The sequence below is a fragment of the Equus przewalskii genome, chromosome 25 (genome assembly GCF_037783145.1).
Source record: "Equus przewalskii isolate Varuska chromosome 25, EquPr2, whole genome shotgun sequence".
Lineage (NCBI taxonomy): Eukaryota > Metazoa > Chordata > Mammalia > Perissodactyla > Equidae > Equus > Equus przewalskii.
This window is the reverse complement of record NC_091855.1, coordinates 15,616,206-15,904,563: the sequence shown is the minus strand read 5'-3', so window position 1 is coordinate 15,904,563 and position 288,358 is coordinate 15,616,206. Positions and strand designations below refer to the sequence as shown.

The 288,358-nt window shown below is 42.4% G+C and overlaps 2 protein-coding genes and 1 long non-coding RNA gene across 14 annotated transcripts; 2 read left to right on the top strand and 1 right to left on the bottom strand.

Moving 5' to 3' along the window:
- Positions 1-4,457: 4,457 nt before the first annotated feature.
- COX16 (cytochrome c oxidase assembly factor COX16) lies at positions 4,458-34,981 on the top strand. Of its 2 annotated transcripts, none has more exons than XM_070593477.1 (4): positions 4,458-5,977; positions 9,443-9,514; positions 32,838-32,900; positions 34,596-34,981. In XM_070593477.1, exons 1-4 carry the CDS (start codon positions 5,906-5,908, stop codon positions 34,710-34,712), a joined length of 324 nt encoding a protein of 107 aa, XP_070449578.1. In that variant the 5' UTR covers positions 4,458-5,905; the 3' UTR covers positions 34,713-34,981. The 2 variants fall into 2 exon arrangements, with proteins under 2 accessions (XP_070449578.1, XP_070449579.1); XM_070593478.1 differs by having other exon boundaries at positions 5,298-6,153.
- A 93,107-nt stretch (positions 34,982-128,088) lies between these two features.
- On the bottom strand, positions 128,089-134,061 carry LOC139079443 (uncharacterized). Of its 2 annotated transcripts, XR_011533125.1 has the most exons (6): positions 133,537-133,663; positions 132,830-132,990; positions 132,549-132,701; positions 131,341-131,466; positions 129,119-130,891; positions 128,089-128,311 (listed from the first exon to the last, which is right to left on the bottom strand). It is a non-coding gene; the product is annotated as an uncharacterized lncRNA (long non-coding RNA). The 2 variants fall into 2 exon arrangements; XR_011533126.1 differs by lacking the exon at positions 128,089-128,311 and having other exon boundaries at positions 129,264-130,970; positions 133,537-134,061.
- Positions 134,062-134,178: 117 nt separating this feature from the next.
- Positions 134,179-273,861, top strand: SLC8A3 (solute carrier family 8 member A3). Of its 10 annotated transcripts, none has more exons than XM_008537241.2 (8): positions 134,271-134,792; positions 152,548-154,393; positions 253,621-253,727; positions 261,194-261,211; positions 265,211-265,335; positions 265,894-265,993; positions 267,721-267,993; positions 270,605-273,861. In XM_008537241.2, exons 2-8 carry the CDS (start codon positions 152,610-152,612, stop codon positions 270,979-270,981), a joined length of 2,784 nt encoding a protein of 927 aa, XP_008535463.1. In that variant the 5' UTR covers positions 134,271-134,792; positions 152,548-152,609; the 3' UTR covers positions 270,982-273,861. The 10 variants fall into 10 exon arrangements, with proteins under 10 accessions (XP_008535464.1, XP_008535465.1, XP_008535463.1 ...); XM_008537237.2 differs by having other exon boundaries at positions 267,718-267,993; XM_008537239.2 differs by lacking the exon at positions 253,621-253,727 and adding an exon at positions 256,131-256,234 and having other exon boundaries at positions 134,276-134,792; positions 267,718-267,993.
- The last annotated feature ends 14,497 nt before the right edge of the window (positions 273,862-288,358 follow it).

Genomic DNA, 288,358 nt, shown 5'->3' with positions numbered 1-288,358 from the left:
TCATTTAATGCTCGTCTCGGCTAGAACAAAGTAAATGACAGACTGCTGAGATAGGGGAAGTATAAAAAGCTTTTCTACATTTCAGCATTATTTTACAGAGTCAGGAAATTTATTTTAGACTTTAAATAAATCTGGATTTCTGTGGATGTTCTAAGTAGAGGTTCATCCTTTTAGATAATGAGTACAAGATCATGAAGAATCTTTCCAAGGAAACTTGTGCTGTGATAGATGTTGAGCAATAAGTAAAATGTATTTTATTCCCGATGTTGTTAAACTTTGCCCAATCTATTTACCCTGTCATTTGCTAAAAGGACCAGTTTTTCGCTGGACTTTTGAAAGATAGTTATGGTTTGGCTCAGTTAAGATGAATGTTTCCTCCTATGTCACAGTCAAGGGCCTGGTCCTTCTTCCTGGTAAATTTCCAGTTTCCTTAGTAATTGGTATGTTCAACTTTTAAATAGTCATTCATGTTTTTATCACAAAACCATCAATTTCTCTAGCTGTTCAATGTATTGTAATAGAACAGAACTTGAAATTCTCATGTAATCCTTTTTACTTTCTTATTTATCTATGTTTTTATTTTCTGTCTCATTCCTAACAGATTTAGAACGTTTTTCCTTAATCTACTGATTGATTCTAATAACCAAATTTTGGTTTTATAATAATCCATTCTTCTGGTTTTGTTTGTCTGTTTTCCATTTCTTTTATTTTAGCTTTTATTTTGACTAATTCTCTCTTTATACCTTCTTTTGTTTTTTTTTTCTTTCTTAGTTGAATATTTTCTGTCATCTGAATTCATAGGATTTCATATGAAGTTTTTTTATTAATTGCCATACAACTTATAATTTCTATTTTGATAGCATTCTTGATTTGGAGGTTATTCAAAATAGTGTTAAATAACAGTATTGTAGTAGATCCTAAAAGTTCTCATCACAAGGAAAACAAAATTTGCAACTATGTGAGGTGATGGATGTCAACTAAATTTATTGTGGCAACCATTTCATAATATATACATACATAAAATCATTTTGTTGCACACACTAATCTTATATAATATGTCAATTATATCAATAAAACTGGGGAAAAAATTAAAATTTTTTAATTTTTCAAATGTGGTTAATTTAAGTAACCACTTCATTTAAGTAAAAAGTGGCCAATCTACTTACTTCACTCAAGTCTCAATTTACTTCATTTAAGTAAAATTTAAGTAAAAAGTGGTTAATTTAAGTAATCACTTCAAAATCGAGTAACAAGTGGTTACTTTAGGAAGCAGACTCACTTTTGAGGTGCCAAGTTCCAGTTTTATTGGATGTCCGTTCTGTTTTTACTTATAGGAAACTTTATATGTACGATGATATTTGACCTTTTTTAACCACCGGTGGACAACAGACAGTACTCAAACACTTCAAACATACATAGGTACAGGCCATTTTTTAATGGTCTCCTTTTCAAAAAGTTCATCTTGAGATAAAAGTACATTTTACTTGCTCTGGATTCAAACATATGTCTTTACATTTTTAAATATAACTTTTTCTGCAAAGTTTCTTCTTTTTAACATAAATGTCAATAGATAAAATCCTGTTTCACCTTTGACATATCACAAAAGCACACATCCACCTACCCAAGAAGGAAGCCCTTCTTAATTTTAATTGATAATGTTTAGAAAGCTTTCAGATGGGCTTTAGTCCCGTGGCAATTGGAAGGTTAAAGTTTTCCTGATTTGCTCTACCTGATAAAATTTGTGGTCATCTAGGTAATAGTGCACTTTGAGACAATGCGGTTAGCTTGGGATTCTTTTAGGTTTCATTAATTTGTACAGAAGAGTTACCTTTGCTTCTCTACAAAGTGTTACACAGCAGGCTTTGGTTTGGTTTAGGAATCACTAAGGAGGATTCTTCACTGCATAGCATGATACGGGAAGCTCTTGCCACCCTTCCAGTTGTCATTTCATTTGTTTTTCCAGAAATTATGGATTGTGGTTTAGGGCTACGAAGGAAGTCATGAAGGACAGAAATATATTAAACATGGTCCCATTCATTCCATAGCTAATACTCCATAAAAAGCAATTCAACAAATACAGAATAATTCTAAAACTACAATGTTAATGATCACTCTCATAAGAAAAATGTGCGTCAAAGGAGAAACAGTTGGTCATCTAACTGAATAAGGTTAAGGACTTAATTTTAACTGGTTTCAATTTGGACTGAACTGGAGACAGAGTAGCCAACTCTTAGCCACTCTAGTTCTAGCCATAGGAATTAGACAGACTGCAGGGAAGGACCCCCCACCACCACCAAAAAAAAAAGGGAAAAAGAAATCTTTGTGGTATGTTGACTTTGAGGTGTTAGAAAACCATTTAGGCTACTGGAAATGTACCAGAAGTCATTCACACTATGATAAAATTTGAAGCCATGGTGAAAGTTGAGTATTCCCAGGGAAAAAGGATAGAGCAGTAGTTCTTACAGTGTAGTCCCCGGACCAGCAGCAGCAGCAGCATCTGGAAGCTTGTTAGGAAAGTCAACATTCAGGTTCTATCCCAGACCCCTGAATCAGAAACTTTGGGAACTGGGCCCAGAAACCTGTGTTTTAATAAGCTATTCAAGGTGTTCTGTGCACACTACAGTTTAAAAGTCACTGGGACAGAAAAAAAATGGAAGAGGGTTAAGGAGTCCAGTTAAAGGTCTACAAGGCTGAAGAAGACAAAAAGAAGTCTCAGAGTTGGAGAGGATCCATGAAAGCCAAACATCCATGGAAGCCACAGGAGGAGGGGATTTCAAGAAGGAGATAGGCAATATTGTCAAATGCCACAGGAAGTTTAATTCCATTTGGGGCATTTGTACTACTTCACAAAGTGACCTTGTGCAAGCCTCTTAACCTTTCTGAGTCGCAATTTTCTCACCTGTAAGATGAGTCTGGAATCATGCTCTTCCAAACTTTATAAGGTTTTTGAGTGAATCAAATTAGATATTAGATGTCAATTATGAAACCAAAGATTCGTGAACTAGCTAATCCTTCCATACCATAACCATCAAATTTGGCCATAGTTCTAAAACCTAAACTCAATGCTAAAGCTCTCAAGATTGGTGATTTTGGTGACAACTCTCCCATATACTTGGATGAGTTAAGTGCTAGGTAGAGCAGATACTGGAGGATAATATAACTTGCTCAGATATTAAGAAGGTACAGGGGCCAGCCTGGTGGTGGAGCAGTTAAGCTCACACCTTCCGATTTGACAGCCCGGGGTTCGCCAGTTTGGATCCCGGCTGTGGACATGGCACCGCTTGGCAAGCCATGCTGTGGTAGGCATCCCACATATAAACTAGAGGAAGACGAGCACCAATGTTAGCTCAGAGCCAGTCTTCCTCAGCAAAAAGAGGAGGATTGGCGGCAGATGTTAGCTCAGGGATAATCTTCCTCAAAAAAAAAAAAAAAAAAGATACAAGTCCTTAGGGGCTGGCATGGGTGGTGGGGATGCCTTGCTCCTTGAACATACATTTTTAAATCCTCCCACTTGGAAGTGTGATAGTTAAGACGGCTGACTCAACATTCTGACTACTTAGTAACACTGGAAAACACAAAAATGAGATCTGACTCATATTTCTGAGAAGGCAACAGAGCCCATGCTGATGAGCTATTCTGCGTTTTTTGTGAGAATTATAAAAATGATGACAAATATCACTCTGCTTTAACAGATAAGCTGAGGTATACAGTAGTGATGTTTAAGGTGAGCACTAAGCAACGACAACAGTTTACCACCTATATAATATTATTTGATAGGTGCTTAAATTCCTCACTGCTCCAAATTTTGTGCCCTTACAATCTTCCAGCATCCTTGTAATTCCTACTATTTAGTCTAGGGCCATCCTCAAGTTTCTCCATAAATGCTTATTTGAATGACTGAACAAATGAGAGACTGAAGACCTATATTCACTTAAATTGAGTATATGCTTTATCTGAAAAGGTAACAGATTATTAGCTATAGCATTACCTAGAATATATATATATATACACACACACACATATATATGATTTAATCCATTATTAACTATTAGCTGAGTGTAGGGCTTTATTGGAGTCGAATTCAGTAGGGTGATGTCTTATGTGGTGAAAAGGTAGGAAAAGGTGTGGGCTTTTATAACAGTGCCCTTGGCATCTCCCATCTGAAGGAAAGTAGGAGAAATAATACACTTAAGTAATCTGGCTGCTGTATAAGTCCTGAAATATCAAAAGAAAGTGAATGAGGAAGAGGCAATGCCATATACAAATTTTGCATACTTCACAATGCATTCTGTAATAAACCCTGTGCTCCTGCTCTGCACAGAGTTGAATTAAACAGACAGACAACAAAAAGCGTAAATCAAACAATCCAAAATAAAGCACAAAGGAATCACAACTTTAAAGGAGACCCCATTTATAAACCATAGCAACCATGTTTATAAGCGCATCCCTCCAATTCTAAATTCTGCATACTACAACTGCTGAGGAGGGAATAATTTAATTACCTGTGGAGTAAGGGAGGCTTCAAGAACCTGGTGTCTGTGACGTTGCATTTTGAAGATGTGGATGTTCATGGAATACTCAAGAAATAATTATCTCCTCCAGGATGGAGTATGGTGTGAATGAAAAACAGCGGCAGAAAAGGCAGACCAAAGTCATATTACACGGGGCCTTAAATTCTTTGCTTAAGAAAATTGGAGTTATTACTGTAGGCAAAAGGAGGGAGAATCTCATTTATGCTTCGTAAATAACTTTCAGCAGTGTGGAAGATAGACTTGAGAATCACAATGAGAATTTTTTGTTTGTTTTTCGTATTTGACCCGGTGTGTACCTATAGATTTGGGTGTTATTGGAGCAGCCTACAGGTAGATCTGGAGTTTCTCCTCTGGAGACTACCTAGGGACAACTTTCATAAGATGATAAGGGATTAAACCAGGAACGTTTCAGTGGCCATAGAGGGCAGGGACAGATGGAAAGATTTCAGGGCTATCATGGGAAATGTTACTCCATGTCACCTGCACTCTGTACTAAGTCATCTCAAATAGTACCTAACAGGCGAGGCTTCCCGTGACTCACCACGGCAAATGGCACGTGTGGGGGCTGTTTCCTAAGCTGTCACAGTGCTCAAGACACGTTTATTTGTGTGCCCGTTAGATTGCCAGCTTCTTTAAAGCAGGGATATTTCTTCATCTCTGTGTTCCTCGAGCCTTCTAATGACCCGCGAAAAGATGTGCTGGATGGTTGCTGAATGAGTGGAAAATAGACATTCATAAATGACTGGAGATTACTATTTCACAGTAAAAGAATTAGCATTAAAGGTTCAGTGATAGCAAGACAGTACGCCGATTACCAGTCAACTGAACATTTTGTGACCACTTATTTCTAAAAATCTTTCTTTTTTAAGATTTTATTTTTCATTTTTCTCCCCAAGGCCCCCAGTACATAGCTGTGCATTTTTAGTTGTGGGTACTTCCAGTTGTGGCATGTGGGATGCCGCCTCAGCATGGCTTGACCAGCAGTGCCATGTCCGCGCCCAGGATTTGAACGAGCGAAACCTTGGGCCACTGAAGCAGAGCGCAGGAACTTAACCACTCAGCCACGGGACCAGCCCGTAAAAATCTTTATTAAGCTGGTAAACTCCCCATCCCACAAGTAGCCATAAAGGCAAGAGTACTAGCTCCAAAGTAACTTTTTTTTGTCCTTAGCTGATTTTATCCAGCGGCAATGTGAGAAGGAGTGTTCTAAGAAGACGCTGGTCAAGACCCCGAACGTGGGAGGTACTGGTTTCCATATCAATTGACGGTGACTACAAACACGACTTAAGTCCGTAAGTCCCAACGGCTAGGTGGCGTGCCGGAACCAAACCGCGGATACTCGAATTTCCGGGCGGACGTGGGCGGAGGTTACGATGGATCGATTGCTTTCGCCTGGCGGAGGCCTATCAGGAGAGAACCATGCACGAAGAGGTCAAGAAAGGGAGGTGAGTCTCGGACGTCCTTGCCTGGCCTAGAGTTTGAGCCGCTGAGGTCGGGGAGGCCGCGCTGGGCGCGTTTGGCGGCTTGTCCGAGCGGGTCGGAGAGTTCACTCATGTTTCCACACGCGGTGATGCGCGCCCTGCGCAAGAACAAGACCCTTCGCTACGGAGTCCCCATGTTGGTGAGTGCGGCGAGGAAAAGCGTGGAGGCGGGGTTCCGGAAGGGGTGGGACCTCTGGTCTGGCTGGAGCGAAACTGCGGGGACTTTGTAATACCCGCGGCTGGGACCAGCAGCCTGGGCTGCAAGGGGCTGGCGGTAGGTTGAGGACTTTTAGGCAGTCCTTCTAGTCTTCTCCCCGCCGCGGTAGTGGAATCTCGAGTTCCCCTCTTTCCTTCCCTGGTAGTTATTAGGGTGTGCTTCACAGAGCCATGTCAGAACCAGATTTTCACCCACGTTTGGACGATTACTAAACTCACATTTTTTCCCCCGCTACAGCTTGACGATATGCTGGATCATTGAGACTAGATGTATTTACCTAATTTAACTGTACGGTCTCGGGCATCTCTGTATTTCAGGTTCCTAATTTGTGATCTGGCTTAATTTTTCCAGAGTGCTGTTATGAGTTAAATAAAACCTGGTGAATTGAATATTTAACACGGCCCCTGCCTAGCAGCCCTTTAAAGGTCGCTGAATTACAGTGGATGTTTTTAAAGCACATTGAAGATAGTTTTGGTGTTGATGTATTTGAGCCCAATCCCACACTGAGTTCCCTGAAGATCCCATTCCTCATGAAGATTCAGGTTGAGGTTGACATAAAACCAACCAGAGTTTTTTATTCAGTTCTCATTGTCTCAGTGTGGTTGATCGAATCACTGGCTACGTGACTGAACTCAGTCTATAGCACTGCTCTCCTCCCTGGACATCTGGAGGTCAGGTTGATGTCACATGGCTCAGGGCCCCAACCGTCTAGTCACATGATTGGTCGTTCCAGCATGGCCAGCCTCTATCCTAACTATTTAGGGGCCTACCATGAGTCACCTCGTTAGTGTAAATTCAGGTGTGGTCCCAAGGGTTCATCATGAATAACAAAGATAGTCCTCTCACTCAGGAAATTCCAAGTTAGTAGCTCCCTCCCAGGAACCTGGGACAAAGACTAGACAAATTCTTTATTATTTATAGTAACATATGGGTACTGTGGTTTCAGTAGTCCAGGAGAGGGATGATGGTGGCCTGGCCTAGAGTGTTAGAAGAGCATATAGTCAGAAATTGTCAGATTCAAGAAATATTTTGAAAGTAGAGGTGACGGAACTCAGGGATGGATTAGATGTGAGATATGAATGAGAGGAACTAATGATGACTACAAAGAAGTTGGCTTGAGTAACTGAATAAAAGTAGTTGACGTTTACTGGCACGTTGAAAGATTGGTTAGGGGCAGGTTGAGGCAGAAAGAGTGTTGGGGTAAAAATCAAGAAGGGTTTTTAAAAAATTAATTTGTGTATACTTGTTAGAGTTTCAAGTGGAGACGTCAAATAGAAAGGCAGGTCTTCAGTTCAGTGGGCTATTTTCCATTGAAAATGTACATTTGAAGGTTGTTAGGTTATAGAGGCTATTTAAATCCACAGAACTGGATAACGTCACCCAGGGACTCAGTGTTGGTTGTAAATAGGTAGAACAGGTTTGAAGACTGAGCCTTTTGCGATGGTCCAACATATTGAGGTTGCGAAGGTGAGGAAGAATTAATATAAGGAGACTGAGAAGGAATTAGGAAACCCAGGGGTGTGTCTTTTCATTGAAATTAAGGGACAAAAGTTATTTTACTTACACAAAGAATTCTTACATATTGACATTGCAGGCATTAGCTGCTTATATATAACAGATGTTTTTCCTGATTTGTTGTCTTTTGATTTCATGTTGTTTTTATTTCATTTATTTGTCAGAATAGACATTTTAAATTTTTATGAGGTCAGATTTATTGGTTTTTGAAATGCATAGCCTCAAGGTTTTGTTAGTATGCCAACTTCAAAATTATAAAATTTTATATTGTACAATGTCTTATATCTTTTTATATTTCTTTAATTGGTAATAATATGTTGATATAAAAAAGAAGGTAGGGGAAACAATAAGTGTTGGAGAGGATTTGGAGTGAAGGGAACCCCCGTACACTGCTGGTGGGAGTGCAAACTGGTGCAGCCACTATGGAAAACAGGATGGAATTTCCTCAGAAAATTAAGAATAAATCTACCATATGATCCAGCTATTCCACTGCTGGGTATTTATTGAAAGACCTTGAAAACACAAATGTGTAAAGGTACATGCACCCCTATGTTTATTGCAGCATTATCCACAATAGTCAAGACTTGTAAGCAACCTAGGTGCCCATCAAGGGACAAATAGGTAACGAAGATGTGGTATATATACACAATGGAATACTACTCAGCCATAACAAATGATGAAATCTGGCCATTTCTGACAACATGGATGGACCTTGAGGGTATTGTGCTAAGTGAAATAAGTCGGAGAAAGTCAAACACCATATGATCTCACTCATAAGTAGAAGATAAAAACAAGGACAAACAAACACATAGCACCAGAGATTGGATTAGTGGTCACCAGAGGGGAGGTGGGGAGGGAGAAGGGCGGGCGAAAGGGGTGATTAGGCACGGGTGTGGGGATGGATTATTATTAGTCTTTGGGTAGTGAACATGATGTAAGCTACACAGAATTCGAAATATATTACGAGATACAGCTGAAAGTTATATAATGTTATAATCCAATGTTATTGCAATAAAAAAAGAAAAAAATGAAAGTGGGGAGCAAACTTTATTTTTTTCCAAATTGCTAGACTTTTGCAGCTTTAGGATGAGGGATGAAAGCCCATTAGAGTATTTGAGGAGATGATAAAGCAGCAATGACAATTTAAAGGATCTTTTAAGGTTTACTGCATGTTGAGAAGTGTGGCATATTTCATGAGATTTTTTTTATCACTTGGTAAGAAGATGGAAAAAAACGCTCTACAATTGGCTTATTTTGCAAAACCGTAAAATTGAAAGAATTCCAGTCTTGAACAAACAAGGCCAGAATTTTATTGCTGGCTTTGCCCAGTGTAATCAGGGGCAAGTCATTTAGTTACCTGTGCTTCTATTTCCTCATCTGCTAAATGTTTTTTTTTTGGTTTTTTTCTTAGATCATAAGTCTTTTGTAAGGATCAACTAATGAAATGCTTATGATAATGTTATTTAAACCATAAGGTCAAGTAAAAGTACTGATTTTGGTATTTGATAATGTGCTCAAGTGTTTCCCCGTGACAGTATGAACTACATCTACTCTAACGGATGGATGGTAACTCACCAGGGAGGATGATCTGTAGGATTTTGTATAATCTGTCACTGGTGGCATTTAGATGAGTAATCTGTAGATAGACTGAATTCTGCCCTTCTATTTTGTTTAATTGTTTCCTTTCCTTGTTTCAGTTGCTGATTGTTGGAGGTTCCTTTGGTCTTCGTGAGTTTTCACAAATCCGTTATGATGCTGTGAAGATTAAAGTAAGAACTGTAACTGGAGTTTGACATGTGTCTGTGTATACGTGTGTGCTGGCTGAGGGGCCGTGAATACTCAGTACACTAAGCAGTCTGAGTTTTGTCTTGCTGTTCACAACTGATAGATGATCTTTGGGTTCTTCTTTAAAATAACATTAATGATCTGTAAGTGAATCATGAAACAAGAATTTAGTAATCTTTCTCCTTATTCGCTAGAAAATTTGCAGTACTGTTAGTTTTCTCCAACAAAATATGCTCTGGTGTAGTTGTTTTTAGGATTTAGAAGGGACTAAAGAACATGGGACAAAAATTTCACTCCATTTTATTACTCCAATTATAAATTAGCTATTTCATATTAATACCAGTAATTTTATTATAAGTTATGTTGATATGTATCTTTAGTAACTAAGACTAAAAGAAAGGAAAATTCTTTTTTATTATGAATACTGATACCTTTTTATAGGTGTCGTTTTTATAGGTATGCCTTTGGGTTAGACTGTACTAGTTCCTTATGTATATGTTATTGTCTTTATTTTACAGGTGAGGAAACTGAGGCTCAGACAGTTTAAGTAACTTGCCTAAGATCATGTGGTTATTTAGGGGTAGGGCTAGGATTCCCACTCTCTCCCACAATTACTGTCAAATTCTCGTCAAGTGTTACATAAGAAGTCTGGTTAATTCATTCAGAAGGGTATAATTTTTGTTTGTGGCATACATCTGATATTTGAAGTTTTTTGCGTTATATATATATATATGTATATATATATATATTTCATTAGCAGACCTCAGTAATATTGGTGGGAAAGTAAAGACTGTTAAAGGCCTATTCAATTTTCTCAGTTACTTTACAGTTTAAGAGAAGCACTAACTCCATCTCCATGGCAGGCATTAGAGTAAATATTACATTTTAAATGAATATATAGTTGCATGAGGGAATAGAGCAGTTATCAACTGTGTTAAGAAGTTTCTGTTAGCATTCCAATTATTAAGGAATTTTTCTCTTTCCCTTTAAGGTGAAAATTATAAATCTGACTTTTGAAAGTGAGATAACATGTACATATTTGAAAAATAATTGGATATTTGTCATGTGTTAGAGCCTACATATAAAGTTTAAAGAAACTGGTTCTTACAAAGCTTATAGCATAATCGAGGCTGGAAGACATCTAATATAAAAATGTTCTCAAACATATAATATAATGGTGCCCAGTAAAATGATGTATTAGAATTTTGCATAAAACATTTCTAGAACTTCCAAGACAGAGGCATACAGTTTAGACTTGGGAAAGGGGTATCGGAGAAGGTTTGTTTGAGGTATCAAGTTTTGAATTAAGGTGAGTAAGAAAGAGTAAGAGTTAGCTAAATGGTGGAAATGATTAATATTCTGTAACATAGAGGGAGTATTAGGCATATGGTCGGATTTTCATTTTGGAAATATCTCTGGCAACGGAGTACAGGATAGATGGGGATTGGAGGAGCAACAGGATGGAAGAGATTGCTTCAATTGGAGATGAAGAGACCTGTTAGGATGCTTTGGCAGTAGTATAGATGAACAATGTTGGAACCTGAAATAAAACATTTTCAATGAAGATAGAGAGAAATGAATGGGTTCCAGGAAAACTTTAGCAGCAAACTGATAATATTTGATGACTAATGTGATGATTATAATATAAAAATATGAATAAATCTTGGATGGCTTGAAGTTTTGGTTTTGAGAACTAGATAAATGGTGGTGCTGACCACTCAGTTAAGGAGAAAGATTGAGGAAGATTGTGATAACGGGAGAGGCCTACAAGATGGAGTCAAAGTAAAGAGAACAGAGTTAACTAAAGTTGAGAGAGTAATGTTCATTGAAGTTGAGAGGGCAAAGTCAGTTGAAGTCAAGAGAACGAAGTTGAGAGGATGAGGTTGGTCAAGGTCTATGGAAGGAGGCTGAGAGGACAAAGTTGAGGTGAGAAGGATCAGAGGACAAGACTTACTGAGATTGAGAGGTCAAGGTTGGTTGATGTTGAGAAGTCAAACTCAGGTGAGGTCAAGAGTCAGTACTTGGATAAGGTTGAGTTCAAACAAGGTAGAGAGGATGAGGTGGACTAAATTTGAAAGGAATTGAGAGCATTTCTGTTGAGTTGACAGGGGTTTACCAGGGTTGAAAGGTGAGAGTAAGGGTGTCAATAGGGCAAGATTGCTGAGGTCAAGGAGAGTCAAGACTGGGATTGAGAGGACAAATACTGTTGAAAAGGACCAAGAGAGGATAAATTCAGTTGAGAACTTTTGAGAAGAGTGGAAAAAGACGGTATTGATTCAGAGTGACCAGACGTCTTAGTCTGCCTGGAACTGTCCTGATTTTAGGACTGGAAGTCTGGTATCCCCAGACACAAAAATTCCTGCTTTTCAGTCATGGAAAGGAAAGTACAGAACTCAGGAGGTGGGCTAAAAAGAATAAGCTGAAACCAGCAGCTTTCAATTCTAGTGTGAAATAGATGTGACATAGTTTATCCGCCTTCCTTAGTGGCTGTTGCTCTTTTTCTGCTGTTCCTAATGCTAACGACCGTGGATCCACAATAATAGATCATCCATTGTTGGATCACTGCAATTAAGTGTGCAATTAAGCGCATTGTAATCCCGGGCATTAACAGTCTTTCCATTTTTATTTGCTTGTCTGTTGTGCTTTGTAAGGAAAATTGTGCTAGTTTAATTTTTAACATTGTAAATATCATGACCATGTTTTCTAAGATTCGGATAATGAAAGTGAAAACAATTACAATACTAATGCCAGTATGATCCAGACATCACTGAAAAAGAAAGCTAAGTGACTGTGTTATTATTTTTTTTTTTTTGAGCAAGATTAGCCCTGAGCTAACTGCTCCCAATCCTCCTCTTTTTGCTGAGGAAGACTGGCCCTGAGCTAACATCCATGCCCATCTTCCTCTGCTTTATATGTGGGACGCCTACCACAGCACGGCTTGACAAGCGGTGCATAGGTCCGCACCCGGGATCCGAACCAGCGAACCCCGGGCCACCGAAGCAGAACGTGCACACTTAGCTGCTGCACCACTGGGCTGGCCCCATGACTGTGTTATTTTAATGACAGATGGAAAGACACGTACAACTGGATTAGGGAGTTAAGTAACCCAAACAGAGCATACTGCAAAATATGCAGAAAAGAACTTGAGATTGGGCATGGTGGAGACAGGGATGTGAAAATACATGAAGGAAGACCAAATCTCACAGGTCCAGGATGAAACAGGCAAGTGCTTGTAAATCAATCAAAAGTTTACTGATCTCCCCCAAAAGACGCCAATACTCAGTCGAAAATAGAGCTGCTGAGTTGCCTTGTGCACAGCATGCTAATGAGAACATGCATTATCATACTATTCCCTTAATTGGTCTATGAAACTGAGTAAAGTTAGATTTTTCTGATTCAGAGGTTAGTACTAAATCCTGTGGGCAAACAGAAGAGGAAATTTTGGTACCAGATGCGTTGACCTCCTACAATATAGAGCTGCTTGTGTTAAATCTTACCAAAGACCATGCTTTCTAAGTAGTCAAGTGATAAATTGAATCATGGCAACAAAAAATGTTCACATTAGTTCTTACGTACTCTGAGTTGAAAATGGAGTTTCAAATTGTCTTCTGATTTCTGTGAAGATTTTAATGAAACCACAGAAAACATAAAACAAAAAATTGTTGATATCTTGTGAAATGTTGCTTTTGCCCAGTTTTCTGTCTGCTTCCTTTATAGGACTCCAATCCAGATGTACGTTAGACTCTTTATGTCCAACATTTCTATTATGCTTTTTTTCTCCTGTTTTTAAAATTGTACATTTTCTATTGTCCTAACTTCTAGTCACTAAACCTGTCGTTTGCTGTGTCCAATCTCTTATTAAAGTCATCCTTTGATTTTGTGATTTGTTACAATATTTTTTAGTCTTGAGATGTATGTTTAATTCTTAACTATATATTCTAGTACTCTGGAGAGATCTCCCATAAAGTCATATTTTTATTTATTTTTTCCATTAATGTTTTGAATTTATATGAGTTATAGTTACTTTAAAGTCGTGTCTCCAACGTAAAGATCAACTATAGATCTGCTTTTATTGTCTAATTATTTTTCTCTTGGTTTTTTGGTTATATGGTTCTGACTTTGAACATGCCTTGTAAATTTTCTTATTAAATATTGGATGTTGTTTGTAAACAACTATAGAGGTTCCAGATGGTATTGTTTTCCTCCAGAAAGGCTTTATCCTTTTATCTGCTAGGCAGATAGAATAGGGGGCTGACCTCTTAATCCTCTCCAGGAGTGAGCCAGGTCTGGTTAGGCATCTCTGCTTCTTCCTGATCCCTGGGGCCTGACCCTAGGTGGCTTTCTGCTGAGACTCCAGGAAATTCAGCTTCACTTTTCAGAGATTTCCAACCTTGCTGTATACTCTTGCCTTATGCAGTTTCAGAATTTAGGAACTATCCTCGGGGGGATCCATGTTGGATATTTAAGACCCTTGATCTGTCTTTTTGTCACTATAGCCTTGTGTGATGGTTTCTCTAACTCCCAGGAGCAGCTCTCTACCTGGTTTCAAGCCTGACTCTCATCCTGTAGCTGTTTGAGGTTTAGCAAGTATACCCAGGGCAAAAGTGGGCTTTCAGCTCTCAGTTCTCTGGCCCCCTTCCTCTTAAGCCCCAAGAGACTGCAGGGAATGGTTTGTTGTTGTTGTTGGTTTCGATTTTGCAAATTGCCTTGACATCATTAGACATCTTTCTAGTCCTATTTTGTACAGAAAATGAAGGCACAGGAAGATGGTTTATCAAAATGTTATACAGTAGAGTGGCATCTTTGGTAGGGGTTTGGTTTAATGTTTGCCAGTATGACAGAAATTGTGCAGTTGCATACTATCAAAAATTAGTGCTGAAAATCCCTTTAAAATCACCCAAAGTACAGACATATGATCTGTCAATAATACAACCAGTTTATTCCCCCACTGGCATTAGGTCTTTTGCCATGTTCTCAGTTGAAACCATATGAAGGAGTTGACTTGTATTGTAGGTTTTATTCCCTTTACATACATTCAGTGATTAATATAGTAATTCATTATTTTATTTCTTTAAGTTGTTTTCTTGTGGAATATAGCACAGAAATCAAGGAGTGCATTCAACGTACTTAAACAGTTTAATTATTATAAACTGAACGCTGAAGTAACCACTATCCATGTCAAGAAATAGAAAATTATTAGCACTCCAGAAACCTGCTCCCTTCTCCATGCCCTCCTCCTGCCCCAGGGGTAGACGTTACCATGCTTTTTATAGTAATTACTTCATGGCTTTTACCATTTCGGACTACGTCCCAAAGCAGTAAGGTTAATTTTTTTGCTTTGAATTTTGTGTCAGTGGAATCATATATATTCTTTTGTCTGACCTTTTTTTGAGATATAATCGATGTGTAACATATTGTTTCAGGTGTACAACATAATGATTTGATATTTGTATATATGGCAAAATGGGCACCATGATAAGTCTAGTTAACATTCATCACCGTACATAGTTAAAAAAAAGTTTTTTCTTGTGATGAGAACTTTTAAGATTTTCTCTTAGTAACTTTGAAATATTCATTACAGTATTATTAACTATAGTCACCATACTGTACATTACCTCCTCATGACTTATTTATTTTATGACTGGAAGTTTGTACCTTTTGACCCCCTTCACCTGTTTCACCACCCCCACCCCCCAGCATCTGGCAACCACCTATCTGTTCTCTGTATCTATGAGCTCAGTATTTTTTCTTTTTTTTTTAGATTCCACATATAAAGTGAGATCATACAGTATTTGTCTTTCTTTCTCTGACTTGTTTCACTTAGCATAATGCCCTCCAAGTCCATCCATGTTGTCACAAATGGGAGGATTTCTTTTTTTATGGCTGAATAATATTCCACTGTATACATTTACTACATTTTCTTTATCCACTCATCTGTCAGTTGACACTTAGGTTGTTTCCACATCTTGGCTATTGTAAATGATGCTGCAGTGGACATTGGGGGCCATATATCTTTTTGAGTTACTGTTTTTGTTTTCTTCAGATAAATATCTAGAAGTAGAATTGCTGGATCATATGGTAGTTCTATTTTAATTTTTTGAAGTACCTCCATGGTGGCTGTACCAATTTACATTCCCACCAACAGTACATAAGGGTTCCCTTTTCTCCACATTCTTGCCAACACTTGTTATTTCTTGTCTTTTGGATTATAGCCATTCTAACAGGTGTGAGGTGACGTATCATTGTGGTTTTGATTTGCATTTCCCTGATGATTAGTGATGTTGAGCATCTTTTTCGTGTAGCTGTTGGCCATCTTTATGTCTTCTTTGGGAAAATGTCTACTCAGATCTCCTGCCCATTTTTTAATTGGATTTTTTCTTTTTTTTTTGCTATTGAGTTGTATGAGTTCTGTATATATTTTGGATATTAACCCCTTATCAAATATATGACTTGTAATTATTTTCCCCCGTTCAGTATGTTGCCTTATCATTTGGTTGATTGACTTTTTTTCAATATTATGTGTGTGAAATTCAGCTATATTTTGGCTTTAAATTCAGAGGTCAGCAAGCTTTTACTGTAAAGAGCCAAATAGTAACTGTTTTAGGCTTTGTGAGCCATAGACTCTTTTACAGCTATTCAACTCTGATATTGTAGCATAAAAGCAGCTGTGGACAAACATAAACAAATGAGCATGGCTGTGTTCAAATGAAACTTTATTTACAAAAATGTGTTAAACTAGATTTGGTCCATGGGCCGTACTTGCTGACCCCATGATTTTTTCAGTGCTGTATTGTATTCCACTAAATATACGATAATTTATTGATTGATTTTACTGTTGATAGACATTTGGGTTGATCAAAAGTAAATTTGAAGATCTAATTGGCTTTATCAAATGACTTGTGAATCGGGCAGCATCTCATCCAGCAATTAGAGGGGTTGTACATCATGGAAGGTTTTTATAGGAAGAAGAGTTGGTCACGGGAACTATTAGCAAAAGAAAGAAAGGATTATTTTTAAGCCAGGACATGTTCTTTTTTGCCAGAAGGGACAGGCAAGGGTTTTATCATGTAGATTGCCTCTTCTTTCTCTGAGGGGTGGAGAGGACCTGTAGTGACAGATTGTTTCATTGGTGCTGATTGGGAAATTCCAGACTGATTGATTAAGATTTACATTTCTGGGAGAAGTTGACACTGCAATTGTTAGGTCTTAAACCTAGGTTTGGTATCTGGACTTTAGCATGAGTGACAATGTTTTGGGCTTGTGGTTCTCTCTTTAATAGAACATTTCTTATATATTTCTCTTGTAGCACATGTACAAAAAAGGAATTGCTAGGTTGTAGGGTATACGTGTCATACTTCACCTTTATTTGATAATTTCCAAACTGTTTTTCAGAGTGATTGAATCAGTTGTAGGTGAGGAAAAATAGCGTTCCCTTTACCCTTCTAGGTTCTTGGGTGAGAACTCCCTGTAATAAAAAGTTAACAAGAGAAAAACAAACCGAAGTTTAATAACATGTATACCTCCTGTATACATGGAAGATACCCAGGAAAACTAAACAAAACTCTCCCCAAAATGGCCTAAGCCATCACCTTAAATACCATCTTCAGCTCAAGACAAAAGAAGGATGTTAGGGGTGAGGGTAGGGGAGCCAGTTACGGGACATTACCAGGAAAAGCACAGTAAATAGGGTAAGGTTGTTATGCACATTTAAGTGGATGCCTTCTCCCTTGATAAGAGTTTCTTGTGTTTTAGAGCCATCCTTCTCTTCCTGGTACAGAGCAGAAGACACCCTTACAAATAGAGGTTTCCTTTATGAACGTAAACGTCCCTTACAAAAGGGACAGAGCTTCTGTGTCTGCTGTTTCTTAAACAACCAGGTCAAAGTAATCCTTATGCTTTCAAAAGGGCATATTTTGGGGTGTCATATTCTGCTTCCTTTCACAATCTACACTGCTACCAACAGTTTTTTGTTCCCAAGATTCCAAATACTTGCCAATACTGTAACCACAGGCCCACTAGAACCATACAAACTGACCCCATCTCTTATCAACAGAGTGATTAAGAGTTATTTTTCAGAAAATTTGCAAAGTCACATAGCCAGAGCATGCACAGAATAGGAAATCTTGCACTGAAATGACACCAGTACTAAAGGTTCTCGCCACTGTGGAACCAAAGGACTGGGACATAACTGGAACTTGAAAGTCAGACTCTCATCAGAGGTGAGGGGTCCATTGTCTAGGAAGATCTGGTGTTAAAGCCCCTTCCACATCTTACCATAAATGTTTAAAACCTTACCATAAATGTCTAAAGCCCTCCAATCAAAACCGCCTGCCAGCTTTTCCACGTGCAGCCTGTTCTCGCTAATCGCTTAAATTTCATCCTGAATCCTGAGTCAGGGAGACATCTGAGAACTTTTGCCTTCTGTCTCCTTGCAGGTCGACTTTGCAGTAAAGCCTCTTCTTTTCTCAAAAGCTGATGCCATAATAATTGGGGTTTTTTAAATGCACATTGGGCAGAGAACCCCTCTTGTGCAGTAACAATGCTTGGTATTGTAGGGTTTTGGGGTTTTTTAAAGCTATTTTGGTGGGTGTGTTATAAATTGTTACCTACTTATGTCATGAATTTTGATGCGGTCTCAGTGAGTCGAGGAGTCGAAAGAAAGATTTCTTGGACTCTCAAGGTCTGGCAGTAGTGCTCTTTTATTCAGAGAATAGCATGGGGACAGGACCCATGGGCAGTGAAGAGCTGCAGGCATGGGGACAGGACCCATGGGCAGTAAGAGCTGCAAACATGGGTTGAGGGTAGGCCTAAATTTAAGGCATAGGTATGTGAGTTATCTCTTTACAAGACAAAGGAAAGATTATGTAGAAAAAAGTCATTAAAATGGTATCAGTGTAGGTGGGGTCTGCTTATTGGGTGGTCCTATAACTTTAGATAAGAATCAGATTGGATCAGGTGCTTCCCAGAGGATGATATAGATTGGTATGTAGGACAAGTCACCTTGAGCTTCTCTACCTGGGGCAGCCTTGATCCTCATCAAATTTGAATTTTTCTTGATGATTGATGAGGTTGATCACTTTTCATATGTCTATTGGCCATTTATATTTCCTTTTTTGTATATCTTCTATTGCAATGTTTCAGGTCTTCATTGCTTTTTTTTTCCCACTGGGTTGGTGGTCTTTTTCTTATTGTTTTGTAAGATTTCTTTATACATGCCAGATTATAAACCTTTTGGTCTTCACTCTTAGTGATATGTTTTGATAAACAAATTTTCTTGAGTTTAATGTAGTCTATTTTATTTCTTTTTTACTTTATGGTTACTTTTTCTTTTGGTCTTTTTAATAAAAATTTTTCCTACTCCAAAATATAATTATTTTTCTATATTATTGCTAAAAACTTTGTTTTTGCCTTTTATATTTGGGTCTGCATTCCATCTGGAGTTGATTTCTTTGTGTACCATGTGAGGAATTATGATATTGTTATTTATAAGAAATATGTACATTGTTGTTGTCTCCCTTTCTGGCAGGGAGATCCTAAAACCCTTGAAATTTCCTAAATGATGAGAGCAATCAAGATGTATTTTGTTATGTTAATGAGGTGACTTTTGGAACCCCCCCCTGGGTAACCTAAAGATGGGAGCTGGTTGCCCAGGGAGTCAACCCTGTGATCAAAGGATTGGAACTTTCAGTCCTACCCGCCTAGGCTCCAGGGAGGGAAGTGGGCCTGGAGGTCAAAGCAATTTCCAATGACAATGATGTAATCAATCATTCCTATATATTGAAGCCTCCATAAAAACCCGAAAGGTTAGGGTTCAGACAGCTTACTGGTTGGTGAACACGTGGAGGTGCTGGGGGAGTGGCCTGCTCAGAAAAGGCATGCAAGCTCCAAGCCTGTTCCCCATACCTTGCCCTATACCTGTCTTCCCTCTGCTGTCCCTGGGTTATATCCTTTTATAATAAACTTGTAATCCAGTGAGTAAAATGTTTCTCTGAGTTCTGTGGATGGCTGTAGCAAATTAATTGAACCAGGTGTTACCACCCACGGTGTGGGGGAGTCATCTGCCTGCCACAAGACATGCCAATAGTCAAAAGGCAAGGTGGTAGGAGAGAAAGGGTTTTATTACAGCTCACTAGCAAGGGGGAAGATGGCCAACTAATGTCTGAAAGAACCATCTTACAGAACAAAGACTACAGGCCCATTATATAGGGGGCTGGTCTCCAGGTATGGACAGATATCTGGTCTTAGTTCCTGATAGTCTTTTGTTTTACTGGATGTCCATCAGAGACCGGAGCAGTGCCCTATACCCTGATCTTTCAGTTGTCATTGATGATGACTATCAGCACAGACTCTCTTCCCGGGGGTCATCACATCCTAAGGAACTCAAAAGAACAAAGTTATCAACTTATAGCAGTTAGGAGGGGCCATAAAATCTACAGAGCATGTCTGGGTTAGTTAATCAGAGGTCATTCAAAGTTATAATATAGTTTCTTTTCTACAATGTGGCTTCCCTCATGTGAACGTTGTGTTGAACCAGTATCAGAAGAGGAGGGCATTGGAACCTCTAATCTATATCCAGTCAGTCAGAAGCACAGGTGACAACCGCTACTTGCATTTGCTGTCTGAAGTTGGGGGAGGGGGAAGTCTTGTAGGACTGAGCCCTTAACCTGTAGGATCTGACACTATCTCCAGGTAGGTAGTGTCAGAATTGAGTTGATTGTTTGGTGGTGTGAAAAAAACACACACATTGAATGAACGTTTTCCCTAATGTATGTAACAAGTTGTCCAAACACCATTTACTGACGATAACATCTTTTTCTTCCTGCTCTTCTGTGCCCAATTTGTCATAAGTCTGTTTCAGACCTCTGTTCTGTTGCATTAGTTTATTTGCGGATTGCATTGTGGTTTTCAAATTAACTTTGCATTCCTGGAATGAACTCAGTTGATCATGGTATACTGTGTTTTTGGTACGTTGCTGGCTTCTTTTTATAGTGTTTTCTTTAGGAATTCTGCATTAGTGAAATTGGCCTATTATTTTCTCTTTCTGTCTTTTCAAGTTTTGATATCAAGGTTATTATGCTCACCACATAACTAGAAGATTTTTTGTTGCATTGATGTTATTTCTTCCTTAGTAGAATCCATTGGTAAAGCCATCTGAACCTGGAGTTTCCTTTGTGTGAGGTTTTTAATTATAGATTCAACTCTTTATAGGTTATAATAGTATTCAAATTGTTTATTCTTCCTCTTTTAGTGTTGGAAAGTTGTATTTTTCTATGAATTTGTCCATGTTGTCTAAAATTTCAAATTTATTGGCATAAAGTTATTCATATTATCCCAATATCTGTTTGTTGCACATAGAATTTATGTTGATACCCTTTTCATTTTGAATGCTCTTTTTTGTAACTTCTCTTTCTTCTGTGTCAGTTTCACCTGAGATTCATCAACAGCTTTTGGCTTTGTTGATTCTTTTGTTACACACTTGTTCTACCTTTAATTAATTTTTGTTCTTTATTTGCTTTTTCCTTTGGGTTACTTTTTTTTAAGTTTATGAGGGTGGGTTCTTAGCTCATTCACTTTCCATCTTCTTTTGTAATACATGCTTCTAAGCTCATGAATTTAATTTTAAGCATGATCATAGCTGGGTCACACAGTTTTAATATGTAGTATGTTAATAATTACTCAGTTTTATAAAAATTTTCATTTACCCATGAGCTATTTAGAAATGTTTTTGCTTAGTTTATAAACATACAAGATTTCGTAGTTATTTTTTATTGATTTCTAACTTAAGTGCATTATAATCAAATATTTTCAATAAGTTCTTTTGTATGTGTGTATGTGTGTGAGGAAGACTGGCCCTGAGTTAACGTCTGTTGCCAATCTTGCTCTTTTTGCTTGAGGAAGGTTGTCGCTGAGCTAACGTGTGCCAATCTTCCTTTGTTTTATGTGGGATGCCGCCACAGCATGGTTTGACGAGCGCTGCTAGGTCCACAGGTGGAATCTGAACCTGCGAACCCAGGGCCGCTGAAGCGGAGTGCGTGACTTAACCACTAGACCACTGGGCAGACCCTTGAGTTCATTTTTTTTGTATTGCTTTATGACCTAACACATGATCAGTTTGTATAAATGATGTGTGCTTGAAAAAAATGTATATTTTGCAGTTGTTGGGTACCTAATAAAAACTTATCCATTTGGTCAAGTTTGTTATTTGTGTTTTTTCAGATTTTCTGTATTGTTAATTTTTTAAATCTGTTCCGTTAGTGAGAAAATTGTTTTAACATCTCTCATTGTGACTCTGTTTCACCATGATATTAAATGGTCGTATAATTTTCAGAATTATTGCATCTTTCTGGTGAATTGAATTTTTCTTCTAATGAAGCTTTGCTTGCCAATAATGCTCTTTCCCCTTAAAGCCTATTTTGTTGCATATTAATATGGCTTCACCAGCTTTCTTTTTAATCTCAGCCTTTCTGTAAACTTAAGTTTTACATGTATCTCTTATAAATAGAATAATGCTTTTAATAGTCTCATCTTTAGTTGGATCATTCAATGTAATTTTTTTGTATATTTGAGTTTAAATATGCCTTCTTTTTATGTGTTATTTGTTGCAATCGTTTCTTTTTTTTTTTTTATTAATGTTATGATAGATTACAACCTTGTGAGATTTCAGTTGTACATTTTTGTTAGTCATGTTGTGGGTACACCACTTCCCCCTCCGTACCCTCCCCCCACCCCCCCTTTTCCCTGGTAACCACCGATCAGATCTCCTTCTCAATATACTAATTTCCACCTATGAGTGGAGTCATATAGAGTTCGTCTTTCTCTGACTGACTTATTTCGCTTAACATAATGCCCTCGAGGTCCATCCACGTTGTTGTGAATGGGCCAATTTCGTCTTTTTTTATGGCTGAGTAGTATTCCATTGTGTATATATACCACATCTTCTTTATCCAATCATCAGTTTCTGGGCATGTAGGCTGGTTCCATGTGTTGGCTATTGTAAATAATGCTGCGATGAACATAGGGGTGCAACGGACTCTTGAGATATCTGATATCAGGTTCTTAGGATAGATACCCAGTAATGGGATGGCTGGGTCATAGGGTATTTCTATTTTTAACTTTTTGAGAAATCTCCATACTGTTTTCCATAGTGGCTGTACCAGTTTGCATTCCCACCAACAGTGTATGAGGGTTCCTCTTTCTCCACAACCTCTCCAACATTTGTCGTTCTTGGTTTTGGATGTTTTTGCCAATCTAACGGGGGTAAGGTGATATCTTAGTGTAGTTTTGATTTGCATTTCCCTGATGATTAGCGATGATGAACATCTTTTCATGTGTCTATTGGCCATATTCATATCTTCTTTTGAGAAATGTCTGTTCATGTCCTCTGCCCATTTTTTGATCGGGTTGTTTGTTTTTTTGTTGTTAAGCAGTGTGAGTTCTTTGTATATTATGGAGATTAACCCTTTGTCGGATAGGTGGCTTGTAAATATTTTTTCCCAATTAGTGAGCTGTTTTTTTGTTTCAATCCTGTTTTCCCTTGCCTTGAAGAAGCTCTTTAGTCTGATGAAGTCCCATTTGTTTATTCTTTCTATTGTTTCCCTCAACTGAGGAGTTACAGTGTCCGAAAAGATTCTTTTGAAACTGATGTCAAAGAGTGTACTGCCTATATTCTCTTCCAAAAGACTTATTGTCTCAGGCCTAATCTTTAGGTCTTTGATCCATTTTGAGTTTATTTTGGTGTGTGGTGAAAAAGAATGGTCAATTTTCAATCTTTTGCATGTGGCTGTCCAGTTTTCCCAGCACCATTTGTTGAAGAGACTTTCTTTTCTCCATTGTAGGCCCTCTGCTCCTTTGTCGAAGATTAGCTGTCCATAGATGTGTGGTTTTATCTCTGGGCTTTCAATTCTGTTCCATTGATCTGTGGACCTCTTTTTGTACCAGTACCATGCTGTTTTGATCACTGTAGCTTTGTAGTATGTTTTGAAATCGGGGATTGTGATTCCGCCGGCTTTGTTTTTCTTGCTCAGGATTGCTTTAGCAATTCGCGGTCTTTTGTTCCCCCATATGAATTTTAGGATTGTTTGTTCAATTTCTGTGAAGAATGTTCTTGGGATTCTGATTGGGATAGCATTGAATCTGTATATTGCTTTAGGTAGTGTGGACATTTTAACTATGTTTATTCTTCCAATCCATGTGCAAGGAATGTTTTTCCATCTCTTTATGTCATCGCCTATTTCTTTCAAGAAAGTCTTGTAGTTTTCATTGTATAGATCCTTCACTTCCTTGGTTAAGTTTATCCCAAGGTATTTTATTCTTTTCGTTGCGATTGTGAATGGGATAGAGTTCTTGAGTTCTTTTTCTGTTAGTTTATTGTTAGTGTATAGAAATGCTACTGATTTATGCACGTTAATTTTATACCCTGCTACTTTGCTGTAGTTGTTGATTATTTTTAATAGTTTTTCTGTGGATTCTTTGGGGTTTTCTATGTATAAGATCATGTCGTCTGCAAACAACGAGAGTTTTACTTCTTCGTTACCTATTTGGATTCCTTTTATTTCTTTTTCCTGCCGAATTGCTCTGGCCAGCACCTCCAGTACTATGTTGAATAGGAGTGGTGAAAGTGGGCACCCTTGTCTTGTTCCTGTCCTCAAAGGGATGGCTTTCAGCTTTTGTCCATTGAGTATGATGTTGGCTGTGGGTCTATCATATATGGCCTTTATTATGTTGAGGTACTTTCCTTCTATACCCATTTTACTGAGGGTTTTTATCATAAATGGGTGTTGGATCTTGTCGAATGCTTTCTCTGCATCTATTGAGATGATCATGTGGTTTTTGTTTTTCATTTTGTTGATGTAGTGTATCACGTTGATTGACTTGCGGATGTTGAACCATCCCTGTGTCCCTGGTATAAATCCCACTTGATCATGGTGTATAATCTTTTTGATGTATTGCTGTAATCGGTTTGCCAAAATTTTGTTGAAGATTTTTGCATCTATGTTCATCAGTGATATCGGCCTGTAGTTCTCCTTCTTTGTGTTGTCCTTGTCAGGTTTGGGGATCAGAGTGATGTTGGCTTCATAGAATGTGTTAGGGAGTTCTCCATCTTTCTCAATTTTCTGGAACAGTTTGAGGAGAATAGGTATTAAGTCTTCTTTGAATGTTTGGTAGAATTCTCCAGAGAAGCCGTCTGGTCCTGGACTCTTGTTTTTGGGGAGGTTTTTGATTACCGTTTCTATTTCCTTACTTGTGATTGGTCTATTCAGATTCTCCATTTCTTCCTGATTCAGTTTGGGGAGATTGTAGGAGTCTAGGAATTTGTCCATTTCTTCCAGGTTGTTCAATTTGTTGGCATATAGTTTTTCATAGTATTCTCTTATGATCTCTTGTATTTCATTGGTATCTGTTGTGATTTCTCCTCTGTCATTCCTGATTTTATTAATTTGCGATTTCTCTCTTCTTTTCTTGGTGAGTCTGGCTAGGGGTTTGTCAATTTTGTTAATTCTTTCGAAGAACCAACTCTTTGTTTCATTGATCCTTTCTATTGTCTTTTTTGTTTCAATATCGTTTATTTCTGCTCTTATTTTTATTATTTCCCTCCTTCTACTGACTCTGGGCTTTGTTTGTTCTTCTTTTTCTAGTTCTGTTAGGTGTCGTTTGAGGTTGCTTACGTGAGCTTTTTCTTGTTTAGTGAGGTGAGCCTGTATTGCGATGAATTTCCCTCTTAGGACTGCTTTTGCTGCATCCCAAATGATTTGGTCTGTCGTGTTCTCATTTTCATTTGTCTCCAGATAATATTTGATTTCTTCTTTAATTTCTTCAATGATCCATTGTTTGTTGAGAAGCACGTTGTTTAGTCTCCACATTTTTGCACCTTTCTCTGCTTTTTTCTTGTAGTTGATTTCTAGTTTAATAGCGTTATGATCAGAAAAGATGCTTGATATTATTTCAACTCTCTTGTATTTATTGATGTTTGCTTTGGTTCCCAAAATATGGTCAATCCTTGAGAATGTTCCATGTGCACTTGAGAAGAATGTGTAACCTGCTGTTTTAGGATGAAGTGTTCTATATATATCTATTAAGTCCATCTGGTCTAATTTTTCATTTAATTCTATTATTTCCTTGTTGATTTTCTGTCTGGATGTTCTGTCCATTGGTGTTAATGGTGTGTTGAGGTCCCCTACTATTATTGTATTGTTGTTGATGTCTTCTTTTAGTTCTATTAAGAGTTGCTTTACAAATTTTGGTGCTCCTGTGTTGGGTGCGTATATATTTATAAGTGTTATGTCTTCTTGGTGGAGAGTCCCTTTTATCATTATATACTGTCCCTCTTTATCTTTCTTTATCTGTTTTGCTTTGAAATCTACCTTGTCTGATATTAGTATAGCGACACCTGCTTTCTTTTGTTCATTATTAGCTTGGAGTATTGTTCTCCATCCCTCCACTCTGAGTCTGTGTTTGTCTTTGGGGCTGAGGTGTGTTTCCTGGAGGCAGCATATTGTTGGATCTTGTTCTTTGATCCATCCTGCCACTCTGTGTCTTTTGATTGGGGAGTTCAATCCATTTACATTTAGAGTGATTATTGAGACGTGGGGGCCTACCACTACCATTTTGTGTCTTGTTTTCCGGTTTTCTCCAGTTTCCTTTGTTTCTCGTCCCATGGTTTAATCTGTTCTGATGTAGAGCTGCTACTCTCTGTTGTTGTCCTTCTACTTATCTCCTCTGCTCTTGGTTTTGTAGCCCCTTTCCTTTTTTGGATTTTTCAGGAATGAGGGTTTTCCTGAGGATTTCCTGAAGAGGAGGTTTTGTGGCAATGAACTCCCTTAATTTTTGTTTATCTGGGAAAGTTTTTATTTCTCCATCGTATTTGAAGGATATTTTCGCTGGGTAGAGAATTCTCGGCTGTAGATTTTTGTCCTTCAGATTTTTGAATATATCATTCCACTCTCTTCTAGCCTGTAAAGTTTCTGCTGAGAAATCTGCTGATAGCCTGATGGGGGTTCCTTTGTAGGTTAGTTTCTTTTGCCTGGCTGTCCTTAATATTTTCTCCTTGTCGTTGACTTTTGCTAGCTTCACTACTATATGCCGTGGAGTTGGTCTTCTTGCATTGATAAAGTTTGGAGATCTATTGGCTTCTGTCACCTGAAGATCCATCTCCCTCACCAGATTTGGGAAGTTCTCAGCCATTATTTCTTTGAATAGGTTTTCTGCCCCTTTCTCCTTCTCTTCTCCCTCTGGTATACCTATAATCCTTACGTTGCATCTCCTAATTGTGTCTGATAATTCTCGGAGAGTTTCTTCATTTCTTTTAAGTCTTGCTTCTCTCTCCTCCTCTGCCTGCAACAATTCTATATTGCCATCTTCCAAATTGCTAATTCTTTCCTCCATATTATCGGCCCTACTGTTCAGAGCATCTAGATTTTTCTTAATCTCCTCTATTGTGTTCTTCATTTCCAATATTTCTGTTTGGTTCTTCTTTATCGTATCAAATTCTTTTGTGACATAGCTCCTGAACTCGTTGAGTTGTCGGTCAGAATTCTCTCTTAACTCATTGAGAATCTTAATGATGGCTGTTTTGAAGTCATCATCATTTAGGTTATATATCTCATTTTCTTTGGGATTGTTTTCTGTGTATTTGTTACTTTCTTTCTGTTCTGGAGATTTAATGTATTTTTTCATATTGCTTGATGTTGTTGATTTGTGCCTCCGCATGGAGATAGAGTTTAGTTGCTCCTTTCACTTGTTTCAGCTGCTGCGGTGGGGGGAGCAGCTGTTTATACTTCACCAACCAGGAACCCTGTCCGTAGTTGCTAACTGGGCCTGGGCCCCTCTTCGTAGCCACAGTGGCCCTTTGGATTCCCTCCTCTGCCGTGGGGGCCGTCACAGGGGGGCTTCAGGCTGCAGGTGCCTACTGTTGCAGCCCACCTAGATGTGCTCTCTCCTTGGGGTCTGCAACGGTGTTATGGGCTTTTCCAGCAGCCAGGGGTGGGATCACTTATATTTGTCGCTCCGTTGCTGTCGGCACCCACTGAATCTCACTTGTCCTCTATGGGTCGCAGGAGAGCTATTGGCATCTTCTACAGTCTGTGGTTAGTACACCTAGCTATGCTGCTTTTGCCCTGGGGTCTTCCAGCCTTGTGGCTGGCGGCTGGGTGCCTTCTACTGGTGCTGTGCAGAGGCTTTCCCTAAGGCTGCTGTGAGCCTGTAGGGTTTCCCCCTAGGCTACTAAGCTGGGTCTCTGGAACTCTCTCCAGCCCCAGTCCTCTCCAAGATCTCCAGCAATCCCTAGTCTCACGGGGCGGGCAACGGCAGCTGGGGGTCGCCCCGCCCTCTGGGCTTCTCTCCGGGCCTCTCCCGGAGCCGTGAATGCTCGGCGTGGCCCCTCTGCTAATGGCACACAGAGAGTTTTGTCTGCTGCCTGGGCGGAGCTCCGGCGCTTCCCTTCCGGGTCGCAGAACCGGCCTTTGAAAGTTCCCCCAGCCCCAGTCCTCTCCGAGATCTCTGGCAATCCCTAGTCCCACGGGGCGGGCAACGGCAGCTGGGGGTCGCCCCGCCCTCTGGGCTTCTCTCCGGGCCTCTCCCGGGAGCCCTGAATGCTGGGCGTGGCCCCTCTGCTAATGGCAGACAGAGAGTTTTGTCTGCTGCCTGGCGGAACCTCGGCGCTTCCCCTCCAGGTCACAGAACCGGCCCTTGAAAGTTCCCCCCGCCCCGGTCCTCTCCAAGATCTCCGGCAATCCCCAGCCCCACGGGGCGGGCAACGGCAGCCGGGGGTTGCCCCGCCCTCTGGGACTCCCTCCGGGCCTCTCCCGGAGCCGTGAATGCTCAGCGTGGCCCCTCCGCTAACGGCAGACAGAGAGCCCTGTCTGCTGCCCGGGCAGAGCTCCGGCGCTTCCCCTCCGGGTCGCAGAACCGGCCTTTGAAAGTTCCTCCAGCCCCGGTCCTCTCCGAGATCTCCGGCAATCCCTAGTCCCACGGGGCGGGCAACGGCAGCTGGGAGACCTCCGTACCCTCAGAGACTCTCTCTGGGACCCTCCGGGCGCCCCGAGCACCAGGCTGGGTCTCCCCGCCAATGGCGGGGAGAGACTCTCCCCGCGGGCCCAGGTGTGCAACTCCAAAGTTTCCCTCTGCGTTTAGGAGTAATTGCGGGGGGTTTAGGTAGGGTTCTGGTCACCTGTTTCCACCGTCGCTCCTCTGTTGTGTTCTCGCTCCTGCCCTAGATGTGTGTGGATCCTCTGGGGGCGTCTGTTGGAAGAAAGCCGCTTGCGGGTACTAGGCTGCCCGTCGGGGTCGGAGAGTTTTCACCTATTTCCACATCCTCCCGGAGGAAAGTCCGTCCGCCTTCCGATGTATAGTCGCGTGGGTGTCTCAGACGTCCTGAGATGCTGTCTGGATATCCTTTGTCAAGCGATAAGTGTCCAAATAATTGTAGACTCGAAGGGCGAGAGACAAAGAGGACTACTCACGGCGCCATCTTGGATCTTCTCTGCAATCGTTTCTTTTTGTCTTTTTTTTTCCTCCTTTGGATTACTAATACTTTATTATTATGTTTTTGTTCTGTTAGTTTGGAAGCTATACTTTATTCTTCCAGTAGAGGTTACACTAGAGATTATTATGGTCTGTAGTTTTGGGGTTTTTTTCCTTCTACTGTCTTGGTCTTGTTGGGGGGCAGAATATGCTACCCCAAAATGTGCCACTTTGGCATGTGTATTGTTTTGAGGTAAAGGCAGTTAAGACCTAGCAGGCTCAGGAAAAGCTTTTTACCTCTCTTTTAACTGCCTAAAAGAGTTTAGATAGGAGGCCTGTACCAGGAAGAGCGTTATTACCAGACATGACTTTTTATATCAGAAACAGTTATCTGCATGGCAGGGCAAACACTTGTTTACCAAACATTTGCTCTTCTCATCATCCTGTGAATTGTCTTCCTCCCTTTTGGAACCTGAGAGCTGTACCCACTTTTTCCTTAGCTCGGGATGGTATATAAGCCTCAGTTGCCTTACTGCCTGTGAGTCTCATGGCTTTGTGGAGCTCCCATACATACATAATTAAATTTGTTTTTCTCCTGTTAATCTGTCTTATGTCAATTAGGCCAACCAATGAACCTAGAAAGGAAGAAGGGAAAGTTTTTCCTCCCCAACAGTCTGGTTTTGGTATCAGGATAATGCTGGCTTCATAACATGAATTGGGAAGTGTTCCCTCCTTTTTTATTTTCTGGAAAAGATTGTGTACAATTGGTATTACTACTTCTTTAAATATTTTAGGGAATTTGTCAGTGAAACCATCAAAGCCTCAAGTTTTCTTTTCAAATGTTTTAAACTATAAGTTCAGTTTTTTAAATAGATAACACTATTCTAGTTAGGTATTTCTTTCTTTTACATTTTCTAATTCGTTTTTACTTGAGTAAAGAAACCCTATTGATATTGTTTGTGGATTTATGCACTTTGATTTTTGTGTGTTGATTTTGCCACTTTGTTGAATTCTCTTAACTGTGATCGTAGTAAATATTCTTTTTTTTTTTTTGAGGAAGATTAGCCCTGAGCTAACTACTGCCAATCCTCCTCTCTTTGCTGAGGAAGACTGGCCCTGAGCTAACATTCATGCCTATCTTCCTCCACTTTATACGTGGGACGCCTCCCACAGCATGGCGTGCCAAGCGGTGCCATGTCCGCACCCGGGATCTGAACCAGCGAACCCTGGGCTGCCGAGAAGCAGAACGTGTGAACTTAACTGCTGCTCCACCAGGCCGGCCCCAGTAAATATTCTTAATAGAGAAACTTTAGAAATATTCTCATTAAACCTAGGAAGAAGAAAAGAATATCTATAATTGTAACTACTTTTCAGTACTATTTTGGATATCATAGCCTATGTAATCAAACAGCAAAAAGAAATAAATGGTATGAAGTTTAGAAAGAAAGAGATGAAAATGTCATTTTTATGTACAGATGAAATGTTGTATACCAAGAAATTTGTCTACCCAAGAAGATTAAAACTACTAGAATGAAAAACTTCAACAAAAACAGTGTGGCTCTTCACTTCTAAAGACTTCATAATTTTCTCTTTGATTTCCTCTTTAACACATTAATGTATTTTAAAACCTTTTAGCTTTCATGTGTATGGATTCTTACTGCAAATATCTTTTTGCTATTGATTTTTAAGTGTTATCAATTGTAGTCAGTGAATGTGGTATGTATGTCAATATTTTCTACATGTGAATTTGCCTAGTTTTCCTTTCTGCCCTAGAACAAGTTTAATTTTTATAAATATCTTGTATGTATTTGATGAGAAATGGCAATCTAAATTTGCTGGGCTCAAAATTCTATATATACCTATTAGAAAACTTGTTAATTATTTTAGTCATCTTTCAGTAATCATGATTATAATCTGCTTAATCTGTTATGTTAAGCTCTTCTAGTATGTTTTGTGTGTTTATTTCTTCTTATATTTTTACCCATTTTGCTACATAAATTTCTAAGCAATGTAGTCACGTAATATTTTATAATTCTAATATCTTCTTGAAAAATTGTTTTATTTATCGATATAAAGTATTCCTTTTTGATGGTGTTTGCCTTGAATTCTGTTTTGTCCATTATGAATATTGCTATGTATTGAGCCCCCTGGCCCCACTAGTTTTTTATTGGTATATCATTTTTGTAACCCTCTACCTTCCAACCTTGTGCTTTCATTTTTTTTCTTTTAGTGCATTTCTTGTAAGTAGTGTATAACTGGATTTCTAAAAATTTGAGTCAGAAAATTTCTGTTACTTAATAGATTACTTCAACATTTACTGGGATTATTGATATGGTTGTATGTATTTCTACCTCTCAAAACAGTGATTGAGAAAAAATCAAGTAGAAACCAAGAAAGAAAAGAGAAAATATGAAAGTAAAATTGAGGTTCAAAGTAATCATCTCTCTATATCAACATTGAAGATGTAGCATCATCTTATTGTAGCATTTGAAGTTGCTTATGAGTAGTCTTTTTTTTCTAATTCTCATCCCTTTGTTAGTAGGCTATCTTTTCATTCTTTTTGAGATTTTCTTTTTATTTTTAATATTCTAAAGTTTTACTGTTACTTGATTAAGAATGGGCTCTTTTTTTGTTGTGGTGGTGGTTATTTATTTGTTTATTTTTGAGGAAGGTTAGCCCTGAGCTAACATCCACTGCCAATCATCCTCTTTTTGCTGAGGAAGATTGGCCCTGAGCTAACATCTGTATGCATCTTCCTCTATTTTATATGTGGGACACCTGCCACAGCATGGCTTGATAAGCAGTGCTTAGGTCTGCACCCAGCATCCGAACTTGTGAACCCCTGGCCATCGAAGCGGAGCGTGTGAACTTAACTGCTATGCCACTGGGCCAGCCCCTGTTGTGGTTATTTTTTATTTTGTTCTTTCTGTCTGAGAACTCATGTCCTCTCTATATATTGTATACTTAATTACTAATTATTTAATTATTGCCCTTCCTCCATTCTCCTTATTCTCTAATTCCAAAAGCCCTAACAGACATATATTAGAACTTTTGGATCTAGCTTTCATAATTTACCTTTTCTTTCATTTATCCCAATGCTTTCTGCATCATTCTAATGGAATCCTTAGGTTGTATTTCTGGTGTACTAATTTGGTCTTAAGCTATATTCAGTCACTATTCTGCTATTCCATTTATTTTAATTTGGGTTTTGTTGTTACTTATTAATTTCAGAAATCACTTTCTTCTTTCCTAAAGCCTTTGCCACACATAGGTAACAGGGCATCAGCTCCTGTTTACCATTGTGGAGTCTTGTCTAGTTCTTTTTAGATACTTCTTTGTTTCTGGTATATGGAAGGTGTTCTTTTTTGTTTTCAAGGGCAGCATTATATTTATTAGTATTTTTATGTCATTTCTATGTATAATAACATAATTTAGGATGGTGGTTGATAGCATGGACTCTGAAAGCTGGGAGCCAAGGTTCAAAGCCAAGTTCTGCCTTTTTGAGAAGTTAACTCAAACACCCTGTGTCCCATTATCCTTACTTGTGATCATCATAATAATACTTACCTCATAGGTTTTTGTGAGGATTAAGAGATAATATATGTCAAAACGCCTGGCACATAACAAGTGCTCCCTATCAATTGATAAGTAAATCTTAGCTGCAGTTACTTGTGGTGGTTGGTGGTGGTAGTACGTTAGTTATCATTATGCGATTGGATGGATAGTGGAGATTTTGCCATCTTTTTGTAATCCACCGTACCATCCCAGCCATCCCTTATGTAACTTTTTAAATTGAAAATTGAATCTAACTGACTTAAATAACTTTTGGCTCCTCTTTCTTTTCTACAGATTGATCCTGAATTAGAAAAAAAACTGAAAATGAATAAAATATCGTTGGAATCAGAGTATGAGGTACAATATGTTAATATAGTCTCTCTTTTGTAACAATCTTCCATGGCAGTGACTGGTTCTGTCTGCCTAAAGGTAAATTTAAGTTATTACCAGTGCAGAAAGAAGTTATTTCCCTTGAACATATGGTATTGGGACAACTATGTAGTCATTTGAAAAGAAAATAAAGATGGATATGTATTTTATATACTACAAATGAATAAATCCTAGATGGATCAAGAATTTAAAAATAAAAAACAAAATGCTAAAAGTACTAGGAGAAAAGAATGGAGATTCTTTCTTGTGGTCTTAAGTCAGAAAAGCCTGTTTAATACAAAACCTAGAAGCTTTTGTTTTTAAGATTTTTTAAAAAGATTTTATTTTTCCTTTTTTCCCCCAAAGCCCCCCGGTACATAGCTGTATATATATTTTTTCAGTTGTGGGTCCTTCTAGTTGTGGCATGTGGGATGCCGCCTCAGCGTGGCTTGATGAGCAGTGCCGTGGCCGTGCCCAGGATCTGAACCAGTGAAACCCTGGGCCACCAAAGCAGAGTGTACCAACTTAACCACTTGGCCATGGGGCCAGCCCCAATACAACACCTAGAAGCTTTAAAAGTAAAGGTTGATGAGTTCATACATAAAAATTCAAAAGTGCAGTCTAAAAAAAAAATGTATATAAAGTCACTAGTTAAATGAGAAATCCTAAAAATATTGTTTATCTTATCATGATGAATTAATTTATTTAAATATGAAGAGCATCTATAAACCAAGATGGAAAATTTAACTCAGTTGGTCAGTAGGAACATGGGCAAAGCATGTAAAGAATTCAGAGAAAAGGAAATAAATATCATTCTTAAACATAGGAAGAAATGCTTAATTTATACTAGGAATGTCAGTTAAAATTATAGTAAGGTGACGTTTTTCACGTATCTGATTAGCAAAAATCGAAGAGTTTAATGGCACATTGTATTATAGGATGTGGTGAAGGGAGGATGTTCCATCTCTTATAGTTCACTTTTTGTATGAAAATGCATGAAAGTTACTGTGGGAGTGGTGACAGAGGGTGAAGAAACGTTTGTGTTCTTGCCTTTTGTCCTGCCTTCTGTTGTGCTTGAGAGACACTTCACACTAACTGAAGGTAGATGATGCAAACTGGAATTGAAGCTAGTTTTTATTGCCCAGAAGGGCTTTGCTCGTGGCAGCTATGGGGAGTCTACTCGTACTGAAGCCCAAGCTCATTTCTCAGGTGCAGGACAAATCATCTTGTTCTCTTTTCTTCCTTCTGGCAGACTTGAGGATCACCACATTTGTTCTTTTCTTCTCATTTCCTATCATCACCCATGCTAATCTCTGCTGGTCATTATTATGCTAGATCAGCCTTAGAAGTTGGACTTTTGTTTTCCCAGTTTCTTCCCTTTCTTTGTGTTCTCAAAAATAAAGCTTGTGGACTCTTTTTCTGTTTTAATACTTTTATTCTTAAGGGGGAAAAGATAGGCATTAACATCAATAGCCCCAAGGAAAATTCTAAATCCTAAGAAATATGAACATTTATTCAATTATTATGCTTGATATGCAATTGATTTATTTGCTAATATTACAATTGAGCACCTGTTGGATTCTTTCCACTCAGTTATTTATTCATTCAGTGATGTCCTAATCAAAGTGACCGGGCTCCTACACTAATATATGTATATATACTTTAATTTTTATGGCTCTATAGAAAATAAAGGACTCTGCTTTTGATGACTGGAAGAATATTCGAGGACCCAGGCCTTGGGAAGATCCTGACTTCCTCCAAGGACGAAATCCAGAAATCCTTAAGACTAAGACAACTTGACTATGCTGATCCTTTTTTTCTTTTTTTTAATAAAAGTGTTCTCAACTGGAATTCCCATTACATGCTCCTATCATGTAAGGATGGGAAGTAAAATGGGAAGAAAATTTCAGACCTGCAGAAGCCTGGATGTGAGTAATTTGATGTCAGATGATCTTGATAAAAAGTCAAGTACTGGTTTTTATACGTCCCAACTTTTCCATTTGCAAATGAAAATAATGATGTTGACTACATATACTTTATACTGCTGAATAAAAACGTGAATACTGCTACTTAGAGAGTATTGTTTATTCCACTCCCAACTACCCTCCCATTTTCTTTTCCACCAGCTACCAGAGCAACATTTTGATACTTCAGTCTGATTCCTAATGAGAATAGTAGGTATGGAACCAAAGTTCTCACAGGAACATCAAGCAGAGATTTTATGTCAAACCTAGTAGGAAAGTAATATTGATCACAGTCTGATAAGAGTCTTGGTTTTATTTATAATACTTCACATGGTATGCTAATCAATTTCCAAAGCATCACCTGATAATTTTAGTGATATCATTAAAATGTGTTAAGGAAATTATATTATTGTTCCTGAGTAAAGCAAAAAATCATGTAGTACATATTATCTGTAGATATGGCAAAAGTATTGAGGTAATCCACAGATGACTGCAGTTTGCTAAACACTGATTTAAGCTATGCTTTATGCCTTAACATAATTTGCATGCAAATAGTGTAGTTTTTTTTTGTTTTTTTGTTTTTTTTTACTTGGGGTTTGCTATGATCTAAACACTAGGCAAAAGGGTAGAATTGAGGGAAGTTAATTTTTTTTCAACTCATGTTTTTCTCTTCACCCCCGTCTTGGGCAGCCTTGTCTTCCTACCTTCTGATATTTTCATGCTGAGAACCAGATGCCTAAAGTCTCAATTGAAATACACCTCCATAATTGCAAAAAATTATAAATCCACCTCACCTCTTCCCTAATTAAAAATCTCTATTTTCGGTGGGTTAGTTTTAGCAAAAAGGAAAGCAAGCTGATTATCTAGTGCTGATAATTTGTGATAGAGATGATTCATTAGTTACCTGAGGGACCAATTGGATTTCATAGGCAAACAAAAAAGAGAACCTCTACCTAAACCTCATTCCTTGTACTAAAAGTAACAGAAGGATGAGATTTAAATGTAAAACATAAAACCTTCAGAAGAAAATGGCGGAAAGTCTTCAGGACCTATTATATAGTTCTTGATAAATAGTTTTTGCCAAAAAATTCATAAAAGAAAAACTTGACAAAAAATTAGACCTCATCAAAATTAAAAGCTTTGGCTCTCCAAAGATACTTTTAAAAGGATGTAAAGGCAATCTTAAGACTGAGAGAAAATATTTGTAAACTACCTATCTGGCGACAGATTCATATCTAGAATATGTAAAGGACTCCAAAAACTCAACAGCAAAAAAGCAAACAATCCAATTAGAAAATAGACAAAAGAATACAGAGACATTGCACTGAAGAGGATATATGGATGGCAAATAAGCACATGAAAACAATATTTGACATCACTAGCCATTAGGGAAATACAAATTTAGACCACATTGAGAAATCACTACATACCTGTTAGAACAGCTAATATAAAAAGTAGTGACAATACCAAATGCTGGTGAAGATGTGGAGCAACTGGTTCTGTCATCCAATGCTGGTATAATACAAAATGGTACAACCAGTCTGGAAAACTGGCAGTTTCTTAAAAAGCAGCACAGGGGACTTAGAGTTTCCTGTCCAACATGTAGGAACCTGGGAAGTCATAGCTTCCATCCTAACACAAAGAAAAAAGCTGAAAAACTTAAAATCAACTGTTTGATCTATGAGAGAATTGAGGTCACAGGACAAATCACCACTCTGAAAACTTGACGCACTCTGAAAACACTGACAAATACAGAGAATCACAGTACCTGAAGGAGAAACCACTGTTGGAGCCAGTATCAGGCAGGAATACTTAAAGGGTAATTGACTAATTACGGAAGACCAAGCATGACTAGAGAGTTAAAAACTCCTGGAGACCAGGCAGGGGTACACTTTTGTGAAGTTTACTTCCTCAAGCCCCGCCAGATTCTCACAGTGAATATCAGAGAAAAACTCTCTGCTTCCATCAGGAGGAGGAGAAAGCAAACACTTTGAAATATGCCCCCCAAATTCTGTTCTTAACAAAAGTGTGGCCTCAAAGGAAACTATTTTACTAGAGCCCAATGACATTGGGTCTTAACAGTCTAACCAACTGCAGTAAGGGAAATATCCAACTCCGGTTCCCTTTAGTCTTCCTGTTTCACTGGAAGGGGGAGGGGTGTGGAAGGAAGACAGAAGCAGTTGTGAAGGTCACTCCCAGGGGCCCATGATCACTAAAAGACTGAGACCTAATCAAAAAACTATAGGATGTTCCTCTCCCCCTCCATATTACCACCACATCACTAAAGGCCTATTCACTAGAGTTTTATGCAGTGCAACTGGGTATCATGTCCAACTTTCCACAACAACAAAAAAAAACAAGGCATAGTCAAAGAGAAAAAGCCTAGTCTGAAGAGACAAAGCAAGCATCAGAATCAGATTCATATGTGCCAGCGATGTTGGAATTATCAGACTGAGAATTTAAAATAACTGATTAATATGCTAGGAACTCTAATGGAAAAAGTGTACAACATGCAGGAACAGATGGGTAATATAAGCAGAGAGATGGAAGTTCTAAGAATTAACAGGAAATTCTAGAAATAAAAAATTCTGTAACAGAAATGAACAGTGTCTTTGATGGGGTCAGCAATAGGGTAGATGTGACTGAAGAAGAAAACTGAAGAATAGAGAGGGAGGGAAAGGTACAAAGACATATACCATGCTAACACTAATCAGAACAAAGCTGGAGTAACTGTTTCAGGCAAAGCAGACTTCAGAGCAAGGAAAATTATCAGGGATAAAGAGGGAGCATTATGAAGTGATAAAGGGGCCAATTCTCCAAGAAGACATCATAATCTCTAGTGTGTTTGCACCTAATGACAGAGCAGCAAAACACATGAAGCAGAAACTGACAGACTATCAAAGAGAGAGAGATGAATCCACTATTATGGTTGGAAACTTCAACAGCTGTTTATCAGAAACAGATAGATCCAGCAGGGAGAAAATCAGTGAGTTGATTCAACATAGTTGAAATCAACAACACCATCAATCAACTGGTCTAACTGACATCTACAGAATACTTCGTCAAACAACAGCAGAATACACTCTTCTCCAACTCAGACAGAACATTTCCCAAGACAACATGAAACACACATTAACAAATTTAGAAGAATAGAAATCATAAAGTATACTCTCAGACCACAATGGAATTAAACTAGAAATCAATAACAGGTAGTTGGAAAATCCCAAATACTTGGAGATTAATCAACACAATTCTAACACATGTGTCAAAGAAGTCTAAAAAGAAGTGAAAAATAATTTCAATGAAGTTGAAAATACAACTTATCAAAATTTGTTAAATGCAGTGAAAGCAATTTTTTGAGGGAAATTTATAGCATTGAATGTGTATATTAGAAAAAGAAAATTCTAAAATTATTAATCTAAGCTTCTACTTTGGGAAAATAGAAAAAAGGACAAATTAAATCCAAAGTAAGCATAAGAAAGTAAATAATAAAAATTAGAGCAGAAATCTATAGGGAAAATCAAACAAAACCAAAAGCTGATTCTTTAAAAAAGATCAATAATATTGACAAACGTTTAGCCAGTCTAAGAAAAAAAGAGAGAAAAGACACAAATTACTAATATCAGAAATGAAAAGGAACATCACTACTGACCTCATAGACATTAAAAGGATAATACAGGAATATTATGAACAACTCTATGCGCACAGATTTGATAACCCAGGTGAAATGGATAAATTCCTTGAAAGATAATCTGCCAAAACTCACACAAGAAGAATTAGATAATCATTGAATAAGCTCGTCTATTAAAGAAAATGAATCACAATCAATAACCTTCCAAAACAGAAAGCACCAAGAACAGATGGGTTCACTGGTGAATTCTACCAAACATTTAAGGAAGAACTTACACCAATTCTCTACAATCTCTTTCAGAAAATAGAAGCAGAAGAAATACTTTCTAACTCATTCTGAGGCCAGCATTACCCTAATAGCAAAAGCAGACAAAGACATTACAAGAAAGGAAAACCATAGATCACTGTCTCGTTAAGATAGATATAAAAATCCTGAACGAAACATTAGCAAATCAAATCCAACAATGTATAAAAGGAATTATACACCACAACCAAGTGGGATTTATCCCAAGTATTCAAGGTTGGTTGAACATTCAAAAATCAATTAATGTAATCCATCACATCAAAAAGCTAAAGAAGAAAAATCATATGATCATATAAGTTCATGCAGAAAAAGCATTTAGTGAAATCCAACACCCATTCATGATAAAAATCTCAACAAACTAGGAATGGAGGGAAACTTCCTCAACTTGATAAAATCTACAAAAAATCTACAGCTGACATGCTTAATGGTGAGAAACTGGATACTTTCTCAGTAAGATCAGGAACAATACACAATGTCTCCTCTTAACCACTCCTATTTAACATCATTTGGAAAGTCCTAGCTAATGCAATAAGACAAGAAAGGTAAAGGCAGACTAGAAAGGAAGCAATAAATGTGTTTGTTCACATGTGACATAGAAAATCTTGAAGAATCAACACAAATACTCCTGGAACGAGTAAGTAATTATAGCAAGGATGAAGGATACAAGGTTAATATACAAGTCAATTGCTTTCCTATATACCACAATGAATAACTGGAATTTGAAATTAAAAGCACAATTTAATTTATTAGCATAAAAAACCTTTTGGTATAAATCTAACAAAATATGTACAAGATCTAAATGAGGAAAACTACAAACCTCTGATGAAAGAAATCAAGGAAGATCTAAATAAATGGAGTGATATGCCATGTTCATGGATAGGAAGGCTCAATATTAAGATGCCAGTTCTTCCTAGTTTTGTCTATAGATTCAATGTAATCCCAATTAAAATCCTAGCAAGCTATTTTGTGAATGTCAACAAACTTATTCTAAAGTTTTATGGAAAGAATTAAAGGAAGATATGATGACAATGATTCATCAAATAGAGAACATTGATAAAGAGGGAGAAATTACAAAAAAGAAACAAATGGAAATTCTGCAGTTGAAAAGCACAATGGCCCAAATGAAAAATTCACTAGAGAGGTACAACAGTAGTCTTCAGTACAGAAGGAAGACTTGAATAACATGAAGATGAATAGAGATTATGCAATCTGAAACACAGAAAGGAAAAATAATGAAAAAGCTGAAAAGAGCCTCAGAGAAATGTCAGATACCATTAAGTGCACCAAATATGCTCACCAAGAGCAAGAGAAGGAAAGGAGAGACAGAAAGGAGTGTAAAGATATCCAAAGAAAGAATAAAAGCTTCCAAAAATTGATGTAAAACATTAATCTAAATATCCAAGAAGCTCAACAAACTTGTAGCATAAATGCAAGGAGATTCACATTGAGACACATCATAGTCAAAATGTTGAAATTGAAAGAGAAAATCTCAAAAGCAGCAAGAGAAAATACACTAAGATTGACAGATAATTTCTCATCAGAAACAAGTCCAGAAGGCTGTAGGATGAAATATTCAGGTGCTGAAAGAAAAAAATAGTCAACCAAGAAACCTATATCCAGGAAAAGTATCTTTAAACAATGAAGGTGAAATGGCTATTTCCAGATAAACAGAAGCTGAGAGAATTCTTTGCTAGCAGATCTGCCTTATAAGAAATATTGAAGAAATCTCTTCAGGCTAAAAGGAAGTAGTAAGATAGTAATTTCAATCCACAAGAAAAGACAAATAGTGCTGATAAAAGCAATTAAATAGGTAATTACTTTTTTTTAAGTATAATTACAATTTCTTTTCCTTTCTTCTCTTAATTCATTTAAGAGCAAATAAAACACTTTCTATAAAATGTACTTTGAAGTCTTAACATATAGAAATGTAATATATTAGACAATAATAGAACAAAAGGAGGAGGTGGAAAAGAAACTTTATTGGAGCAAGGAAATGACACTCAATGGAAATTAAATCCATAGGAAGCAATGAAGAGAACCAAACATGGTAAATAGGGTTAATATAAAAAGTTTATAAGTAAGTTTTTAAAAAACTTATCTTCTTTAAAACACATCAGATAGCATAAAGCAATAATTATAACACTTTTCTTGGGCTTGTGACATGCATAGATGTAATTTATATAAGAATAATACCACAAAAAAGAGGATCAAGGTAAATGTAAGGAAAATTTCTATATCTTATTGAAATTAAGTTAGTATAAATCTGAAGTAGATTCTGGTAAATTAATGTATATTCTAAGCCCTAGAGTAACCCTTAAGAAAATCACTCGAAAATATAGTTGAAAATTATAAAAGGAATAAAATGTTATACTAGAAAATAACCTCTTGATACAAAAGAAGGCAGTTATGGAGGAATAGAGAGAGAAAAATATGTAAAACATATAGAAAACAAATAGTAAAAATGGCAGAAGGAAGTCCTACTTATCAGTTTCCATTAAACATAAAAGAATTAAACTCTCCAATTAAAAGGCAGAGATTGACAGAATGAATAAAAAACATGATCCAACTATATGCTGTTTACAAGAGGCTCACTTTAGATTCAAAGACACAATAAGTTGAAAATATAAAAATGGAAAAACACACACCATGTAAATAGGGAACAGAGAGCTGCATTGGCTATCTAATATCAGGAAAAGTGTACTTTGAGGCAAAAATTATTACTAGAGACAAAGAGGAACATTCTATAATGATAAATGGTCAATAGTTCAAGAAGATGTAACAATTATAAAACATATGTACAACTTAAACACAGCCCAATAATATAGGAGGAAAAAATTTAGAAAAAGACAATTCTATGATAATAGTTGGAGACTTCAATACCCACTTTCAAAAACTGATAGAACAACTAGGCAGAAGATCATCAAGTAAACAGAAGACTTAAAAACATTGTAAGCCAACTAGACCTGAAAAACATCTATGGATCGCTCAGCCCAACAATAGCGAATACACAGTCTTCTCAAGGGCACATGGAATGTTCTCCAAGATAGACCCTATGCTAGGCCATAAAACAAGCCTTCAATAAATTCAGAAGGATTTCAGTCATACAACATGTTGTGGAATTAAATTAGAAGTCAACTATAGAGGGAAATTTTTGAAATTTACAAATATGTGAAAATTAAATGCAATTAACTGTCCAACTGTCAGAGAAGAAATCACAAGGTAAATTAGATATACTTTGAAATGAATTAAAATGAAGACACAACATATCAAAACTATGGGAGGCATCTAAGTAGTACTTAGATGGAAATGTATATTAAAGAAAGAAAAGATCTCAAATTAGTAACCTGAAATTCTACCTTAATACACTTGAAAAAGAAGAGCAAACAAAAACCTAAAGTAAAGTAAGCAGAAGAAAGTAAACAATAAAGATAAGAACAGAAGTAAACAAAAGATAACAGAAAAATAGAGAAATCAATGAAACCAAACTTGATTTTTTTAAAAGATCGACAAAATTGACAAGGCTTTAGCTAGATTGACCAAGATAAAAAAAGAAAGAAGTCTCAAATTATTAAAATCAGAAATGAAAGAGGGGACATTACCAGCAACCTTACAGAAATGAAAAAGAAAAAAAAGGACTATAAGGGAATGCTTTGAACAATTTTTTGCTGATAAATTAGATAATTTAGATTAAATAACAAATTCCTATAAAGACACAAACTATCAAAATTGATTAAAGAAGGAATATAAATCTGAATAGACCTGTAACAGGTAAAGAAATTAAATTAGTATTTTTTTTTAAAGTCCACGCCCAGATGGCTTTGTTCAAAAGACTTTATTCAAAAGACTTAATACCAATTCTTCACGAACTTTTCCAGAAAAACATAAGAGGGTAGAATACTTACTAACTCACTCTGTGAGGCTATTATTATCCTGATACAAAAACCAGACAAAGATATCACAAGAAATTTACAGACCATAACTTTTATGAATGTAGATGCAAAAATCCTCAACAAAATACTAGCAAACCAAATCCAGTAGTATATAGAAAGGATTATACATCATGATCAAGTGAGATTTATCTCAGGAATGCAGGATTGATTTAACATTCAAAAATTATGTAATACACTATATCAGTAGAATTAAGGACCAAAACCATGTGATCATATCAAGATGCAGAGAAACATCTGACAAAATTCAACACCTCTTCATGATAAAAACACTCAGCAAACTAAGAATAGAAAGAAACATCTTCTACCTAATAAAAGGAATCTACCACAAACAAAAAAACCACTTCTCAATAGCTAACATCATATTTAATAGGCAAACAACGAGTGCTTTCCCCCTAAGATCAGAAAGACAAGAATGTCTGCTCTCACCATCGCTATTTAACGTTGAACTGGAGGTTTTAGCCAGGATGATTAGGAGGGGGAAAAAGGAAATAAGAAGCATCCAGATTAGAAAGGAAGAAGTAAAACTATGTCTCTTTGCAGATGACATGATCTTGTCTATAGAACATTCTAAGGAATCCACTAAAAGCTATTATAACTAATAAATTAATTCAGCACTCATAGGAGTTCTAGATACTTAAGAATTGGATGAGACTGTCAGCCTCAAGGGCAGAGAATGTTTCTTTTAAGTATCCTGCCCCATCTCTTCTCCTCTCTCCTCTCTTCACCAGAACACCAAACACAATGCTTCTGAGCTGACCTGAAGTGAAGTAGGTCCTTTTCCTGGTCTTTCCAAGCTGCTAGTAAGGAGTGAATATATCAATTTAAGACGTTGATATCTTTTGTCTTTGAGAATCCATGGGAGCGTTTCAATTTACAATGCAGTTGACTGGCTGTGTTCTATCATTGTCTTTGAGTTCCCCACCCTAAAGAAAACTCAGCTTTCTGACACAAAGTATTAGTAATCAATGTAAAATTTACTGAAGATTCCATAGAGAAGAGAAGGTTTACACTGCACACCACACAACGAGTAACTCAGGAAATCCCCTTACTAAATTTCTCTTCCCCACAAAGCCCATCACGAGCACCCCATCCTCTCCTCACTTGGCCATTTCCCTATGTAGGGCCCAGCCTGGATGGCTCTTCTGTTGCTCCTAACCCATACCGTCCCAGCTCGTTCCCTCTCCCTCCCTCCCTCCCTCAAACTCATTACTTTTACACACACAGCAAATTAACTTTTCCCCAGCTCCTGCAAACTGGCACGTCCCTCCCCAGATCCTCTGCAAATAAGTTCATTTCTGTCACAGGGAACTAGTGAGGAATATTACATTCCATAAATTAAATATACATGTATTGGGAAAATTATTTTGCTACTTCGTGCCTCAGTTTCCTGGGAATAATAATAACAGCAGTGACATCATAGAGTTGATGTGAATTAACTACATAAAGTTCTTAGAATGAGTGGTGCAGATGAAGCACTGGACAGATGTTAGTTGTTATTATCAAATAGAAAGGGATTATTAGTACCAACAAAAGTTCTTGTCAAAATGTCACATCTAAAATAATATTTTAATAACACTGCTCAGCCACCTATTAAATTAATAGCAGTTAATCTTTTTTTTAAGATTGGCACCTCAGCTAACATCTGTTGCCAAACTTCCCTTTTTCTTCTTCTCCCCGAAGCTCCCCAGTACATAGTTATATATTCTAGTTGCGGGTCCCTCTGACTCTGCTATGTGGGACGCCACCTCAGCATGGCCTGATGAGCAGTGCCATGTCCATACCCAGGGTCCGAACTGGCAAAACTCCAGGTCACTGAAGCAGAGCACATCAACTTAACCACTCGGCCATGGGGCTGGCCCCACTTAGTAATTGATCTTGTGAGGAAAGATCTATCTAAATGATCTTATATGTCTGTTCTGCAATTAGCAAAATTCAGTGGGAAAACTTGCAAGCTGATAGAACTGAAGTGGAATCTTGGATCTGTCAGTTTGTCAGACTACAAACTGTGTAGTCTCACACAAATTACGTAGCCTACTTGAGTCTCGGTTACCTCATCTGTGAATTGGAGTTTTTCGTTCCCTGTGTCAATTATCCCAGGTGAGGTATGCAAGGAACTCAGCAAAGAAGATAGGTGATAAATGAATGGCGAGTATTATTACTGATTAGTGGATGAAAAAGAATCTGCTTACAGATGATAGACATTCTGTCCTAAATCATTTCTTCAAATAATTCAGTTAAAAATATTTCTGTGGTTTCTTTCCTGCTTTTTGACCCTTAAACAATGTTTAACCTGCTGGATGCATCACCAAATGATGGAAGGTAAGTGGACAAAAGATTTCTGAAATGGGATTTTCAATTTCCTCTAGATTGTGAGAGAGGAGACCAGACTCTGACAACAACAGGGTTGAGAGGCATAACTCTGGTGTGTGATGCTCCCAACAGAAATCATCCTGGTATGGGAAAGCCTTGGAGTCACTGCCTCACACCACCAGAGGGCAGGCTAAGACCACAGAACACTGAGTTTTGGGGCGCTGCCTCTTGGATGAAGTCCAGCTCTGGTATAGGGGTGCTCTCTCCCGTAATCATGATTCCTGACTTCCCTCTCTGAGTTTTCATTTTAGATACTGTGAGGCCAGGAGATTCCAGGCTAGGTGAATCACCTTGGTGACTGCATCCTCTTTGTGCAGAGCTGCCTTCCCAAGGAGTGTAGCTCTGTGGCCTGCCCTCAGTGTAAGCTGCCAGTCTATCATATCCTCAGGGGGCACGTTTACTACAGTGCACCGAAGGGACAACATCCTTGCATATTGCATTTCCCTTGACCGGGGGAATCTCTTTTGGGCAAGTCAAAGTCTTCCTCAGGCATTGGGAGAACAAAGTAAGAAACTTCAGACCCTACAGTGGTGTGAGAAGATGCCCAGCTTTCAGAAGTCCCGGCACTTTGCCAGCAAAGATGCAGCAGTGAGGTTCTTCAAGGCTTGTTTGGTGATTTTTATGGGAGGGGGCCTGGGTGAGCAAACTAATTATATTGGAGTATGACCCTCTTTAAACACACAGGAAAAGAATCTTGACCAAACCCTTGTAAAGTTGTCTATGCCTAACCAGTTCATTGGACTTTACAGTATTGTGAAGGCCCCAAGGGCAGCCTTCTTTCCCCTACCTGCTGGCTTCCCCTTCTCTCCCCATCAAGGAAGGGCAAGAAGCCACCACAGTTGTCACCCCTTTTCCCTTCTTCCTTTGCTATGCTCTCTTAATTGCTTTTACCATGAGCTTTCTCTGAAATTCTGGTGTGTGAGACCAGAAAGGCCTATACAGATGGCTAAGTGCCATACCATCCCATGGGCCCAGGCAACAGTTCCTGATGCAGCCCCAGAAAATACTGTCTCCTACATACAATTCACTGGGGGGAAAAAAAAAAAACTTAGGCTCTTCATCAATTTCCTCCAGCTAATAACCTCAGCTTTTCCTACAACTGATACAGGGCCTACATCTATTAACAGGGGCTTTTCCTACAGGGCCTACTTTATTAAAGCGTCAGAAAATTAGGGAATGTGAAATTAAGAAAGAAGCTTAAAGATCACCTACCTTCGACTAAGACCCTTATTTTACAGAAGGGGAAGATAAGGCCAGAGAAGAAAGGTGACTTTCCCAAGGTCACATAGCTGGTTAGTAAAAGATTCTAGACTGAAATCCAGTTACCCTGCCTACGAGGTGAAGACAGTCCTGTTCACCCTCAGTTTAAAGTGTTGGGTGGGAACCGTTATTTTTTCCCAAAGGTAATAAAGTCTGCATGTCTCTATTTGTGAATGTGGGGTGAGGAGACAAGCCCCTAGGAGCAAGTACAATGTTTTCAGCATTTATAATGGTACTACATGAATACATACTAAAAAACATTTATTAAATGAATGGATGGACATGTGTGAACAGGAGGATGGAGAGTGGCCATGTGCACAATATTACCCATGGCTCAACAAAAGCAGACAAGTCAGGGGCACATGGGTGTTAGGGAGTGTGTTTGTCTCCTGGGTATGAAGCCTGCGTGAGGTAGAGTGTGTCTATGCATAAGCCGTGTCTCTAAGTACCAGGTATGCTGAGAGTCCAGTCTGTGAGCCCAGGATTGGACTTAACCTCTTTGGGCTCCATTCCTTTATCTTGCGTAACATTAAGTAACTAATGTAGATCTCCAGGAATTGTCCCAGACCTATGTCAGACCACAGGCCTCAAGGAGGGAATGAATTTCACAGGAAGGTTATTTTGTCTTGTGGTCTTATAACACTGCGCTCTTTTTTTGGGAGGGGAGAGGCGGGTGGGGAGGCGGTCTTCCTGGAACATGTAATGGGTAGAAACCCAGCATTCCCACCTCTTAGTCTCCAACACTCCAAAATCTCAAGTCCCACTTCTCCCTCTCCTCTGTTCATGAGAAATGAGAACTTGGAAAAGAGAGAATTTTGAACTGCTTGTAGCTGGTGAAACAATCTTAAAATAACCAGTGGGCTGTCTAAATTTTTACTACCTAGCTGGCCACTGATTTCATTTTATATCCCTTCCATATCCAGTGAAATCAGTGTCCTGTAACCATTTATTCTTCTTTTATCTGTTATGGGAAAATGTTCCTAAAACACAAAGGAGCTGGTTTCTTAAATTACATTTCATACTGCCATCCCCAGACCACCCACCACTTATGAATATATCTGTCCCAAAGTTCTAGTCTTGCGACATCAGGTAGATGATGAGATGGGAGAGGAGACTGGAAGAAGAGGACCAACAGAGAGCAGCTCCTGTCTTTTGGAGACAAGGTTCCTGGCACTTGACAGATCAGGTAAAGGAGAGTTGTGGCTCTGAAGGTTTGCCGAGTGGGTTCTGCCACTGCCTCCAGTGTCTGGAGCAGGCTTGACCTCCCCAGCTGGGGCTGTGACCCCAGCACAAGCAGCTATATTACCATGGCTGGAGGTCGTCCTTGCTACTGAGTCAAATTGTAATATGTTTCTCTGGAAATGAAAATTAACCTGAGCTTAATTCCTATCTCTATAAAAATAAATACCAGATGAATGAAAAGGTGACATACCCTAACTCACCATGATATACAGTCAATTTTGTGCAGGGAATGGGCTCATTTAAGTTCTCTTTGATCTCATCAACAAATGCATATCACATTTAAATTCAGGTTCCAGCCTCTTTGCTCAAATCAGTTTTATGATATGTTGCAATGCACAAAAATGTACCTGGGTGCTAGGGGTTAGGTTTCTGATAGGCTCAGAGGTTACAGTGGGAAAATAGGATCTATAAAGAAAAATATTAGGAATGGAAACATTTAGTCTGAGACTGGTCAGGATAAGGATGACATAAATATGCCCCCAAATGTGGGAATTTTGCAAAGCAACCGCTGATCAGTTTTTGTTTGTTTGTATCACCTTGTAAGCCTAAGGAAAGACACAAAGTGCTTTACTGACAGCAAAACATGACAGATCCTGGACGGAATAAAATGTTAGGACGTCAGCAGTCAGGCAGCTCAGGGGGTTTCTATCATGGGCAAATTCTAGCAGAGAAGAGATGGTAAGGATTAATTAATGTGACAGTTTTTTATTGAGTTACTACCATGAGCCAGGCAACAATTTCCCATTTGTAATACATCAATGTTAATAAAAGAAAAAGAGCCCTGCCCTCATGGACCTTATGTTCTAGCATCTGGATATAGATATTATGTAATAAACATGTAAGTAGGTAAATTCTGTGGTATGTTATAGGAAAAAAAATAAAGAAAGATGATGGGATTTGGGAGTTTGTAGGGGAAGAGACAGCCGTTACAATTTTAAATAGCGTACTCCAGATAGGCCTCAAGGGGAGGTTGACATTTGAGTAAACACCTGAAGGAAGTAAGGCAGTTAGCCACGTGCATATCTAGGGTAAGTGGGCTCCAGGCAGAGGAAACAGCCAGTGCAAAGACCCTGAGATAGGAGTGTGATTGGAGGAACATAGGAGGCAAGCAGGATTGAAGCCAAGTGATTCAGGGGGAGGGTAACAGGAGGAAAAGGGAGTGGGGAGGGGCAGACCATGGGCTTTCTGGGCCATTTTAAAGCCTTTGGATTTTCTCTGAAGGGCGTGGTGAGCTACTGGAAGGTTTGGGGCAGAAGAATGACATGATCTGATTTACACACAACAATCTCTCCGGCTGCTGGGTTGAGGCATACATCTGACCTGAGCCAAAGCTTCCTTCAGAGGTTCTTACATCTCACATCTAGATAAACAAGCAGATGAAACACGGAGATGCAGCACAGGGCAGCAAAAGGTAGTTTAAGGCAGCTAGAGAGTTAGCTATGAAGAGGATTGTTTTGAACAATCCTGTGTTGAAATTCCAGAGATATTTCCCAAGATGTGCTAAGCCTTTTAGCAGTGGCTGTCCATTTTTGTGCCCTAGAGAATGTGCTTACTCTAAGTGTGCCACTCCAAGACTTTGGAGTCATCATTCATTCAATGAACATTTATTAAGCACTTGCCATACACTAGGGACTTTTCTAGATGTCAGGTCAAACAGTAACACTCTCTCCTCTTTTCATGTTGCTTATATTCTTATATATAGACAAGGCACTAACTTTACACATAAAAAATAGTAGACTATGGGGCCAGCCCCATGGCGCAGCAGTTAAGTGTGCACGTTCCGCTTTGGCAGCTGGGGGTTCACTGGTTCAGATCCTGGGTGTGGACATAGCACTGCTGACAAGCCATGCTGTGGTAGGCGTCCCATATATAAAAAAGTAGAGGAAGATGGGCACGGGTGTGAGCTCGGGGCCAGTCTTCCTCAGCAAAAAGAGGAGGATTGGCAGCAGTTAGCTCAGGGCTGATCTTCCTCAAAAAAAAAAAAACTAAAAAAAATTAAAAATAAATAATAGACTATGATAAGTGCTTTGTGATATATATGAGTAAAAGGTTCTGAGGCAGGATTAACTTTCATTGCCTGCAGAGTAAGGGGGCTTCATGAACCCCATTTCCTTGGAGCTGGCTTTTGAAGTTGTAGAAGTTCATGGAATACTCAGGGAATGGTGCCTCCTCCACAAAGGAATATGGAGTGAATAGGGGATGTGGCAGGAGCGCAGATGAAAGTTATGTTTCAAAAGGCATGAAATTCCTTGCTAAGAAAATCAGAATGAACACTGTAGGCAAAACCAGGAGAATCCCATCATCATTTGTATCTTTTAGGTAACTTTCAGCTGTTTCAAAGATAGGTTTGAAAATCACAGTGAAGTTTCTTTGCTTCTCTCCGCCGGCCCCCCACCACCCCATTTTTGACCCTGTAGTTCTGTAGACATGGGTGTTACTGGAGAAGCCTAAAGGCAAGAGACCAAGAGTTTCTTCTCTGGAGACCACCTAGGGACTACTTTAATAGGTGGATGATAAGAGTTTAAACCAGCAAGGTTTCCATGGCAATAGAGGGGCAAGGACAGATGGAAAGATTTCAGGGATATCATGGGAAAGGTTACTCTACGTCACCTGCACACTATACTATTATCTCATGTCAGATAGTGTGACAGGCGAGGCTTCTCTGACTCATCCTGGTAAATGGCACGTGCGGGGCTGTTTCCTAAGCTACCATGTATTCTAGGCGCACGTTTATTTGTGTGCCCATTAGGTTGCCAGCTTCTTTAAAGCAGGGTTATTTTTTCATCTCTGTGTTCCTCGAGCCTTCTAATGACCCGCCAAAAGGTGTGCCGGATGGTTGCTGAATGAGTGGAAAATAGACATTCATAAATTAAGATCACAGGCTATCTGGCAGTAAAAGCACTGGCATTAAAGGTTCAATGATAGCAAGACAGTACGCTGATTACCATTCCACTTAACTTTTCGCAGCACTTCTTTTTTTAAAAAAATTTTTATTAAGCTGGCAAACTCCCCATCCCACAAATAGCCATAGAGACTGAAGTACTAGCTTCAAAATAACTTTTTTTCCTAGATCATTTTATCGGGCGGCAATGTGCAAGGGAGTGTTCTAAAAAGACGTTAGTCAAGATGTAGAACATGGGAAATCCCGTTTCCCCCATCAAATTGACGAGGAAGCGGAACCCAATTCAAGTCCCCAAATCCCAACTGCACGCCGGCGCTGCGGAACCAAACCGTTGACGCTGCGGTTTCTGGGCGCTCGCGCGAGTAAGCAAGCACGGACCGATTGCTTTTGCCTGGTGGAGGCCCTTTAGGAGAGGACCGTGAACTCGCGGGCTGCGGAAAGGCAGAGTCTAGGACGTCCTGGTCTGTCCCGGAGCTTGAACCGCTCAGGTCGGGGAGGCCGTACTGGGCGCGTTTGGCGACTCGTCCGAGCGGGTCGGAGAGTTCACTCATGTTTGCACACGCGGTGATGCGCGCCCTGCGCAAGGACAAGACCCTTCGCTGCGGAGTCGCCCTGTTGGTGCTGGATTGGAGAGAGGCGGGAGGCTTGAGGAAGCGTCGGCGGCATTCCGGAAGGGGTGGGGCCTCCTGCTGGGCAGCAGAGAAGTAGCGGGAATGTGTAGTAGGGGAGGCCGGGGTCAGGGGCCGTGGCCCTGAGGGGGCAGTCGATGGCTGGGGAGTTATTAGACAGTCCTTCTGCTCACGGGTGAGAGACTTGCAGGCCTCACAAAGTTAACGTCCATCCGAGCCAGACTGTAACCCAAGTCTGGATGATTGCAAAGCCTGCATTCTGCTACTTAGTACAGCGTGACGCCTCTCGGGATCGCTGGGACTGAATGCAATTACTGCGTAATCATACCATTTGGGGCATCCCCATGCATCAGTTTCCTAGTTTGTGAAATGGGCTTAATCCGAATTTCACATGGTTGTGAGGATATACAAAGTGTTTAGCACAGTGTCTGCCATGTGGATTCCCAGAGTGGTAGCTGTGTTATCCTTTGTATTTTTCCAGCTCCTTGTATGTACCCTTAGTGTGTTACTACTCACATGATATTCGGTTGTTTCTTTATGTGCTTGTACCCCTTTCTACACTGAGTGCCCTGAGAATGCGGGTTGACATTGGTATAACCATGGAAGGATTAGGCCTTGGAATCAGACCCGACTTGAAATCCGGACAACTCCCTTTGTTTGCTCTGTGGCTTTGGGCCAGTTGTTTGCTTTTGTAATCCTCAGTCTTGTCCATAAACAGCATAATTTGGATAAGCTTTAGAACAGGCGGTAGGCCTTCCAATCTGAGTGAAGTCCAATTATACTAATGAGGCCAAGGACAAAGGCAACTTCGTTTTAAACACAAAACAGTTTGGGAAAGGTTATAAGGCTTATCTCTGGTGGCCTGTCAGACACACTAATTGACCTATTGGCACAGTTGGAGTCAGGCAGACAAAATATTGGATTCAATGCTCTTAAACTAACAGAACTGCTGGAATGAATGCAAGTAATAGGTCCTCTTTCCCATGTAAGAAGGTTATGTAAAGAAGGTCATGTTTTTACATAGATTCCATAATTACTATGACACCTTCAAGGCAGATTATTTCCTCTGATAAATAGTAGGAATCTGTGTGGAACAACATACAGAAGAGGATTTTAAGGTACTGGGTATACACTAATAATTTTCTCCTTTCCTTCCTTGATAAACCTCTTGAAAAAAATAATGAATTTGCTGTGTCAGCTTCTTCTCTACTATTCCCTCAATTGCCCCTGCTGATGGCATCAGTGACCCACTACTTTCTAAATCCAATGCTTTCTCATCTTTATCCGCCCTGACTGTTCTGTACTACCAGTGCTGACTTCCTGGTTTTCAAAAACCCTGTTGTCTTACCTAAAGCCAGTGTGCTTCCATTTTTTTTGCTAGCTTGCAGCTCATTCTCATTTTCCTTCATGGTTTTCTTTGGTCTGTCCATTAATCTGTATTTTTCAGCACTCCATTCTAGCACTGCTAATTCCACATGTCCAGAACCAAACTTGATTTCTTTTCCAAGCTTTGTTCTTCACTCTTCACCTCCTTCAGCCACCGGTACCAGAGTTCATCAAGGTCTTATTCAGTCTGTCTCTCTGTCCTCTCATCTATTTATTTTCCCTACTACCTTGGTTTGGTCCTCAGTCATGCCTTATGTTTCTACTCACATTCTCATGTTTCCTACTCAATGGGCAGGAAATTTGAATGGCTGGGGACTAGGATTATCTTGAGGCTTCTTCATGCACAGATTTACTCCCTAGGCTGGAATGATTTTTGTGGCACCTACTCATGGTCCCTCTCTGCTTCTCATAGCATGGTCCTGAGTCCCCAAAGGAGCATTCTGAAAGAGAGTATCTGGAGACTGAGTTCCAAGGGAACCAGGTGGGAACTTCTTTATTTTTAATCTAGACCTGGAAGTAACCAAGGTTCAGTTCTGCCGCATTCTGTTAGTTACATGCAAACCACTCAGGCCAGCTGAACCCAGATTCAAGGGGAGAGAAATTAAGACCCCATTGTTTGATGGCAGAATGACAAGGTCACCTAGCATAAGAGAAAAGGGGATGAGAGAGACCTTCAGAAAATACTGTCAAATATGTATAATATATGTGTACATAGATATTTGTGTGTGTACTTGTGTGTATACACAGAGAGAGAGAGTTGTTTTTTTCCCCCAGAGAACAATAATATTAGTCAATTAGTCTGACCTTTTTTTTTTTTTCCTGCTTTTTTGCAGGAATCAAGGTTTTGCCCCCATCGGTGCCACTTCCGTCTCCCCTCCCCATTATTTTTGTGGTAGCTGCACATGGCTACTATACGCAAAAACGTATCCTTAGATTAGGTAACCACTGTGCAGGCAAAATGGCATTTGCCATAAATACTTGGAATGGCCGTTCTACCCAGCTCTTCACCTGAGTAAGTGAAGCTTTATAAAGAGGAAGGTGGTCTGGCTTCTCAGCCTTCATCACTAATCAAAACTAGAGAACAGGTTTTCCTTCTCCCTGTAATTTGGATGACACATGTAATCTCAATTTATTGAGGTTTCCCTAGAGCCCTTTAGCAGATTACCAATCCTTTTCATAGTGCCCTCTTTCCTGAATTCCAACTAATAACTTTTTCACCACTCCCATGTTGCTTTTCGCCATTGGAGGAAAGTTCCTATCACGTGCTTGAAATTATATTAATAGGTAGGTAGGTGCAATTTTGAATGTAACACAAGGACTTTGGAATTGCTGTCGTGGTCTCCTAATGTGACCTCTAGGACCAGAGAAGGTGCTTCGTATTCTAGTTAACCTCAGTTTGCTATGATGTAGTTAGGTTAAGAGAAAGTTTCCACAGAAGTGAAATTCCTAATTTTGTCCACCTCCAATAACCCCGCTTTCCACTGGCAGTTATGGCGCTAGACATGCATGTGTCCCTCAGTATCCTCTCAGCACATAGTGCTTCCCAAACTCTGTGTTCTGCTTTCACATTTTTTGGTAATATCTGTGTACACCTTTACTATCTGTATCAGTTTCCTATCGCCATGGTGACAAATTACCACAAACCTAGTGGCTTAAAACAGTACAGATTTAGTATTTTGCAGTTCTGGAGGTCAGAAATCTGACATGGGTCACAGGGCTAAAATCAGGGTGTTGTCGCGGCTGCATTCTTTTCTGGGGGCTCTTGGGGAGAATCCATTTTTTTGCCTTTTCTGGCTCCTAGAGGCCAACCATATTCATTGGCTTGTGGCCCCTTCCTCCATCTGCAAAGCCAGAAATAGAGGTTTAAGTCCTTTCGCATCACTCTGACCATTTCTTCTGCCTCCCTTTTCCACTTGTAAGGACCCTGGTGATTACATTGGGACCACTGGATAATCCAGGGTAATCTTCCTATTTTTAAGGTCAGCTGTTAGCTACCATAATTCCACCTGCAACCGTAATTCCTTTTTGCCATGTAAAATAACATATTCACAGTTTCCAGTGATTAGAACATGGACATCTTTGGCAGAGCCATTATCCTGCCTACCACAAGGAGATTTTTATTATTTTGGAGAAGTCCTATCTGAATATGATACCAAGATGATAGGGAAAAGGTGTAAATATCTCACAAATAACAATCATCATCATAATCTTCCATTAAAATTGACATCTCTAATATGTTTGAAAAGTAAGTGATAAACTTGTACATATATATATCAACTCACTAAAATACTTAACGATATAAAACCATCTACACGTTACCACTTAAATTTTTTTCAACTTTAATAATATCCAAAGAAATATGAATCAGCGAGATCTTAAACAATATTCTCTACCTGTTGGATTGGCAAAGATTTAAACAGTTAATAAGGTAAAGAGTTAGTGAAAATGTGCAGAAATATGTATGCTGTTGGTGTTAATGAATTTCATAAATTTATCAAAATTTAAAATGGGTATCCCTTTGACCTAATATTTCTATGTCTGCAAAGTAAATATTCAGATGTTCTTTACAATATTATTTGTAATTTGGAAGAAAAGGAAAAAGGAGATAATCTATATGTCTAAAAGAAGCTTTGGTATATATAAATTATGATATATCTATATGGTAGGCTACCACCTATCCCTTGAAAAATGGATGGATGGAGGACTTCTAGTTCTGGCCAAGATGGAGTATCCCCCCGCCCCCCGCCCCCCCACCCCAGTCTTCCCTTACAACTAAAAAACCCTGGGTATAACACAACAAACAAATATAGGAAGACTCTGAAAAGTGGAAGGAAGATTGCAGACGGCCTAGGGACCTCATAAAACTCCATTAAGAAATGAGACAAAGTAGTTACCTGGCTTCTGGATAATAGATATTTTCCTCATTTCTTAATGCATATGAATCTTTTGGTAAATAGCAAAGTGTATTTTTTTTTAAAAAAGTCCTTTATGGCAAAGTCAGATCATCCTAAGCCTCTACAGGGTTACTCCTTACTTCTGGAGTTGATGCATTTGTCAACAGCTGAAAATGAGATAGTCCCTGGGGAGTCCCATGCTTCTGAAGAAACGTTCTTATTATAAAAACTGTACTTACGTAAGTAAGTGAGAAATGTAATCATTTTTATTAACAAGTCTCTAGTTATACTTGACAGAGGTTTGGGGATACTTGGCTCATATAGCAGCTACTGAAGGAATCCTTTTGAAAAGCAGTAGAATTTAAATAGCTCAGAGGACAATGACAGGGAAGTAATATGGGGGTTTTGGAAAAGAAAAATATGTGGGATGGATCATAGTCCTGTCAAGCAGGGCATGCCAGGGCAAGGAAATAAGGAAGTCACAGTAGAATCTGTCTTACTGGGTCATTTTAATCACTTGTGTCATCTGCTTAATCCTTGGAAATAGAATTATTCACTTCATTTTTTTTAGTCTTAGTTCTCTCTCCTCTGTCTGGAGCATTTCAACATGTCTATCTTTGATTATGCTGATATGCTCCTCTGTGATGTCCACTTGAGCATTCAGGGAATCCATATTTTGCTTTATCTGTTCCATTGTGTCTTTCATCTCTAATATTCTGATTGATTCTTCTTTATAGTTTCAATCTCTTTTGTGAAGTAGCTCCTGAACTCGTTGAATTGTTTCTCTATATTCTCTTTTACCTTGTTGAGTTTTCTATGATAGCTATTTTGAATTCATTGTCATTTAGATTACATATTTCTGTATCCTCAGGACTGAGTTCTGGGTGCTTCTTGTCATCTCTCTGGTCTGGAGATTTGATGTAGTGTCTGATGTTGCTAGTGGTGGGTTGGGTCTTTTGCATTCTGATATTATTTGGTTGCAGTTACTGCCTACCGCCACTGGGAGGGGGTCAAGAGCCACGTATTCTGAGCCCTCTGCCTTTGGCTGACATCCCAGGCAGTGGAGCAGCCTTGGGGTGGGTGGGGGGAGGGGTGCTATCTCCTGCACGCTCTCGGGGTTTTCTTGCTCTGCTCTCGCTATCTGGTCTCCTGGTTTGTTGGTTTGATGAGGTTACCCCCAGACAAAAGTTTTCACCCCGTTAGAGGGCCTCTCTCTAGACTGCAAGGGCCCTAGGGAGTCCTTGATGATCCCGCAAACGAACATCCCCTCCCCCCGTCCTTCCCTCATGGTGCCACTGGGGTCATGGATCACAGTCTTTAGGGGAGGGAGTGAAGTTCTCACTTACCCCATTCCAGCTCCTCCAAGGGGGGCTCCAGCCTCTCTGCTCACCATCGTATGGTTTCATGTTTCTCTGCTATTTTTTTTTTTTTTTTTTTTGAGGAAGATTAGCCCTGAGCTAACATCTGCTGCTAAGGCTTCTCTTTTTGCTGAGGAAGACTGGCCCTGAGCTAACGTCCGTGTCCATCTTCCTCTGTTTTATATGTGGGATGCCTACCACAGCATGGCTTGCCAAGCGGTTCCATGTCCACAACCAGGATCTGAACTGGTGAACCCCAGGCCACCTAAGCAGAACGTGCGAACTTAACTGCTGTGCCACTGGGCTGGCCCCTCTCTGCCATTTTTGTGTGTGTTAGGATGTCCTCTGTTGGAGTATGGATGCCCCTTTTTGTTGTATGTTAGAGGTGAGAGAGTCCTGGGCAAGTTCACTCTGCCATGATGCTGACCGACTATGTAATTATTCACTTTTGAAATGACTCTGGGAATCAAGAAACCTCTTATAGTTCTACAGGATTTCCACTTCACTTTTTGAAATACTGAAAATAGACTGAATTCCTTTATCAATTCCTTCACATAAGCAGCTTTCTCTAAAATTTATCATAACTTTGTCCTGCCCTCCTTTCCTCAGCTTTCCCCACTCTTCTCTATTTCCACCCCTTTTCCTATTTGTCTTCCTGTTTAGCAGTACCAGTACCTCTGCTTTGTCAAGGAGCAGATCTAGCATCAGTGCCCAGGATCTAGCATTGGTGGTATCAGTGACACAAGCTGCAGTGTCTGGGCCTTTCAGCAGCAGTGATCATGTCTACTCTGAACCATGTGTGGAGCCAGGTCATAGTTACTATGGTTGGCTCACTGGCCTTCCCAGATTCTGTGAGCAACTTAAACTACTCAGAATCAGTTGTATACTTGAAAACAAGAGCCTAGACTGATATAACCATTTATAAAGCATCTACTAGGTGAGAAGATCTGGTGCTGCAGAAATGAGCAAGATGCAGTTCTTTCCCTTAGTGAATTCACAGTGGAGTTGGGGAAAATGGACAACTAAACAAGTAACTATAAGACTTCCACTATCAATAGCAATAAACTAGATAATTCAGATCAAACTCTGAGAAAAGTAGAAATCTAGACAAAATTTATTTATAATAAAAAATCTACTTGAAGGCATAAAAGATAGAGAATAATTGTCAGGTTGAGAACAGAGAGAAGAAAGGAATCCAAAGAGTTGAGCATGAAATTTGATGATGTTTTTCCCCTAGGAGTGTTTCTGCTATAGGCTGAATGTTTGTATCTCTCCAAAATTCAGGTTGAAACCTAATCCCCATTGTGGTGGTATTTGGAGGTGGGGCCTTTGGGAGATGATTAGGTAGGTCATGAGGGTGGAGCCCTCATGAATGGCATTAGTGCCCTTATAAAAGAGGCCCCAGAGTTCTTGCTCACCCCTTCTGCCATGTGAGGTTATAGCCAGAAGACTCTGAATCACGAAGCAGGCTCTCACCAAACACTGATTCTGTCGGCACCATCATCTTGGATTTCCCAGTCTCCAGAACTGTGAGAAATAAATTAGTGTTGTGTATAAGCCATCCAGTATATGGTATTCTGTTGTAGCAGCCCAAATGGAGTAAGTCAGTTTCCAATTTTGGAAGAGGTAGCTGAGATGCTGAGAGATCAAGCAGCATTTGTGACATTGTTGCAGGTATAAAGATAAAAACGTTAAAACCCAGGACCCACTGCAAAGAGAACCTCGTAAACTATCACGGCTTTGGATTGGAAGGCCAGAGAGCTGCACTGACTGACATAGGAACTTCAGCCCAGAATCCATTCACCTTGAAAACAGGTTGACAGTTCCTTAAAACGTTAAACGTAGAATTGCCATATGACCCAGCAGTTCGTATACTCAAGAGAAATTAAAACATATATCCACACAAAACCTTGTACACCGATCTTCATAGCAGCATTGTTTATAATAACCAAAACTGGAAATAATCCAAATGTTTATCAACTGATGAAGAAACAGAAGTGGTATATCCATACATTGGAATATTATTCAGCAATAAAAAAGAATGAAGTACTGACACATGTTACAACATGGATGAACCTTGAAAATATTATGCTAAATGAAAGAGTCCAGTCACAAAAGATCACCTATTATATGATTGTTTTTGTATGAAATGTCTAGAAAAAGCAAATCTATGGAGACCAAAGGTAGATTAGGGGTTACTTAGAATTGGGCAGGGAATGGGGAGTAAGTACTAATTGGTACAGGGTTTGTTTTTGGAGTGATGAAAATGTTCTAAACTTAGATTGTGGTGAAGGTCGCACAACTCTATGAATAAAAACTCTTAAATTGTACACTTTAAATGGGTGATTTTATAGTATATGAATCATGTCTCAGAAACACTTTTTAAAACTGATTATCTCAATCCCCAAATATGGATCAAGGTATTTTGGATTACTATTGCCTCTAGGCACTGCCAGAAAAAAAAAAAAAAAAGGGAAATCCCCTCTGGAGAATGAAAACATCATCTCAGGCCACAAATTAATTCAAAAACTATTTTGCAAGTACAGTGTTCAGTTTTTAAAAAAAAAAAAAAAATGACTAGACACACAACGAGACAAGGTGACATAAACAAAAACCAGCAGAAACAACAAACATTAGATCCACAAGGACTCCAGCTAATGGCATTATCAGGTAGAGACTTAGAAAACTATGCTTAAGAGATTTAAGGTGATAAAAGACAAGATTTTTAATTTTGGCAAAGACTGGAAGCTGTAAAAGACATAGTAAATTTGAAGAAGAACCAAATAGATATTCTAATATGAAAAATATAATAACCAGTGTTTGAAACTCAGTAGCTAAGATGATAAGAAGTGAAACACAACTGAATAGAGAATTACTGAACTGAAAGAAAGGTCTGAAAAAAATATCCAGAATAAACCAGGGAGACATGAAAGGATGAAAAATAGTGATGGGAGGGTAAAATACAAAGAGGATGCTGTGAGAAGATCTAACTTACCTATAATTAAAGTTCTAGAAAGCAAGTACAAAATGAATGAAACAGAGGCAACATGTGAAAAAAATAACAGTTGAGAATTTGCCAAATCTCACAAAAGATATCAAGCTGCAAATTCAAGAAGTGTTACAAATACACGCAGAATAGTAATAGCAATAATAACAATAAGTGCACATCATAGAAAATCTGCTAAAAACCCACGACAAGGGAAATAACCATAAAAGCAGCCGCGGGGAAAATTTTAGGTTGTCTAGCATACTAATAGTACTAAAAATGGAGGGGAAATTTCTTATTCTGATGCAAGATAGTCCTTAAGAAAACTACAGCAAACATCAGGCTTAATGGTGAAATGTTGAAATCATTCTCTCTGAGATCAGATCAAGGATTCCCACAGTATTCCACTATTACCACTTATGTTCAACAATGTGCTGGATGTCCTAGCCAATCCAATATGGCAAGAAAATGAAAATCATTGGTGAAAGATGGGAAGAAAATTTAAAATGCTATTATTTGAATATGGTTGGGTGAAAAATCCAAAAAGCTCTACAGATGAGTTATTAGAATTAATAAATGAGTTTAACAAGTTTGCAAGATACAAGATCAATAGACAGAAATCAATGATATTTCTATATACCGGGATAAAAAGATTGAAAGAAAAGATACCATTTGTAATAGCATAAAAATACCCAATATTTTACATTGTATAAAAACTATTTAAGAACTCTTCACAGAAAAATAAAAAATATTATTGAGGTTAAAAAGTGACCTAAAATAAATGTAATGATATACCATTTTATAGATTAGAGGATTCAAAATCATAAAGATATCATCTCACTCATTGATCTATAAATGTAGTGCAATCTCAACAAAATTCCAGCAACTACTTTGTGGAATTTGAGGTTATTCTAAAGTTTATGTTGGAAATTCAAAGGGCCAAGATATGCCAGGACAGTAATTAAGACATATGTGCAGGACCGGCCCCATGACTGAGTGGTTAAGTTCATGTGCTCCACTTCGGCAGCCCAGGGTTTCGCTGGTTCAGATCCTGGGTGCAGACATGGCACCGCTCATCAGGCCACGGTGAGGCAGTGTTCCACATTCCACAACTAGAAGGACCCACAACTAAAATATTCAACTATATACTGGGGGGATCTGAGGAGTGAGAAAAAAAAAAGATTGGCAACAGTTGTTAGCTCAGGTGCCAATCTTTAAAAGAAAAAAATGTATGTGCAAGGATAGACAAAATAAAAAATAATAAGAGATTCCAGGAAAAAAAGACTCATATATATCAATACTTGATTTATGAAAAATATTTAAAAGATATTAGAGAACACTAGATAAAAGATCTTTTAAATATATAGTGCTGGGACAGAGAAATATTTACCTGGCAAAAAACAGAATCTTGATTCCCATCCCGCACTACATAAAATCAATATTCCATTGGCTATACATCTACACATAAAAGATTTTTAAGTTTTAGATAATAAATTTTAGATAATATTAGATAATACATTCAGAGCAGAAAAATAATTTTTAGGTGGGACATAAAAATCATTAATTATAAAGGAAAATATTCATAAATTGGAGAACACTAAAATTAATCTTATGTTCATCAGAAGATAACATTAAGAAAGAGAAAAAACAAGCTTTAAACTGGAAGAAGATATTTGCCACATATAAAATCAATAAGGGGCTTGTGTCCAAAATATAAAATGAGCTTTTTATAAATCAGTAAGTAAAAGGACGAAACCTTCACAAAGGAGGATATCCACATGTCCAATACAAGTGTGAAAACGTGCTCAGCCTTATTACTCAGAGAAGGAAATGCAAATTAAAAGTACAATGAGATCCCACCACATGTCTAGCAAAATGGCTGAAAAAATTTTTTTTTTCAAAGATCGGCATGTGAGCTAACAACTGTTGCCAGTCTTCTTTTTTTTTTCTCTTCTGCTTTTTCTCCCCAAGTTCCCCCAGTATATAGTTGTATATGGTGTTTTTAGTTGTGGGTCCCTCTAGTTGTGGCATGTGGGACGTGCCTCAGCGTGGCCTGATGAGCAGTGCCATGTCCACACCCAGGATCCGAACTGGTGAAACCCTGGGCCGCTGAAGAGGAGTGCAGGAACTTAACCACTCGGCCACAGGCCAGCCCCAAGGGCTGAAATTTTTAAAAAAGCAGAAGAACAATAGCAGGAATTGGCAAGGATGTGGAACAACTAGAAATTTCACACACTGCTCGTGGGATATAAATTGATATAATTAATTTGAAAATAGAAATGTGTGTGTGTGCATCAAAATACACATATAAGATTGTTTGTAGCTGCATAATAGCATAATTCATAGCAGTAAAAAACTAAAATCAACCAAAATATCCACTATCAGTAGAATGAAAAGAATAAATTTATACAATGGAATACTCTACAACAATGAAAATCAATAAACTACAGCTATATATAATAACATGGATGAATTTCACAAATGTATTATTGAGTGAAAGGAGTCAAATATAAAAAAATATATAGTGAACACTTCTATTTATATAAACATCAAAAATAAACCACTGCGTTGAGGGATGCATGCTTAGATGGTAAAATTATGAAAAAAAGCAGTTACTGTGTAAGTCACAATAGTGTTTATCTTTTGGGGTAGGTGGGAGATACTCATTAATTATGGGTTATATGGGAATTGATCTAGGTCACGGTTGGCATATTATGGCCCACAAGCCAAATCTAGCCTGCCTCCTGTTCTTGTCAATAAAGTTTTATTAGAACACATCCATATCCTTTTGTTTACTGTTATCTGTCACTGCTTTTGCTATGACCACTCTGTTGTAGTTGTAACAGACTCCATATGTCTGCAAAGCCTGAAACATTTACAGCTGGCCCTTTACAGAAAAATCTTGCCAATCCTTGCTCTGGGTGATGGTTCCATGAGTGGGCTTTGTGATCATTCACTGAGCTTTACAGTTTTGACATGTGCACTTTTGTTTGTATTTAATATATCACAATTTTTTAAAGCTAAAAAGATAAACACTGGAGTGTAACAAGTGCTCTAATGCAAACATTTCCAAATCACTGTGGAAACACAGCAAGGGGCTCAGAACTCTTGAGGTATGAGTGTGAGAAAGAGCCCCAGAGGAAGTGATTTTGAAGCTGAGTCTGGAAGCAAGAATAAGTTGTCACAGTGGCCTGAAATGGGGAAAGACATTAGCAGCACAGGCATGAACATGTGTGAAGACAAGAAGTGTGAGAGAAAAGAGCACAGGTTGGAGAAGAGATGTGGTTGAGTAAGGTGGTGTTCAGGCAGAGTGCTAGGAAGTGAGGCTGAAGAGGCACCTTGACAACAAATGGTAGGGTCTGTCGTGATGACAGGGCTAGAATTGACTTTGTGGAGGTAGTAGTGACTAAAGGGCATCAAGCAGAGATGTGAAAAACTCAAACTCGCATTTTATTAACATGATTTTGGCAACAGTATAGAGGATGAGTAGGAAGAGGACAAGACTGCAGAGGGGAAAAAGTAGCTAGAAGACTGTTGTGTTGCCCAGAAAGAAGCAATTTTAATAGGCCTCTACCCCTGCCAAGGCCATTTAGAAGCCGTTTTTGTGTTCTGCTACGACTGTGTTCACTGGTGCTGGCTTGAACTGTTTATCTCAGTCTCTCCCTCACATCTTGCTCAGTTTGGATCTTAACTCATTCAGCAGCTAATCTTTTACCTTGCCTCGCAGATTTGATGTATGATCTTGTCTTCTCAAATATGACTTTGACTCTTCTCAACAACAAAGCTACCTTTGGGTAACACTCCTCCAGGATTAACCTGGTCACCCAGACCCTCCCATCACCCACCCTCCCTCAGGCAGTATTCCCACCTGGCTTTGGTGGCTAAAATAAGACTATGATACAACAGGTGAGAAATGGTCAGGATGCTAACTGAGGCAAATAGAGACAGAGCAGAATAGAGGCGAGGGAGTTGAGAAAGATTCCCTAGTGGAACTGACTAGATACGGTGACAGATTAGATGTGGCAATGAGGAAGAGGGAGAAACTGAGTGAGGTTCCAAGTTTCTGAGTTGTGTTGGTCACCAGTATAGGAGAAACAGGAAATGGAGCAGGTTGATCTCATTTTGTTTGTTTAACAGACATCACTGAGCACCATCTGTGCCCTAGGCACTCTGCTAAGATCTGGAAATTCACATGTGAGTCAGAGTGCACAGTCAGCCGAGTCTTCATTTGAGCTTCTCAATAGCCCTTTTGAGTCCAGACAGTCATGGACATTTGACAGACACATGGGCTCCTGAGGCTCTGAAATGTCCTCATAGTAAGTTAATGGTGATTCTGAGCCTCAATTCAAGCCTCTTTGCCTCAGGGCTTTTTCTTCACCCAAGTGAGGTGAGATGGTGATGGGGACAGTGTGTGAGGCCTCAGAGAAGAACATTTCCCCACCCCAGGGGTACTAGCACCAGCCAGAGACTCAAAACACACAAACAAGCTTGTGTTCACTGTAGCTAAGCCGGGTTATAGGGTGGCCAGCAGGCAGCGCCCAGTGGCCAGCTCTCCCATTCCACAGTTGGCCATGCTCCTCCTGGCGTGGTTCATTCAAGCCTTCATTCATGTATTTCCTATGTATTGCTTAGATAGCAACTAAGTGGTGAACGCTAAGCTAGCTATCAGAACCACAAAAAAATCAGACACATTCTGTGCCCTCAAGGAGCTCTCAGTTTGGTAGATAATGTCAGATATATAAGCTAGTGAGTGAAACGGAGAGTTAATGGGGCTTTGAAAGACCTAAGGACATGGCATAGGGAGCACAGAGGAGGAAGCAGTCAATTCTCGGGATTCAATCTTGAAAAGAGACCACGTTACTTTTAGAAAGACAATTGAGCAGATACTTAGAAAAGGTAATGGCTTGGATTAAGCTACACAGCCAAAAAAGTCTGTTGTATTGGGAGAAACTTTCTGAGACCTTGCTATTTGCATGGTTGTATTAGTAAGCAGCTAGCCATGTTGATATATAAGGCAAAGTCAGTATCTATCCTGAAGAAGACATAAGACAAATGAGTATATGCTCCATAGGAGGCTAGGTAAAAATCAGATTAAAAACAAAAACTCACACAAACAGGTTTTATCAAGGAATGACATCATACTTGGGAGTCAAGGGAAGAAAATTTTTCAAGGAGAGAATGTTCACTTGTGTCAAATGCTTGAGACTTTATATGAGAAGAGAATAGAGAACTGATAATACTGAGTTTGGCAACCTGGAGGTCATCAGGGTTTATGAAAGTCATTTCAGAGGAGGAGTGTAGGGATAGAGCCAAATTGGAGTGGAATGAAGAGAGAATGGGAAGTAAGGAAGTGACAACAGCTCATCTGGAAAACTTCTGAAAAATATTTGCAGTTAAGAGAGATAGGGAAATGGGGTGGTACTTGAGAGAGAAGACTAAGTTGGTTAAGGTCATATGATGGAGAACCTTTTTCACATTGGCAGTGGGAACCCCTGAAGAGTTCTGAATCAGAAGATTCACTGAAAGTGTAACCGAAAGTTCGGTCTCTGAATCCGATGCCAATCCAAATAACGAGAACAGAGTCTTGAGTGGAAGAGGAAAGGTTTTTACTATGCCACGCACAGGGAGCAAAGCAAGGGCTCATGCCTCAAAAATTGCTAGCTCCCCGATGAGGAATGGGTAGGGATTTTTATTTGGAGTTTTGGGGAGGGGAGGGGCCGCATGTAGCTTGTGCAGCTCGGTGCTTTTCCACCAGCCTGCGTTTGGCCTTGAGAGGCTGCTTGCAGCCACGGGGCGGGTGGAGGGGGGGGCGGCGGGCCGGATGGTGAGATAGGAGGATGGCAGGTGGGTGGCCTTCGCTGTTGTCTCATCTTCCTGTTTGAGGCGGGTTCGAGCATGGGGAGTCAAGGAGTTGAGGTCTGGGAAGCCCCTGCTCCTTGATATTCTTGAGACAGCGGCCTTCCTGGCAAACTTCAAGGACACATGATTAGCTAAACTTTAGAGTGCCTCCAACTCCAGGCCACCTGGGCTGTTAACAATCTGTAACTCCCATTTAGTTGTAAAGCTCAAGGAGTCCAAGTTTAACGAAACAGGTATTTACATGTGAGTGGAGCTAGAGAAGCAGGAAAGGGGGTGGTGGGTTTTAGTTTTAACCCCATATACGCTGGGTTCACTGTGGGGGAACTGATATCAGGGCTGATGTTAAGAGCCTGTAACAAAAGTGTGGGGCTGAAAAGAAGGATGTGTTAGTAGTAACTTGAAGGAGAAGGTGAAGTTGAGAGGCCAGTGAGCAGCTAGTCCAGCAATAAGGGGATAAGGATATGAACCTGGGTGGTGGCCACCAGGTTGGAAATTAACAAACAAATGAGGGCCATTGTAGAAGAATAGTGATCTTTGCTGAAAGATTTTCAGCAAAGTGCACAAATCACTTAGAGTCAAAACTGGAGCTGAAAGGAATCTAGGTGGAATCTTGCTTTACAGAAGAGGAAACTGAGACCTAGAAAGGAAGGAGTTAAAGTACGTATCTTATGTGGAAAGAAGTTATGTTGTGTACACACATAAATTTATATATTTATGCTTTCAGAACGTAAATGTATCTGAGAATGCCCCAGTTAGGGTCCTGGATAAGATCATCTGAGCAGTTCACTCCTTGGTCTTCAGTAGTCCCATCTGGCAATGGCAGGACCTTAGGCTTTCCTTGTTCATGTCTCTTAGGTGTTCCCAAAAGGGCAAGGCCATGGTACACATTACCAGAACTTGCCCTCTCCTCTGGAGGACATCAGCTTAGACTGTGGGGCTCAATGGGGTGTCTGCCCTGCATTTCTGTACTATGGTCATCTTGAGTCTGTCGGCTGTCACTCTCTCCTCTGCACATCTACAGTCCTCAGTTGACCAACTCTCCCGACTTTCTTGGTGTGGTGGTGCTGGCTTGCTGTCAACCTCCAAATCTACTTAGAATTTGAGCACTTGCTGTCCATATTGCTGCTCCCCAGAGCTACTCAGCTCCAAATCAGCACTATTTGTAAAGGAACCCTTCCTTTTGTATTCAGCTCTCTTGGAAGGGGAGTTCCTTAGGTGCTTGTGGCACGGCACTTTAATGTTTCTCTCAATCCACTCTTCCCACCAGGTGTACAGATGCTGACTTACAGGAGTGGGGGTTGCTGGGTGAAGACACGTTCAAGGGAAAATTCATTTCCATTGCCACTCAGGCATCACTGCTGACTCGAACACAGGATGTCTGGTTCTTTCATCACTTATGGAGACCTGCTTTCCCTCCCTATATTTTGGCTATCCCCACCATTGGGTAGGTATGGCTACATCCCATCTCTAAGTATAAACTCCCAATAAAGTTATTTCCCATAGATCTTTGAGCCACGCATAAAGCCAAGAATGTGGTTAGGTCTGTGTTATGAATCCTCATTGATTCAATGACAGTTACAGAAGCTTTGTTGGGAAGTCTCCTCTAACTTGACATTAATCTACTGTCTAGGGTAGGTTACTAACCACTCTGGGTTTCATGTTCTTATCTGGTGAGGATGAAAAGAGTAAATATAGATAAAGCCCCTTCTAGGGGCTCATTCAGAGCTGGCATCTCAGCTCTGATCCAAGTAAGGATGTGTGTATGTGTGTAATCACACTTTTATGCCTCATATCGGACATTTACCTACATGCACAGCCACTTCAATTGAAAGATCCTTAAAGAAGTGAAATGGAAGTTTAAGTGAAAATGTTCCCAGAAACTGCCTCTCCTTTTTTCATTTAGTTTTTTCTTCCTGGAGGTCCAGAGTATGAGTGCTGCTTAAAGGAAGATTCTGTATACCTCTTAACCAGGAGAGAGAAAGCAGGGGACACAGGGGAAGGAAAGCTTGCTGAGGAGGAGAGGCCAGGAAACGTTGAGTGCTTATAGCCTAGGATTGATCTGTTTGAGATCTCCATCTGATTTTGGAACTTATCTGCAAGGTTGCTTTCTGCACATGGACACCATGTGGTGGGAGTAATGAGGCCTTTAAAAGGCAGGCTCACATCTGTGGCAGACAGCAAGAGACCCCTATGAGGCAGAGACTGAACAAAAAGCATCAGTATGTAACCAAGGAAACAGCACAAATAGATTCATCTGGGGCTTGTTTAGCAAGGGAAAGATGGATAGAGCCAGAGCTCTAGGTAGAAAGGAGATGTTTATAAAGTGCAGACACTCAGCTTTGTATTTCCTTATTAACTCTCAGAGAGATGAAAATCAAGAAACTCAAAATTGGAGCAATTTGTGGGTGTGTGTGTGTGTGTGTGAGAGAGAGAGAGAGAAGAAACTGGGGTGATCCCATCCTTTAAGATATGGCTAAGACTGGTAAAAAATAACTGAATTGTGGAAATTTTAAATCTCTCCCTAAGGTTTCTGTGAATTTCTAGAAGGGTCCATGTCCCTCAGGCTCCCCACTGACTCCACGCTTCTACCTCCACTGAATGCATTCAGTTTCTAGATCATTTCCACATCCTCTTCACTAGCCTGTGCCTAAGCTGGAATGCAGTTTTGCCTCTTAGCTGAGGCATGGCTTTAGACAAATTACTTAATCTCTCTTTGCTTTTGATGCCTCATTTACAAAATGGTGAAAATATTTCTGCTTATCTTATAGGTTTGCCCTGAGTGTTATTAAATAAATTAATTACTATAAAGCACTTAAATACATTAATACATGTAAAGAGCTTAGAATACCACTTGGCACGTAATAAGTATATTTGCAATATTATAATTATGCTGACCTGATATTATGCATCAAACCAGATGTTGAGCTCAGGCTCTCTTCTTTCTTTCTGCCCCAAACAGCCCTACTCAGAAGGTTGTGTGTGTGTATATGTGTGTATGTATGTGTGTAGACTTCACTAAATATTGGGGAGATGGAGGAATTTGCATTTCATTTGTGCCAACAACTTACAATTTCAGAGTATACAGTTGTGTTTCTAGAAGTTCCTCAAACGTTTCCAGTTTGCACTTAGCCTCCTCTCGTTCTCCCCTCATCCCACATTTGTAGTCTTCATGAATGTACGGTAGTTTAGTTGTTTCTTCAGCTTTAGCTCTACCAACCTGTGCTCTCAGGGTCTCGTTTACCCCCAACCTGTTTAGTAAGAATTTTCATAGATACAGGTCCAAATGGTTCTCGTGAATTCTTTAATATTAAAATATATTGAAAGCAATCTGATTAATTATTTTATCATTTGAGCCGTCAGTCAGCCTGTGGGTTTTCTGTAAATGCACATTTATACACTTCAGGCTGCAAAAGTAATACGAGAGACTGTGAGCCCCTAAGGAGCAGAGATTGCGTCTTTTTCATCCTTCTAGCTGCAGCGGTACCTAGCAGGTGGCTCAAAGGTTGATGTACACTTGTCATTCATTGTGTGTCTTTTCATTAGGAATGAAATACTTTCTTCTGGGAGAAGGCTTCAAGTGTGCTGTTGGTGTGTAGTTAGTGGGTGTAAAGTTGCAGAATCTCTTCGCTAATTTGATGGTAAAGCAAATGATTCTTTTGGGCTCAGCGAGGTACCAAAGAGACCCAGATGATATTTATTCCACTGCATAACCCCAGGAACTTTTTAAACATCATGACTAATTCTCGTTCTTTTCACTCCACAGGACTTGATATCTAATTTTATGTTATTGTAATAATGTCTTTTGATATTTAGTTTCTTCTGTGAAATAGTAAATAATTTAAATTTTATATCAAATTTAACAAGTTGATCATGGTTATTCCTCTAGTGGGGTATTCCTGGGAGGAGAAAGAATGGGAGGAGTGGTCTCTAAAAGGGAGATGTGACATTCTTTTCTCTGCAGACACATTATTTCGGAAATGGCAGATATCCCTTGTGTTTCCTGTCCAGTTTTGTCTCAAATATTTTTGTAATAAAGAATGTGACTCTATTTTTTGATGTTTGACATCTTTTAAGCCTCATCTCTCCTTCTTCCCTCTCTGCTTCACATATGGGCAAGCTGATAAGAAAGCCCACGGGATCTTTCCTTCGTGTCTGGAAGTTCAAACCATGCAGAGGGACTCTTGCTCCAGTCACCCTCCCTGGTCACCATAAAAACCCCAAGCCAGTCTTTTCCTGCTCCTTCAAGCCATTTTTGAGCCTGCCTGGGAGCCACCGTGCTCTCCCCGGAAAGCCTCATTATATGAGTAATAAATAAATCTTTTCATTCCTTCTTGGTATGTGTGTGTACATCCAAACCAGGTTTTGAATAGGGGTCCTTCCTGACCATATAGTGTGTCTGCAAAAATTTTATTAAATATTTAATGCATACAAAGGAATATGTGTATGTCTTTATATGTTTAAAGTATAAAAGCAGCAATTTAAAAAATTGCTAGACCTATCACCCAACCTAAGAAATAGAACATTGTCAATGTATTTAAAGTGCTTTTCCCTGATTTTATGCCTCACCTTCCATAAACCAGGTCCTACCCCAACTTATCAGGGTGTTGATTACCCTGGATATTGATTGATTGATTGCCACTCCCTTATTTTATTTTATTTTTACATTTTAACCACAGATTTAAGTATTCCTAAATTATATATGGTTTCGTTTCACATGTTTGCTAACTCAATATAGATGAAATCATACTGTATATAATATTTGGGTACTTTTTCTCAATATTATGTATGAAAGTTTTATTCATATTGATTTCTATAGCTGCATGCATTCATTTTCTCTGCTATATTGTATATCCATTGTATGAATATATTACGAGTAATTAATGGATTCTCCTTTCAGGGACTTTTGGATTTTTTCCCTATCTTTTGATCTTACATTAATATTGCTATGAACATTCTATTACATAAGCTCTGGTGAAAATGTGCAAGAGTCTCTCCAGCATGTATGCCTAGGAGTGGAATTTCTGGATTATACAATATTCACAATTTTAACTCAATTTGATGATAAATTGATTTCTGAAGTGGCTGTAAAAATTTACATTTCAATTTCATATCTATTTGGGTAAACAGTTTTCCCAAAAAGTTCTTAACCCACTGATGTGTTTTATCACCTCTGTCATAAATCAAGTTTGCATATATATGTGGTCTGAGTTCTCTATTCTGATCTATTTATTAGTCTGTGTTTGTTTCTGTACAAGTACACTTTGGGCTTATGAATATAGCTTAGTTATAAGCCTTGATATCTAATGGAACAAGACTCACACTGTATTCTTTTGCTCCAGGAAACATTCTGGAGAAATTCTTTTTTTCAGTCCTAATTATTCCTGGTCATTTGTTCTTCCGTAGAAATTTTAGGAACAGCTTATTCAGCCACCAACCAAAAAAACAAAACAAAGCAAAAAAGCAAAACTTGTTGGGTCTTTGATTGGAATTTAATTGACTCTATAAATCACTTTGAGGAGAACTGACGTCTTTTCAGTGTTGAGTCTGTATATATAAACGTGGCATACTCTCTGTTTGTAGAAGTCTTCTTCAGTGTCCTAAAGGACTTTCTTAAAAGAAAAGTATTACAGTTTTCCCCAGAAAGGGCTTGCACATTTTTCGTTAGGTTTATTCCTAGATAACTCATTTTTATATGGTATTGTAAATGTAGTCTTTTTCTAAATTAGGTTTTATATTTAACCTGTTTTGATGGTATATATTCAAGGAAACTGACATGTATATCTTGATTTTGATTCCAAATACAGTCACCCTACAACACTCTCATTCCAATAATTTATCTCTAAATTATTTTGACTTTTCTATGCATCTCTGAATAATAACAGTTTTGATTCTTTCTTTCCAGTCCTTGTAGCTTTTAACTCTTTTTCTTGCCTTTTACTGGCTAGAGCCTTCAATACAATGCATAGAAATGTCTTGTTCCTGGTTGTGAAAGAGAAGGTCTCACCGTTGCGTGTAGACTTTTTGGAAATACCCTATACTGACTGCTGGTGATCTGGGAGTGCCCCCTGGTCGCCTGACAGTGAAATAGCTGGGACTGGGCATACAGCCTTTCTGCAACTCAGCAGGAGTGGGTAAGCCTGAAGACTCACTTCACATAGGACTGGAGGCTCTCTTTCCTCAACATGCCTGAATCCCATTTCCCTGAGATCATCAGTAAAAACAAAAATATGACCATAGAAAGACTTGAACACAAATGTTCATGACACCATTTTTCACAATAGCCAAAAAATGGAAACAACCTAAATGTCCATCAACTGGTAAATTGAAAAACAAAATATGGTCTTGTCATACAAGGGAATATTATTTGGCAATAAAAAGGAATGGAGTATTGATAAATGCTACAATAAGGATGAAGTACAAAACCATTATACTCAGTGGAAAAAGCTAGTCACTAAAGAACACATATTGTATGATTCCATTTATGTTAAATGTCCACAAAAGGCAAATCTACAGAGATGGAAAGTAAATTAGTGGGGCCAGCCCAGTGGAGTAGTGGTTCATTTCACACACTCCACTTTGGCGGCCCAGGGTTCGCAGGTTCAGAACCCTGGGCACAGACCTACACACTGCTCAGCAAGTCATGCTATGGCAGCGTCCCACGTATACAATAGAGGAAGATTGGCACAAATGTTAGCTCAAGGACAATCTTCCTCACCACCAAGAACAACAAAAAGAAAGTAGATTAGTGGTTACCTAGGGCTGGAAATGGAAGTGGTTGTAAATGGATATGAGATTTCTTTTTAGGGTGATGGAATTGTTCTAAAATTAGGTGGTGGTGATGATTGTAACTATAAATATAATAAAATTCTTTGAATTAGACAATTAACATGGGTAGATTTTATGGTATATAAATTATATCTCCGTGAGGCTGTTTTAAAAAAAAAGATCAATAAAAGCAGCTGATGTTCCATGACAATTATTTGACTGGCATCTTGATGTCTAGGTCCTGACTGATTATTCCCTGCATATGAGGCTGCTCTGATGCTTGCATGAAAGGTAGGATAGCAAAGGGGCAGGAGATCATTACAACAAATCACTGAGCAGTTGCTGTCTACCCAGATTGCTTGCTACCTATGTCCTAACTGTATTTTCTGCACTAAAGGCACTCCCACTCTTACGCAAAAATAAGTCTTGTAGCAAGGCTACAGTGTACACACCTCCCTCACCCCCAGGACAGAGCCACACCTCCACCCAGCAATGCTCTGAGCCCTGCTCATCTCTGCACAGAATTATGAGAAAAAAGAGAAATTGGGCCTTTTCTTGCCAAAATATTTCAAGTTTCCCCCCTAAAACAAAACACAACAAAACAAAAACCTGTTCCGTATGCCCATATCACAGTCATTGTAGTGTTTGCCGTCACCTGCTTCTTCTAATCCTAGTTCACTAACAGTTGTCACCGTGAGGGGTATTGAATGAATTTTTCTTCCCATCTATTGAGGTGATTATCTGATATTTCTCCTTTAAGATGTTAATGTGGTGAATTACATAAATTAATTTTCTAATATTAATCCAATCCTCCATTCTTGAGACAAACCGAACTTGGTCAATGTAGCAGACACTGTTGGTGCCCGATCCAGATCCCCTAGGATCCTTTTTACCAGTTTGGTGTGCCCGTCCCCCTGCTGCTAACAGCTCACATCCGCATCATCCTCAGGAGACCTGCCCGTGTTCAACTGAAATTGTCTCACTAGAAGGTAGTTACTTAGAAGTTATACCCCAGAGTGATCCTAGAGATATCTGGTTGAGACGCCATGTGGGGTCTCTAGAAAGCACTGGTAGGAGAGTTGCAGTGCAGATATCAACCAGCCATAATCATTGGCCACCACAGTGCTGATGTAATGGGCTCGTGAATGGGGTAGGCATGATGGCAGTGATGAAGGCTGTGCAGGGCACAAAAGCATGGTATCCCTCACCAAAGCTGACCTTGCTGGTGCTACCACCGTGCCTGTCCACAACAGAGACTGATGCTGAGTCCTTGATAGTGCAGGAATCTTCAAGGAGACCAACTAGCCACATAGTGGCACTTGATTACATAAGACCCCTTCCACCCTGGAAAGGGCAGCAATTCATTTTGACTAAGATTGACATGTTTTGTAAGTGTGGGTTTATCTTTCCTGCCTGCATCAACTTGGTCAGCACCTTGATTCAAGGGCTCACAGAGTATCTGATTCACTGACACGGGACCTCCCACATACTGTCACTTCAGATCATGGGACCCAATTTATGAAAAGAGGGTTTCAGCAGTGGGCACATACCTGTGTGATTCACTAATCCTGCTACGTCCCACATCATCCAAGAGCTGCTAGCCCAAGAGAGCAATGGAATGGCTCTAAGAGACACAGCTGAAGCAACAGCTTGTGGAGATGATACCCTACAAAGATGGAGCACTGTCCTTCCGGATGCAGGATATATATTAAAGCAGAGCTTGGCACACTATGATTCAAAGGCCAAACCTGGCTTGCTGCTGTTTCACAAACAAAATTTTGTGGGAACACAACCACACTCATCATTTATGTATTGTCCACTAACTTTTAAGATTTCCTAGAAATTGCAATCTACCAGAATCCTGGAGAAGATGTAAAAGGATGGAGCAAATCTAATGTGCAAAACAAGTGGATGTGAGTGGCTTCCTTCATGGTACATCAGCAGAGTTGAGTAGTGGCAGAGACTGTATGGTCCACAAAGCCTAAAATAATTACCATCTGGCCCTTTACAGAAAAAAAATGTTACTCTTGCCTTAAACCGATAATCATTGCGTGGTTCTGGTTACCGCTGGGAACTGAGGAGTGGGAAGGAGGATGGCCCTGTCCTAGTAACCCACTTGGGAAATTTTTGCTTCCAGTTTCTGAAACTTTAGGCTCTTTAGTTTAAGAACTGGAAGTCCTGGTTTCTAGAAAGGGGACTCTTCCCCTAGTGGACACATCAATACTTCCACTAAACTTAAGGCTGTGGCTACCATTGATCATTTTAGGCTCACTACACCTGTAGACCAGCAAGACAAGAGTTAACATACTTGAAGAGGTAATTGACTTTGATAATCATGAGGAGATAGGGTTGCTGCTATGTAATAGAGGCAGGAAAGAATATATTTACCACTCGTGAGCCACTGAGCTATCTCTTGGTAATCTGAACCCCAGTTTTCATTGTAGATTGGCTAGCTGATTGGCCAGCATTGTAGATAGAGCTCAGCTGTGGTCAGACACCAGCATGGTGACCAAAATCTCAGACCCCTCAGGTGTCACCACCAGGCAAACCTCCTTGACCAGCAGAAGTGCTGGCTGAGCGTGAGGGAATATAGAATGGATAGTAAAGAAATAATCAGTATCAGTCCCATCCTCAGGGCCAACTGCAGCCGTGGAGGCTAGAGTTTCATCCCACTAACTTTTAAGTTTTCCTAGAAATTGCAGTGTTACTGATTTTTAACTTAATCACTCCTGTGTTCTATATATATCCTTTCCATTAAGCTTGTTAATTGTGTTGCTCAGATTCTTTATGTCCTTTTTGGTCTGTTTAATTTACTATGAGAAATTAGTTAAAATCTTCGTCTATGGTGGAGAATTTGTCCATATATTTTGAGACTGTGTTAAAAGTCCAAAAAGTTTAGATTTGTTACATTTTCCTGATGAACTGAGGCTTTTTTCATTATGCAGTGACCGTCTTTATCTTTACAAATGCTTTTGCTTTAAGGTCCATTTTGCAGGATATTAGCATAGCTACAGCAGATTTCTCGGTTTAGTATTTACCCATGCTTTGACTTTCACACTTTCTCTGTCCCTGTGTTTTAGGTAAGGCACTTATAAAGAGCATAGAGTTGGATTACTTTTAATCCAGTCTGACAATCTTTGACTTCTAATTGGATACTTTAGACAATTTCTATTTTGGGGGATCAGTTTTGTATTTGGTGTAGTAGATTATTTTATCGTCAAAATATTCACTGATCCTTCCTAACAGCTCCTCTTTACAAGGCCCCTTTTCCAGGCCTGTCCTTGTTGAAATATTATACTTCTAACCCCATTAACATCTAAACCCATTAACAGGTTTAGCCACATGATTGATTGATTGATTGATTGATTGATTTTACCAGTTAAAAGTGAGTAGAAGTAAATGTGCTGCTTCTGAGGAGAAGCTTTTAGAGTCACCTTGTTCTGAGTTATCCTCTGCCACAATACCTGCAGTGTTCCAGACTGAAGCTCTTCCTTTGGTCTGGGTCCCAGATTGAATAGCTAAAGTCGAGTGAAGACTGGCATGTATTGTGAGTGAGAAATACACCTTGGATTCTGTAAGTCACTGAGATTTGGGGATGACTTATCAATGCAGGATAACCTTATGAAATCTGATTAATACATTTAAATTTATTTCTACCATATTATTTGCTGCCCTCTATCACTCTTTCTCTGCATTTCTTTTCTTCTCCTTTTGTGCTTTCTTCTTGATTGATTTTTAAGTTTTTTCATTCTTTTTCTCCCTTAATACTTTATATTATATGTTCTTTTAAATTATTTCCCTGTATATTTTAACTTCTATGCCAGTATCCAGTAGGATAGGCTATATTATGCACTGGGAATAAACAATTCCAAATTCTCAGTGACTTAGAACAGTAAAGGTTTCCATTCTGCCTCTGCAATGTAGGCTGATGGAGGATCCACCATTTGGGAATACCACCAGTTGTGTAGCAAGATGAGAGAATGGATAGTTTGCATTCGTGCTTAAATGCATCTGCCTTGGATCACTTCTCATATTTCACTGGACAAAAGTCATATGACCACACTCAAACTCATGGGAGGAGGGAAATGCAATCATCCTGTGTGAGTAGAAGGAGAGGAAAACTTGAAATATTTGTGAGGAGATGTAATGTCTACCACAGTTTGCCCTTCTACTCACCAAATATTTGGGTCATTCTTTTTCTCCCATGCGTATTACACTTACTCCCACCTCAAAGGAAATAACCCAAAAGTCCCAGCTTGTTAGAAAGTTGAGCTCAGAGCTGGGTTTCCTCTACGTTGTGGGATAGAGTGCACAGCAGTCTCTACAACAGATCTTGATGTGGTTACTTATGATATAAGCCCTTTGAGCTAAAAAGACAAATTGTGTTCATTACGTGCCCCCCATATACAGTGATGAAACAGGCACAGTATAACTAGCAAAGTGCTCCCATTTGGAAAAGAAAACCACTGTGGGGGCCGGCCCTGTGGCCCAGTGGTAAGTTCACGTGCTCCATTTGGAGCCCAAGGGTTTCTCTGGTTCCGATCCTGGGCACGGACATGGCACCGCTCATCAAGCCATGCTGAGGTGTCATCCCACATAGCACAGCCAGAGGCACTCACGACTAGAATATACAACTATGTTCTGGGGGGATTTGGGAAGAAGAAGCAGCAAAAGAAAAAAAAGAAGATTGGCAACAGATGTGAGATCAGGTGTCAATCTTGAAAAAAAGAAAAACGCTGTGATACATAGCAATCACTGGTCCATAGCAATTCTCAAATTCTAGTGTGCAAATGTTGTTAAGGCCCTCCATCTTTGGGGTCGGATGTCCCTGGGAAAGATACATACGTTAGCTCTTTACCCTGAGTTATTTTATCAAAATGAAGCAATTTCTTGGATACCACACCCTTAATTGGCTTTTTGCCCTGAAGTCCTTAATCCGTCCAATGGTTTTCACAAAATTATAATGCGCACACCTTTAATTTGACCTCTTCCTTGAAGCTGAATTATAATTAGCATTGTTGCGCAGAGATTTCCTTACATTTGACTTTTACATTCTGGGGTGGTAAAGGTAGGGTTTTTTTCCATCTCTGAACCCATGAATTTTTATATTCCCTCTAATCCCTTTTCTTACTGTTTGCAAACATACAAATTCTTTCCTGAACACAGTAAATGGTTAAATGCAGCCAACAATTACCATCACTCAGTAGGAAAGTTTTGTTTTCCAACTTCTTCCCCTAGAGTTGCATATAACTTTATTAGGTATATGATATGTCTCCCAACTTACGGCAGATGACATTTTACCCAATGTTTTGGCATTACATCTTTCTCACCTTCAATATGCATTTCCCCACTGCTTCCAGTATCAGTGTTTGTTTCTGTTGGGATAAAGTAAGTTATACAGTTATATAAACAACCCCAAATTTTCAGAAAGAACAAGGTTTCATCCTCGCTGTGGGTTACAGGTTGTTGAATGTTCAAGAGGAATAATACTAGTCACTGGTCACAGTGGCAAAGGAAAGTGAGAATGGATATTCAAACTAGCTCTTAAATACGTCCTCTTGAAAGTGACACATCCATTCATATTTCATTGATCAAAACTAGTTTCATGGACAAGGCTAACTTCCAGTAGGCAAGGAGGTCCCAACCCTCAACATTTCCAAAAGGAGAGGAGAACCATAAATACTGAGTAGTAGCATTAATGTCTGCAACAAAACACAAAGTTAATCAATATCTTTAGCTGCTTCTAAAATAATATAAGGACATCAGAAAACTTTAAATCTAAGTTTCTCCAACTTATATTTCCCAGGCTAGTCATTTAAAAAAAAATTTTGTCTCCCAAATTAGTTATTATTATTGTTTTCTACAGTCGGTATTTATTTAGATTTATTTATATGTTTACCACTTTCTTTATTCCTTCTCTTACATCACATCTTACTAGATTCAATTTCTTCTTTTGTTTTTGTGCGATATATAGCCTTTAGAATCCTTCAATTGAGAGTTTATTGGTAGTAAATTCTTTATTTTTGTTTGTCTGAAAAGGTTTTATTTAATCGTTTTCTTTTTAAGTGAGAGTTTATTTTCCTGGGTACTCAATTCTAGGTTTTCTTTTCAGATTTTGAAGGTATGATTCCACTGTCATATGGTCAGTACCATTGTTGTGGGGAATTCAGCTGTTTGTAAAGTTGCCATTACTTCATATCTAATCTGCCTTTCTTTCTAGCTTCTTTTACAATCTTCTTTTCTTTGCTCTTTTGTAATGCACTATATGTCTGGATGTGGAAGTCCTTTAATTTATCCATCTTGGGGCTTGGAAATCTTAAATCTAAAGATTCTTGTCTTTCATCAGTCTAGAAACTTCCAGCCTTCATCTCTAGGAATATTGCCTTTATCAATTCTATTAAAACCCTGATTAGATGTACAATATGTCTTCTTACTCTAATGTCCAGGGATTTTCACCTATCTTAGAGTATTTATTCATCGTTTTGCCTCTTACTCTATTTTCGGTCTTTGAGAATTTCCCTGACTTTCTCGATAGCACAACTATATGCATATAAAGAAATTGGGAGGATTAAAAAATTATCTAGATGTTTAAATAATTTTGCAGTGTGAGCTTGGAACTGAACATATAGTCTATCACGCTGTCAAATAAGGAATCCAATTTTCCAATTTTTTTGCTTGCTTTCTTATCGTTTATTTTGCTACTTTTAAACACTGACTTGTATCCCATATATAGAATCTCCATCACTTTCAATTCGAGGCAATTGCCTTGACCTTTTCTTGCCTTGTCCATTTTTTTGTTTTTACTCACTATTTGAATCCAGAGTGTGCTCAGATTTTGACCTTTGTCATTGTATCTCATTTTAAACCCAAAATTGACTGCTTGGACTTGAACACAAATTTAACCTTCTGAGTTTTTGTATCTTGATACTGCCTAAGAATTTGCCTTTTGCTCACATTGTTGACCTTTCTGCTTTTTTACTGTCATAACTGAGTATTCCACTTGATCAGATCCTACACTGAGCATCCTACTCTGTTATTAGCCACTTGACTTGTGTCTTGGAAAAGCCTGTCCTCACTCAGAAAAGAAGAAAAATCAGGGGAAAAAAGATAACCTAAGTTCCACCTGTGACCACTCTTCTGACAATGATCAAATTTTGGTGTTTAAGCCCAATATACTCTAGGGTTTTGTGTTTTACTATTAGCAGTGTTGGCATTAATATTTTGGCATCTCTTATTATATACCAGGTATTGGTTTATTGACATCACCTTCAACAAGTGTGCTCTACTGCTCCTCATAGATGGCTTCTTCATAGGTTATTTTTATTCACATAGATCTTCCAGGCTTTAGACTTGCAGTTCATTTCAGTGCTCCATAAACGGCATCTGGTTCCTAGGAAACATCTTCCCTTTGTGTACACATTTTCATCTCCAAATAAAATACCAGGGACAGAGGAATGCATTGCTCTCATTGCCCAGTCTTGTGCTCTATGACACCTCCTGAAGCCAGGAAAGAGTTGAGCTTCATGCAGGTCAAAAACCTCAGTGGAGGAAGTCATGGTGCTCTTATCAGAATATGAAAAAATGGATGCCAGGCAAATGAAAACAGATGTTTTTGTATTGTGGTTTGGACAAAGTCTTGCTACAAAAGTATTTGGTAGAAAGAGTCTTCTCACTCTAAAAGCCTCCACTCCGTGAGCTTTCTAGTCCTATGCCTTTAAATAACTGATTGTATCTTTATTAATCCCCTCCTCTCCTTTGTGGTTTCGACCGACAGCCTGGAACTTGAGTACCTGAAGGGTAGCTATGGCACCTGTTCCCTATAAACCTAGCAGAGTTTCCAAGTCTTTGCAAGCCCAATACCATTTCCTGGGTTCTTCCATTCTGTAGCTCACCACAAGGTACAGGAAGCCTAAGCAATGATGAGTATAAAAAAGAGAAACTAGGTGAACCAGCAAGTTGATTAGTCCACGCTGACATTCATTCCATTTACATCCTATCGCATGGGGGCAATAGGGAGCAAGAAAGAGGGAGCTACACAGGTGACCTTTTGATATACAATGGGAGCCAATCAGTAACCGTGCCCCAGACCATATCCCAAAATTTGACAAAATGTCAGCAACTCCTCCTCAGGATTGGGATGAATTGGGGAAGAGCTAGAAACGAGAGTGAAAGAAGGGAATGAAGATTTTCTTTGTATCTCAGTATACATCTTTCCAGTTATTTTTCTAAGCATAGTGTAGGGGATAATGTAATGTCGTTTAGTAATTTTTTTTTTACTTAAGAGTATATTTTCCACGTCCTTAAATATTTGATAGCACATAATTCTTCATCACTGGATAAATTTCCAGTCAGAGGATATACTATAATATATCTAATCAAACCACTATTTTTGGATAATTGAGGTATTTCCAGATATTCTATATTACAAATAATGCTGTAATTAACTTACATAAGGTAATTCTTTACCAAAAATTATAGTTATTTCCTCTGAACAAATTACTATAGATGGAAATTCTGGGTTAAAATTAATATAGGATAAATTTAAGGATAAATATTGCTAAATTCTCCTCCAAGAAGTGTGTACCAATTTATACTCCACAAACGACATGTTAGTTACTTATTTCTTTGTCTTTATCTTGCCAACACTTGGTGACGTTTAAATCTTTGCCAAGTCGATTCTCTGTTTATTCATATTTCTTAAATTATAATGAGATTGAATATTTTATTTATTAGAATTATAATATTTAACATTTTATTCACATATTTATTGCTTTTTAAATTTCTTTTTTGGGTTTTCCATGAGTATCCTTGAAACACTTTTTTTGAGTCATTTTGGTCCTGTTTGGATATAGCAGCCCTGTCAACTCCCAGGACAAGAAAGCATTGGTGAAAAAGAAATTTGTATCGTGTGTCTTTGAAAAAGCACTTCCCTTCCTTACGGTGCATTTCGTTTAAGTTCTCTTTTCCTCCCTCACCTCTTAACCAACCCCGCATCACCTTCCCCCTTACATGGCTGCTCCTATAAAGAGTTTGTGGAAACGTCTAGATCAGCTCCATGCAGAGTCTTCACAACAGGAAATTGAGCCCAGCTCTCTGCTACCAAAAGGTGACCACCTGATAAAGCATCCTCTTCTGACCTTCCCCCCGTCCCCTGATTTTTTATGCACACCCTTTCATTCAGTTTCCTGTGCAACCCATTCTGATGAATTCACCCGAGAGTCACTTTCACTATCAGTGGATCCATCATATTAAAATAGCACTTCGGAGTTCAGTGAGGCAGTGAGGAGGAAGAGAAGAGAAAGAATAGCAGAAAGAAGAGAGGAGAGTGAGGCAGGACCCTGATGCTTAGGGGGAAAATTTAACTGGACTGCCCTGGAAATAGACTCCACTTATTTTTGGATCAAACCCAGTGTTCTGTCTAGAGTATTTGACAGCTGGAGTAGATTGTTTTAAAACATCTCTTCCTTTATACAACAAAGTTATTTTTAGGAATAGTCATGAAATGAAATTAATAATAATGGCCAGAAAAAATTTAAGCAGTGAACATTTTCTTTTATTGAACCTCATAATATGTCAGTAAAAACAAATAAATGAAAATAAAAATTCCATTTCAAAAAAGGAAAAGAGAGTGAAAATTTTCTTTTATTGAGCTTTCCATATATAATCATATAATTGAAAAGTTTTAAAGATTGGCACCTGAGCTAACAACTATTGCCAATCTTTTTTTCTGCTTTTTCTCCCCAAATCCCCCCAGTACATAGTTGTATATTTTTAGTTGTGGGTCCTTCTAACTGTGGCATGTGGGATTCCGCCTCAGCGTGGCCTGACGAGTGGTGCCATGTCCACCCCCAGGATCCGAACCAGCGAGACCCTGGGCCGCCGAAGCGCAGCACGCGAACTTAACCACTTGGCCACAGGGCCGGCCCGTGAAAAGTTTTAAAAAATAAAAATTAAAAAAATAGGGCAGTACAAAAGAGAGAAAAACTAGTAGATTAACACTTTTTAAATACATATATATGTAAAAATATAGTAAAATTTATACCTTCGTGGTGACCTATCATAGTAATGAATAACAACATGACACTCTCTGTTTGAGCCTTAACTTGTGCAGATTTGTCAATGACTTTGTCAAAATTGATCTTCACATAGTCATGTTCAATGAACCGTATAGTCAGATCTGTCAAATAACTTTTTATTAATTTTAACTTCATAAGTTTTGTTAACATGAAGCAAGATAATAAACTAGTTAAAAATTTTGAACAAAAGGATAAGCAGAGATTCATAGGAATCCAATTTCACAGCCAAATCCAAAAATTGCAAAACTGTCCATGTCTTTATTTCTTCAGTATCATTCTAGCAACTTTCAAATATCTCTATAATGTAAAACTTTAAGCATCTTATCACATAGAATGACACAATTGAAATTACTCAAGTTTTGTATCATTGGCTTTACAATCACTGTGCTATCATTGTTTATTTGAATCTTTTGTTTAAACACTGGAATATGTGGTATCATAAGAATTGGAGACACAAACAGCAGCCAAAGTTGCTTGAATGATTATGAATCTTAACAGACTGACTTACTCAAAATGAACACATGTGGCTTAGTCTGCATGAGACAGGGCTCTCATTATTAACCTCCATGTAGAATGCAATGTTTATTAAAGAATAAGCAACAAAAATGCTAATTTGAAGGTCACATACATATAACTAAAACTCCACACTAGCGATGGCAATTATTTGAAACCTAATCCAACAAAAAAAGTATTTGAGGAAGAGTACTCATCATTGACTTTGAAATTACCAGTTTATAGTAATAAAAGTCAGGCAAACTTTTACTCAGTTGTTTTTTAATTCCCCACAGATAATGTATCCCTTTATTTTCTGTAGTTGGGACACACCTGTAGCCCTGACGTTCATACAAAAATTATAAAACATTCTCATAAGCTCAGCACAAAATAATAACACAAAAGAGCTACTATTTAGTGATTGGTCACTTACTATGTTTCAAAGACTGTACTTTCCAAATATTATTTCATTAATCCCTACTCTAACCCTATGAGGTTAAGTATCTTGATTATATACATTTTACTAATGAGGCGACTGAAGCATAAAGAGGTTAAGTGACATAGCCAAAATTACACAGTAGCTGGAAAATAATTCAGTTAGTCAGGACTTGAACCCAGATCTGTCTGATGCCAAAGTCTATAGTCTTTTTTATTTTTTAAAGATTGGCACCTGACCTAACAACTGTGGCCAATCTTTTTTTTTTTTATTGCTTTTTCTCCCCAGATACCCCCAGTAGATAGTTGTATATTTTCATACATATATATTTTATACATATATATTTTATATATGTATATATATATATTTATATAACATACATATATATTTCATACATATATATTTTATATATGTATATATATTTATATAACATATATATAAAATATATATATAATATATATATATTTGTATAGTTGTGGGTCTTTCTAGTTGTGGCATGTGGGACACCGCCTCAACATGGCCTGATGAATGGTGCTATGTCTGCGCCCAGGATCCGAACCAGCAAAACCCTGGGCCACCATAGCAGAGCGCGTGAACTTAACCATTCGGCCTTGGCACTGGCCCCTGACGTCTATAGTCTTAATGACTGCATGTCTACTAGAAAAGTAACCTATACTATCTGCCACAGCAGTTTCATATTCATAATAATGAATAGGCTCTTGTGACAACTGGATGGGAGAAGGAGGAAGAAGAACCAGTATGGGGTCAGAAAGGTAGAACTGCAGTACAATGTGAGGAATACCAGACCAGGAGTCACAATACCCTTATCTGATGTGGTAATGATCTGTGAGACTAATAGTATCTGTTAGTATTTTTGCAGGATGTGGTCCACAGTAACAACTGAGTATTTCTTTAAAATATATGTTCCTAGAGCTTACTCCAGACCTTGTGAATTAGAATCTTTTGGGTTGGAGTTAGGAATATGAAATACAGCAAATTTAAGTTTAAAAAAACTGAGTACCTGGGAAAAAGATGTGACAAGATATGGCGAAGAAGGTTTATGTAATGAACTCTTACAAATCAATAAAATAGTCACTAACGTCCCAGTAAAAACAGGCAATTAGATAAATATGAGATACAAATAAGCAAGAAATATAAGAAAAGATGCTCAGACTCATGACTATCCAAGGTATGCCTAAAGTTGGTCAGAGTGTGGAGAAACAGGAACTCTCAAACTGATAGTTGCAGTATAAATTGATAAGTTGCAAACTGGAAAGCCAGTAATTCTACTTCAAAAAAAATAAGGAAGATTTCCATTTTGGACAGTTTGGCCAAATAGATACCTGAAATAACCCTCTTAGACTGAAGTAATTAAAATTATAAATAAAATATATTTTTAAAAATTGTCAACAGTAGATGTGAGGAGATAATTGAGAAGCCATAAAAAAAGAAAAGAAAGCCTTCTGGTTACTGGTCCAGCACGTAAAGAGCTTGGAAGTTGTCACTTTGTCCTTACCACAAGGAAAAAGCTGAACAAACTAAAAAATCAACAACTTTTCTTAGATCCATCAGAGAAGTAACATCACAGGGTAAACGAATGCCCCCAGAATTGAAGAGACAGACAGGTGGATACAGAGAATCAGAAATTCCTGTGGGAACCAGTGCTGGGGTAGGAAAACCTGAACTGTAATTGATCAATTGCTCAAGGTCATTGTGGACAAGTGTGAGAATTAAAAAAAACTCCAGCAAGGGCTAGAGATAGGGACCTCCCACACTTCTGTGAGTGTTACCTCCAGGAGCTCTACCAGATCCTCACAGGGAACATCAGAGAAAAGTCCTGTTGTGCTTTTAAGAGTTGGGGAAAGAAACATTTTGAAATACACCAGAGTATCCTATTCTTAGCAAAGCCTTCCCTCAAGAGAAACTATTTTACCAGAGCCTTACCTATTGGGGTTTTATCTGAGCCTAACCAACCTGGAGGAAGGAAAATAGCCATCCTGTCTCATCTAAGGGGGGTGGGGAATTGAGAAGTGCTTGTAAAGCTCACAACTCAGGGGCCCAGGTTCACTAATCATAGGACTGTTGAACACTTCTCCTTTCCCCAAATCTTACCACTACATTGCTAAAGGCTTACTTACCAGAATTCCTTTTACCAAGTATATCATGTCTGGCTCTCAACAAAAATTACAAGGCATTCTACAAGGCAAAAAAACACAGTTTGAAGAGACAGAGAAAGCATCAGAACTAGATTCAGAGATGGCAGAGATGTTGGAATTATCAGATTAGGAATTTAAAACAACTATGATTAATATACTAAAGATGCCAATAGAAAAAGTAGACAACATGCAAGAACAGATGGATAATGTAGTTAGAAATATAGAGATTCTAAGAAAGAATCAAAAAGAAATGTAAGAGATCAAAAACACTGTTACAGAAATGAACAGTGCCTTTAGTGGGCTCACGAGTAGACTGAATATGGTGGAGGAAAAAATCTCTGAGCTTGAAGATATGTCTATAGAAATTTCCAAAACAGAGAAGCAAAGAGAAAAAACGACTGAAAAGAATAGAACAGAATATCCAAGAACAGTGGGATAATTACAAAAGGTGTAACGTACAAGTCATGGGAATACCAGGAGAAGAAAGAGAGAAAGGAACAGAAGAAATATTTGAAGTAATAATGACTGAGAATTGCCCAAAATTAATGTCAGACATCAAACTACAGATCCAGGGAGCTCAGAGAACATCAAGTAAAAAAATACGCTTAGGCATATCATACTCAAACTGCAGAAAAGCAAAGATAAGAAAATATTTTTAAAAGTCAGAGGAAAAAAAAACACCTATAGAGGAGAAAAGATAATAATTACGTCAGACTTCTCCTGAGAAACCATGCAAGCAAGAAGAGAGTGGAATGAAATATTTGAAGTGTTGGGTGAGAAAACCACCAACCTAGAATTCTATAGCCTCCAAAATTATCCTTCAAAAGGGAAGAAGAAATAAACTTTGTCCAACAAACAAAAATTGACAGAAATTTGTTGCCAGTAGACTTGCCTTGCAAGAGATGTTAAAAGTTCTTCAGACAGAAGGAAAATTGTAAAACCCAGAAACTTTGCTCTACAAAAGGAAAGGAAGAGCATTAGAGAAGGAATAAGTGAAGGTAAAATAAAAACTTTTCTTTTTTCTATTCTTGATCAAACAGATAACCATTTCTTCAAAATAATCATGGCAACAATATATTCAATCATTACAGTTTATGTGTAAGTGAAAAGGATGACAACAATGATACAAAGGACAGGAGGGAGGAATTAGGAATACTTTGTTCTTATAAGGTACTTACACTACCCATGAAGCAGTATAATGTTATCTGAAAGTGGACTTGTATTAATTGTAAATGTATATTGAAAACCCCAGGGCATCCACTAAAAAAAGTGTAATTAGGGGCTGGCCCCGTGGCCGAGTGGTTGGGTTTGCACGCTCCGCTGCAGGCGGCCCAGTGTTTCGTTGGTTCGAATCCTGGGCGCGGACATGGCACTGCTCATCAAGCCACGCTGAGGCAGCATCCCACATGCCACAAGTAGAAGAACCCACAACGAAGAATATACAACTATGTACCGGGGGCTTTGGGGAGAAAAAGGAGAAAATAAAATCTTTAAAAAAAAAAAAGTGTAATTAATATGCTAAAAAAGGTGAGAAAATGGAATTATATAAAATGTTCAAATAAAACCACAAATGGCAGAAAAAGAGTGGAACACAAAAATAGGAACAAATAACAAGGGCAATGAACAGAAAACAGTAACAAATGTGGTAGATATTGATACAATTATATCGATAATAACTTTAAATGTGATTGGTCTAAATACACTAATTAAAAGATGAATCAAAGGCCGTGATGACAATCAATCAAACAATGTGACTCAACTTTATGCTGTCTACAAGAAACCAACTTTAAATATAAAGACACATATAGATTAAAAGTAAAGGAATGGAGAAAGATATCCATGCTAACACTAATCAAAAGAAAGCTGGAGTAGCTATATTAATTTCAGACAGAGCAGACTTCAGAGAAAATTATTAGGGATAAAGAGAGTCATTGCATAACGATAAAAGTGTCAATTCTCCAAGAAGACAGAACAATCCCTTATAATGTATGCCCTAACAAAAATGTGTCAAAATATGTGAGGCAAAAACTATTAAAACTCCAGGGAGAAATATATCAATCTACTATCACAGTTGGAGAATTCATCACCCTTCTATCAGAAGTGGACAGATCCCAGCAGGCAGAAAATCAATGAGGTCATAGTTGAATTCCACAATACCATCAATCAACTGGATATAATTGACATCTATAGACTACTTCATCCAACAACAGCAGAATACACATTCTTCTCAAGCTCACATGGAACCAAGATTGAACACATTGTGGGCCATAAAACACACATTAACAAATTTAAGGCAATAGAAGTCATACAACATCTGCTCTCAGACCACAATGGAATTAAAATAGAAATCAGTAATAGAAAGATAGCTGGAAAATCCCAAAATACTTGGAGATTAAACAACACACTTCTGAATGACACATGGGCCAAAGAAGAAATCCAAAAAGAAATTTAAAATTACTTTGAACCAAATGAAAATGAAAATGCTACTTACCAAAATTTGTGGGTTGCACCAAGGCAGTGCTTAGACATTTATGGCATTGAATGCATATATTAGAAAAGAAGAAAGATCTAAAGTCAATAATGTAAGCTTACACCTTATGAATCTAGAAAAAGGAGAGCAAATTAAATCCAAAGTAAGCAGAAGAAAAGAAATAATGAAAAGTAAAACAGAAATCAATGAAATTGAAAACAGGAAATAAATAGAGGAAAACAATAAAACCAAAAGTTGATTCTTTGAAAAGATCAGTAAGTTGATAAGCCTCTAGCAGGGCTAATTAAGAAAAAGTGAGAAGAAGCCCAAGTTAACATCAGAAATGAAAGACAGGACATCACTGTAGAATTCATGGACATCAAAAGGATAGTAAAGAAATGCTATGAACAATTCTATGCCCATGATTCAATAATCTAGATGAAAAAGACCAATTCCTTGAAAGACACAATCTACCAAAATTCACACCAGAAGAAATAGACAATCTGAAAAGGCCAATATCTTTAAAGAAGTTAAATCAATTATTAACCTTCCAAAACAGAAAGCACCAGGCACAGATGGGTTCACTGGTGAATTCTACCAAACATTTAAGGAAGAATTTACAAAAATTCTCTACAATCTCTTCCAGAAAATAGATTTAGAGGGAATACTTCCTAACTCATTCTATCAGACCAGCATTACCACAATACCAAAGCAGACAAAGACATTACAAGAAAGGAAAACTATAGACCAATATATCTCATAAAGATAGATATAAAAATTCTCAAAAAAATGTTAGCAAATTGAATCTAACAGTGTATAAAAATAATTATATGCCCCAACCAAGCAGGCTTTATCCCAGGTATACAAGGCTGGTTCAACATTCAAAAATCAATTAGTGTAATCCATCACATCAACAGGCTAAAGAAAAAAATCACATGATCATATTAATAGATGCAAAAAAGCATTTGACAAAGTCCAACATCCATTCATGATAAAAACTCTCAGTGACCTAGGAATGGAGGGAAACTTCCTCAACTTGATAAAGAACATCTACAAAAACCTCCAGGTAAGGGCTGGCCTAGTGGCACAGAGGTTAATTTCATGTGCTCTGCCTTGGCAGCCCAGGGTTCACAGATTAGGATCCCGGGCAAGGACCTACACATACCTCATCAAGCCATGCTGTGGCAGCATCCCACATACAAAATAGGGGAAGACTGGCACAGATGTTGTTAGCTCAGGGAAAATCTTCCTCACCAGAAAAAAAAATATTTTAGTTCTCTCTCCTCCTCCACTTGAAGCATTTCTATATTTCTATCCTCTAAGTCACTAATTCTTTCCTGCATAACATCAGCTCTATTTTTTAAGGATTCTAGATTATTTTCTATCTCATTAATTGTGTTCTTCATATCCAGAATTTCTGCTTGGGGGTTTTTTTTTTTAATAGTTTCGGTCTCCTTGGTGAAGTATTCCTTCTTCTCATTAATTTTATTCATGAGCTCACTGAACTGTCTTTCTGAGTTTCTTGTAACTTATTGAGTTTCATTATGACAGCTATTTTGAATTCTCTGTCATTTAGATTATAAATTTCTGTGACTTCAGGGTTGGTTTCTGGAGATTTGTCATTCTCCTTCTGCTCTGAATTGTTGCTGTAGTTTTTCGTAGTGTATGATGAACTAATTTTTTGGTGGCACATTTGTGGTAGTATCAGGTCACAGATGCCACCTGCAACTGCTGGCGGGAAGCAGGATTTATGTTTCTAATCCCACTCCATCTGCTGGAAGTTATGCAGGTATGGTGGACGGTCCCACTGGCCAGAAAAGCATTCACAGATGGGCTCAGGGCTGCTGCTGCACCGAGATGCACTCTCACTTATGGGGCCACAGTGGTACTATGGGCACTCACGCCAGCCAGAAAAGTGTTCTCATGTGGATATATCTGCCGCCGCCTCTTCTTACGGTCAAGCCAGCTGCTGTGTTTGGTGGGCTGGTCTTTGTGGGATCCGAGCTTGAGCCCCTCAGGACTGCAGCAGCAGGGAATACTCTCCCACCAGCTGGGAAAGCGTTCACACCTAGGCCCAGGCTGCCACTGCCCCTTCCCATAGTTGCACCCCACTTTTGTGTTCCCAATTTTGGGGCTGCAGTGGTACTATGGGCAGTTGCGCTGGACAGGAAAGCATTTGGGCACGCATACAGGGCTGCTGGGGAAGGGAGGGAAGTGCTCACCTATCTCTACCACTTCCTGGGGAACGAGGCCATCCAGCTTCAAATGTATAGCTGCATGGGTCCCTCAGGTGTCTTGTGGTGTGTGGGTATTCTCCATTGGTTAATGAGTGTACATTTAGTTGTAGTTCAAAGGGGGAGAGTAAAGGGAACAGCTCACTCCATGTTGCTGATGTCACTCTCCTAAGCTTGACTTCTTTAAAATTAAAAACTTGTGCTCTGTAAAAGACACTGTCAAGAGAATGAGAAGACAAAGCATAGATAGGGAGACAATATTTGCAAAGGAACTATCTGATATCCAAAATATATAAAGAATTCTTAAAACTCAACAATAAGAAAATGAACAACCCAATTAAAAATTTGACAAAAGACCTGAACAGGCACTTTACCAAAGATGATATACAGATGATAAATAAGTATATGAACAAATGTTCAACATCATTATTATTAGGGAATTGCAAATTAAAACAACAATGAGATACCACTACATACCTACTAGAATGGCCAAAACTCGAAACACTGACAACACCACATGCTAGCAAGGATGTGAGGCAACAGGAACTCTTATTCATTGTTGGTGGGAATGCAATATGGTATGGCCACTTTGGAAGACAGTTTCTCAGTTTCTTACAAAACTAAACATTGTCTTACCATACGATCCAGCAGTCATATGCCTTGGCATTTACCCAAAGGAGATGAAAACTTATGTCCACACAAAAGCCTGCACACAAATGTTTACAGCAGCTTTATACATAATTGCCAGAACTTGGAAGCAACCAAAATGTCCTTCAGTAGGTGAATGGATAAATAAACCGTGGTACATCCAGACAATGGAATAACAAGTCAGTGCAGAAGTTAGCTGTTAAGTCATGAAAAGACATGGAGGAAACTTAAACACCTATTACTAAGTGAAAAGTCAATCTGAAAAGGCTACATACTGTTTGACTCTGACTATGTGACATCTGAGAAAAGCAAAACTGTGGAGACAGTAAAAAGATCAGTGGTTTCAGGGGATAGGGAAGAGAGAGGGATGAATGGGTGGAGGGATGAATGGGTGGAGGGCAGAGGATTTTTAGGGCAGTGAAACTATTCTATATGGTTCTATAATGTGGATACATGTCATTTGTCAAAACCCATAGAATATACAGTACCAAGAGTGAACCCGAATGTAAACTATGGTCTCTGGTGCCAGATATTCATAGCGAGAGAGGTCGGAGGTGGGGGTTGCGGGGAGGCGAGGGTACGTGGGAACTCTGTACTTTATGCTCAGTTTTACTGTAAACCTAAAACTGCTCTAAAAATATTTTTAAATTTAAAAAGTCTATTTTAAAAAAATTTGGTTAAAGCTTTTCTGAGTTGACAAATGGAAGGATACACAGAGGCCAAAAACAATACTATAGAGGAACTCCAAGAAGTAACAGAGCACCCATGTCTGCTTTCTCTCTAATGGTTTCTCCTGATCCCTGGAGCCTTTGATCCTTAAGAGCTTGATTGCCTGTATTATGCAGGGGAAAAGGAGGTAAAGTCTTGGACCTCAGAAGTCTAACAGAAGACCTATTCTTAAAGCTGGGATGCCAAAGGGAAAATGAGAAACAAATCCACTACAAAAAACAGAAGAGCGGGGAAAATTACTTGTTTCAAATGTTCACAAAGGGGAGATGGATAATCTCCCCTGAGAAGTTATCAAAACAGACGTGGCCAAAGTAGGCTTAGGCCAAATTCACACAATCTATGTGACCCCCTAGAAATCTCTAAAAACTTCAATAGAGGATTTAATGTAAAATCATCTAGGTTGGTAGTGCCCTTAGGCAACTGGTAGAAATAAAAGCAAATGTCTTTGCAGGAATGCAACTTCAACCAAATATCAAAGCATTCCCGAAGATTCTAAAGAAAATAAACATCTCCAGGAAAAACAAATTATAGGGCAGAAATAAGGCACCGTAAGTGATAGCTAAAGAAACAACAGCAGTATCAGGCACAAAAACACTTAAAATATTCAAATTGTCAGACGCAGATTATACAATAAACACGCTTAATGTATTTAAAGAAATTTTTAAAAGCTTAAAATATGTTCAAAGAATTTGAACAGAGACCGAGATTTGGGAAACAATCAGCTAGAACTTCTAGAAATGAAAAATATAATTAGGCTGATAAAACTCAATGAAGCAAGTTACAACAGTTGAGAGAAAATTAGTGTACTGAAAGGTAGATTAAAAGAAATTATCCAGAATGCAAATTATCTCAAAAATGGAAAATGAAAGAAATTTTCAGACAAGGAGGATAGAGTGACAAGTTCTTACAAACATCTATTCAAAGTCTTATACAGAAATAACAGAGAAAATGAGGAAGAGGCAATCTTCAAAGAGATAATGGTAGAGAATTTTCCAGATTTGATGAGAAATGCAAAGCCCAACTCATCACAAACAGAACAAATAAGAGAAAATTTAGGTCCTGGCCCTGCAGCCAAGTGATCAAAGTTCCACGCACTCTGCTTCAGTGGCCTAGGTTCATGGGTTCAGATCCCAGGCACAGACCAACTCCACTCACTAGCCATGCTGTGACAGTGTCCCACATACAAAATAGAGGAAGATTAGCACAAATGTTAGCTCAGGGCCAATCTTCCTCAGGCAAAAAAAAAGAGAATTGGCAACAGATGTTCAGAGTGATTCTTCCTCAGCAAAAAAAGAAAAACAGAAAAGAAAATTTTTATCTTGACAACAAAGGAAAAAGAGAAAATCTTTGATACAAGCAGGGAGAAGCAACTCAAATAAAATATTTGAGCTCATGGGCATATATCAAACATTGCACTCTAAATTCAGAGATTTCAAATTCCTTTCAAGTTCACATGAAACTTGTGTGACAATTAACCATACTACCACATTCTCTAACCACAATATGATTTAGTTAGGTATTTTAAAATATAGTAAAAAGTCTATATATTTAGATATTTTAAAATATATATACATCTAAACAACTCATTAGACAAAGAAGGCATAGTGATGACAAAAATATTTATAAATAAACGAATGATAATATTATGTTCAATAAAGAGTCTGACTCCATATTTGATGTTTGCTGATAACTTTCAGGCCCCACCACTCCTCATTCGCCTTCTGTCCCACTGCTGGGCAAGCTGATAAGAAAGCCTTGATGCTCCCTCCTCTGGTGCTGGTGAAAAGTCCAAGCCACACACGCATCAGCCTACACGAGGGAACCCTTACCTCAGCCTCACCCCTTAACTACCATAAAATCCCAAGGCAGTTGTCCCTTCCTGCTCTCTCAAGCCATCTTTGGAGCTTCTCGAAGCTTGTCGTTCTCCCCTATAAGCCTGATTATGTGAGTAATAAACCTTTTCATACTCTCTTGGTGCATATGTGGTATCATCAGCCTCAATATCCAACCCAAATTTGCATCCCTCCTCTGTGGGGGACTGTACATTACATATCAAAACTTTCTATGTAAGTACTACTGGGCTTACAGGGATGTTTAAATACAGTTTTAAATAAGTGCATATACTGGAAAAGAAGAAAGACCAAAATTTAATAAGCTAAGTATCCAATTTAAGAAGTTAGGAAAAGAATTACAGAACAAATTCAAAGAAAGGCAGAATGGTGGAAATTAATAAATGAATATAAAATTGAGAGACTCATCTAAAGTAAAAATTAGTTATTCAAAAAGACATAAGATAGGGAACTCTGTAGCAAAAATTACCAAGGAAATAAAGAGAATAAACAAAATAAGAAATAAAAGGATAACTACAGAGATCAAAAAGACAATAAAATGAAAACTTTTTTGAAAGATTGGCACCTGAGCTAACATCTGTTGCCAATCTTCTTTGTCTTTTTTCTGCCTTCTCTCCCAAATCTGCCCCCCTCCCCGCCAGTACACAGTTGTACACTTTTTTAGTTGTGGGTCCTTCCAGCCATGGCACGCAGGACACCACCACAGCACGGCCCGACAAGTGGTGCTACATCCACGCCCAGGATCTGAACCAGCGAAACCCCGGGCTGCCCAAGCAGAACGTGCGAACCCAACCACTCAGCCATGGGGCCGGCCCAAAATAAAAACATTTTGACAGCAAATTTGAAAACTTAGATGAACTTAATAAATTCTAGAAAATTTAATTCACCAAAACTGACTGAAGAATAAATAGAAAACCTAAGTAATCCTACAATGATGATAAAACTGAATGAGTAGATAACTTCCAGTTCAGATAAGACGGTGTAGACTTGTTTCTCCCTGCCCCTCCCCATTAAGTACAACTATATACCCTGGAAATAACAAAAGAGACAGCCAAAGGAGAGCTCTGAAAGGTTGTAAAAAGAAGGCAAACTGGTTTGGGATCCCAGTGCACAGCAGCAGGGTGTTTTACATATACCTCACCTAACAAAAGAAGGCAACCCAGTGTTTCCCAACTCTCAACCTAACAAAAGGTAGCCCAGGTAGGTTCACGCACCACTTCCCATCCACCCTCCTCCTGTATCAAATGGGAAAACAGCACCAAGCGAGCCTGGCACCACTGGCAAAGAGCCCTGCTAACAATTAGTGGCTAGGAATAGCACTTTTCTGAGCCTGAGATTCACTTCCCCTAGCAAGAGATACTGGGACAGCTGGGCAGTACTGGATCACTGACTCTCATCACAATAAGCATCCCAGGTGGGAAAGCCTCTTAGTCCTTGGAGGCCTGAGACTCCTCCCTCCTACTGAGAGACAGTAGGGTGGCCATGAGCAGGCGAGACACTACCACAACAGCAGCAAGGCATGGCAAGCCTCTTTGTTTCCATGGACCTGAGATTGCCCTTCCTCATCCAGAGACATGGGGTGGCCAGGGTGGAGGGTGCAGGAAGAAGAGATCAGCAAGATGGATCCCACCCCAGCAAGCTGGCCAGCCAGGGAAGCTTCTTTGTCCTTGCAGACCTAAGACTCCCCTCTTCTCAGTAGAGGGACTCTAGATGGCTCAGTTTGCAGAAAGCCATCTGCTCCATCAGGCAGCAACAGCAGGAACAAGTGGGAACCCCAGTGCCATCAGATAAACCAAGTGGACCAAAATAATACTACAAAGGCTCTGAAAATTAAACTGTCATTGGAACTATAGCCTACAAAAATCAGCTAGGACTTGAATGCTGAACCTAAACAAGGTAAATGCCTGCTAAAATAAAGTATTTAAATAGGGCCCATGGGGCCGGCCCAGTGGCGCAGTGGTTAAGTTCGTACATTCCAGTTCAGCAGCCCAGGGTTCACCAGTTTGGATCCCAGGTGCAGACATACACACCGCTTGTCAAGCTGTGCTGTGGCAAGCGTCCTACATATAAAGTGGAGGAAGATGGGCACGGATGTTAGCTCAGGGCTATCTTCCTTGGCAAAGAAGAGAAGGATTGGCAGCAAATGTTAGCTCAGGGCTAATCTTCCTCAAAAAAAAATTAATTAAAAAAAGTAATAAATAGGGCCCAAACTCTCCTAGCATAATAGACAAAATATCTGGGATGTAATAAAAAATCACCCTTCGTACCAAGAACCAAAAAAATCACAACTTGAGTGAGAAAAGACACTCATCTAACACCAACATGGAAATGAATCAGATGTTGGAATTATCTGACAAGGATTTTTAAAGAGGCCATCATAAAATGCTTTAACAATAATTACAAATTCTCTTCAAACAAAAGAAGAAACAGAAATTTTCAGCAAAGAAATAGAAGTTATAAAAAAGAACCAAATTGGAGCCAGCCTGGTGGTGTAGTGGTTGAGTTCGTGTGCTCTACTTCAGCAGCCCAGGGCTCACGGGTTCAGATGACTGGCACAGACCTGCATGCTGTTCATCAAGCCATGCTGTGGTGACATCCCACATGCAAAACAGAGGAAGATTGGCATGGATGTTAGCTCAGGGACAATCTTCCCCAATCAAAAAGAGGAAGATTGGCAACAAACATTAGCTCAGGGCCAACTTCCTCACCAAAAAAAAAAAAAAAAAAAAAAAAAACCCAAATTGAAATTATAGAACTGAAAAATACAATAAGAGAATTATTTTAACTTGCTGGATGGATTCAATAGTGGAACAGAGATGACAGAGGATAGAATCAGTGAACTTTAGAATAAATCAATAGAATTTACCCGGTATGAACAGAGGTAAAATAGACTAAAAAAAAAAAAGGAATAGAGCCTCAGGGACTCAGGGAACTGTGGGACAATGCAAACATCCATATGATCAGTGTCCCAGAAGAACAGGAGAGAGAGAGGGACTGAAAGAGTACAGTCATACATCACTTGATGATGAGGATACATTCTGAGAAATGCATCATTAGGTGATTTTGTTGTTGTGTGAACATCATAGAGTGCACTTACACCCACCTAGATGGTATAGCCTACTACACACCTAGGCTATATGGTACTAATCCCATGGGACCACCACTGTATGTGCAGTCTATTGTTGATCAAAACATTGTTATGTGGTGCATGACTGTATTCAAAGAAATAATAACTGAAAACACCCCAAATTTGGTGAAAGACACAAACTTACATACTAAGGAAGCTGGTCAAACCTCATACAAAACAAACCCAAAGAAGTCTACTCCAACATAATTAAACTTCTGGAAACTAAATAAAACGAAAAAAATCTTGAAAACAGCCAGAGAGAAATGATACATTACCTATAAAGAACACTAATTCTAATGACAGCAGATTTTTCATAGAAAACATGCAGGCCAGAAGGAAGTGGCACATTTTTCAAGTGGGGAAAGAAAACGGTCAACCATGAATTCTACATCCTCTAAAACTGCCCTTCGGGAATGAAGAGGAAATAAAGATATTTTCTAAGGAAAATTGCAAAAATTTGTCTCCAGGAAACTTACCCTTAAAGATTGGCTAAAGCAAATTCTTCACAGAGAAAAGAAATGACTAAAGAAGGAATCTTGGAGCATCAAGAAGGAAGAAAGAACAATAGAAAGAGCAGAAATATGGGTATATGCAATAGTCTATCCTTCTCTTCATGAGTTCTAGAAATTATATTTGATGATTGAAACAAAAATTATAACACCATCTGATACTCAAGACAATGATATTTTAAAGTGTGGAAGGCAAAGGGACCTAAATAGACATAATGTTTCCAAACTTTACTTGAAGTGCTAAAATGTTGATACCAGCAGAACCTAATAAGTCACATAATTTTTTTTTTTTTGGAGGAAGATTAGCCCTGAGCTAACATCTGCTGCCAATCCTCCTCTTTTTGCTGAGGAAGACTGGCCCTAAGCTAACATCTGTGCCCATCTTCCTCTACTTTATATGTGGGACGCCTACCACAGCATGGCTTGCCAAGCGGTGCCGTGTCCACCTCGGGATTGGAACCAGCGAACCCCGGGCCGCCAAAGCAGAACTTGCAAACTTAACTGCTGCACCATGGAGCCAGCCCCTAAGTCACATAATTATGTTGTAATACTTGGAGCAACCACTATGAAAAGAATACAAAGAGATATACTCAAAAATACTATAAGTAAGATAGAATCCTAAAATATGCTCAAATAACCCACAGAAAGACAAGAAAAGGAAACAAAGGAATGAGAACTAGAGGAAACAAACAGAAACAAATAATAAAGTGGCAGACTTAAGCATTAATAATCATCTTAAATGTAAATGGCCTAAATACACCAGTTAAAGGACAGAGATAAGCAGAGGTGATAAATAAAGATGACTCAAAAATATGCTGTTGACAAGAAACTCACTTCAAATTCAATGAAATAGGTAGGTTGAAAATAAAAAGATTGAAAAAGATGTACCATGCAAACATTGATCAAAAACCAGGAGTGATTACATTAGCATCTGATAAGGTCAATTTCAAAGCAAAGAATATTACTAGAGACAAAGAGGAATATTACCAATCATAAAGGATCAACTTACTAAGAAGATGTATTAGTTTTCTAGGACTGCTGTAACAAGTACCCCAACTGGGTGGCTTAAAACAATATAAATTTATTATGACACAGTTCTGGAGGGTAGAAGTCTGAAATTAAGGCAATGGCAAGGCCACGCTCCCTCTGAAACCTGGAGGAGAGAATTCTTCCTTTTCTCTTCTACCTTCCGGTGTTTGCCAGCAGTCTTTGGAATTCCTTGGCTTGTAATCACTCACTCCTCTGTATCACATGACTGTCTTCTCCCTGTGTCTGTCTGTGCAAATTTTTCTCCTCTTAAAAGGCCCATCCTAATCCAGTATAACCTAATTACATCTATTTCCAAATGGGGTCACATCTGCAGGTAGCAGAGGTTAAAATTTCAACATACCTTTTTGGGGGATACAATTCAACCCTTAAGAGAAGATGTAATTATCCTAAATGTGTATGTCCTCAACAAAAGAGCCTTAAATTACATGAAGCAAACACTGATCTAGCTGAAAGGAGAAATAGACAAACCACAATTACAGCTGGGGACTTGGAAACCCGCCTCTCAGCAACTGATAGAACTACTTGACAAAAAAATCAACAAGATCTTATTGATTGGTTGTGTTGAACTCTACCTAGCAATCAAGAAAAGATAATCCCAAACTTAAACCAGTTCTTCTAGAAATTTACAAAAGAGAGAACACGCTCCATCTTATTTTAAGAGTCTGGTATAATCATGATACTTAAACCTTAGAAGGAGGGTGCAAGAAAGAAAATTACAGATAATGCTCAATAATGAACATGGATTTAGAAATCCTAAACAAAATATTAGCATTCTGAATTGAGCAACATATCAAAAAGATAGTACATTATGACCAAGTTGAATTTATTCCATTAATGCAACATTGGTTCAATTTTGAAAATCAATTGATACAATTCAATACATTAGCAGATTAAAGAATAACTATAACCAGGTCAAATTATACAGTTACTTGGTTAAAATTCAACACCCATTCATGACTTCAAGAAAACACTTGTAGCAAGCTAAAAATAGAAGGAAATTTCCTTCTATAGCAAAAGTAAACCTACCATAAATGTCATACTTACCTCTGAGACAATGAAACATTCTCCTTAAGATTTATTACAAGACACAGATTATCTATTACCACTTCCATTAATCATTGTTCTGGAGTCCCAGGCAAGCACAGGAAGGCAGTGCAAGAAATAAATGCATAAGTATTGGAAAGAAGTAAATAAAACTGTCATAATTCATAAATGTCATGATTTTCTTTGTAGAAAATCCAAAATAATCTACAGACAAATTACCAGACTAAGAGCATTCAGCAAGTTTGTTAGAGAAAATGTAATTACACAATATAATTACATTTTTATTTAACAAGAAACAGTAAAAATAATAAAATAAAAAATAATATTTACAGAAACTTCACAAAATATAAATACCTAGGAAAAGCTAACAAAAGACACACAACACCTTCACTGAGGAAATTATAAACCTTTAATCAATTAAAGCTACCCAAATAAGAGATACATCACGTTCATGGAGGGAAGACAATACCATAAAGACATCAGTTCTCTCTCAAATTGCTGTGTTTATTCAATGCAATTCGAATCCAAATTCTAATAAATGTTTTGCTAATTCTAAAATGTTTATGGGAGACCAAAGGGACAAGAACAGCCAAGACCCTCTTGAAGAAAAGTTTTGAGATGGGAAGACATACATACCAGATATGAATAGTCTTTATACAGCTCAATTAAGGATGGTGTGCTATTGGTGGAGATGTAGACAGGGTCTAGCAGAATAGAATGAAAGCCTGGAAAGAGACTCACACAACTATTGAAACTTGGTATATAATATTATGAGTTGGCATAGCAGATCCATAGTAGAAAAAGGATAAATTTTTCATTAAATGAGGCTGGGATAATTGGTTATATGGGGGAAAATGAAATTATACCCATACTTCACATTATACACAAAAATTAATATCATATGGGTTAAGAATCTAAATATCAAAGACATCTCTGTAAAAGTTCTAAAAGACAAAACAGACGAGTACCATTACAAGATTTTCCTCTTACTCTAGGGCCTTTGTAACATGCTGCTCCTTCTGTCCTGAACGGTCTGCTCTGCCCTCTGCCTGCTTAACTGCACCTCACCCTTCAGATTCCAGCTCATGTTTCTTCCTCAGAAAAGCCTTCCTTAATTATCCAGGCTTAATACGATCTCCCTGTTATAAATGTTCAAAGGTCACTCTACTTTTTTCTTAACTCTTTCTTTGAGGTATAATTTATATAAAATAAAGTGAACAAATCCTAAGTGTACAGGCTGATGGATTTTTACTGGGGTAACTACCTGTTAACCATTACCCAGATCAAGACATTGAACATGTTTCTCCCAAGTTTAAGCTTGTGGTTTGTCCCTATAGTTAAATAAAAGTGGAGGCAGTGAGGGCTGGATGGAAGTGTTGGCTAACGGATGATGTGTTGGCTAACAGATATGCTGGTAGTGTAGGATGGTTCCTTTTTCCTAGAATCCTTGCCAACTGAGAGCTGAATTTAGGTCTATTTAATTCCTTTTAATGTTATCATATGCAATGTGTCAGACCTGCTAGCTGCCTTCCGAATGTCCACCCCCAGAAGATTTGCAAGCTCTTTGAGATAGGGGAAATGGGTGGAACCTGAACTGCCTCTAGGGCTGCATTTCCAGTCTTGCAAGGATTTTTTTTAAGGATAATTCCTCTTAATTTCTAAGAAACTGGGTTGTAACTTAAATGACATTATAGGATGACCTACCTGTCCAACTACATCATAAAGGCACAGAGAAATCACTCAAGTTTTCTCCAAGATGGAGTTTCTGGGGTATATTTGCCTTATCAGTTTTTAATGTTCCAGTATCCACAAGCATTTATGGCTTAACTATGGATGCAAGAGATGTCCCCACAAGAGAGTACAAAAGGAGCATCCCTCACAAGATCCAGAAAGTTCACTCCCAAAACAGTCCAAGAAAGCAAAGGCTCCTACTGCACAGGCAGTAGTGCACTAACAAGTGACAAAACTTGAGACAACATAGGCCCCTGATGGACTGGGACCCCTCGTGACCAAAGAGATCACAAAGGCAAGCTCTCAAGACACAGCACTAGACAAAAAGAAGAGAAACCCTCATCTTATGTGCACATTAACAGTTTTAGCTATGCTTTGGGTCTCTCGGAGCCAGACTAACACCTAGGAAGGAGGTGCCGTGGGGTTGGGGATTGTGTGTGCTTTACAAAGTACCTCCTTGTTGCACAGACATTTTCTTGAAGTTGGCAGGGGGACCTGTGTCATCTACCCCGTTCCATGACTAACTCATCCTTTCATGGGAGACTTCTTGAGGTTGTGGGAGCCCTAATGGCTCTTAACTGCCCAACCTGTGCCCACCAAGATTGCAGTACTTTGGCTTCCATGATGCCCTTAGCAACAGCTTCCACCTTATGTGCATAGTCCATAGGTGGGCCCTGCAGCAAAGCCTACTGCAGCCCTCACAGACAACAGGCTCATGGAGTGCCTGCATCGTGCTCTATGGTTTTTCCTTTTTATGACATGACACACACAAAAAAACAGAGACAAGAAAAAATAGTGGCTGTCTCTGGGAGGAGAAGGGTCAGTACAATGAGGACTCAGTAGCTCATACTACTTACTTGTGGCTAAAAGTCGCCCAATTCAGGAGAATGCAGCCCAAGGGGCTACAGGTGGGGATCAAATTAGCATTTCCCATTGTTTCAGAATTTAGACATCACTGGTCAAAAGTATATTTATGCTGCAGCTAGAATCAGATCATGAAAATTTCAAGCATCCCTGAAATCAAGACACTTACAATGAAGGCCCAGCCAAGGCTTTCTTCTAATGGCCAATGTAGTTCCCCTGAGGCTGACAGCAGTTTGGTAGGACTCTTAGCAGCAAACAGGCATGCAACCTGAATTTCTGTCTGACTATCTCTTACCACAAGATAAAGTACAACCATATTTTGGGACATCACCCCCCCTCCCCCCGCGCCCCTGCAACCTGACAGTTATCAAGACAAGCCCTCAGGACACAAAACAAGCTTGGTAAGATTGTACTGTTCTCTGTAAACATTTACAGCTTCTGGAAGCTTTTGGTCGAAAGGTGGAGCCCTTGACTCTTTAAAGATTAAAGATTTTTTCTTGTTCCTTGGTTTGCAGGCTCAAAAAGAGCCCAAAATGGCCACTGTAATTTTAAATTATCCCAGGTTATCTTTCCAGCTGTTTACAGTTATCCCCATTTCAGGGGGATTTTCCCAAGTTGGCCACAACAAACAAGGTAATTTCTAAAGAGAGTTTGTTACAATCACCGAGAAACTCAGTCCCCAAACAGTCAGTTTTAACAAATAGAACAGTCAGATATAGACAAACATGAACAGACACCAAAATCCAATACTTCTGGGACCCTAACCCAGGGTACTCTGGGACTCTAACCCAGAGCTCAGGACTCTAACCCAATCCTTTTGAGTGCCCTAGTGGCTGTAACCCCCAACACTTATATACTTTGATTTCAAAAATGGAGTTTCAAATCATCTTCTTGATTTCTACTAAGACTTTAATGGAACCACAGAAAATATAAGACAAAAGATTGCTGATATTTTATTCAAATACAAACCAGACTTTGTTGATCTAGCTACATATTTGGCAAACAGTACAGATTTAAATTTTGGCAAGTTCCATTCAGTGTATAAATGTCTTACCAAAGAAAATGAATATATTGTAACTCCTAAATATCCTGCAGATCTTTTACATAACATTGCCAACAAGAGGTGACTTGCTTACCTGTGAAAGTGAAGATTTCACAATGAAAAATTTTGGTCATTTTTAATTTTCTCAAAATGTACCAAAGCGTTTAATGAGATTTTTTATTTTATGGAATGGAAGGAGATAGCCTTATTATACATGTGCCTAGAAGATGGCTATCATCATTACCAGACATACAAAAGATGTTAAAATGTTGGCCTGCCATAAATCAAATTTTCAAAGTATGGAATAAGAGGAATATCCTTCTCTAATTTGGAAATGCATTGAAGAGAAAAGGATTACAGTAAAATAGAAATGTATATGCTGTTTCTCTAAAGTTTGATGGTCTTTGAAGAAACCCAGAAAAGGGTGAACTGACTGCACCTGCGTTGTTTGATGATGTTTGCAAGTTGTGACAAAAACTCATACAGTGAAAAAGGATTCAATTTTTGGGAATAAGAATGCATCAGAACTCAAAAAACAAGATGCTGCCAGAAAAATACAATCAACTTACAGGACTTCTTAATTTCTTTACTACATTGTAACTTACTTGGAATCCAACTTCAATTTCACAAGTTCAAATTTCCTCTGTGCTTTAAAACCATTTTCCCTGAGAGAGGTTAAACTTAGGATGGCATCCAACGTGTTTCAGAGTACTTAAAAAAGATGGACATTTAAGACATGGATAGCCTGTATGATGAATTCATAGATGCAAAGGACCTGATTAGCAAAGAACTAATCTGTCAAAACAAGCCTATAGAAACAAAGTGAACAGACATTTTTTTGAGAGTCAGAGACCAATTTCTCCAAGTCTAAAAATCTGCAGCTGGTAGGAAGTAAAATCCTAAATGTCCCATGTTTACATGCTTTGGTTGAGCTGATATTTAGCTTAATGTCATCACGTTGATAAGAGCAGCAGGTTAAAGTGAATTTTATGTTCCACTGCTCAGTTTCATTTTATGAAAAAAACAAAGGATTTTCTAAAGGCTGCAAGCAGTTCAGAGAAGTATTGTTGGAAAAGGAAATGGAGTAAAAATATGGGACAGGAAGAAAAATGTCATTATTTTAATTAAGTATAGGTAATATATGTTCAATTAGTCCTATTGATTTACATGCTCCTTTTAAAAAGTCTTACATGAATACACCTTAGAATACACAATAAACCAATGCATCTATGGTCAATCAATTTTTGACAAGGATCCCAAGACCGTTCAATGGGGGAAAGAATAGTCTTTTCAACAAATGGTGCTGTGAAAGCTGGATAGCTGCGTGCAAAAGAATGGAGTTGGACCCTTGCTTCATACCATATACAAAAATGAACTCAAAATAGTTCAAGAAACTAAAAGTAAGGACAAAAACTATAAAAGTCTTAGGAGAAAACGTAGAGGTAAATCTTCATGATGTTTGCTTTGGCAAATGATTCTTAGATATGACACCAAAAGCATGAGCAACAAAAAAACAATAAATTTGATTTCAACAAAATTAAAAGCTTTTGGGGGCCAGCCCAGTCATGCAGCGGTTAAGTTTGCATTCTCTGCTTTGGCGGCCCAGGGTTCACTGGTTCGAATTCCAGGTGTAGACCTACGCACCACTTATCAAGCCATGCTGCAGCAAGGCTCCCACATATAAAATAGAGGAAGATGGGCATAGATGTCAGCTCAGGGCCAGTCTTCCTCAGCAAAAAGAGGAGGATTGGCAGCAGATGTTAGCTCAGGGCTAATCTTCCTCAAAAAAAAAATTTAAAACTTTTGTGCTTCAAAAGACACCATAAAGAAAGTGAAAAAAGCAACCCACAGAATGATGTGAAATATTTGCAAATCACATATCTGATAAGGGACTTGTATTTAGAATATATAAAGAACTCTTACAACTCAATAATAAAAAGACAACAAAATTTTTAAATGGGCAAAGGATCTGAATAGACATTTTTTCTACAGAAACCATACAAATGGCAAATAGAGCACTTGAAAAGATGCTCAATATCATGTCATCAAGGAAATGCAAACCAAACCCACAATGAGATACCAGTTCACACCCCTGGGATGGCTAGAATAAAAAAGTCAGATAATAACAAGTGTTGGCAAGGATGTGGAGAAATTAGAACCCTCATATGTTGCTGGTGGGAATAAAATGGTCCAACTCCTTTGGAAAACAGTCTGGCAGTTCTTTAAAAGGTTAAACAGAGTTACCATATGCTCCAGTAATTCCACTCTTAAGTATATCCACAAGAGAAATTAAAATACATGTCCACACAGAAACTTGTACATGAATGTCTACAGCAGCATTATTTAATAGTCAAAGGAACAAATAACCCAAATGTCCATAAACAGACAAATGGGTGAACAAAATGTGGTCATACCCATACAATGGAATATTACTAATTCCATTAAAAAGGAATGAAATATTGATACATACTACAATATAGATGAACTTTAAAAACATTATACTAACACAAAAGGACAGGTATTATATGACTCTACTTACACGAAATATCTAGAACAGGCAAATTCATAAAGATAGATAGTAGAGGAGAGATTCCTCAGGGCTGTGGGGGATAGAGTTGGAGGTGATAACTAAATGATGTTCTAAGGTTGACTATGGTGATGACTGCACATATCTGTGAATATACTAAAAATCATTGCATCGTCGACCTTAAATGGGTGAATTGTGTAGTATGTGAATTATATCTGAATAAGACTATTTTTAAAAGAATGCACAATGATGTACAAATTTTAAATAATCTAATACAAAGTTTTAAAAAGAGTTAAATTGCCTGTATCAGAGGACAGAAAGAAACATTATAAAAATATTTTTATATTTTTCTTATACATATGATTTGTTTAATTGGTCCTACTATTATTACTGATTCTCACTGTCAGTTAACTCTATTGTTGTTTTGTTTAAACAATAACATTTATGTAACAGAATAGTAAATAACACAAAATAATGTATCATTTCAAATAAATGCCTGTTTTTTCACAGTTTTGTTCAAGTAATAAAACATAATTATAATTATATATTGTATACAATAAATATATACTTATGACATATAATATATATTATATATGCTTATTTGTTTTAGTCTGCTATGGCTCTGTCCCAGGTTGGCACTCTAAAACGTTGGTTACCCCAGTTAACCCCCACATAAACCCTGTGAGATAATACTATTGTCCTCATCAATTTACAGATGAGAAAACTGAGGTCCAGAGCCATTAATTAACTTGCTTGAAACCACAACATAATAAATGGTGGAGTTTTTTCCTCCCTCCCATCTAAGGTTCATCTGCTTAGTTATCTGCTCTTTTTAGGATGATTGAACATGAAAATGTCTTCTCTTTAATACGGGGTTCAGAAATTAGTACTCCATAGTAGTATGAGTGTGTGTGTGTCTGTACGTGTGTGTACGTGTGGGTGTTTATGTATGTGTTTTGGCCAGCAGTGTATTTTAAAGTTAGGAATTTCACATAAAAATCCAGATTTCCATTGTCTCTTGAAAATTCAAATGATCTGGAAACCCTAGGCCCACATTCCTCCATAGCAGCTGTTGCTGGCTGGTAGCTGTCTCTTTAGTCAGAACATTCATCTCCAACTTGCCCAGTTCCCCTTTCTCCCTTTCGCTTACATCCTGCCAGCTTCACTCAAGGACATGACACTTACTTTAATGAGGTAGCAACCGTAATGGTTAAGAACCTGGACTCTGAAGCCAGACTGGGGTTTGAATCCCGTCTCTGCTACTTACTGGCTCTATGACCTTGGACGAGTTATTTAACCTCTCTGTAATAGGTTCCTTCAGTTTGTAAAACTGAGCTAATAATAGAGTCTTCTTTATAGGATTTTTTGAGGATTTAAAGTAACAATTCCAGTAAAACCCTTAGAACACTCTTTGGCATGTAGAAGTGTTTCCTATTATTGCCATTACTACCTGTCACAGTGTAAGCACTTCAGTTGGCATCCTTTGCTGTAGACAAAACTCCATCCCTCCACCCTCAGAGGTGTGGCTCCAGTAAGACAATGAGATCAGATCACAATAGTCCCACAGCTGCGCTTTCTGGGTTATTCTGTCCTAAGTAATTCCACACTTGGGCATCAGTCATCCAGCCCATGTTGAGCTAAACCATGGCCATCCAATTACTTTTTATAGTCTCTATTCTAAGGGGAAGATCCTGCCTCACATCCTTCCAGCAGTTTTCAGTTTTCCAGCTCCAGATATCCTGCACATAATTAACCAAAAAGGGACAAGCAACACTTAGCAAGGCAGTATTCTCTGAATTCCCACAGGCAAGCCACAGCATTTTTTCCACCTTCACCTTGAACCCCACCCCAACGAAGTTACAGAGTCTCCGAGACGGCTCTGATTCAAACACATTTGAGAAGGCCCATTACCAAATAGAATACTAGCCACTCAATATAAATGATTTGAATCAGGCTAAGGGGGATTCCCCCCCAAAAAGTGAAATCAACTCTCTCTCTTTCAGGACTGAAAAAAAGTTGACAACTTATAAAAGATCCCAAAAGAATCTTAAAGGTCTGACACTAAATAATTATATCTAGATATAAATTTAGATTATAAATATAATATACATACAATTTTAGCAAAATAGATTTTATTCTTGACAATATCGTAAAATCTGTTCTTTTCACTTAGCTCTATATTACCAATATATTTGATGTCAATGCATTTACTTTTACAATATTATTTTTAGTGGCTTTATGGTATTCAGCTGTGTGAATGTTAACAATTCTCTATACTTGGACATCTGGATTGTTTCCTGATGCTCCCTAAGACAACAATGGTGTGACAGACATCTTTGTAAATTAAATTTGGAGAGCAGCTTTATTTGTTTAAACTGGGAATTTTTCCTAGATGTCATTCCCCTAAGTCCTGCCTACCTTTGGAAATAACCCAATTGTAAGACAAAAATATTAAAATATCCTAATTTGAATATTGAATCTACTTCCTGTTAGATCCTAACTGACATGGAAGCTATTACTTATCCATATCTGCTATGTGCCCTGCACTTTATGTTCTTTCTTTAAATCACCCAACAGCCTTTTGTGATGGGTATTATTATTCTCATTTAAGAAATGAGGCTCAGAGAAGTAAAGTAATATGTCCAAGGTCACAGCTAGTTAATAGCAGAAAATTTGAATTCTTGTTGGTCTGACTTCAAAGTTCAGGAACTTTCCTTAACACCATATTCCTGAAGAGATTCCATAATTCAATTTTTGTGTATATCCAACAATATTTTAGACGCTGTGAGGGAGATGACCATTTAAAATTGCCGGTGAATGAATTTCCAAAATGGATAACCACTCACTAAAAATTGATGGAAATTAGAATGTTTAGTTATAAGGTAGCTGAAGTCAAGAGGTATTTCTAATTTCCGTTGGTCCTGAAAACACACAGTTTGTACCATCTGCTCTGAGATGGATGCATGCTCAAGCTAAACTCCATGCTCTTCCTCAGTGCCTGTCCAAAGCTCTTTGAGAGGTTTCTCTATTCATGAGTCCAACCCCCTGTTCTTATATTACTACATAGGTTAACTTTTCTCTGTTATGTGTGGTCAGAAACATAAGAACTAATACCAACATGTTTTAGTCTTAACAGAGAACACATTTAAAGGGTATGCTGCATTCTCTGTACTCAAGGTATTGTGGGATGTAGATTCTGATTGGTTCCTTTTTGCTCATTCTCTGATCTAAATCTGTCCATCTTTTGGGAAGATCAGCTTCCACCAGATGGAAGACAAATGCATCCTGTTTGCCCAGCTGGTCAACTCCTGAAATTGAATTTGTTGATTTGTAGTTTTACAGTTACTACAATGTTGTGGCTGCCCTCAGAAAAGTTGAACCTGTCACTCCTTGGCCACCCTTGCCCTGTACCAGTTAGGATAGGCTTGCTTGGAAGAAAGAGTGCCTTAAACCATAAGAAATTTTCTTGTTTCTTAAGAAGCATTCCCAAAGTAGGCAGTTCCAGAGTTGATTGGCAACTCAAAAATGTCATCAAGGATCCAGTCACTTTACATTCCTCAGCTTCAGCATCCTGAGCAGGCTGGTTTTTCATCCTCATGCTTGTCACCTCACTGTCACAAGATAGCTACCACAGCTCTAGGCGTTAGGTCTTCACGCTACATTCAAAGATGAGGAAAAGGGGGCAAAAGAAAAACACCTTTGCTGTTCATCAGAAAGGAAATACTTTCCAGATTTTCTCATATGCCCATTATGGGAACTGGATCACACAGCCATCTCTACCTGCAATACAGGCTGAAAAGTGAGGATCTATCAAATGGCTTTAAGATTCCCATGACTGGCTTAGACCAGTCACAATTTATGTTTATTCAGCCTTATTATTGCTGCCTTTTTAGTGCTTTTTCTGATCTTTCACTCTTATTGTGACCAAGGCTGAAGAGAGTGGAAATGACAACTGGACAGGCAGCTAACAGTGCCTGGTACTCACATGACGTGTATGTCATAGGATCCTCTGCACTCTGAGAAGGAAGAAGGGACAATGAGGTTACCTAACGTGCTGTGCTTAGGGCGGTCAAGAAGTGGGTTTTGTCTATGCTTGGCTCCTGCCTTAGCCTTGGCCACGATAAGCAAGAAAAAGATAACAAAGACACCAAAATTGTGGGAATACGAAGCTGATTAAATCTTCCAAAGGCTGACCTCATTACAAATACCATTAAGAGGCTCAGCTGGGCCAAAAATAAGGAGGAAACTGAAGTTGCGGTTCCAAGTCAGCAGAGAACAGTTAATCTCTGATAGTATCTTTGCTGCAGATAGCTCCTCTTACCTAAGAATCAGCCAATTTCCCTGGTTAGAAAGGCCCACTTATTAGGGCCAAAAGTCAGGATGTACGTGCCATGATGTGGGCAGTCAAAAAAAAATTTTTAATGCCATTTGTGTGGGTGTGTATGTATATGTTCCTCAGCAATGTATTATGCACTGAAGCAAGTCTGACTGACAGCTACACACCAAATAAAATAATCTGCTCTAAAAACCAGTTTTTAGGTCTCTGAATCTCCCCTCTCCTCTTTGTATGATATCTTATAAATTGGAGAGGAGAGCCAAGAAGCTGCCAAGGTTGTAACACGATGGTGAAAACAACCACATGGGATGTAACTTTGGCTTTTGCCAATCCCAACCTCTCTCGGCACATTTCTCTTGGTACCACTAGAACCTAGAGCCCAGTTTGTGGAATGAAAAGGTAGTGTCAGTGGGGAAATGATTAGTAAATAATGCTAAATTTAAAATTAGGATACGAAATTGTAGCTACCAAACGACCTCAGGTATACCCAAATACATTTTGTGAGTAATTATATAAAATTAGAAACCTTAATAATAGTTATCTCCAGGTGGTGATATTTGGGTGGTTTTTCTTTATATTTTTCCGTATGTCTAATTTCCCAACAATAAATATGTATTGCTTTCATAATGAGGTAAATATCTTTTTTTTTCCTCTTTTTTTAATCAGCGTCACAGAGGAAGATGCTGTTACAACAGCTGATGCTGTTCACCATCTCGGGAAGGAGCAAACCTTTCAAGAGCTGTTTTCTTTTCATCAAGAAGTGCACCAGGGAAAGGGAGAATAATGAATAGATCAAGACCAGAAGTTGTGTGATGATTTCTCAGGGAAGAGACTGCCCAGGGTGCTTGGGGCCTGTTGTGTCTGGCTCCCCACTGCTCCTGGCTCTCTGCGGAATTCAGCAGATTAATCACTGTGCTTCATTGCAGACTTTGTTATTTTTAGCTCTGTTGACTTCTATACTATAGGCAAACATGCAAGAGACAAAGTCCCTTGCAGGTGGGCAATCAAGTCCCTGGGGAAGGAAAACAGCCCTCCATTAGGAAGAGGACTACTTACACCAAGAGGAAGGATGATATGGTATCTTAGGTAGAAGTGTTTAGAGAAGAAGAAATCAAGCTAAAGCCTCACGGATTCCAGGCTGCCTGGCTTCACCAGCAGCCAGAGCTGGAGGTCTTCCCTCATTGTCTCTGGCCACTCTCCCTCATCATTCACTGGCCTCTAGCCAAGACAGCTTCTTCTCATTCCTCAAACACAGCTGCTGCTCCTCTGTCCCCAAATCGGCACATGGCTCCCTCCTTCACTTCATTGAAGTCGCTGCTCAAATGTGACCTCTTCCGAGAGACCTCTGAGAATTCAATCTAAATTGCCACCAAGATATCCCCACCACAGCCACTCTGTAACCTTTCACCTGGTCTGATATCTTTACCTCACTGATTTTCATCTGAAGTTTTATAAAAATGCATCCTAGTTTACTTGATTGCCCCCCTTCTCCTGCACAACAAGAGCAGGAACTGTCTTATTGACCCATGAATTGTGACACTGAGAACACTGCCGTATGTAGTCAGCTCTCAATAAATAATTATGTCATCAATGAACGAATGAACAAATCATCCCCGCACCTCATTTTTGAAGAAGCCTTTGTGGCAGCTTCATGCCCCTCACTGAGGTGTGATAACTCTGAGTCTGGTGTTGAATCTGTTTTCCTTTCGTCCCCCTCCCTCATCACCATGATCACAGCCCAACAACACGTCCCTCTCACTCACCTCACTTTCTTTGACTTTTATTTGTGTTTAGTTCATTTCCTTCAGCCTTTCCTCTGGAGATCCCTTTACAGCCTCAGCCTTTTTCTGGGTGTCTTCCTTGTGCCTCCTTTTTTTTTTTTTGCCAGCTTTACTGAGATAGGATTGACGAATAAAAATGTATCTACTTAGGTTTACAGCATGATTTTTTTTAAGGTGTATAACATGATTTAATATATGTATACATATTTGTGTGGACGAATACTTAAGATTTATTCTCTTTGAAAATTTCAAGTATACTATACAGTATTACTAACTATGGACACCATGCTGTACGTTAGATCCCCAGACTTACTCATCGTATAACTGGAAGTTTGTACCCTTTAACCAGCAGCTCCCATTTTCCCCACCCCTCAGCCCCTGGTAACCACCGTTCTACTCTCTGGTTCTATGACTTGGGCTTTTTTATATTCAACATGTAAGTGAGATCACACAGTATTTGTCTTTCTGTGTCTGGCTTATTTCACTTAGCGCAATGTCCTCCAGGTTCATTCACGTTGCCACAAATGGCAGGACTTCCTTCCCTTGCACCCTTCATCATCACAGAAACCTGTTCTTTCCCATCTGGACCTAGCCTCTGAACCTCAGAGGCTGTAAGCAGTATCCAAGGGCAACAACCTGAAGAGCCCGCCATGGCATTCTCATTGCTGCAGAAGCTCCTATGGGGCCTAATTCAATCCTGACACTTGATGCAGTGCTGTGACAACTTTTCCTCCCCTAAACAATGGAACTGGGAGTCCTACCTTAAAACTTCTTGCCAATTCTGGAGCTTTGGCTACCATTTCATGATCCTGAAGATACACGAATGAAGGGAAAAGTCAACATGCTAAGGACAGTTGAACAGAACTTACAGAAAGGTCTTGCATCCTTGATGACATTACTGAGCTGCTGAACCTGAGATCAATCTCCTTTGGACTTCTTCTCAAGGTTAAACTGCCGTGGGTTGGACACTCTATTGCTTACAGAGCGAAGAAATCCTAACAGGGCTGTGAGATTGAGCAAGGATTTCTTTAAGGATGGAAGATACTTGCACATGTAAATCCCTTTTTCTTTTGCTCTCTAATGATAATTATTATATCATTATTTGCAAACAGATAACTCTTTATCGAATTACCAGTATACGTTTGGGTTTACCTATAATTTCTATCTGTAACAGTTCTAGTAAAATCAGGAACAAAACAAAAATGCCTATTATTTCTTCTGTTATTAAACATTGTTTTACAAGTTTTAGCCAATACAATAAGAAAATAAAATGAAAGAATTACTATAAATCTTGGTAAATACAGGCATACCCCTTTTTGTTGTGCTTCACTTTATTGCACTTCACTGATATTGTGTTTTCCACATATTGAAGGTTTGTGGCAACCCTGCATTGGGCAAGTCTATAGGCGACATCTTTCCAACAACATTTGCTCACTTCTGTCTCTGTGTCACGTTTTGGTAATTCTCACAATATTTCAAACTTTTTCATTATTATTATATTTGTTATGGGGATCTGTGATCAGTCATCTTTGATGTTACTATTTTAATTGTTTTGGGGCGTCATGAACTGTGCCCATATAAGACGGCAAACATAGTAAATGTTGTGTGCGTTCTGACTGCTCCACCGACTGGCTGTTACCCTTTTCCCTCCCTCTCCTCAGGCCTCCCAGTTCCCTCAGACACAACAATATTGAAATTAGACCAATTAATAACCCTACAGTGACCTCTAAGTGTTCAGGTGAAAGAAAGAGTCGCATATCTCTCACTTTAAATCCAGAGCTAGAAATGATTAAGCTCAGTGAGGAAGACATGTTGAAAGCTGAGACAGGCTGAAAGCTAGGCCTCTTGCATCAAACAGTTAGCCAAGTTGTGAACGCAAAGGAAAAGTTCTTGAAGGAAATTAAAAGTGCTACTCCAGTGAACACACGAATGATGAGAAAGTGAAACAGCCTTATTGCTGATGTGGAGAAAGTCTTAGTGGTCTGGATAGAAGATCAAACCAGCCACAACATTCCCTTAAGCCAAAGCCTAATCCACAGCAAGGCCCTCACTCTCTTCAATTCTGTGAAGGCTGAGAGAGGTGAGGACACTGCAGAAGAAAAGTTTGAAGCCAGCAGAGGTTGGCTCATGAGGTTTAAGGAAAGAAGCTGTATCCATGACATAAAAGTGCAGGTGAAGCAGCAGATGCTGGTGTGGAAGCTGCAGCAAGTTCTCCAGAAGATCTAGCTAAGATCATTAAGGAGGATGGCTACACTAAACAACAGATTTTCAGTGTAGATGAAACAGCCTTATATTGGAAGAAGATGCCATCTAGGACTGTCATAGCTAGAGAGAAGTCAGCACCTGGCTTCAAAGCTTCAAAGGGCAGGCTGACTCTCTTGTTAGGGGCAATGCAACTGGTGACTTTAAGTTGAAGCTAGTGCTCATTTACCATTCCAAAACTCCTAGGGCCCTTAATAATTATGCTAAATCTACTCTGCCTGTGCTCTATAAATGGAGCAACAAAGCCTGGATGGAGCATATCTGTTTACAACATGGTTTACTGAATACTTTAAGCCTGCTGGTGAGACCTACTGCTCAGGAAGATTCCTTTCAAAATATTACTGCTTGTTGATAATGCACCTGGTCACCCAAGAGCTTTGATGGAGACGTACAACGAGATTAATGTTGTTTTCATGCTGGTTAACACAACATCCGTTCTGCAGTGCATGGCTTAAGAAGTAACTTCCACTTTCAAGTCTTATTATTTAAGAAATATATTTTGTAAGACTACAGCTGCCGTAGATAGTGATTCCTCTGATGGATCTGGCAAAGTAAATTGAAAACCTTCTGGAAGGGATTCACCATCCTAGATGCCACCAAGAACATTCATGATTCATGGGAAGTGGTCAAAATATCAACATTTGGGGCCAGCCCAGTGGTGCAGCGGTTAAGTGAGCACGTTCCACTTCTCAGCAGCCCAGCGTTCACTGGTTCAGGTCCTGGGTGCGGACATGGCACCGGTTGGCACGTCATGCTGTGGTAGGCATCCCACGTATAAAGTAGAGGAAGATGGGCATGCATGTTAGGTCAGGGCCAGCCTTCCTCAGCAAAAAGAGGAGGATTAGCAGTAGTTAGCTCAGGGCTAATTTTCCTAAAAAAAAAAAAACCAACATTAACAGGAGTTTGGAAAATGTTCATTCCACCCCTCATGTATGACTTTAAGGGGTTCAAGACTTCAGTGGAGGAAGTAACTGCAGATGTGATAGAAATAGCAAGAGAACTAAAATTAGAAGTGGAGCTTGAGATGTGAGTGAATTGTTGCAATCTCATGATAAAACTAATACATGAGGAGTTGCTTCTTATGGATGAACAAAAAAAATGGTTTCCTGAGAAAGAATCTACTCCTGGTGAAGATGCTGTAAGGACTGTTTAAATGACAGCAAAGGATTTAGAATATGACATAAACTTAGTTGATAAAGTAGTGGCAGGGTTTGAGAGGATTGACACCAATTTTGAAAGAAGTTCTACTGTGCATAAAATGCTGTCAAACAGCATCGAACGCTACAGAGAAATCGATCGTGAAAGGAAGACTCAATCAATGCAGCAAACTTCATAGTTGTCTTATTTTTTTATTTTTATTTTTTGAGGAATATTAGCCCTGAGCTAACATCTGTGCCCATCTTCCTCTACTTCATATGTGGGACGCCTGCCACAGCATGGCTTGACAAGCTATGTGTAGGTCCACACCAGGGATCCCAACCAGCAAACCCTGGGCCACCAAGGCAGAGTGCACAAACCCAACCACCATGCCACCAGGCCGGCCCCCATTGTTGTCTTAAGAAATTGCCACAGTCACCTCAACCTTCAGCTACCGCCATCCTGATCAGTCAGCAGCCGTCAACATCAAGAGAAGACTCTCCACCAGCAAAAAGATTACAACTCACTGAACATTCAGATGATAGTATTTTTTTAGCCATAAGTATTTTTTAATTAATGCATGTACATTGTTTTATTTTATTTTATTTTTTTTGAGGAAGATTAGCTCTGAGCTAACTACTGCCAATCCTCCTCTCTTTGCTGAGGAAGACTGGCCCTGAGCTAACATCCATGCCCATCTTCCTCTACTTTATATGTGGGACGCCTACCACAGCATGGCATGCCAAGCGGTGCCATGTCCGCACCTGGGATCCGAACCGGCGAACCCCAGGCCACCGAGAAGCGGAACATGTGCACTAAACCGCTGCGCCACCAGGCTGGCCCCACATTGTTTTTTTAGACATAATGCTGTTGCACACTTAGACTACATTATAGTGTAAACATAACTTTTATATGCACTGGGAAACCAAAAAATTCGTGTAACTCACTTTATTGTGATATTTGTTTTATTGTGGTGGTCTGGAACTGAACCCACACTATCTCTGAGTTATGCCTATAGTAAAATTCTCCTTTTCAGATTAGAAGATTGTTTTCATAGAAAGACTAGGAAATTCTACTTTAAGTCTCAGTTTCCTCATCTATAGCACTGATATAATAGAACCTACCTTATAGAGACATCATGAGGGTTAAATGAGCTAATACACATAAAAGACTTAAAACAATGTCTAGCCCATTATTAGTTCTCCATAAATGTTAGGTTATTGTTATTAAAGTAATTAAATAAGGTGACTGGCTACAAAATTAAAATACAAAAATTAATAGTTTTATTTTTAATAAACAGAAATTTAAATGTCGGGAAGAGGAAATCCCATTTTTAATAAAAATCCAAACTATAAAATAGCTAGGAATAAAATTCACAAGAAAGGCAAAAGACCTAAATAAGTAAAGCTATAAAAATCTTATTAAAATGTGAAAAAAGATATCTAAATGGAGTGACAGCTTCCTAAGATAGAATGATATAATGTTATAAAAATATCTACCCTTCCAAAATGAATTTATATACTTAATGAAATTTCAACTAGAATCCTAATTTGGTATTTTTTACACTGGATATGATGATTTTAAAGATCAATGGAGGAATAGGTGAGGGTAGTCAAGTAAATTTTTACAGAAAGATGGAAGGGTTCTTTGGGTTTTCTGAGCACCCAATTTCCAACGTTGTGGGGGGAGTTCCCCTGACACAACACCAAACAGTTCTCAGGATACCAGCTGGGTATCCTACAATTTGACTCAATTCTGACACTACCTACCCTGATACAGGATCAGATCCCACAGGTTAGGGGTCAGTCCTATAAGACTGTCCTCCCTCACCCCACTTCAGACACTAGTCACAAGCCCAGCTTGTTACCTGTGCTTCGGACCAACGTGCTACAAATTGGAGGTTCCACAACCTCCTCCTTGGACTTCAGATGCCAGTCACTAGTCCAGTTTACCTGTTATTTTGATGGGCTCACTATAAAGCAGAGATTCCCACGACCCCTTCCTCGAATTTGATTAATTTGCTAGAGTGGCCCACAGGACTCAGAGAAACATTTTATTTACTATATCACTGGTTTATTGTAAAAGGATATAACCAGGAACAACCAGACGAAAGACACATATAGGGCAAAGTATGGGGAAATGGCACCAAGCTGCCATGCTCTCTCAGAGCATGAAACTCTCTCAGCAACTCTATGTGTTCACCAACCCAGAAGCTCTCTAATCCTGTCCTTTTGGGTTTTTAGGGGGCTTCATCACACAGACATGATTGATTAACCCATTGGCCATTGGCAACTGATTCAACCTCCAGCCCCTCTCCCCTCTCTGGAGTTTGAGGGGGTGGGACTGAAAGTTCCAACCCTCTAATCATGTAACTGGTTCTCCTGGCAACCAGTCCCCATCCTTAAGTGGGGTCCAAAAGTCACCTCATTAACATAACAAAAGACATGTTTATTGTTCTCATGCTTACGAAATTCCAAGGGTTTTAGAAGCTCTGTGTCAGCAATGGGGCCAAAGACCAAATATATATTTCTTATGATAAATCACACTCTCATAGGATGATATTACAATTCGCTACAAATCTAATGTAATAAAAAATATAGCATGTGGGGACAGAGGGTATACGAGAACTCTGTACTTTCTGCCCAATTTTGCTGTGAACCTAAAACTGCTCTGAAAAATAAAGCTTACTTATTTAACACAAGTAAATAAATAAGCCAAAAAGCTATGGACTTGCCACAATAATAGACAAATAAGTTGATGAAACAGAATCCAAAATTGGTTCAAGTAAATATGAGTCTTCATGTTTGACCAAATGGGAAAGGGTAGTTTAGTAAATTATGCTGATGGTCTTGGCATCTGAAGGAAAATAAGTTAGATCCATGCATCATACCATGTACAAAAACCTAAATGTACAATATAAAATTTTAGAAAATCAGTTTCAGGGGAACATTTGCATAAGCTTCACGAAAAAGAAACAGCAAGCTCCAAAATGGAGTCACTTGTGCTAAGCCCCACCAAGACTTACTATCTAACCTAAACTGCAGTTTCAGCCTCTGCCAGGACTGGAATTTTCATCAGTCTGGAATTTCCCGACCAACACTAGTGAGGTAATCTGCCTGATAAGACCTTTAGCCCTCCCCTGAGGGAAGGTGATCTTGCCTGAAATAATCCACTCTTTTAACTTCCTTGTCCCACCCTACTTCTGCCTATAAAAACCTTCCATTTTGTACACCTCCTCAGAGCTCTTATCTATTTGCTGGGTGGGATGCTGCCCAATTCATGAATCATTGAATAAAACCAATTAGATCTTTTTTTTTTTTTTGAGGAAGATTAGCCCTGAGCTAAGATCTGCTGCCAATCCTCTTTTTGCTGAGGAAGGCTAGCCCTGAGCTAACATCCATGCCCATCTTCCTTTACTTTACATGTGGGACGCCTACCACAGCATGGCTTGCCAAGCAGAGCCATGTCCGCACCTGGGATCTGAACCAGCAAACCCCGGGCCGCCAAAGCAGACCATGCGAACTTAACCGCTGAGCCACTGGGCCAGCCCAAAAAACAATTAGATCTTTAAATTTACTCAGTTGAATTTTGTTCTTTAACAGCTTGAAGTGAGGAAGACCTTAGGCAAAACACAAAATCCAGAAGTCATTATGGAAAAAATAGGCATTTTATGCATAAAAGATACCATAAGCAACATTTTAAAAGGCAAATAAATTTTGGGGAAGTATTTGCAACACATGTGGCAAATGAAGGGTTCACATCATGAATTATATTGAGAACTCCTACAAACTAACAGCATTAGAAACAGTAGGAAAATAAGCAAAGGATATAAACAAGAATTTTCAGAGGAGTATACGCAAACAGCCAAAAAACATATTTTTAAAATTCGTTAAATACCTTGGGGTAAAATGAAATACCACATAGGCAAAAATGGAGAAAGTAGTAATATACTGCAATATTTATGTGGTTGGAAAAAATAGAAAAAATTTGAATGTCTATCAACAGGGAATGATTTCATAAATGTGACATATATATACTATAAAATATCATCTATTAAATGTATTTATAATACTACATTTAATAATAAATACATTTAATAATAAATGTATCATGTAATAAATGTATTTTTTAAAATACGTTTTTTATGCATTGATGTAGTTCTAAGTAAAAAGCAAATCACAGAATCACATGGATGTGTGATCCCATTTTTGTAAAGCAAACCCAAACTATTGTCTTCAACAACCTCTATATTTGTATATATGAGCATAAAGAAAGGAACGGAAAGATACTCAGATTTTTTTTTTAAGATTTTATTTTTCCTTTTTCTCCCCAAAGCCCCTCTGGTACATAGTTGTATATTCTTCGTTGTGGGTCCTTCTAGTTGTGGCATGTGGGACGCTGCCTCAGCGTGGTTTGATGAGCAGTGCCATGTCCGCGCCCAGGATTCGAACCAAGGAAACACTGGGCCGCCTGCAGCGGAGCGCGCGAACTTAACCACTCGGCCACGGGGCCAGCCCCACGATACTCAGATTTTAATGTTAGTTACTTCAATAAAGGAGACATAGTGGGGAAGGGGAATTATTAAACTTTTCCTTGTATAAAGCTGTATTATTCAATTTGATTGAGTAAGCATACATTTCTTTTGTATTTAAAAAAATAATTAACTGATTTCCACTTCTAGCTATGGTTTGAAGACAACAGAGAGCTACTAAGGCACTAAGGACCTGAAGGGTCAAAACCCTGAGGAAAGGGAGGCACTGAGAAGTCAGCTGAAAATCTTGAATGCTTTTCTCCTTGAAGCATCTGTAAATCCACAAACTGTGGTCTACTGAAAAGCTAAACAGAACACAGCAACTAAGAGACGGAGAAATTAAGTAGAATTTTGAACAGTCTAACGCACATGGAGACAAAAAGTTGGAGTTCCTGGCTCACTATGGAAGTGAGCCTTGGGAAATAACAGTGATCATAAACAGACCCGTCCTGACACAGCATGGAAGACAGCCTCAAATAAACTCAAATAAAGACTGGATTAAGATAATTCATCCTTATCCTAACAGCCTGCCCGAAGGAAAAGTAATTCCTCTGTAAAAAAGTTAACCTTATCCAGAGACTCAAATTAAGTCTACAATTTTTCACACACAGTGTTAGCATTCAGTCAAAAAATGCCAGGCATTCCAGAGACAAGAAAAACTGATATATCTATATAAACAAGACCTAGAAGTAGACCTACAGGAGATCCAGATGTTGGAGATATCCTATACAGACTGTAAAATAGCTGTGATTAGTAAATAATAAGATGGCAATTTTCAGCAAAAACCTGGAATCCATTAAAAAAGAACAGATGGAAATGAATGAACTGAAAGATACGTCAGAGAGATTTTTAAAAGATAGAAAATCCAGAAAAGAGTATAAGAGAAATATGAGGCATACTGAAAAAGTTTAACATACCTGTAACTGGAGTTCCAAAAGAAGAGGAGAGAGACAATAAGACAGAAGCATTATTTAAAAAGATAATACCAAAAAATTTTCCAAAATTGTTTAAAGACATTAAAATGACACATTCAAGAAGTTATATAAAATCCAATTAAGATAAATCCAATGAGAGCCACACCCAGGCACATCATAGTAAAACTGATGAGAACAAAAGACAGAGAAAATTTAAGGGGCCAGCCCTGTGGCCTAGTGGTTAAGTTCGCGCGCTCTGCTTCGGCAGCCCAGGGTTTCACAGTTCGGATCCTGGGTGCAGACATGGCACTGCTCATCAAGCCATGCTGAGGCAGCATCCCACGTAGCACAACCAGCGGCACTCACAACTAGAATATACAACTATGTACTGGGGGGGAGGGGTTGGGGAAGAAGAAGAAGAAAAAAAAAAGACTGGCAACAGTTGTTAGCTCAGGTGCCCATCTTTAAAAAAAAAAAAGAAAAATTTAAGAGCAACAGCGCAAGAAGACCAATTAAGTGCAAAAGAGTAGTGATAAACTGACAACTGACTTCTCAGCTGTCTAATTTATATTGAATTTAATAAAGCAAGGGTACATGTTGCAGTCTGTAGGACAAGGGTCAGCAACTTTTTCTGTAAAAGGCCAGACAGTAAGTATTTCCCACTTCATAGGTCAGAGTGTCTCTGTTGCAACCACTCAACTCTGCTGTTGTAGTGCAACGCAGTCAGACAACAGAGAAACAGGCGTGGCTACGCTCCAATAAAATTTTACTTACAAAAAAAGGATTTGGCCCACAAGCCAGATTTGCTAATCCCTGCTCTAGGATAATCACTAAACAAGGAGTAAAAGAGTATGTAACTATCTCTCCATGCTCTCCCTGCGTGTTCTCATGTGTTCCTATGGCCTCAATGACCTCTTACATGCTGACGGTTCCCAAATCTGTGTCTCCAGCCAGACCTGCCTCCTGAGCTTCAGATGCACATCTCCAACTGCCCCTGAGATTTCCCATTGGAACATCGTGCAGGTTCATCATGTCCAAAATGACACCTACCTCCTTGCTCTCCAAACATGTTTTTTCTCTCACGTTTCCCAAGGCAGTGCTGTCAACCCTCTAGTTTCTCAAGTCAGACACCTGCAAGTCATGCTGGACTCCTCCCTTTCCCTTGTCCTTTATTCAATCCAGCAAACAAGGTCTGCTTATTCTACCACGGAAATATCTTCTCTCAAATGACTCACAGTCTAGCAACAAAAACTTCATAAACAAATATAGAAATTATGTAAAAGATTAAAGGATGTGTTGCTGCATGTTAGTTGAGGGTGCTTTTATCTTTTTAAGAATATCATTAAATATCAAATAAATTAATGTAACTTATGGCTAGAAAAGAAAGTGTATGTGGGTGTCCAGGGAGAGAGGGCTATAAGAGGATGCTATAATACTAACATGATGTTCCTTTTTACTCCGTGACAATCATCACCTACCTGCCACTGGCAGAAACACAGATTCCAAGAGCAGTCCCTTCCACCAGCCCTTACTGGAGTCTCCCACAGACGTTTAGGGAGGCCCATTTGGGTGGAAGAACATAGCAGGGAGAGATTCTTCAAAGGCATGAATTCAGAGGCTCCTCCTAAAGGGAAACGTTCTCTTCCATAGAAGATGAACAAAGTTCCACCCCTTTGAGTATTCTCAAGATCAGAGTGTACTGCAAGGGAAGGGAGAGGATATGAGGGCTGAACTGAGACACAGGAACCAGGATGAATAGGGAAGCTAATGGCCAAGAATATTCTCTCTATATATATTTTCTGTGTGAAAAGATGAATCTGTGAGAAAAAATTTTGTGAAAAGATTTATGAAAATACAGATCTTTCCAAATCTGTTCCAAAATGGAGGCAAGCTGCTTCCTGATCTTGCACGATTTTTACTTAGAATGTATATAATAATTATTTGATGTTTATATAACACTTTATAATTTTTAATTATGTTCATAGATACGATCTCCTTAGAGACTAATAATAAGTCTCAAAAGTAGAGATTCTCCAATTTGACAGGTAAGGAATAGAGGCCCATAATTGATTAAGCAATTTACATAGCGGCATATAGTTAGTGTGAGTGCTGGGACCAGAACCCATGACCTCTGACTTCCAGCTCAGGGTCATCTCCGTTACACACTCCTTTCTGTAGAGGAGTTCTTCAGTTTCTGGTATTCTTTATTGCTTGAAAAAAAGAATACCACAGTCTCATGAAAAAGACCATAAAAATACTAACCAAAAGACGAGCGATATAGCTACGGTAATGTCAGACAAACATTTTAAAAGAAAGAAACGTTACTAGAGATAAAAGGGGAAGATAATAGAAATTCTAAATATGTATGCACCTAATAAGGTAGTTGCAAAAACACCTAAAGCACAAAGTGTCACACCTAACCCACAAACACAGAGATTTGAACATGTCTCTTAGAAACTAATAGAGCATGCAGATAAAATATAAATAAAAAATAGATTTGAACAATACAAATAACAAACTTAACTGAAATATTGAACACTGTATCCAATAGTTTCAGAATACATATTTTTTCCCCAAAGACATATGGAACATATGACCATATGCTGGGCTATCAAGCAAGTTTCAACACATCTGAGACTTAAATCAAACAGAGAATGTCTTCTAAACACAGTGGAATTAAGTTAGAAATCGATAACAAGAAGATAAAAATCTCCAAATGTTAGAAGTTTAGAAGTATACTCCTAAGAAACTCATGGGTTAAAGAAAAAAAAATCACTGGAAATTATAAAATGCTTTTAAGTGAATGATAAATAAAATTACAACCTATTAAATAAAGCTAAAATTGTGCATACAGTGAAATTTACAGCTCTAGAAGCATGAACTTGAAAGGAAGAAAGACTGAAAATCAATAGTAAAGTATCTATCTCAAGAAATTAGGGAAAAAACAGTAAGTCAAACCAAAAGAAAAAATAACAACAAATACTAGACATAATAACAAAAATTAATGAAATAAACGATCATACATTAGATCAAATCAGCAGAGCTAATAGTTGTTTCTTTGAAATGTCTTGAAAAGACTAATAAAATTATAAATCCTAGTAAGACTAATCAAGAAAAGAAAAAAGAAAGTGGTGTAAATTACATATATCAAAAATTTAAATAAAGAAAAATAAAAATTTAAAAATGCAGATCCTTATAGACATTAAAAACATTAAAAGAGCACATTATGAACAACATTATGCCAATAAATTCAACAATGTATATGAAATGGACAAATTCCCTGAAAAACACAACATACTGAAAGAAGAAGAAATAGAAAATCTGAATATATTTTAAATTTAATTTAAATATGTGTGTAGTAGACAGAATAATGGTCTCCCAAAGATGTCCATATTGTAATCCTTGGAGCCTGTGAAAAATGTTACCTTCTATGTCAAAAGGGACTTTGCAGTTAAGATTAAACTAAGGACCTTGATATGGGGAGATTGTTTCGAATTATCCAGGCAGCCCACTCTCATCACGTGGTTCCTTAAAAGCAGAGAACCTTTCCCACCTGTAGTCAGGGGAAGAGGTGACTAAAAGAGAATGGTCAGAAAGATGCAACATTGCTGGCTTTGAAGATGGAAGAAGGGGGCCATGAGCCAAGTGGGTGGCCTCAGGAAGCTAGAGAAGGCAAAGGAAAGAATTCTCCCCTACAGCCTCCAAAAAAACCACAGCCCTTCTTTCTTAGGTTTATTTTGGCTATTTAGGGTCTTTTGTTGTTCCATAGAAATTTGGGGATTCTTTGTTGTATTTCTGTGAAGAATGTCATTGGGATTCTGACTGGAATTGCATTGAGTCTGTAGGTTGTTTGGGTAATAAGGTCATTTTAACTATGTTTACTCTTTCAATCCATGCACATGGAATATCTTTCCATTTCTTTATGTTTTCTTCAATTTCTTTCAATAATGACTTATAGTTTTCAGGATATAGGCCTTTCACTTCCTTGGTTAAATTTTCTCCTAGGTATTTTTTCTTTTTTTTTTTGAGATTGTAAATGGGATTGTATTCTTGATTTCTCTTTCTGCTAGTTAGGTATTAGTATATAGAAATGCAACTGATTTTTGTATGTTGATTTTGTACCCTGCAACGTTACTGTATTTGTTATTCATTAAAAGAACAAAGTTGGGGGGGCTGGCCCCGTGGCTGAGTGGTTAAGTTCGCGCACTCCGCTGCAGGCAGCCCAGTGTTTCGTTGGTTCGAATCCTGGGCGCAGACATGGCACTGCTCATCAAACCACGCTGAGGCAGCATCCCACATACCACGACTAGAAGGACTCACAACGAAGAATATACAACTATGTACCGGGGGGCTTTGGGGAGAAAAAGGAAAAAAATAAAATCTATGGGGCTGGCCCCGTGGCCGAGTGGTTAAGTTCGCGCGCTCCGATGCAGGTGGCCCAGTGTTTCGTTGGTTCGAATCCTGGGCGCGGACATGGCACTGCTCATCAGACCACGCTGAGGCGGCATCCCACATACCACGACTAGAAGGACTCACAACGAAGAATACACAACTATGTACCGGGGGGCTTTGGGGAGAAAAAGAAAAAAATAAAATCTTTAAAAAAAAAAAAAAAAAAAAAAGAACAAAGTTGGAGGTATCACACTCCCTGAATTCAAAATATACTACAAAGCTATAGTAAGCAAAACAGCATGGTACTGGTAGAGAAACAGACACACGGATCAATGGAACATAACTGAAAGCCCAGAAATAAAACCACACATCTATGGACAGCTAATCTTCAACAAAGGAGCCAAGAACATACAAAGGAGAAAGGAAAGTCTCTTCAATAAACGGCGTTGGGAAAACTGAACAGCCACATGCAAAAGAATGAAAGTAGACCATTATCTTACACCATACACAAAAATAACTCAAAATGGATTAAAGATTTGAAGATAAAACTTGAAACCAGAAAATTCCTGGAAGAAAACATAGGCAGTACACTCTTTGACATCTTAGCAGTTTCTTTTCGAATACCATGCCTACTCAGGCAAGGGAAACAGAAGGAAAGATTAACAAATGGGACTACATCAGACTAAAAAGCTCCTGCATGGCAAAGGAAACCATGAACAAAACAAAAAGACAACCCACCAAATGGGAGAAAAACGTTTGCAAATCATATATCCAACAAGGGGTTAATTTCCTAAATAGATAAAGAACTCATACAATTCAACAACAAAATGAAGAACCTGATCCAAAAATGGGCAAAGGATATGAACAGACATTTTTCCAAAGACGATATACAGATGGCTGACAGACACAAGAAAAGATGTTCAACAGCACTATTTATTAGGGAAATGCAAATCAAAACTACAATGAAATATTACCTCATGCCTGTCAGAATGGCTATAATTGACAAGATAAGAAATAATAACTGTTGGAGAGGATGTGGAGAAAAGGGAACATTCATACACTGCTGGTGGGAATGCAAACTGGTGCAGCCACTGTGGAAAACAGTATGGAGATTTCTCAAAAAGTTAAAAATAGAAACACTATATGATCCAGCTATTCAGCTACTGGGTATTTATCTAAAGAACATGAAATCAATAATTCAAAGAAGACATGTGCACCCCTATGCTAATCACAGCATATTCACAATAGCCAAGATGTAGAAGCAACCCAAGTGCCCATCAATGCATGAATGGATAAAGAAGATGTGGTATATATCCACAATGGAATACTACTCAGCCATAAAAAAGGACAAAATCATGCCATTTGTGACAACATGGATGGACCTTGAGGGTATTATGCTAAGCAAAATAAGTCAGAGAAAGACAAATGCTGCATGATTTCACTTATTTGTGGAATATAAACAAATACATATATAAGGAGAACAAATTGGTAGCTACCAGAGGGGAAGGGTGTAGCAGAAGGGCAAAAAGGGGTGAAGAAGCACACGTGCATGGTGATGAGTAACAACTAGACTATGGGTGGTGAACACGAGGCAGTCTATACAGAAACTGAAATTTACACAATGTTATAAGCCAATATGACCTAAATAAAATAATTTTCTTAAAAAAGAAAGAAATGCAGCCCTGCCAATACCATTGAGACCCATGTGGACTTCTACCCTACAGAACTACAAGATAATAAATTTGCTTTTAAGCCACAAACTTTGTTGTAATTTGTTACAGCAGCCATAAAAAACTAATACAATTTATTAAAGAAATTGAATACTCTATTGAAAAATCTTCTCACATAAAAAAACTCCAGATTGGCTTTGCCAATGTTACAGAAACTCTTCCAGAAAATAGAGAAAAAGTAATACTTCCCAACTCATTTGATGAGGCCAGAAAACCTTGACACCAAAATCTGACAAGGATATTACAAGCAGAAAATTACAGACCAATCTCTATCATGAATACATGTACAGAAATACTTAACAAATTATAAGTAATACACATAAAAGGATAATACATCACAAACAATAGAACTTGATTTCAGGAATGTAAACTTGGTTTAACTTTAGAAAATGAGTCCATATAATTTACCATTTTAACAGATTAAGAAAAATTTCATACAATCATCTCAAGGGATGCAAAGAAAGCATTTGATAATATTCAAGACAGTTTGTGATTTTTTAAAAAATCTTAAGAAACTAGAAATCGAAGGGAACTTCCTTAATATCATATAGATTTTCTACAGAGAACATATAGCAAACATCATATTTAACAGGAAAATATTAAAACATTTCCATTAAGATCAAGAAAGAAAGACATTTCCACTGTGTCCACTTCTATTTATCATTGTATTTGAGATCTTAGCCAGTGCAAAATAAAAGATCTGAAAAGAAGATATTTGCAAACATGGTCATGTATGAGAAAAACAAACAAAATCTACAAATAAACTATTAGAATTAAAGGTAAATTTAGCAATGCCACTGTACACAAAGTCAGTATACAAAAATCAATTGTATTTTTATTTAGCATAAAAAACAATTTAACATAAAATTTATTTAATAACAAAAGGAAAACAATACCATTTACTTGGCATCACAAAGCCTTAATACCTATGAGTAAATCTAAAGAAACATGTGCAAGAGCTATACATTAAAAATTTTTTAATATTAGTGATAGAAATTAAAGATGATCTAAATAAATAAATAACCCACGTTCATGGGTCAAAGACTCAATACTGCAAAGATGTCAATTCTCTTCAAATTGATCTACAGATTCAGTGTAATCTTAATTAAAATCTCAGCAGGGTTTTTTCGTGAAAACTGATGAGCTAATTCTAAAATTTATGTGTAATTGCAAAGGGCCAAGAATAACCAAGATACTCAGGAAGAACAAAGCAAATACACTCATCTTACTAGATATCAAGATTTCTCATAAACTACAGTAATTAAGACAATATGATGTGAATAAAATAATAGAAAAATAAGCCAATAAAACAGTGAGTCCATAAACAGACCCATACATACACAAACACTTGGTTTATATCAAAGGTGACATTTCAGGTGAAATGATCTCTTTTCAATAAATTGTACTGGGTTATTTACATATCCATAGGGGAAAAAAATGAAATTGTACCCCTACTTCACATTAAATACAAAAATGCGATTTCAGGAGAATTGCAGATCTAAATTTGAATGATTAAAAAAATAAGAAATATCCTGATGACCTTGGATAGACAAAGGAACAGGAATCATAAAGCACTTAGGATAAAGAAAAAAATGATAAATATACTACATTAAAATTAGGAACTTTTATTCATCAAAAGACACAATTAAGGGGGCTGGCCCTGTGGCCGAGTGGTTAAGTTCGTGCACTCCGCTGGAGGCGGCCCAGTGTTTCGTTGGTTCGAATCCTGGGCACCCACATGGCACTGCTCATCAAACCAAGCTGAGGCAGCGTCCCACATGCCACAACTAGAAGGACTCACAATGAAGAATATACAACTGTGTACCTGGGGGCTTTGGGGAGAAAAAGGAAAAAAATAAAATCTTTAAAAAAAGTCACAATTAAGAAAATGAAAAGGCAAGCCACAGATTGGGAGAAGATATTTGCAATGCATGTAACAGAGGACTCATATCCAGAATATGTAAAGAACCCCCATGGGTCAATAAGAAAAAGACAGACAAGCCCACAGAAAAATAAGCAACAAACTTGAACAGATACCTAACAAGAGAGGATATCCCAAAGCCAATACACGTATGAAAAAGTTCTCACTTTAATAGTCACTAGGAAAATGCAAATGAAAACCACAAATTAAAGTTAAATGCACACTCACCAGAATGGCTAAAGTTAAACAGATTAACAATACTAAGTGTTGACGAGAATGTGATGCAACAATGCTGGGGTGGGGGAGGTGTAAATTGGGACAAACAACTGAAAACTGTCATTATCAATTAAAGCTGCATATTCACATACCTCATGAGCCAGGGAGTCCATTCCTGAGTATACCCCCAAGAGAAGTGAATACACATGTGAACCAAAGACATGTATGCAAATATCATAGCAGCACTATTCAAAATAATAAAAAGCTGGAAGCAACATGGACGGCAATCAAGAGCAGAAGGAAAAGTTAAATGGTGGTGTGTTCATTCAATGGAAACACTACAGCAGTGAAAAATAACAAAACCACTGGGACACACAATATGGATAAACCTTACACACATAATGTCAAGCAGACACAACAGTACATTTTATGCTTCCATTTATATAAAGTTCAAAGTCACATAAATCTCATACACGGTTTTAGAAATCAGGAGAGTATTTACCTTTGCAGAGGAGGAGTGTGACTGGGCGGGGCGCCAGAGGAGTACCTGGGACACCGCTAATATTCATTGTTCTGGGTGCTGATTACACGACGTGTCTTCACTTTGTTAAAATTCTTTGAGCTTATATTTATGACTTGTACACTTGTTTGTATGTGTGTTTTACTTCAACAAATAATTTTATTAGTGAAAAAACAGAAAAATAATTAAGTGACAAATTTTGGAAATACAAGTTATAAGAGGGTTAAAAATTATATAATCCATAGGGAAGAATTATGTCTCACTAAACGATCCTATTATCAAATGTTGCTTATTAAACACTTATCTTCAACTTGATTGTCTGCTCTCGCCTCTTCTTAACTGCTATCAGATTGCACAGTCTGGGGCTGTGGAAATGCTGGCACCTGGGGACAGGGGCGTCTGTGACAAGCAGCCCGGTAGCTTGTGTGGAACGCAGAGCTAATGGCAGCAAAGGCAGGCAGGGCTGCTCCTTGGGAAGTGCCCGAGGCCCCATCTTTGGTGAGGCACCGACTTGTGGAGTTCTGGGCATAATGGCAAATAATGGGGCATAACTGAGAAGACACGTGGCCCTTTCTCACTGTTCATTCCACTCGCCGCATCGTGCTGCCAGCCTCTGGAGAAAGAAAAGCATTACCTGCTTCTGCCTGTGTGACCTTAATGGGAGTCACTTCAGCCATCTGAGATCTCTTCTTCTCTAGATAAAGGGACAGTATGCACTCCTCTGGAGGCAGTTTAAAAAAATAATTTTTCCTGAACAGGTCTGATACACTTCTACTTCAGGGCCTTGACACTTGCTGTTCTGGGACTTTCTTCCCTCAGGCTCTCTTCCTCCCTCCTTCGGGCTCTGGCTCAACTGTCACTTTCTCACTGAAGCTTCCAGGACAAATTCTCTGACTTTCTTTAATTAAAAACATCTGACAATTTCTCCTCCTTCCTCAGCAGTCCCCACCCCCTTTCCTTCTCCCCTGCGTTATATTTTCTCCATAGCGCTTATGATGTGCCATGCCCTGTGTATTTTGTTTGTTTATTTTCATCATCTGCTTCTTCCTTTAGAATGTAGGCTCCCTGAAGGCAGGGATTTTATCCTCAGTGTTCACAGCCGTATCCCCAGCACCACAGTATCTGGCGCACAGAATGTGTTCCACAAATATTTACTGAGTGAAATAACACGTGTAAAAGTACATCGCACAGGGTCACAGCAGGCATTCGATAAAAGCCCGTTTCCTTGCTTCCTTTTTGTTAGATTATAAAGTCTAGGATGTTTCAAGCTTCCAAATAACCCCAGGTAACTCCTTGAAGTTGGAATATAAACAAGGCCTCATAGAAGCAGCCAGAAGACTTGGATTCTGTCTTAGATTGCTAGGGCTGCCAGAAAAAAAAATCCCACAGACTGGGTCGTTTAAACAGCAGAAATTATTTTCTCACAGTCTGGAGGCTAGAAGTCCAAGATCAAGTGTCGGCAGCTGTGGCTTCTTCGGAGGCCTCTCTCCTGGGCTTGCAGAAGGCTGCCTTCTCGCTGTGCCTTCGCGTGGTCTTCCCTCTGTCTACCTGTCTGTGTCCTCTTCTTATAAGGACACTGGTCATTCAATGAGGGCCCACCCTAACGAGCCCATTTTAACTTAATTACGTCTTCGCAGGCACATCCGAGCCTCAGTTTCCTCCCAACTTAAAAATGCAGTTTGTGGTTCTTGCTCCTAATGCTGATGAAAAACAGCTCAGTTGCTGGCTTTCTTGTTGTGAAAATCCCCTTGAGTTCTGTCACAACCAGAAACAAAGGAACAGACAATAGCCGAAACTGAAGGCAGATTGTCATCAACTTTACTGTCTTCCAACCCTGTATGCATGCAGTAGAGAAAAAAGTGACACTCTGTCTAGTGCTGAAAGGACAAAGTTGGTTGTAGAACTCACAGTGGGAGAGAAGCAGGGTTAGGAGGGAGAAAGAAAGAGAATTAACATGTTTGGGGGAATTATTCTATACTGGAAACTGTAACCTCACTGAACCCTGACAACAACGCCATAAGATGGATATTACTGTTGTGATTATTATCACTTCCATTTTGCTGGTGAGGACAGGGAGGCTCAGAATGCAGAGTCGGGTTTGGTTATTTCAGTCCACCTGGAACTTAGAGAACCCACACGAGTCGCTCTGCCTGTAGCAATGGCTGAACCGGCTTCGACACCTCCCTCACCTCCCACCTTCCTACCTGGCAATGTCCTGCTGCAGGTGACAAGATGAAGTTGAGGCTCCCGTTGGTTTTTTGGCAGTTCTTCGAAGAAAATTCTGTTTTTACTGCTGCTGTTGTGGTTGTTTTAGCAAATAGGTATGTTCACTGAAAAAATATCAACAGATATAAACAGGCAAAAGAAGAAAATTCTAGAACAAGAAAAACTTACCTATGGGGATAGAAAACAGATCATTGGTTGCTTGAGGGGAGGGGGGTAACTGCAAAGGGGCCTGAGAGAACTTTTGAGGGAGATGAAAATGTTCTGTATCTTGATTGTGGTTGTCATACGTACTTTTGTCAAAACTCATCAACCTGTACACTTAAAACAGGTGAATTTTATTGCATGTAAATTATACCTCGATGACATTGATTTCAAAAGAAAAATAAGGGGCTGGCCCCATGACCAAGTGGTTAAGTTCGCATGCTCCTCTGCAGGCGGCCCAGTGTTTCGTTGGTTCGAATCCTGGGTGCGGACATGGCACTGCTCATCAGACCACGCTGAGGCAGCGTCCCACATGCCACAACTAGAAGAACCCACAACGAAGAATATACAACTATGTACCGGGGGGCTTTGGGGAGAAAAAGGAAAAAAATAAAATCTTTAAAAAAAGAATAAATAAAAAGAAAAATAAATCACCAGTAATCACACCACCCAAAGATAACCATTATTGCCATTTTGGTGTTTTTCTGCTGCCAGGGTGCACATGTGTGTGCTTGCACACACGCACACACAAACACACAGTATCACACTCTATTTTCTGTTTTTTTCTCTTTCTCAATAACACATCATGAAAGCCTTTCCACATCACAATACGGAATGCCGCATCAGCATTTGTATAATGGTAGAATACACCATCATGGCAATGTAACACGATCTTCTCTACCAATTCTCTCTGTTGGAAAATTAAGATGTTTCCAATTCTTCACTATTATAAACACTACCATGAATATCCTTGTAACTAAGTATTTGAGCACATCCTTAATTATTGCCATAGAATAAATTTCTACCAGTAAAGTTACTGGGTCAAAAGAGTTGCACATTTTTTAAAGAATTTGATACATCTTTCAAAATTGCCCTCCCAAAAGGCTACACCAACTTAGGCGCCCACCAGCCCATCTCTGAGTCTTGACTGTAGACTAATCAGCATCATGGATCTCCATGGAAACAAACACAAGGTAAATCTTACCAGTTGACATATCCTGAAATCCCACAGCTTTAGAAGTTACTGAAATCTTGCAGGGTCAGTGTCTCAGCCCTAACTTTAGCTGAATTCAAGGCCCATAAGTGTTCAGGGATCTGAGATCCCAGGGCTCAGTTAGGAGTACATCCAGGATTCAACCTTAGAACAGAAACCACCACGTGATTTGCTGAAGCCACATTGAGTCAAGGGACCAGGAAAGAACTTAGGCCATCCCAGGCTCAGATACTCTCTAACTTCCATGCCCACTTAATCTCTTCGGAGCAAACCTTGTTCCAGAGCAGCTCTTCAACGGGCCTAGCGATCCAGGAAGTCGCACATACTGTTGTGTTTATCAGCAAAACTCCAGTTGGTTCCACCTTATTCCAGTCCTCGGTGTTGCTGCATGCGGCCTTGGAATGGTTATTTAACCTCTTTAAGCCTCAATTTCCTCAACAGAAAAATGGAGTTAGTAATTGTACCTATCTCAGAGAGTTTTATGAGGAATGATGTGAAATAATACATTCAAGTTCATTAGCAGGGCGCCTGACCCTAGGAAGTGCTGATACTTGCTAAACATCATTCTGGTTTGTCGGCCCCTCATACTTGGCTTCAGGCAGCAGAGGCCTGAGAGGAACAACTTCCCACCTTCTATTCTGTCCCAGAAGCTGTACTGGTGTCTCTAGGAAAGGCCAGCCACCATGCTCCTTTTAGATCTGCCTAATGCTATCCATAAACTAGGGAGTGAAACCCCCTTCTTGGGGAGGCCTGCCCACCCCTCATGCCTCCAGGACCAAGCCTGACAAATATAGCAGAAATTACAGGCATCTGATGTAAGGCTACGTGTGTACACTTCGCTTGAGCCAAGCCCCAAACCCTAGTCCTGCTGCTGCATCAAAGGACCATCTCTCTTCCAGGCTCCAGGCCCAGAGTAAGCAGCAATTTGGGAGACAGCCCCCTCTTATTTTTAGCCTTAAAAACCCAAAAGCCAACATACCAGCGCTCACCCAAGCGTCTCTCACAAGCTGTTGTTTGATTTGGGTTGAGAAAATGACAGACTGAGTTCTGCACCAAGAACAGAAGAAAAAAAGAGGGGGTAAAAAGGAGTTTTATTTTCCCTCCACTGCCAACCTCCATCCCCCTCAACTCCTCCCCTAGGCCTGGGTGGACCCTGCCTGGGTAATCGTCCCCTGCTATATTTAAAAACCACAGATGTGTTTGGTGGAGACTTAATTTCGGAATTGCAGGCGGCGTCTCCTGAGGACAAGGGGAAAGCCGATGCTGCGCGCCCGCCCGCCAGGCCGCCCTCCCCGCCTGCTGCCCGGAGCTCCGGACTGCGCGGAATCCAGGTCAGGACGCGCCGCCGTCTTGGAACTGCCGCTGGCCGGGAGGCGCCGGGCGTCAGGCTCCAACGATTGGGTGGGTGGCCGCGGGCTAGGGGTTCCGTCTGCATTCGGTCCTCGGGGGTTCTCTGGACGCGAGGTGCAAGCTTGACTTTCCGCTGCTGGTCGGAAGGCGATCTGAAAATTCCCCCCTCGGCGCGCGAGGATAAATATGCGCGGCTTGTCATCCCGTGCAGCGCTCTCTCTCCCAGCTGATAGGGTGACGTTCGGCTGGGAGGCTTGGAGATTGGCTTTTTGATTTGGCTTCTTGCTGCAGCTTAATGGGCAAAGCTCTGGGCTCGCCCAGAAACCAGCCCCTCCGCGCGTCCCCTCCGCGCGCCGCGAGGCCGAGACGTCTCCCGCGGTGACGGCGTGCGAGGCGGAGAGCCGGCGCGCTCCCAGCCCCGGGAAAGCCCCGGCGACGCGACTGCAAGCCGCGGTCCCTCGGAGCCGCCAGGGCGCGCCAGGCTGCTCGCTTTTCTGCCCCTCCCGGCAGGGATCCCCTCGCTCTCCCGGGCTTCATCTCGAGCCCGCGCCCCGGGTCGGGGTTTTCCGGGGGTCTTCGGGGGGGGGGGTTTGCTCTCCTTCTTAAATCGGCGCTGAGGGACCCCTCCCCAGGCCCCCTGCCCTGGCCCCAGCCCTCGCGCTCCAGATGCGCTGCCCCGCAGCTCCCTGAAAGCTGCGAGCCCAAGCGCCCCGGCAGGCGGGCGGCGGCGGCCAACTGACATGCCCCGGACGCGGCTGCGGCCGGCGGGCAGCCCGCGGGGGCGATGAGGCGCTGCGGCCGGTGAGGAGCCGGGCGGCGGGGGCATCGCGCACCGTCCTCACCCCCCTCACTTGCCCACTCTGCTCGGGAGACCGAGAGGAAACGGTGAGTAATGGAGTGAGCCTCTTGCCCTTCCCCCTCAACGAGCGGCCGAGGCAGGGGAGGCACAGGTTGGGGGGCTTGGGATGTCCCCAAGAGGGTTCCTGGTTGTGAATAACGACGTTAATTATTTGTCTAGATCATTCATATGAACTGCCTTCCTGTGTGTGTGGGGGAGGTTAGTGCCTGAAGAGATTGGGGGAGGATGCCCCGGAAAGTGCACATTTTGTATGCGGTGCTGGGGGGGTGCGTTCTGGCAGCGAGTGTCTACTGTGGGGCGGGGGGGGGGGGGTGCCGAGGGCACCGCGCAGAAAGAGATGCCTGGGCATGTGTGTGCAGTCCGGTCGCGGGTTTTCCGGGTGAGTGGCGGGTGCGCACTGGGAAGCCTGAATGTTGCGTTGCGTGCTGGATGCATGTGTGCATGTGTGTGCTGGCTGTGCCAGGGCGTGTTGTGCTCCTGGGTCTGTGAGTGCCGGCGGAGTTTGGGGCTAGGAGGGGAGCGCGTTACCCGCTCCGCGCGCGCCCGCGTGCACACACGCACGCGCGCACCCCAACCTCGGGACTCCGCCGCCGCCGCGGGTCGGTAACTGCAGCCCCAGAGCACCCGCCCGCGGCGGCCAAGCGGGCGGAGAGAAAGAGGGCTTCTCCCGGCCTGTGCCTTCCAGACTGCGGTGGTCTGGGCGGTCCAGGGCTAGGTAGAGAGAAGTCCGTAACTACTCCCTGCCCCTTGCCCACACCCCCCTCACCGACACCACCCACCCCCCCCTACACACGCACGCACGCACATACACACGGCCGCAGGCCCTCCCTCATTCACAGGCTAGCGCTGCTCCTGCAGACCCTGCATGACCTGCCCAGGGGACCTGAGCCACTGGGGGAGATGAAGAAAGCAATTTGTTCCGGGGGGAAAAAAGCAGTTTTTCGTCTTTATTCATTGTGCTTTATTTTTAACCGTGGAGGGGTAGGGGAACGTTTAATGCAACAGACGCCTTTAATGCAGTGCCATAAATTTACCCGCTTGCTGCCCGCCTCTCTCTCTTCTGGCGATTAAAAAACAAACCCTGAACGTTTGGTGGTTCAGCGTCCTGGGCAGAAGGATGGGAATTGGGGGCAGTTTATCAGAAAGGAAGGCCGCAGTTGGGAGTAGGCTCAGAGCTCCTGGGTGGTCAAGAAGCACCCCAAGCGGAGGGAGTTGTGGATACGTGACAGGAACACATCCGGCCTGCTGGTGGGGCACCGAAAGGGAAGCCTCGGGGCCTCTGGCGACCTGGTGACTTGCAGCCGCGTGTGATTAATCTTCCACAGCTGTTGTGCCCCATCCACTTGAGCTGAGCTCTTGTTTACCTCCATTTTCAAATATAGCTGCTGCGCCACGCTCTTCCTGAAATAGGGGGATCAGTTCACTCTGTATGGGCGCCTGGCCTTCCGCCGCTCCTTTTTGCCGGCCTGGCTGGGTCCAAGTGTGAGGGGAACCTGCCCCTGCCTGCCTTGCGGTTCTGCACATGAGGATGGTTGACGGTCAGAGGTCGGAGTGACTGCTGTGGGCTCATTCCCCAGCCCCTCATTGCAATCTACAGTTGCTATCTGCAGCCGCCCATGCTCCCCCCAATAAGTCCACTCCATAGCCTCCTTTTTCTTTAAATAAAATATAGATTTTGGGTTGAGAAGCAGCAGATGGAACCTGCAGAACTGAACTTGGTTGAAGTGGTTCCTGAACTTCGTGGAGATGGGAAGGCTGTTCACGCAGTTTCCTCCACCTGGAACGCATTATTCCTCCGACACCCCTAAACTCTTGCCCATCCTTGCGCTCCTATCTACCCTTCAGCTCTTACTTCACTGGTCACTTCCTCAAGGAAGCCTTCCAGAACTTCCCTGGCTAGGCCAGACCCCCTGATTTTATACAGCCATAACCTGAACCTATTATTTTGAAGTGATTGAAAGATGCACATTAAATTTATTTATGTGATTGAGTAATGCCAGTCACACCTCTAGACAGTAGCTCCATAAAGGGAGGAAAGAGAGCTGGTGTTTATTCACATGGTACCCCTGAGGCCCAGCACCGTGCTTGGCATAGAGTGGGTGTTCAGTAAATGTTGGCTGAATGAATGGATTTGGAGGGATAAGTTAGCCCCTTCTCTGCTCCTGCTCCTCTGATCTCCACTTTGGCATCACTTGCACTGCCCTCCACAGCCTCCTGGTCAGAGAAGAGAGAATAGGGTCATCAAACTGACCCTGTAAAGAACATTCCCTTCTCCAGGGCTCCTCCCTGGGCTGGGGCCCTGAAGCTGAGGGAGTGTCCTCTTGCCCCAGCCCTGCTCTGTCCCTGTGCAAGGCAGGCCCTTGTACAGTCTCTGGGCATAGTTGCTGGTATTGTCCACGGGTAGTCATTGTGGGCATTGTTCCTCAGCCTGCATGGGCCAGTCATTGCCCACAGTCTGGATTCGGGGAATGTGTCACTCATCCTGGCTGCTCCTCAGGCTGCCAAGGTTGAATAAGAAGAGAGGATAACTTCCTTTTTACTCAAGCCTGGATGCTTTACCTAGAGGTTCAAGTATTTGGTGGGATTCAGAAATGCATTAGACTCCAAAAGAAAAAGCATTCATTTATTCATTCAGTCAGTTATTTATTTGAGAAGTATTCAGCAACAACCTACTCTGCCAGGTATTTGCTAGGTACAGAGGCAAATAAAATAGAATGGTCTCTTTCCTCATAAATATACATTCATTCCAGCAAGGATGACCAACTAGTGAACCGGCAGGTATCATATATAGTGATCCTCTCAGTGGAAGGTACATCCTGGGTGCAATGGAAGCGTATAGGAAGATCTCCTCTCTATGGGGGCTTAAGGAGGACTCCTAGGGACAGCTAGTCCCAAAAAGAAGGGGTGGTGGGAATTGGCTTTAGTGAAAGCAGGGAGGGGAGGGGTGGGGTAGAAAGTCTTATGAGTGAAGGGGTCAGTATGCAAAGGCCTAAAGAGGATAAGAGCTCTTCCAATGACTGAAGACAGACGGAGAAATTTGGGGAGACAGAGGAGCTTGGAGAAGCCATAGGGGCAAACTTGGAAGGGCTTGTGCTTCATGCTAACGATTTCCACCGAGTTTCCCATGGGGGCTTAGGAAGGTATTAAGTACTGAAGTGTGTGGTCAGATTTGCATTTTCGATAGTATGTTGAGACTGGAATGCAGGGAGAGAGAGGGAGCCAGAGAGTGAATAAAAGCTAATTCCAGAATCAAGAGTATTTGGATATGGTATAGAGAGTCATGTCTACTAAGAAAACAGTTCTGTTTCATCCTGGATATAACACGGAATGGGCCAAGTAGCATTTACTGCCTTGATATTTGGAATGACAAGTAGTGCTTTCCTGGTTTTATGTAGGAACTCTGGGTCATGTGGGGACTGCATGCGGAAGTGGGACTGGAAACTGTAATCCTGCGCTGGCCTCCGTGTGGTAATTTCCAAATCACTTGAGAGGAGAGGACCTCAAAGTCATGCACTGCTATGTTCGTCCTAGAGAATGAGGCCAAATGGTGTGAGCTTGGTCACCATTTTTCCTTTGCACCGTCATCTTCCTTCTTTGTTCCTCACCCTTACCTGTCACTAGTCACAGAGTAAAAAAGATCTCGCTTCCCCTGCTGCACAGTGCCCAGCAGCGACCCCTGCCCTGCCTTCATCAACTTGCTCTGGAGTCTTTCTCCTTCAGTGTTCAGTCCTCTCCCTCCAACTGTAAACATGCTCAACAAACCTCCTCCTAAAAAGAATATCACTTGTCCAGTTCCTTCCCCCGTCATTCTCTCTTCCCATCTTGCTTTCAACAAACTCTTGAAATTTTAGAGTAATCATGTCTCTCTCTTTCCTCATCACTCAGCCACCAAGAACTTCTCATTCTCCAAAATATAACAACTTATTCCTGATACCTATCCATCTCTTTCTCTCTCCCTCTCCACCCTAATCAGATAAGACTGACCATTAGCTCCTTAAAACCTTCCCCTCTTGCCTTCTATCGCACTGAACTCTCCAGGTCCGGTAAATTCTACAGGTGGTCCCTCTTCCTCTTCCTCTCCAAGATTCTCTCTTGTTCCCAGTTTTCCCTTCCTGCTGTCCCTCAGCAGTCTCCCTCAGTGGTTTGTGCTGTCACTCCAGGGTGTATGGTTCCAAGCATACAACCTTAGCTCTCGAAGCCCAGAGTCTCATTTCCAGCCACTTGTACAACATCTCCAATAGGAGTTCCATCAGCTCCTCAAATTGAATTTTTACTAAACTGACATCACCTTTGTCCTTAGGAGCGGCTCCTCCTGACTTGCCACTTTCTAGAGATGGCGACAGCCAACTTCTAGTCACCCTGGCTCAGAATCCCTGAGTTTATCTTTGACTTCTGTCTCTTGTTGCCCGAGTATTGCTGGTGTCTGTTAAATCCGTTACCCTCTTCTCTATCCCCACCACCCCTACCTAAGTACAGATTTGGTGACCTCTTATATAATAATAATTATTATTGTTATAACAGCCGACAGTTATGTGTTTACCATCTGTCATCTGCCCTGTTGCAGAGTGCTTTGCATTGATTTTCCCATGTCCTCAGCATACCTGTATAATGTGGTTACTATTATACTATAAAAAAGAGCTTCCTAACTTCTTCCCAACTTCAACCTCCCCCTCCTTCAGTTATTTTAATGACTATTACAAGATTTCCCTCCTGAAACACCCTTATAAGCTTGTCGTTTTCCTACCCAAGAAACTTTGAGGGGCCTCCCGTTTTTTGCATCAGTCCAACTCCCTGTATTCCAGGCCCCCCGTGGCCTGGCTCACTGCTCCGTGTCTTGTCTCACTTTTTACAGTTCCCATGAGGGCACCTGAGTAAACTTGTCCTTTCCTCTCCTGTGCCTTTGTTCACAGTTTACCTTTCACCGAGAATCCTACCTGTTCTTCAACATTCAGTTCAAATGCCTCTTCCTGATGAGAAGGCTTCGTGGAGAAGCAGACCCTTCCTCTGAATTTTGATAACACAGCATCAGTTTTTCATGAGCCCTTATACTTATTGAAATGCAGTGGGTTTTTTTTTTTTATTTTTTGCATATGGCTTAGCTCTTGGATCAAGTGCTTTTTCTCTCTCCCATGCCGTGTGGCATGATTCCTGAAACACAGTGGGTATTCAATGAAAGAGGAAGGAGTGAATAAGTGAATAACCTACTTCACTTTCGAGGCAGGTGAAACACAGTCAAGAAAGGGGGTCTGTACCATTTATCATAAAAGAAGCCAGTGGTGGAGTCAGAAAATCAAGCCAGGAGCAGCAACGTGGCATAACAGAAGAAGCATTGAATTGGTGGTAAGAGGTTATATTTTAGTTTTTATCATTTCTGGCAACCACAGGCAAGACCCACTTCTGCTCTCTCAGCCTCAGATTCCTTATCTATCGAAACAGGTTATGTTGGATGTGCTGGCTTTTAAGCTACCTCCTTCACCTGACAATTCTGTATTCTGTGAATCTTGTACCACAACCTATAGATTGCCTCCTACTAAGAATGTGCTGATAGTATCTTTCATTTCGGAATGTTCCAGTGCAATTTGAAGCCCCCAGTTTGTCTGTTTTCACGTTGGGTCTGTAGAGGTCAACATGGCCAGCCAAGTTGGTTATCTGGATGTCTGGCCCACAAGGCACTCTCAGCTGATAAGTGCCCTGATGGCCCTAGGTTGGCACTCCTATGTGGAGTCACCACCCTTGAAACACTCCAGGGCATTCACTGAATCACTTGTAGTGCTCCAGGCCCCCCAGTGCTGCAGCCAGTCCTGTCTCAACTCCTGTGCTTCTGCCATTCCGCGTCCATCCAGGAAGGATGCGTTTAGAGCCATGTACACTCTGCTGAGAGTCTTGTGGAACCACTCTGCTCAGTGTGCTTTCCAGAGGTTCTGCCCACCCTCTCTACCATACCAGTGTACTCTCTCCCCCAGGAGACTGGAAGACTCATCTTGAGCCTGTGCCTTCCAGCCCCTCAGAAGGAACTAATGAGTGAGTCAACTTTGAGAGGAATTATTAGAGGAGTGGGGAGCGAGCACAGCTGCAAAGACTAGATCTTCTGGGAGTCCTAGGAGTCTGCTCCTGGCACTGTGTTGTGAAAGGAGGGCCCAGAGCACCCCTAGAGTTGATTGCCCAAGAGAATCCTCCAGCCATGTCTCAGAGAGATGACTTTGACTGCTTGCCAGAGTCCATTTGTTCTTCATTCAGCATTGATATGATTTAATTTCATATTTCAACATTTAAAAATTAAGAGAAATTAAATGGTATTAAAATAAATCAGGCTCCTAGAGAATGAGCTGAGGAGAAGGTACATAAAGACAGCTAATCGCCAGCTTCCCCTTGATGGGTAGGCAACAAGGCAGAGGGAGATCAGCCCTCTCTCCCTGTGTCACTCCTTCTTCACAACAAGAATTAAATGAGATCATGTGAGTGAGAAGGCCTTTGTAAACTGTAGTCCCATAGTATCATTTAATATCTGTTGAATGAATGATGCACCAAAAATGTTGGTTATCATCATACCACACACTGTGGAGGAAAAGTAAGGTGCCATGAGAGGGCTATGATGGAGAGAAGGAATTGGGTTTAGAAACAGCCTCACAACTCAACTGCCATCCAAATACTAGTGGTCCTGTTGGTTCTTTTGAGTGAACTAAATTGCCTGCTCTCTGAGGTCACTGGCTTTAGCCGTTTGCCTCTCTACCCCTAGGCTTCCCAGGAAGCTTGAAGTCTCCCCTCACAGGTGCATCTTTCCAAAATCACTTAATCCTGCAGATTTGGAATTGATCTACTTAACAAATACCAACACTCACACGACCAGGCTCCAGTCAAGGCTCTGAGAACACCATGATGAACAAAAACAACAAGTTTCCTGCTGCCATGGAGTTTATGATAAACCAGTGAACAAACAAAAACAGTGACGATTTCAGCAAGTGATATGTATATGCTGTAAAAAAAAAAAAGGAAAAGTGATGTAACAGAGAGTGCTTGGGGGCAGGCATAGGATCACCTTTAGATGAGGTGAGTGGGGAAGGCATCTGAGACCTGAATGAAATGAAAAGTGATCTATGGGGATCTTTAGGTTAAGGGTATTCCAAGAAGAGGGAACAGTAAATGCAAAGGTCCTAGGGCGGGTGCATCCTTGGTGTGTTCTAGAAACTTCAGAGAACTCCACCTTAGCTGGAGTGGAGGGCAGAGGCAGCAAAACAAAGTGGTGGGAGTTAAGGACAGTAAGTTAGAAGTCAGTAGGGGGAGAAGGGTTCTGCAGGAAGAGAAGGTTGCAAAGAATGGCATGATCTGTCCGATTTATATTTTTAAAAGACATTTTTGGCTATTTTTTGGAGATTAGACTGTAAGAGATGAGGAAAGATGGGCAGCTATTGCAGAAGGCCAAGCAAGAGATTCAGTATTGGATCTCCAGTAGCTAGAACAGAGTCTGACATGTATTTGGTGCTCAATGAATTTGAGAACACATCCAGGCAGAAATGATCTTCAAAGAACCTACAGCTGTGATAGGCATATAGTAAGTGCTTGACAAATACTTTTTTCATGAATCAATGAGCAGAATTAGGCTTTCTCATAGTCTCTCTAGGATTTGAGCTCATCTCAGTATTTCGGATCTTTTAAGAATACTGTCTTTTTCCTGCTAGCACTATTTTGCGTAGGGGCAGTGCGTTCTATGAGTTTATTTTCTTCTATGTGAAACTGCATTTTCGTTTGAAATAGACATGAGAAATCCAACCCACCACCTTCATGGTGCTCTCAGTCAGAGTTCATAATTCCCCAGAACTCTTTGCTCACATTTAGATACCGATCTTGTGTACTTTTCTATGCCCTCCTCCACGGCAGGGACCAGACCTGCTTCATCACTGCATCTCCAGAGCTTATCAGTCTGGACTATTGAATCGACAAATGGTTATTACCTTGACTAGACTGAGGAGCACTCTGCGGTGCTTTGGTTGACTTCCAGGACCTCCTGCTCCCTTCCTGGAGGGCACAGAACTCTCGTTGGCCTCATTTGTCTCACAGTTACAGGACGTCCCTAAAGCTAAACAGGTATCTAAGTTCGATGGTTTTGTGTTGATTCCTTCAGCTTCCAGTTCCTTGGGCCTGGAGATACCTGAATCAGGAGGAACTTGGCAGGGCCAGTGGGATGAAGAATGTGCCTTATGTGGTTTGGTCCTTGCTACCCTTCTTTATTCCTCTTTCACCATCATCTTCTGTTTCTAAGTGGTCCCAACATGTATTGATTCTCCTTTTGAAAGAGCTCTTAAATCCACACCTTCCTCAGCAGGCCTCTTCTCACTGCCTCTGTTCAGGTTCTGATCATGTCTTAGCCAAATGCCGAGAGACTCTCCAAACTCATCTTTCTATCTCTAGTCTTGTCCTGATTTCGTTCACCAGTTTCCACATCGTCATCACTCTAGGTTTCCTATCCAAAGGAAAACCAGTGATCTTGTCCCTCCTACAATCAAAAAACTTTCAGTGGTCCCTTATTGCCTCCAACATCATGCCCCAGTTCCTTAGCTAGGTGTCCAAGGCCTTTTATAAATTATTCCTCACTTACCTCTGCAGCTTCTCTCAAGTGCCCTGTCCGTCAGCCACACTGTTTACCCTTCTTTAATCAGACGTTGCTTATTCAGGCTGCCATGCTCTTCAGCACGGGCTTTGTCTTACGTTTGTTTGAGACACATTGGCTTCCACTCAGTTAACTCCTTTTCATTCTTCAAATCCTAGATCTCCAGTTGTCTGGTTCATGAAGCTGGCCCTGATGATCCCAGGCAGTATGAGACCTGCCTTCTTCTGTGCTCTCTTGGCACATCGCTCATGCTTCCAAATATAGTACTAATTTTGTTGTAATTGTTTGATTTTCTGTCACCGTTCTCCAGTGAAGTGTGTGCTTCTCAAGGGGGATTATATCTTGTTCATATTACTCAAATTTGAAAAAGCTTGCTCACAGCATCCCTGACAGATGGGATGCTCCATTTGAACACTGCCAAGAGTGGGAGAAATCACTGCATATTATGCCTTCTATTTTTGTACATTTATTTGCGTATCTATTCATTCAGTAAATATACGCTGAGCACCTACTCTTTGTCAGACACTGATATAGGTGCTAGGGACACGGAAAGACCAAACGGATAGAAATCCCTACCCTCTAAGAACTTTTATTCTGATTTTTTTGAGTGTGAAAAAAAATGAGTTGGGTACAAACAGAGTAACTTTTTCACCATAATTCAGTGAAAGTCAATCTGTGACGCATGGATGGGGTTTCATACAAATGCACACATCATGAATGAATGAGTGAATGAATGCATGAACAAATGAACGAACAAACAAAGAGGCCATGAGGAAGAATGTGGACAGGTCAGCCTAAGCTATCATCACTGAAAAGGAAAATAACTGGAAATATGTCTTGCTGCAAATGGATGAGTAGCGTCATTTTTCTGTGAAGATAAGGGAATCCTGGATCTTTTATATTTCCTTAGTAAAAGTGTAAAACCAAGCAGACAGCAGGTTTAGGGAGAGACAAAGGGAAAATCTACTTATGTGGGATAGGGAGTTGATGCTGACCATCCTTGGCAAGGTATGAAAGTAAGTGAGAGTCCTGGAGGGTGGGCTGTTTCTCCAGTGCATAGAAAGGCTTTGTGGTACCCATTTGTGAGTCAATTCATGATACACCAAGAGTCCTTCTCCTGGTCCAAAGAAAGTCCGTAATGAATGGAATCCCTGAGATGCAAGTATCATAGTCAGGCTGTGTTCTTTGTCTTCTATCCCAGGATTCTCAACCTTGGCTATACCTCAGAATCAACTAAGGAAATTTTAAAGATTTTATTTTTCCTTTTTCTCCCCAAAGCCCCTGGTACATAGTTGTATATTTTTAGTTCTGGGCCCTTCTAGTTGTGGCATATGGGATGCCACGCCAGCATGGCCTGATGAGTAGTGCCATGTCCGTGCTCAGGATTCGAACCAGCAAAACCCCGGGCCGCTGAAGCGGAGCACGCAAACTTAACCACTCGGCCATGGGGCCGGGCCCTCAACTAAGGAAATTTTAAAAACCTAAATATCTAGGCTCCACTTGCAGAGAATCCAAAACTTAGGTCTGGAGTAGGATCCAGGTGTCTGTTTTTTAGAGCTCCAAAGTTATTTTAATGCACAGCCCTCTCTAGTCCTAGTTCCATTACTGCCTCCAACTTAGGGGATGACTTAAATACAGATGTGGATCCAGCAGTGGGAGAAACAGAACTTAAATTGGCAAAGCCCTTCCTCTTCCTATCTCTCTGGCCCATTCTCATTGTTTGTGACTCCCCAGAGCCGTCAAGGACTTGCAGAGGGAAAAATCTGCTAGCTTCCACGGAGTCTGGTAAACCTTAGAATCATAGAATTAAGAAACCTTTGAATCATAGAATTTTAGAGGCAGAGAGGAGATCAGAGGTCAAGTCCAACCTCTTAGCCCTATCAATAGAGTTTCACTGAGTGTGACCACTCATTGTTCTAAAAAATAAAAGTAAACAAATGAAGTTTCCCTGTGTTGAATTGAAACCCCTAAGGGAGTTTCCATAAGAGTGTAGAAGATGGACATGTAAACAAATAAGCCCAGGTCAATGGGTCAAGTGCTTCAGTGGTGATCAAGGTGTTAGAGGAACACAGGGGAGGAAGTGACTCATTATGAAGGGAGGAGAAGGCATTGTCACGTGAGGCTTCCTAGAGGAGGTGGAGGTTTCTGGGGCTCTAGGTGCTGGACCTAAGGGCTCCATATTCCTCCCTACTCTTCCACCATCCCTTTCATCCCCTGGGGTTGAAAAGCAGATTTTGGCATTTGACATATCAAGTTTCATGGCCCAGCTGTGCCACATCCCTGGCTAGTGGACCTCGGGTGAATTACTAATCTTTCAGCCCAAGTCTCCTCTTTTCTAAAACAGATAACAACACCTGTCTCATTGTGGGGTCCTTGGGTTTTAAAAAGCAGCTATAAAAGTATCTAATGCAGTGCTGGCCGTAGAGCAGGTACTCAATGAAGAGATATGATTGGCGGTGTTGTCATTTTTTTAGGTCCTTGGTTTATATAAAGCATGAGGAGAGTGAGTCCAGTGCCCTGAACTCTCCAGTGGGCTTCCAATTCCTGTGTGGTAGTGCCTGGGAGAATGTCAGCAGGATTCCATGAAGTTGTATGGTTTGGATGTCATTAAGGGTTTGAGGGGCTTCAGGGAAGGCAAAATATGACAATTGCATGAGATTTGAGAAGCAAGAACAGTAAAATACCATATCACATACTCCTGCAAGATTCTCTATATCTTGAAGCCACACTGCATTGTAGCCACTGCCCACGTGGTTTGAGGCAGCTGTACAGGGACCAGTCTGAGAGCTTAGAGCAGAACTCGAAAAAGATGTTACTTCCCATGACATCATTGTAGTCAACTATTCCCATATTTACTTGTTTCTTTCTTCCCTCATCAGAAGACAAACTCGATAAGGTTGAGGATGTGGTGTGGCTTGTTCATGACTGTGCTCCCGATCACTAGCACAGTGCTTGGCCCAAAATGGGTATTCAAAGAGCAGTTCTTCAAAAAGTGGACTTGATCCAAGGTGCTTTTGGTAAATCCAGAAGGTAGGCTCTCCTTGGCTTCTTCCTGGGCCTCCTTTTCCTACCACCTTCCCTTAGCTTACTCTTGTATCCTCTGAGGTCAACTTGGGAACCTAGATTCCCTGCTAGGCTCTCAAACTGCTCTGGGCCAACCTAACTTAAATGTGTCCCTTCGCTTCTTTGCCTTTCGAGAGACAGAACTGCCTGTAATCAAGGCATCTTTGTCTCTCATAGACTATGGAGATCATCCAACCCAACGTGAATTTTCTGGATGGGGAAGCTAATGCCCTGAAAGGTTCAACGGACTCTTCAAAATCTCACAGCTCACTGAGGCACAGCTGGGAAGAAAGTTCTTGCCTCTTGCTTTCAAATTTGGGGCTCTTGCCCTGATCCAGGCTGCCTTGGAGTACATAGAGCCTCCAAGCTTGTGGTGAAGGCTACACATCCAGAAACACTCACCTTGCCCTCCCTGGGCCCTTGTTCAAAGGAGTCCCCAAACCCAGGGTACACCCCAAGCACAGTGGTTAACACCGTGTGCTCTGGAGTCATGCTGCCAGAACTCAAATGCTTATTTTTCTTTTTACTAAATGTGATCTTGGGCAAATCACATAATCTTTATGAGCTGAAATTTGCTTATCTGTAAAATGGGCACAATGATAATAGTACCTCCTTTACTATGAAGATTCAAAAAGATAATACTGCATGGAAAATAGCATCATTATGTTTTCCCCCTTGGATCCAGTTCCGGTTGTGACAATCAAACTACCTAAGCAGCGGAGGGCACATCTTTCCTACTCTTGAGAGTGCGGGGAATTGAGTTCCTGTGTTCTGGGGGAGCATTGCCACAGAGAGGACTCTGCCCTGGCTCTCACCCCCTGCAGGCAGAGGAAGCACAGGAGACGGTGCAGTGTTCTTGGACTCGGGCGACGTGTCGGATCCGGTGCAGCCTGGCTGCACCTGAAACTTTAATGTAAATTGGCTGTGATGCCTGTGTAGGGGCCCAGATTTAGAAGCAGAGCAGGACGACTCTACCCAGCCTGGTGACAGGCCTGGAGCAGTGTTCCCATTGGAGAAAGCAGAGGGCGTAGCAGGAGGGAGAATTTGCTCAGTCTGGCCTGGTGGCACTGTTTTATTAATGATCTGGAAGAGCAGAGGAACAGTAACTTTAATTAAATTTGCCAGTGATATTAAAAGATGTCAGGAGCTACTGCTGAGGACACAGACACCTTGCAGATGGCCCTGGGGGCGTTAGGAAAATAATCCAGGAAAGAAATGAGAGGCTGTGGGCTAAGCCAGGGCATCAGTTCAGCTGAGGAAGAGGAATGGGACAGAGGGTCATCATATGCAGAATATACCCTAGGCCCACCTCTTTGTCTGTGGCTCTTCTGTTTCTAGTAGATTTCTAACTGATCGTCCTGCTCTCGTCTTGTCCGTCTTACAGCCGTCCTAAACCTTTTAGCCAAATTGGTTTCTCTGAAATACAAATCAGACCGTGTCATTCTCCTGTTTGAAATCCTATCATTGGCTTTTCACTGCCCTTAGGATAAAATCCCGTCTTCTCAGCCTGGCATGTAAGACTTGCTGTGAATTGAGTCCTCCCTGTGTGTCCAGGCTTCTGGACATTCGTCTTCTGCCCCTCCTGCCTCACACTGATCTCCTTGTAATCCCATGCACACTGAGGGCTTTTCCATGTCTCCGTGTCTTTGCTTGGGCTGTTCTCTTTGACTTGAATGCCCTTCCCACTTTCTTTTCTTTTTTTTTTTTTTTTTTGACTAAAGCTCACTCATGCTTAAAGACTCATTTCAGGGATCACCTCCTTTAGAATGCCTTCCTGAATCCCCAAGCTGGCTCATTGCCTTCCTCGTGTTCCCACAACCTTCTGCCCTCACCTTCACTTATTATAGTAAAAGTTCCTATATGTGCAGCTGTCCACCTCTGCTAGATTGTACTTCTAGGGCAAACCCTGTGTTTTATTTTTCATTTTGCCCACCAGCATCTAGCACCAGGCCTGGCAACTCACAGGCTTTTGCTAATGTTTTTCAAACTGGACTGATGGGAAGGAGCGTCTTTGAGCGGAGACTGCATCAGGCAGGACTCCCTCAGTAAGCCTGGGGACTAGGCAACTCTACCAAATGGCTAGTCTCTCCTGTGACGGTGTGTGGGGCAGTCATATTGCTTCTAAATCCACAGGAGACTGGAAGCTGACTGAGGGTCATGGGTGTTCTACCACAAAGTGGGACATCTTAGTAAAACGGAGTGGTTAAAACCATAAATTTTTTGTCTTCTGTGTGAATTCCAGCTCTGCTACTTCCTTGCTTTATACTTGGAGTGAATGACTTTAACTAAGACTCAGTTTCCCAAAATGTAAAATAGGGATAAAAATAGTACTAATCTCATGGGGTTGTTATGAAGATTAAATGTGGAAGTACTTAACATTATGCACACAGCAAGCACTTATAACTGTTAATTACTATTATTAATATCTTTATTATTTGGGGTGGTTCTGAGGGTCTCGGGCTGAGTCATGTTCCTCAGTATGCTTTAGGACTGATTAAGAATCTTCTAGAATCACGTAAGATCATTTGGATCTCTAAGGGGCTGGAGTGGATCCCCAGGAGGTTGAACTCTGTCTCAGTTGGTGTCTAGGACTGGGGCAATGGCACAAAAAATGACCACTAGCTTGGTCACCAGAGGTGTCCCCAGTCTCTAACATCTCAGGCAGAAACCATTTCCTGGCAGGGCTGGAAAGAACAACTGGGACTTCCCACTTCATTCTCCACCTTCAATTCCAAAAACTTGGTGCAGGCCTTTACTAGCCACCTTCTTGCCTTATTTTCTTTCATCTTTTCTTCAGTTCATTTGTTTTCTAAGGGAACAGTCTTTCTAAACTGGCCTCTGATTCTGACCATGTGGTAGCAGATTCCCCATAAAAACATGTTGCCACAAGTGTTGGCGAGACTGAGGAGAACAAAGACCATGATCCTCCTTGATTCTCCTGGTGGGTAAAATAAGTAGGAGTCCTTGTCCCCCATTAATCAGGATAACTCTGCCACCGCAATATTCCATGTTCTTTGACTGCACAAGGCCAGCTCTCTTCGCTAACCCGTGGATAGCTCACCCCTTTGGGGTTGGCTAGCCCACACAGCTGACACCTCTTGTCACCATGTTGGCTCTTGATCAAAGAGCTGCTCCAGCTGTGCCCACATTCTGTCTCCTCCTGCATGAGGCTTATCAGAATCCACAACGTGTCGAGTTTTCAGAGGTCAAGGCAAAATGCCAAGATCCTTCTCTGTCTACATTTCTCCAGGGTGGGTGAATGCCAAACCTGTGAATGGGGTCACTGTGTACATCACAGACTATGAGAGCTTTTCCAGCCTTTGCGAATAGATGCTGGACATCTGCACCACCCTGCTCTTCCACAGTCAACCCTGTAACCGTTTCTGTTCTGAGGGAGGCCAAAGCCCCAAGCACTTGCTGTGATGACCCCCAGCAGTTGGATGAAAAAGGGGTGTGGACCTCAGCACTTGGCTGCCATTCTGGGGAATATGAAACCAAGTTAATCCACAGAACCCTTTGGGAGGAAGGCCTTCATGATTACAGTACACACCAGGGCATAACGTGTCCCAAAGGGAATTTCTCTTTGAGTACAAGCCTTGGGAATTTAAAGAGATCCTACATAGCCTCTAAAAATCTAATCAGGATTTGTCTATGAGATCTATGTATTTTTTTTCCCAAAACAAAAGTCTATAATTCAGATCATAATATGGCTTTAAAGAAGGCCGATGTCTGAGTGTATTAGTCTGCTCAGGCTGCCGTAACAAAACACCAGAGACTGAGTGGCTTAAACAATAGAAATTTATTTCTCACAGTTCTGGAGGCTGGGATGTCTAAGATCAAGGTGCTGGCTAATTTGGTTTCCATTGAGAGCTCTCTTCCTAGCTTGCAGATGGCTGTTTTTCTGCTGTGTCCTCACAGGTGGAGAGAGATCTCTCTTTCTCTTCCTCTTCTTATGAGGCCACCGATCCTATCAGATTAGGACACTACCCTTATGACTTCATTAAACCTTAATTACCCCCTAAGAGCCCTATCTCCCCATACAGTCACACTGGGGCTTCGAGCTTCAACAGCTTCAACATAAGAATTTTGGGGACACGCAGTTCAGTCCATAGCACTGAGGAAGCTTCCTTATTCCAAAAACATACATTTAATGAGCACCTACTAACTGACTACTTAGGACGCCATGATAAACAGAATAGACATAGTCTGTGCCTGTATGTCATTCATAGTTTAATGGATGGGTTAGACATTAATCATATAATCTTATAAATACACATGTAATTTCAAAGTTTTATAAATGCCATGAAGGAAAAGTAAAGAGTCTGTTAAGAGAACGTAACAAAGGGAGTGGACCATTTTTAGGGGTGAGGGAAAGTTTTTCTGAGAAAGTGATACTTAAGCTGAGATCTAAAGCCTTGTTAACAGTGGGGATACGAAGAAGAAACAGGCGTTTCAGGCATGCATGGATGATGTCATGTGCAAAGCTCCAGAGGTGGAAAATGACCTGGGGTCATCCAGGACCTGATATGAAGGCCATTGTTGCTGAAATGTAGTAAGAGAGAGAGTGGTAGGAGATGAAGGGGGAAGAGGAGGATGAAGGCGAGGCTTTGTAGGTCATAGTAAGCGTTCTCATCTTTATATTAAGAGCTTCAACTAGGGAAGTGATAGCGTAGGTTTGGGTTTTTAAAAAAAAGATGACTGTGTCTCTGTGAGGAAATAGAAAAGAGAACAGCAAGAGTTGAAGGGGCAAGTTTAGTTAGGAGGTTACTGCAGTAGATTCATCAGGTGTGGAGTCGTGGTGGCTTGGGCTATGATGGTGGTGGTAGAGACGGAGGGAGAGTTGATAGGATTTAGGGCTGGCTTAGATAAGGAACAGGAGGGAGAGGAAGGCTGGCAGACTAACACCCATTTTCTAACTTGAGGAACTGTGTAGATGGAGTGCTGTTTTCTGAGATGGGAAATAGTGGAGAAGGAAGAACAGATATGGAGGACCAGGACTTTAAATCCTGTAACTCTTGTACAGATGCAAATCAGCATTCCTCTGTTACTAAAAGCACCTCACATGGTTGTAGCAGAGGTGGAAAAATGGGCAAGTAGCTTTTTTTTCCCCAGCTATTGCTTGGTTGTTTACATTTTCATTTCATCTGAATGAGGCAATGAATAGAAAGATGAGTCTGTTAATTACAGTTGAGTTTCTTCCTATTCTTCTGAATTTGTGCTCACCTTTTAGTGGTTTGAGGCTAGCAGATGAGGCTGCATTTCACCCCCAAATCTTGTCTACAGTTTAAAAAAAATTCTGAGAACAACTTGCATGGTTATTAATAGTGATTTCTACCACTTGGCCCTTTCAGTGTTTGGGTTTGAAATTTGAGCAGCTAACGATCTTCATCTTCCTGTAACTGGATGCCTAAACTGTTTCATAAGCATGTTTTGCTGCAGCGCTAAGGGCTGCCATGGACTGGGTCTTGGGCACAGCTTACAGAGCCTCAGTTTAGCCACCCTGCAGGTAGCATTCACTAAAGAATCAACTCTCATGACTTCCCAAGCAATCTCAAAATTACAGCTTGCCTTCAGTGTTGCATTTTGGGAAGGAATTTTTCCTAAGCGGGCTCAATTGCACACGAAGCAAGGTGTTCTATTTTGGGGGATTAGCCCATGATAAAAGTTCAATTCAGTATGCACTCTTGCAAACCTGTGTTATGCAAGATTCTTGAGTATGATGACAGTGGGGTAAAGAAGGCTGAAAACCCTAGGAACAGTATAAGTAGTGATGAAGATTCATGTCATACTTGGCCTATGTTAAGTTGATTCTTGAGAACTCTCACAGATAGTGGGATTAGGAGACAGGACTAGAAGGGTATCACTTATGTTTCCATTACCAATATTCCCAGCTATTTTAAGCTATGTTTCAACTCAGTCTCCACCAGATGGTCCTGAGGACAGAGCAGCTATTCATGCCTCCCATTGACATCTATTTTTCCAAGTGAGAGACCGCCCCATATGTTAGTATAATATGTCACTCGAGGTGAAACATCAGTTTGTATTGGTGGGAACCTGCCATTTGCTGTCCCCGTTTTCCTCATGCCTTTTCCTTCCTCTCTGGTCTTTTCTAGGTCTCTGGCCTGTCAGGAGGACCATTGGTGCTGCAGTGGAAGCCGGGGGCTAAGTCTCGTGCATGGCGTGGTTAAGGTTACAGCCTCTCACCTCTGCCTTCCTCCATTTTGGGCTGATTACTTTTGTGCTCTTCTTGAATGGTCTTCGGGCAGAGGCTGGTGGCTCAGGGGATGTGCCCAGCACAGGGCAGAACAATGAGTCCTGTTCAGGGTCATCGGACTGCAAAGAGGGTGTCATCCTACCAATCTGGTACCCAGAGAACCCTTCCCTTGGGGACAAGATTGCCAGGGTCATTGTCTACTTTGTGGCCCTGATATACATGTTCCTTGGGGTGTCCATCATTGCTGACCGCTTCATGGCATCTATTGAAGTCATCACTTCTCAAGAGAGAGAGGTGACTATCAAAAAGCCCAATGGAGAGACCAGCACAACCACGATTCGGGTTTGGAACGAAACTGTCTCCAACCTGACCCTTATGGCCCTGGGTTCCTCTGCTCCTGAGATCCTCCTCTCTTTAATTGAGGTGTGTGGTCATGGGTTCATTGCTGGTGATCTGGGACCTTCCACCATTGTAGGTAGTGCAGCCTTCAACATGTTCATCATCATTGGCATCTGCGTCTATGTGATCCCCGATGGAGAGACTCGCAAGATCAAGCACCTACGAGTCTTCTTTGTCACTGCTGCTTGGAGCATCTTTGCCTACATCTGGCTCTATATGATCCTGGCAGTCTTCTCTCCTGGTGTGGTCCAGGTTTGGGAAGGCCTCCTCACTCTCTTCTTCTTTCCAGTGTGTGTCCTTCTGGCCTGGGTGGCAGATAAGCGACTGCTCTTCTACAAATACATGCACAAAAAGTACCGCACAGATAAACACCGAGGAATTATCATAGAGACAGAGGGTGACCACCCCAAGGGCATCGAGATGGATGGTAAAATGATGAATTCCCACTTCCTGGATGGGAACCTGGTGCCCATGGAAGGGAAGGAGGTGGATGAGTCCCGCAGGGAGATGATCCGGATTCTAAAGGATCTGAAGCAAAAATACCCAGAAAAGGACTTAGATCAGCTGGTAGAGATGGCCAATTACTATGCTCTTTCCCATCAACAGAAGAGCCGTGCCTTCTACCGGATCCAAGCCACCCGTATGATGACTGGCGCAGGCAACATCCTCAAGAAACATGCAGCAGAACAAGCCAAAAAGGCCTCCAGCATGAGCGAGGTGCACACCGATGAGCCTGAGGACTTTGTTTCCAAGGTCTTCTTTGATCCGTGCTCTTATCAGTGCCTGGAGAACTGTGGGGCTGTACTCCTGACAGTGGTGAGGAAAGGGGGGGACACGTCCAAGACCATGTATGTGGACTACAAAACAGAGGATGGTTCTGCCAATGCTGGGGCTGACTATGAGTTCACGGAGGGCACTGTGGTTCTGAAGCCAGGAGAGACCCAGAAGGAGTTCTCTGTGGGCATCATTGATGATGACATTTTTGAAGAGGATGAACACTTCTTTGTGAGGTTGAGCAATGTCCGCATGGAGGAGGAGCAGCCCGAGGAGGGGATGCCTCCAGCAGTACTCAATAGTCTTCCCTTGCCTCGGGCTGTCCTGGTGTCCCCTTGTGTGGCCACAGTCACTATCTTGGATGATGACCATGCAGGCATCTTCACTTTTGAATGTGACACTATTCATGTCAGTGAGAGCATTGGTGTCATGGAGGTCAAGGTTCTGCGGACATCAGGTGCCCGGGGCACAGTCATCGTCCCCTTTAGGACAGTAGAAGGGACAGCCAAGGGTGGTGGTGAGGATTTTGAAGACACATATGGGGACTTGGAGTTCAAGAATGATGAAACTGTGTAAGTAACCTTTCCACAGTCTATCCCCTCCATCCCTTCTATCCTTCGGTACCACTCTTTAAAACTTTTCCTTATGTTTGTGTTAATGTTAAACTTTGGTTCCATCACAGGTATGCAGGATCAGCAGACACTACTGGCAGATTCTGCTTCCAAACTCTCCTTCAATTTTCTCACTTTAAATTGTTTCTGGGCAAGGAATCCTGTGGCAGGATCTCAGGACCTAGAACATTTTGTCCACTGAGACTCAAAATGATGGCTGGTGGAGGTGCAGGGTGACAGAAGTTTTGATATGAGATTTTGGAGAATTCTTGTGACTAAGCAAGAGCTTGGAGACTGCTTGAGTCACTCCTCCCTCCTCTCCTCATGCCCTGGGCTTATATGAGCTTTGAAGCCAATCCTTTCCATTCTGAGAGAGTGATAACCCAATCAGGACATCCTCGAGAAAGCAAGTGGCATTGGCTTTTGTTCCCAGTACCATATTGCGGTTGTATTGTATAACCAGATTTCAGGCACCTCTTTTTCAATTTGGAAATTGAAAAATTGATTGAAACTTGGCACTCTCTTTAAATGCCCATAGGCTATTTTATGGTTCAAGGCTTGCCCAGTTAAGGTGAGATATGTGACTATGGCTTGGGTACTGGAAGTATCTTGGAGAAGCAGAGCTCCCAGAGCAGCAGCCACCTCTCTTTAGTCACAGGGCTAATCTCCAAAATCTGGCTAAGCAGGGAAGGAGAAGCCTCTTAGGAATTGTGGGAGGAAATACATCTTCTGTATGGTCATCTCTTTTCACAGTCCAGAATTTTCCTTAAATACTTCTCAGGTCGCTGCCTCATTTAGTCCTTTAGACACTGTGGGTATTGCCTTTCTATTACCTTTATCATTCTAGGGACTCTCCCCGTTGAGTCTTCTTGTACTGGATGTTCTCTCCTTTTCTCAGATGGATAGCTTTGGAGAAGAAAGCAGAAGGACTTTCCCCAGGATTTGCAGCTTATGAGAGGGCAGACTGTCCAGGGTGGCCAAGAAGGATGGGAATGAGAAAGGGGAACCTTGTCTCTGAATTCCTGCTCATGTCCACAAGCAATAAGCAGTAGCAGGAGAAGGTGTGGAGAACAACAGGGGTGTATAGGAATGGGGGTGGGGTGTCAAACTACTCCCAGGAGCATGCTCAAAACACTTGCAGTGGGAGATGAAAACATACAACTTCTAGAAGAGTGAAGGAAGGAACTCATGGAAAAGGGGGTCCATAGAACTGAGGGAGAGTTGTGACAAGTGCTTCTTCCAAGATTAGCCATGGACAGAGCTCAAAAGGGGTTGGGTTCTGTTGACAACAGAGCTTAGTGAGTCATACACGGGACTCTGCTCTTGTCCTTCCTCAATCCCTTCCTAATAATGTGACTTTGGGCAAGTCATTTAGTCTTAGCTCAAGAACTAAACTGCCTCATCGGTAAAGTGGGAATAACAATATTTTCCTTGCCTAGAGGCAAGGTTGGATCTTTTTGCAGTTCCTCCAAGCTCTAGGATTTTCTGAATGATAGACATAGGCCCTCAATGTAGGTCATATTTGCACTAGCCAAAGATGGAAACAGAGGATATTGTCTCCTGAAGTGTAATAGCCATTGACAAATTGATTTATTGGAGCTCTGTTTAATCATTTTTCTGGGAAGGATAACCATTTGTTAGCATAAGTAAAAACCTGTGCCTTCCAGAGAATACTATCCATTTATATGTGCTCTGGGGAGAGTATCTGTACATATCAATGAAGGACAGGCCCTTACTGGGAAGACAAACTCTGTGAAATTTCACATATGTTTGTGGTCGTGTTGGTTAGTGTCAGGCATTAAATGACATGCTAGTTTTTGCTTACCATGAAGATTTCTAGCCTAAACTCATAAAATGTTGGAGCCAGAAATGACCTTAGGATATCTGCTAGAGTAGCATTTCTCAAATTTTAATGTGCTATGACATAACATTAATTTGACAGACTCATGGTTCCTCTGATTCAGTACCTGTCTCTCAGAGGCACTGAAGGGTAGTCTTTGAGAAATTAGAGGCTTTCGTCCCAATTTCTTCATCCCATTAATAATCAGTTGTGTACCTAGGATCTCTGAATTTGACTAAACCTTTCTCAAACCCATTTGCATTTTCAACTTGTATATTATCTTGGTGTAAATGAGCCTCCCGAATTATCACTTGTGGGTGATATTGGTTCTAAACGTATATCAGCTTCCACAAGTTTGAGATTCTGGTCCAGGTATTCTAGGGTTTGCTGAACACGTATATATTTCCATCTATTCTTTTGCATTATTTTTTAGATTTCAGTGGACTTTAGACTACCCTTTTGTTCTTCTTCATCGCAGAAGAATGAGTCGAAAACCTGCTAGTCTCTCCTCGCATCCCAGCCCTACACTTGCTATTTTAATTGTGATTTCACCCCTGGAAGCAGTATGATGTAGCAGGGCTCTAAGTACTCTGGGTTAGGATTCTGGCTCGACTACTGATTTAACCATGTAGTTTGGGGAAATTTTATTAACTTAAGAGATTACTTCCTCATTGGTAAAATGGGGATAATAACATCTCTCTTGCGGGGCTATTATGATGATTCAAGATGTTGTGCACAATGTTCTTTGTACATGGTATGTGCTTAGTAAATGAGGCCATTAATAGGACTATCGAAGAATTAACAATATTCTTCCGAAGACATGGTTGAGGTGACCAGGTTACTGGAATTTCTATGAGACCCTAATTAATAAGGTTTTATTAATTTATTAATAACCAGCATGTTTTTTGCTTACCATGAAGACTTCTAGCCTAAACTCATAAAACATTGGAGCGAGAAATGACTTTAGGCTGTCTTCTAGAGTAGTGTGTCTCGAACTTTAGTGTGCTATAAACCATCCAGGGATTTTGATAAAATACAGATTATGATTCAGAAGGTCTAGAGTCGGGCTTGAGATTCTGCATTTTGAATAAGCTCCTGGTCCCAGGATCAGGTCCAACTTCAGGACCTGGTCCCAACCTAGAGTTGAAAGGCTCTCAAGCTCTTGAAAAACCATGAGACCTGGGAAGGAAAGTGGCTTTTCAAATGACTTGCTTAAGTGAATCATGAATGCTGGCTTTCCAGTTCCAAATTTCAACTCCAACTTAGCTAGAACCCAGCTCTTACCCTAAGACCCTGCTAATTACCATACTAATCTGGAAACTGAAATCGAAACCTTGTGTGATGCCTAGAACAGTTCTGCTTTCTAATCATTCTCTCTGAGTAGCTTCATTTACCTACCAAGCCTGGTGTGTTGTAAATTCTGCTCTCACTGTATTCCTCTAAATCAAATCAGGTTGAAGCCAGGCCTATGCTCTATCAATAATATTGGGTCCTTGAATTTGCTCTTTTGGATTTATGCTTGACTTCTTCAAAGGTGTGCTTAGCACCAAGGTAGTATAGAAAAACATGAACTTCGGAGTCTGACAGACAGATGTGAATCCATCACTCACCAGCTGTGTAACTTTGAACAAAGTCACTTCTCCTGAGTCCCAGATATTTTCTTAGAATGATAGGAATAATGATATCTATCCTGCAGGGATGTGATAAGTACTACACAAATATGAAGCAAATGCACCTTTAACACAGTGCCTGCTCATAGAAGACGGTCAGTCATTCAACAAACATTTATTAAGTACCTGCTACCTACTAGGTACGTTACTAGGTACTGGAGATAAAGAAATGAGTGAGACAAGCTGTCATTTTAGCTCTCAAGGATCTTATTCTCCAGAGGAAAGAATACAACATATGCAGACAAATCAAAACACATGGAAGAAGTGGTATGGCTGAGATAAGTTCAATAAAAGAGGTTTGAAAGCTCTTTGCTGTGTCTGTGATGCCACTGAAGTTTTTTAAGTAACCTTTGGTAAGGATGTAGTAGTGAAGTAGATGAAGTGGGTGGGGGTAGGTACATGATTACTTTAAACCCACGTTACGATAAACTCTTTTGACGTTCGAGAGGGATGCTATTGACATCTTCATGCTCTAGGAGAATCCTCTGCTTTGTGACTACCGCTTACAGGACACGATGAGAATTATGGCCTTTGAGGCTGCTGCAGATGTTAACAAAACCTCACAGAGATATGGGTGCTGCCAGCATGGTAATGTCAGTCACTAAACTCGTGACTGGCTCCTGTAACCCAGGCTCATGGCACATCTCTGCAAAATAGCAGATTATTGCAGCCCATGGACCTTTGGGGTCTCTGGGAAGAGAAAGCTGCAGATGTCAAATATGCAGATGCCAAGATCTACTGTCATTAAATAGCAAAGGCCGCCTTCAAAGAAGAATGGAATATTGGCTGTGCCACACATTTTCCAGCAAAATTAGGACGTTAAAGCTGGAAGGAATCTGATCTCCCATTTTTACAAATTATGAAGCTGAGATTCAGAAAGGGAAAGTGACTTGTCCAAGATCACAGAGCTGCATATGATAGAAAGTTAGGCTCGGAAAAGACTTTTTAGAGGGTACTGATTTAATGCCCCCCCTTCCTGGTTTGGACATTTCCATTTCATTTTTATCCAGCAGAAAAATGTTAACTTTGGAAAGAACATTGAAATTCTTGGGTGAAAGATGCTCCGGAAGTGCAACTCCGGGAATATTATGTGACTATAATGTCTTAATTAAGAATAGTAATAATAAATTATGGACTATTTTTAATCTCTCAGTTCACTTTGAGACTGTTCAGGAAGGAAAATATTGAGCCCATAGAAATTTTTTTAAAAAATCCTTTATCTTAATGATCTCTTGCTGACAAAAGGTGACAAGCATAGGCTGGGACATCTTTTAGGTAATGCTAGCACACTGCAGACTAGACCTTGTTCCATGAAATAATGAAATTTTTTCAAAATGATGCAGGCCATTCTCTTCCAGGGGTGCTTTCTCTGTAAAGTTTCAACCCCAAGGAATCTTTCCATCAAAATCTATAAAAATCTGGAGTGAGGGGCTGGCCCAGTGGCGTAGTGGTTAAGTTCATGCATTCTGCTTTGGCTGCCCAGGGTTCATCAGTTCAGATCCCAGGCGCAGACCTACACACTGCTCATCAAGCCATGCTGTGGCAGACGTCCCACATGTTATAAAATAGAGGAAGATGAGCGCAGATGTTAGCTCAAGGCCAGTCTTCCTCAACAAAAAGTGGAGGATTGGCAGCAGATGTTAGCTCAGGGCTAATCTTCCTAAAAAAAAGAAAAAACTAAAACTAAAAAAAAAAATCTGGAGTGATCCAGGACACAGTTTGCACGTTCTCTAATTTGAGTAAAACACAGTAGGCTTTTTTAGTTTTCCTTGGCTCAGCAAGGTGTTAGGATAGTCTCTTTCCAGCCACTAAGGGAGATTATTTGTCTTGAGAATGTCCTTTCTGTGATTGACAAAACTCACAAGCTGCAAGCTTCTTGAGAGGGGGTGTGGGGTGGAGGGAGTGATAATTGCCTCTTAGCTGGCATCCCTCCCTTTCTCTTTTCTTCCACCTTCAGTGCCTGCCTCCAGTAACAAGATCTCTCCCCAGCTTTAGGTAAACAGTCAGTCACCAGGTCTATGGCTTCATGGACCACAGTGGAGCTGTACACTTGTCTCAGATTTGTCCCGAAGAAGGGAATCCATATCTAATTATTGAATGGGGGTACTTAGCAGTACAGTGGAACATTTCAAGTAGGATTGTTCCCTCTTCTGCATCCAAAGGAGTAATTAAAGCCTATGTGGCCTTTTTCGCAGAAGCTTTGGATACTGTGCCCAGAAAGGCCCCACGTCCTGAAAATTTTTTTCTTTTCTTCTTAATTAGTGAAATTGTCAAAGATTATGTCAAAGAAGGACATATTCCAACCCTAGGATCCGTTAAGCACCCCAAGTCTGCTTAAACCTTACATGTCTGCAAAAATCTCCAGGACAGCAAGAGCCATGCTGGTGAATTTGGTTCAGGGTCTAAGGGTGCAGTATCCTCTGGCCACACTGGATCAGGCAGCACCCCTCTGCCTGACTTGGTCAAGGACCATTTGCGGCAGAGCTTCCAGAGTGCCGGCCCTGGTCTTCTCACCTTGGTCTGCCCTCCAGTATGAGAAAGCTCAGTGGTGCAGAGTTGGAGATTCCCACCTGGGAGAATGTCAGGTTGGTTTGAGGAGAAAGGCGTACTGTGATTGGAGATGATCACATGACTGGCCAAGTGGAAACAAAACAGTCTTATCCTCAAAGTAGGCTCTCCTGTGCACTGCTTGGAATGATGCTAGTTGGGGCTTCAGGTGATGATAATAAAAGGATGCCAATGGAGATCCTGCCAAGGACCTTGCTTATTTTATCTCAACTTTTCTGGCTTTTAAGGTCAAAGTTTCCTCATTCACTCACAAGAATGATGGAAAGGGATACTTGGGCAAAGCAAAGTGGGTAAGTGGGAACTCTTCCTTGTTGCCCAATCTTTCATGAACATCCCAGATGTATTTGGATGGTGCATGAGCACTCATTCCTTATCTACCCTTTGGCTGTGCCCTGTCAACTCAGTGAGGAAGATAGTAGAGATTAGAGCTGTGGTCTTCAGTTATTCAAGGTGTTATTTTCTTGTTGTTTTTTACAATAGAAACTAAGTGGTGCTTGCAGGACCCATCGGAAATCCTGGGATAGAGTCAGTCGTGTATAATTGATCGTTGGAGAAAGGGAACTCCTTGATCTACAAATAGAGCAAAGTCCCCATATTTAAATTCTGCCCAGTCCAGGAGCATTTTTCAGGAATCAGATACTTTGAGGATTTTGCTAAATGACCATGAAGGAAAACACTAGGTAAATATTCTCAGGTGACATGAAAGTTATCATTCATAGAAATAATATTCACATCTGTGCTGCCTACCAGGTACTCAAGTAGGAGATTACCTGGATACGGAGAGAAGTTAAAGTTGAAAGTGAAACTTATTCATTACGGAAAAATTTATTTTTCTGAAAACTGAGTCACCACTAGGTATGTGTATATATTTAAGCTCAGCTGTCAATGTGGCACCATCCTTACCTCTCGAGCTAAGGATCAGCATGCCTAGACACCGCCTGGTTAATCTGGCCTGCCTGAGCACAGTTCACTTATCACTGGATGGCTAGGGCTCATGAAGAATCGGTTATTTATGATACAGACAACACTGTGTTGTAGGTTCTTTAGTTGGTACTTTCAAAGTGAGTGACATCTTGATGGTAACTCAATACTCAGAATATGGCTGCAAAACAAATTGTGGATTATGGATGACTAATACTGCTGTTGCTTCCTAGTAGTCCATATTTTTCCAGAGCTCTAGGTCTTGATTTGTCTACCTTTTGGTTTTCTCCTTGTGTATCCCGTGTGCTTTCTCCTCGTGCCCTCCACTACCACCTGATCCTCTCTTTCTGAGCCGTGTGATGTAGGATATACTCTGCTACCATCACAGGGCTAGCCATGGCCCTGGCTGCAGTCTTCATATGTGTTCATTTTATTTCCCTGCTCATACCTTACTCCCTGCTTGTATACTCTTTTCTTACACTTGCTCTGTCTTCTAAACATCCTCTGCTGCAGCGTTTCTTTCTCTACTGTGGATGCTCCAGGCACTGAAGATGCTAGTGCTGTGGTTTCCACTCCTGCTTGCCCTCAGTGCCTTCCTCCTCGTCTCCTCTAGTCCTGTCTCCTCTTTTATTCTTTTTTTTAAATTTTTTTCCTTTTTCTCCCCAAAGCCCCCCAGTACATAGTTGTATATTCTTCGTTATGGGTCCTTCTAGTTGTGGCATGTGGGACGCTGCCTCAGCGTGGTTTGACAAGCAGTGCCATGTCCGTGCCCGGGATTCGAACCAACGAAACGCTGGGCCGCCTGCAGCGGAGCGCATGAACTTAACCACTCGGCCATGGGGCCAGCCCCTCCTCTTTTATTCTTATCCTATTCCCTATATCCCCCTCCTTCACACTGTTGGCATCTGTACTTGGGTTGCCTTCTGTCTACTGTCTGATCTATGATTTCTGTGAATGATCCAGAAGGAGCTGTGAGTATCCCTTAAGAAAGCCTGTCACTTGGACAGAAAGAACTAGCATCACTGTAATACCAAGAAGACTGATATCTCCCAGGAAACAAACCACTCACTGTGGTGCTCTTTTCTCCTTCACTACAAAATGTTTGCCTGACTGTGTGTTAAGACAAGAAGGTAGGATTGTAAGGATCCAGCATAGACTGGAACTGGTATCAGAAAGCCATCAGAGGCTGAGGGAGCCCTAGGGACCACCTTGTCTTTCTGATGCTTTCCCTCTGGGCCACGTGGTTTCTGTCTCCTGGCACCTCTGCTTCTCTCTGTGGCCTCCTCCGGTATTGCTTCTAACAGTCCTATCTCACAGGTCTTTTCTCCATATGTGCTTTCAGCTCCTACCTAGAAAGATCTTTCTATTCTTCTAGCTTGAATTCTCAAGAGAGTGAATCTGATTGTTTCCTTCCCACCCGCCCCCCAACTTCACCATGTCAGAGGCCACTGGCCAGATATGGGTTGGTTGCCCTATGTTGAGCCAAGCTCCTTCCCACCCCCAACCCAACAGTAAATCTGCCATAACTGGATGGTGGTGTGGAAAAATGAAGTTGCCTTGGGGATTCCATGGTAAGCTACCTGCTTAGGTAAATGGTGGGCAATGTCGTTTAGAAGGAGGTCCCAGGTGAGACAGTCATCTGTCACCTCCAAACTGACACAGTATATAAGGTTTACAGGGCCTCAGAGAAAGCACTGATTTTATAGTAATCTGTGCTGGGGCGGTAGGCTGGAGAACGGGAAAAATAGCCACCTCTGGAGCCCCCAGCCCTTTCAAATTCATCAAGCTGACCACAGACTCAGCAGCCAAGATGAAACTGGCCTCTGCCCAGGTCCACAGAAAACATTCCTTGTGGGTGATACTCAGTGGCAAAAATCTCAAGGCTATCAGGGTCATTTCTCTCTCTTCACCCTCTTCTGGTCTGTCCTTTCCAAGAGACTAGCGTCAGAAGATAATCTGCTGTCATTTTCCGGAGCACTATTTGGTTACTGAGTCACTTTCAAAACCTCCCCCTTGGATTGGGTTTCCAGAGCAGCCTGTGTTCCAGACCAAGACAGAAAGCTTTCCTGCCACTCATGCTTGCCAGGGACAGAAGGACAGCCTTTCCCACCCCACCTCTCCACTGCTGGACAGCTGGTCAGCTGCACTTAGCCGGAGCCAGCAGGCACCCCTCTTTATCTTTGGAGCTGTGACTTGATGCCTTTCCAGGAAACTCCCCAGATGCCAGAGTATTCTCAACTCCAAGTGGCACAGTGTGTGACTCTGTCAGGTGCCCATGTCCCAGGGCACAGGGCTGGGGTGTAAAATAGGACTCCTTTTGTGTCAGCTCCAGTCAGTTAGTAGTGGCCGTCCAGGGGACCATCTTGGAAAGGATTTTTGAGGCTATATCTGGGCTCAACTGTGAATGTGAGAATAGGCCAAATATCTACCACTCTAGTCCTGGGATGAGAGAGGGAAAGAACTTCATAAGATAAAGAAACTAGGAGTCTCCGTTTCACTGAGGTACATTAGCATGAAGTTGCCACTATCCGCCCAATACTGGGCCAACCTTAATGGGAAAAACCCTTGAATCACTCTCTCCTTCATCCTACATAACACAGAACCTTCTGCTATTCCCTGGATGACTCCACAGGGATATGAATTCTCATTGGACACAAGAAGCAGATAATTTCCTTATCAGACCAGAATCTTCCAGAACCCCTGCTAACCTAGTGGATTTCATAAACTAGACCAGTAGTTCCCAGACAGCTTCCTAACAGTCCATTTTAATGATCTGCCCCTCCTCATGGGACCCATGTTTTAGAAGATTATTAGCTGAAAATTAATTAAATCTCCATTTTTTCCATGAAATATAGCAAAAGATAACTACTGTTACTACAATGAGTTAATTCCAGCCAAAGGAGAGGGAAATGGCATTTTAATTAACCCATGTGGACTGTTGGAAGAATATATACTTTCTATTTTGGGGGTTGGGAGAGAATAGAATAAACACAGCCAAGAGCCGACTTTAAAAGGAACTAATTGATGTAAAATGCTTTGAAAATATTAGGCACTAATTGTTTAAAGTTGTTTTGATGAGGGTGACCCCATGGAGAGATCAGAAGGCTCTGGAGAATATCAGAATACAGGGCACAGCGTTCATTACCTGATCTTCACCATTCCTCAGACCTCAGGGAAAGATTACTATTGTTGTTATTTTCCTTACATAATAAAACTTCTAATGTTTATGTGAAAACATTAAAAAAGTATAAGGATTTTGTCATATCTTTAGGGTTAATATCATCACTTCAGATCAGGCAACATAGTCTAAGAAATATTAAGTAATTTACCCTAGAACACAGGGCTTTTAAGGGTAAGTATCAAAATCTAGATGCTCTGATTCTAAATCACGTATTCTTTCTACTATGTTACATATTTTAGCATCAGAATAAGGTTATGAAGCTGAAAGCAGCAGACTTTCTTCTCCTCATATGGAAGAAGCTAAGAGCACGTCCCACATCTCTTACTTAATGGCAAGAGTTGGCTTCTTCCCTTTTCAGTCAGGGGTAACTGGGCCTAGGGAATCTGGCAAGGGCCACATAAATTCCTTAGTTCCCAGCTCAGAAATCTGGATCCGTCACCCTTGACTGCTGCCTCAGACCTACCCTTGCCCAAGCTGGTACACAGATTCTTGTTTGTGTCACTTCACCATCAGGAACTACCAACAGATGATGCTCTGGCCTGCTGCCTGGAAAATAGGGCAAGGCTGGCTCAGGACCAAGTGTTCAGATGCAGGGGGCCTCCTTTGATGCTGTGTCCATGGTGTCTAAGGACATCCAGGACCAAGGGTTAGAGGGGTGATGATAAGAGAGAGCAGGTGGGTCTCCGCTGCATCCCTTGGAGGGCCTATGAGAGCCCTCCAAATCAATGAGGTCGGGAGCAGCAGGAGAGCAGGGAGCAGGGTGGAGGTGGGTATCGGTCACTCAGGGTACAGTCAGCAGACATTTGTTGAGCTCTTGCTGTGGGCTGAGCACAGCAAGAAAAGGCACAGTCCCTGTCCTCAGGGCGTTCCCAGTCTGGCGAGGAAGAGAAGTGTGTGTGTGAGAGTTGCTGTAGAAGAGGGACCACTGAGGGCTGTGGCCACACAGAGGCACTGCCTCCTGCCTTTTGTGGGGATTCAGTTTGGAGTCATTAAAGGCGACTGGCACACCCCCTCCTCCAATCAACTCAGAAGGACTTGTTAAGAAGAGTGGCTAATTGGCTTTGGCTTGTGGGGTACACACAGATCTAAAAAGAAGTTGGCTTCAGGAGTAGATGGTCCCCGGGCAAGCCATGTCCTCAGACCAGAGGAGCACCTGGGTCTTCTTCCCCATGTCTGTCAGAATGCCTCACAATCAAAGGGACATGAAAAATGTCTATTGAATGAATGAAGGAAGAAGCAGAATGAATTCCTGGTACGTCCTCTGGCAACCACCTCCAGCTTTCAGCAAGCCCAGGGGGACATGGGACTGGAACATGCCTCTCTGGCATGAGGACTAGGGAGCGCCCACTATCCCTCACTCTCCATGCCTTGCTCCTCTCCTCTCCCAGTTTCAGCAAGCTCCACAGAGTCCCAGGATGGGCTCGGGCATCCCTGAGCTCCTCCACAGCCTGACCCCTACCCAGCACCAGCTCCTCAAAGGGTCTGCCCCTGGGCTGCTCGGCTACCTCTGAGCATGGGCTGCCTTTGATGCTCAGGAGACACCCTGTAATTCAATTAGGAGCTCCCTCCTGGGAGCATGTAATTATGTCCTATCTGGGCCTTGTAATGACAGCCCCCTGGCACTGCGCAGGGAGCTGCCCTGCTCAGCTGCCCAGAACCTTTCACTGGGAGGGAACTAATCTGCTTAGCCCAGATTGGATGCAGTTCTGCACAGCGCTTCCCCAAAGGGCTCAGAAATCCGTCCCCACTAGCAGAAAGGGCCACCTTGGAGGAACCTGAGGCTTCACTTTGTCCTGCTCTTCTCTTTGCTCTGAGCCCCTCTGCCCAGGATTGTTCTTGGCAGAGAGGGAAGCTGAGAGAGCTCCATTCTCATCTCATGGCCAGAGCCCTTGGGTGTCCCCAAGCCCTCCTGGGGGTTAGAAGGGAGATGAAAGGAGACTGAAGGCATTTGCCTGTTTCCATGTTAGCTTGTGGGGAGGGGGTGTAAGATGGATTGAGTTACCTGGCATTTTACCTGATGATTCAAATGTTGCATTTTGAGCAGAAGGGTGCCTGCTCTGTTTTGAGCCTTGGGGGACGTTGCCTTAGTTCTCTGCTTCACTCTCTTTGCTCCTTGGGCTTGATTTCTATGAGATGTCTTAGATGCTGGGGCGTGCCTCAGTTTGACTTGGACACTGCTCAGAGTGGCGTCTCTTCTCTGCCTCGCCACCTGCATTGAGGTTTACTTGAGCCATCCTCTTGAGGAACCGAAATCCTTTCCTTCCTGTTAGGTTACGTGGAATCTGCCAAAAATGCTGTTGGCAAGCGGTACTGGGTTGAATATTGAACAGAGCACCCCCCCCCCCCCCGCCACCACAAATTCATGTCCACCCAGAACCTCAGAATGTGACCTTATTTGGAAATAAAGACTTTACAGATATAATTAGTTATGGTAATTTTATACTCAGTTGAGGTGGGTGCTAGATCCTATGACTCTCATCCTTATAAGAAGGCCGTATGAAGACACACAGAGAAGGCCATGTGACGACAGAGACGAAGATGCAGAGTGATGCAGCTACAAGCCAAGGGATGACAAGTTTTGCCAGGAAACACCAGAAGCTAGGAGAGAAGCATGGAATAGATTCTCCCTCAGTACTTCTGACACCTTGACTTCAGACTACTAGCTTCCAGACCTGTGAAAGAATAAATTTCTATTGTTTGAAGCCACCAAGTTTGTGGTAATGTTACAATAGCTACAAGAAATGAATACCCACGCCCTGCCTGATGCCTTCTCCAGACTTCAGTAAGTGAGGGAGGGACCTCACACTGACAGTCAATGGACTGGTAGAGAAAAGAGCGCTGCCTGTGGGGTTAACTGTCCTCAGGACGCTGACCCACAGCTCCCAAGGCAGAAGGAGGCCAGAGCTCATTTAATAGCTTGGTGATATTTGGACTGTAATCGTAAACCTTTCAATTCCTGTTTGCAAGTTAGATGAGGTCCAAAAAAATAAAATGGCTACTTTCTCTAAGCCACGTACCCAAATCAGTTTAGTTCCTTTGTTACAGCTATTATAATCGCCTCCTCTTCTATCTTCCAATCTCCCTAGCCCTGGTCCAGGGATGGTTCTTTTTTTAATTTTTTATTTTATTTATTTATTTTTAATTGCAGTAACATTGGATTATAACATTACATAGCTTTCAGATGTACATCATAATATATTTTGAATTCTGTGTAGATTACATCACGTTCACCACCCAAAAACTAATTATAGTCCATCTCCTCACATGAGAGCCTACTCACCCCTTTCATTGATGGTTCTTAAACAACGCCCAGAGGCTCCAGCTGATGCTCCTTGAACGGCATGCCCATTTCTCCTTTTTTACCCTTCCAATGGCTAAACTCTGGACCATTGAAAACAATGCTCAGAGTCTTTTGTCTTGTGACCAGAGAGGCAAAAGAAGGGCCCATTCTCCAGATCCTCTCTCCCTTTGGTATTCCATGGCGACTTGTACCTGATCCTGAGATGCAGGTAAGTTTTACCCGCTTCCCTCCTCAAAGCAAGGCAGGCCTGGCAACCTAAGGGCAAGCGAGCTATGGCTGTCTGTGATGGAAGAAGGGCGGCACTGATAAGTGAGTAGGGGGCACTGAGTGAGGGTTGGGAAGCTGGAAAACAGAATTTTGCTATATCACTTGCACAATGAAATCGCCAATAACAGAAGTGTGAGAGCAACAATGCAGGTAGAAGCCCAAATACGCATAGCGGGGTAACAGAGCAGGGTGATTGAATAAATGGACCAAGTGTCACACAGACCAAGTTGGAGTCCCAGCTCAGCTACTTATTGGGGATGTGATCTGGGGACAGTTACCTAACCTTCCACTTTACTCATCCCTATAATGTGGACAATAATAGTACCCACCTCGTGGGTTGTTGCGAGGATTGAATATGACTATAACACACTTAACATAGTGCCTAGTCTAAATTACTTATCAGGCAGATCGTGTGCTAGTTATAAGTTGAGTAATTAATTAATAGAATCTTGGCCATGTCGTAGACATTCTGACCTTTGTGGACCGGCATTTTGCTCACGTTCCCCCATCAGTAACTGTATTTCCTCCCTGAGCCCAAGGTGAGCTTTTAGAAAGAGACAGTTGACCTAAAGATAGAAAGTCAAAGAGTCTTGTCTGAAGGAAGGTGGAGGGAAATATTATTATCCAGGCTTTCTTTGACGATGTCAGGGAACATGACAGACTGCTCTCCAAGGAGAGAGCAGCCCCAGGCCAGGGCAGAAGGTGACCTTGGGGTTGAATCCTCTGCAGCCTGATGTGGACTTTATTGGACTAGATTGGGAGATGAAGGGAAAGAAAGAAGGCATATGGAGAGAGAAGGAGAGTAAAAGAAGAGAGAGGAAGAAAGGCTGGGAGGAGGATGGGCAAAGTCTGTCTTGTCTTGAGGATAATTACTTGTGAAGTCACTTGCAAGTGGGACTCTGGGGCTGGGACAACTACAGTAATTATAGTACAGGCTCCCAAGGGCTCTTGGGCATGTCTCTGAGCAGCATGCAGGTAGTACTGAGGCCTCTCTCACTCCACGCGCCTCCCAGGCCCCATGATACACCCTCCACCCCAGAACCTGGTGCTGATCAGGAAGCTTGAACAGAACAATTCCTGTTTCAGAGTGGAGTCCCATCTTTGGGCTCCTGTGATGAAAACCAGAAGCCGGAACCCTGCTCTTTTTTTTTTTTTTCAAAGATTTTATTTTTCCTTTTTCTCCCCAAAGCCCCCCGGTACATAGTTGCATATTTTTTTTTAGTTGTGGGTCCTTCTAGCTGTGGCATGCCGGACGCCACCCCTGCATGGCCAGGTGAGCGATGCCGTGTCCACAGTCAGGATCCAAACAGGCGAAACCCTGGGCCACCAAAGCGGAGCTTGAGAACTCAACCACTTGGCCACGGGGCTGGCCCCTGGAACTCTGCTCTTGATGTTCAAGAGATCCGGAGCAAGAGAAGCAACACTCCCATGGTGCTGTCCATGGGGTTAGCCATTCCCGCATGCCACCCAGAAGAGAAAGTTCAGAGATCAAAGAATTAAATATCTTCCAGCCTGACTCTGGTTTTCCCAATCAGGGCCACATACATTTTCTTTTTATCTTTGTATTTGAAGATGACTCACCCTTACCTTCATCTTTTGTAAGCAAGGCAGTTTTCCGTCATCTAATGAAGTGCCAAGTGATAATATTGCCATTTATTTAGTACTTAGCATGTGCCAGGTACTATACCAGATGTATGGCATATATTATTTATTATCCTTATACTAATCCTGCAATGTTATAACCTCATCCCAGCCCTGACCTCTCTGCCTTGTGCTTCCCCTTTCACAACGCAGGATATCACTAAATCCAAGTTAGAGATTTGAAGATTAGGCTTGGGTTTCATAGGTGTTCATCCTTCCCACAGTTGTGCAGAGCCCTTAACTAAAATTTCCTATGGGTGGCGCATGAATGTGATTACTGACATTACTCTTCCTGGCTCTGAGCACCTAGTTCTTTGATTCCTGCCTCGACAGTGTCCTCATTCACATGTCTCTCACTCAAGAAGTCCTTCCCTGCAGAACTGCTGGCTTTGTCCCTGCTTCTGGTCTCTTTCCTGGCACTTCCTAACCACTGGTTACACCCTGTGCTCACATATACTGGTTGAATCATATGTAATTGCCATTTGTGTATGTCAAAAACAGTCAGGTTGGCAGTTTCATGTGGTTTATCCAGCACTAGGCACCCAGAGTTCTTAGCTTGTCCCTGTGTGAATGCTGCTGTCCCCAATTCCCACTACTTATTCCTGAGAAAGAGGAAATGAAATACCTGTCCCCTGCCATCCTTCATCTCCCAACACAGAGAGGGTCCCCACTTTGTAATGGTTATTACTACCACTTATGGCTAAAGAGACTCCCTTTGTGTTAGGGAGCCATTCTATCTGAGTGTCTTTCCCATCCCCTTCTGCCAACACCCTCCTCCCATGCCAAGCAATCAAGCAAGTGAACAAAAACCAAAGCGAGTGTGGTATTATGTCATGTAAAGGACAAGAGCATCAGGTTTGGAGGCAAGTGGACCTGTGTTTGAAGTCTGACTCTGTCACTCCTTGGCTGTGTGTATTAGTTTTCTATTGCTGCATAACTCATTACCACAAACAACGCTGATTTATTCTCTCTCATTTTCCATGCATGAAGAGTCCGGGCACAGCTCAGCTACAGTCAAGATGTCAGCTAGGGCTGCTGTCTTACCTGAGGCTTGGGGGTCCTTTTCCAAGTTCAGGTCACTGTCAGCAGAATTAATTTCCTTGCAGCTGTAGAGCTCTCGGCTGGCTTCTTCAAGGCCAGCAGGAGGGAGATCCTCACCTCTTTTGGAGGGCTCACCTGATAAGGTCAGGCCCACCCAGCACAATTTTCCTTAAAGTCAAGGCTTAAAAGTCGACTGATTAGGGACCCTAATTATATCTGCGAAATCCCTTCACCTTTTCCATGTAACATAATCATGGCATACAACTATTACCGTGTTCACAGGTCCCACTCACACTTGAGGGAGGAGATGATACAGGGCATGCACAGGGGGAGGGGAAAGAATCTTGGGGCTACATCAGAATTCTGCCTACCATGCTATGTGATCTCAAGCCAATTGCCTAATATCTCTAGGAGTCAATTTCCTTGCCTGGAAAAAAGGACAATAAAGCCAGCCACATAGAGGTTTTTCGAAGACTAAATGAGATATAATATGTTGAAAAGAGTGGCAGATGGTAGACAAAGGTACGAAAAATTCTTACCTACCCTTCCTTCTGTTGTTCATCTATCCTGCAGCCTCTGTGATTTGAAATATTATAAAAACCATTCCAAGTAGTCCAAAGTATGCCAAAAATAGTCACTTCTCATTATTTGCAGTAATTATGTCCCATAAAATCACTGTAAACACTGAATTAGTGAATACTGAAGCATTGCTCATGGGCAAAATCCAGAGTTAGGCTCCTGTGAGCCTCTGGTCATATCATTTCCATCAACTGAAGAAACCTTGTACTAAGTGTGTTTCTATTTAGAAATGCCTTATTTAATACACACTGTTGATTCATTAACGTTAAACTCACGAGAAATAGCACTGAATGAAGCTCATCTCACACATGTATTTTCTCCCTAAGGTGCATCATGTCCTTCTTGCCCTTAGGAACACGACCCCACACTTCAGCACTATGCTTGGGGACCATTTTAAACAGGAAACTCACCAACAAAAAGAAAACACCGAAATGTGAGAAACGTGGCACTCAATAGACAGCAGAAAGGCACTTGTTTACGGTATGAGATGAAACAAGAAGGCAGAGCGTCACCCTGGTCGACCTCAGCTGGGAACGTGTAGTCAGGTGACCCAAATTTTAAAAACATATAAAAATTTACATAAAACAGATGTTAATTTTTCCCTCAAATCTTTCTCTAGTGTTTTTTCAATGACCAGATCGAGGAGCTAGAGCCAAGGAGATCAAGGGTCAGGAGCAAGGGCCCTACCCCTTTGCCCTATCAAGGGCCTCTAGAGAGCATTCATCCCCTCAATACATTTCTCAGCTCTTCTAAGACACCATTAAAAGAGATAAACTGAGTCACTACTGATAAAAAATAATCCATTTGCCTGTCACTCTGTACTAAGAGGCAAAATCTGCTGGGGGAGCCTTTTGAAGACAAAGACTAGCCCCCCTGGCCTCATTGCAGACCCAGGTTCCTGCCGGAGGTCGTTTGGCTTGAACTTCCCAGCCATGGCATTGTGGACATTACAGATCTGCTGCCTGGAGTGGGGAGAGCTCCATAGCAGCCATTATACTTCTAAGAACAATGAAGGGGTGATGCCCAAGTGGGTAGAGCTGGGTCAGCCAGTGGGTCTGCCAAACAAGATGCCTTTTCCTCTCTCCTCTCTGGGATGAAAGATCACAACCAGCCCTGGCTGGTGGTGACTTTGAGACACACTTATAGTGTTCCAAAGGATACCTTATACTGAGCCTCTGATTCCCACGCTGGGACACACTGTCTTCCAGCTCTGCCTGCCTGCCTTCCTTTCTTTTACTCATCTGCTTTACAACCAGCTTTGCTGAGCACCTGTCTTTGAGCCTCCCTATTAGTGACATAGGGAATCTTTCCATTCTTCCTACTCTGCTTACTGCAGCTCATTAGAACTCAGTAACAATAGCTGTGTATGCTGAGCAGTAACAGCTATGGGGCCAGACATAGAGCTGGAGATTCAGGTTTTGGGTGACAGGGTGGTGGAACAGATTCCTGGGGCAGGTGAGCTCATTTCTTCCTTTTGTCCCCCTACTCTCCCCACACTTCACACTTTTACTGCACCAAAGGAAAGCAGAAAACAATGATGGTTTGGCAATGTGGCTTGCCCTGCTTTGGGTACCAAGACTGCCATTCACCGTGAACACTTCTGTGTCATTGATTGGCAAAAAAGAGGAGGACCCTGGTAGCTGATACAGCAGGGCAGCATCTCTACTGAGGGGGCCAGTGCATTGATTTTCTTCATTAAGAAATTAAATAGCAGACCTGATTCTGTATTTAGAAATCACACTTGGGTGCAAGTGTGGGTGTGCAAGCACCAACCAACCCAGCTGGCACCACTGTCTTTTCTCTGCAGTCACTTGTTGAATCTAATAATGGAGATGTATGAAATCCATGGTGATTTGAATGGAAGGTTTAGGCACTTTGTGTAAAATTGATATGTGAGGGATTTGGAGGTGGATGAGGGATTCTTCCCCAATACTTCCCACTTAATTTTGGAGCCAAATAATCAAGCATTTATAAAAAGCAAAAAAGAAATTGAAATGGGGTTTAATCTGAGAATATCCATGCTTCAGATGAACCACATCTTATAAGAAGAATTATGCTTTTTCATTTCATGCCTGGTCAGCAAATATAATTCGTGGGTACCTAGTATGTTTGGGGTATGGGCCTAAAAGGGGTTACCAAGTGTCTTCATTTAACAGAGTCCTGCTGAGCTCCTGAACTGTGCCAGCGCTATGCCTGGTGCTGTCATGTGAAGAGTAATGTCAGAGAGGATCAGGTCTCAAAGAGCTTACAGTTTGTCAGGAGATGTTGAACAAATGAGCAACAAAATGATCTACTATCTTAGAGAAAGTCCCTAAATTCTTGGAGTTTATGGTCTTGTTAGGAGGGTAAAACATAAACCTAAGAACAATAAAAATACAACCACTGAAGACAGTAACAAAAGAACACAATTGACAACTGAGTTATACAGACTGTAATGACCATAAAAACTCACTAAAAGAGATCATTATGAGCTGGAGACAATCCAGGAGACTTCTTTTTGGAGATAGGTTTCAAGCCAAATCTTAAAAGGTGAATTGCTTTTGTTTTTTGCTGCGTATAAAAACTCTTTGTGTCAAATGGAGGTGAATGGAAGGAGAGGCTGTGGCAACAGGAGAAAGATTTCTCTAAAGATTTTTCTGATATCAGAATCCAGCTCTTCAGATCTGAATGTATTCTTTCACCCAACGTTGTTTGAGACCATTCTCTGTGTCAAGTGCTTTGTCACATAGCAGGCATATGGGGATGATCCAGACACAGCCCCAGTCCCCGTGCAGCTCTCAGTCCGGTGGGGGAAACAGCTCTAGAAACACATGGTGACAATACAGTGAGATAAGTACTACATGAGGCGATGATCATGGTGTCACGGGAACTCACAAGAAGCAATGACTAACCCTCAAGGAGGGACAAGGAGGGAGGGTGTAGGTGCAGGGAGAGAATTCTCCAAGGACAAGTAAGCAACTGGGTGCTGTGAAACGTGTACACAGAAAGCAGCCATTTACATTTCAGAGCCCAGGTAGGAGGGGATAGAGCTGCTGGTTCTCTGTGAGGCAGAGGAGGCATGGGATTCTAGCACAGCAGCAGCAAAACCAACAAGTAATTGGAACTGTTAGAGTTCCAGTCAGCTCTGGGATCTAGAATCCAAACACTCTCCTAGGCGTGAGTTCAGTTCTTTCCCGTGGATGAGTGGTTTTGAGCCTGGCTTCTCATTAGAATTACCTAGGGAGCTTAAAAAGTACTGGGGCCTGGGTCCTACCTCTAGAAATTCTGATTTCAATGGGCTGAAGTGGGGCCTGGGCATCAGTATATTTTAAAAGCATCCCAGCTGATTCTAGTATGTAGCTAGGGTTGCAAACTACTGCTGTAGATTACCTGTCTGCACTCCAGAGGTGCTCCCAGGCGCATCACTTCATGAGTGGACAGGTTTTTTGCAGTAACAAATGGAGAGAGTTCTGTGCCAAAGCTCTGGAACCAAACACACCTGGGTTTAAGACTTGACGCCTCCACTTAGTGATCTTGGACAAGTTACTAAACTGCCTGAACTTTCCAAATCCTCAATTTGTAAAATGGGTACTGATAGTACCTCCTCATAGGGTTATTATGAGGTTTACATGGAGTAATTCACGGCTCATAAATAAGCACTCACACAGGTCCCTTGGGCTAGGCCCTCAAAATTTAATGTTTCAAACCACAGGGAACTGCCAAACATAAGGGTCCCACTTAATCAAAGATCTGGGACCACTGTTCAGAAGTAAGAACCTGTCTCCAACAGCTCTCATGTGGGTGCCCTGTGAGCTGCAGAGCCCTACGGGGTGACCTGGGGGGGATGGCTGAGAACAGAATGAGGCTCTGGAAAACACCTGGCTGTCCATTATATCCGTGCTCAATGATGAAATAATGAAACGAGTGCAGCCCCTAGACCAAAGCTGTGAGGCAAAGGCCATGGGTAAATTTTTCATCCATTGAGGAAAAAACTCTAGAACCATGACTTCTTTTTTTAGGAGGGCAGAATAATTTAGATTATATTTAATCCAAGCCAATGCATAAGACATAGTCTTGCCCTCTAGACTTGATGGGAAAAAAATCAAATGAGAGAAAGAACAAAAGAACCCCTCACCAAAATACTAACATTCAGATAACTGCTTTTGAAAGAGGTCTCCTGGAGAGTAGGTCTCACTCAGATGAATAGATTTCTACCCAGTCCAGTCATCAGAAGGCAATACTGGACCTAAGTGGGATTCCCAAGAGAAGATCCCATGTCATTCCTGTGTTAGTCTTTGAGAGAAATCAACCAGCCTATACAAGACTAGTTGGGTCCAAGAATGCAGCCTTACACTAATTCTAGCAAAGAATTACCTGAATGTCTTATTTAATACAAATTTGTGAATAGTTGTTTGGAAGTGAAATTGTATTTCAGGGAATCCTGTGGTCAAATGAAGACTCTTTCAGATAAACTATTGATCATCTGCACTGCTGCCATCATCCATCCACCCTACTTTCTCACGAATCTGAATGATCACAGTCAGTCTGAGTTTCTGAAGGACTCTAGCTCCTTTTCTGGTCTCTGCAAGAACGGGGTCCAGAATCTCCCAAGAAAGCCCGGGGCTGATTGTCCAGGAGAGATTAGAAGCCTCTCTGCTCATAGCAGTAACATGAATCAGAAATGTCACCCTACACATCAGATCTGCCTCTTGAGTCGGGTTTTGACTTAGCCCAACTCAGGTTACTAGCCCTTCTGATTTCTCTCTCCGGGCTCACGTAGGGCTGTATTGGCCATTAGGTGCTGGGCTGGGCTCTGTGGAGCTGGGTTCTATGGCAAGATTCTTGTCATTGGTGAGAGAGAGTTCACTGGGGACATTGAGATGGATCTACAAACCCTGGGGGTAGCAGCTGGGTGGGCACCTTTTCAGGGAGAAGAATGGATTACAAGGTGAAAGAAAGTCACACTGTAAGGTCAGCCAGGAGAAAGAGAGAGAACTGATCTAAGAAAGGTACTGAGTCCCTGGGGCTCTCAGAGATGGCTCTCTAGGACGGTAACATCCCTAAAATTATAGCATTTAACTTCTGGTGGCATCTGTTAATTGATTTATGATCAATTGAAATGAGGGAGTATTTCCTTGTGCGTCATCTGAAGTCTCACCATTCTTCCCACTGAGTCTCAGGAGAGCTTGTTCTGTTGACAAGGGCAGGGGTTAGGGGAGGGCCCAGCGAACTCTTTTGTCCTGTTGAAGAGGTCCACAGATTGAAACAAACAAGTGCTACATCTATGACCTGCTGCTTTGGAGTCCTGCTTCTGCTCCCAAACATGGGCCTGACTGAGCTCTAGAGCCCGAGGGTTCAAATCCCCAAACTGTCATTTATTAGCTCCATACACTTTGACAAGCCACTTAACCCATTAGTACTGGAGCACAGGGGTTAAGACTGTGCCATGGAGACAAATTTCAAGGATTTGAATCTTAGATCTTTCATTTTCTAGCCACGTGACTTTAAGTAATCTATTTAACATGTCTGTGGCTCTCTCTCTCTCTTTTTCTTTTTTTTTGAGGAAGATGATTGTCCCTGAGCTAACATCTTTTGCCAATCTTCCTCTTTTTGCTTGAGGAAGATTGTTGTTGAGCTAACATCTGTGCCTTTCCTCCTGTATTTTGTATGTGGTACGCCACCACAGCATGGCTTGATGAGTGGTATAGACCCACATCCGGGATCTGAACCTACGTACCCCAGGTCACTGAAACAGAGTGCACGTACTTAACCACTACACCACCAGGTCAGCCCCATGCACCTCTCCTTTTCTGCCTATAAAATGGGCATACTAGATCTTTTGTACTTTGCAGTAAGGTCTAAATGGGATAATAAATGTTGAATACACTTTGAACAGTGTTTGTGCGTAGGGGAAGCTCTTGATAAGTGTCACCTAAAGCCAACCAACTAACCCACCAACAAACAAAACCTTTTAGCCAGGGTTGATGGAAGGAGTCCATGAGAAAATGTGCTTAAAGCACCTAGTTCCATGCCTGACACAGAGTCAGTGCTCAGTAAATCAGTTACTGTTATTGTCATTACCGTCCTCTTTCTCTTCCACAGAGCTCAGGTTTTCCCAACTGTTTAGCAGAGCAGTATTTCAGCAGAAGCATGGATTTAACTGAGCCCATGCTGTGTGGGGGCTAGATGCTCTAGAGAATACAGAGAAGGGTGAATTTGGTCCCACCCTTAAGTAGCTTATAGTCTCATTAGGGAGAGATGTAGTCAGGTAGAAAGGAAACTGAACATAAGCAAAGCAGTTTGTAGGAAGTGCCAAGCGCTGCAGATAGAGAGTTCAGTGAGATCTTACTGATGCTGTCGGAGATCAAGGGAGAGGGTGCACTTTGAGCTAGGCCTTCAAGAAAAGAGCTGAAAGAATTAGTAAGTAATGTACACCTACATCACCTGCCAGGCCCTATTCAAAATGGTAGGTACTGTGCCCATTTTATAGAGGTGGAAAGTGAGGCTCAGACTCACTAAATCATTTGCCCAGAATCCCAAGGTGTGAGGTGGCAGCACCATGACACAAATCCATTGCTGTCTTGCCCCTAATCCCTGCTCTAAGTCTCCCATAGCATCTGCCTGCAAGCATGTCTGGAGCTCAGGCCATGGGGAGGAATGGGGGAGGTGATGTCCTGCAAAAATCACAGGCACTGATACCTACTCCTGTGTGACTTTTGGCAGTTATTTTATGTTCTTAACCCTCAGTTTCCTCTCCATTCAGTGAGGATTGTGTATCGCACCTTATATGACTGCTTTAAGCATGCAGTGATATAACGTGTGTGTAACTAGTGCATTAAGCAGTCTGAACTCAGAAGGTGTAAAACGGGACAATTTTATTTTTCTCCACTCATTATCTCAAAAAGCCTTATGTTGAATTGTCCTCCCTCTCTGGGGCGTGTACCTTAACCTCATACCTGATTGACATCTTGGACAGAATCCACGGTTTCCTGGCAACTTCTGTTGTTAGAATTATTCTGTCCATCTAATTTAAAGCACCAATCTCGAATCTAATTTGGAACTCCCTCCTCCAATGTGAGCCAGGTTCATGACTCAAGGGGAACTCCAAGCGGGGTCCACTGCGTGACTCCTCCCCCCACCATGGTGGTTGGAGTAGCACTGGGGATGTGTGATCTGCCCCTGGGACACCTCCACCCGGACCCCTCCTAGGCTTCAACTCCTCTCATGTTTTGGGTCAGGAGAAATGTCCGGGATTGTCACTCACTCTGGCTTCCACCCTCTGTTGACATGTTGGTTATTTGAGGGTGGTATTCAGCTCCACCACAGCCCTGCAGTCACTGTGGACTCTCTATGAGAGGGGCAACTATACTTCCCTTGGGCCAGGCCCGTTCCTCCAACCCCTCTCCTGGGAAGCACCACCTTGCTTGATCCAACAGCTGTCTGGGCAGCCTCACGGCTCCTTCCCACCGTCTAGCCTTTACTTTCTGCTTTGTGGAGCCATGGGAGCCTCTGAGGTCCTCTTTCATACCCTCTGAAACTCAGAGATGCTGGAGGAAGGGGAAGAACATAGAACATTACACTGCTGTCCTTCCTTATCTGACTGGCTCCATGGGTCCAGCAGGCCTCCCACTGGGCAAGAAGCAGCATGAACCCCTGTGTTCTCATATGCCCCCAAACTCTTGGGATCTCACACTAGCTCTCTTAAGAACTCTCTCAATACTCTGCTCTTCCCATTTTAACCACAGCACCAAAGAGGGTATGCAAATTACTGTCCGGGAATGAAATACCAGTGTCCCCTTCTTGGAGGCACCCCTAATATTTCTGAACAATTTTCTTGGTGCCCCTTCACTTGGCTTGGCAGGGGTGAGAGGAAGCTCCTTTCCTTCATGAAAGGAGAGGGAGAAGCCGAAAATCTCCACACGAGTCAACAACTCCTCCTTCTCTGTTTTATAGACCAGGAAGGGAGTTGCTGGAGGGATGGCTCGGGGAGGGGATGGTTTGGAGATGGGGTGGTCAGAGTCAGTTCAGTTGCCTTTTGTGAAGTCCTGAGGGAGGCGTTTGGCCTCAACTATTGGCTCCTCCCTTTAAGTCTGGGGAGAGTTAAGGACTCTTTGCCTCAGCTCTGCTCTCTGAATGCCAATGTTGGGACAGCAGGAAAAGTTCCATCCAACATCCTGTGAAGTATGTAGTGCATACTAGCACGGTGCCTGGCACTGGGCAGGTGTTTTCTAAGTGGTAGCCAGTGGGAAGCTTTTGTATTATTTTCCTCTTTGCTTAACCTCTGAAGTGGCTAACACCATTTGTTTGTCCCCGCATAACAAGATCAACAGGGCACTGAGACTGCTGCTCTCTGCCCTGTGTCCTTATCCCACCTGGGAGACTGGAAGGCAAAGGCTAGACGTGCTCATTCCACACGTGTTTATTGGAACCTGCTCTGTGAAAAGCACTGCACCTGGCGACAGAGACCATCTTTTCTGAACTCGAAATCAGGCCATGTGGTTGGATAATTTCAAGTATGAGGACCAAAGAAAGAGATGGTGGTTATAAGCAGAGCTCCAAGGCTCCACCTTCCAGGAGCTTATGATCGGCGCAGTGATGGGAGAGTTTTGAACCCGATTCAATCTACTTGATCTAGATGGTTGTACAGTGGGCAGAGCTATGAGCTCAGAGCAGGAAGAAACCACAAAGAGGGGTCTGTCATGTTTAAGCTGCCTTATATGGCTGGTGGAAATCATGCACAATCATTTGTTCATTCTTTCTTTCCTTAAGTCAATAAAGATGTCTGGGTCTCTACTATTCTAGTACTGAAGGTGCAGTCGTGAACAAAGCAGGTAAAAATCCCCGTCCTGTGGGGTTTATATTATAGAGCTTGAAAGCCCCTTTCTCAGTGGCCGTTTTCTTTATTTAAGAAACCGCAGGCTGTTCTCCCCCAGTCCTGAGGCCGACTGCTCCACAGTCACACAGGCCATCGGGAAGTTCTGCCAGGCACCCACCCCCTCAAGGGTGGGGGCTGCAGCTGCTGGCAGTGTGAACAGGGCCACCCCCTACCCTGCTGCCTCCCCTCTCCTGAAAGCAAGATCTCTGGGAACATCCGCCATCCATTTCCCCTCCCTGAAGAGCAACAGGAAAAGTGCATGGGGGGATGGAGGGCGTGATGGATTGAGGCGCTGTGGAAGTGAATCATTGTCCAGCACAGAGGTGAACCAAAGATCGCATTTTTCCCAGAGAGTCAAATTAACAAGGTGCTGGGAGATTTCCAAATTGGCAGGGAGAAAAAAAAAAAGTTACCACCAGCTCTCAAATCGGACAGACTGGTGGGTTGTTTTGTGGAGCAATTCATTGTACTTGGCATCCAACCCTGGAAAAGGGGTGAAGGCAAGGAGTTTATATTGAAAATTCATCCACCTCTGAGCAGGCGGTACAAATAAGCATCATCGTGTTTTCAGAGGCAGCAATCACGCTTGCTCCTGGATACCTACTGCCTCAATAACCACAAAGCTGAATTTCCACAAATTATGAGTTAGGAAATTGTCGCTCATTTTACAAATTGGTTTACCTCTGATTCCTTTTAAGTGGCCACCCACCTCAGTACTTTTAAAATATGACTTGAGTTATAAAAATTTTATAAAGGATTTTCCTGATATTCTCAGCATGAGACAGTAGAAAAAACGTGAGTTTTAAGTCTTAGAGGCCTGATTTCTAATTCTATTTCTGATTCCAACAAAGGCATGCTATCACCCGCATTGATTAGCACTCCATGCTTCAGAGGGGGTGCTCCTTCCTTCAATAAAGGGAGATACAACAGGATGTGCCTTAAGCGTAGCATTCATTCATTCAAAACGTATTCACTGAGTACCTTGCATGTGTCAAGCACTGTGCGAAATGCCAAGGATGTGTTGGTCAACAAACTCCTTCCGGCCAGTGACCGTGAGCTCAGCCTGAAACAGCAACCCCATTTTAATGGTCCATGACCTTGTGCAGATTATATTCTGCTGGAAGAGTAAAGTAAACAAATAGCTTAAAAAATTAAACAATTTTAGGTTGAAATGGGTGCTGTGAAGAAAAGAAGCAGGTTGCTTTGAATCTGTGTAGGTCGGATGGTCCAGAAAGGCCTCTCTGAAGTGGTGACATTTAAAGCAAAACCAGAAAGATAAGAAGATGCCAATTATGTGAAGAGCATGAAGAACAGTGTTCTTCGGAAACGGACTAGTACAAGCAAAGGCCTTAAAGGCAATATGCACTTACTCTGTTCCAGAACTTGAAGGAAAAAACAGTGTGGATGGAGTAAGGGTGAGATGGCCTAGAAGGAGTTCAGTGAGGTAGGCAGAGACCTCATCCAGCAGGTTCTTGGAAGCCATGTGTATTAGTTCCTAGGGCTTCTGTAATAAAGAACCACAACCAGGTGGCTTTGAACAACCAAAATTTCTTGTCTCACAGTTGTGGAGGCTAGCAGTCTGAAATTAAGGGATCAGCAGAGCCATGATCCCACTGTAGGCGAATCCTTCTTTGCCTCTTGCCGGCTTCCGGTGGGCTGCAGGCATCTTTGGCATCCCTTGACCTGCAGCTGTGTCACTCCGACCTGCCTTCATCATTACAGGGCGTTCTCCCTGTTTGTCTGTCTTCACATAGCCATCTTCTTGTAAGGACACCAGTCATGTTGAATTAGGGGCCCGTCCTACACCACTATGACCTCATCTCAACCTAACTAATTGCATCTGCACCAACCCTATTTCCAAATAAGGTCACATTCTGAGGTACTGGGGGGTTAGGACTTCAAGATACAAGTTTTTAGTGGGAAACAATTCAACTAATAATACCATGGTAAGGAGTTTGAATTTTATTCTACGTGCAAGTCCTGAGTGGTCTTAAGTAGGTGGATGGCATGATGGTGTTTTAAAGGCTGCTGTATGAGGATGGCCTGATGGTGGTAGTGGAAGGGTGGTGAGGACATAAGTGAGTGACTAATAAATGACTTGTAAGGGCTGCTCCATGTGAGAGGTGATGATGGCGTGGGCCAAGGCGATGGCAGTGGAGGTGGGAGAAGTGAATGGAGTTTAGGTATTGAAGAACAGGAAGAATGATAAGACATGCCTATGGATTGGATGTGGGATAAGGAAAAGGAAGGACTTGGGGATGGAGTCCAGGTTTTTTACTTTAATTGTGAGGGGATAATGGTACCATTTACTTTTTTCAGGCAAACTTGGAGAGGACCAAGTTTGGGACTGGATGTGGTTTGCACGGGGAATCAAGTAATGGGAAAAATGCAGGGATGAAAATTAGAAAGACCCACCCACTCCCAATCACCACCATCTTGCTTTTGTCTGATATATCATAAATAAAAAGGCATTCTTTTGTCAGGAAGCTCAACCTCCTGTTAAAATGCAAACATCCCTGGGAGAGGAAACACAGTCAGCCAGAGCACCTTTCCCAAAAGCAGCTGTTGACTGGGAGATGAGACAAAGCAGCAAACAAGACACCAGAGAGAACATGTTCAGGAAAGAAAGAGCAATGAAGGTCCGAGACAGTGTCCCTGCACCAGAGATTTTCCTTAGACTGGCTGGGGAGACTTAATTTAATTCCATCTCAGTCCTAGAGCAGGACCAGAGCCCAAAAGCAAATAGCTAAAAATGCCAGCAAAATGGAATTAGGCTGTAGCAAGTTCCCTTCATAGGATCCAGCTGGAAGAAAGTAAGATAGAGGGGTGGGTTGGCTTGGGGGACAGTGAAAGAAGTACATAAAACCGAGGAACAGGGCTTACAATAAAAAGTGGCCTAAAAGCCAGGCTTTTAAAAGAGAACTGTTCTCTGAGCTTGACCCATCATCACCATGGCTTTCTCTTGGCTCAGTCATTTTTGATACCCCATCTTCTTCTCCGTTCCTGGAAATAGTTCTTCTATTGGGAATTTTGCTTCTATCAGAGCTGGGTTTTCATCACAGCATCCCCTTACATGTGTATCTCCATTTCTCTTTTTTGTTTGAATTCCTGTCAGATCAGCTGAATTTGGCCATTTGGGATGAGCACCATCAAGAGCGGCATCCTGGCTTTGGTAGTGTGACCCATTGGTTCCCACCGTTTGACGTGCCATTGCTCCATCTTGGGTTCTCCCTCCCATGCATGGACTTTGGCAAAAGACTTGCTCAGTGTCAGCTCCTCTTCAGCCTCAATGCACCTTGCTCTGAATAAGACATTACCACCCAAGAGCATATTAGGGCATTTGCCTAGCCAGAAGGGATCCTTCATTCTCTTGTAGCTTTTTCTGGGTAACAGTGAAGGAAGGGGTGGCCACAGGGTCTACCATCTTTAGACAGACCTCCTCAGAGCCTGACATCAGGACCACTTCTCCAGCCTGTCGAGTGGAGGTTATTCTGCCTGAGCTGGGAGCACAAGAGTTTTAACCATCACTTAATCCTATTTTATTGTTTCTTTTCTCTTCTCCTTCAAGGCCTCATTTTTTTTTTTTTTTTTTTTTGGCTTGAACAAATGGCAAAGGCCATTTATTAATGGTACCAAGCCAACCTTGCCTTGGTTTTATTGCCACACCAGTGGCAAAGGAAGCTCCCTTCTCCTTTGTATAACTTCAAAAGACATCTGTTTGGTTTGGGAGATTGGAGGAGGGGGCTGTAGCTGGACGAAGGAAGGATTTCCTAACTCATATTTTCATGGCTTTTATTGAGTGTCACACTTGGCAGTAAATTAGAATCAGAAGATAGCAGTCAGTGATAAGCAGAGGGGCCAAGGGTGTTGCCAGGGGCAGGCAGCCGAGAGAGCTGAATTGCTGGCTGGCCCCACAAAAGGGGTTTGAAGGTCTCATTCTGTTTTGTGGTGAATCCCCAAATGCCAGAGGATAGGCTGTGATTACCTGAGCTCCTACGTCCACTGTCTCATCTCACCTCCCTTAGGACTGACAAACACCACACGTGTGCTCACAGAGGCCAGGTAGTATTGAGCCACAAAGCAAAGAGCTGAATTTATCTGGTCAATCTAGATACTCCTCTCTCAATACCACGTTGTCAGGATCATTGCCTTAAAAGGCTGCCCTGAGATGCAACTGGAGAGGGAGACAAAGGGCGTCCTGTTTCCTCCATATTTACCTTCTGAGCTCCTGAGAGCAGCAAGTCAAAGCTGCCAGAGTTCCACTTGCTTGGCCACATTGCACACATACAAGGGTGTTCCTGTGGCTAGAAGTCTGAACAGCTCAATTCTAGTCTCAGCTTGGTGGCAGATTCCCTGTGTGCTTGGCAAACTGGTTTCTTCATCTGTAGAATGAGTTGGCTCTTCCGTAACTGGTTTGGTTTGGTTTTTTTTAGCACCAACGTATTACGATTCTCAATAAATTCAAATAGTATATAGTGCAAGGGGGTGAGACCTTAGATATAACAGCAGCATTTCCTGAATGTGCTACTTTCTCTGGTGGAGGGTTTTAATTTCTTAGTTCAGTTTCCTCTTTCCTATTCCAATCCAGCAAGAAGTGATCACCAAAAGAGGAATTCGCCAACAGAAGATAAGCTAATTTTTTCAGTTTGAATTCATTTCAACCAAGCAGATGCTATGGACAGAGCCAAGGGATCCAGGTTCTAGCTCCAGCTCTGCCATTAACTGTGGATGTGACCTCTGTAAATCAGCTGGGCTGGACTCTGGCTCTTCCTGTGCATCACAAATGGGCAACCTGGGTGATGGCTGATCACTCTTTTCCACCCAGATGAGAATTTACTCACTTAGGAACTTTCTCATGAGGCTTAATGCCAGGGGACCTTCATCCTCTTATTTAAAGACAGCCCTTGACCCCACCCTCTCCTTCCTTCCCTGTGACCTTGTTTCATCTGCCATCTTGTTTCTATTTCTTCAGTTGTTCTCTTCCTGTGCTTAGCACTTCTGAGCTATCACCGTGATCTTTACTTTCTACTGTCCCTGAACTTCAGCCTGACTTACACACAGACACAGTGACTTCCTAAACAATTACAGACTCTGTCACAGTCTGTAACCAACAATATTCCCTTCATCAAGTGCAATGATCTAGGAAACCCATAATTTCTCCCAATTTCAGCAAGAAAAATCAGCAGCACATAAATGACACAACTTGACATTATTAGGACCAATGTCTGAATTTGTCTTATCTGTCTCTGTCACTTCTATTCTGCCTACTTTTTAGAAAATCTCTCCTATGACCCCCATGTCCTCCTCCAGTTCCATTTATTGAGCACCTACTGTATACCCTGTGTTCTAGCTTTTATTGTATTCACTTTACTGATGAAGAGACAGGCTTGGAGGTTAAGTTATCTACTCCAGGCCACACGGTTGTGTGGAAGCTGAGAGTCTAACTAAGCCCTTTCTGACTCTAAAGCATTGCAGAAGCGCCATCTCCTGCCTTCTCTCCTACGTCATATCAGTGCCTTCCCTCTCCCGCCTCAGAGCCCATCCAGACTTCTCAAACACGTTTCTGTCTCTATGTCCCTGTTTCCCTTCACTCCCTGGCCCTCGGTTGTCTGACTTCTCTGAGATCATCCAAGTCTTCTCTGCTGCATTTCACACTGCTGATCCTGGCCTTCCTGAAGCTCTTTACTCCCGTGCATTCCAGAACAGAGCATTCTCCCGGCTCTCTTCATTCTGTCTCTGTCTCTTTCGTTGGTAGCTTTTTCTCCATCACACTCCATAAATATTGGCATTCTTCAGGGTCTCACCTTTGCTTTCTTGCTGTACAGTCTCCTTGATCTGTTTCATCCACTCAGGTTTTGTTCACAACTTCTGTCCTGACAAGGCTCAAATCCATATCTTTAGCCATATATCCCATTGCCTGCTGGACATCACTACCTAAATGTCTCACAGACATTCCTCACAGTTACATTCCCCATGGAACTGCCTCTTCCTCAATTAGTAGCATCATCCTTCACCTCGTCACTGGAGCTAGTAACCTGGAATTCTTCAAGCCACCATTGCTTTGCTCTGCATCCAATCAAACCCCACATCCTTCTTCCTAACAACTTTTCCTCATAGACATGTCTCAGGATGGCCTCCAATAATCCATCCACTTCTTTCCACCTGCTATCACTACCCCTACATCAGGGCTTCATCATCTGCATCCTTTTATATTTCAGTAGCTCCGTAAATAGCCTCTGTGTCTTCAGCCTGTCCTGCTCCATGTCCATTCTCCACATGGTCAATAAATTTTGCTCCTGAAACTCCTCAGTGGCTCCTCATCGCTGACAGAACAAGACACAAGCTCCTCATCCTGAAGAACAAGGCCATCTGTGACCTTGTCCATGTCTACTTCACCAACCTCATCTCTTTTCCCTCTGCTTCATGCTTTATGCTTTAGCAGCACACCACAGCCTCTGGTTCCCTGTCCATAACCTGGCAGTTTCTTGTCTCTGTGCCTTTGTGCTAGTCCATTTGCCTGGAAGGCCCTTCTCTCTTTTCTTGCCCAGAAACTCTTCATACCCTATAAAACTCAGCTGTAGGTCACCTCCTCTGGGAAGTCTTCACACACACACACACACACACACACACACCCGACCTGACTCAGATGCTTTGGGTATCCTTTCTTGGTCTTCCCTCAAGTACTTTGTACAAACCTCCATCCTCCCACTCACAATGTTCATATGTCTGTCGTCCCTATCAGAGTGTGAGGACAATGACTCATGCACGCTGGGGGCCTGACCCAATGCCTGGAACACCGCAGGCACTAAATAAATGTTTAGAGGATAAATGAGTGGAGGCACCAAGTGCAGAGCAAACCTTTAACTTGGATATCTCGACATAGTTTTCTTTTCTTCTCTCCTCTCCTAACCTTTATTGTCTCATTCTGATTAACAAAAACATGTAAGAAGAGTGGACCATACAATCTTGAGAGCCAGCCTAGAGATGAAGAGTGCTTTAAAACACATTAGGGCACGGGAAAATATGTCCCCTATTTTCCACTCTGTGTGAGTAACATTTCTGGATCTTAGGTTTTCTTAAATTCGAGTATACACAAATGAGACCCTCCTGGGAGACAGCTTTTTCAAAGTAAGATTAGCCAAGGGGCAGAGAATAATAATAATAATAATAATAATAATAATAATAGAAGATAACCTTTATAGGTAGTAGGTACATGTGCCAGGCACTGTATCGAGCATGTTACATAGTTAATATAATTTGTTTACTCCTTAGAACAACCAGACGAGTGTGAACCCTTTACTCCCCCATTTTGCAAATGAGGAAACTGAGGTACCAAGAGATTATAAGCTTACCCGAGAGAACATAACCAGTGAGTGACTCAGATAGCTACTCAAATGTTTAGATAGCATTAAGTGCTGATGAGACTGATTCTGCAGGCTGGGTTCTCATGGGCCAATTAGTCTCACTTCATTCAGAGCCACATTGCATCTTGAGAAGAAAGAAAGAGAAAGAGAAGGAAAGAATTGATATTTTTTGAGCACCTATTATGTGTCAAGAACTGCTTTAGGGGTCTTACAAAGATTACCTTACTTGTCACCACAGCCTGACAAAACAGATTTTGTTGGTTTACAGATGGAGAAACTGAGACTCAGAAAGGCCAGGAGACCTGTCTGAGATTGCCTAGTAAGTGGCAGAGCCAGAGGAGAAAGCAGGCCTGTCTGATTGCTGCACAGTCAGGCCTCAAGGCAGACAGGGCTAATACATGGCAACAGAACGGGGGATGCGCTACTCAGTACCGGGAAACACAATTCCGAGTACGAGCCCTGGAGATGGTGGTTAGATTGGCCAGGATAGGCTTGAGTGTACTGCACTATCAAAGAAACCTTCAAATCTCACTAGCTTAATACAGTACAGTTTATCTCTTGTTCTCTAGAATACAAAGCCCAATGTAGGACACATTGCCCTCCTTCACCTCATGGCTACTCCTTCTGGAACAAATGGCCTCCAAGATCATTATAGACAGGTAGAGAGAGAGGAGCCACACAGGCTCTTAACTGCCTTGACCTTGAAATGACACATTTCACTTTCAATTGTAGTCCTTTGGCCCAAACTGATCACGTGGCCCAATGTGACTGCAAGGGAGGCTGGGAAATTTAGTGAAGGGCGTGGGTACTGAGTGAGCACTAGCTCTGCCACCGTGCTTCAGTGGCATCTGCCTCTTAGCTGAAGGGCTGTTAAAGATGTTGCTTCATTAAAAGATGTTGATGATGTGAGCTTGGAGGTCTCCTGACGTGCCTCTTAATCTTTCCAACACAGTTCTCAGAGCTCCTTTCTCCTCTGTGAAAGTGAACCTGTGTGGAAGAGAGACCAGGAAGTTCTCAACAGGGCAAATTAGCAGATGCCCTTTGAACCCTTGTGCCCTCTGGCTCTGGGTCTTGTGAAACTCAACTTTATCCCTTTGCACTCACAGGAGAGAAAGTGAACTGCTATGAAACCCACCTGTGAAATGCACTGCCTTGTCTCCATTGCCCAAGAAGCAGGAAAGAGTAAGGCTGGAGATGGAGCAGGGAAGCGTTGGAAGAGGGTGGAAGTAAGGATGGGGAGACTCCAGTTGCCCTCACTCCACAGCTGAGTCCAGACTGCAGCAGAGAGCAATCCTCTTTTGATTAAGGCATAGTGCCTCTTTCAAAATAATTTACAGCACAAAACCAAGCCTGCTGTGCGGCATTACAATTTGTCATTAAAACTCCATTCCTCTAGCCAGAGTAAATGAGCCATTTACAGCCAGGGCGCCAAGATGGACTGTTGTTATTTTTTCTGCCTTTGTTATTATGAATGTTCCTAGCTCTTCTCAGACAAGCCCCTCGGGACTCCCAGAGGACTTTCCTTGCCATTCGGGTCAGTCAGCCAGGCTTGGAGGGGTTTCCTGGATAGAGGTGACACTCTTGCAGAGGACTGCTGGAGACCAGAGCTGGGTTCCCCCAACATGGATGGTAATCCTGAGAAGTATCCCTTATACCTCATGTGCTATCACACACACACACAGGAGGTTACATGTGCACACACATGTGCATACCCAGGACAAGAGCAAAGACAGGGAACCCAGCACCTCTGCGGTCCCAGCCGTCAGCACTGCTGCACCTCTATTAAGGGTGGGAACACGCAGCTCAGCAGGGGAACTTCAGGTGAGTTGAGTATCATTAAGGAAGGTTCTTAAATCTCCTCTGAATTATGTGCACAGACAGGCTCAGTAGTGACCTTCAAATGCTTTAGGGTGTGAAGCTCTTTCCCATGGCCTTTCAGGTCTTAGAATCCCAGACCCTGATGCTCTTCTGGGTTGTCTGACCCTGATGAAGCAGAGGACAGTCAAAGAAACAAGTTGGGAGCCGGCCGGGTGGCGCAGCGGTTAAGTGCGCACGTTCCGCTTCCCAGTGGCCCGGGGTTCACCGGTTCAAATCCTTGGTGCAGACATGGCACCGCTTGGCAAAAGCCATGCTGTGGTAGGCGTCCCGTGTATAAAGTGGAAGAAGATGGGCACGGATGTGAGCTCAGGGCCAGTCTTCCTCAGCAAAAAGAGGAGGATTGGCAGTAGTTAGCTCAGGGCTAATCTTCCTCAAAAAGAAAAAAAAAGAAAGAAACAAGTTGGTCAAGTATTCATTGAGGGAAAGAGAGTGAGGAGATTCTGTGGGTGGCTAGAGGAGGAAATACTGCTAATGAGTAAGGAAGAAGTTTGCCCAGAGGTCTGAGGGCAACAGCTTTGTCTTATTTATCTTTACACCCCACTCTCTCTTCATACAGATACTAACCTGGCAGGTACATAGAAGATGCTTGCTAAACATCTCTTGAGTTGAATTATGCATAAAAGATTTGATTCTTCCCTCAAGGAGTTTACAGTTTAGTTTCCCAGAAAGCATATGCTCTCCTCTTGTTACCACACAAAGGGCACGATCTGCTCACCGTGAGATAAAAGTCAATCGTCAAGAGGCAAGATGGTGGCAGAGAAAGGGCATTTTATTACAGCTTGGCTGCAAAGGGGAAGATGGCCCAATAATGTCTGAAAGAACCATCTTAAGGGGGCACAGAATCTTGAAGCAGTTATATAGGCCAGTGGGTTACAAGGGAGGGGGTTAGGAATATTGACCCTCTGGTGTTACAGACTGGAGTGGCCACACCAGATAGACTCTCTGTCTGGGAGTCATCGCATTCCTAAGGAACTCAAAAGAACAAAGTTATCATCTTACTGCAGCTGGGAGGTACCTGCACAAGCAGGGGTCAAAAATCTACAGAGTAGTTAGATCTCCTAGAGGGTGAGTACCCAGCTGGGTTAGTCAGAGGTCGTTCAAAGTTACAATATGATTTCTTTTCTACAATATGGCTTCCCTTAGGTCAACCTCGTGTTGAGCCAGTATCATCACTCTCGCTGCTTTGTGAAGTCTGGCCTATCTTGCAAGGCTGCTGGCCCCAGTTCTTTTCTCTAAGACAGACCACTGACTCAGTGCCAACCTCTCCTTCTCAATCAGGTTTACCTGAGTACTTAACTGTCTCCTCTGCTGCCTGTGAACTTCTTGGGTCAGGGAGCTTATCTGATTTAGCCTGGTACCTCCCACAATGTCTAGCCCCGTAGATGGAATAAAACGCTCAATAAATGCATTAAAACATTCATGAAGCTTACTAAATGCTCTGTTTTGTGAGTCACAAAACCCAAAGTTCTCTAAACTTTGTTTTTCTTCTCTGTAAAATCAGGATAATAATAATAATGCCCACATAGGATTCCTGGGAGGATTAAGTGAGATGATATATATAAAGCACTTAGCTCAGGCACCTGACTCGCAGTGATAGTAGTTACAATGTAACGGTGGCTTTTCGGGGAAGTTTTCTCAGCATTATTTACTCCTCCTTTACATCCAGAAGTCCAGATCGGAAGGATCAGATTCCAGAACACGATGTTTTCGGTAGGTACTTCCCTAGTAGTATAAATAAGGTTACTCAGGTTCACCCTATGCTCTGTTGAACTCTCTTCCTCTACTCACGGGCACTGAGTGTGGCCTTTCTAAGCTTGAGAAGGGTCTGGTCTGAGTTGGGTTTGAGTGTAGAGGGGGATTGTATTCAGGTCTACCCTGTATAGGAAAATGTGCCTTCCCAAGGTCTGTCTGGCCTACTGTGGAGGAGTTATGCATGGGTATTTAGGCCCAGAGTCCAGGCCAATAAGAGGAGCCACTGCATCCAGGCAGCTGCCTTCTACTATCACCACCACCACGAGTGTTCCCAAAACTACAACAGAGGCTAAGTAACCTGGTGGTAACATTGACAAGTGTCAAGGCACCCTATCTTCAGATTCCCTTGGTGCTCTACATGAGCTTTTAAACTGGTAGGGAAGGAAAACTGTTATACCGACTCCTATTATGAAAGACAAAAGCTACAGTGGCGGTATAAGGTGTAATGGCAGGGTAGAGAGATTTTAACAGCCTGAGGCCTGGCTCATTGACTGGGAGAAAGAAAACATGTTAAATGAGGCTACCCTATAACCACCTTCTCCAGGTTTTTCATGGTTTTGCTTTTGTACTGCTTCTTCTAACATCTTCATATCACAGTCTTAATAACCAGCATGTCGTCAATTTAACTTTAAACCTTTGAAAAGCACCACTCTGGGAGCGTATGTGGGATGGGAGATGGCTTCATTAAAGAAATGAGTCTTAAAGAAGAAGTAGGCTTTCGTCAAGGTGATATGGAAGGAAGGACATTTCTGGTCAAGAGGAAGAATTGCAGGGTCTGTTGAGGAAGGAGTGAGTAGTGAAATGTGGCTGGTGCAGAGTGTAGAGTGAAAGAACTTCAGACTATGACTGAATTGTCATAGACAGCCTTGACGACAGGCTGAAGACTTTGGACTTTACTCTCTAGGCAGTAAAACACGCATAAAAGCTCATTCTGAGTAAGAGAATGACATGGTACATCTGTGTTCTGGAAGAGTTAGTCTGGCATCAATATGGACGATGGATAAGGGGCAGATGGGGAGAACCCAGAAGGAGGGCCACCGATTAAGGAACTATCACAGTAATGCAGGTGAAGGATGATTGGGGCCTGGGTTGTATCTGTTGAAATTGATGGGAATAGATGCGTAAGAAGGCATTCTATGATGAGAGCCAATAGATCTGAAAACTGAGTGGCACTATAGAGGGAAAATCAGAGGGTAGGGTTGAAGATGACTGCCCAGTTTCACTCTAGCATGACCAATGGATAGGATTGTCCTTAAATAAGATGGAGAATCCAAAAGTGCAGAACAAGTTTGTAAGGTATTTGGGGATCAGTGAAGAATTCCATTTGCGGCATGTTGTTTTTGAGACAGTAATGGGACACCATGTGAAATGTTTCAAACAAATGGAAATACGGACCTGGCATTCAGGATAGTTTCAAGGCGAGGAACACAGAGGGTCATGAGAGTGGAGGTGAGATTGAAGAAGTGGGGGTAGATAAGATCATCAAAGAGGAGATTTTAGAATGAAAAGACGAGGCCAAAGGCCAACCCTGTGGTGTCCTTTCTCCTCATTGTACCCTTCGGACCTAAGCATAAGCCCTCAGAGTGTCATAATGCCAACACCGCTCAGTGGGTGACCATGGGCAGTCACTTCTCTAGAAGGGCATGATTTCTTCATCTGTAAAATCAGAGGTTGGACAGGATGGTCCATGTTCTATGAAGCCATGTTTGGAGAGAGTGTAACAGAGCGGCTGCTATCAGAGAAGGCCGTATGGAGGCCGAACTAAGCAAAGAAAGTCTAGCACAGGGAAAACATTTTCTGTTGCTGGTCCCATGAAGGCAGGACTCAGCTTAACCCATCGCCGTCACGATCTACTTCAAGTACTACTGATCGCACTCACAGGAAGAGAAACAATTAAGTTTAGAGTTAACCCTTGGGAGATGACCAAAGAACACTTGCTCTGAAGACCTGTCAATAAAGCACTGCAATGCCTCAGCAGGTTCAAAAGTCTACCTGCTCAGCACATAGTGCCCAGATGTCTAATCTTTACCAAGTCCACATTCACGACGTCCTCTGTGGACCTAGTCTCAGCACTACCTAGACTTTATTTTCAAGGAACAGAACATTTGGTTCTCAATTGTAGGTGTCTGGGATACTGTTCCCCCTCCTCCCCAATCCTGTCTGCCTCCTTCTGGTCTAATTTGCATGTAAATTACTTGGGAATGAATTTGGGAGCCATTATTAGGGGAATAGATGGCAGAAATAGGAGGGGTGGAAGATGTTTCTTGCTACTTCCTGCTGTACTCAGCAATTAGGAGGCATCCTGGGAGCCCCTCCCCATGAGCAGGAATTGGTCATGATCTGAATAAACTTGATAGTAGGTTCAGCATGGTACCAGCACTCTAAGGTCAAAGAGACCCAGCTGGAAATGGTGGGAGGAACATGGATCTTTCCCTTCCCTGGGTGCCACCTGAACACTTTTACTGTCAGGGGCCTGTATTTAGTTCTAAGTTGTTGTGTGTGTGTGTGTGTGTGTGTGTTTGGTTTTCTTTCCTCAGTCATAGTCTAAATTCCTTAGGAGAAAATTTTGTTTCTTTGTATTATCCACACGGCCCTTTGCATAGTTCTAAACAGTAATAGGATTCATTAAGTCCTTGATTTTGGCAGCTCCAAATTATCTACAAAGGAGGAGCCTTAGAGGCAACAATCTGGTTGTGAGAAAAGTTTAGAACCTTTTCTTAAAGCGCATTTCACAAATATGAGAAAATGTCAATTGTGCATATCCAAGAATGGGCGGGGCTTAATGACCCCCCCCCAAGTTACCCCTTATCATCAATTGATTGATTGATTGATTGGTTTGAGAAGCATTGTCTCCAATGGCTACAGCAGGCTCGAAAAAAGGGGGAAAAAAGAAACAGAGATACGTTAGACTTTCCATTCTTCTAATTCTGGGAGCATCTGATGAAGGCCTTTAGATCCCCCAGTATAAGGGCTGGATTCTGCTGATAGAGAAACTCTTTAGGAAACGGAAGAGAAAATTGTTGGAATTTGAATGCACCTTAGATATAATACAGTAAAACCACTTTATTTTCTAACAGGTGAAATGGAGACCCAGCAAAGTACAGTGATTTGTTCGTGATCATACAGCTAAACCAGGACTTCTGAGATCCACTGCCCTTTCCTTAAACTAATGGTTCTCAACCTTGGGGAGCTTTAAAAAACTACTAGTACTGGATCCTTCCCAGACTAATTAAATCAGAACCTGTGTGGATGACACCCAGACACCAGTATCCCTAGGGTTGAGAGCCACTACTCTATCCTATGGGGCCTCTGCTTTATTGTAGTTCAAAATGAGTTTGCAAAAATTTGTGGATCAATTTAACAATATATACTGAGTTTTTACTGTGTGTAAGGCACTGTATGAAGTGGCTGTAGGGAAATTAGATTGGGGAAGAAAGGCAAGGCCATGGCCTAGATGAGCTTCATACTAAATGAACAGACAAGAGATAAGAACCAAATGCCACCTTCTTCCACCCCTCCTCCCATCATTTTGACAATGGCAGACATCGCTATCTGACTTGGCACCCTTTTCCCCTGACCCAAATATGGTCTCATAAGGCTTCCAACCCAGAGCTTTAGGCAGACATCATCCTTTGATATCTTGGCACCTGGGAAGAAATACATTTACTGTTCTTGGACAGGTCATATATATGGCCAGAGTTGAATCACCAAGTAGGAGAATAATAAGAATAAAAACAAGGGTCTTGCCTGTCAGGTAGTGATTTTGAACTTTATTTTGTAGGTAATCAAGAGCTATTGAGTTTTTGGACAAGAGACTGTAAATAAGATTAACCTGGTCACTGTGAAGGTCAAAGAGATTGGAGTTAGTGAGACCACTTGAAAGGCTATTGCATAGTTGAGTCATTAGGATGTATATGAGGCAACCAGGGCCTGAATATGAGGGGTCACGGTGGAAATTGAGGAAAAAAAGAGACAATTTGAGAGACATTGAAAGAAAAGAGTTGACAGGATTTCATGATTGATAGAGTGTGGAGAAGAGAATGAGAGAAGTTAGATGACCACCAGGTTTGGGGACTGGGTCAGTGAGGAAATGGTGATGCTGTTACTGAAAAGAGAGACGCTGCAGGAGTCACTGGATTTAGTGGAGAGATAATCAACTTGGGGTGTCCAGACATTTTATCTTTGGGGAAATTTGTTCTGAAGTGGCTTCGGCATACCTGGGTTGGAATTCCCAGTTCCACCGTTTGTCTACTGACTGAAATAGAAATGGAGTAGGCAAGCCCTTTAATTTGCCTCAGTTGTTTCTTCTCTAAAATGGGAGTGAGCCTATTAATAGTCTTATCACAGGGTTATTTTGAGGATTAAATAAGACTAGTGTGGCAGGGCTTTGTAAATAGTAATAAACCATGAGAAATTGTTTAATGATGGGTTCTTCTGGCTCATTCACATGGATATATGCTGGCCCAGGGGGACCAGAGTCTGGGAGGGAGGCCAGGCCCAGAGACAGAGACTTGAAAATATTCTCTGTGGAAAAGATAATTAAAGTTAGGCAATGTTTAAGACCTCTTAAATAGATGTCAAAAAGAGAGTAGAGATCGCATAAAATGTTGAATAATACTACTCTTAAAATATTTTATTTGATATTTATTTAAATATTTATTTAAAATACCTTTATTTCCATTATTAAACAAAAACAGCTACATAGTCTCCTACCACCAAACACGTTGTTCACATTTTATTGTATTTCTTTCTCCTGTGTTCTTTGTTTTTAGCATAAACAGTTATTTATAAAAGAGAATAAGAAGAGATGGAATAAGACATTTTAAAAAATAGTTGAAATAATCCTAACCATGGAAGATGGTCATAATACATTTTTTTTTTAAGAAGTAGGGATAGAAATCACAGACTCTTACAATTGGGAAAACTATAAAGGTCATTTAGTCTAAACTTTTTTTTTAGGTATGCATTATGCTGCAGGTCCTTGGTTAAATGTTATCCATGCAGTATATCATATAATATTCCCAGTAATCCTATGGGGTAGATAGTATGACTATCCATTTTACAGATGAGGAAACTGAGACTCAAAGGCTTAGTATCCTGACTGAGATCGCAGAGCCCAGGCCTGTCTCTGCTCATGCTTTCAATGCTATGCCATCAGAGTCCTCCCCTCTGTCCTCGGGCCAGTAAAGTGGGAGCTCTTCATAAGGGATGGGTGAAGGACAAGGCCCTTGGGGGTGTGTCTGAGTCAGAAACAGCTTGGAGTGGGCTGAGAAATGAGTCTTCTGTGAAACAAAGCAATAGAAGAAACAGGTCAGGAGACAATAATCATCATCAACCTCTGTGTGAATGTGTGGTGTGGGAGGGGAGCCATAAAGGATCCCAAAGTCACATAGAGGAGACTTATGGCTGCTCACTGTCTCGATTAACATACCTGCCTTCCCCCAGCAATCTTCTTTGATATGGCTCTCTTTCTGGTTATCTCTGGCTTCTTCGGACAAGGGGTTCCCAGTCATCCTGTCCTGGTGGGATGGGGATACAGCTGTACCAGTGGAGATGAGGATACCTCGCCTCTTCAGCGAGTTTGAGTCTTTAAATAGAGAACCCTACTCCATAATCATTTGGAATGAGCCTTAAGCCATAGCCCCTTTTCTTGCCAGCTAGACAGCACTATGTAAAAAGGTGCCCTAGGGCCAGAGGCTGGGGAATCACTCCTAGCCCCTGCAGGAATCAGAAGAGCTGACAGGTTTGCTTTTTCACAAACAGCTTTCCTCTCTCTTTGGAAAGAAAGCCTTCTCCCCAGCTCTGCTGCAAGGCAGCCTCCTGCAGAGCATCTGTAGCATTGCTGAGCTGTTCCCATGGCAACAGAGGAAGGGGCTTTTTGTTTTCCTCAGAAGGTTGAATCCTTTCAACCAGAAGGTGGCTGTTGGCTCTTCTCCACATTCCCCACTCCACCCCCTACCCTTATTTGGCTGTATGGCTAGTTTTGCAGTTATGGAGTTTTAAACAAAATTGAAACAGGTATAATATGTGGAAATTGAGGCTGAAAGGCTTAAGGAGGCAAGTGGTCCAGAGTTTTCTCAGCAATTGCATGTCAAAGCAGTGAATGTTAGACTTGATTGGAGCAAGACTCATCAGAAGCTGTAGGAAAAACAAGAGGCTCCCAGTTACTTCAATAGCATCCACTAAAGAAATCCAGAGGTTTTCAAAGTAAGGCATTTGGGTGGCATTGCACTGGGAAACACTCACCTGGCCCCTCCATGGGTTGTGGAGTGAGGATGCTTTTTCCAATTTCCCTTCCTTTCTGAAGCCATGACTCAAGTGGCCTGGCCTAGAGAGACTGGACCTGATCTCATCTTCAGGTAAGTGACCTCAGATGAGCTATTTAATCTCTCTAGGCCTTAGTTTCACTTGTAAAATGAGGGATTATGAAATAATAGGATCCTTTTGGGGTCTAAAATGCAGCACTTTTGAGTTGCTCGGGGAAAAAAGGAGACTTTTCTGAATTGTTGCCATGTTGCAGAGTCTGGGATGTTCCAGAATGAACACTTTCCTCAGGGTACTTGCCTTGGGAAGTAGTCCTTACCCCTTTCCTCTTCTATTTTACATCAAGGTAAATGAAGCCTGTAAGCGATCATATAGGCAGAGAACTCCACGCGAAGACCTCCTCCATCATGCCTGACTCCTGGAAAGACAAATCCCCTCTAGACTGTGAGTGTCTTGAAGCCAGAGACCATGCCATAAAGACCGTTGTACCTCCAGCACCCAGCACAGTGCTCAACAAATGTTTGTTGAATGAACGAATTTATAAAATCCCAAATCATTAGTGCTGAAAGGATCCTTTGAGATCCTTCATTCCCTCATTTTATAACCTATGGCTTGGCCAAGGTTATACAGCAAGCTAGAGGTGGAGGGGAGACCAGGCCCGGCTGTCTCAACCCCCACTGCTGCCACCCTTCCTGCTCCGTTTCTACTTTTACCATTCTTGCAAGGGATTTTGTAGGAGCGTGCTGCCAGGGCTGAAGTCATTTGGAATCCTCTTACCACTCATCAGGAAAGCTACGTCAGCCCCTAGGGAGGACAGAGCCAGCCTTGACTCTGCCTTTTTGCCCTCTGCTCTTTAATAACAGGATAATGTAGGCCTTCGAGTGTGAGGATTAGTGTAAGTAGACGTGTGGCAAATGCACACCTTTCCCACTTTCAAATGCAGAAGTTGTAGCTAAGAGTCATGCTGGCTAAATACTTCAATTTTCCCTCTCGTTTTCTCAGTATACATCCTACTTTAGTAATAATAGCAATAGCATATTAGTGAGGGTACTTCATGCCTGCTGCTATAACAACCCCCAAATCCCATTGGCTTACACCTTAAAAGTTTATTTCTTACTCATGAAAAGTCTGATGTCCTGGACAGGCAGTTCCCCTCTGAGCTACTACCAGGGATGCAGGCAGCTTCCATCTTGTGGCTCCACCATTTTGGGGCTGATGAGTTGCTCTGGCATAATCCAACCAATAGAGGAGGGCACAATTTGTACCTGTGACTTAACCATCTGGCCCAACAGTGGCACACATCACTTCCACTTTCACTCCTCTGGTGATCATTCAGTCATGTGGCCCTACCTAGATGCAAGGGGGACTGAGCAATGTAGGCCCTGGCTGGTCGGCCAGCTCCTAGCAACAACTCTACACTATGGAAGGGGAGCCTGGATCTTTATTGGTTTCCACCACCCATAGCTAGTATTTATACAACACATCATTTGTCAGGCAATGCGCTAAGTATTTCACTTAATCTTCAGAACAATCACACAAGGTTATTATTATCCTCAAAGTACAGATGAAAAAGCTGCTCATAGAGATGTAACGTAACTAATGCAAAGTTCTGTAAGCAGTTGGGGGCAAATCCAAAATTCAGGCTGTATCTCCAGAGCCCAGGCTCTTAACTGCTACCTTCCACTCTTTTGAGCTTCTGGCCTGAGAAACTACATCAGGCTGTGTGGTCTTCAGCAATTTATGTTTCCCCTCTGCACCTTGGTTTTATCCTCTTTATTGTGAGAACGTTAAACTGGATGAGATCTGAGGTAGCCTGCGAGCTGAGACATCATATACTTGGGATGAACAGATCAGATGTGTGTGTCTTAGTCAACTTGGGCTGCTCTAACAAAATACCACAGAATGGTGCTTAAACAACAGACATGTACTTCTCACGTTTCTGGAAACTGAGAAGTACAAGATCAAGGTGCCACCAGATTTGGTGTCTGGAAAGGATCTGCTTCCCGAGTTGCAGACAGCTGCCTTCTCGCTATTTCCTCATATGGTGGAGAGAGAAAGCTCTGGTGTCTCCTCCTTTTGTTATAAGGGCACTAATCCCATCGTGGGGGCTCTGCCTTCATGACATCATCTAAATCTAATTACCCTCCACTTCCTAATACCATTACATTGGGGGTTAGGGCTTCAACATACGAATTTTGAGGGGGAACATAGTTCGTTCCATAGCAATAGGATGTCCATGGTTGCTTGACCATAGCAAGGCCCTTCTAAAGATTTCATAAATCCCTATTGAAACCTGAAGCCTCACAGTGTCCATGTAGGGGAAAGCAGGTCAAAGTACTCCCATTTCTCTAATAAAGAAATCAATATACAGGAAAAAGGGGTGATTTCTCCCCAAAGACCTTAGAGTGACTTAGGAGTATCTTTGGAAATAGGACTTTTTATCCTGTGCTCTTGTCATTAGAGTGGGGGAAAAAACACTGCTTCCAGGGTCAGCCCAGTGGAGCAGCGGTTAAGTTTGCACGTTCTGCTTCAGGGCCCATGGTTTGCCGGTTCGGATCCCGGGTGCGGACATGGCACTGCTTGGCAAACCATGCTGTGGCAGGCATCCCATATATAAAGTAGAGGAAGATGGGCACGGATGTTAGCTCAGGGCCAGTCTTCCTCAGCAAAAAGAGGAGGATTGGCAGCGGTTAGCTCAGGGCTAATCTTCCTCAAAAAAAAAAAAAAACCCCAAACCCTACTTTTGTGCCCAAAACACTGATTTCCTGAAAGCAAAATATGTCACATAGAAACAACTCATTCCCAACCAAAAAATACTTGCACTTAAATGAAAGAATGAAACTGCAGGACTTCAATGAGCAGTGTGTGTAGGGTCCCTGCACTGACACATTCTTGAAGAGCTCGAGATAGATGAATTACCCAGCATTACGTCTCCTTAGGGATTTCATGTGGTGATAGAGTGAGCTCCAAACTCATTCCAGGTCCAAATATCTAAGGAAAGGGTAATCTTTGAATGGCTGTAAACAACAAAGCTATATTTCACTGTGTACGGAGACCAGTTGTGTGTTTGTGTGTGTGTGTGTGCATCTGCATGTGTCTTTTCTACCTATGTCCTCCTGATCCTCTCACCCACAGCATCCTAAGCCCCGACCCAGGTTCATCTTGAGATTCCCAACATAGAGGTAGGAGAAGCTCCAAAGGCCCCTTATAATGTCTTTTGGAGGGTTTTTTGGTAACATGTTAGGCAGGTTGTCAAGGAGCAGAAAGAGCCTGACCTAAAGGATTTCCATTTTATGTGAGGATATATGTGTGCGTGCTCACAGGCATCCCTTCCTGGAATGAATTGTGCCTCTAGAAGCAGGATGATCCCACAAGAAACCATGGAGGAGAAATAAAGACTCCAGCTTAGAACATAGCAGTGGCCAGAGCTGAGAAGACTGAGTTCTAGGCAGAGAAGATTAAAGAGTAGCTTCAGAAGACCCAGAAGTTTATTTGAGTAGGTTCCTCTGGAGTAATTGTTCCTGTCCATGCTTGTTCCAGAATAAGGTAAGAACGTGAGAAGTCAGAATGTGAATGTAAACAGGGTGGGAAATGTGGAACATTTGGAGTCTGCCTGTTGTAGCCTGGCCTAGGGAGCATCAGCAGCTGCTGTGGGAATGACTAACATGCCTTCCCCATGTCTCCTCCATCTCAAAGGGTATGATACTTGGAGAAGTATCTCTTTAATACCTTGTTTTAAAATGTACACAGGATTTGTTTTAATCAGATATGGTAAGACATGCAGATGTGGAAATGACTGTCAGGGAGGAAGAAGTTTTATACTCACAGATACCCAGAGCCAGGAGGCTTGACAAGTCATACAGAGCTACATGGAAAGCACCAGGATTGGTAACAAGGCTGAGGGAAAACATGGGCAAGAGCCTTTATTGTGGTTTCTATAGGAAGAAATTGGCAAGGCAGAGTAAGCAGGCTTAGGATTGGTTAGTTTGAATAATTTCAGCAGTCCTTAGGGTATAGGGACAGTCTCTAGCTGTCTGATACCTAGTCCTGGGGTGGTTAGGGCAGGTGGATATTGGCCCTGAGTGTGAGAGCCTGATTAAGGAGGTGGTTGAGGGTATGGGCTTTGGACTGGTTGGTTTGTATATGAAAGGCTCACTTGCAGGTGAGTCCTTTACTATCTTGAGAAATTGGCTAGCCCTAGGAGGGGCAATCTCTCCAGGACAAGCAAAGCCCCAGATGTCAGAGAATCAGAAAATAAAGAAAATTTTAGAAAACATGATCCATGCATACCTGTAGGAGACCTAGTCTTTGTCTAATTAAGAACAACCTAAGGGAGTTAATAGGTCAGGTTCCCCAGAAATCAGACTCTGCGATGGAGATTGGCACGAAGGAAGTTTAATGTGGACAGTTCTAAGGCTCCAAACTTGTGGAGGAAGTGAAAGGAGCACAAATGGGTGGAAAAGAAGTTGGACTACGATGCCAGTCACACAAAGACCTCCGTGGAGCCTGGTCCATGGGGAGCTCTGGAGCATGAGGGGCTCTTTAGAGGAGTCTTGATTTGGGGCAAGAGGTCAGGTCAGGCACTGGATGCAGGCCCCCATCCAACCCCAGAAGGAGCATGATCTCTGATCACAGTGAGTGAACTCTCTGTACACAGGGTACTCTAGTGGGGAACCCAGCAGCTGGAGGAAGGGGTGTTTCAGTCCTGAAGAATCTGGTGGCATACCTGGCCAGCCGCTAGAATTGGGATAGAGAGTCAATCTCAGAAGTAGGCTAGGGACCACTGGGCAGGAATACCCTGGAGGACAGGTGTCATTTTTTATTTTAAATCAAGCTATGTGTCTGAAGCTATGTGGTGAGACGTCTCAATTTGCTGCTAAGGCGAAGTCACCAAACCAAATTGGCTCATTCACGTTGAAAAGTCTGAGAATCATACTTAGATTTTGTTGATGATTCTGCTCAGATGAAATTTATCTATGAGTATGCTGGTGGTATAGTGGTGCCATTGCTAAAAATTCCGTAAGGAGAATCCAACCCAAGGCATTTTCTTTCTCCTGGATTTGTCTTTAAAAGCAGAAGTTCATCTGGTGTACGTTCTGGATCCTACGTGGAAGTGCTACCTTCCTCTTTGAAATGGGGAAGAACCAGCCCAGCGAGTAAGGATGGCTAGAGTGTCCCTTTTGTGAGAGGAGGAAGACTTAGTGGAAATCATTTGTTTTGAGAGCTACCGGTAAAGCACACCATGGCTTTCTTTTACTTTCCAGCCCCCATAGACTACAGACTTACCAGCGTACCTGAGAATCGGGCATGAAGTGGATGACGTGTCTGTCCACCTATAGAGGCCTGGGCCAGCTGATCTTCAAAGAAAGATGACCCGCAATAGGGCTCATAGTCAGCATCCACTGCATTGGGAAGCATCGTACTTTCTAATGTCCGCCTGTACTTCCTGCTGGGCTCCACAGCTCCTTTCCATGCATCCTGTATGCACACACACACACACACAGACACACACAGTGTTCTCAATGCTCACCATTTAGTTGGTATGCACCAAATGTGTGTGGCATCTGATTCTATTCCTGGTCTCTCATTTAAGCATCTCATTTCCTTCTCCTTTCAGGAGGGTCCAGAAGACCCAAATACCATATTTATAATCCCCCAGTTGCCAACACCCAGGCCATTTCAAAGTTCAAGATTCTATGATCCCCTCTCTGACATTTCAGAACTATGCCCCTTTGGGGGACCCTGCTTTCCTTTCCTCCCATCACCCCCTGGTGCAAAGTGAACACAAGCCTAGGAATTCTTTTGAGAAACTTTCTCCTGACAGTGGAAGGTAACTGACATATGCTTTGTTAAAAGATTAGCAGGAAGGTGGGTCTGAGAAATGCTTTTTCAGGTGGCATAGGACCTCTGCTTTTCCTCTTTTAGTTAGCCACGAGAAGGGAGATCTTTATAGAATTCTCCAGTGTTAGAGCTGGAATGTGCCTTAGACATCACCTGGTTCGGCTCCCTGATTTTACACATCTGAGGCCCAGAGAGGTTTGGTGACAGTTCAAGAGTTGTTAAGTGAAAGAGCCAGGAGTGAAATACTCAAGCCCATTTGGCCATCAGCCATGCACACAGCAGTCAAGTCGCACTTACTCTTCATTTGCCACCACCTGTCATTTTCATCTTCCCCCATCGCACCCTGTGCCTCCTCCTGCTGGAGTCCCTAATTGCTGATCTCCCAGCCTCCCCTCTCCTCAGGCACAGGCATAGTAGTAACACTAGCAGCTTGAATTGATCAGTACTTACTTGTGTGCCAAGAATTGTGCCAAGTGCCTCACTTGAATTAATCCCTTTACTCCTTAAAAGAACTTTGTAAAGGAAGAGCCATTCTTGCACCTATTTTGCAGTTGGGAAAACTGAGGCACTGGGATTCAAACCAAAAGGATCCTGCTTTTACTCAGCTCACTTCCCCGGCAAGTAGCCAGCAATCAAAAGGCTGGTATCTGGAGTAATCTGCAAAAGGTTGCTTTTTCAGTACTTTATCAGGGGAAGGGGCTCCTTTCTCAAACTTTGGAGAGGGAGATGTGGGGAAAAAGAGATCACACAACCTGAACTTGGTACAAGGAAAGCACATTGGACGCAGAGTTAAGTGCCTTGGTGTCGAGGCCTCACTCCTCTGTCTTGCTGGGTGTATCCTGTATGCCACTTTATTTCATGAGTTCTCGAGTTCTTCATCTGAGAAAAAAAGAGCAGGGCGTCTACAAATAAGCAGATCTTTGAGTGACCTTACAGCACAAGCGTTTGCAGAATCTGTGACTCTATGTCCTTCATGTTATCTCCATGTAGGGGATTCCTGGTTATATCTCACAGGGAACCAGACACTCTTTCATCAGCCCCGCCTGGAGTCTGCAAAGTCCACTTCGTATAGGCTCTGCCTGGCCATGACGCATAGGGAGAGGCTGAGATAAGGAAGCACCAGCTCTCAGACTCTTTGGAACATCCCCTCATCAACAAATACACACACGCACACGCACACGCACACACACGCACACACTCCTGCTCAGGTGAGGAATCTGCTGGTCTGAGCTGTCAGTGCATCTGCAGATCCCAGCAAGGATATGGCTCTCCTCTCAGGCAGCACAGCCCCACTGTAGTCCTCTGGGTTTTGCTTGGTATGATAATACATGCAGTTGAGGGCTTATATAATTGCAGAGTCGATGATGATCTCCAGGCCAATTTTAAGTCACAGCTATTTTTAATGGAATTGCCAAAGGATGGTAGGGATGGGGGCAGGGAGAAGAGATGTTTAGAGAATGCTTTTTTAAGCCAATAAATCTCCCAAAATTTTAGCCTTTGCATTTCTGAACCTAGATTTTCAGGGGAGTTGGAGAATGCTAGTTAAATCATAGCAGATCTCTGGGAGAGCTGGGTTCATTTTCTTGCACCTGTGTCTTTCTTTCAGATGCTGTTGCGTACAGTAGAAAGATGACTGGGCTGAGAGTCAAGAGGCCTGAGTCTATTCCCAGCTCTGCTAAAGCCTTTAACATGTCCTTGAGCTAGTAACTTCCCCTATCAGTTTCCTCATCTGTAAAATGAGAAGGTTGAACTAAATGATCCTCATGTCCCTTCCAGCTCTAAAATCCTGGATGATCCTCAGATGTCAGCGGTGCTAGAGCCCCAGCACTGTGAAATGGCGTGTGGTCCACAAAGGGTCAGGTTCTTCCTATTTAAATCCTTTCCTCCACCATTCTTTGCTTCTCAGTTACCTTTGTTGATACAATCTCACCTGTCCTCCTAGGTATCCAAGAACCGGGGGCTTTATTTTACAAACTTTCTTGGGGAAGAAGGTAAAAAGGCTTCTCTGGCTTATGAACACCATCTAGGAAGGACAGAGCCTGAGTTATTGCAGTGCTGGGAGTTCATGAGGCTTCTTATCAAATCTCCAGAGAAGGAAAATTCACCACCACCCAGAAACATCAGAAAAAAAAAATATCCCCTCTGCCACAGTCAGGTTAGGCTGTTCAATTCTGATTCGACCTTGAACCTGCTATAACTGAACAAGATAGACAAGTGACCTAATGGAATGCTTTAAAATATATTGCTTCCCTTTGCACAGAGGTGGATTTCTGAGCCGATTTAAAGCAATCCTGGCTCTCTGTGTGCATGTTGATTTAGACTGTGGTTATGGCGCTAACAATTTAGTAATTCGCCTTATTTTCAATCTCCCTTTCCCTTTAGCAGAATCATTTTCTCTGTGTTAAGGGATTAACATTGAGGTAAGAATGGCTAAATAATAGCCTTTTCTGGAATACAAATGACTTTGTAGGTAAAGGAACATATAAAGAAGAACTAATTGCAGTTGGCAATACCATATGCCTTCTCTCCTGTGTGCTGGTCAGGCCAGTCATGGCTTTATGAGGTCAGTTCTAGACACTCTATTCCAAGACCATCCCCCTGCCTGAGTCTCCACTGGGCACAAAGGCCAGTGTACTGAGTTGAATCGTGTTCTCCAAAAGTTCATGTCCACCTCACAATGTAACCTTATTTAGAAATAGGGTCTTTGCAAAGTTAAGATGAGATCGTACTGGAGTAGAGTGGGCCCTAAATCTGATATGACTTGTGTCCTTATAAGAAGAGGAGAAGGGACAGACACACAGACAGACAGGGAAGAAGATCATTTGATGACAGAAGCAGAGATTGGAGTGATGCATCTACAAGCTAGGGAACCCCAAGGACTGTTGGCAGCCACCAGAAGCTGGGAAGGGTCAAGGGAAAATCCTCCCCTAGAGCCTCCAGAGGGAGCGTGGTCTTGCCGGCACCTTGATTTCAAACTTCCAGCCTCCAGAACTGTGAGACAATAAATTTCCGTGGTTTCAAGCCACACGATGTGTGGTACTTTATTATGGAAGCCCTAGGAAACTAGTACAGCCAGACTGGAGAGGTGTCTAGAAGCCACATGAGAACAAATTGAAAGAGCCAGGAGACCCCAGCCTTGGGTTGTCCACTAGCCATTTTCTTCATTCCCACTCCCAGGCTTTGAAATGACAGGAAGTTGTGAAACCTGCTGATGGTCTCACTGCAAATCTTTGTCCCTGGTCCCACTCAGTTTATCATGGCTGTGTAGCAAACCTTTCGTTCCTTTCTTGTTGGCTGCCTGTCCCATCCCCTCAGTGGCCATTCCAAACCTTTCTCACCATTCTCAAGGCTCCAGACCCACCCGCCTGCCTCTCTCTCAATATATGATTTCCTCTGAGACGTTGGTGAGAGCGCTCTTAACTTCTCTCCTCACCTCAGGACTCCTCTGTGCATCCTGTGTCTGAGGGAAGGTGTGCATCTCTTGCTGGCCAAGGAGACTCTCCACCTGTGCTCTTGACCTCAACCCTCTCTGGCAACCTCAGGGGCCTTGCTCCATCAGCTCTTCTCCCCAGCAGCTGGTCTCAAGCTCTCCCTCTCTAGTGCCTCCTTCCCTCCTCGTTCTCATTGCCTTTCTACAGGCAGGCCTAGGTCTCTCTTAATAAAACCAAACCAAACCGACAAGCAAACACACTCCTCAGACCACTAATTGATCTTTCCCTTGACCTTCAGATTTCTTTACTGAGTTGTTAATAGTCACTCTTTCTACTTCAGCAGACTCTTATCAACAGGCCACTGCCCTCACTCCCTAATGTGAAGCCACCAGGGACTTTCCAAGTCAACAAATCCAATGGTCTTTTTTCTATTAACATTAAAGACATCTCAAATATTAATTTTGAAGGATCACACATAGTCTCATACTTAAAAATTTTTTGAGTTTTTGCAACTTGTATTTCCCATGTGTATTTTTATGTGGTTAACATAATTTGCATGCTCTCTGCAGCATTTATTACTGTTGACCACACTCTTCTTGAAACTCTCAACCTGCTTGGACTCTGGTTTTCCTCCTCTCTCTCCAACTGTTCCTTCTTAGTATCTTTTTCTGTCTTCGTCCTCTACCCGCTTTCTTTGGCCACTTTCTCTCCTCATTCTACGAGCTATCCATGGATAATATCATTACTCCTATAATTTCACTTAACACCTGCATGCCGATGGCTCACAATTTCCTATCCTCAGTCCAGACCTCCTCACTAATCTCCAGACTCTTTTCTCCAACTGCCTGCAAAGCAGCTCTGTCTTGATGTCCAACAGACTCCTCATTCAACATACCTAAAGTTGAACGAAAGCTCTTTCTCCCTGCACCTGGCATCTTCAACCACCCTGCCGTTCTCCTGAGTAACCTAGGAGCCACCATCTTAGGGTTCTCCCTCCTCCATCTTCCACCTCAATCCCACTCCTTCTGGGCCCCTGCTTCTGTCCATGGCATCACTACCTTCTTGGTCCCTCCAAAGTTTTTTTGAGTCTATATCTCATCTTTGTTGCTCCTCAGATCTAATCAGTGGTTGAGTCCTCTGGTTTCAAGCCCCATACTGTCTCTCAAAAGTTACCTTTTTTTACGGGGCCAGCCTGGTGGTGCAGCAGTTAAGTTTGCATGTTCCACTTTGGTGGTCCAGGGTTCGCCGCTTTGGATCCCGGGTGCGGACATGGCACCACTTGGCAAGCCATGCTGTGGCAGATGTCCCACATATAAAGTAGAGGAAGATGGCCATGGATGTTAGCTCAGGGCCAGTCTTCCTCAGCAAAAAGAGGAGGATTGGCCGCAGATGTTAGCTCAGGGCTAATGTTCCTCAAAAAATAAAACAAAAGTTGCTTTTTTTAAATTCTTAATATCACCAATGAGGCTTTCATTACATTTCATCTGGACCATTGTGCTGTATTACTAACTAGTCCTTATGCCTCAGGTTCCTCTTTGAGCCACTGCCAACTTAAATACTGATAGAAAAAACTTTCCCAAAGTACTGCTTGAGGCCTGAGTTGGAGGGAGAATGCCTCCATCCTATTAAAAAAAAAGTTCTTTGTGGCAGAAGATTCAAGCTGGCCTCCAAATCCCCCGCCATGGAATCCCGTGTGTCTGCTACTATTCTCCTGTGCTTACTCTCTGGCTCAGGATTCCCCCACACTCCTGGTGCTTTCCGCCTCTGTGGCTTGGCTCTGAGTGTGAGCCTCTCCATTGTAATGGCCCCATCTCACCGCATCCCTGCACATCTAGCCCCACCTATCAAAATCCAGGACACACAGCAAAATTTATCCCAAGTGGTCATTGCCGTCATCACCACTGTCACCTTATCTTATGTCTGAATAGTGTTTCACAGTTTCCAAAATGTTTTCACATGCACTTCCTCCACTGAGCCCACAAAAACCTTATAGCTAGGAAGGGTAGATATTTATTATTCCTTTGACAAATGTGGAAACAGATCAGAAAAGGTAAACTGCTAGCTAATATGTCACTGTCTTCGGGCTCCTCTATATTTCTCTTGTTGCCCATCATAGTCTGCCTCCTTTTATGATTATTTCTACACTGGTCACATCTTTCATTCTCTGTTGTGAATTACTTATGATAAAAAACAGTAGTAAGAATGATTTACCTTTGTATCACGCTTGATGGTTTACAAAATGCTTTCGAGTTAAGCATGGCTCTTAATCCTCAAAATATTCATCAGTTAAGAATGAGTGTGTTAAAATGGGGGTAATCATTTGTCACTTGGGCTAGATTTCCTTGTTATAGTTGGAAGAGGACCTCACCCATAGGATGAACACTGCGTTTGTGGATTGTCCCGGCAGCTTGAAAATCTGACCCATGGAAGAGCCAGAGTGACTTAGTCTGGGTGTCCTCATATTGTAAAACTAACACTGGTCAGTGGACTTTAGAAGAAGGGCATTATGGACTTGATGAAAAAACAACTTTATAATTCTCAGAGCAGCCTCACACTGCAACTGTCACAAGACGTAGTGAGCTCTTTATTTCTGTGTCAGGCTTATTACAGAGACCATTTCTGCACTGAAAAGAAGGAGGGGAGGTGGACAGGTAGGGTAGATTCTTTATTTATTCCTTTATTAAAAAATACTTATTAAGAATCATCTATGTGCCAGTAATTGTGCTAGGTGACGAGAGTGCAGGGATCATGAAACAAAATCCCTCCCCTAGAGGAATTTTCAGCCCACTGAGAAAGACTGGCTTAAGTAATAAATAAATACATAAATTACAATTTGTGAAAAGTGTTATAAAGAGAGTAAAGGATGCTACGATGAAAATAGTGGATGCACTTTGTGTTGAGAAGACCCCTTGAAAGCAGCATTTGAGGTGCAGAAGCTAAACAGGTTGATATTGAGGACAGGACAGTCTAGGCAGGAAACTTCACATGCAGAGGCCCCAAGGTGGAAAACAAATGAAAGAGAAGGAAGGGCAGTGTGGCAGGACAATGGTTAAGGTACAGAGCCAGACAAGGCCTCATAGGCCACCGTAAGTACTTTAGGTTTTCTTCTCAATGCAGTAGGAAACCATGGGAGATTATAAGGTAGTTTTGCATTCTAAAATAATACAATTACCATTTAAAAGCTAATTTATCTAAGGATGGCCACTGCTTAAATAAACTCTGTATACTTGGACTACATCACCATGAGTGACAGCTATTCTAATTCAAAGTGGATCTTCCTGCCAAACACAGTGTAGACAGATATCTGATTCATAAAGGGGGCATTTTTCTCTGGGAGGAACCTGGCGATCTGTCTAGAGAAGTACCTAAGTCTCAGAGGAGACGAGGCAGCAGGGGAAGAAAACCTGTAGTGATAGGGATATTGTAAGGATGAAAAGAAGAAGAGGTTCTGAGTCCTTTTTCCTATTCCACAACCTTCCGCTGGGTCACACAGAGGAGCCCGTCTCCACTGCTTCCCTTCAACGGCTGGAGAGAACTTGGCAGAGAATCTCAGAAATAACTCGGGCTGCTGCTCTAGTCGTTCACTGAATCTTTATTGAGCCTCTGATATGTGCCAGGCTGTTCCAGGCACTGGGGATATGACAATGAACCAGACAGGCAAAGCCCTTGCCATCAGGAAGCATACATAGCAGTGGACATGAGGGGCTAGAAAGCAACCCTTTAGGCACTCATTGTAAGCACGTGCAAGAGAAGAAAGGCTAAGGGCAAACACATCCATTGATGCCTAACATCTATCAGAGGCAAGAGAGAGAGCAATTTTAAGACGTGACCTGAATGATGAAAGGAGGTTTTGGGAAAGGAAAATAGAGAGGAAGGACAAGGGAAATCATCTGGGTGGCAAAATTTGTCTGTAATGGTACCTCAATCTCTCTCTAATCCTTTTCCACCCCAGCCCCAAATTTGAAAGGATTGCAGGGAGCTCCTGCTGGAGTTATTTCTGGGATAAGTAAAGGTGCAGAAATGAAGACTTCTGTCTTGAGTTTGCAGACTTCTCCATCTTTCATCTCTTTTGTGTAAATAAGCTTATATAGAACGATGTGCTGTGGCCCTTTGAGCTGCTGTGATAATGTTAGGACTCCACTGAACGGCGTTGGCATGAATTAATCTACTGCAGTATCTCCACAAATCAAGAGGCTGACTTCTACTGGAAATGTCCCAAGGCTTTGTGCACAGGGCAAGCCAAATGTCATCTCACACTGAGACTGAAAACGCCTTAGGTGCCCTTGCTGATAAGATCTGGTGTATAGATGCATGTCTACAAGCGCTCAGTGGCTGCTGGCAACATTTATTACAACCTCGATGTGAAACGTGCTAGTCTATTCAAGGATTCTGATAGAATTTATCAGCCACAGTGGATGTGTAAGAAACCTGGCTTCACTGTGACTGACCAGAGATCTTTGCTATTTCTATTCCACCTTTAGTCTGAGGAGGAAGCAGGAAGTTGCTCACCAAGGACTGTCCCTTCTCAGTCATCGGGATGAGGTTATTTGCTTTTCTATAGGAAGAGATATAAAACAATCAGATTAAATCATATTCTGCTGATGTCAGAACAACTGTTCCTGACCTACCTTTTCAGCCTCAGCTCCTACCTACTCTCTGTCACTCTTGTTCCTCCAACTAAGCTACTTGTGGGATCCTGAATTTGTCATGTTTATTCAATCTGGTCCTTTTATCAGGAATGTCCTTCACCACGGGCGCTTTCTCTCATCTTTTGTGCCCTGCTGATATCTCAATATTTCTGAAAATTCCTCCTGCCCTATTGGAGAGCTTTCTTCTTTGGGGTTCCATAGGTCAGGTCCTGTGCTTGGCATTGGGGATACAAAGTCAAGTAACCTAGTGACTGTATCCTCAAGTCCTCACAATCCGGTAGGGAGGCAGACACAAGTAGATATACCATGTGCAACTTCGTGTAACAAGGACATAAAAAGAGACATAGAATAAAGAATTAATTGAATCAAATCTAATCAAATCCAGCTGATCATGGGCCCCACACTGACATCTTCCATCATTGTAAAATTCCCAGTTGGCCCTAGCGATATCGCAAACCCATCCTGGCACTCTTCTAGTCACATTAGCCTCCTTCCTGTAAAGGTAATCACTATTCTCATTACAATCAGCAGCAACCTGACCACCATCATAATCATAACATTACTAAAACAGAGTTAATATGTGAACTTTCCAAATCAACAATGTATGGGATGATTATTGATATTATAAAGATGATTCTTTGTTTTCTAAAAGCTTATCTAAATACTAAGATTCCTCCTACAATAAAACGAGTTCAATTTACAGATATTGAACATAGTCCTTTGTTTCAAGAATATTTCTTTATTTTGTAAAAGAAAATTAAAAATGCATGTGAGGGTATTAGCACAAAGGAGTTGCAAAATAAATTTTATTTGTCAGATATGAAAGAAGATGCATATGCATTAAGAATGGGAATAGTGATGGTCACGGTCATATTCATAACATTACTATATCTCTTGCAATGTTCCTTCTATGTGGCATTGAGTCACAATTATTGCACAGAGTACCAACTGTTCACTTGCATCAGAGGTTTTCTTCTTGTACTCCAGGTAACCTAATTTTCTTAGAAAAAATTTAGGTATAATCTCTTATCTATCAATTTATACTCAGTGGAAACTAGAAACTCACTATTCTGTTACATTGATGTCTATCCCTTTGTCAGTACCACACTGACTTAATTACTGTGGTGTTTTAGTAAGTAGCATGCATTCCCCAGCTTTGTTCTTCTTATTCAAAGATGATTCTGTCTTTTGCATCTCCATATATATGTTAGAATCAGCTTATCAATTTTTATTTAAAAAACCAGCTGTGATTATAATTGGAAATGTGGTGTTGAATCTATAGGTCAATTCGGGGAGAATTGAAATCTTAATGATATTGAGGCTTCCCATCCATGAACATGATGTCTCTCTCTCCATATGTTTAGATCTTTAATTTCGCTGAGGAATGTTTATAGTTTTCAGTGTAGATGTCTTACATATATTTTCTTAAATTTATTTCAAAGTATTTTTTGTTTTAAATGCTATGTTAAATAAGATTCTTAAATATTTAAAAATTTTTTATTTTCCAATTGTTTGCTGCGAGGGTATAGAAATAAAATTGAGTTTTGTATATTGGCCTTGTGTTCTATGACCTTGCTAAATTGACTTAATAGCAACTTATAGTTGCTTTATATTTTTCTGAGGATTTTTAATGTAAACTATCATGTCGTCTACAGATTGTTTTTCTTCTTTCCTATCTTTATGCCTTTTATTTCTTTTTTCTTGTTTTCTTGCACTGATTGGAACTTCTAGTATAATGTTGAACAGGAGTTCTAAGAATGGACATCCTTACTTTGTTCCCAGTCTTCCTCAATATAATGTCTTCTGTAAGTTTTTCACAGATGCCTTTTATTAAATTGAAGAATTTCCCCTTTATTTCTGCTTTCTGATCTTTTTTTTTAACCACAAATGGGTTTTGAATTTTGTCAATTTTTTTCCTGTATCTATTGAGATGATAATACGGTTTTGCTTTTTAAAGCTGTTAATATGGTTTAATTACACTGATAAATTTTCAAATGTAAACCAACCTTGCATTACTGGCATAAATTTTACTTGGTCAGTGATGTCTTATCCCTTTTATACACTGATGGATTCAATCTAATAGTATTTCACTAAGGATTTTCTTGTGTCTATTTTCATGATGGATACCAGTCTGCAGTTTTCTTATAAATTTTTTGCAAGAGTTTAGAGTATCAGGGTTATGCAGGCCTCACCAAATCAGTTGAGAAGTACTCTCTCCTTCTTTATTTTCTGAAAGAATTTGTGTAGCATTTGAATTATTTCTTCCTCATATGGTCAATAGAATATACTAGTGAAACCATTTGGACTTACAGTTTCCTTGTGGGAAGGTTTTTGATAAAGAATGCGGTTTCTCTAACACATAGTACCTATATTTTCTATATCATCTTGTGACAGTTTGAAAATTTTATTGAGGTCATAATAATTGTGAAATTTCAGCTATAAAATATTATTTGTCAGTCACCATATATATGTGTCCCTTTACCCCTTATGCCCAGTCCCCAGCTCCCTTCCCCTCTGGTAACCACTAATCTGTTCTCTTTGTCCATGTTTATCTTCCACATACCAGTGAAATCATATGGTGTTTGTCTTTCTCTGTCTGGCTTATTTCGCTTAACCATACCTTCAAGTTCTATCCATGTCGTTGCAAATGGGATGATTTTGTCTTTTTTATGGCTGGGTAGTATTCCATTGTATACATATACCACATCATCTTTATCCATTCATCAGTCGAGTGGGCACTTGGGTTGCTTCCACGTCTTGACTATTGTGAATAATACTACAGCGAACATAGGGATGCATAAGTCTCTCTGAATTGCTGATTTCAAGTTCTTTGGGTAGATATCCAGTAGTGGGATAGCTGGGTCATATGGTATTTCTATTTTTAATTTTTTGAGAAATCTCCATACTGTTTTCCATAGTGGCTGCACCAGTTTGCATTCCCACCAGCAGTGTATGAGTGTTCCCTTTTCTCCACATCTTCTCCAACATTTGCTGTTTTTTGTCTTGGTAGTCATAGCCATTCTAACAGGTGTAAGGTGATATCTCATTGTAGTTTTGATTTGCATTTCCCTAATGATTAGTGATGTTGAACATCTTTTCATGTGCCTCTTGGCCATCTATATATCTTCGTTGGAGAAGTGTCTGTGCATAACCTCTGCCCATTTTTTGATTGGGTTGCTTCTTTTTTTGCTGTTGAGTTGTATGAGTTCTTTATATTTTATGGAGACTAACTCCTTGTCGGATATATGATTGGAAAATATTTTCTCCCACTTGGTTGGCTCTCCTTTTGTTTTGTTCCTGATTTCCTTTGCCTTGCAGAAGCTCTTTAGTCCAATGACATCCCATTTGTTTATTTTTTCTTTTTTTTCCCTTGCCCAGGTAGACACGGTATTCAAAAAGATCCTTCCAAGACTAATGTTGTGACAGTTTTGATGTATTGTGGTTTTCAAGGAATTTGTCCATGTCATCTAAGTTGTTAAATTTATTAGCGTAAAATTGTTCATAATATTCCTATGTTATCCTTTGAATGTCTGTAGGATTTGTAGTGATGTCCCCTCAGTTTTTTCAAGAATTCTTGCTAGGTTTATCAATTTTGTTAACCTTTTTAAAGAACTACCTTTTGGCTTTGTTTGTTTTTCCTATTATTTGTCTATTTTACATTATACTGATTTCTATTCTTATCTTTATTATTTTCTTCCTTCTGGTTACTTTGGGTTTAATTTGTTCATCCATTTCTAGGTTCTTGAGATGGAAGCTTACATCACTGATTTTGAACCTTTCTTCTTTTCTAATAAGTGCATTTAAACTTATAAATTTCCCTTTAAGCATTGCTTTAGCTGTATCTCACAATTTTGATATTGTGTTTTCATTATCATTAAATTCAACATATTCTAATTTTCCTTAGGATTTCTTCTTTGACCAATGGGCTATTTAGAAGTATGCCATTAATTTACAACTGTTTGGGGACTTTCACATATGTCTTCTTCTTATTGATTTCTAATTTAATTCTGCTGTGGTCAGAATGCATACTCTATAAAGTTTCAGCCTTTTGAAATTTATTGAGGATTGATTTCTGGTCTAGAAGATGGTTTATCTTGGTGAGTATATCAAACACACTTGAAAAGAAAGTGAATTCTGTAGTTGTTGGGTGTAGAATTCTATAAATGACAATGAGGTGATTCATAATGTTGTTTAGATCACATGTTCTTACTGAATTTTGTTTAATTGTTTCATTAATTACTAAGACAAGAGTGTTAAAAATCTACATCTATGATTGTGGATTTGGCCATTTCTCTTATTAGTGCTGTCAGTTTTGTTTCAGGTAATTTGAAATTCTGGTATCAAATACATATACATTTATGATTATTGTATCTTCCTGATGAATTGGCTCTTCTGTCATTCATGAAATGTCCTTCTTTATCTCTGGTAATATTCCTTGCCTTGAAGTCTTTGCCTGATATTAATATGGCCACTTTATCCCTCTTATGCTTACTATTTGCATAGTTTATGTTTTTCTATTCTTTTACTGTCAACCTATTTCTGTCGTTATATTCAAAGTGCATGTCTTGTAGACAGTCTATAGTCTATTGTGTCTTAAATATTTTTACTCCTATCTGACAATTTCTGCCTTTTCATTTAATATGCTTATTAATGTAGTTAGATTTAAGTCTACTATTTTGTTATTTGTCCTGTCTCCCATCTTTTTGTGTTGTTTTTCATTTATTACCTTCTTTTAAGTTAAGATTTTTCATTCTTTGATTTTAATTCCTCTGTTGCTTTTCAAGCTATAATTCTTTTCATTATTTTTATTGGTTGCTCTAGGCATAACAATATGCATCTTTAACTTATTTTAGTCAACTTAGAGTTAACTTCTACTACTTCATATAAAATCTAAGAACTTTTCAGCAGTCTATGCCCTTTTACACTCTCGCATCCTTTGTGCTATTGTTGTCATATATATTATAGCTGCATGTATTGTAAAACCGACAATAGAGTGTTAGAACTTTTGCTTTAAACACACATATGAGTTATAAAAATGTTATGAGTAGAAAAAAATATGTAGCATTTTGTCCTTGCCTGCATGTTTACCATTTCTGCTGTTTTCCATTCTTATCTGTAGACCTGTCTCCATTTGGTGTTATTTCTTTCAGTCTGAAAAACTTCCTTTAGAATTTCTGGTGCAGGACTGCTGGCAACATATTTGGTTTTCATTTATCTTAAAATGTCATTATTTTGCCTTCACTTTTAAAATATATTTTCATTGGATATAGAAATCTAAGTTGAAAGTTTTTTCCTTTCTCTTGCGTTTCATTGTCGTCTTGCTTTTGTTGTTTATGAAAAGAAGTTATCCATTATTTACTGTTTCTCTGTATATAATGTGTTATTTTTCTTTGGCTACTTTCAAGATTTTTCTCTTCATCTGTGTTATCAGCACTTTGAATATGATGTGCCTAAGTGGTGTTGGTTTTTGTTTTCATTCTACTTGGTGTTCACTGAGTCCACTTACAGAGTTCACTGAGCTCTGTAAGTTAATTTTTTCAGCAAATTTGAGAGATTTTAAACAATTATTTTATGTTTTTTATTTCCTATTCTCTATCTTCTCTTCCTGGGACTCCAGTTACACACAGGTTTTACTGCTTGATGTTGTCCCACAGGTCACTGATGTTCTGCTCTCTTTTTTCAATGTTTTCCTTTCTATTCTTCAGATTGGACAATTAATCTTGATCTATCTTGAAGTTCACTTTTCCTTTCTTGTGCCATTTCCAACCCTGCCATCCAGATCTGTAACGTCTATTAGGTTCTTTTTTTATAGTTTCCATTTCTCTGCTAAGATTCTTCATCTGTTCACTCATTATGATACATTTTCATTTAAGTTCTTAAACATATTTGTAATAACTATTTTCCAGTTCTTGTCAGCTAATTTCAACATCTGGGTTATTGGGGTCATTTTCTATTGAGTGGCTTTTATCTGTTGGTCACATTTTCCTGTTTCTTCACATGTCTAGCACACATTTATTGTATGCTAGACATTGAGATGAAATATTGTAAACAGTCTCAACAATGTCATCTTCCTTTAAAGGGTATTGAGTATTGTTCAGAAAACGGTTACATTATTGTAACTTTTGCTCCTGTCAAGCTTGGTCTTATTCTTTGTTAGGATGGGGCTTTTTTAGTTTTAAACTTAGTCCTAGGGCATGACCCTTGCTCTATGATATGGTCCTTACTTCTACCGTGCTTATTCCTAATGCCTGAGGTGTTCAGTGAGGTCTCACCACTCTAGTTAGGCTGGAACTGCAGTGTTTCTCAGCATGGCCATATCTCTGTTTTCATCATTCAGCTCTCAGGCCTGTAGAAAGACATCTCTTCTGGGCCTTGTGGAATCTTTCCTGCATTTGTGCAGCCCAACTCTCAGCCAAAGATATTCAGGGAACCTCCATGCAGACTTCTGGGACATCCTCCTACACAATTTCCTCTTCTCAGGTACTCTATCCCGAAAATTTCAGCCACCTCAGCAATGCAGAACCGTAATCTCTGCCTCCTCAGCTCAGCTAAACTACCACTCTGGGCTCTATCTTCCTGCCCCAAGAAAATACAGCAAGAAAGTATCTTCAGGAAGAAAGACTGGACAACTGTAGAGTGATTGTGGATACACTTGAATCATGTTTTTTCTGTCTCTCAAGAATCACAGTCTTAATCTTGATCTCTCAATGATCACACTGCCTGTTATTTAATACCTGAAGACAGTTTCTTCAAATAGTCTTTTCAGTTTTAAGGTTGTTTTCAATGGGAGATCAAGTCTAGTACCAGTTACTCTGTCATGGCCAGAGGCACAAGTTCAACCTGAATCTTGTTTAAAATACACATTGGGCAATATCACTTCCTGCCCAAAACCCTTTGGTAGCTTTCTATTGCTCTTAGGCTATGTTTGTGATCTATAACATCAACTTCAAGGCCCTGAATGACATGGACTCTGCCTATTTCTCTAGTTTCTTTTTGCACCACCTTTCCCCCTTAGACACTACCCTCTTGTCAGTCTTCTCACTTTCCTTGAACTTCTACCCTAGGGTCTTCTCACATGTTGCTCCTTCTACCTTAAAAACACTGCACTCTCTCCTTGCCTTGTTCATTGCTGCTTATCCTCAGGTTTCAACTGAAATGTCATTTCCGGAAGATGGCATTCCTGACCCAGCCAGTCTAGGTTACATCCCCTGTTATATGCTCCTGTCTCACCCTGTATTTTTCCTTCAAAGCATTTATTAAAATTGTAATTATGTGGTTATTTGTTTGATGTCTGTCTGCCCCTCTAGAATACGCAATCCATCAGCACAGAGATCCTGTCTCTTTTGTTTATTCCATAACCTCAATATTTTTAGTTCCTGGTATCCAATAGGTACTTAATATATACTTGAATAAATGAATCCACCTCTGTGTTTTAGATCTTTTACTCATTTTATCATTGATAATACAGATAATACCTTACATTTGTATAGTCTTTTTACTTTTCAAAGAGGAATTTCCTGCATATCTCCTCTGAGCCTCGCAAAACACTGTAAGGAAGGTTTGTGACTATTATCAGATAAACATTTTGAAACACAGGAAGCCAGATAATATGCCAAAGCTCATGCTACCAGAGACAGAAACATGGCAAGAACAGTCTCCTGGCCTCTAAGGGGAAATTCTTTCCATAGACCCCTTGGTCTCTTGTTATCTTGGGTGCTTTCTAACCTTATATGGAAACATGTACAAACATAATCCTCTTTTTGAAACAAGCTTTTAGTTTTTCAGATTGGAATCATGTTGGCTTTTTAGGCCCTTAAAAAATGTCAGGAGCACAGAGGGAAATTCAACGTAGGTTTACAATCATTTTGCTCTTATCAGTGCCCACACTGAGCAGTTTCCCCATTTCCGTTTTTGGCCCCAGGGGCTCTTTGCCATCAGTTACGATTTAAAGTTGCATAGGCCTTTTTGTTGCAAAAATATATCTCAAACATTCTAATGTCCCTTTTTTTCTTTTAAGCCAGTAAAGATGGTGCCAAAAATCAACCATCCATCTGGAAAGACTCTAGTCCTTTGTGTGCTGTTGTCCCTAGGTAGAAGTGAATGTGCTGAGCTTTACACTCTCCATCTAGCTCCTTTCTGTGACCAGCATGGCTATTCACAGGATAACTGGCTGGGAGCACCATCTGAATTTTTAACCACACAAAACTGAATAGCTGATCCAGGTTTAACCTTGACCTCCTCAGCACTACCTTCTGAGCACCACTTTGGCTCAGCAGCTCAGTTATTTATTCCAAGAGATGATTGAATGCAGTGTTAATGTCTGTTTGGGGCTTTTGGACTCATTTATTGATTTAATCTTTTATTAAAGGTAAAGAGGAGAAAAAGGTAGGCCAGAGCAGTTTTGTACTAGTAAAGATTGTCTGATTTCTCACTGCATATTCTTTGCTACTTTTCTGCTGTTCCACAATTCTGAAGACTGTAGGTAAGTCAGCACAGGGTTCTTAGCATGATGACGTTGGCTTTAGTACGTCTTGTGCATACCGAATGGAACCAGTCTTAGAGCACAAGGCTGTAAGATAGTGATTTGGATGATCAGCAAATTCTGGCTTTAGGAGTTCATTGTCAGAGCTTTTGTCAAACTCCTTGTGGCCCAGGATCCTTGCACCCATGGAACGCCTTAGAACTCAGAATTCTAATTCCTGAACCAGCCATGAGGATGTGCATCTGATGCTTCATCCAAACTAAGGAGCAGAATACTTGCAATTGGGGTAATCCTGGAAAAAAATCTAGGTCATTCTTTTGCCATACTTCAAACGCACTTTCCCAATGGTAGTGCTCACTACCATTTATAGAGTATATACGTGACCAACACTGCTAAGCGGGCCATGGGAGGCATGAGCTTTCAGGAACCTCATGCCTCCAGTGGCCGCAGAACCACAGGCAGGAGGGATGTGCCTGTCTTGGGAGAAGGAAGCCTGCAGGGCCAAACTGGTCTTCGGTCTGCCTGACCCTTCTCAACCTTTCTCCTTCGCACTCTCTTGGTTATAATCAGAACACTATCAGGAACCCTAGAGTCAGCAGGTTTTTATTTTTATGTTTTAATTTATTTTTTTGTCAGCTACCAAGTGTTTGACTGTTTAAGGGACTCCCATGTAAATATTTATCTCCTGCCTGGAAGAAGCTGAGGTTCCCTTTGTTGAGCTCACACAGTGTCGCTCTTAGAATGTGCTGACCAGCACAGCTGACCATCCCTAGTAGCTACAGTCCCAGCTGTGGGCTGAACCCCTTCCAGAAAAGGCTGCTGGGCCAAGAAGCTTCCTATGACTCCCCAGTGCCCCCATCTAACCACCATCTCTGTCTCCTCACCACAAGCTTCCCTGCCCGCCCCCTTCCCCTGGCACAGACACATTCTTCTGCCTGGCAAAAGGAACCTTGTTTCCATGGAAGCCTCATTAAATCTGCATCTTGCTCAGTTTGGGTTTGATCACGGCTGCCAGAAGTATTTTTAGCCCATGCAGTTGTATAATGAGATAGAGATTGGGGGACAAAAGGGGGACAGTATGGACAGAAGATTAAAAAAAAAGAAGAAGAAGAGGCAGGAAGGGAAGGAAACCTCAGGAGGAGAGGGTTTCGCCAAAGGGAGGAAGGTGGAACACTCCTCTGGGGCAGCTGGGGCTGCTGCTCCCAGCTAGCTCCATCCTGCTGAAAGCCTCTGAACACTCGCCGTGACAACTGTCCTGTTCACACGTCAGGGGAGCCTCTGATCTCCCTTTCCATGAGCTCAGTTGGCCCCAATCAAGGTGTCAGTTAAATTTGGGATTGTGACTGACTGACAGTTCTGTTCATGGTTTTCCCCTCCCTGCGGGCGGAGGGGACCAGGAAGGAATAGAGGGCTAGTGCCCTCCGGGGCAGGTGCCCTTGGGGATCAGCAGTGTGTAATGGCCACAGGGTGATAGCAGGGGAGAGAAGGTGTCTTAACGCATCGGAGGTTTACACCCATGGCGGTTAGAGAGGGTATACAGTGTGATTGGTGCTGGAACCTGATACCAAGTCCATCCCTTGGCAGCTAAGGTTCTCAGAACTTTCACTTCTACTCTTTGGCCAGACTGTGCCCTCATGCCACCCCTGCACTTAAGAGAACTCTCGATAACTGGGTTGGTTGTTTGCATTGGAGTTATTGGAGTGTGTGTGTGTGTGCATGCACATACATGCACCATGCACATACCTGTGCATGTCCATGTATAACACCACATAAGGAGAGAAAAACTACAGGCAGAGATAATAGCTAATATTCATCGAGCCCTTACTGTGGCCACATGGTGTTTTAGGCATTGTGCATGTGTTAATTCATTTTTCCTTTCCCTAATTCTATGGACTAGACACTTACCGTCTCCATTCCACAGACAGGGAAACTGAGGCACAGAGAAGTTGAGAAACTTACTCAAGGTCACCCAGCTAATTAGTGGTGGAGCCAGGTTTTGTACCTAAGCTACCTGATTTGAGAATCTGCAGTCCTAAATCAGTAACGTGTCATTGGCCTGTTACACATTTTAAATAACTTTCTGTGCGCAGAACCATTTATAGTAACTCTGTATTGATGAGCTGAAAATAGTCTGCAGACGTGCTGCTGGGATTTCATTCATCCTCAAAGAGGTGGTTTTTTGAAAGGTTTTCTGAGGGTGGTATCCAAATTCATAAAAATCTTTATGATGAAGATTTTCATGAGCTTCATTCTGGCTCTCCTGCGCTGCCCTTCTTCCCACATTTCCAGCTGATTTTCTTGCCTCGTCTCTCCTGAGCCCATTGCTCCCCAGCTGCTGATGGGACTGTGCACCTTCACGTTCTCAGGACAGCCTTTCATTTCCCACGTTTCCCTCCAGTTGCTTCCTGGAGGGGTAACTCTGAGGGCCTTCCTTGAGCTTGGTAAGCTGCTTCCCTTCTTCGTCCGCCTGTCTCCTCAATGATTTCTTTTTCAATCTGCCCCTCTTCAAGGCCTTGGTTTTCTCTAACATTCCCAGCTTCCCTCCTCCTGCCTCACAAAACCAAAGTGGAGAAGATGAAACCAAAATCCATTCCGAGCCCCTCCTCCCACAGGCTCTACTCCACGTGCTTTCTGTGCTCTGGTTAGGACATAAAAACCATAGGGGACCTGGACTGAGGATTTATTTACTATACTGTACACCTCAATCTTTACAATATCCCTATGAGCTAAGTACCATAAATACCCTCTATTTTACAGATGAGTAAACTGAGGCATAGAGAGAGACAGTAATTTTCTCAAGGTCGTATACTAGGAAGTAGTTGGAACGATGATGCAAAACTGGGCAGTCTAACTCCAGAACCTGTGTTCTTAATCACCACTCTACATTATATCCCACTTGAGAACATCCAAGGAAAAATCTGAGATAGATCAGCTGCCATCTTCTTGCTCAATATAGCAGAGGCCAACTGTCCAGGAGCCACATTGGCTGGATTGTCCCTTGCAACAGCTTGTGTTTGGTGATGGCCTCTAAAATCCAAGGTCTTGCCTGGGTTCTGTGACAACCGGGCACCACCAGGAACAACCAATGACTGTGATTCCATCAGCGATGTACCCCATCCAAGAGCAAGGTAGGAAGAGTACACATATATTATCCTTGTCACTCTCTTTTGGTTATGACAAGCAGGAACCCACTAAAGCCAGGTTACGTTTAAAAAGAAAATTGAATGCAAAAGATATAAGGGTATCTTGCAGAACTGAAGTGAGAGCAAACAGGCCTTCTGAGGTGCTGAAAACAGGAACTGGGAAGTCGCCAGTGCCTCCCTGTCTGTTCCTCTGGAACCCAGTGGTTTCTCACCTGCCTCTCTCTCCATCTCTGCCTCATCTCTCTCCATCTCTTCAGACTATCTTTCATTGCTTCGTCACACTCATGGAAAAGCCTGCATCAGTATTCCCGAGTTTACATAGCCTCATTTCAGGCAGCCATAGTGTCCTCAAGACTCCACATTCCAGGGAGAAAGCTTGGGCCAGGGGCCCAGCTGAAGGGCAGGGGAATGGAGAAAAAGACACAGCTGCTGGGCCCATGGGCAACAGGGAGGCCAGGCAGGAAGCTGTTGTCATGGTCCAAGGGACAGTTTAAAAGGTCAAGGCAGAAGTAAGTCACGTCTTTTTCACAGAAGGAGAAACTGAGGCACAGAACGAACCTGTCTGTGAATCCAGAGCTCTGGCCTCTGTGTTCGTACTAGGTCCCCCAGACATGGTATCTGATCCCGATGGGACGTGTGGTTTCTCTACTTTGTCCCACAGCCCTCCACACAGCACTGGCTGGCCAGGGGGCCGTAGGACCCTCTTAGGATGCACTCAGTTCAAAAGCTCCAGGAAAAAAGCATCCAAAGTGAGGTTCTGGAAGATCTCAGGCTCTGAATAAGGACACCTGGGTCCTGGGAGCAGCCCTTTGCTAATCTGTTGTGTGGTGTCCTCATGGAGCTAACACCTAGTGCTCCTGGATTTGAATACAGGTCTCCAAAGCTTCCATTCTTTCTACCGTGTGGCAACGTTCATAAACCTCACAACCACCCTGTGAAAGGGGTGCTTTCAGACCCATAGTACAGATGAGCAAATTGGGGCCCAGAGGGTAAGCAGCTCAAGTAGTTCAAGGTCACACAGCTGAGCCGGAATGTGAACACAGCTCTGTCTGATTCCTGAGAGTCACTTGCCATACTCCGCTCTCTGCTTCATTTCCTCGTCTGTCAGGTGGGGCGATAATGCCCATCTCACATGATGTTGTAGGGGGAGAAACAGATAAAAGAAGAGAAAGTGCTCTGAAAACATAAGCAGCCCCTGCAGAAGGGAGTTATTTTTGTTGCTGTCACGCACTGCCAGCCCCCGGCGCTTTGCTGAACTGTACCCAGCGTGGAGCTCCTCCCGCTAACAACAGGGGGGACAGTCTGTCTTTATCCTGAGCCAGGCTGACAAAGTGAGCCCCACTCCCCCTTGCCACCTTCCCATCCCCGGAAGAAGGAAGAGCATAGCTCAGGCTGTACCTTCCCTTGTTGCCAGGGGAATGCAAAACGTAGAATCTGGTCTCAGCAGTTTGAGGAGATAAGAAGATAGATTCTTTTCCCCCAAAAAAAATATTTTTGAAATATTTTTATTTGTGGATTCAGGTTTGCATGCAAGTTTCTGCCAGAGATAGAAGATACTCCAGTGATGGGGATTGTTTTATAATTGAGGAATGGGAAAGGAAACAACAGTTACTGAGCACCTGCTGTATACTGGGCAGCTATGTGACTATTGGCCATTCTTGCAATATAATACAGGCTTTATTATTCCCATTTTATAGGCTAGGAATATGACCGAGGAAGGTTGTGTTCCATGTGCTAGTTCCCACAGTGGTGGCAGGGCTGGGATTAGAACCCAGGTCTCCAACGCCTCTGTCCTTCTCCCGTTGTCTCCCACTGGAGGGGAAGCCATGGAATGGGTGTCAGACATGTCCCTTCCCAGTCAAACAGACTAGGAACCTGCTGGAAGCTACTCATGCAAAGGTCAGCGAGAAAGAAAGCAGAGTCAGAGCTGGATGGGGCCCCCAGGCAGCTTGCCCATGTTGGCCCACACCGTCTGACCAGCTGTCATCACCAGGTTGTAGATAGGGCTGGCTGGGTTCTGCAGAGGCATCCTGAATGCTGCATAAGCTAGTGGGAACCTGTGAAGGGCCAGTCTGTCAGGTTTCACCAAGGTTCAGCCCAACTCATTGACTGCGGCAGGTACCTTGGGGTGTGTTCCAGGGGAGGGACCACGTAGGCAGGAGACTCAGCATCTGTTTTCACGGCCAGAAGCTGAGCTGAGAGGCTTTCTGAGCAGTGGCAGGGTGGGAAGTGTCTGGAAGCTTTGTTTGACAATTGAGCCAGGAGGAAAAGAAGGAAAGAAATCAGATATAGGATGTGAGAGGGCTCACCTCAGCTCCTTAAGGAAGGTGCGTTGGGCCAGCTCTTGAAGCAGTGACCCTGCCTTAGGCCATGTGTTTGTCAAAGCAGACCTGTCAGCCCGGCAGCGGCCTCTGTGTTTAGAGAAGGGCCTAACATGATTCCCCTAGAAAGCATTTGACAACAACAACGTGCCACCATATGCGTTTTCTCATCTCATCCTCTCAATAGTCCTGTGAGTTATGTGAGGCAAGTCCTTCCACTTGGCAAGTGGGGAAAGCAGGGCCCAGAGAAGTTAAGTTGCTTTTCCAGAACCACGCAGCTGGTCAACAGTGTCCATCTCAGCTGTCTTCTCTCCCACATCCAGTGGCCTGTTCACCATGCAAATAGAAAGCCAACTGGGAAGGGATATAGCTCATCACTGAGTATGTATGCGTGCTGCAGTCTCCCTCGTTTTGTCTTTTGGAGCTGTACCCTAGAAGAGCTAATTATTCTTGGTTAGACAAGAAGTAATTAGCCAACACTTCTGCAGGATGGTTGATCAAATACGGCAGAACAGACTCAGACCCAAATAGATGCTCGGAATGTGTGTTGAGTCACCACTTCAATGTACAGCTCTAAAGTGTGACCCTCATGCGCCTCCCATAGTGTGACATGTATTCACTCTCACCTCAGTCCCTATTCCATGTCGCAACAACACGACGTCAGGCTTTCTACAAACAACGGCTAAGTTTATGGATCGTCTTTTGAATTCCAAACCCTGAGTGCGTGACTGGAGGTAGAGACATGAAGGGGGCGGTCAGTAGCACACTGCCTATGTTTTGCAAGAAACCCCACTCGTATTCACTTGGAGAAAGGGGGATTCATTGGATCACATAAAAAACGCATGAGAAGGACAGTCCCAGGGATGCCCACAACCAGGAAGTCATATGCCTCCAAGAGTCTTTCTTTTTTCTCCTTTCATTCCAGCTTTCTTCTCTCAGGCTGGTTCCCTCTGCTGGTCTGGGGACATGGCTGCAGGCAGCCGTCAGGTTCACATCTTTAGCTTAAACATTGGAGACAGACTGTCCCTCTTGTGTCAGAGACCTTAGACCATTCGCTCTGCCAGGGAGGTAGGTAGGATATGTAAGAAGATGGCAGCTCCCATTTCAACTACGTGGGCGGAATTAGAGGAATGAACATAGCCCAAAGCTGAGGGTTGGAGGAAGGGAGGTGATGCTCAGGTGATAAACAGATACCCAGTCCCTGACCTTAAGGAGCTTTCAGTCTAGTGAAGGACGTGGGCACGGATAAGTAAGTCAGCAGCTGTAACACAGTGCCGTTGAGCCTATGACACAAGATTCCTGAGACCCAGAGGAGGGGCAGCCATGTGGGCCTGGATTAGGGTGAGGAGGGGTATCAGGAATGCATTACAGGGGAGCTGAGGGACACTTGATGACTGGGAATCATCCAGGTATACAAGGGAAGGAGAGCATTCCAGACCGAAACAATCACATTAGCAAAAATCCAGAAGGGTGTGAACTCCTGGGAAAGGCAAGTGGCTCCGCCTTGTTGGAGGCCAGGGTACAAAAGGAAGGGACAAGGCCTGATGGGAAGGGCAGAAGAATGAAAGTTCTTCAAAACTATTTGTGGAGTTCGGATCTCCAGAACCCTGAGAGGATTTGTTTAGAATAGTCAAAGAACAACCTGAACAAAGTGTGAGTGGGAAGTATTGGGTAGCACATAACCTGGGGAGAAATGTTGGCTTGAAAACTGCATCTGTAACATGAGCGTGTTTTAGAGGATTTTCTTTGGGGATGACAGAAAAATCTCGAATTGTCACAGTAAGTAATGAGTCTCCTTCTCCCTATAAAATCCTAGTAAATGCAACTGTGAGGATGATGGTGAGATGGACAAAATAGATGACAGAGCGGTTTTTAATTCGTGGTTGCTAAGTTGGCGTATCCTCAGGTCATGCTTTTAAACATGATTTTCAAATATTAAAGGTCAGTGAAGTTTGGGGAAAATGTTGAAGGAGGGAGATTACGTTGCCTCAGGTTAGAAAAGAACATAGGAGATGGTGAGTCAAATGCTCAGAAGCACCAAGCTGCCCCTTAGGGTTCAAGGGAATGGTGTACGACTCAGAACTCAGGTCTGTGCAAAGCAATAGGGAATGAGGTAAACACCAGACATTCTGAAGGTTGGAACTGATAGAGGATTTTCAGGCGCCAGCCTCAAGAAAATGAAATGAGATCTACTAAAGGCGAATAGAAGTCAAGGGAGTGTAAGATATGAGAGAAAGTGAGAAGCTAGGGTTTTGTGGGAAGGAAGAGAGGAGGGGCAAAAAGAGCAGCTCTTTTAACACAGGAAGCTCCTCCACCCCTCGCCCCCCTCTTGCTAAGAAGTGGGTTTGTTTTAGCTGAAATGACTGTAAGGTAAATTTTTGTTTAAAAGAAAGGAGCTATTTCGTGCTGACTTCCGTCATAAAATCAGAGCTCTGGTGCCATAAAATAAAACCTCATAATAGAATAATTAGAAAACGTGGTATCCTACAGAAGGAAAGATGGCAGCCCACTGAATGCCATGCTGGGCATGATTGTACACAAGCCGTGCATCTCCTGCTGGGGGGTGTAGCCACTGCCCAGCACTTCACATTTCCATTGTAGCTGTTGTCTGCACATTCAGAGGTTACTGAAATCTCCCCCTCACCAACAATTGATCTTTACTGTTTAGGCTAGGGGGTGTTAACCTGGAGCCCAGGAACCTGTAGAGAATCAATGGCTGATTTTTCATAGGGTCTTGTGATCCCCCTGAAATGATATACAAATATTACGTATGAGTATGTACGTTTTTCTGGTCAAAGGCATCTGAATTATCAAAGCAGTTCATGACCCCCCCAAAGGCTAAGAAATATTCCCTAGAATAAAGTGGGGGTTTGCTACATTTAGAGACTTTAGAGTTGACCAGGGCAGCTCACACAACTGGGATGCAGTTTCACACTTCAACAGCTGGTCTGCTTTCAGCTGGACAAACTCATCAAAGTACATTGTAGTAATTCTATAAGGATCAGAAATGTAGTATATTCAATTTATTTAGAATAAGGACCACTCTATACAAGTTCTTCCAAAAGAACAAAGATTCTACCTTTGGCAGGAAAGAACATTATCAGATTCATGAAGTGCCTTTGTATTTATATTTTTAACTCTGAAAAATAATTGTGATTTCACTAAATAAAATCTTTATACTTCAATTACGAAAATGTTGGCTGATTTTGGCTTCTAGGGGTAAAATGTAAGTGCCAGTGCACTGTATTTTCATCCACTAACAGGACTGAGCTTTTGAAATTCACAAGTAGAAATAAGGATATGCCCAAATTATGTGATATGTTTAAGGACTCAAATATTCACTTGAAATGGAGGAGAAGAAAATTCAGAATACAGAATTTCTTATGGAAAATCAGCTTAGAGGAAGCAGAAGGGAGAGCAAGCAAGAATATTTCTGGTAAATCATGGATGCATCAATAGCCAGCCAATGTGTTGATCAAAGAAATTATCTTTTGGGGGAAAACAGTAGAAGCCAATTGAAAAATAAGCATCACGCTGCATGAAAACAGCTAACAGAAGTCACAATGGCCTGATTGTGTGGTGAGGCAATTAACAGCTGGAGTTAGCAAAATATGCTCAAAAAAGAGAAAGAGTAGTTAAAAGGAGGGAAAAAAAAAAACCAAGAACACAGCAGATCTTCAAAATCAAAAACAATGCAGACAAATATGCAGAAAATTAAGAAAAAAATCTCACTTAGACCTGAATTATCTGGATAATTGGTAAGACTTCCTGCATGTAGAAGCCTCAGTTCTCTGCTCTTCTCTCTGTAAATTCTATATGGAAGATATCATCTATGCTGATGGTTTCAAAAGATATTTTCTTAGTGAATAAATCCTAAATCTGTGTCTCCTGGGCTCTGTTCTTTTATGTCTAGCCATAATCTCTCAGTAAGCATGGCCAAATTGAAAGCATCATTTTCATTCATCAGAACAACTCCTTCTCATCTTCTGGAAGTCTCTCTTTCTGTCCATTGCTCCATCATTCCCACCTCCTTCCCCCAATATGAAACCTTAAATTTTATCTTTTACTTTGCCTTACCTTCCATTTCTGCTTTCAAAATGCTTTTCTCATACATCCCTTTTTCATTCCTTCATTCCTTTGTTCTTTTCACAAGGATTTACGAGCTCCTGCTACACTCTGGACAGTGTGCCTGGTGCAGAACATGTCTTGTAAAGAAGCAATTTCAATTGAGTGTGATAAGTGTCATCACAGAAGTGAACACGGAGTCCCATGGGAGGACATGAGAGACACCAAACCAGTGCGGGGAGGTTGGGAAAAGCTTCTCAGAGAAGGTGATGTCTGAGATCCAGAGGATGTGTGGGGACTGGGCAAGAAAGAGGTCAAATAACAGCATTCCAGAAAAGGGCCTTTCCTAGCATGCTAAGAGGCTTGGAGGACAGTGAAGAACCGTTATAAAGGGAAGGAGGGGCCTAATGAGATTTGCAACTTGAACAAATGGCTACAGCTGTGTTAGGAGAATGAAATTGAGTGGGTATGAATCAAGTCAAGGAGATGAGTGAGGAGACCGTTACTGGAATCTGGGCCAGAGGTGATGGTAGCCAATGGATAAGAGTTTTTGGAGGAGAATGGAAAGAAGAAATTGTATTGATGAGCTATAAGTAGGTAGAAGCAACAGGATCTGATGATGCCTTATTGGAAGTAGGGTTGGGCTAGAGAGGGAGCCAGGAGGCAGGAATGAATGGATAGTGGTAGGTCTACTGACATAAGGATTAAAGAAGGAGAAAGAGCTTTGATAAAGATGATTAGTTCAGCTTTGAGATGTGTGAATCTGCTAACATATTTCAGAGGTAGAGCAGTTCTAGGTGATGATAAGGCTCAGGCTGTAGCCTTGAGAGTGGGTGGTTGAATGATGGTAAAGGTCATTAAAGACAGTGAGGCAAAGGTACCAAGGGGCAAGGATTTTGGATTAGTCATTTTGTGCCTAACTAACATCACCCAGGATGCTGGCAGGAAGACTGTGAGCCAGCTACCAAAGTCTTCAGTGTTGAGCCAAGTGACTCAGATGTCAGTAGACAGTGGCAGGAAGCAGCAGGAGAAGGGTTTATAGCTTGCTGGGGAAGAGACCATTACTTGAGGATAGTAGGGAAGACAGAATTATCCCTGGCTGATGCAGCTCTGAGCTAAGGTGCTTCTCAGCCAACCCTCGGGAAAGAAACAGCAGTATCAAGAGGCTTCCCCAGAAAACCTGCCTAGATGGATTCTGTTACCAAGGAACTCCTATCTAGATAAGGGACTTTGTTAGTTCTCAGAACATCACCAAACAGATGTATATGTCATTACTGACTTTCCCTCACAACCCTTCTGAAACGGCCACGTGGATCTACCCATGGTCTGCTGAATGTACTTCGTATTTTCTTATTTCAATGCTGCATTGTTCATAAGCTTCTTCTCCCCTCTTTTTTGCCTCATCTATCCAAACCTTATGTATTCTTAATGGCTAGCTCCAGCCTAGCTCTTCCAAGAACCTTTTAATACGTACCAAGTGATCATTCTCTCCACTGACTGCGCACTTCCTGTAGCACCTGTTCTGTTACTATCAGATACCACTTATTAGGCAATCTCCTGGTGGACAGAGAATGCGACTTATAATTTGTCAGTTTATAGTACATTTCCTTGCATATGTAGGTGCACCATGAATGTTTGGAAGACTGGTTGGTTAATTTCCTACTTGGAAATTACATGGGCTGCAAAGTTCTGGCCTGTGTGTTTCTTTCATAAAGTAGGAGTGACAGACAGTACATGGAGCTCAAATTCCATGAAGCAAAACCAAATAAGAGATGGCGCTGATTTCTTTTTTCCTTTTAGGTCTTGTAGCAATTGTTCTGAATTTGTTGGATTTGCCTAAGAGCTGAAATTGTGAATGGCAGCTCAAGTGATTTTTCTGTACATCCAGAAAATGGAATTGACTGTTTGATAGAGTGTAACTGCTTAAGACAGGAAAAAGAGGAGATTGTAGTGCTCAAGACTTTTTTTATAGCAGAGCAGAGAGAAAAAAAAAAGTGAAGATAAATGAGATCGAGCGGCAAGTGTCTGAACCTGTTGGATAAAAGCCCCTGTGGCCGTTGAAGGACAGTGTTTATGTGACTGCCGGGCCATCGATAGAGAGATAATGTGCATCCGTGGCCAATGTTCCAGGAAGTTTAAGGAGATGGATGGAAGTTGCACAGCAACTCAAGAGCCTTCTTAGCAAGGCAAGCCTCCGTCAGAGCGCCATCCGCCTGTCTGCCTGTTCTTTATTCTTCACACTGAACTGTCTTCCTTTCCTCATTTTTGTGATGGTTATCCTAATAATACTCTAGCCTGGACTTTGGCCAGGACATCTGGAAATAGGAAACATCCTGAATTATTTTTCCCTTTGGGTTGTTGTAATGACTTTTAAAACTTGTTAGGTGGCGAGAGATCCTGGAGAATATGTTTTCTTGAATAATCATCAAAGACAATGGGGCCTGTGCTTTGGATAGTAGTACCCGTGGAAGGGGACATCATCAGCGGCCCCCAGGCTCCAGTCAGTCAGGACCTTTGGGACTGCAAGGGGCTCATCTACTGATACCCCATCCCCCTCCCTCCAGCACTCCTAACTCGGCACTGGCTCCGTGTGGTAGGGGGTCTGGTTTGTGGAATCTGATTCAGTCTCAGCAGAAGGTGGATGCAAACGCATTCCCAGAGCAGAGGGCTTGGCATGGCTGGTCTTCGGCTGAGGGAACTAGAAAAACTTATCCTACTGTTCTTGAAACTCCAGAATTTTGGAAGGACGCAAACATTCAGTCCATGATGAGGTGTACCACTGGCACCTGTCTCCTCCAGTTGTGATGGGGGTTAAATGAGATCTGTTGAAAGCACTTAGCACAGTGTCAGGCACATAAAGAATACTCAATAAATGCTGGTTGTAAAGAAGCCAGAGAGACCCGAAGGTGACAGTGGACAACAGAGGCCACAGTCTCCTCCTGTCTCACTGAAAAGCAATTTTTATTTTCTTGTTTGGAAGGCAGTATAGTATGGTGGTTAAAGGCAAAGATGATGGAGCTAGACTACCTCAGTTCAAATTCTACCTCTGTCGTTTATTAGCTGTGTGACCTTAGGCAAGTGACTTAACCTGCCTGTGCCTCAGTTTTATCTTCTAAAAGAGGATAATAAATAAAATAGTTTCTACCCATTAGGTTGTGGAGATTGATGAGTTAATATATGTAAAGTACTTGAAACTGTGCCTGGAACATATTAAATGATATTTAAGCATTAGCTGTTATGATTATTATTAAATGATGTGTAGCTTAGGATGGCTAGGAACTTAAAGTCTTTGAGGTCCTTCCCAGTTTTCGTAAATCAGACTGAGTTTGTAGTATAAATATCTGCTTACATGACTGTGACTTCTTCAGGGGAGGGACACTGTTTTATTCATCTCTGTGTAGCATAGCATCTTATTACAATGCCTGATATTTACTAGGTGCCAAGCACAGTACTGGGCGTATAGTGGGGATTCAGTCGATGTGGGTCAATGCAGTGGGACAGGTTAAAGGTGACAGAAGGGCCTCATGGGCATCACACTCAATAGTTACCAATACAAGCTGCAAACATTGTTATCCAGAAGACATCAGGTCAACATTTCAGCTTTAGCATCAACACCAAAAAAGCCCAAAGAGAATGTGTGAAAGCAAAGAGAAAATTATGATCTGCTTGTGTGTGTTTTAACATTATCGTTCTTCTTATTACTACTACATGGTTTTGTGTGTGTGTCGTGTATTCATTTTGGTGTGCATGGAAAATGGGGTGCCAACCCACTCCCCTTCCCAAGACTAGAGCTCGGGAGAAATTGTCACAGACGGGGAATCTGTAAGCTATGAATTTGGCCATGAGGGCTTCTAGATCTCTCTTTCCCAACATTTGTAATCTGTGTCGCACCAGGCTTCCTGAGGTAAAAAACGATGTCTTAACTCACGTTTGTAACTCCTTCAGCTCCTAACTCCTATCACATACTTTACGCATAGATGCTCAACGACGGTTTATAAACGGAATTGAATTTCTGGAGTCCAGGAAGCACCCACCATTTCCCGTCTCACTCCTGCCACACAGCTTGTCTAGCCAGAGCTCCCCTTCCATCATCCACCTTATAAACAGCGTGTCAGCATTTCCTGGGCATGTTCTTCCCCATCGTTGTTCTTCACAACGCCACTGCTTTTTGTCTCTCATGTCAAAAATTTTAAGTGCCATTTGGGAAACAGAATTCTAGAAATCAAGAGATCTAGGGCTCTTCAGACCCTGCAGTCCAGTTTTCTGACCTGAGGCAGGTCCCTCATTTCTCCCCCCAACTCCATTTCTCCTCTTCCTCAGTGAATATTTTCTGGAGTCCCCAGTAAGCGTATAGCAATTCCAGAAAATATTCCCTGTTCTCCTCTCTTAATGCCACGCTCCTGGACACCACATTCCCTCTGGAGACTTAGCAGACTGGAGAGATGGAAAAGTACCTTGTGTGTGAGGAAAATGCTAAGTGTTCTGTCTGATCGCTTCAATGACAAGTTTGCTTCTTTAGAAACTTGACTAGACAGAGTGTGAGGAAAAAATGAAAAGGCAGAAATGTGTTAAGCTTGGCTGAATAATGACCAGCAGGGTGAAAAGATAAGATAACCACCCACCCACAGGATTCCTATCCTCGAGCCCTGGAAAGTTGACAACAACAAGCATTGAAACTACTCCTAATGGAGGGTATGCTAAAAAAGCAAATTTACAGCCACTTTTAGGAAATGGGCTAGGGAAGTTTGTGAAATAGAGAAGATGCCTGTGGGATACGATCTTGGAAAATAACCAAGATGGTGCGATCTTATTCAGGATCATTTAATTAAAACAGACTCAGTGATTAATGACAGTGTTGTTAACAATCACAACAGCAGTGAGTGTATATTGAGCATTTTGTGTTAAGCAATTTGCAGGAGGAGATCTCAGTCCTCACGTCATCCTTTTACAGATGAGAAAATTGAGGCTTAAAAGGTGATTTTCCCAACATTATCCAGGTATCAGTGGCAAAGCTGTGACTCAAAACTTAGGTCAGTTTAACTGCAAGATCTCTGCTCTTCTCTCCTATTTTGTCGTATACCTGGGTCCATTGAAATGGACTATCTTCCTGCACTGCTTCTGTGACCTTCAGAATGCCTGCGTATGGACTGGGTAAAGCTCGTAGGCAGGGAGGAAGAAGAAAGTATCAAAAAGATTCCTGGCCTGAGCCAGCAGTACCATTTACTTTAACAAGGAGGTGTAAATGGGGGTCATTTACCAGCTACGTGATCTCGGGCAGATCCCATAACTCCTCCAGCCCTCAGCTACCACACTCCTCAAATGGGAGTGATTGTAACTGCATGGGCTATCCTATCCTGAGGATAAAGTGAAATAAATCTGTAAATAGAAGTGCCCAGTACAGATGCAAAGGATTATTGGCACTCCCTACCCTTCAGGTATTAGAAGTTGTTACTAGGCAACTGGGAACATGAAACATGGTCAGTTGTCTGCTGACTGGTCCTATAGTTAATTTTGGTCCCTCTCTTTCTCTTCCCTCTCCAAAACTTAAGACATATGCCAGCTGCCTTTCCAATAGGTTTTGTTTTCCTTTGGGAGAGAGGAAATAGACAAAGATGCCCAAAACTAACCCATTACTTCTATTCTCAGCAATAAATAAAATGGAGTCCCTGGTAACTGCCCTGCCCACCCCACAGGGTAGTTGGGAAACTCTTGAATGGTTATGCATGGGAAAGCATTTCATAAACAGTAAAGGGCTATCCAGAGAGAAGAAATCTCAATCAGAGGGCTCTGTGCTTGAGGGATGGGTTCTTGGAAAACCAATTACTCTACTTACAGGGCCAGAATCTGAGGGCAATGCTGGGGAGAAGAGCCAGGTCAGTCTTCAAAATGGAACAGTAGAAACTAGTCATGTCAAATCTGAATTTATGAAAGCTTTAGAACCAGAATCAGCCAACTTCCTTTGGACGATGAACTTGGAATATGAATTGTGGCTAGGTCATATCTCCTTCCTGCCCCTGTTCCTCTCTCCCTTCATACTTATCCCCCCTTGACCCCAAAACAAATGATAAATAGAGCAGATTATGATCCAAATGAATTGTATAAATGGGAAAGGAAGGAAGGTGTTCAAGAGCACTTCCACCTATACTGAAATTGCACAGGAGGCTGGTGAATTCAGGCTGCCTGTTCTCACTTCCCTCTGTACACACGATTCCTTGGCCTCCTTCAATTCCAGTTTCCTTGTGGTTCAGCTTCCTCCTCCTGTATGAATGCTTCATGGCTCAAGTTAACCTCACTCTGCCAAGTGCTGGAGCAACAGAGAGGTGGACGACATGGCCATGCGCCCGTGAGGCTCACAGGCCAGTAAGGATGAGAGAAGACGGAGGTTGTGGGTGCTAGGTGCTAAGTGGTTGCTGCAAACTGGAAATGGGGCCAGGTTTGGAGGAGGGAGGGGCCCTGCAGGCCAAGTCGCTGGGAAGGTTTCTGGAGGAGATGGGACCTCGGCTCTGCCTTAGAGGCAGGACTTACATGTAAATGTGTTACAGTCTTTTGTTATTGATATTTTTTGTAAATAAACTTTTTAAGATAATTTTAAAAAGGCAATCTGCTGAAAGAGCAAGAAGCAGCAAGGGAGAAAGTTGGGAGGAAAAGTCCTCTTGGGAACATTCCTTCACTTACCCAGCGCTGGATTACCCAAAAGCATCGGCTGAGTGGGGTCATCCCCCAAGGAATTAGAAAAAAATTGAAATAATCTGAGATTTAAAAAAAAAAAAATCTCATTATGGGAACTTAATTGGACTTCATACACTTACTTTATCGGTTAGTTTTGGGTCAGAGTATGCATAGGCCTGGGCATCAGACCACTGGGATCAAATCCTGGTTCTGTCACTTACTAGCTGGGTAACCTTGAGCAAAATTACTTAACTTTTAAAAGCCTCAGTTTCCTCAGTTGCAAACTGAAAATGCTAATAGTACCTCAAAGGGTTCTGGGAAGGAGTGAATGAGTTATTTGTGTAAAGCGCAGTGTCTAGCCCAGAGGAAACTATTACTTGTAGGGGAGGGGAGCATGATAAGGTCTTCAGAACGTAGGAGAGCTAGAAATCTTATTCTAACCCTGACTGCTCCCTTCAGTAGCATCATCAGAACCTCCTTCCTTTGTCCTATAGTTCTCTCAACCCTTCCATGAGTGAGAAATCAAGCATTCATGTCCCTACATATTTTTCCGGACTTTGTACTTAGCCAATAAAACTGTATTCAGTCCAAACTTCACATACTCCTGTGGGACTTTTCACCTGATAAACATCCCTTGTGTGCTCTTGAGGACGGTACCCCTCCTCCCTGCCCCCACCCAGCACTTCCTTGAATGTACATCTGCTCTGTTGGGAATGACAACCCCACCAAGGTCAGACAAGGGCTGTGGCCTCATCTGGACCCTGATGACCAGTTCATAGACAAGAGCCCAGGGCTCAGCAACTGGCTGAGGCCCAAAGAGCAGCTGGAAAACCAAAAGCCAGTCCAGATTGATTTCTTTGGGATTCCTGACCTCAGGCTGCTACAAATGAGCTTGAGGAATCAGATGGGAAAAGAGAAAGAGGTGATGCAATTGTGTCCCACCGCCCAATTTTATGACTCAGAAGATGCTAGTTTACCTCCAGTTAGATTAGTGTTTACCAGAATCTCCTGGGGTGTTTGTCCAAATGCAATTTCCTGGGCACCACCCCAGATCTACTGACCCAAGATCTGAGACGGGTACCTGGGAATCAGCACTCTGACAGTTCCCAGAGGTTTCTAACATGGGTGCTCCCAGGACCACTCTTTGACAGGGACTGCCTAGAACTCTCTCTCTCTGCAGGTGAGGTTGTCCAAGAGGGACGCAGCGCCTCTGCTTTATCTGCTGTGCTTGGTTATAGTTCACTATAGGCTTCCTTCTTCACAAACATTTTCTTCAGCTTTAAAAAACTGTTGTGGTAGCCATTGGTGTACTGGCAAGAACACTGGATTTGGGGTCCAGGTGGACTGGGTTCAAATCCTTGCTCTGCCATTTCCAGCGGTGTGACATTGGGCAAGTTGCCAACCTCTCTCTGTCATTTCCTCCTGTAAAGATAATCCTGCTTCACCATTTTGAGGATACAAGGAAATGACGTGTGAGTAATAGCTTTAGGAACACTGGGTCATTCCACAGTGCAAGTTTTTATCATCAGCTTGGAGCCTGCCATGCCCGCACTCAAATCCAGTGAGTATAGGAAGTTCTGTGCGTGAATAAAGGAGGCTTCTCTTCCCTTCTGCCCTTGTGTGCCTTTGGTCTCCCCTGTGGACTGAATCCACAACAAGCCTGGGCCGTGATGTGGCTCCTCTGGACTCTGTTGTTTCTTCCTCCAAGCTCTCAGAGCTGAGCGGGATAAGAGTCTCCCCACATTCAGCTGTGAGAAAAGGGACTTTCTTCCTGGGAAGGAGTCTGGTCTGAATATCTTCCACACTCCGACATCACTGGTCTTGTTCTGCCGCCCAACCTCATTTGCTGTCTCCTGACTCCATTGATAGAGAAACCATTTGAGAGAGGCTCCAGGAGCTAAGGCTGCGGCTAGGCCAGCAGAGGGAGCAGTTTTCAGCAGCCCGTCCTCTTTCTCTCCTCTTTTCTTAAGAGCCTTTACTAGGCAGCACGTCCTCCTATCTCCTGGGTGGCATCTCCTGATGGAATGCACAGGTAAGGGTCCTCAGAGAGCACCAGCTCACTGGGGACAGTCCCTGGGCAGATCCACCAATCTTCATGGCTGAGCTCCATCCTTCCTTCCAGGCTGTCCTCCCCGCTTCCCTACCCGCCATCACCATAGCAACACAGAGCTATAAAAAATAAAAGAGCTAAGGCATCTAAATATAGTCTGAGTCTCAACACTTCCAGCATGGAGCCTAAAACTGAGGGGTGACAGCTAGAAGCACCCAAAGGATAAGCAGTGGCCAGGAAGGAGGGTGAGTCAAGGAAAGGTCAAGGGTAGAAGGGAAGGGCAGGGAACAATCATTTACAGAGCCTGCTGCTCATATCTTCTCATTTAACCCCCACACCACTGATGTGGATGTTATCACGTCCATGGTACTACTGAAGGCACAGAAGCTCGAAGAGCTTAGGAACTTGGCCAAGGACACACAGCTGTAAGCATTAGAGCTAAGATTTTAACTCGAGTCTCTGGGCCCCCAGAGTTTATGTGTTTTTCCCACCATACCACGTATACAGGTGCAGGCGGGAGAGTTTGCTGGGGACACTGAGCTTTCTGAGAAGGTCATATAAACAAGCTGAGGCTGGAGCTCCACTAAATTACTGGATGCTAGGCCTAGTCGGGTGGGGGACAGGGAGGAGAGGGGAAATATATGGCTTCTACCTAAGCAGCCCCTGTGTGTTCCTCGAGGGCCGGGGAGAATGAGGGGGAGTGTTGGTGAGACTGCATTTCCCAGGGTGGTGATGATATGGAGTGGGAGTGGAGGCTGTTACGACACCCTAAAATAAAACATAAACCAGTGCAAAGAAGGGCATTATTAGAAGCCCTAAACCAGAGAACGCTCACTGTGTGAGTCATACCATCGCTCATGCTCTCGCTCACTGATTCAACAAATATTTTTATTAAGCGTCTGTCATGTGCTCAACTCTGGAGATATGGAGACAATGAAAACAAACACAGTCCCAGCCCTCCTAGAGCTTAGGACGGTGGGGAAGACAAGGAAGGAAGTAATTACACACTTGATTGATTCTTATGACTGTGACATGTACGGTAAGTAGTAACAGAAGAACATCGCCTCCCTGATGGTAGCAGTGGAAGAGAAATACAGAGGCTCTTACAAATGAAGACAATCCACTTGATCAATTTTAAGGGGGGGTGTTTTTCAAGGTGAACAGAGCGGCTGTACTAGAAGCTTAGCTTTGACCGCCAGGCATGTGTGATCAGCGTACCCCACAGACTCATTCCCTGCCTTGTGTCTTCATAATAATCTTGAAGTCCATCTGATAACCGTGCAAACGAGGCTTTCAAAACTCAGCAAACTAGACCCAAATGAAACCTGACAGTATGGAAATGTATTAGGTCTTCTTCCTGCAGCCCTTGGTGTCACTGGCATGAAACCGAGTATGTGGCATGAAGACAGGTGAGTCAGCTATGGTATTGGCGCCTTAGGGTCGGCAGGAGCAGCACTGGGAAGTGTCTGTGAATTAAGCAGGAGGGGAGGGAGTAGGCATTAAAGTTGTAGATTTCTGTGGGTGCAAAGCTTTTCCAAACTACCTGCAAGGCAGCAAATATGGGGGCTGTTGTATGAATGAGTTAGAATTAGATAAGAGAATGGGTGTGGAGCCCTTTAGCTCTTTGGAGAAATGCCGTCTAAATACATAGTGTTGGCATCAGAGGTAATGATACAGTGCTCTATTTATAGTGCTCCGCTACCTACCTGCCAGCTCTTTCCCAGGGATGTAGTGCAGATGAATGGGCAAGATCTGGGAATGTGCTTTGAAGTCTTTGATTAAAGTCCTTCCAGGCAGATGTAGAATTTTAAATGTATTACATTAGTGTCACTGTCATTGTTTTTTCTTTTATCACCCGGGAGTGTCACCGCCTTCCGTTTCAGGTGAACAACTCTGCCTGACTGTTGCATGCGCTGAATGTCATCAGAAAGGCAGCGGCCCACAGATGTGCCGTATAAACAAACATGTTTTTAACTGAGGGCCCCAACGGCATTTTGGGCTGCTCCCATCAGCTGGTCCTTGCCTCTCTGTGAACCAGGCTTTCCCAAGCTCATTTTCTTTCCACCACTCGGAAGATGAAAACGTAGTGCATGAAATGAGTATTGACTGCAAACGTTCTGGCCCTGAACAGGGTGGAGAGGTGGCGATTGGAGGAAGGGAAGATGTGCCATGGAAGAGAAGCAGACTCTCCTCCACTGCCTCTCCCAGCCTCGCCAACTGAGTAAGGGAGCACAGCTCTGAAGAAATCATTGAAGTGGGGCAGAGTGGGAAAGGAGCTTGACAAATTGGCACTGATTTGCACTACAAAATCAGAGTCTTGCATCTATGGGAAAAGAAAAGTGTGGATGGGGGGCTTATCTGTCAAGAAGAGCAGCCAGGATCAGGCGAGAAGGAAGTGCATTCAAATGATGCCTCTGCCCACTTGACCTCTCTGGAGAACTTCTCCTCATCCAAGGTTGAGGCGCCTTCAGTAGGACGAATTGGTACCTTTACTTCCTCCACACACACCCTGATGGAGATCACACAGGACCTTGGAAGGGTAACCAATGGGATTAAAATATGCAGATGAGCTGCCCCTGCACCCACCCTCTGAGCTCCGCCCTAGGAGAGAACAGAGCATGCTGGATAATAGGAAAGGTCGCCCTCCGGAAGGCACGCAGCTGACATTGGGGAAGCAAGTGCAGGGGAAAGACGATCCCCATTTCCAGACAGACTTCCTAAGATAGGCTAAGGTCAACATGCAGTGACAGGAAAATGAGGAATGATGTTGAGGAAATGCAAGCCCTCACCAGGCATCACCCTTTGCCTGTCATTCTTCCTCAGGCCAGACCACGAGTTCGGAAAACACCCTGCCTGGTCCCAACCAGCACTTGCCAAACTCCCAGCTATCACGCCTTCTGCCAGTCCCATCCTGGAAACTAGGGAAAGAATAATTATTTCATTGGTTGCTCCAATTGTAACTTAAAACAACAGACCATGGTCAAATTGTGACATTTATGACTGCTTATTTTTTTAATGTTTACATATTTTTATTGAGATATAGTTGACATATAGCAATACGTTAGTTTCAGGCGTACCACAGAATGATTCGATATTTGTATATATGGCAAAATTTTCACCACGGTAACTCTGGTTAACCCTCATCACCACACAGTTACAAATTGTTTTTCTCGTGATGAAAAGTTTTAAGATCTACTCTCTCAGCAACTTTGAAATATGCAATACACTATTATGAACTATACCCACCATGCTGTACATTACATCCCAGGACTTACTTATTTTATAACTGGAAGTTTGTAGCTTTTGAGCCCCCTCACCCATAGCCCCCCCCCCCCCCATCTCAGGCAACCACCAATCTGTTCTCTGCAGTATCTATGAGTTTGGGGTTTCTTTTTTTTCTACATATAAATGAGATCACACAGTGTTTATCCTTCTCTGTATGACTACTAATTGTATGTCAGTAATGAGTTTTACTTGCATGGTCTCATTTAAGCTTCTCCAAACCCTACGAGGTAGGTTTTATTATGGCACCCATCTTCAGATAAGGAAACTGAGGCTCAGAGAAAGTAATTTGCCAGAAGTTTTAAAACACTTAAGAACTGAACCCAGATATCTCTGACCCTAGAGCCCATGCTCTTGACCCCTAACTGAGAGAACGGATAATTATTTTCATGGCCTTAGTTATGAGAAGGAACAATGGAGCGTACACTTCACTGCAGTCGTGACTGAGTAACTGAGGAACCACAGAGCCAGGTTCTGGTCGAGGTGACGTCTTTGAAGGTCAAAGGAGTTTAGACTTGTTTGGGAAAGGGAAGCGATTACAGTGGTCTTTTCATAAGAGTAGCCCAATAACAGCACCTGAAGGGAATTATATGGACAAGAATGGAGTCAGGGAGATGAGGCGCGGGTCTGCCCCAGCACGCCTACCAGTATACTCACGTGCTAAGTGTTAAGTGTAGGTTCTGCTGTCAGTTCCCGGCTCAAATTCTGGCTCCATCACTTAGTAATATTCGTTAATCACTCATTCATTCATTGAACAAACATATACTGGGTACCGTCCATGTGCCAGAGACTATTCAAGTGCTGTTAAACGAGACGGTCATGGTTTCTGCTCTCGTGGAGCTTGTGTTCTGGTGGGGAGAACAGACTGTACCAAGATACACAAATAAATAAACAAGATGAAAATGAAATAGGGTGATTTGTTGGGGAGTAGCTGGAGAGCCAATCAGATTGGGTGGACAAGGAAGTAATATGTCAGCTGAGACATTTAAAAAGGACCCGGTGATAAGAATATCTGGAGGAGGGAAGTTCCAGGCAGAGGAAACAGATAGTGCAAAGGCCCTGAAGCAGGAATGAGGTTGAGCTTTGCAGTCTTGATCAGGTTCTCAGGGTGGTTCTGGAGCCAGCAGTATCAGCGTCACCTGGGAACCTGTTGGAAATGCAAGTTCTCAGGCCCCACCCAGACCTCATGAATGGGAAGCCCTGGGGATGGGGCCCAGCGTTCCATTTGATCAGGCCCTCTCGATGATTCGAGTATGCTGAAGTTTCAGAACTCCTGGACTGGATGACACAGTTTTCATTTTATTCTAAGTGCAATGGGAACCTACTGAGTGTTTAAGTAGGAGAGTCACCGCTTATGATTTTCTTTAAAAAATTTTAAAAAGCACTCTGGCTGTTGAGAGGAGAATAGACGGTAACAGGGTCAGAGGAACGGAAGCAGGGAGCCAGGTTAGGCGGCTGTTGCAAAGTCCTGGCGAGAGTGACAATGCTTTGAGTCAGGTGGTGTGGCAGAGAGGAGAGGTGGGCCACACCTGACAAGGGCAGGGAGGCAGAAGCCAGGGTCATAGAGAACTGGCCGCCAGCTGTCCAGCACACAGTTCAAAGGCGATGTCCTCTGAGAAGACATTCCACCCTCTCCGGTTCCCTCCTATCATTTAATAATAGGGAGCACAGTGGAGATCTGGCCTGTCACAGACGTTGGGTGGGAGCATGGGAGCTGAGGCTCCTAGAGGGTGGGGCAGGGGAAGGGGAGGGCAGTGATGAAGGGATGGGCTCCGAAAGGCTGAGAAAGTTTCCTGGCTTCCTGAAAGCCTGAAACGGTTAGCTCCGGAGGGGAAGTAGGAGCCCGCCTTACATCACACGCGCACACACACTCGCATGCACACACACGCTCAGTCAGTTGAGCGAGACCTACAGTTTCCCAAAAACAAGGGTTATGGTTTTTTGCTCATAGCATTATCTATAAAATCCCAAGTGAGAACAGAAGCCTCTTGTTCTCCTCGCACGGGCTCAGGGGGTCAGTGGCTGAGGAGAAGGCGGCAGCAGCAGGGACTCAGACTCAGGTCCTTTGCCTGCTTGTCTGACATTCTCCCCATTATCCCACAAGGCACAGTGACCACGACAGTGGGTTGGGATTAGGGTGAGGTGAGTCATGCAACTGCAAGGCTGGGTCCTGTCTTTATTTAAAATTTAGATATTTTGTTCATCATGGAGTCATGGATTTTTCACGTTCATTCTGATTTTTTAAATTATTGCATTAAAATATTACTTATCTTGATTACTGCGTTATTTGGTGCCTCCTTACATTTTGCACCTGTGCCTCGCTTGCCTCACCCCGGTCCTGGCCCTGGATCTATTCTTCTCTATTCTATCTCAGCCTCTACTGTTGACCATCAGCAGAACTTTAAACACAAAGCAAACAGGATTTCTGTTCCCCTCACCCTTGTGAAAATCTCAGCTTCTGCTTTTAGACTCTGTTCCCCAAGAAGTTTGCCTGCTATGTTCTTGCCAAGATCACTAAGATCTGTGAAACTAGCAGGAGGCTAGATTCTCACCGCAGAGCAGAGGATGCCGTGCTCAGCACTCCTGCTGCTGAGCTGGGGCTGGCTCAGGCCCTCCGGCTCCAATGCTTGACAGCGGGGACCCATTTGTCTCTATGTGGTGCCACACAAGAATTTACCATCTGTCTGTAGAAGAAAACAGATCACAGGTGGACATTTCTGACAACCCCTTTGGGACCCACAACACAATACACCCAAAATGGCATCCGTGATTGACATGCAACCCATACGCTGTTCTCTCATCCAGGGCCACTGCACTGCACAACTCCAGGGGGCACCATTCCCATTGACGTCCATGTGAATGGAGTGGACTGCAGTTGTGCAATGCTGCAGCTCTGCCTTAGTTTAGTCCATGACTGAATCAGTCAAGAAAATGTCCGTAGAATCAGATAATCTGTGTAGTTAAGTCTCCAATTGAAGGATTTCTCCGCCCAGCCCAGGGACGGTAGTCTTTTCTGGACTTGCTGTTCATTGGGATCTCTAGAAATTATCCACCAGAAATATGGGCTTTGTAAGTGCTCAAGTGGGCAGAGAATTAAGGTGGAAGGCAGGAGCTTTGACTGTGCTTGACTCCGGTCCTTAGGAGCCAGCTCCTCTCTCTTCCTAATTATTAGAAGGTTTTTCTTGGACCTGAAGTTTCATGTCTATATAATACAAACCTCTCTCCTTTCTGCTTGGATCAAAATCTTTCTTAAAAAATGTGATCCCCAGCAGAGAGAGAAAGCAAGACAGAGAGACCCAACATCTCCAAAGCCATGAATCAGATAACCAGCCACTTGTTCTTTTCAATGCTGGGAGCAGACACACTGTTAAATAAAATGATTTTATAGATTATTCTCACTGCCTTTCCAAGAAAGGGATTTATCAACTTCAGGGCACAGTAACCATTTATTCCTAGACCACTGGTGTTTTTTTTAACCTTCCTTCTTGACTTATAAGAAGAAAGAATTGGAGCTGTGAGTTGTCCTCCCTTTCCCAGACCCCACTCCCTTGCGGTGAGGCAAGAGAAAGTGGGGCCCCAGATAGGGCTGTAAATAACTAAGTCACATATACAGGTGACACCTGCACAGGTCCACTGCTATGGGGATTGGAAATTTAATTCCCCTTTGAGAATAACTGGGCAAGGCCCTTACAGAGACCATTTTTAAGAAGGCCAGATTCTCCCTCTAATGTACAGTAGAACGTTCCTAATCCTCCCCCCACTCCATCACATCCTCGCTCACGTGCATATACACACAATCAGGAATGTGAAGCACTCTCCACCACAGGGCAGCAAAGAGGGAGAGAAATCATCATAGTCTCAAGAGATGAGAGCACTCTTGTCCTAGCAAAGAAATTGTAGTTAGACAATGGATGAGCACATTAATTTTCCCACATGTGTGAGCACACACATATACATATACACATACATATACTTTTATCTCTGCATGGTAGCCATGGGAAATAGTCAAGCTTAGGAGCCCCCTTGAGGATTGTGGGATACTCAGACCAAGACTGATCAGAGCTGTTAATTCCCTCCAGAAGCACTAAATTTGCTAGAGCTTAATATTACTCCCTATCCCAGGGAAATTCCACACGAGCAAAGGGGATGCTTTCTGTACATGTTCACACCACTAGACTATGAGCTCCATGAGAGCAGGAACATGTTTCTGATCAATAATGAGTGAGTGGTGGATGGATCAATGGGTGAGTGGACAGATGGATGGATGGGCATTACAGAGAGCTTCCAATTCCAGGGATAGAGGGTTTGGTCTTTATCCTCTATGAAAGAGTGGAGAGGATAAACATTTGTGACTTAAAAGCTTTTCTACCCTGTAGAGCTACCCTGCCAAGCATGACAGCCTTCAAAAGGAAGGTGCCTACTTTAGATGACTGCTATTCTAAGAAATTTAAAAATTCCCTCACTCTGCCCTGATCTTTGGGAAATAGAGTGGCCCCTTTGAGGTTTTGGGCATCACTTTCCCTCTGACCACACCCTGAAGCCTAGGTCTGTAATCATGCAGTCATCTCAGATGCCCTTTTCCCTTTAGCCACAGGTAAGAAGCTCTTCAGCCCTTGGGAAAGTGGATATTTAGAAGAGCAAAGGAGTCAGTCATGAGCTACAGTGCCCGGTTATGAGCCCAGATGTTCCAGAATGAACAGAATGAGCATCAAGTCCTCAAACACATGGGTGTGCGCCCATGGACATGCCCAGCAGTCAAGTCTTAATTGTCAGTGGAGACAAAATGCTCTTACATTTCACCTAAGGGAAGTCACATCCTTGTGGGTTTTCTCTGATGAGTCCAGCTAGTCATAGCTATGGAGAAGCTGCAAGCAGCAGAGAGCTCATCACAAGGATCCAGAATAGATGCCAAAGCAGCAAAGATCATGTGCACGCTCCTCTATAAACATGCAAACACGCTTCCCTCCCACTTTGTACCTCCCTGCCTGTTCATCCTCCCACCCACCAGACCACCTCCCCCAAGTTGCAGAAAGTTCTTCTGTGAAATCCATCTCTTTGCCTCAGCCCTCCCCATATTCCTGTTGGTTCAGGCATGTGTGTGGAACAGTGAATCCAGCAAGAGTCTGCCAAACAGTGCTTCTGCTTACAGTTGTGCAGGTTGTGCACCTTATAAAGACCCCTGAGTGGAAGCTAAAAAGCCAGCCAGGGCTCTCCACACCAAGCTCCGCCCTCTGACACATTCTTGTGCAAGCCAGAGGAAGGCACCCTATCCTTGCCAAGCTGTGTATCTCCTAGGCTGTATCTTTTCTCAACTTGGCACAAAGGCACTGTATAGTCTAGCAGTGGCCCTGCCATCAGGACAAAGTATTCTGATTACAAAAGAGAGAGTGCAAGACAGTTCCAAGAGATCATCTGGCTCAATTCTTGACTTCGTAAAATAAATAAGCCTCCCATATTAGTTATCTATTGCTGTGTAACAAATTGTCATAAACTTAGAGACTTAACACAGTACCCATTTACTCCCTCACAGTTCTGTAGCTCACAGGTCTAGGCATGGTGTGACTGGGTTCTCCGCTCAGGGTCTCACCAGACTGAAGTCAAGGCGTTGGCCAGTGGGGCTCTTGTCTGGAAGCTTGAGGGGAGTGTCTGCTTCTGAGCTCATTCAAGTTGTTGGCAGAATCCAACCTCTTGTTGCCTTAGGTCTCAGGGCCCTGTTCCTTGCCATCTGTCATCCAGGGACCACTCTTGTCTTAGAGGCTGCCTACATTCCTGCTCATTCCTGACACCCTTCGTCTTCAAACCAGAAGTGGCGTGTTGAGTCCTTCTCATGCTCCAAAGAGATTCATCCACGAATCTCTCTGGCTGCCCATTCTTCTTCAGATAGAAAAAGCTCTCTGCTTTGAAGGGCCCGTATGTTCAGATGAGGCTCCAGGGATGAGGGCAGAGCATCTTTGGTGGGACACTTTAGAAATTCAACCATCCACAGCCTCCTCACCCACCCAGATTCCTTTTAAAAGCCTTTTCCCCCCCCAAATCTTTGAGCCTTTTTCCCCAAAGCCTTGTTTGAATCAGCACGTTCATACTTTACTGTATCAAACGTTATTCACTTTGAGCAAACGCTAGCATGTAGTAAAATAATTTGTAAATCAGTCAGAAATACCTTTTCTCATCATAACCTCTCTGAAACATTTTGGTAGAATCTGACAGCTGTGCTGGAACTGGCTCCTACCAGTTCAACAAGAGCTGATTGTCAAATGTTTAGGAATTTTGCAAACTGGTTGTTAAAACTATTAGTAGCTTGAAGTTGACTATAGTGGGAGTATTTACGCCATGGAAGGCATACATTCCAAATCAGGGTTCCATTTTTTTCCGGCGATCTGGCTCACCAGCATACCACTGGGTATAGATTTTACAAGTCATCTACTTGACCTCCTGCAGCATGCAAGAATCCTTTCCACGGCCTTTTTCATACAGGGTCATCATTCTTACTTTTTAATACCACCAGGAATGGGGTGATCATCCCCTTGTAAGCCAGTTCATCTCACTGATATAACGGTATGTCGCAGAATTGCAATCTATCTGCCTGCCTGCCAGTAGCCCCAGTCCTTTGGAAACAGCACTTGTGACGGTCCCAGAACCATTTGGAGTGGGTGCCATCTCCCCCAGGAGACATCTCTCCTCTGGATCCACATATCAGATTCCAGTTAGAAGCACAGCCTTTAGAGCCACGCCATCTGAGTTCAAATCCCTACTCTGCCACTCATTTAACTATGACCTCGAGGAAGTCTCTTAACTTTTCTGGGCCTCTGGTTCCTCATCGATAAAATGGGGACAAAAATAGTACTTACCTCCGTGGTTATGGGGAAGATTAAATGAGATGATATATGCGGAAAGAATAGCACCTGGCTTGGTGTGCACCTACTTCAAGGGTTTGTTGTGAAGATTAAATTACTTAATATAAGTAAAGTGCCAGAATAGAACAGTGTCTGGCACAAAGTAAGCATTATATTAATAAATTAATTTGAAACATGGTTTTCAGACCCTTCATCATCCTAGTCACCCTATTCTGCTGCACTCCAATGTCCCTCTCAAGATGTAGTGTCGGAATGGACCTAATTACTCCAGCCCCTGGCTGAAATACTGGATGTTGATTCCAACCGCCCCCTCCCTGATTGGCACTAGCATTTCAGCAGCTGCCTCTTTTTCCTTCAGTTTTTGATAGAGTCAGTGAGTCCTCCTAGGAGTCTTGAGCCCTAGTCTTGATCCCTAGACCAGCAGCCTGGGCATACCCGAAGGCTTGATAGAAATGCAGAATCTCAGCCGCACCCCAGACCTGCTGAATCCGGTCCCTCGAGGGATTCATACGCACGTCAAAATTTGAGAAGCACTGTTTTCAGGGACCCTATGACACACCTATTTTCAAGGAAAAATATCAGTTACCGCATCGTAAGCCTTCTTATGAGACAAGGAGCCTTTCCCTAGCCGTGGTAGGACGGGGAGTGCCGGTGCTGGGCTGTCAGGGTGTGGTTGGGAAGTGAGGGGCTATTCTGTCCCATTCACAGAGCCAGAACCCTGCCCTGGGAAGAGACGGGGGCGGCTGCGCCCAGATAGGGAGATAACAAAGACTAAAGGAGAAACCAACACAGAGATGTGAAGCTCTGAAAGCGCCCAGGGAAAGGCTGACAGCTTGGCCGCCAGCTCTGTCCTGCAGCCCCAGGTCAAGGAAGCTTTGTGAGCATTCGCTGGCCTGGAGCAGCCAGGATAAATTTAGAAATGATGAAAAGAAACCCTTCTTGATATGGTGAAGAGTCATTTGGTAGGAATGCAGAGGGAAGAGGTCTCTGAGTCAGAGATTATTTAGAGATTATTTCTAGCAAGAGAGGGCCATAGGGCTAGGGAGCCACCTACTCACAAGGCAATGCAGAGGCTGATCCACTTATTACCTGCCTGTGCTGCCTGAATTTAGATGGGAGAATTCTGGGATTCCTCACTGTGGCCGCAGCTTGGGAATGGCACTCAGAGTTTACCCACCTGCTTGTATGAAATAAGCTATAGGAATAATAGGGGACATATGCCGAAACCCCAGCTCTGCTGCTTACTAGCTATGTGACTCTGAGCATCTGTTTTCTCATCTTTAAAGTGGAAGTAAAGATACTTATGCTACATGGCTGAAGTAAGGATGAGCTGAGAAACTTCTTCTCAGGGCACTGAATACAATGTAAATGTTTGTGTCCTCTTAGATTCCTTCCTTGTATAAAGTGAAATTCACAGGGCCCTCCTCCAATGCAGTATTTATTCACCCAACAAATAAATGCTGCTTCCTCCCTCTTTCACCCTAAAGGAACTCGGCGGTCGGAGAGCACCTTTCCCTTTGCAGTACCCTGAGGACCAGAGGCCTGATATGGAGTTGGGTGTCCTCAGTGCAAAGGAATGTTCTGAGAGGCCAGCCAGGCAGCCCAGAAATGTGTTTCCTAATCCTTTCCGGGCCGTTGGTGGGAGATCTCCTGGGAGCATCTTTTCCAAGCGGCACTGCCAGGTCTTAGCTGGGACTGCTGCCTGCTTTGGCACCTCCCTCTGCAGAAGGCTCAGAAGAGAGGCAGGTGCAGGCCCTGGAGCCTCTGAAAGCATCACTGGCTCTAGGAGCAGCTGCTCGGGATAAGCTGACCCCATGACCATTCAGAACTGCCAGTGGGCCGGAAGGAGGAATTGGGAATAGGAGAGACGTAGGGTTCAAAAACACTAGCCCACGCCCGTGAGTCAGATCCCGCTGGTTGTTGGAAAGCTCTTCCGCAGACTGTGCAAACGGGGTAGATTACTAAGCTGAAGGCATAGTTCAGTGACACTGGGCTTCCGGCCTCTTTGTCCCAGCAAGAATCCTTAGGCATTCCATCAAAATTGCCCTCAAAATATTTTTTTGTCCCTAATGAGTTATATTTTTACTGTGAAAAGACAGAGTAGATTCATTTCATGAGGCCTCAGGTGTGTTAGAAATTCACCATTAGTCACTCAGCAAGTCATGACGGAGGGCCTCCTCCACACCAGGTACTAGGACTAACTGGCAAATAAGAGAGACAGGTTCCCTGTCCTCACGGAGCTTACACTCTAGGGTGGACAGACTATAAACAAGTTAATAAACCAACCAGCTCAGTTCAGGCTGTGATTAGTGCACTGAAGGGAACAGCAGATGGAGCATGATGGAAAGTGACCCTTGGTGGAAAGGTGGAGATGGTGGGGAGGAAAGACACCCAGGGAGATAACGTGGCCATGGGAGGCCTTTCGGAGGAGGTGATTTTACATGGAGACCCAAAGGATGAGGATAATCAAGGACCCAGGCACAGGGAACAGCAGGGATGATGCCCTAGGTGGGAAGGGACTTGATTTTAACAACAGAAAGATCAGTCTGTCTGGGACTCTTGAGCAAGGGGAGAACATTATGAATGAAGTCAGAGAGGTCGGTGGCAGCTGGATCATATAAGACCCTATAGGCCACGGTAAGAACTTTGTATTTCTTCCAGTCATAGGGGGTATGATAGGACCTGGGTTGCACTCTTAATGAATAACCTGGTTGTCGTACAGGGAAGGGATTGAAGGAAGAAGGCAAAGACAGGAGCAGGAAGATCTCTTAGGAGGCTATTGCGAAGTCCAAGGGAGAGGTGATGGTGTTTTGATCCAGGTCTTGACAGCAGAGGGAGACATGGTGGTGAATTAAATGTATTGGGGTTGGAGGTGGGGAGGGGAGGGGGGATGAGGGAAAGGAGGGAATCAGGGGTGATTCTAGGTTTGGGGCTTGAGCACTTTGGTAGATGATGGTGCCATTGGTTGAAAGGAGGAAAAACAAGTCTAGAAAGAGAACTCAAGACCAGGCTGGCCTCTTACTAAATTTGTATGTTCTTGTGCCCTCACTGGTGGCTTGAGCAGACCTGAGAACTTTCTCAGTTTTCAGGAGCTGGAAGGGATTTCTCTAGCCTCCAGGCAAGGTAACACCTTAAGTCCAAACAGATGTGGCGCCTTCCCCATGAATGATCTCAGTGAGGGCATCGTACACCCTAGGGGCACTAGGTACACTAGGGGCTTCTAGTAGTTCACTAGAAATCACAACAAGCACAAGTCACACTGTATTTTATGATGTGTGGTCTGTCCAACCCAGAGCTTGTCACTGACAGAGGCACGAGGCCAGATTTGGGGAGACTGTGAGAGTTGCTCTGCATGCTACCACCCTAAACATTCCAAGCCCCTCTAATAACCCTTTTGGAGTCTATCATCCTGTTTCCTCCCATCCTTTCTTGACCTGACTTGTATTTCCAGCCGGTACCACCTCCTGAGTCACCGGTTCCATTTACTGATTTCCCCTTATTTTCTGACTTAATGACTGGAAATGATAAGAATCCCTTATGTATTACTCTCAAACCCCCAAACTGGGGTCATATTACTCTTAGTAATAATGGTTGCTATTTATTAAACACTTACGAGGCAGGGTACACCCACCAAGTACTTGACACACATTATCTCATTTAAGAACGCTAGGAAGTAAGCATGAGAGTTGGAGAGCTCCAGCAAGTTGCCCAAAGTCACCTCGCTAGTGAGAGGTGGGGGCCGGATTTGATCCCAGGTCCTCAGTCTCCAGTGCCAGTGCCGCTGCTCTGGAGGAAGGCAGGCCGAAGTGTTTTGGCCTTTCAAAGGTTGAACACTCACTTTCTGTGGTGGCTAGCCAAGTTTCTCTGTGACTGGGGTAGCTGGGGCAGGTGATGAGGGTTTGGAGTCTTTGGTTTTGAAGCAGTGGGGTGGCAGAGGCCGGAGTGTGTCAGTAACTGCTATTACATTCACTGCAGGAGCGACGGACCCATATCTGGTTCTACAGGATCGACAGTGTGGGCAACGGAAGCTCTGTAGCTACCCAAAGCACTAACGGTGACTTGGGAGAACAGAGAGGTTGTCCCAAATCAGAATATTACAGATATTCCTACTTTATAAAAAGGAGTAACGGGAGGAGCTGAAGGTCTGAGTCTCCTCAACAAAGGTCTTGGAGCACCCGGCTCTGACAGGGTGGTGTCCACGGGCAGCCGCACAGGGCTTCTGCCCGGATGCCTTCTTTCTCACCACTGAGGCGAGACTTGGCTCCATGCCCACTCCCAGCCAGCAATGTCTCCCACCCTCTGGGAGAGGCCTAAATATCCTGGCTGCAGTCTGATCCCGAGATGTCCCCTCATTAATCCAGGGCTGGGGGAGGCCCAGGCTCACCTCTGTTTTTAAATCTCCTAGTAATACTTTAAAAAATGAAGAAATGCAGAACAGGGTCACTAAAAGTTGGCTTGTATTTTTCAATGTTTAAATTAACAAAATAACATCTTTTAACCTAAAAAAGATATATAATTGCACTGGTCACAAGATCATCGTAGGATTTACAAACTAGTCATAATTCAGAGCCCCCTGGAGTGGATGCGACCTGGTCAGTGTGCCCTGTGACCACTGCAAAGGTCCTTTGGAGATAGGGTTGGTAGCTTCTGATGCCTGCTGTGAGTTCCCAGGTTGTGTGACATGAGCAAATGGCCCTCCTGGCTTCCCTGTGACCCTCACTGCCACAGAGAAAGGGAGAACTTCTACTGTTTCTAGGCAAGACTCCCATAAGCCAACTTATCCTCCATGACTTTCTGCCCTTTCTATGAAATAAACCTTTCACATCAGTATCAACTGATTTCAAAAGTCAAAAACGCAAGAGAGGTAGGGAAGCAAGCATTATGGGAGGAAGCAAATGCCTGAGCCATTAGAGGTATGTTATTTCGTTGCTCTCACCCCTGCCCTGGGATGGTGTGAGTATCATTTAACCCATTTGTGTATCAGTTAAACTATTTGTCCAAGGTCACATGGCATATCCAGGATTAGAACCTTTGACTGTAAACCTGAGTTCCTTCCGGTCTTTGAGTCTGACCACACCACGAAGCCACTTGAAGCCCAGGAGGAGCCCGGTGAGGCTGAAAGGGACCCTGACAGCCACTCTCCTCCATGCCCTGTGGTGTTGGGGCAAACTTTGACCTTTTTGGATCTTTTCACTGTTTCCTTCACTTCCTGTTTCTTCTCCTGGCTGGTTTGCCCCCGACTCTGCTCCTTGCTTATGATACTTATTTTTCCATCCACAGCAAAACAATTCACATCAAGGTAATTGATGATGAGGCGTATGAGAAAAACAAGAATTTCTTCATTGAGATGATGGGCCCCCGCATGGTGGATATGAGTTTTCAGAAAGGTGTAGTACCCTGTCCTCCACACTAACGTTAACATTCTTCTCTCCTCTTCTCTTTCTTCCTTTCTCCAATCCATTTGTCTCCTTCTCCTCCCCTTTCTTCTACCTCTGTGGTTCACTTCACATTGCTTTCTTTCTTGTTCTCTCTTTTCACCTCTCCCTCTCCTCTCTCCTTTCTCTACTCCCAGCTCTGTCCTAACACCTGCCAGCCTGTCACATGGTATCCGTAAGAGGGATGCTCAAGAGCCAATAATAATCTTTGTGGGATGGGGAAATGAACATGGGCGAAAACAGAGAGATGGGGAGAGAAAGAGAGAATGAGAGAGAGAGAGAGAGCCAGGCAGTGTGCTGAGAGTATGGTATGTGAGGCTCTCTGCTTCTCCTGAATGGTTTAGTATACAGGAAAGAAAAAGACCGGGTAGCTGAACACCAGGCAGGAGGGCAGCACTGGCCAGGCTATCACGTAGATTTCCACAGGGCAGCTATTCTCAGGGCTAATATTACAGTCCCTGGACATTGAGCATCAATGTATTTGGATTTGGGTTCTGTTTATAGTCCATCCTGTTCCCTAAAGCAGACCTTAGGAGCCATCTTGTCTGCCATATCCCCGCTATCAAGGTGTGTTTCTCTCACAGGTTAGAATAGTGGGAGAGAGGATTCTGACCTGAGCAGAAGCTTCCACAAGAAGTCATAGGACTTCTCAGAGTGGATGGAGCCTTTGCCTTCAACTTAAATGACCCCATACACCCCAGGCCTCCAATAGGCAAGTCTGAATAAACGCCCTCTTCTAGAGAGAGCATGCTATAGAGGGGGGAGCTGCCAGTATCTGGGGCAATGTTCCCTCGCTGGCCAAGCCGTCAATCATATCCCTCCAGGCCATGCCCATGGTCTCAGAGCACCCCATTCCCACAGCAGAGTCCCTGCATGGAAACACAGGCCAGGCTCACCTCTTGTAGACAGCCCAGGGTCTAGGACCCAGAGAGAAATTCCCAGAAAATGCTTCTTGACAATCAGTGAGTTTTGTCTTTTGTCCACTGAGCAAGATGTGAAAAGGAGTCCAAAAAAGTGCCAGAAAGGTGACCAAAAATGTACTCGTAAAACACCACATGCACAACACAAATCCACAGCAAGTCTTGTGCCCAACAAACCACCTCAGGTCAGTCCACCCCTTTATAGACAGCAAAGCTGAGCCTGTCTAAGGAACGGAACAGGAACATCAGAGGCTCTGATGAGACATTTCAGCTATTGTTCTTTAGTACCTCTTTGCCCTTTGGAGAGCTTTTAGGACTAAAAAAAAGGAGAAAATAATAATCAGGGCTCACTAGTGGGGCCACCGAGCCCACTGTGGTTCCATGAAGGACCGAGGGCAGCCACACAGGGAGATCCAGGCCCACATAGCATCTTCTCCACTGACGGTGGCCCTGAGCCAGCCTCAGGCCAGGCTTCAGAGGGAGTGATTTTCGAGGAAACTTTGCTTCCCTGGATGATTTGTTTTTAAAAGACACTATGCTTCGTTGAGATACCCAGAAATGAACAGAAACCTCCATTGCCTTGTCTCCCAGCCCCTTGAAAATCAGCATTTAAGGAAGCCAGCCTTGGGGCACATCACCCCTACGTGATAGAAGTCCAAAGGTGATTTAGAATTGGATGATCTTTACTATTTAGTCCACACTTCCCCAGGAGTGCATCAGCTGTAGATATTAAAGGAGTCCTGTGTGATATTGTGGTTAATACTTATTTATTTTAGTTCCTACCACTGAAGGCTTGTGAGATAAAGAATGAGAAAGAGAATAGAATCCTGGCTTTCTTGCTTTCTCTCTCTCTCTCTTATTTCCCTTCCTCGTAAATACTTTCCTTTTAAAGTTTTCTCATAAAAATTTAAGAAGTGGGTCTAGACACAAAGAAGGGAAACAAGCCCCTAGCTAGGTACCGTTGACATGTTTCCTGTTACAGAAGGGCCCTGGGTCATTCCCAGTGGGCCAGTGGTTTACCAGCTGCCCAAGGAAATGCCACTGTTACCATGTGACACCCAGTGGAATGTGCTGCCCAACTCACTTCGTACTAACCACCAGCAGGATCTAAAATGACTCCTCCCCACCATCACCCCTTCTGCCTTCCCAGTCCCCGCCTGTCCTTCTGGATCCCTTCCTTTGCCCACTTTTCCTTGCCTCCTGGCTCCCTTTCCCTCTCACCCATAAGGACAACTATGACCAAGGAGACCAGCAAAGCTAAGACCATTTCTATATAAGAACAATACAATCCACCGTAGCCCTGCCAAAAGGCACCATGGCGGGACTGGGCTGCATGTGCCAAGAGTGATGGGGAATGATTTTAAAGGCTGTGCTCCAAGTGACCAACCAATCAACCGACCCAGTCGACACACTCTCTCTCTTGTTGTCCCTACAGGAAAACCATAAGGGTTAAGATAGTAGATGAGGAGGAATACGAAAGGCAAGAGAATTTCTTCATTGCCCTTGGTGAACCGAAATGGATGGAACGTGGAATATCAGGTGTGAGATTCTTTAAAAAACAAACCGACGAACAAAATAAAACATCGAAAAGAAAGAAAAGTGTAAACAAACTGAAAAGCAACAACAAAAAGCAACTATGTTTTTTCTCCCTCCTTTTATTCCCTTTTCCTCCTCCTTTTGACCAGCAGACTTTTTATTCTCTTCCCTCCTGTACGCTCAGTCTCACCCTGTTTCGGTTATCGTCTCTGCCTTCTTAGCCTTAGCTTCTTACAAGTCCTCCTTTCCCATCTTCTGGGCGCTGCAGCCTCGACTCCTCATCACCCTAATGAGTTCCACCCTGTGCTCCAACTATCCAATTACCACTGTCCCCTGCACTCTCCCCCACAGCCCACACACACATACACCACAACCTGTAAATGTGGAAATTCCTTGGTGGGTGGGGAGGAGAAGAAAAAGAAAGGAATGTGATGCAATGCATGCCTGTGCCCATCCCTGCCTCCTTCCCCTCCCCACCCCACACTCTCTAGCCTGGGTTGAATGGGGAGGGTCTGGGATGGGGGCTGGGACCCATGTTGCAATGATGCTTTGACAGTTTTCTGCTGCATTCTCCAACCTCTTTTGAGTGCTTGGCAGGTTATACACTTGCAGAGTGGCCCCTAGGCCCCTCTGCCCTTCATGAAGGTAAGTGTTTTTATCTGGCTGTTCGGAGTTGGGTAGACTGTAGCATGGAAAGTCTTACCAATTGTCAGAGGCCACAGCTTCTGAGAGCTCTCTGAGAGAGAGTTGTCTTGTGAGGTAGTCATGCTGTCTGGAATCCTGAACTATTCTTCCTTCCCCTGGCATCCCACCCCATCCCATTCTACCTCTGTTCCTAGCCCAAAGTAGGGCACTTTATTCAGACGACTCTAAGATAATGCAATCTCTAACGCAGAAAATTAAGAGTCTGCCAAAGGAAGAAAGTAATCCAGGTATGGCAATCTCCCTAGCCAGAGGGCCCTGGAAAAGGACTGACATTGGGCATGAGTACTGACTTATGGGTTTTCCAACAGGAGAAGGGACTCTTAAGTGGTATAGCTGGTGTTGATTCCTGAGAAACAGGTGTTGAACGGTTCACAGAAGCCTGCCTTTGCTTTGCATCTGCAAATGAGCCTATCACCCAGATCCCAAGACAACTCTCATCCCACATCAGAGAAGTGGCCTCATTTCCTCCTTTCCTCAGGACATGCATCTTGGAATACCTGCCAGGCTTCCATTCCTAAGGGACTGATTATGTTGCAACCCAAGGTGGATGTAAGGAAAGATTTCTTCCCTTGAAGAAAATAATTGGAAGCCACTACTTTGAAAGTGTTGGAGGAATATATGTGGGAATGGGTAACAGTGCTCTTGGGAAGGAGGAGCATATTCGCACTCCCCTTCAGGAGAGTTATGCTGCTGGGAGCCTCATGGAGGAAGGGACAGTGAGGCTCATCTTCTTGTCAACACGGGGTGATTATTCTCCAACTACTTGATAGTCACATGACAATGAACAGTGTAAAGCCCTTCACTCAAGGACAGATCCAAGAGATTCAGCAACTATACTCCCAAAGGCTCACCAACAGGTCTTCTTCTCAGACCCGTATGATTGATCAGTTCTCATTATCTTCTGGTGACTTTCTCTGCACAGCTGACCAGTTCTGTGCGCACACTGATTTGGACACATGTGGTGTTCTAGAAGCAGAAGCCCTTTCCATCTTACATTACTCATCCTCTCCTTAGCCACGTAATAAGATGCTGCCATGCACCTGACTGCCAAAGAGTGCTGGGAGAAAGAAAAAGTCTCTGGTTTCATTGCTTCCTAGATTGCGTTCCTGCCAATCCTCCAGTTTCAGCTACTGAGAATATTCTCAGAAATTGTCTCAACACCTGCCCCACCTCATTCCCAACTCCCTTGTGTGTTGACTCTACATCTTCACGAGTGGTTGGATGCAGCAGACACCTGAGGCCATTGTAAACCAGTTTCATCAGTTTCCACAGTCTCAGCTACTTAGGTGCAAATGAAAGGAGCACAAAGGATCATACAGGGTAGCTGGAAAGAAGGCAGTGGCTCCAGACAAGAAGAATGGGTTGGAAGTCCATCCATGACTTTATTCCATCAGTAAGGAGGCTCTCTTTTCTACCTCCCCAACAAACCCCTATAGCAGGACAGCAAGTGACCTGAGATAAACCTTGTGCTCTTCAACAGACTTGGCCAAACACAAACATCTATAGCTACTCTCCATTTGAGGACCCCTTTTTTCTGCACTAAATTCTCTGTCCAAGGGGATGTTAGGAAAGCCCTGGTAGAGCCTAGCCCAGGGGGAGGGAGTAGGTGAGAAAAACAGGATTTCATCAAGCTATCGGTGTGATATGCCCCCAAATCTTCCCATACCAAGATGCCAAGATAGAAGGTGACAACAGGAAATGTGTCATTTCCTGGCCTGCAGTTCTATTCACTATAGGGTAATTTTCAGTTTCTTCAGCTTGTCCCATATTTTGGCATCAGACCATAAGGTGAAAAGTCATAAAACTTGATTGTCTAGGCTCAAAATCAGAAGAAAATCTATCCTGATTTCCTGAATTCCCTGCTGCTCTTGGAGTGAGAAACTGCAGTGGAAATTGCTTTTCATTATTGTGGCTGCATGGGAGAGTCTTAGGCATTCAGAGCAGAATAGGTTCTGCATGGTCAAAATGGCAATGGCATTACAAAAAATAGTAAAGGACTGGATTTGAAGTAAGAGAGTCTATTCTTGGCAAACAAAACAGACCTCAGAGGTGAAATTAAAATCTCTGGACCCACTGGGGGAGGGAAAAAGAGAGGATGAATAGGCAACACGGTTGCTCTGGAGTAGAGTAAGCACTGGAGTCTAGAAGTGCACTTCTGAGAGCAAAACTGAGCAACAGAGTCAAAGCTACCTGGCCTGGGCCTGGATACTGGATGCCTCAGGTGGGAAGGGAAAGCACTTTCCCCCAACAATGGGGCCTGTTTGTGCCTTCTTTCCCACATCCGTGGGCTCACCCTGACAAGCTGCCCAGATCTTCCAATTACTCACTGGGCTGTGCTGTGTCCTGCTTGTCCCTGGAATATGTGAGCAGAGACCTATGACTCTGACCTGATGCTGGGGATCAATAAAGGGGAAAGTTCAGCTCCAGCTTCTCTCTTCAGCAGCAGCAGGAAAAACACCCTGGACGTATTATGTCACTCAAAGTTGGCCTACCTGGCTCTTGCTGACCCATCTATAACTGCTAGATGGAAAGTCTCAGATTCACATAGACAGTGACCAGAGATGGTGTGATTTCAGCTGACCGCAAGCCCTTTCGCTGCACTAGGGATGTCTGAGTGAAAACCACGGCAGCAAGGACCTTTTTGGAAGAGCTGCCTCTTATCTGGCCTACCTGTGTACACTGATGTGTTCCAGTCTCTGGTCTCCATTGAAACTTGGGGGCCAGGGATGGGGGCTTTTCCAGTGGGTGGAGATCCATAGAAGGAACAGAATGAGAAAACTCTCTTGCTGTCTCTCTGTCTGTATATCTCTCTATCTCAATGTAGTAAAGAGATCACTGATCCATTATCCCTTGGAATTCGATATGAGAAAACCAAAAAAAGTCAACTGCTGTTCACCCCACTTATATACCATAAGGATTCTGGATCTACATGTGCCTTCAGTGACTGTGAATAAGGAATGATGGGTCACAGGCCTGAGTTGCATTCCTAGAGATTCTTAGAAGAAACAGTTCACAGACACTCCCCTGCCACCAACACACTGTTTCCTCAACATCCTCCATCAGTTGCCCGCTACACCAGGGGTATGTGACAGGATGTTCCCAGACCTTTATTTGACAAGAACCAGGGAGTGAGGGACTGTTGAGATGAAAATGTGGTGTGTCACAAGAATTTTTAATTTTTGGATCTTGAAGTCTAAGAGAGCTAAGCATAAGTACAAATTTAGAGGGCTAGGGACAACCTGTGTTGGGCATATCTTTACCTCAGCTTCCCAGTCCATGTAGGACCTTGTATATGTCATCTTCCATCTGTGTATATCTTTTGATATGACAGTCTCTCCAGAATATCTGGACTCTGATTTAAACTTTCCTTTCTGGAACAAAAAGACTACCATCCAGAGATGCAGCACCACAGGATCTATGAGAAATACAATTGCCAAAATAAGGCAACAAACCTTTATCAAACACCTACTAGTTGCTGTGACTTTACTAGGCACAGGTGATCCAAAACGGTAGGAGTCCATGGCCCCGACCTCCAGGCTGTATCTATAAAAAGACAAACTGTTTCAAGGAAAACATTCTGCAGGACTTACCTTTTCACTAGGTCATTCTTTTAGGGGAACTCAAAGTTCTGGCCAGCATGGCAGCTAGGAGGCCATTTGTGGTCAAATGTTATGGGCACTAGGAAGCTGAGCGTGATCTGATTAGGAGGTTAGGGATAAAGGACATAGAACTGCACACTGCTCCACTCTTGTGCACCATTACTAGTGCCCTGAGATCCTATTCAAGTGCCAGGGTCCTATTCTCCACCGATAAGCCAGCCGCTTTGGCAGGGTTGGAACCCATACAGTTTTCAATGTAACTGGATTCTCACTCCATTACAGAATAGATGTGAGAACCCGATCTCTTAGAAATTCGCAAATGACCAACTCTGTCTCTGCTCCACCCACTTGGTTCCCCCATCCTCATTCCTCTATCCTTAGCCCTCAGAGTTGCAGGGAAGCTGTGGGGAAAACTCTTATTTAACTGCAGGGCCCTGGTGCTCAGCAGCCTCTCAGCGGCTCACACCTCTTGCTGCTGCTGCTGCTGTGCATGCTCCATATGCTGCCTTTTGCATGTCGCTGCAGAGCTCTCACCTACTAAGCTCACTGCTTTCCTTATGCTGCCAGCAACCACAAAGCCTGGGGACACTTTCAAGATGGGACCTTAATGCTCTTTCCTTTTCTTTCTTCCCCTTGTCTGATATCTATTTGCAAACAGCGCTCCTGTTGTCTCCAGGTAAGAGGTGTCTTGCCCTCTCTTTTCTATGTCTTGCCAGTGCCATTACTTACTTTAAGATCAATGTCCTTTGATTTATTAGTAGGAACCATGGGCTTGAGTTAACTTGACAAGTTCTCCCAAGGACTGGGAGATTTATTTCCCTAATCATAATTGAAGTAATCCTAAGGACGTAGACAATTCCTTGAGCACCATTTCTGCCAGTAGATGGGGGTAATGGCATAGCTGGTTTTCTCTGGGACCAGGAAGAGAATTGAAATTTACCAAAGAGATGGTGGGTCGCAGACTTCTCCTGCATCTTAACTCATTGGTCCTCTCATGTTGTGGGGCAAGGAGGTTGAGAGTCAGAACTGAATCTCCTAATAGGATCATGATGGGATTTGAAAGAAAATACTTTGATCTCAAAGAACCCAGGGAAAAATAATCAGGAGCTTCTATGAGAAAGTGGAAAACAATTTTTAAAGACTCTGAAATTTTACTGCTCCTGGAGATCTTCCATCTCATCGCAGCTGAGACCTAAATTGCTAGAACTTTGGTTCGTTTGTCATTGACCCTTGAATTCACATGTGCCATGGACGACAAGAAGAATTAGGATATTATATTGGATGGGGGCAATTTTCTGGCTGGAAATAGAAATTTTAGGGAATTTATTGTAGAGAGATCCTCATGCGGAATCTAGATCCTGTTGTAGGACGTACACCTGCTTTGAGAGTGTGCTTGAATCAGTGGAATCCAATCATAAACAGTGTCCAACTTTGTGAGCAGATAGGAAAACATTTCCATCGTATCTGGCAATACTTCTGTTCTTGGTGCAGGCAGAGTGAGCTATACAAGACATCTCAATATATTTTAAAAGAACATTTTACATTTCATCAGCTCTTTGAACATATAAAAATTTTGAGGTCATTAAAGAAGCAAAGCACCTTATGGAATTCTTTGGTATTCAAAGTTACCTGTAGGCTGCACCTTGGGTTTGAGAAGGGGCAGGATACACAGTAAGGACATTTGCCTCCTTGAAGCCTCAAACAAACAATGTAAACCCCTACATTTTCTCTTTTTGAAAAAAAATTACTCCAGTTTCCTTGGCCTCTTGCTTCCTCCTTATACCAATAGGATAAGGACTATCTCCAACCCCATATATCCTACTATTCTCGCAGAGTATTGATGCTACAGCATCAGGTATTCCTTCTCCACTTCACTCATCCGCTTGCCTGAGAAGGTATTTGGGCTTCTTTGTTCCAACTCTTGACTCCACCCCCTCCCCCCCACCAACCACACATATATACACACAAGAAAGATTGTGATTTAATTTAAGCTTCTTTGTACTTTTAACATATTTGCACGAATGCCAATAGAAGCTAAAAGAGGAAAAGAAGGTGTCATTTCCTGGATCTTTCAATCTGTAAACCTTTAATTTAAGAGCCCTTGGTTAGATTTTAAATTCACTGAAAGTCCCAAATTCTTGTTTGAGTTTTCCTAGGTGGTCAGGCAAACATGATTAACAATGCCTGGTGGTGAAAGATGGAGAGTAAATATATTCATTCTGAGCTACACCACCAAGCTCAGGGACCTGGGAATGAGAGCACTGGCTGCATCTCTCCAATTCTTTCTGAGGATGTCTGTAGAGCATTCACGGCAATCTATTCTTGTCTGGCCTGGCAAGCTCTTTGTTCATCCAATATTTGTTCAATCTTCCATCCTATTCATATTCTCTCTCTGTCTCCCTGCTGTCTCCTCCTTTTCCTAAATCTGAGAGTTTGTTTAGTGAGTCTGAATATGAAGATCACCTGTCCTTTATTCTCTTCCCTTGAAATTCTGAGGAGTTATGTAAATAAGTGATCAAATCTATATGGTCTTTTTGGTTTGAGACTTATACTCTGTCAAGAAATTAACTTAATTTGAATGCAAAGGAATTATCTTTACAAAAATAGAAAACGGCAGGAATTACTACCAAACCAAGACATTAAACCAGAGTTGATTTAAAGGCAAGTGAATCAATCAATTAATATATAAATAGATAGATATGGAGTATCTCTCAGAGGCTGAGGCAGAGCCAAAGAGAGAAGATTGGTTATTTGTCAAAGAGATTTTTACAGAAAGCTAGATGGAAAGACTGACTGTCACCACAGGGGTGGACAGGTCAGTAGGTAAATCAATATCCTGCCAGATAGATATACTGCTAGATTGATAGCTAGGCAAGGGGTTAGACAGGTACATTTATATGTCACTGGAGAACTCATTATACTGGTATAAAGTTCTTGTGGCACGTGTAAAGTATGACATGGGGGAATCGGGGAGGGAAGAGTGGAATAATACTGTCACTGCTGGATGGGCATTGTGAGTTGGTGCCAAAACCTGCAAGTAGGGGGAAAGAGTACCTGTGCTTTTAAGGAATCTATATGTCTTTTTCCAAGTGCTTTTTCTCAGATTGGCTTGCAGTCTGGCTTCTAGGATCACTGACTTCATAGCCAGATCCCTGGATATGCCCAGATGTACCTTCAGAATTAACTAATAAGAGACTCAGAATCAATGGATTAAATGAAGTCAATCTGCTAGAGGGTATCTGCTTACTTAGAAATATACAGAAGGACACTGATCCTTGAGAAATCATTGTTTCCGAAAGCGGTGACCAACTCCTGCAGGAGGACAGCACCATGGACAGCTCCCAAGCATTTGGGGATTGCCTTCTGTGTTTTGCGCCAGAGCACCGAGTAAAACAGCCAGCTCAGGAATCCTCCGCACACTCTCTTCCTATCTTCATTCAGGCAAACTAAGAAAATCCTCATATAAAATAGATTCTCTTCTTGGTAACTTACACCTTTGGTCTATAGTCTTCCAGTAAATTCCTTTCCTTGCAACCTCAAGAGCTCAAGTCTCCCCCCTCCCCATGCTTCACCAAGTCCCAAGATAGAGAGAAAAGAAGACCTCCTTGGCCTCTCGCCCATTTTGTCCTTGAGATTATCCAAGGACTAGAGGATTCCCCTAGGAGATTCACTGTGAATGAAAGCAATTAAGGAGCCAAATAAAAGAATTAATTGCATGTAAGAATGAGAACTTGGATAGAGAGATGTTTAAATGAGCTCTGAAAGAAACAGGCTGCCAAGAGCAATTTTCTAATCAAAGGAGAATAAAAAGATTCAATCTCTATTTCACTCTAATCCAGAAAACATGTCTTCATGGTGAAGTAGTCTTAAAATGGACTCACCAGCTGAAATGGAAAAAATTTCTAACTGTTCAACAAGAGAACAGACCACCGGTACATGAGTCAAGATGCTGAGGGACACAGGGAATGCCTCAAAAGAAAGTAAAGGAAGAGCTTTATTTTGTTTTGTTTTTGAACAAATATTTGTGTTCCAGAAGAAATGTGCCTGACTCCTGTAGAAATCCTGGGGATCTTTCATTGGAAAATCATGAAGTTTTTTGGGAAATCTTCCAAGTTTCTCATTGTGAGGATAATATTCACTTGTATAAAATGTAGATATTCCTGGAAACATCTCTACTTTCTCCTTTATAGAGAAGATAGTCCAAACAGTGTTAGAAACAGATATTAATGTGAACCAGCAGACCAGAATTCCCTTTGGATTAAAATGTTCTTCCGATCCCCAAGAACTCTTTCATGAAGTAGTTGAACAAACACTCAGGCCCAACAGTTCAGAATGGTTAAAGATCAAAAGATTTGGTTTTTGTTTCCAACTCACCAGTATCTCACCAAATGACTTGGGGACTTTACTTAGTGCTATTTCTCAGAAGGTCTTTGGGTCAGGTTCCTCACCCAGGTATAAACTGGAAAAAGGAATGCTTATCCCAGGCCTTCAAAAAGCCTCTCATGGTCTGATGGTCATAAAATGTCCAGCACTTTACAGAAAGAGGCACTAAAAAATACACAAAGTCTCCATTCCCAAGAGCTATGTGCCCACTGCATGTGCCTAATACTCCGAGCTTTAGACTTCTAGGGAACAGCGAATGTGCTAAAACTAGTCTGATTTTGTTTTGTTGCAGAGATGACAGACAGGAAGCTGACTGTGGAGGAAGAGGAGGCCAAGAGGATAGCAGAAATGGGAAAACCAATATTGGGTGAACACCCCAAACTAGAGGTCATCATTGAAGAGTCCTATGAGTTCAAGGTCAGGCCATAAGTGAGATCTAACAGATAACAGAGTGATGGGGTGGGAAGTAGAAGACCTGGAGTTTTCTTCTAATTTCACCACTGAATATGTGAAGTTGAAATGGAGTGAATCACTTACCCACCCCGACCTCAGTTTCCCCATTTGTAACATGGAACAAATAGTGCCGGTATCCTAGGAATACTGTGAGAAACATAATGTAGTATATGGACTAAATGGGTTATAAAGCCCCTAGATGTATCATCACTATTGTTTAACTGTATTTTTAAAATGAAGATACTAAAATTCACTCCTCCAGGGCGAGGTTTATTGACATTATTACCATTATTCTATATTGTATTGCTCTAAATATCCAATGTCAGCAGTCACAACCAAAGAAAAAGGAAATAGAAGGATTATCCCAGAAGACATCACCCAAAACCATTGCGTGCATAACTTTCAGGACCCTCGTGGAGTCCGCTGAAATGCAGGACACCTTTCATTCTCTTGAAGCACCAGATTCTTCAGTGGTTCTGCGCATTCTAACCTCATGATTCCAAGTTTTTATCTCCCTGACAGAGTACAGTGGACAAACTGATCAAGAAGACGAACCTGGCCTTGGTTGTGGGGACCCATTCCTGGAAGGACCAGTTCATGGAGGCCATCACTGTCAGTGCAGGTGAGAGTGTCTCAAGGGGGCACAGGCCTTGCTGGGTGAAGCAGACAACACCAGAAAAGGAAAAACACAACCACATCAACAGCCCACCAATTTCTGGGAAGGCCTCTGTGTCCAGTCTTCCCAGCTCTAGTCCTAGATGTTTGCATGTTTCACTGGGCTGCTTTGGAAAAGAATCACGGGGTAACTGAAAAAGTCTGGCTATCTCTGATTTCAAATCCTGGTTCTGTTGTGTAAACTGAAACAGGTTATCCTCTCTGCTTCTCAATTTCCTCAGGCCAAAAGTGAATTATTGCTACCTTCCTCAGCAAAAAAAGTACAAAGGCACAGAATCTGGTACCAAACACTAACTCAATAAATTCTGTTTTCCATCATTCCTTCCTCTCAGTAATTTGATCCTCATTTTCTATAAAATGGGGAACTATTCTGACTTAGAGATGCGGGGCCCAGAGTTGGTAAAATCTTTGCATTGACTTTGACAAACCTCCACCCTGGATGATTCCAAACCTCTCCTTCAGCATTTGTTGACACGTTCCCTCTGTGATGACTCACAGCAAAGCCAGAGTCCCAGAGGCCTGCACACATGTTGGAATGTGAATGGAAATGGTCTCACCAACACCACCAATATTTCCTCTCGGCACCACTGAGGCCTCCTTGTACAGCCGGCCCTGAGCACTACTGGCCTTGTCTCTTTTCATGAGACTTTGTTGTCATAGCAACCCACAGGGTCATATCCCCAGGGCCCCAGAGCCACAGCTAAAGTGCAACCAGGAAGAGAGAGCTGCTGCCATCACTGCCCCACTTTTCACATCGCCGGCTTCAGATATTCCCAGTTCCCCCTCTGATGACCTTATTTTGCCCCTAAAGAGACAATACACAGAATGTAGGCCACATAATCTAACCCCTTCCTTTATCAAATGAGGGAAATAAGGTTCAGAAACAAGAGGTGACTTATCCCAGGTTACAGATTGTCTTCATGGCAAAGCTGCAATGGAACCCAAGGATCCTGACTCCTGCTCTTTGGAAACACAGCTTCCACAGGTTCTATCAAAACATTACAGAGGTTGCCCTTGACAAGGGGCCAGCGTGCCTCAGCACATTCTCTCCTCCTGGACTGCTGAATGGGCAATTCTGCCCATCTTTCCTAGCAAGGACGAATGAGGCCCATGCCTGCTCTGTCCTATGGGATATTTGGAGGATGGCACTGGCTCTTTGGTGTGTCCGCATGATCTGGAATGACAGCCGTCCCTCTGGGATGGATAATGAGCAGAACCACAAGGTTGTTGCAACAGTCACGTCAGAAAAATTAGAGAGGAGCCCCACTGGCATCCAGTAAAGAGTGGACACACAGCTGATTTCACTTTTCTTCGCCTAGGCGAGCAAATGCAGCCTCTCTACCTTCCTCTCTGGTTCCTCTACCGCCTTGGCCCTCTCATCTTCTCCCATTCTCTCTCTTAATCTCTTTCTTCTCTTCTTTATTCCCCGTCCTCTCTCTCTCACTCTCTCTGGGAGCCCTGCATTCAAATTGACCAATGAGGCACCCCTACTCAATTCTCATTTCCCAACTGTTTTCTGGTGCCCTTGCCCTGGCCTACACCAGCTTCCCAAGAGGGAGCTGGAGCCTGCTTCCAGCTGATGAGGTTCGTGATGTGGTTCTAACTTGACCTCCTCATGAATGGGGATCTGACCTCGCTGCCCTTTCCTGGGCCTGTTTCTCTTGCCTCCAGCAGGGGACGAGGATGAGGATGAGTCAGGTGAGGAGAGGCTGCCATCCTGCTTCGACTACGTCATGCACTTCCTAACAGTCTTCTGGAAGGTGCTGTTTGCCTGCGTGCCCCCCACAGAGTACTGCCACGGCTGGGCCTGCTTTGTCGTCTCCATTCTCATCATCGGCATGCTCACAGCCATAATCGGAGACCTGGCCTCCCACTTTGGCTGCACCATCGGCCTCAAGGACTCAGTGACGGCTGTTGTTTTTGTGGCGTTTGGCACCTCTGTGCCAGGTGAGAGTGAGGGGTGCTTGGATTTGCTGAGAGGATATTACCGGGTTCAAGTGACCCCTACAACTTTGCCTTGTTGTCTTCCTTCCCATCTCAGATCTGAGCTTAACAGAACCGCTGCCCCTAAGCTGCACAGTAGTCAATCAGAGAGATTAATGATAATATTAGTAATGATAGCCAACATTTCTTGAGCACTTTTGATGTGTCAAGCACTATGTATGCTAAGCAATTTACATGGGTTACCCCTATTCAAAACCCGATTCGATAGGGACAGTTATTATCCCTACTTGACAGGTGAGGAAACTGAGGCCCACAGAGGTTAAGTTACCTGCCCAACTAAGTGGCCCAATTTCTTTTTTTTTTTTTAATTTTTTTAAAGATTTTATTTTATTTATTTATTTGTTTGTTTTATTTTTCCTTCTTCTCCCCCAAGCCCCCCAGTACATAGTTGTATATTTTAGTTGTGGGTCCTTCTAATTGTGGCGTGTGGGACGCCTCCTCAGTGTGGCTTGAAGAGCAGTGCTAGGTCCCCGCCCAGGATGGGAACCAGTGAAACCCTGGGCCACCTCGGAGTGTGCAAACTTAACCCCTTGGCCGTGAGGCAGGGTAATTCAAAGAATATGGAGATTGCTCTCCTTCCGCTTCCCTCTGGCAATCTCTGAGAGGCTAAAGATTAGCCTGCTTGAAGCTGTCACAATGGAAATGCCCACAAGCCTTCTTGGCCTCCTCTGCTTAGGACACCTGTCAGTACAGAATGTCACCCAGGGGGAGAGGCCAAGGAAGCTTAGCAAGTTCTTGTCCTTTCATATGATGTATTACGTATTCTTTTCTTCCTTATAAACACCTAGAGACAAACAGGAACGGGCATGCGTGTATTCATTCATTAGACAAGTATTTACCGAGCCTGGTACGGTCTTGTGCTAGTTGCTGGGGCTATAGTGAGAGGCAAGACAGACATGCTACCCTCTCCACGTGGAGTTTATCATCTAATGACGGAGACTGTACTCAACGACTATAATTAAAATCATCTCTGTAAGTTCTATGAAGAACAAGTGCATGTGCTGTGCAAGTATAAAACGAGGACCTGGGCTGGTTCAGGGATGGCTTCCAAGGGAGGACATACGTAAGCCTGGCCAGGATGACAAGTAGAAGATAGCAGGCAGAGAGGGGCTGCATTAGCTCATGTTCCTTACTTAGTTCACTTAGGGTCTCCAGGGTATCTGAACCCTGAACTCCCGCCAAGGAGCTGACCTCCCAATTGCCGTAGGAAGAAAGAGACAGCATCCTCCTACCAGAGGGTTAGGCTGAATCTCATCAGAGAGGACTGTCCTGACTGGACCAAGGAAACGTATCCTGCTGGAAAGTAACTAAATCTACATCACACTCTTGGAAATCCTCTTCCCGAAACCCCAGCAGACCAGTGGGATTATTTATCCATTGGTGTTGCAAGAGGTTTGGATCATGGAAATGCATCGGGTGGTAGGAAATTAGATAGATGATCCGGGGATGATCCAGGTGGAGGAGATGCTCTGTGATCTCTGTTCTCCAGGCCTCAAAGGACCAGAACTATCAGAGGGGAAGGAGCAGATGTGGAGAAAAGGAACAGACGTGGAAAGAAATTGCAGAGGATCAGAGGCAAAATAAAGCAGGATCATAGGCAAGAGATCTTCTCTAGGAGAGCTGAGCAAATTGGCAACAAAGAGACAAAGCAGGCTGAGCCAGGCAGGGAGAGAGCTTGGGGCACTTCCAAGTCCTTGCAATTGGTCCAGGGAATAGCTGGTGACGCTAGGGACTTGAAGAAGGTTATGCTATTGTCCACTCAGCTGACTTTGGTTTGGCTGAAGCTCTTTGGATGGAAGGCGATGGTTTGGAAAGAGCCCTTATATTAGAATTTTAGGGTCAAATCTCCCTAACTTCCCATGTGACCTTGGGCAGATTCCTTGACCCTTATTTTCCTTACCTGTGAAATAAAAAGTTGGGGTAGTTGTCCCCGACAGTCCTTTCAGTCCCTACAATCCGTGCCAACTGCTAACATCAAACCGCCTGCAGGGCCCTGTGCTCCACATACTAACTGCAGAGGCAGAGCTCCGCCTTCCTGGAGTCCACAGCTCCCCACGCACTTCCTCGTCATAGTTCCCCAGCGCGTCTTCTGTCCCCGTAAATCGAGCATCTCGCTCAGTGTTGAGCACACAGGCATCGTTCAATAACTATGTTAAGTGAGTACATGCCTCGTGTGACAGTTACAATCAGGCATCTACTCTAAGCAGCTTCCCAGGATGTCAAGGTTCCCTGGGAAGATATAATGGAACAGCAAACTCCCCTTACTGAAAAGTAGCCAAAGGGAACAATAAACCCACTCGGTAAAGACCAGGACCAGAAAGATCCTGTGAAATCTTTCAGACCTAGCAGATGAGGAATGTGAAGCCCAGAGAAGTGAGGTGACTTGTTCAAGGCCATGTAACTTGTTAATGGCAGAGCTTGGGGTAGCCCCCAAGCGCGTTTCTCTTTCCTGGGCTCAGCCAACTGTCGTCAGCTGCCTTTTGGACATACTCAAAGGTGGGCCCTCTACTTTTCAGCCTCCCATCAGCTCCCATTTGTCTCTGCCCTTTTCCAGATACGTTTGCCAGCAAAGCTGCAGCCATCCAGGACGTGTACGCAGACGCCTCCATTGGCAACGTCACAGGCAGCAATGCCGTCAACGTCTTCCTAGGCATTGGCCTGGCCTGGTCCGTGGCCGCCATCTACTGGGCCCTGCAGGGACAGGAGTTCCACGTGTCAGCCGGCACGCTGGCCTTCTCGGTCACTCTCTTCACCATCTTTGCGTTTGTCTGCATCAGTGTGCTCCTGTACCGCCGGCGGCCCCACCTGGGTGGGGAGCTCGGTGGCCCTCGTGGCTGCAAGCTTGCCACGACTTGGCTCTTTGTGAGCCTGTGGCTCCTCTACATACTCTTTGCCACACTGGAGGCCTACTGCTACATCAAGGGGTTCTGAGCCACAGGACAAGGCCTCTAGCAGGACAAGCCTAGGACTTCTTCTAAAAGAAGGGCACCTCCCCACCAGTGACCTCTCTGGGATGAGCAGCCCTGGAGAGGCAGCATCAGGACCCGAGCCCCAGGAACTTCACCCGACCTAGGCCCTGGCAGTGAACTGAAAGGGCAGAGTCTTAATCAATCCAACAGAATGGAGGAAACACCCACTTTACAAAGTATTTAATTCAATACAAGCCAACAACAGCAACAAACCCACCTCCACCCCATCTTCCCATCCATGTCCCTGACCCATAGCAAAGGTCAGACCCTTTCACCATCTTCTATTCCACCTTCTTCTGATTATTCCTTTGCTTCTACTTTGCTTGGGGGCAGGGTTTCTCCTGTCTGTCCAGTTCAATACATCACCATTCTCTCACTCAGCTGGTGAAGTGTGAAAATGAGTCACATCCATGTGGCTGGTTTGGGGTTCTCTTTCCTTGTAATCATTGTTGTGGTTGCTTTAATTTTTCCATCAGGTTTTGCTCATTGTTTTTTTGTTCATTTCGTCTTTTCTTTCTGAAGTTAGTGACAAAGGTGCTGGGAAGGATGTTCAAGATCTGAGCCGACGGATAGAGGGATGAATTTTCAGACACACACCTGCCAACTCTCGCTGGGTAACAGCTGTCTCTTGGCTCCATTGAGGTCTCGTCCCCCATCTCCTTTTTTTTTTCCTGAGTTCTTGAGAGGGCTGATGGCATTCGAGTGGAAGTAGGTTTGCACACCCACTCGGGGCGCTAAAGAAGGGGCGAGGCAGGGGTACTGTGGCTGTAGCAGGAGGAGCTTTGTATGCTTATGTCAACACCAAATTGAAACAAAAAGTCATTATTCTCTTCTCTGCCCAAGCCTTTCAAAGAGTGTCTGTCTCCTTGTGTCAATGTCTATATGTTTATCCTTCTGCAGGAAGACCCACCAAGCAGGAGATACAGGGCAAAACGAGAATGGTGTGTGATGACAAAGGACAGCTGGGGAAACAAAAGAGATGTATGCCTTCTTGACTGTCTTTGGCTTTGTATCTGAGGCAGGAGAGAAGAGATGCTCACCCAGTGAGATCTTCAAGGGAAAGATGATATTTAAAATGTCAGTGCTTCTGAGAAATGTCATCTTTACCAACCCCTCACCTTCTAATGTACCAGACTAAGAAGGCTGACTATATTTCTTGAGGCAATGCAAAAACTTAGAGGTTTATGGGAAAACAAGGGGCTCCTTCCACGTCTCCTGAGCCCTCAGGTCACTTTGAAAGCATTTTCACAAGATAGGAACTGGAATTGCTCATCTCTTCCACATTCCTGCTTGTTTTTAAACCTTATGAAGCTCTTTCTCCAGCCTGTGGGCTATTTCTTGCCCCAGTAAAATGAATCTTTGTTGCCATAATCCCATGGAGCCTAGGTTTGTAGAAAAACAGATTGCTGCGCCCTACAGACATTTTCTGAACAAATTTTGAAAGGACCTGGCTTTAAAACGTACACACACAATAAACACACATACGAAATCACCACCAAACTGCCCACAGATCTTTAGGCTTTCTGCATTGACATAAATACATTTTTTAAGGGGAAAAAAGAAATTAAAAAACACCTGTTTAATTTTAAACACATTTTTTAAGAAAAAATTACTAAAAAAGAAACAGTGCTCATGTCATAAGCTATGTTGACAGTTGCCAGTGGAAATGTTGGGTTGGTTTAAAAAAAAATAAAAGCTATACTTATATCTCTCTAAAAAAAGCTTGCTTCTCCCCATGTTTCTTCAGGAAAAGGTCCAGGGGGCCACCTGGGTTTCTTCTGGAGCAAATGTGGTTGAGGGAAAGGTGTTGTCTCCTATTTGTATCTGCTGTTTGCATCTGTCATCTCCTCAGATGCCAGTGTGCCAGACCCAGTATTTTTAAAGCAAAAATGCTTCAGGGAAATGCCACCTGTCAAAATGTGGACTTCAGGATGCTGGAAGACATAAGCAGTTGAGCTGGATGATTAAAGTGAAGGAGCTTTTTGTATTAGAAAGGCACAGTGGGGCAGAATTCCAGCGAGGCAAACAGTGCCCTGTATTTATTACCAATGGGCATACTCATTTACTCATCATTCATTCAACAAGTGTATTTGAATACCTTCTATGAACTGAGCTACATTCTGGTGATACAACAAAGAGTAGCATATAGTTCCAGACCTCAAGAAACTCACAGTCCAGAGGAGGAGGTAAAACTTCTTTTAACCAAGGCTCTTTTGGTTACAAGAAACAGAAACCCATTAAACTAGTTCAAGAAACTAGGGGGGCCATACTGCAAAGGCCTGGTGGGGGGCTCTTGTGGAACCCAAGGTAGGAGGCCAGAAGAGCCTGAAAGCCCTCAGGAACCGAGGCCACTCTCCATCTCCTCAAAACCTCATGGTCTTCCCCATCCTTGCTTCCTTCTCCCTGTCTGGCCTATCCACTTCCTCTCCCTCCCAAGGTGCTTCCTCTGCTTTGCTTGTCTTGCACATGGCCCAGCACGGCCACCAGCCCTGACACTATATCATGACCTCACAGCATCCTCCCCACAACTAACTGGGACGTACCTTTTTTTCTCTAAGTGAAAATTCTCAATGGAGAGAATGTGGCTAATTCACCATCCCCAAAGGGCCATTTCCAAAAGGCAGAATCCTTTGTAGAAAGCTGTGTCATGGGGGTTGGGGAGCCTGTGAATTGGTTGCTTTGTGTTAGGTGTCCACTCCTGGTCAAAACAACTCAGGTAAGGAGAAGAGAGTGGTGAGCACATTGTATGTACTGTTGCCCTTTCCAAAAGCTAGGTGTTAGGAAAGAGCCTGTGAAGCATATGAAGCACCAAGGTGAAAATAAAAATTACAGTTCTATGCCATGAGTGCTCTGAGAGTGGCACAGACAGACCACCATGGGAGTTCACTGGAAAGAAACACTAACTCAGCCTAGAAGAACCGAGGAGGACTTCAACAGAGAACGCAACATTTAGGTAGACTCTTGAAGGAAGAATCAATAATGTTTTACCTTGGTGAGGGGGCTTGGCATTGAAGGACAAAGAGAAACGGTGTGTTCAAAGGCACGGGTGAAACAAGATAGGGCACGGTCATGGAATAACAGTGGTTGGCATGGCTGGAGTAGAGCATTCAAGGAAACACAGAACAACCCAAAAAGCAAATAGGGAGAAGGGTTTGACTCAAAGGCTCATTCAGTTTTTTGCCAGCCACTAGACTGAAAACAAAAAAGGCCCTTTAGCTTATTAAATGGTAGAGCAAAATTATGAAATCCATTTGTACCCATCTCTTCCCTTTTTTGAGTCATTTCTGGGTTATCCAGATGTTAGGCTTTATTAAGAGTGAAGCTGGGATGAACCACAGAGGATGGGGAAGAGGATTGAGGAGAGGAGGCTGGGAATCTGAAGACCTGGATTCTAGTCTAGATGCTACCACCAACTGGTTCTGTGGCCTTGAATCAGTCCATCTCTTCTCTGGACCAGTTTCCTGAACTACAAATAAGGTTTTAATAGATGGCCTCTGAAGCCCATTACTTCTGGGATTCTAAACATATGTATACAAAACTCTGTGTGTGTGTGTAATCAAACTGCCTGTCAACCATATATGACCGAGCGTTGCAGACATCTTTCTACAGTTCCTTGGCCCTGTGGCCTATGTATTAGTCAGTGTGAAAAAGGCATTGTCAGCCACTGTGCACATGTTCATTTTCAACACTTTTTACTGACTAAGCCACAACGTTCCCATCCCCTTGACTCATTTATTACTTAGCATAATGTTAGCTGCTGTAATAAATAAACCCCAATATTTCAGTGGCTTAGCAAAATGAAAGTTTATTTCTCACTCATATAATAATCCAGTGAGGATATTCCTGGTCAGCAGGTGGCTTTCTTCCACATGATGATTCAGAACTTCCATTTCCTTCTATTTTGTGATTCTGCCACTCTCTGAGGCCTTGGAGCAGCAGATGGGAAGGAAATTAGAGAAGGCACACAGACTTCTAACTGCCTACTCTGAAGCGATAGCCATCACTTCTGCTCATATTCCATCAGTACAGGGTAGTGGCTTTCACCCACCCAAATGCAAAGGAGACTATGAAATATAGTCCTGGCTGGGCAGCCACTTTCCAGTGACCGCTCTATCCCACAAAAGGATGAAATTTTTATGAATGTCTGCCTCTGCTGCAATCCCTCTGTGATTAAAGATAGATATTTTTAGTATCGTTGGCCAAGAGCAATCTGATCTTTGTCTATGCTGAGTTTTATGGTTTACAAAAACCTTTCATCCACATGTGTTTGAGTTGGACAAGAACCACAGAGGTAGATATTATTCCCATTTGATCAATGAAGTTCCGAAAGGTTAAACATTAGCCCAGGAGTACACAGTAAGAGGCAGGACACAAACACAAGTTTTCCGGTTCCAAATCTAAGCTTTTCCAAGAATGGCATGGTCTCTTTTCACAAAACCAAAACAAAGAAGACTCCAGGAGTCTGATCTCGCCAGTGAGAGAGCCCCTCAGAGGCAGCCAGGGCCCAGGAGGGAAGGCAGAAGCCAGCTAGCCACTGGTCCTCTCATCCTCCTTCGGTTTCCTCTCCTCCCCTTTGTCTCCATCCTCACTGAGCAAGGAGCTTCCTCTAGGGGCAGCTGAGTGGACTGATGTTCCAGCAAGAGCCAAACTGGTGGAAATTTCCAAAAGGGAAATTTCACTGTGATGAAGTGATTTGTCCTGAGGAGTCTAAGTACAATTAATGTTGGAGAGTTACCTGGTCCCAGAGATTGGGTGATTCAAAACACTTCTTGGGAAAGGGTATCCAAAAATGATTCCTGGAAAACTGCCCTGGAAGGCATGTCATGTGACATTTAGGACGTTTTCAGAAAAGGACAGGGAAGTCCAACTGTCTCTAAGAAATGAGATTAGGCTTTGCTCATAAACTCGAAGGAGATTCATCATTCTTCCTTAGAAATCTGGAAAGGAGGTGACCCTGGGTAAACTATTTTGGTTCCTCAAAATCCTTAGATTCTGATTTATAATCTTAGTCCTTTCTGCCATGTCTCAGGTTCTTCCCAACTTCTACATCAGTGGAAACAAAATAGGAGCTGGCTGTCACTCTGTTGCTCCCCAATCATCTTTATTGTAACTGCACAGCACATGAATGGGATTGCTTCCACGATGCGTGATAACAGTTCACTCTTCTGCTATGATCAGCGACTCTGGCTGGTCTTTGTTCAATCCATTTCTCTTTCCATGAGTGTGGGGCAGAAGTTAAAGCCTGGTGGCCTGCAGGCTTGATGTGTTTGACCAATGAAGTGTTTTTTTAAAAAAAAATAGAATAATTGTCAATGTTTTAAAACTGAATAATTTTGTGTAAAAATATGGATTTCAGCTTCTCTGGCCACACTGGGTGGGCATTCCCATGTAGCAACAATCCAATGGAGTTGATGAGTGGCCACCCCGTGTAGACAGGGTTTACGCTTTCAGTTCACCAGAGTCCCTCCCTGGCCCACCTCTCTCACTCACATGACCCTCCTGGTCCCTGTAAACATTTGTGCCTGTGACACCTGTAGGGGATCAAGGCTTGATGTTTTGCATTTTTGGCCTTTCACGTGTTGGTGCTAATCTCTAGTTTTCTGTGGGGTTTGAATCCCAGTTGCACCATTTTTACCTTTTGTGGGATTTTAAACAATTCACTTTAACCTCCCTGAGCTTCAGTTTCTCCAATTCAAACATACAGTTGTTGCAAAGGTTAAATGAAACATTTTCAAGGCAATTACCATAGTGCCATATACGTAGCAGGCATCCTGGAAATGTTCCTTTCACCTCACATTGAGGGCTTGTGGTAAAATCCCTTACAAGTTGTGCCATCAGAGTCTGAAATGTTTGAGAGGCCTGTCACTGTTCCAGTGGGGTAGACAGATGGCCTCAGGCCACCACATCAACATGCCATCCCTCCATATGTTGGACCAGGCAGGCTTCATAGAAGTGGAGAAAAGCTCTTCACAGTCTTGCTTCCATAGTAGGACCGAGCCTCAAGCCCCTGGGCCTGCATGGGGCACAGAGGTTAAGACTTGGAGGGATGGCCAATGAGCACCAGGACCCCCAAGTCAGGCAGGCCCCTTGGCACAGTCGAGAAGTGAGACAGATACGTTTGGTATCAAAGAAGGGGTGACACAGGAAGAGGTGACAGGCCATACAGAGTCTTCCATGCTAATAAGTAAGGTGGGTTATGGTAGGCAGAAATCCCTGTGGGCTTGCAGAAGGAGGCGAAGCCTTGGGAGAAGCTATGTAGTCTGTCCAAGGTCATCCCACAAGTAAGTGGCAGAGCGGGAATTAACCTCCTAGGTCTACCAGATTTCAAAGTGACTGCTCAGTATCTTCATATGCACCCGTTGGGTATGTCAGACAGGCATTGTTTACTTTCATAGTATTGATGAAGAAAGTGCAGAGCACAAATAGGATGACTTATCTTCTTTCCCCAGAACTTTCCTGGTTTTAGCACTGAAATTCCCATGTCCTAGGAGACCCCTCAGTCCTGGGAAACTAAGATGGTTGATTGCCCTAAAATATTATGACTGTCTTACACAGTAATACTTACTACAGTGCCACTACTACTAGTAAATGGCAGTCTCTATACATGCACCTTCTGCTACGTCATGCTGTCATCTTTTACCAACCATTTCATGTCTCATTACTCTCATCCAGCACCTCAGCAGCTGGATGAGATTCTTCATCTGGTGGGGTGACCCAACTCTCATTCCCACAAAATTGGAGTTCTTGCTGTGATGCTCCACTTTTTCATTGATCCCTTTCAGGCAAGGGAGTATGAAAAGGCATCCCTGATGAATCATCAGGTCCCAAACACAGTCCTTCTTACTCTCATTGTGTAGCAGCCACCAATTCCCTCTAACTAATAGGATAATCACCCACTCAGTTCACTGATCTCCTCTTCTGCCTGCTGGTTTATTGGCATGAAGAACCCAAAATGGCTAGGAGTCAGGCTCAGCTTCCAAGTCATCAGAACCATAACCATGTTCCTAGTGGAAGAATTTCTCCCTTGGGCATTAGGACTTCCAAACTTACTGAGCTCAGGGTTGTAGGGACAGAAAACAAAATTCTTCAAGAAGATTATTAGACATAATAATGAGAGGGATCACCCCACCACCATCCCTTGGTCCTCAGACCTATGCATTCTGTGTAGGGGCTGTCAGCACTATATATACTGGTCCCAATTTAAAGCATACACTGCATTCAGTAGGATAGCATCCCAACCTCACAAGGTATTATCTCCTAACTGGTGCTGTAATTGGGCCTGCAACAGGTCATTCCAAGATTATGTCAAACCAACCACCTTTGAGTGATGGGAAATACGCTAAGATGAATGCCTCTGATTGGAGGCCATGTTAAAAAAGATACGATGGCAATGGATAAGGCACTCTGAAGTCCATGCATGGAAATGTTAGCAGAAACACTACAGACCAATCCAAACCCTGAATTTGTGTCCATCTCGTGTGAAGAATAACTGCTACCGCCTTCACGATGGGAACACCCCAATCTAATCAACCTAATACCAAGTAATAGCTGATCTTCCTGGGAGGCAGTACCATATTAAGGGTTCATCAGTTGCCTCTGCTATTAACAGGTTGTCCACTTACCAGATGAGCCTCGGTGAGAGGACCCATATTATTGAGCTCGAGCACAGCCTCCGTCCCTGTTGCCAGGGCCATTCTGTACATGGGTCCATTGAATAAGCATCAGAGTAGCTGGAGAAAGATGCCAACTAAGATCTACAGCATGAGTCATCATCTGATTATTAAGAGCCTCCACCATCATGATTACTATCATGTAGGCATTTATATAGGACACTAATATTTTCACACTGGGGGCTTCATTCAAGAAGTCCATACATACATATCCTCCCCAAACTTCCTTGTCATCAATTAGCTTCCTTTCAAAGCCTCAATGAGCCAGTCACTCCTTATCCACTGCACATTACTCAGTGTAGATCCATAATTCAGGCCAAAGTGGACAAGCAGATGTACTTCCTGAAGTTCTGCCCCCGGGAGGATTTCCATCCAGTCTTTGAGGGCCACCCCCGTGGGGCCATAGCATGGCGCTGTCCACCTCTGGCTGGTGCTGGCACGCTGTGCAGATCCATCCCTGAATTAGGTTCGTGCTTTTTCCTCATTTATTAACTGGTCACGGAGAATTCTCTGTGAAGCCATAGTGTGGTTGAAGGAGAGGCAGCAAAGCTGTAGGTACAGTTACCACGGGAGTCTAAGTCGTCTGTACTGATGCCTTCTTGACCTGACTAGCCTGGATTTCATATCTATCTCTTTCACTTTACAATGGAATGCTGCTTTGCAAGTCCACTTTTATAGTTTTCTGGGTAAGGCACCCAGCTCTACATGAATAGTTTAAGTTGCATGTTCTTGGTTTCATTCCTTCCTGACCTGTGTGCTTAAGAGACATAATGGAGTTGAGTATTTAATTGATGCTGCATCTTGGGCTTGGTCCATATCCTCCCAGTGGCTACAGGAGAGAGGGACTCCTTTAAAGTTTCCTGGAAGGACTTCCAGTTGTCCACATGCATATTCACAGCTTTTAATTTGTCTTTTTCCCCATGTGTGGTCCCTAAGGCCATACGAAGAATCAGGTGACTCCACAATTTTTATAATCACTGTTTTAAGTGCTAGAACCACTTGATCTCCCAACACTTTGCCCTCTGCTTTATTCCACGCCACCTTCAGTAATGATTTGGGTAATTATGATGCGACCGTCTACCATGAACTACCTGTGTCCCATTTGCACTCATCAAGGAAGTTATTCTTAGGCCGCTCAAATACATGACCAACCCAAATTCAGAGTCCCATTTTATGAGTTGTTTCCTGGGACCACTTCCAGCATCAGTCCTGTATAGAATCTCAATAGAAACAAGTGGCACATTCAAATTTGGATAATCCAAAGGTGTGGACAGAGTGTTGGAAATCCAGGCTAGCAGTAGGGGAGCTGTTACCACCCCTTGGCCCAAGTTGCAGAGGAGAAGAGGTTTTTGGAACCGAGAAGGAGAGAGAGTCATGTAGGTAAGCCTCTTCAAAAGGAACAACTTCAGTGGAAAAACACAACCAGCCCAAGGCAACCTCACAGGAAGAACCAGGGAGTTAACTCCGTCTTCCCTCCCCTCCTACCCTCCCGTCTCCTGTTGGAACTCCTGTTATCCAGAGGGCACAGGAGCTCCATTGATGTAGTTCATACAAGTCAGCCTCCCATGGCAGAGCAGACAGCAGGTGGAAAAGGCGGAAGACTATATCTAGGGAGCCAGGCAAGAAATTTTTGGCACAGCATGTAGAGTTGTTGCAATGATTTCATGAGATAACAGACTTAGCGAAGCGCCTGACATATAGTAAGCACTCACAGGTGAAAACACTGATGAGGCCCAGAGAGGTGAAGCTAACTGCTCAAGGACACATAGCCAGTTCCTAGCAAAGCCGGCTGGGGACTCCTGTAGTCAGTGCTCTCTCCACTGCCCCTCCTGCCTTGATAGTCCACGTGGCTTTTGTTACTAAGTTTTCCCTTCACTAAGAGATACTAAGTTTAGCTTCTCCTCAAGGAGTTATCTCCCCACAATACACCCTCATTACACCTTTTTGCAGTGGCTTGTGTATCTCATTACACTACCTCCACCTCATTTCACTGCCTCAGCAAGTTTATTTCATTATATCTTTCCTTAAACATCTCACTTTTTAGATACCAACTTGATGTGCTATTCAGCAATGCAGGAGACACACTCCTTCCACATTTAATGGACTTTTCCACTCACATAGGTCAGACCCCTCTTCAGATGTACCAAATTAAGTGTCATTAAGAATGCTAAATTAAGGATTGAGAGAAGCAGACTCTAATTCTGGCTCTACCACAAGCTAGGTGTCTGATCTGGAGAAGGCCACTTAACCTATTGAGGTTTTGGAATCTTCATGTATAAACACCAGAGCAGGCGAATTTCCAGGCTCCTCCCAGCACTAAAGTTCATTGATGAAGCAGAGGAAGAGGAGGATGAACAGAGAGGGAGCCCAGCTTTGTAGCAGACACTGTGCTGGTACTCCACCCTCATTATGTCACTCAACCACCATGGCCTTCCTGTGAGAAAGGATCATATCCCCATTTTACAGATGAAGAAACAGACTCAGAGTGGGCAAGTGGTTTGTCCAGAGTCACACAACTACTTCTTAGCAGAACCAGGATGTGTACTTGGATTAATCTGAACTAGAAGCCAAACTCTAAACCAATGATTCTCAAAGGACTGTCCTTAGATAAGCAACATCACATCACCTGGGAATTTACTAGAAGTGTAAATTTTCAGGCCCCACTCCAGAAGCCAGACCACTGGAGATGGGGCCCAGCAAACTGTGTTTAACAAGCCCTCCAAGCGCATCTGAGGCACACTCAAGCATGAGATCCACTGTTCCAAACCATTGTACTTTACCACCTCTCTCTCAAGTCGCATACATCTCATCACAGGCTCAAACACGCAGATACTGACACTGCTCTTTAAACACAGCTTCAGCGTCTTTCTATTTGTATATCCAGTTTTATCTTTAAATGTGCTACTCACATAATTCTTCCCATATAAACATCTCAGTATACCTCATACATCCTCTAAATGTTTTATTATCACTACCCTCATTCACATTTGGAAAGTATTCTAATCTTAAGGTGGTGACTCCAGCCTGGTAGAAAGAACAGACATGAGAATTAATGATTACAATATGCATAGGGATATGTGCTAGGATGGACGAACGGGCAGGCTGTTAGAGCCTGAAGCAGCAGCATTAGATTCTAAAGCAGCACATAATGAACAAAGAAGTTAGGAATTCTTTCTAAAAGAAAGTTATGCTTGGGTAGAGTTTGAAACATTAGCCAGAAGGATAATTATTGCTATTGTGCTTTGTTTGTTTCGATCATAGTTCCTTTAAAAACAATCAAACAAAAAGATCTTTTCACAACTCAAAGATTTTAGTTTTGACTGCTCCCCCAATGATAAGAAAAGACCCTAAAATAAAGACTTCGGTTTTCACCACAGTCCTCCTGAAAGCTCAAGGCTGTAACTGAGGTAAGAACAGGTGGTTTGGGAGCATTCAGAAGGAAGTGTGTGAGATTGAGACTGGGCAAGTGATGTTTGAGCCAAATTTTGAAGGAGCAGGCAGGATATGAGGAAGACAGGTAGAATGCACATATTCCAGTCAGTTTAGCAATGCTGTATGAAGATTGAGAGCAGAGAGTGGCTTATTTGTGGAGACGTAGGTTCAAGTCCTGCTGTCATATTACTGACCTTGACTGTGTCACCTAAGCTCCTGAAGTCTTGTATTTTTCACTCATTTACATAATTAAGATAGTACTAGCTACTTTAGAGTTTTGGGGGGCTTAAAATATATAACTGATATAAGTTACGCATCACGCTGCCTAGTAGATTTGTGATTATTGAGACTGTTGTTCCAGGAGGAAGCGTGAAATGTGAAGGCACTGAACAGCATGTGGCACAGAGTGATGTAATTTATAAGGCATGAAGAGTGCACTGAATGCGCAAGTAGCAGAGTTTAACTGATGTGCACCAGTGTCACAGCGTGGTGTGCACAGCGTGTCAATATCACCACAACAAGATGTGTATATTTTGCAGGAAAGTGTGTATGGGAGGAGCGTTGAAGATCAAGACAAGATCAAGAAGTTTAGCTTTGCGGGCTAATTAAACCAAGACCACTGTATTTATCCTGAAAGCTATTTTATTAGTCTGCTCAGGCTGCCGTAACAAAATAACACAGACTGGGTGGCTTACACAACAGAAGCTTATTTTCTCACAGTTCTGGAGGCTAGAAGTTGAAGATCAAGGTGCTGTCAGGGTTTGTTTCTGGTTTGGCCTCTCTTCCTGGCTTGCAGATGGCCACCTTTTCACTGCGTCCTCAAATGGCCTCTTCTCTGTGCACAGAGAACGATCATGTCTGGTGCCTCTTCCTCTTTTGTAAGGACACCAGTTCTACTGGATCAGGGCCCCACCTTGTGACCTCATTTAACTTTAATTACCTCCTTAAAGGGCCCATCTCCAAATGCAGTCACATTGGGAGAGAGTGCTTCAGTATGAGTTGGGGAGGGGACACAATGAAATGTCCCCCCACTGAGGGGCTTTAGGCAGGAGGATAACATGACCTGATCTGCCTTTTAGTTAGCTCAGTCTGAGCTGTCTACATTTTGGAGGATGGCTGAGCTGGGGAGTGGCTGGTGTAGAGACCAGAGGCCATTTACAACTATGGCTATTGCAGGAAGCAGATGAAAGGGCGGCAGTGGGGGTGGAGAGGAGGGCCCAGGGGAGAGAGAATTAGAGGGGGAATTCACCGAGATGGTGACTGACTTGATGGACAGGGAGGGAAGGATATTGGCAGGAGGATGCAAGAAGGGCTCCAGGGCTCCGGGCTTGGGGGAGTGGCTGGCTGGTGTGCCCAGCACTGATGAGAGGTGGGTGGAGATAGTGTGTCCAGTTTTAGGCATATTGAGTTTTTCGGGGCTTGTGGGACACCCAAGTGGAAGTTTCCAGGAGTCTGGACTCGGCAGAGCCCTGGGCTGGAGTCTGAGACTGGGACAGTCTCAGTAGCAGGCTTCAAGTACAGTTGCCATTCTCCTGAGCATCTCTTCTGAACCGAAAATAGCCCACACACGCTGTCCTGCAAACCTTTCTAGTCACAAATATGAAAACCTCAACCACCAACAGCCTAGCGGAGACACCTCAGCCTATTTCTAGTTTGTTTTCCAGTTTGAGGTGTCTCATTCCTCCCAGCACCTCCCCCCACTCAATGACTTTCATTCTGCTCCCCACTCTCCCCCTCCTCCAGCCCTGCTCTTTCCCCTGGAGCCAGCCCATCATGACTTTTCTTCATCAAACATGACCCTTCCTCAGGGCTCTCGCCCACCTCTCTGGTCACTTCTTGCCTTTCTTCTCCCTCCCCCTGCACAGCTCTTTATCTCTTGCTCTGTATCTTATTTCCTCTCTAAAACAGACACATCTCATCTGCTCATTTTTGCTTCCTTCACTGCTAATCACAGCGCCACGATGTGGATTCCCTCCAAGGAGGCTTTCTTCTGCCTGTCCCACTCCCCGAAGGTGTGTTTGCTGCATCTCCCCTTTCTGTACGGGCCCCTCTTCACTCTGTTGACCTCTGTTGACTCATGTCTGGGCCCCTTTTCCTCTCTGTGTCTCCCCCTCCCGTGAAACACACAAACCTCCCTCAATGCAAGATCTCCTTACCTGTGTGCAGTAGAACAAAGAGCCCAGACAGAAAGGATCCGGGTCTGTGAAAGGTGAAGTTACCCAAAGCCAAATGCAGTTCAACGGCTGAACCAGGATGAGAAGCTGATCTTCTGACTCTAAGTCCAGGACTCTTCCTGAGACACCGGGGAAATTAACACCAGGTGGCTAGGTCCACTCAGACCCCTACTCTCACCTCAGCTGGGCTCTTGCTGCTCCCCAGGGGTCCTCCTCACCATCTCAGGCTGACTCCCCACCCCACCCCCCAAGGAGAATGCTGCAAAGCCTCCCTGACCCTCCTACCCCAAGCCAGTAGTCCTGCTCTGGTCTCCAGGCTCTGCAGCATCCAGGTCTCCACTGGGCCCATTCCACACAATCAAGGATTTTGAAGGGGCCTATGTTCAAGGAGGCCAGATCAAACACTCTGGAGTCAGCTCAGCCCAGCACAGCTCTATCTGTGTCTCCAGGTAGAGACCTGGAGTGATCCTTCAGAAATCAGAGTTCTCATCTTTGACAGGGAGGAGGTAAGCCTATAGGAAAGAATCGCTAAACACTGGGCGCAGGGGAGGATGAAAGAAGTGAAAAGACTGGGGTTTCTATTTGCAGTTACATGTCACCTTTCTAAAAGTACTCCCCTTAAAAAGACTCAACTCCTTCCATTGCCAGTATTGCAAGGGTTAAAGAATAAAGGAAATAAGTCACTCATGGGACTTGAGAAGATGTATTTGTACGGTACAGAGGTCTGTGTGAGCAATGGAAATGAGTGGGTCCCAGGGGTCCTCCTGGCCCTGGGGTAGACAGGAGTCCGGGGCTCCAGGACAGAGTTTTCTAGGGCAGCAGGCCCATTAGGGTTCTGAGGTGGCAGGAGCCTGATGGTTCCCGGGCCTGGGTTTGGAGCTGCTGTGTGCTCAGGACACAGCGGGGCTCCTTCATGCTCCATGATAGGGCAGGGGGACTCCCTCTGGGATCAACTTCTCCTGCATCTATCACTAAACCCACCATAACAGGACTTTGAGAGGGACGTCTTCTACTTTGCCAGAATTGATGCTTAGGGACCAGAAGTAAGAAAAAAGAGATGCTAAGTATCCCATATCCGACAGTAAAACAGGTGCAGCTTGACACCCTCCCCACAGAGAGCATGATACTTGAAGTAGCTCTGAAACAAGCTACCATTCCCCATCCCAGTCTATAAAAGAAGGCTGGGGAAGAGAGAAGAAGGCGAGAGCCAAGAATCATTGGATTGCTTCCTCTCCCTCTCTTGGAAGCTGAAAACGCAGGAGGCTCTGAGAGAATTGCTCCTAGGGATTTAGGCCAGCTGCAGGCCTGACATCTCGTTTCCCAGTTGGATATCTGCGATGTGGCAGACTGTTTTCAACTAGTGATTTCAACTGTTTTCACCCAGAGTTACCTGGGCCTCCCCCACCCTCTCCAAATTCTCAAGCACCAGGGGAAGCTCAGTTACCTGAGACATAGCATCCAGGTGGGGGGCTGGGAGCTCATAGGAGCGAAGGTGCATCTGCCTTTAGCTTAACCAAGGGGGAAAACGGTAATTGTCGTAAATGTGATAGATCTATCAGAAGTAATGTACATAAAATGCATCATGTAAACTGTGAAAAGCAAGACTTTTTGCTCTTAGACAATGTGAAAATTGCAGATTTTTAATCAATATAGAAAAGAAAACAGAGGTAATCCACGTTGTTATAGGCACCTGAGTCATTCACCAAGTAGTTCTAATTCTACTTCTGGGCACTTCCCAGCTGCCTTAGAGTTAGTTGAGACCATGTGATTTGCTTTAGTCATTGAAATGTGAGCAAAGTGACAGACATCACTTCCAGACGGAAGCTTTAAAGAACCAGGGTGCGATTTACCATGTTCCCCTTTTTTTTTGCCTCCACTATCATGGAGGATGGAGTCTCCCTCAGCCTGGGTCCCTGAGTGAACAACGAAGAGAAGCGCCCCCTGCTGACAGATGCTGGAGAGTTGCAGGAGTGAGAACACCTTTGTGATTTAAGCCACTGAGGTTGGGGCATATAGGTCTCTCCCAACTGATTCTCATGAATACTAGCAATATGCCCATCATCTTGTGGGGAGACCACATCCATGTATTCAGTGACCTTCCACCGTCAAGTGTGTGAATGATCAGGGTTGCCCCAGTCGGAGGTGGGGGGCGGGGGGAGGAGCGCCACATAGAGCATTGTGGACAATTAGGTAGCATCAAAACTGGCTAGGAAGACACCAGGCAAAGGGACTCTCACTTTGTAATAGGAAAAAGAGGCAGTGCAGACAGGGGAGGGCTGAGGCTGCATTGCCGAGGTGTTGGCTGGGAATAACATAGAAGAGTATAAGGAACTGGCCAGAGTGCTCACCGAGTTGACAAGAGATACCTGAGTCACACTGCTAGCACAGGTATTTAGTAGGCAGGCACATAGCCAAGGTCATGACCGTCCACCATATCAATTCATGAAAGTCACACAAAAGGGAAGAGTGATCCAGGCCCTAGGATGGAGGGCTTGATTTGATGGCACCACGTGATAAAGGACAGTTATGCCTGTCCCCACCTGTACAACGGAAAAAGAGCAAAATGCCACAGACCAGAAGATGAGGGGGCCTGGGAAGTTCAGCCTCCTTGGTGGGCACACCTGTGTCCTTGTGGGTCATTCAGGAACTTGGGAGTAAATGGCCAGATGACCAGGCTGGCTCTCCCTGGGTTTTTTCTACAAAGGGGTTGGTGCTGCCAGCTTCCCATCCCACCCAGATCCCCCTGGACACCAAGGTGTGTACCAGCCTGGAGGCTCCTCCTCTCATGGCATCACAGGGCCCTGACAAGATGCCTGGCCCCAGCAGCAGTCATCTCTCGACATCCCAACTGAAAATATCCCCAGTGTTCCCCTCCCTATAGAAGCTACATGGCTCAGGAGCCTCTTGGTGAAGGAAGAAACAGGCTGGATCCTTTGCTTTTCCTTGACTCCTGGTGATGGCTCTCCTGCCCTTGGAGAAGGCAGAAGGCAGAATGGGGCTTCAGGCTGGCCCTGTGGCCAAGTGTGAGCCCAGACCTGCCCCAACCCACACCAGGCTGGGCTTCTATACTGGAGGCTAAGTCAACCCCAACTCTCCCAAGGAGTCCTGCATGGCAAATGCCTCCCTTATTTCTCTTCCCCAAATCCCTATGATAGGCCTCTGCAAATTAGTGACTTTTAATAAGACCCTAAATTGCTGTGAGAAGAAAATGCACTCTCAGGTGAATGCAAGCGCCCGGGTCTGACCTGGACAGGCTGGAGAAGGTTGCTGTTCCAGCCCCTCCAGGAAGGCAGCTAGGAGTGGGCAGAGCTGGACTCAGAAAATCTGAGGGTGGCTCCTGGCTCTGCCGTTCCCGACTGGGTGGTACCCAGCGAGTCACTGAACTCCTGAGTCTGAATCCACACCTGTGAAATGGGGACAACGATGCCTGTCTCACTGGGCTGTGGTATTAAACATGACAGGGCCTGTAAATGCTACACAGTGTCAGCCCTGGAGGAGGAGGGACCCGTGTGACTGCATTCAGGGGCTTAGACCCTTTCCCAGGAAAGCTGTGCTGGAGGAAGGGTTGGGGGAGACCTTCTCAAGGGGAAGTATCTTCTGTTCACCTACAAAGGACAAAGGGGCAGAGTGGGGCAAAAGGAATCTGGGCAAGGTTCTCTGAGGGCAGTGAGGAGGCCATTTCCAGGGGCAGCTGTGTGTGGAGAGAGGGGGCAAAAGGAAAAGATGCCAGTAACACTGGAAAAATCGAGAGCCCCCATCTCTGCTGCCCATCCCCAGCTGAAGTCCTCTGGCTCTTCACGCCAGACCAGCAGCCTCAACCTGAATATGTGCCCCACAAAACTGGGGCACAGATGGCATGAACCCCATTGGAGTCGACTTCTTCTTTATAGCTGCTTCTGGCCGAGGGTCTTGTGATCTGGATTATGGCCAAAGTGCCCACTCCTACCAGCCTGGGCTTCCCCCAGTCCTGCTTCCAAAGCACAGCCAGCAACATTCCCTACATTCCAGTGATGGTTTCAGGGGCAGCCGTATGGGGGAAGGTAAGAGAGAGAATTACAAAGAG

Bases quoted from the DNA above. Each gene is read 5' to 3' on its own strand.
- COX16 (XM_070593477.1), top strand. From the start codon at position 5,906: ATGGATCGATTGCTTTCGCCTGGCGGAGGCCTATCAGGAGAGAACCAT. The intron at 5,978-9,442 runs GTGAGTCTCGGA...TCCTTGTTTCAG, and splicing joins GAAGAGGTCAAGAAAGGGAG to TTGCTGATTGTTGGAGGTTC. The intron at 9,515-32,837 runs GTAAGAACTGTA...TCTTTTCTACAG, and splicing joins ATGATGCTGTGAAGATTAAA to ATTGATCCTGAATTAGAAAA.
- SLC8A3 (XM_008537237.2), top strand. From the start codon at position 152,610: ATGGCGTGGTTAAGGTTACAGCCTCTCACCTCTGCCTTCCTCCATTTT. The intron at 154,394-253,620 runs GTAAGTAACCTT...TTCCATCCACAG, and splicing joins TTCAAGAATGATGAAACTGT to CAAAACAATTCACATCAAGG. The intron at 265,994-267,717 runs GTGAGAGTGTCT...TCTTGCCTCCAG, and splicing joins GGCCATCACTGTCAGTGCAG to CAGGGGACGAGGATGAGGAT.